Source organism: Macaca mulatta, chromosome 12 (assembly GCF_049350105.2).
Source record: "Macaca mulatta isolate MMU2019108-1 chromosome 12, T2T-MMU8v2.0, whole genome shotgun sequence".
Taxonomy (NCBI): Eukaryota; Metazoa; Chordata; class Mammalia; order Primates; family Cercopithecidae; genus Macaca; species Macaca mulatta.
Genome location: NC_133417.1, coordinates 40,306,060 through 40,594,417, shown reverse-complemented (window position 1 = coordinate 40,594,417; position 288,358 = coordinate 40,306,060).

Sequence of the window (288,358 nt, the reverse complement as noted above, 5' to 3'; positions counted from 1 at the left end):
GAGAAAGATATTTCGGATCCCTTTGACGACTATAGGGCCAAAGGAAATATCCTCCGATAACAAAGAGAAAGAAGCTTTCTGAGAAACTTCTTTGTGTTCTGTGAAATCATCTCACAGAGTTACAGCTTTCCCCTCAAGAAGCCTTTCGCTAAGACAGTTCTTGTGGAATTGGCAAAGTGATATTTGGAAGCCCTTAGAGGGCTATGGTGAAAAAGGAAATATCCTACGATGAAATCTGGAAAGAAGCTTTCTGAGAAACTGCTCTGTGATATGTGACTTCCACTCACAGAGTTACTTCTGTATTTCGTGGATCTCTTTGCTAGCCTTATTTCTGTGGAATCTGAGAACAGATATTTCGGATCCCTTTGAAGACTCTGGGGCCAAAGGAAATATCCTCCGATAACAAAGAGAAAGAAGCTTTCTGAGAAACTTCTTTGTGTTCTGTGAAATCATCTCACAGAGTTACAGCTTTCCCCTCAAGAAGCCTTTCGCTAAGACAGTTCTCGTGGAATTGGCAAAGTGATATATGGAAGCCCATAGAGGGCTATGGTGAAAAAGGAAATATCCTGCGAAGAAATCTGGAAAGAAGCTTTCTGAGAAACTGCTCTGTGATATGTGACTTCCACAGACAGAGTTACATCTGCATTTCGTGGATCTCTTTGCTAGCCTTATTTCTGTGGAATCTGAGAACAGATATTTCGGATCCCTTTGAAGACTATAGGGCCAAAGGAAATATCCTCCGATAACAAAGGGAAAGAAGTTTTCTGAGAAACTTCTTTGTGTTCTGTGAAATCATCTCACAGAGTTACAGCTTTCCCCTCAAGAAGCCTTTCGCTAAGACAGTTCTTGTGGAATTGGCAAAGTGATATTTGGAAGCCCATAGAGGGCTATGGTGAAAAAGGAAATATCCTGCGAAGAAATCTGGAAAGAAGCTTTCTGAGAAACTGCTCTGTGATATGTGACTTCCACTCACAGAGTTACATCTGTATTTCGTGGATCTCTTTGCTACCCTTATTTCTGTGGAATCTGAGAACTGATATTTCGGATCCCTTTGAAGACTATAGGGACAAAGGAAATATCCTCCGATAACAAAGGGAAAGAAGCTTTCTGAGAAACTTCTTTGTGTTCTGTGAAATCATATCACAGAGTTACAGCTTTCCCCTCAAGAAGCCTTTCGCTACCACAGTTCTTGTGGAATTGGCAAAGTGATATTTGGAAGCCCATAGAGGGCTAAGGTGAAAAAGGAAATATCCTCCTATGAAATCTGGAAAGAAGCTTTCTGAGAAACTGCTCTGTGATACGTGACTTCCACTCACAGAGTTACATCTGTATTTCGTGGATCTCTTTGCTAGCCTTATTTCTGTGGAATCTGAGAACAGATATTTCGAATCCCTTTGATGACTATAGGGCCAAAGGAAATATCCTCCGATAACAAAGGGAAAGAAGCTTTCTGAGAAACTTCTTTGTGTTCTGTGAAATCATCTCACAGAGTTACAGCTTTCCCCTCAAGAAGCCTTTCGCTAAGACAGTTCTTGTGGAATTGGCAAAGTGATATTTGGAAGCCCATAGTGGTCTATGATGAAAAAGGAAATATCCTCCGATGAAATCTGGAAAGAAGCTTTCTGAGAATCTGCTCTGTGATATGTGACTTCCACTCACAGAGTTACATCTGTATTTCGTGGATCTCTTTGCTAGCCTTATTTCTGTGGAATCTGAGAACAGATATTTCGGATCCCTTTAAAGACTATAGGGCCAAAGGAAATATCCTCCGATAACAAAGAGAAAGAAGCTTTTTGAGAAACTTCATTGTGTTCTGTGAAATCATCTCACAGAGTTACAGCTTTCCCCTCAAGAAGCCTTTCGCTAAGACAGTTCTTGTGGAATTGGCAAAGTGATATTTGGAAGCCCATAGTGGGTTATGGTGAAAAAGGAAATACCCTCAGATGAAATCTGGAAAGAAGCTTTCTGAGAAACGGCTTTGTGATACGTGACTTCCCCTCACAGAGTTACATCTGTATTTCGTGGATCTCTTTGCTAGCCTTATTTCTGTGGAATCTGAGAACAGATATTTCGGATCCCTTTGAAGACTATAGGGCCAAAGGAAATATCCTCCGATAACAAAGGGAAAGAAGCTTTCTGAGAAACTTCTTTGTGTTCTGTGAAATCATCTCACAGAGTTACAGCTTTCCCCTCAAGAAGCCTTTCGCTAAGACAGTTCTTGTGGAATTGGCAAAGTGATATTTGGAAGCCCGTAGAGGGCTATGGTGAAAAAGGAAATATCCTCCGATGAAATCTGGAAAGAAGCTTTCTGAGAAACTTTTCTGTGATATGTGACTTTCACTCACAGAGTTACATCTGTATTTCGTGGATCTCTTTGCTAGCCTTATTTCTGTGGAATCTGAGAACAGATATTTCGGATCCCTTTGAAGACTATAGGGCCAAAGGAAATATCCTCCGATAACAAAGAGAAAGAAGCTTTCTGAGAAACTTCATTGTGTTCTGTGAAATCATCTCACAGAGTTACAGCTTTCCCCTCAAGAAGCCTTTCGCTACCACAGTTCTTGTGGAATTGGCAAAGTGATATTTAGAAGCCCATAGAGGGCTAAGGTGAAAAAGGAAATATCCAACGATGAAATCTCGAAAGAAGCTTTCTGAGAAACTGCTCTGTGATACGTGACTTCCACTCACAGAGTTACATCTGTATTTCGTGGATCTCTTTGCTACCCTTATTTTCGTGGAATCTGAGAACAGATATTTCGAATCCCTTTGAAGACTATAGGGCCAAAGGAAATATCCTCCGATAACAAAGGGAAAGAAGCTTTCTGAGAAACTTCTTTGTGTTCTGTGAAATCATCTCACAGAGTTTCAGCTTTCCCCTCAAGAAGCCTTTCGCTAAGACAGTTCTTGTGGAATTGGCAAAGTGATATTTGGAAGCCCATAGTGGTCTATGATGAAAAAGGAAATATCCACCGATGAAATCTGGAAAGAAGCTTTCTGAGAATCTGCTCTGTGATATGTGACTTCCACTCACAGAGTTACATCTGTATTTCGTGGATGTCTTTGCTAGCCTTATTTCTGTGGAATCTGAGAACAGATATTTCGGATCCCTTTGAAGACTATAGGGCCAAAGGAAATATCCTCCGATAACAAAGGGAAAGAAGCTTTCTGAGAAACTTCTTTGTGTTCTGTGAAATCATCTCACAGAGTTACAGCTTTCCCCTCAAGAAGCCTTTCGCTAAGACAGTTCTTGTGGAATTGGCAAAGTGATATTTGGAAGCCCGTAGAGGGCTATGGTGAAAAAGGAAATATCCTCCGATGAAATCTGGAAAGAAGCTTTCTGAGAAACTGCTCTGTGATATGTGACTTTCACTCACAGAGTTACATCTGTATTTCGTGGATCTCTTTGCTACCCTTATTTCTGTGCAATCTGAGAACAGATATTTCGGATCCCTTTGAAGACTATAGGGCCAAAGGAAATATCCTCCGATAACAAAGAGAAAGAAGCTTTCTGAGAAACTTCATTGTGTTCTGTGAAATCATCTCACAGAGTTACAGCTTTCCCCTCAAGAAGCCTTTCGCTACCACAGTTCTTGTGGAATTGGCAAAGTGATATTTAGAAGCCCATAGAGGGCTAAGGTGAAAAAGGAAATATCCTCCGATGAAATCTGGAAAGAAGCTTTCTGAGAAACTGCTCTGTGATACGTGACTTCCACTCACAGAGTTACATCTGTATTTCGTGGATCTCTTTGCTACCCTTATTTTCGTGGAATCTGAGAACAGATATTTCGAATCCCTTTGAAGACTATAGGGCCAAAGGAAATATCCTCCGATAACAAAGGGAAAGAAGCTTTCTGAGAAACTTCTTTGTGTTCTGTGAAATCATCTCACAGAGTTTCAGCTTTCCCCTCAAGAAGCCTTTCGCTAAGACAGTTCTTGTGGAATTGGCAAAGTGAGATTTGGAAGCCCATAGTGGTCTATGATGAAAAAGGAAATATCCACCGATGAAATCTGGAAAGAAGCTTTCTGAGAATCTGCTCTGTGATATGTGACTTCCACTCACAGAGTTACATCTGTATTTCGTGGATCTCTTTGCTAGCCTTATTTCTGTGGAATCTGAGAACAGATATTTCGGATCCCTTTGAAGACTATAGGGCCAAAGGAAATATCCTCCGATAACAAAGGGAAAGAAGCTTTCTGAGAAACTTCTTTGTGTTCTGTGAAATCATCTCACAGAGTTACAGCTTTTCCCTCAAGAAGCCTTTCGCTAAGACAGTTCTTGTGGAATTGGCAAAGTGATATTTGGAAGCCCGTAGAGGGCTATGGTGAAAAAGGAAATATCCTCCGATGAAATCTGGAAAGAAGCTTTCTGAGAAACTGCTCTGTGATATGTTACTTTCACACACAGAGTTACATCTGTATTTCGTGGATCTCTTTGCTAGCCTTATTTCTGTGGAATCTGATAACAGATATTTCGGATCCCTTTGAAGACTATAGGGCCAAAGGAAATATCCTCCGATAACAAAGAGAAAGAAGCTTTCTTAGAAACTTCATTGTGTTCTGTGAAATCATCTCACAGAGTTACAGCTTTCCCCTCAAGAAGCCTTTCGCTACCACAGTTCTTGTGGAATTCGCAAAGTGATATTTGGAAGCCCATAGAGGGCTAAGGTGAAAAAGGAAATATCCTCCGATGAAATCTGGAAAGAAGCTTTCTGAGAAACTGCTCTGTGATACGTGACTTCCACTCACAGAGTTACATCTGTATTTCGTGGATCTCTTTGCTAGCCTTATTTCTGTGGAATCTGAGAACAGATATTTCGAATCCCTTTGAAGACTATAGGGCCAAAGGAAATATCCTCCGATAACAAAGGGAAAGAAGCTTTCTGAGAAACTTCTTTGTGTTCTGTGAAATCATCTCCCAGAGTTACAGCTTTCCCCTCAAGAAGCCTTTCGCTAAGACAGTTCTTGTGGAATTGGCAAAGTGATATTTGGAAGCCCATAGTGGTCTATGATGAAAAAGGAAATATCCTCCGATGAAATCTGGAAAGAAGCTTTCTGAGAAACTGCTCTGTGATATGTGACTTCCACTCACAGAGTTACATCTGTATTTCGTGGATCTCTTTGCTAGCCTTATTTCTGTGAAATCTGAGAACAGATATTTCGGATCCCTTTAAAGACTATAGGGCCAAAGGAAATATCCTCCGATAACCAAGAGAAAGAAGCTTTTTGAGAAACTTCATTGTGTTCTGTGAAATCATCTCTCAGAGTTACAGCTTTCCCCTCAAGAAGCCTTTCGCTAAGACAGTTCTTGTGGAATTGGCAAAGTGATATTTTGAAGCCCATAGTGGGTTATTGTGAAAAAGGAAATACCCTCAGATGAAATCTGGAAAGAAGCTTTCTGAGAAACGGCTTTGTGATACGTGACTTCCACTCACAGAGTTACATCTGTATTTCGTGGATCTCTTTGCTAGCCTTATTTCTGTGGAATCTGAGAAAAGATATTTCGGATCCCTTTGAAGACTATAGGGCCAAAGGAAATATCCTCCGATAACAAAGAGAAAGAAGCTTTCTGAGAAACTTCTTTGTGTTCTGTGAAATCATCTCACAGAGTTACAGCTTTCCCCTCAAGAAGCCTTTCGCTAAGACAGTTCTTGTGGAATTGGCAAAGTGAAATTTGGAATCCCATAGAGGGCTATGGTGAAAAAGGAAATATCCTCCGATGAAATCTGGAAAGAAGCTTTCTGAGAAACTGCTCTGTGATATGTGACTTCCACTCACAGAGTTACATCTGTATTTCGTGGATCTCTTTGCTAGCCTTATTTTTGTGGAATCTGAGATCAGATATTTCGGATCCCTTTGAAGACTATAGGGCCAAAGGAAATATCCTCCGATAACAAAGGGAAAGAAGCTTTCTGAGAAACTTCTTTGTGTTCTGTGAAATCATCTCACAGAGTTACAGCTTTCCCCTCAAGAAGCCTTTCGCTAAGACAGTTTTTGTGGGATTGGCAAAGTGATATTTGGAAGCCCATAGAGGGCTATGGTGAAAAAGGAAATATCCTCCGATGAAATCTGGAAAGAAGCTTTCTGAGAAACTGCTCTGTGATATGTGACTTCCACTCACAGAGTTACATCTGTATTTCGTAGATCTCTTTGCTAGCCTTATTTCTGTGGAATCTGAGAACAGATATTTCGGATCCCTTTGAAGACTATAGGGCCAAAGGAAATATCCTCCGATAACAAAGGGAAAGAAGCTTTCTGAGAAACTTCTTTGTGTTCTGTGAAATCATATCATAGAGTTACAGCTTTCCCCTCAAGAAGCCTTTCGCTAAGACAGTTCTTGTGGATTTGGCAAAGTGAAATTTGGAAGCCCATAGAGGGCTATGGTGAAAAAGGAAATATCCTCCGATGAAATCTGGAAAGAAGCTTTCTGAGAAACTGCTCTGTGATATGTGACTTCCACTCACAGAGTTACATCTGTATTTCGTGGATCTCTTTGCTAGCCTTATTTCTGTGGAATCTGAGAACAGATATTTCGGATCCCTTTGAAGACTATAGGGCCAAAGGAAATATCCTCCGATAACAAAGAGAAAGAAGCTTTCTGAGAAACTTCATTGTGTTCTGTGAAATCATCTCACAGAGTTACAGCTTTCCCCTCAAGAAGCCTTTCGCTAAGACAGTTCTTGTGGAATTGGCAAAGTGATATTTGGAAGCCCATAGAGGGCTAAGGTGAAAAAGGAAATATCCTCCGATGAAATCTGGAAAGAAGCTTTCTGAGAAACTGCTCTGTGATACGTGACTTCCACTCACAGAGTTACATCTGTATTTCGTGGATCTCTTTGCTAGCCTTATTTCTGTGGAATCTGAGAACAGATATTTCGGATCCCTTTGAAGACTATAGGGCCAAAGGAAATATCCTCCGATAACAAAGAGAAAGAAGCTTTCTGAGAAACTTCTTTGTGTTCTGTGAAATCATCTCACAGAGTTACAGCTTTCCCCTTAAGAAGCCTTTCACTAAGACAGTTCTTGTGGAATTGGCAAAGTGATATTTGGAAGCCCATAGAGGGCTATGGTAAAAAACGAAATATCCTGCGAAGAAATCTGGAAAGAAGCTTTCTGAGAAACTGCTCTGTGATAAGTGACTTCCACTCACAGAGTTACATCTGTATTTCGTGGATCTCTTTGCTCGCCTTATTTCTGTGGAATCTGAGAACAGATATTTCGGATCCCTTTGAAGAGTATAGGGACAAAGGAAATATCCTCCCATAACAAAGAGAACGAAGCTTTCTTAGAAACTTCTTTGTGTTCTGTGAAATCATCTCACAGAGTTCCAGCTTTCTCCTCAAGAAGCCTTTCGCTAAGACAGTTCTTGTGGAATTGGCAAAGTCATATTTGGAAGCCCATAGAGGGCTATGGTGAAAAAGGAAATATCCTCCGATGAAATCTGGAAAGAAGCTTCCTGAGAAACTGCTCTGTGATATGTGACTTCCACTCACAGAGTTACATCTGTATTTCGTGGATCTCTTTGCTAGCCTTATTTCTGTGAAATCTGAGAAAGATATTTCGGATCCCTTTGACGACTACAGGGCCAAAGGAAATATCCTCCGATAACAAAGAGAAAGAAGCTTTCTGAGAAACTTCTTTGTGTTCTGTGAAATCATCTCACAGAGTTACAGCTTTCCCCTCAAGAAGCCTTTCGCTAAGACAGTTCTTGTGGAATTGGCAAAGTGATATTTGGAAGCCCTTAGAGGGCTATGGTGAAAAAGGAAATATCCTACGATGAAATCTGGAAAGAAGCTTTCTGAGAAACTGCTCTGTGATATGTGACTTCCACTCACAGAGTTACTTCTGTATTTCGTGGATCTCTTTGCTAGCCTTATTTCTGTGGAATCTGAGAACAGATATTTCGGATCCCTTTGAAGACTCTGGGGCCAAAGGAAATATCCTCCGATAACAAAGAGAAAGAAGCTTTCTGAGAAACTTCTTTGTGTTCTGTGAAATCATCTCACAGAGTTACAGCTTTCCCCTCAGGAAGCCTTTCGCTAAGACAGTTCTCGTGGAATTGGCAAAGTGATATATGGAAGCCCATAGAGGGCTATGGTGAAAAAGGAAATATCCTGCGAAGAAATCTGGAAAGAAGCTTTCTGAGAAACTGCTCTGTGATATGTGACTTCCACTCACAGAGTTACATCTGCATTTCGTGGATCTCTTTGCTAGCCTTATTTCTGTGGAATCTGAGAACAGATATTTCGGATCCCTTTGAAGACTATAGGGCCAAAGGAAATATCCTCCGATAACAAAGGGAAAGAAGTTTTCTGAGAAACTTCTTTGTGTTCTGTGAAATCATCTCACAGAGTTACAGCTTTCCCCTCAAGAAGCCTTTCGCTAAGACAGTTCTTGTGGAATTGGCAAAGTGATATTTGGAAGCCCATAGAGGGCTATGGTGAAAAAGGAAATATCCTGCGAAGAAATCTGGAAAGAAGCTTTCTGAGAAACTGCTCTGTGATATGTGACTTCCACTCACAGAGTTACATCTGTATTTCGTGGATCTCTTTGCTACCCTTATTTCTGTGGAATCTGAGAACTGATATTTCGGATCCCTTTGAAGACTATAGGGACAAAGGAAATATCCTCCGATAACAAAGGGAAAGAAGCTTTCTGAGAAACTTCTTTGTGTTCTGTGAAATCATATCACAGAGTTACAGCTTTCCCCTCAAGAAGCCTTTCGCTACCACAGTTCTTGTGGAATTGGCAAAGTGATATTTGGAAGCCCATAGAGGGCTAAGGTGAAAAAGGAAATATCCTCCTATGAAATCTGGAAAGAAGCTTTCTGAGAAACTGCTCTGTGATACGTGACTTCCACTCACAGAGTTACATCTGTATTTCGTGGATCTCTTTGCTAGCCTTATTTCTGTGGAATCTGAGAACAGATATTTCGAATCCCTTTGATGACTATAGGGCCAAAGGAAATATCCTCCGATAACAAAGGGAAAGAAGCTTTCTGAGAAACTTCTTTGTGTTCTGTGAAATCATCTCACAGAGTTACAGCTTTCCCCTCAAGAAGCCTTTCGCTAAGACAGTTCTTGTGGAATTGGCAAAGTGATATTTGGAAGCCCATAGTGGTCTATGATGAAAAAGGAAATATCCTCCGATGAAATCTGGAAAGAAGCTTTCTGAGAATCTGCTCTGTGATATGTGACTTCCACTCACAGAGTTACATCTGTATTTCGTGGATCTCTTTGCTAGCCTTATTTCTGTGGAATCTGAGAACAGATATTTCGGATCCCTTTGAAGACTATAGGGCCAAAGGAAATATCCTCCGATAACAAAGGGAAAGAAGCTTTCTGAGAAACTTCTTTGTGTTCTGTGAAATCATCTCACAGAGTTACAGCTGTTCCCTCAAGAAGCCTTTCGCTAAGACAGTTCTTGTGGAATTGGAAAAGTGATATTTGGAAGCCCATAGAGGGCTATGGTGAAAAAGGAAATATCCTCCGATGAAATCTGGAAAGAAGCTTTCTGAGAAACTGCTCTGTGATATGTGACTTTCACTCACAGAGTTACATCTGTATTTCGTGGATCTCTTTGCTAGCCTTATTTCTGTGGAATCTGATAACAGATATTTCGGATCCCTTTGAAGACTACAGGGCCAAAGGAAATATCCTCCGATAACAAAGAGAAAGAAGCTTTCTGAGAAACTTCATTGTGTTCTGTGAAATCATCTCACAGAGTTACAGCTTTCCCCTCAAGAAGCCTTTCGCTACCACAGTTCTTGTGGAATTGGCAAAGTGAAATTTGGAAGCCCATAGAGGGCTAAGGTGAAAAAGGAAATATCCTCCGATGAAATCTGGAAAGAAGCTTTCTGAGAAACTTCTCTGTGATACGTGACTTCCACTCACAGAGTTACATGTGTATTTCGTGGATCTCTTTGCTACCCTTATTTCTGTGGAATCTGAGAACAGATATTTCGAATCCCTTTGAAGACTATAGGGCCAAAGGAAATATCCTCCGATAACAAAGGGAAAGAAGCTTTCTGAGAAACTTCTTTGTGTTCTGTGAAATCATCTCACAGAGTTACAGCTTTCCCCTCAAGAAGCCTTTCGCTAAGACAGTTCTTGTGGAATTGGCAAAGTGATATTTGGAAGCCCATAGTGGTCTATGATGAAAAAGGAAATATCCTCCGATGAAATCTGGAAAGAAGCTTTCTGAGAATCTGCTCTGTGATATGTGACTTCCACTCACAGAGTTACATCTGTATTTCGTGGATCTCTTTGCTGGCATTATTTCTGTGGAATCTGAGAACAGATATTTCGGATCCCTTTAAAGACTATAGGGCCAAAGAAAATATCCTCCGATAACAAAGAGAAAGAAGCTTTTTGAGAAACTTCATTGTGTTCTGTGAAATCATCTCACAGAGTTACAGCTTTCCCCTCAAGAAGCCTTTCGCTAAGACAGTTCTTGTGGAATTGGCAAAGTGATATTTTGAAGCCCATAGTGGGTTATGGTGAAAAAGGAAATACCCTCAGATGAAATCTGGAAAGAAGCTTTCTGAGAAACGGCTTTGTGATACGTGACTTCCACTCACAGAGTTACATCTGTATTTCGTGGATCTCTTTGCTCGCCTTATTTCTGTGGAATCTGAGAACAGATATTTCGGATACCTATGAAGGCTATAGGGCCAAAGGAAATATCCTCCGATAACAACGAGAAAGAAGCTTTCTGAGAAACTTCTTTGTGTTCTGTGAAATCATCTCACAGAGTTACAGCTTTCCCCTCAAGAAGCCTTTCGCTAAGACAGTTCTTGTGGAATTGGCAAAGTGATATTTGGAAGCCCATAGAGGGCTATGGTGAAAAAGGAAATATCCTCCGATGAAATCTGGAAAGAAGCTTTCTGAGAAACTGCTCTGTGATATGTGACTTCCACTCACAGAGTTACATCTGTATTTCGTGGATCTCTTTGCTAGCCTTATTTCTGTGGAATCAGAGAACAGATATTTCGGATCCCTTTGAAGACTATAGGGCCAAAGAAAATATCCTCCGATAACAAAGGGAAAGAAGCTTTCTGAGAAACTTCTTTGTGTTCTGTGAAATCATCTCAAAGAGTTAAAGCTTTCCCCTCAAGAAGCCCTTCTCTAAGGCAGTTCTTGTCGAATTGGCAAAGTGATATCTGGAAGCCCATAGAGGGCTATGGTGAAAAAGGAAATATCCTCAGATGAAATCTGGAAAGAAGCTTTCTGAGAAACTGCTCTGTGATATGTGACTTCCACTCACAGAGTTACATCTGTATTTCGTGGATCTCTTTGCTAGCCTTATTTCTGTGGAATCTGAGAACAGATATTTCGGATCCCTTTGAAGACTATAGGGCCAAAGGAAATATCCTCCGATAACAAAGAGAAAGAAGCTTTCTGAGAAACTTCTTTGGTTCTGTGAAATCATCTCACAGAGTTACAGCTTTCCCCTCAAGAAGCCTTTCGCTAAGACAGTTCTTGTGGAATTGGCAAAGTCATATTTGGAAGCCCCTAGAGGGCTATGGTGAAAAAGGAAATATCCTCCGATGAAATCTGGAAAGAAGCTTTCTGAGAAACTGCTCTGTGATATGTGACTTCCACTCACAGAGTTACATCTGTATTTCGTGGATCTCTTTGCTAGCCTTATTTCTGTTGAATCTGAAAACAGATATTTCGGATCCCTTTGAAGATTCTAGGGCCAAAGGAAATAATCTCCGATAACAAAGAGAACGAAGCTTTCGGAGAAACTTCTTTCTGTTCTGTGAAATCATCTCACAGAGTTACAGCTTTCCCCTCAAGAAGCCTTTCGCTAAGACAGTTCTTGTGGAATTGGCAAAGTGATATTTGGAAGCCCATAGAGGGCTATGGTGAAAAAGGAAATATCCTCCGATGAAATCTGGAAAGAAGCTTTCTGAGAAACTGCTCTGTGATATGTGACTTCCACTCACAGAGTTACATCTTCATTTCGTGGATCTCTTTGCTAGCCTTATTTCTGTGGAATCTGAGAACAGATATTTCGGATCCCTTTGAAGACTATAGGGCCAAAGGAAATATCCTCCGATAACAAAGGGAAAGAAGCTTTCTGAGAAACTTCTTTGTGTTCTGTGAAATCATCTCACAGAGTTACAGCTTTCCCCTCAAGAAGCCTTTCGCTAAGACAGTTCTTGTGGAATTGGCAAAGTGATATTTGGAAGCCCATAGAGGGCTATGGTGAAAAAGGAAATATCCTCCGATGAAATCTGGAAAGAAGCTTTCTGAGAAACTGCTCTGTGATATGTGACTTCCACTCACAGAGTTACATCTGTATTTCGTGGATCTCTTTGCTAGCCTTATTTCTGTGGAATCTGAGAACAGATATTTCGGATCCCTTTGAAGACTAGAGGGCCAAAGGAAATATCCTCCGATAACAAAGAGAAAGAAGCTTTCTGAGAAACTTCATTGTGTTCTGTGAAATCATCTCACAGAGTTACAGCTTTCCCCTCAAGAAGCCTTTCGCTACCACAGTTCTTGTGGAATTGGCAAAGTGATATTTGGAAGCCCATAGAGGGCTAAGGTGAAAAAGGAAATATCCTCCGATGAAATCTGGAAAGAAGCTTTCTGAGAAACTGCTCTGTGATACGTGACTTCCACTCACAGAGTTACATCTGTATTTCGTGGATCTCTTTGCTAGCCTTATTTCTGTGGAATCTGAGAACAGATATTTCGGATCCCTTTGAAGACTATAGGGCCAAAGGAAATATCCTCCGATAACAAAGAGAAAGAAGCTTTCTGAGAAACTTCTTTGTGTTCTGTGAAATCATCTCACAGAGTTACAGCTTTCCCCTTAAGAAGCCTTTCGCTAAGACAGTTCTTGTGGAATTGGCAAAGTGATATTTGGAAGCCCATAGAGGGCTATGGTGAAAAAGGAAATATCCTGCGAAGAAATCTGGAAAGAAGCTTTCTGAGAAACTGCTCTGTGATATGTGACTTCCACTCACAGAGTTACATCTGTATTTCGTGGATCTCTTTGCTACCCTTATTTCTGTGGAATCTGAGAACAGATATTTCGAATCCCTTTGAAGACTATAGGGCCAAAGGAAATATCCTCCGATAACAAAGGGAAAGAAGCTTTCTGAGAAACTTCTTTGTGTTCTGTGAAATCATCTCACAGAGTTACAGCTTTCCCCTCAAGAAGCCTTTCGCTAAGACAGTTCTTGTGGAATTGGCAAAGTGATATTTGGAAGCCCATAGTGGTCTATGATGAAAAAGGAAATATCCTCCGATGAAATCTGGGAAGAAGCTTTCTGAGAATCTGCTCTGTGATATGTGACTTCCACTCACAGAGTTACGTCTGTATTTCGTGGATCTCTTTGCTAGCCTTATTTCTGTGGAATCTGAGAACAGATATTTCGGATCCCTTTAAAGACTATAGGGCCAAAGGAAATATCCTCCGATTACAAAGAGAAATAAGCTTTTTGAGAAACTTCATTGTGTTCTGTGAAATCATCTCACAGAGTTACAGCTTTCCCCTCAAGAAGCCTTTCGCTAAGACAGTTCTTGTGGAATTGGAAAAGTGATATTTGGAAGCCCATAGAGGGCTAAGGTGAAAAAGGAAATATCCTCCGATGAAATCTGGAAAGAAGCTTTCTGAGAAACTGCTCTGTGATACGTGACTTCCACTCACAGAGTTACATCTGTATTTCGTGGATCTCTTTGCTAGCCTTATTTCTGTGGAATCTGAGAACAGATATTTCGGATCCCTTTGAAGACTATAGGGCCAAAGGAAATATCCTCCGATAACAAAGAGAAAGAAGCTTTCTGAGAAACTTCTTTGTGTTCTGTGAAATCATCTCACAGAGTTACAGCTTTCCCCTTAAGAAGCCTTTCGCTAAGACAGTTCTTGTGGAATTGGCAAAGTGATATTTGGAAGCCCATAGAGGGCTATGCTGAAAAAGGAAATATCCTGCGAAGAAATCTGGAAAGAAGCTTTCTGAGAAACTGCTCTGTGATATGTGACTTCCACTCACAGAGTTACATCTGTATTTCGTGGATCTCTTTGCTCGCCTTATTTCTGTGGAATCTGAGAACAGATATTTCGGATCCCTTTGAAGTGTATAGGGACAAAGGAAATATCCTCCCATAACAAAGAGAACGAAGCTTTCTTAGAAACTTCTTTGTGTTCTGTGAAATCATCTCCCAGAGTTACAGTTTTCTCCTCAAGAAGCCTTTCGCTAAGACAGTTCTTGTGGAATTGGCAAAGTCATATTTGGAAGCCCATAGAGGGCTATGGTGAAAAAGGAAATATCCTCCGATGAAATCTGGAAAGAAGCTTCCTGAGAAACTGCTCTGTGATATGTGACTTCCACTCACAGAGTTACATCTGTATTTCATGGATCTCTTTGCTAGCCTTATTTCTGTGAAATCTGAGAAAGATATTTCGGATCCCTTTGAAGACTATAGGGCCAAAGGAAATATCCTCCGATAACAAAGAGAAAGAACCTTTCTGAGAAACTTCTTTGTGTTCTGTGAAATCATCTCACAGAGTTACAGCTTTCCCCTCAAGAAGCCTTTCGCTAAGACAGTTCTTGTGGAATTGGCAAAGTCATATTTGGAAGCCCATAGAGGGCTATGGTGAAAAAGGAAATATCCTCCGATGAAATCTGGAAAGAAGCTTTCTGAGAAACTGCTCTGTGATATGTGACTTCCACTCACAGAGTTACATCTGTATTTCGTGGATCTCTTTGCTAGCCTTATTTCTGTGGAATCTGAAAACAGATATTTCGGATCCCTTTGAAGATTCTAGGGCCAAAGGAAATAATCTCCGATAACAAAGAGAACGAAGCTTTCGGAGAAACTTCTTTGTGTTCTGTGAAATCATCTCACAGAGTTACAGCTTTCCCCTCAAGAAGCCTTTCGCTAAGACAGTTCTTGTGGAATTGGCAAAGTGATATTTGGAAGCACATAGAGGGCTATGGTGAAAAAGGAAATATCCTCCGATGAAATCTGGAAAGGAGCTTTCTGAGAAACTGCTCTGTGATATGTGACTTCCACTCACAGAGTTACATCTGTATTTCGTGGATCTCTTTGCTAGCCTTATTTCTGTGGAATCTGAGAACAGATATTTCGGATCCCTTTGAAGATTATAGGGCCAAAGGAAATATCCTCCGATAACAAAGAGAAAGAAGCTTTCTGAGAAACTTCTTTGTGTTCTGTGAAATCATCTCACAGAGTTACAGCTTTCCCCTCAAGAAGCCTTTCGCTAAGACAGTTCTTGTGGAATTGGCAAAGTGATATTTGGAAGCCCATAGTGGTCTATGATGAAAAAGGAAATATCCTCCGATGAAATCTGGAAAGAAGCTTTCTGAGAATCTGCTCTGTGATATGTGACTTCCACTCACAGAGTTACATCTGTATTTCGTGGATCTCTTTGCTGGCCTTATTTCTGTGGATTCTGAGAACAGATATTTCGGATCCCTTTAAAGACTATAGGGCCGAAGGAAATATCCTCCGATAACAAAGAGAAAGAAGCTTTTTGAGAAACTTCATTGTGTTCTGTGAAATCATCTCACAGAGTTACAGCTTTCCCCTCAAGAAGCCTTTCGCTAAGACAGTTCTTGTGGAATTGGCAAAGTGGTATTTTGAAGCCCATAGTGGGTTATGGTGAAAAAGGATATACCCTCAGATGAAATCTGGAAAGAAGCTTTCTGAGAAACGGCTTTGTGATACGTGACTTCCACTCACAGAGTTACATCTGTATTTCGTGGATCTCTTTGCTAGCCTTATTTCTGTGGAATCTGAGAACAGATATTTCGGATACCTTTGAAGGCTATAGGGCCAAAGGAAATATCCTCCGATAACAACGAGAAAGAAGCTTTCTGAGAAACTTCTTTGTGTTCTGTGAAATCATCTCACAGAGTTACAGCTTTCCCCTCAAGAAGCCTTTCGCTAAGACAGTTCTTGTGGAATTGGCAAAGTGATATTTGGAAGCCCATAGAGGGCTATGGTGAAAAAGGAAATATCCTCCGATGAAATCTGGAAAGAAGCTTTCTGAGAAACTGCTCTGTGATATGTGACTTCCACTCACAGAGTTACATCTGTATTTCGTGGATCTCTTTGCTAGCCTTATTTCTGTGGAATCAGAGAACAGATATTTCGGATCCCTTTGAAGACTATAGGGCCAAAGGAAATATCCTCCGATAACAAAGGGAAAGAAGCTTTCTGAGAAACTTCTTTGTGTTCTGTGAAATCATCTCACAGAGTTACAGCTTTTCCCTCAAGAAGCCTTTCGCTAAGACAGTTCTTGTGGAATTGGCAAAGTGATATTTGGAAGCCCGTAGAGGGCTATGGTGAAAAAGGAAATATCCTCCGATGAAATCTGGAAAGAAGCTTTCTGAGAAACTGCTCTGTGATATGTGACTTCCACTCACAGAGTTACATCTGTATTTCGTGGATCTCTTTGCTAGCCTTAATTCTGTGGAATCTGATAACAGATATTTCGGATCCCTTTGAAGTCTATAGGGCCAAAGGAAATATCCTCCGATAACAAAGAGAAAGAAGCTTTCTGAGAAACTTCATTGTGTTCTGTGACATCATCTCACAGAGTTACAGCTTTCCCCTCAAGAAGCCTTTCGCTAAGACAGTTCTTGTGGAATTGGCAATGTGATATTTGGAAGCCCATAGAGGGCTAAGGTGAAAAAGGAAATATCCTCCGATGAAATCTGGAAAGAAGCTTTCTGAGAAACTGCTCTGTGGTACGTGACTTCCACTCACAGAGTTACATCTGTATTTCGTGGATCTCTTTGCTAGCCTTATTTCTGTGGAATCTGAGAACAGATATTTCGGATCCCATTGAAGACTATAGGGCCGAAGGAAATATCCTCCGATAACAAAGAGAAAGAAGCTTTTTGAGAAACTTCATTGTGTTCTGTGAAATCATCTCACAGAGTTACAGCTTTCCCCTCAAGAAGCCTTTCGCTAAGACAGTTCTTGTGGAATTGGCAAAGTGATATTTGGAAGCCCATAGAGGGCTATGCTGAAAAAGGAAATATCCTGCGAAGAAATCTGGAAAGAAGCTTTCTGAGAAACTGCTCTGTGATATGTGACTTCCACTCACAGAGTTACATCTGTATTTCGTGGATCTCTTTGCTCGCCTTATTTCTGTGGAATCTGAGAACAGATATTTCGGATCCCTTTGAAGTGTATAGGGACAAAGGAAATATCCTCCCATAACAAAGAGAACGAAGCTTTCTTAGAAACTTCTTTGTGTTCTGTGAAATCATCTCCCAGAGTTACAGCTTTCTCCTCAAGAAGCCTTTCGCTAAGACAGTTTTTGTGGAATTGGCAAAGTCATATTTGGAAGCCCATAGAGGGCTATGGTGAAAAAGTACATATCCTCCGATGAAATCTGGAAATAAGCTTCCTGAGAAACTGCTCTGTGATATGTGACTTCCACTCACAGAGTTACATCTGTATTTCATGGATCTCTTTGCTAGCCTTATTTCTGTGAAATCTGAGAAAGATATTTCGGATCCCTTTGAAGACTATAGGGCCAAAGGAAATATCCTCCGATAACAAAGAGAAAGAACCTTTCTGAGAAACTTCTTTGTGTTCTGTGAAATCATCTCACAGAGTTACAGCTTTCCCCTCAAGAAGCCTTTCGCTAAGACAGTTCTTGTGGAATTGGCAAAGTGATATTTGGAAGCCCATAGAGGGCTATGGTGAAAAAGGAAATATCCTCCGATGAAATCTGGAAAGAAGCTTTCTGAGAAACTGCTCTGTGATATGTGACTTCCACTCACAGAGTTACATCTGTATTTCGTGGATCTCTTTGCTAGCCTTATTTCTGTGGAATCTGAGAACAGATATTTCGGATCCCTTTGAAGACTATAGGGCCAAAGGAAATATCCTCCGATAACAAAGAGAAAGAAGCTTTCTGAGAAACTTCATTGTGTTCTGTGAAATCATCTCACAGAGTTACAGCTTTCCCCTCAAGAAGCCTTTCGCTACCACAGTTCTTGTGGAATTGGCAAAGTGATATTTGGAAGCCCCTAGAGGGCTATGGTGAAAAAGGAAATATCCTCCGATGAAATCTGGAAAGAAGCTTCCTGAGAAACTGCTTTGTGATACGTGACTTCCACTCACAGAGTTACATCTGTATTTCGTGGATCTCTTTGCTAGCCTTATTTCTGTGTACTCTGAGAACAGATATTTCGGATACCTTTGAAGGCTATAGGGCCAAAGGAAATATCCTCCGATAACAACGAGAAAGAAGCTTTCTGAGAAACTTCTTTGTGTTCTGTGAAATCATCTCACAGAGTTACAGCTTTCCCCTCAAGAAGCCTTTCGCTAAGACAGTTCTTGTGGAATTGGCAAAGTGATATTTGGAAGCCCATAGAGGGCTATGGTGAAAAAGGAAATATCCTCCGATGAAATCTGGAAAGAAGCTTTCTGAGAAACTGCTCTGTGATATGTGACTTCCACTCACAGAGTTACATCTGTATTTCGTGGATCTCTTTGCTAGCCTTATTTCTGTGGAATCAGAGAACAGATATTTCGGATCCCTTTGAAGACTATAGGGCCAAAGGAAATATCCTCCGATAACAAAGGGAAAGAAGCTTTCTGAGAAACTTCTTTGTGTTCTGTGAAATCATCTCACAGAGTTACAGCTTTCCCCTCAAGAAGCCCTTCGCTAAGCCAGTTCTTGTCGAATTGGCAAAGTGATATCTGGAAGCCCATAGAGGGCTATGTTGAAAGAGGAAATATCCTCCGATGAAATCTGGAAAGAAGCTTTCTGAGAAACTGCTCTGTGACATGTGACTTCCACTCACAGAGTTACATCTGTATTTCGTGGATCTCTTTGCTAGCCTTATTTCTGTGGAATCTGAGAACAGATATTTCGGATCCCTTTGAAGACTATAGGGCCAAAGGAAATATCCTCCGATAACAAAGGGAAAGAAGCTTTCTGAGAAACTTCTTTGTGTTCTGTGAAATCATATCACAGAGTTACAGCTTTCCCCTCAAGAAGCCTTTCGCTAAGACAGTTCTTGTGGGATTGGCAAAGTGATATTTGGAAGCCCATAGAGGGCTATGGTGAAAAAGGAAATATCCTCCGATGAAATCCGGAAAGAAGCTTTCTGAGAAACTGCTCTGTGATATGTGACTTCCACTCACAGAGTTACATCTGTATTTCGTGGATCTCTTTGCCAAACTTATTTCTGTGGAATCTGAGAACAGATATTTCGGATCCCTTTGAAGACTATAGGGCCAAAGGAAATATCCTCCGATAACAAAGGGAAAGAAGCTTTCTGAGAAACTTCTTTGTGTTCTGTGAAATCATATCACAGAGTTACAGCTTTCCCCTCAAGAAGCCTTTCGCTAAGACAGTTCTTGTGGATTTGACAAAGTGAAATTTAAAAGCCCATAGAGGGCTATGGTGAAATAGTAATATCCTCCGATGAAATCTGGAAAGAAGATTTCTGAGAAACTGCTCTGTGATATGTGACTTCCACTCACAGAGTTACATCTGTATTTCGTGGATCTCTTTGCTAGCCTTATTTCTGTGGAATCTGAGAGCAGATATTTCGAATCCCTTTGAAGACTATAGGGCCAAAGGAAATATCCTCCGATAACAAAGGGAAAGAAGCTTTCTGAGAAACTTCTTTGTGTTCTGTGAAATCATCTCACAGAGTTACAGCTTTTCCCTCAAGGAGCCTTTCGCTAAGACAGTTCTTGTGGAATTGGAAAAGTGATATTTGGAAGCCCGTAGAGGGCTATGGTGAAAAAGGAAATATCCTCCGATGAAATCTGGGAAGAAGCTTTCTGAGAATCTGCTCTGTGATATGTGACTTCCACTCACAGAGTTACGTCTGTATTTCGTGGATCTCTTTGCTAGCCTTATTTCTGTGGAATCTGAGAACAGATATTTCGGATCCCTTTAAAGACTATAGGGCCAAAGGAAATATCCTCCGATTACAAAGAGAAATAAGCTTTTTGAGAAACTTCATTGTGTTCTGTGAAATCATCTCACAGAGTTACAGCTTTCCCCTCAAGAAGCCTTTCGCTAAGACAGTTCTTGTGGAATTGGCAAAGTGATATTTGGAAGCCCATAGAGGGCTAAGGTGAAAAAGGAAAAATCCTCCGATGAAATCTGGAAAGAAGCTTTCTGAGAAACTGCTCTGTGATACGTGACTTCCACTCACAGAGTTACATCTGTATTTCGTGGATCTCTTTGCTAGCCTTATTTCTGTGGAATCTGAGAACAGATATTTCGGATCCCTTTGAAGACTATAGGGCCAAAGGAAATATCCTCCGATAACAAAGAGAAAGAAGCTTTCTGAGAAACTTCTTTGTGTTCTGTGAAATCATCTCACAGAGTTACAGCTTTCCCCTTAAGAAGCCTTTCGCTAAGACAGTTCTTGTGGAATTGGCAAAGTGATATTTGGAAGCCCATAGAGGGCTATGCTGAAAAAGGAAATATCCTGCGAAGAAATCTGGAAAGAAGCTTTCTGAGAAACTGCTCTGTGATATGTGACTTCCACTCACAGAGTTACATCTGTATTTCGTGGATCTCTTTGCTCGCCTTATTTCTGTGGAATCTGAGAACAGATATTTCGGATCCCTTTGAAGTGTATAGGGACAAAGGAAATATCCTCCCATAACAAAGAGAACGAAGCTTTCTTAGAAACTTCTTTGTGTTCTGTGAAATCATCTCCCAGAGTTACAGTTTTCTCCTCAAGAAGCCTTTCGCTAAGACAGTTCTTGTGGAATTGGCAAAGTCATATTTGGAAGCCCATAGAGGGCTATGGTGAAAAAGGAAATATCCTCCGATGAAATCTGGAAAGAAGCTTCCTGAGAAACTGCTCTGTGATATGTGACTTCCACTCACAGAGTTACATCTGTATTTCATGGATCTCTTTGCTAGCCTTATTTCTGTGAAATCTGAGAAAGATATTTCGGATCCCTTTGAAGACTATAGGGCCAAAGGAAATATCCTCCGATAACAAAGAGAAAGAACCTTTCTGAGAAACTTCTTTGTGTTCTGTGAAATCATCTCACAGAGTTACAGCTTTCCCCTCAAGAAGCCTTTCGCTAAGACAGTTCTTGTGGAATTGGCAAAGTCATATTTGGAAGCCCATAGAGGGCTATGGTGAAAAAGGAAATATCCTCCGATGAAATCTGGAAAGAAGCTTTCTGAGAAACTGCTCTGTGATATGTGACTTCCACTCACAGAGTTACATCTGTATTTCGTGGATCTCTTTGCTAGCCTTATTTCTGTGGAATCTGAAAACAGATATTTCGGATCCCTTTGAAGATTCTAGGGCCAAAGGAAATAATCTCCGATAACAAAGAGAACGAAGCTTTCGGAGAAACTTCTTTGTGTTCTGTGAAATCATCTCACAGAGTTACAGCTTTCCCCTCAAGAAGCCTTTCGCTAAGACAGTTCTTGTGGAATTGGCAAAGTGATATTTGGAAGCCCATAGAGGGCTATGGTGAAAAAGGAAATATCCTCCGATGAAATCTGGAAAGAAGCTTTCTGAGAAACTGCTCTGTGATATGTGACTTCCACTCACAGAGTTACATCTGTATTTCGTGGATCTCTTTGCTAGCCTTATTTCTGTGGAATCTGAGAACAGATATTTCGGATCCCTTTGAAGATTATAGGGCCAAAGGAAATATCCTCCGATAACAAAGAGAAAGAAGCTTTCTGAGAAACTTCTTTGTGTTCTGTGAAATCATCTCACAGAGTTACAGCTTTCCCCTCAAGAAGCCTTTCGCTAAGACAGTTCTTGTGGAATTGGCAAAGTGATATTTGGAAGCCCATAGTGGTCTATGATGAAAAAGGAAATATCCTCCGATGAAATCTGGAAAGAAGCTTTCTGAGAATCTGCTCTGTGATATGTGACTTCCACTCACAGAGTTACATCTGTATTTCGTGGATCTCTTTGCTGGCCTTATTTCTGTGGATTCTGAGAACAGATATTTCGGATCCCTTTAAAGACTATAGGGCCGAAGGAAATATCCTCCGATAACAAAGAGAAAGAAGCTTTTTGAGAAACTTCATTGTGTTCTGTGAAATCATCTCACAGAGTTACAGCTTTCCCCTCAAGAAGCCTTTCGCTAAGACAGTTCTTGTGGAATTGGCAAAGTGGTATTTTGAAGCCCATAGTGGGTTATGGTGAAAAAGGATATACCCTCAGATGAAATCTGGAAAGAAGCTTTCTGAGAAACGGCTTTGTGATACGTGACTTCCACTCACAGAGTTACATCTGTATTTCGTGGATCTCTTTGGTAGCCTTATTTCTGTGGAATCTGAGAACAGATATTTCGGATACCTTTGAAGGCTATAGGGCCAAAGGAAATATCCTCCGATAACAACGAGAAAGAAGCTTTCTGAGAAACTTCTTTGTGTTCTGTGAAATCATCTCACAGAGTTACAGCTTTCCCCTCAAGAAGCCTTTCGCTAAGACAGTTCTTGTGGAATTGGCAAAGTGATATTTGGAAGCCCATAGAGGACTATGGTGAAAAAGGAAATATCCTCCGATGAAATCTGGAAAGAAGCTTTCTGAGAAACTGCTCTGTGATATGTGACTTCCACTCACAGAGTTACATCTGTATTTCGTGGATCTCTTTGCTAGCCTTATTTCTGTGGAATCAGAGAACAGATATTTCGGATCCCTTTGAAGACTATAGGGCCAAAGGAAATATCCTCCGATAACAAAGGGAAAGAAGCTTTCTGAGAAACTTCTTTGTGTTCTGTGAAATCATCTCACAGAGTTACAGCTTTTCCCTCAAGAAGCCTTTCGCTAAGACAGTTCTTGTGGAATTGGCAAAGTGATATTTGGAAGCCCGTAGAGGGCTATGGTGAAAAAGGAAATATCCTCCGATGAAATCTGGAAAGAAGCTTTCTGAGAAACTGCTCTGTGATATGTGACTTCCACTCACAGAGTTACATCTGTATTTCGTGGATCTCTTTGCTAGCCTTAATTCTGTGGAATCTGATAACAGATATTTCGGATCCCTTTGAAGTCTATAGGGCCAAAGGAAATATCCTCCGATAACAAAGAGAAAGAAGCTTTCTGAGAAACTTCATTGTGTTCTGTGACATCATCTCACAGAGTTACAGCTTTCCCCTCAAGAAGCCTTTCGCTAAGACAGTTCTTGTGGAATTGGCAATGTGATATTTGGAAGCCCATAGAGGGCTAAGGTGAAAAAGGAAATATCCTCCGATGAAATCTGGAAAGAAGCTTTCTGAGAAACTGCTCTGTGATACGTGACTTCCACTCACAGAGTTACATCTGTATTTCGTGGATCTCTTTGCTAGCCTTATTTCTGTGGAATCTGAGAACAGATATTTCGGATCCCATTGAAGACTATAGGGCCGAAGGAAATATCCTCCGATAACAAAGAGAAAGAAGCTTTTTGAGAAACTTCATTGTGTTCTGTGAAATCATCTCACAGAGTTACAGCTTTCCCCTCAAGAAGCCTTTCGCTAAGACAGTTCTTGTGGAATTGGCAAAGTGATATTTGGAAGCCCATAGAGGGCTATGCTGAAAAAGGAAATATCCTGCGAAGAAATCTGGAAAGAAGCTTTCTGAGAAACTGCTCTGTGATATGTGACTTCCACTCACAGAGTTACATCTGTATTTCGTGGATCTCTTTGCTCGCCTTATTTCTGTGGAATCTGAGAACAGATATTTCGGATCCCTTTGAAGTGTATAGGGACAAAGGAAATATCCTCCCATAACAAAGAGAACGAAGCTTTCTTAGAAACTTCTTTGTGTTCTGTGAAATCATCTCCCAGAGTTACAGCTTTCTCCTCAAGAAGCCTTTCGCTAAGACAGTTTTTGTGGAATTGGCAAAGTCATATTTGGAAGCCCATAGAGGGCTATGGTGAAAAAGTACATATCCTCCGATGAAATCTGGAAATAAGCTTCCTGAGAAACTGCTCTGTGATATGTGACTTCCACTCACAGAGTTACATCTGTATTTCATGGATCTCTTTGCTAGCCTTATTTCTGTGAAATCTGAGAAAGATATTTCGGATCCCTTTGAAGACTATAGGGCCAAAGGAAATATCCTCCGATAACAAAGAGAAAGAACCTTTCTGAGAAACTTCTTTGTGTTCTGTGAAATCATCTCACAGAGTTACAGCTTTCCCCTCAAGAAGCCTTTCGCTAAGACAGTTCTTGTGGAATTGGCAAAGTGATATTTGGAAGCCCATAGAGGGCTATGGTGAAAAAGGAAATATCCTCCGATGAAATCTGGAAAGAAGCTTCCTGAGAAACTGCTTTGTGATACGTGACTTCCACTCACAGAGTTACATCTGTATTTCGTGGATCTCTTTGCTAGCCTTATTTCTGTGGAATCTGAGAACAGATATTTCGGATACCTTTGAAGGCTATAGGGCCAAAGGAAATATCCTCCGATAACAACGAGAAAGAAGCTTTCTGAGAAACTTCTTTGTGTTCTGTGAAATCATCTCACAGAGTTACAGCTTTCCCCTCAAGAAGCCTTTCGCTAAGACAGTTCTTGTGGAATTGGCAAAGTGATATTTGGAAGCCAATAGAGGGCTATGGTGAAAAAGGAAATATCCTCCGATGAAATCTGGAAAGAAGCTTTCTGAGAAACTGCTCTGTGATATGTGACTTCCACTCACAGAGTTACATCTGTATTTCGTGGATCTCTTTGCTAGCCTTATTTCTGTGGAATCAGAGAACAGATATTTCGGATCCCTTTGAAGACTATAGGGCCAAAGGAAATATCCTCCGATAACAAAGGGAAAGAAGCTTTCTGAGAAACTTCTTTGTGTTCTGTGAAATCATCTCACAGAGTTACAGGTTTCCCCTCAAGAAGCCCTTCGCTAAGCCAGTTCTTGTCGAATTGGCAAAGTGATATCTGGAAGCCCATAGAGGGCTATGTTGAAAGAGGAAATATCCTCCGATGAAATCTGGAAAGAAGCTTTCTGAGAAACTGCTCTGTGACATGTGACTTCCACTCACAGAGTTACATCTGTATTTCGTGGATCTCTTTGCTAGCCTTATTTCTGTGGAATCTGAGAACAGATATTTCGGATCCCTTTGAAGACTATAGGGCCAAAGGAAATATCCTCCGATAACAAAGGGAAAGAAGCTTTCTGAGAAACTTCTTTGTGTTCTGTGAAATCATCTCACAGAGTTACAGCTTTCCCCTCAAGAAGCCTTTCGCTAAGACAGTTCTTGTGGGATTGGCAAAGTGATATTTGGAAGCCCATAGAGGGCTATGGTGAAAAAGGAAATATCCTCCGATGAAATCCGGAAAGAAGCTTTCTGAGAAACTGCTCTGTGATATGTGACTTCCACTCACAGAGTTACATCTGTATTTCGTGGATCTCTTTGCCAAACTTATTTCTGTGGAATCTGAGAACAGATATTTCGGATCCCTTTGAAGACTATAGGGCCAAAGGAAATATCCTCCGATAACAAAGGGAAAGAAGCTTTCTGAGAAACTTCTTTGTGTTCTGTGAAATCATATCACAGAGTTACAGCTTTCCCCTCAAGAAGCCTTTCGCTAAGACAGTTCTTGTGGATTTGGCAAAGTGAAATTTAAAAGCCCATAGAGGGCTATGGTGAAATAGTAATATCCTCCGATGAAATCTGGAAAGAAGATTTCTGAGAAACTGCTCTGTGATATGTGACTTCCACTCACAGAGTTACATCTGTATTTCGTGGATCTCTTTGCTAGCCTTATTTCTGTGGAATCTGAGAGCAGATATTTCGAATCCCTTTGAAGACTATAGGGCCAAAGGAAATATCCTCCGATAACAAAGGGAAAGAAGCTTTCTGAGAAACTTCTTTGTGTTCTGTGAAATCATCTCACAGAGTTACAGCTTTTCCCTCAAGGAGCCTTTCGCTAAGACAGTTCTTGTGGAATTGGAAAAGTGATATTTGGAAGCCCGTAGAGGGCTATGGTGAAAAAGGAAATATCCTCCGATGAAATCTGGAAAGAAGCTTTCTGAGAAACTGCTCTGTGATATGTGACTTCCACTCACAGAGTTACATCTGTATTTCGTGGATCTCTTTGCTAGCCTTACTTCTGTGGAATCTGATAAGAGATATTTCGGATCCCTTTGAAGTCTATAGGGCCAAAGGAAATATCCTCCGATAACAAAGAGAAAGAAGCTTTCTGAGAAACTTCATTGTGTTCTGTGACATCATCTCACAGAGTTACAGCTTTCCCCTCAAGAAGCCTTTCGCTAAGACAGTTCTTGTGGAATTGGCAAAGTGATATTTGGAAGCCCATAGAGGGCTAAGGTGAAAAAGGAAATATCCTCCGATGAAATCTGGAAAGAAGCTTTCTGAGAAACTGCTCTGTGATACGTGACTTCCACTCACAGAGTTACATCTGTATTTCGTGGATCTCTTTGCTAGCCTTATTTCTGTGGAATCTGAGAACAGATATTTCGGATCCCTTTGAAGACTATAGGGCCAAAGGAAATATCCTCCGATAACAAAGAGAAAGAAGCTTTCTGAGAAACTTCTTTGTGTTCTGTGAAATCATCTCACAGAGTTACAGCTTTCCCCTTAAGAAGCCTTTCGCTAAGACAGTTCTTGTGGAATTGGCAAAGTGATATTGGAAGCCCATAGAGGGCTATGCTGAAAAAGGAAATATCCTGCGAAGAAATCTGGAAAGAAGCTTTCTGAGAAACTGCTCTGTGATATGTGACTTCCACTCACAGAGTTACATCTGTATTTCGTGGATCTCTTTGCTCGCCTTATTTCTGTGGAATCTGAGAACAGATATTTCGGATCCCTTTGAAGAGTATAGAGACAAAGGAAATATCCTCCCATAACAAAGAGAACGAAGCTTTCTTAGAAACTTCTTTGTGTTCTGTGAAATCATCTCACAGAGTTACAGCTTTCTCCTCAAGAAGCCTTTCGCTAAGACAGTTCTTGTGGAATTGGCAAAGTGATATTTGGAAGCCCATAGAGGGCTATGGTGAAAAAGGAAATATCCTCCGATGAAATCTGGAAAGAAGCTTTCTGAGAAACTGCTCTGTGATATGTGACTTCCACTCACAGAGTTACATCTGTATTTCGTGGATCTCTTTGCTAGCCTTATTTCTGTGAAATCTGAGAAAGATATTTCGGATCCCTTTGAAGACTATAGGGCCAAAGGAAATATCCTCCGATAACAAAGAGAAAGAACCTTTCTGAGAAACTTCTTTGTGTTCTGTGAAATCATCTCACAGAGTTACAGCTTTCTCCTCAAGAAGCCTTTCGCTAAGACAGTTCTTGTGGAATTGGCAAAGTCATATTTGGAAGCCCATAGAGGGCTATGGTGAAAAAGGAAATATCCTCCGATGAAATCTGGAAAGAAGCTTTCTGAGAAACTGCTCTGTGATATGTGACTTCCACTCACAGAGTTACATCTGTATTTCGTGGATCTCTTTGCTAGCCTTATTTCTGTGGAATCTGAGAACAGATATTTCGGATCCCTTTGAAGATTCTAGGGTCAAAGGAAATAATCTCCGATAACAAAGAGAACGAAGCTTTCGGAGAAACTTCTTTGTGTTCTGTGAAATCATCTCACAGAGTTACAGCTTTCCCCTCAAGAAGCCTTTCGCTAAGACAGTTCTTGTGGAATTGGCAAAGTGATATTTGGAAGCCCATAGAGGGCTATGGTGAAAAAGGAAATATCCTCCGATGAAATCTGGAAAGAAGCTTTCTGAGAAACTGCTCTGTGATATGTGACTTCCACTCACAGAGTTACATCTGCATTTCGTGGATCTCTTTGCTAGCCTTATTTCTGTGGAATCTGAGAACAGATATTTCGGATCCCTTTGAAGACTATAGGGCCAAAGGAAATATCCTCCGATAACAAAGGGAAAGAAGCTTTCTGAGAAACTTCTTTGTGTTCTGTGAAATCATCTCACAGAGTTACAGCTTTCCCCTCAAGAAGCCTTTCGCTAAGACAGTTCTTTTGGAATTGGCAAAGTGATATTTGGAAGCCCATAGAGGGCTATGGTGAAAAAGGAAATATCCTCTGATGAAATCTGGAAAGAAGCTTTCTGAGAAACTGCTCTGTGATATGTGACTTCCACTCACAGAGTTACATCTGTATTTCGTGGATCTCTTTGCTAGCCTTATTTCTGTGGAATCTAAGAACAGATATTTCGGATCCCTTTGAAGATTCTAGGGTCAAAGGAAATAATCTCCGATAACAAAGAGAACGAAGCTTTCGGAGAAACTTCTTTGTGTTCTGTGAAATCATCTCACAGAGTTACAGCTTTCCCCTCAAGAAGCCTTTCGCTAAGACAGTTCTTGTGGAATTGGCAAAGTGATATTTGGAAGCCCATAGAGGGCTATGGTGAAAAAGGAAATATCCTCCGATGAAATCTGGAAAGAAGCTTTCTGAGAAACTGCTCTGTGATATGTGACTTCCACTCACAGAGTTACATCTGCATTTCGTGGATCTCTTTGCTAGCCTTATTTCTGTGGAATCTGAGAACAGATATTTCGGATCCCTTTGAAGACTATAGGGCCAAAGGAAATATCGTCCGATAACAAAGGGAAAGAAGCTTTCTGAGAAACTTCTTTGTGTTCTGTGAAATCATCTCACAGAGTTACAGCTTTCCCCTCAAGAAGCCTTTCGCTAAGACAGTTCTTTTGGAATTGGCAAAGTGATATTTGGAAGCCCATAGAGGGCTATGGTGAAAAAGGAAATATCCTCCGATGAAATCTGGAAAGAAGCTTTCTGAGAAACTGCTCTGTGATATGTGACTTCCACTCACAGAGTTACATCTGTATTTCGTGGATCTCTTTGCTAGCCTTATTTCTGTGGAATCTGAGAACAGATATTTCGGATACCTTTGAAGGCTATAGGGCCAAAGGAAATATCCTCCGATAACAAAGGGAAAGAAGCTTTCTGAGAAACTTCTTTGTGTTCTGTGAAATCATCTCACAGATTTACAGCTTTCCCCTCAAGAAGCCTTTCGCTAAGACAATTCTTGTGGAATTGGCAAAGTGATATTTGGAAGCCCATAGAGGGCTATGGTGAAAAAGGAAATATCCTCCGATGAAATCTGGAAAGAAGCTTTCTGAGAAACTGCTCTGTGATATGTGACTTCCACTCACAGAGTTACATCTGTATTTCGTGGATCTCTTTGCTAGCCTTATTTCTGTGGAATCAGAGAACAGATATTTCGGATCCCTTTGAAGACTATAGGGCCAAAGGAAATATCCTCCGATAACAAAGGGAAAGAAGCTTTCTGAGAAACTTCTTTGTGTTCTGTGAAATCATCTCACAGAGTTACAGCTTTCCCCTCAAGAAGCCCTTCGCTAAGCCAGTTCTTGTCGAATTGGCAAAGTGATATCTGGAAGCCCATAGAGGGCTATGTTGAAAGAGGAAATATCCTCCGATGAAATCTGGAAAGAAGCTTTCTGAGAAACTGCTCTGTGACATGTGACTTCCACTCACAGAGTTACATCTGTATTTCGTGGATCTCTTTGCTAGCCTTATTTCTGTGGAATCTGAGAACAGATATTTCGGATCCCTTTGAAGACTATAGGGCCAAAGGAAATATCCTCCGATAACAAAGGGAAAGAAGCTTTCTGAGAAACTTCTTTGTGTTCTGTGAAATCATATCACAGAGTTACAGCTTTCCCCTCAAGAAGCCTTTCGCTAAGACAGTTCTTGTGGGATTGGCAAAGTGATATTTGGAAGCCCATAGAGGGCTATGGTGAAAAAGGAAATATCCTCCGATGAAATCCGGAAAGAAGCTTTCTGAGAAACTGCTCTGTGATATGTGACTTCCACTCACAGAGTTACATCTGTATTTCGTGGATCTCTTTGCCAAACTTATTTCTGTGGAATCTGAGAACAGATATTTCGGATCCCTTTGAAGACTATAGGGCCAAAGGAAATATCCTCCGATAACAAAGGGAAAGAAGCTTTCTGAGAAACTTCTTTGTGTTCTGTGAAATCATATCACAGAGTTACAGCTTTCCCCTCAAGAAGCCTTTCGCTAAGACAGTTCTTGTGGATTTGGCAAAGTGAAATTTAGAAGCCCATAGAGGGCTATGGTGAAATAGTAATATCCTCCGATGAAATCTGGAAAGAAGATTTCTGAGAAACTGCTCTGTGATATGTGACTTCCACTCACAGAGTTACATCTGTATTTCGTGGATCTCTTTGCTAGCCTTATTTCTGTGGAATCTGAGAACAGATATTTCGGATCCCTTTGAAGACTATAGGGCCAAAGGAAATATCCTCCGATAACAAAGGGAAAGAAGCTTTCTGAGAAACTTCTTTGTGTTCTGTGAAATCATCTCACAGAGTTACAGCTTTTCCCTCAAGGAGCCTTTCGCTAAGACAGTTCTTGTGGAATTGGAAAAGTGATATTTGGAAGCCCGTAGAGGGCTATGGTGAAAAAGGAAATATCCTCCGATGAAATCTGGAAAGAAGCTTTCTGAGAAACTGCTCTGTGATATGTGACTTCCACTCACAGAGTTACATCTGTATTTCGTGGATCTCTTTGCTAGCCTTACTTCTGTGGAATCTGATAAGAGATATTTCGGATCCCTTTGAAGTCTATAGGGCCAAAGGAAATATCCTCCGATAACAAAGAGAAAGAAGCTTTCTGAGAAACTTCATTGTGTTCTGTGACATCATCTCACAGAGTTACAGCTTTCCCCTCAAGAAGCCTTTCGCTAAGACAGTTCTTGTGGAATTGGCAAAGTGATATTTGGAAGCCCATAGAGGGCTAAGGTGAAAAAGGAAATATCCTCCGATGAAATCTGGAAAGAAGCTTTCTGAGAAACTGCTCTGTGATACGTGACTTCCACTCACAGAGTTACATCTGTATTTCGTGGATCTCTTTGCTAGCCTTATTTCTGTGGAATCTGAGAACAGATATTTCGGATCCCTTTGAAGACTATAGGGCCAAAGGAAATATCCTCCGATAACAAAGAGAAAGAAGCTTTCTGAGAAACTTCTTTGTGTTCTGTGAAATCATCTCACAGAGTTACAGCTTTCCCCTTAAGAAGCCTTTCGCTAAGACAGTTCTTGTGGAATTGGCAAAGTGATATTGGAAGCCCATAGAGGGCTATGCTGAAAAAGGAAATATCCTGCGAAGAAATCTGGAAAGAAGCTTTCTGAGAAACTGCTCTGTGATATGTGACTTCCACTCACAGAGTTACATCTGTATTTCTTGGATCTCTTTGCTCGCCTTATTTCTGTGGAATCTGAGAACAGATATTTCGGATCCCTTTGAAGAGTATAGGGACAAAGGAAATATCCTCCCATAACAAAGAGAACGAAGCTTTCTTAGAAACTTCTTTGTGTTCTGTGAAATCATCTCACAGAGTTACAGCTTTCTCCTCAAGAAGCCTTTCGCTAAGACAGTTCTTGTGGAATTGGCAAAGTGATATTTGGAAGCCCATAGAGGGCTATGGTGAAAAAGGAAATATCCTCCGATGAAATCTGGAAAGAAGCTTTCTGAGAAACTGCTCTGTGATATGTGACTTCCACTCACAGAGTTACATCTGTATTTCGTGGATCTCTTTGCTAGCCTTATTTCTGTGAAATCTGAGAAAGATATTTCGGATCCCTTTGAAGACTATAGGGCCAAAGGAAATATCCTCCGATAACAAAGAGAAAGAACCTTTCTGAGAAACTTCTTTGTGTTCTGTGAAATCATCTCACAGAGTTACAGCTTTCTCCTCAAGAAGCCTTTCGCTAAGACAGTTCTTGTGGAATTGGCAAAGTCATATTTGGAAGCCCATAGAGGGCTATGGTGAAAAAGGAAATATCCTCCGATGAAATCTGGAAAGAAGCTTTCTGAGAAACTGCTCTGTGATATGTGACTTCCACTCACAGAGTTACATCTGTATTTCGTGGATCTCTTTGCTAGCCTTATTTCTGTGGAATCTGAGAACAGATATTTCGGATCCCTTTGAAGATTCTAGGGTCAAAGGAAATAATCTCCGATAACAAAGAGAACGAAGCTTTCGGAGAAACTTCTTTGTGTTCTGTGAAATCATCTCACAGAGTTACAGCTTTCCCCTCAAGAAGCCTTTCGCTAAGACAGTTCTTGTGGAATTGGCAAAGTGATATTTGGAAGCCCATAGAGGGCTATGGTGAAAAAGGAAATATCCTCCGATGAAATCTGGAAAGAAGCTTTCTGAGAAACTGCTCTGTGATATGTGACTTCCACTCACAGAGTTACATCTGCATTTCGTGGATCTCTTTGCTAGCCTTATTTCTGTGGAATCTGAGAACAGATATTTCGGATCCCTTTGAAGACTATAGGGCCAAAGGAAATATCCTCCGATAACAAAGAGAAAGAAGCTTTCTGAGAAACTTCATTGTGTTCTGTGACATCATCTCACAGAGTTACAGCTTTCCCCTCAAGAAGCCTTTCGCTAAGACAGTTCTTGTGGAATTGGCAAAGTGATATTTGGAAGCCCATAGAGGGCTAAGGTGAAAAAGGAAATATCCTCCGATGAAATCTGGAAAGAAGCTTTCTGAGAAACTGCTCTGTGATACGTGACTTCCACTCACAGAGTTACATCTGTATTTCGTGGATCTCTTTGCTAGCCTTATTTCTGTGGAATCTGAGAACAGATATTTCGGATCCCTTTGAAGACTATAGGGCCAAAGGAAATATCCTCCGATAACAAAGAGAAAGAAGCTTTCTGAGAAACTTCTTTGTGTTCTGTGAAATCATCTCACAGAGTTACAGCTTTCCCCTTAAGAAGCCTTTCGCTAAGACAGTTCTTGTGGAATTGGCAAAGTGATATTGGAAGCCCATAGAGGGCTATGCTGAAAAAGGAAATATCCTGCGAAGAAATCTGGAAAGAAGCTTTCTGAGAAACTGCTCTGTGATATGTGACTTCCACTCACAGAGTTACATCTGTATTTCGTGGATCTCTTTGCTCGCCTTATTTCTGTGGAATCTGAGAACAGATATTTCGGATCCCTTTGAAGAGTATAGGGACAAAGGAAATATCCTCCCATAACAAAGAGAACGAAGCTTTCTTAGAAACTTCTTTGTGTTCTGTGAAATCATCTCACAGAGTTACAGCTTTCTCCTCAAGAAGCCTTTCGCTAAGACAGTTCTTGTGGAATTGGCAAAGTGATATTTGGAAGCCCATAGAGGGCTATGGTGAAAAAGGAAATATCCTCCGATGAAATCTGGAAAGAAGCTTTCTGAGAAACTGCTCTGTGATATGTGACTTCCACTCACAGAGTTACATCTGTATTTCGTGGATCTCTTTGCTAGCCTTATTTCTGTGAAATCTGAGAAAGATATTTCGGATCCCTTTGAAGACTATAGGGCCAAAGGAAATATCCTCCGATAACAAAGAGAAAGAACCTTTCTGAGAAACTTCTTTGTGTTCTGTGAAATCATCTCACAGAGTTACAGCTTTCTCCTCAAGAAGCCTTTCGCTAAGACAGTTCTTGTGGAATTGGCAAAGTCATATTTGGAAGCCCATAGAGGGCTATGGTGAAAAAGGAAATATCCTCCGATGAAATCTGGAAAGAAGCTTTCTGAGAAACTGCTCTGTGATATGTGACTTCCACTCACAGAGTTACATCTGTATTTCGTGGATCTCTTTGCTAGCCTTATTTCTGTGGAATCTGAGAACAGATATTTCGGATCCCTTTGAAGATTCTAGGGTCAAAGGAAATAATCTCCGATAACAAAGAGAACGAAGCTTTCGGAGAAACTTCTTTGTGTTCTGTGAAATCATCTCACAGAGTTACAGCTTTCCCCTCAAGAAGCCTTTCGCTAAGACAGTTCTTGTGGAATTGGCAAAGTGATATTTGGAAGCCCATAGAGGGCTATGGTGAAAAAGGAAATATCCTCCGATGAAATCTGGAAAGAAGCTTTCTGAGAAACTGCTCTGTGATATGTGACTTCCACTCACAGAGTTACATCTGCATTTCGTGGATCTCTTTGCTAGCCTTATTTCTGTGGAATCTGAGAACAGATATTTCGGATCCCTTTGAAGACTATAGGGCCAAAGGAAATATCCTCCGATAACAAAGGGAAAGAAGCTTTCTGAGAAACTTCTTTGTGTTCTGTGAAATCATCTCACAGAGTTACAGCTTTCCCCTCAAGAAGCCTTTCGCTAAGACAGTTCTTTTGGAATTGGCAAAGTGATATTTGGAAGCCCATAGAGGGCTATGGTGAAAAAGGAAATATCCTCTGATGAAATCTGGAAAGAAGCTTTCTGAGAAACTGCTCTGTGATATGTGACTTCCACTCACAGAGTTACATCTGTATTTCGTGGATCTCTTTGCTAGCCTTATTTCTGTGGAATCTAAGAACAGATATTTCGGATCCCTTTGAAGATTCTAGGGTCAAAGGAAATAATCTCCGATAACAAAGAGAACGAAGCTTTCGGAGAAACTTCTTTGTGTTCTGTGAAATCATCTCACAGAGTTACAGCTTTCCCCTCAAGAAGCCTTTCGCTAAGACAGTTCTTGTGGAATTGGCAAAGTGATATTTGGAAGCCCATAGAGGGCTATGGTGAAAAAGGAAATATCCTCCGATGAAATCTGGAAAGAAGCTTTCTGAGAAACTGCTCTGTGATATGTGACTTCCACTCACAGAGTTACATCTGCATTTCGTGGATCTCTTTGCTAGCCTTATTTCTGTGGAATCTGAGAACAGATATTTCGGATCCCTTTGAAGACTATAGGGCCAAAGGAAATATCGTCCGATAACAAAGGGAAAGAAGCTTTCTGAGAAACTTCTTTGTGTTCTGTGAAATCATCTCACAGAGTTACAGCTTTCCCCTCAAGAAGCCTTTCGCTAAGACAGTTCTTTTGGAATTGGCAAAGTGATATTTGGAAGCCCATAGAGGGCTATGGTGAAAAAGGAAATATCCTCCGATGAAATCTGGAAAGAAGCTTTCTGAGAAACTGCTCTGTGATATGTGACTTCCACTCACAGAGTTACATCTGTATTTCGTGGATCTCTTTGCTAGCCTTATTTCTGTGGAATCTGAGAACAGATATTTCGGATCCCTTTAAAGACTATAGGGCCAAAGGAAATATCCTCCGATAACAAAGAGAAAGAAGCTTTCTGAGAAACTTCTTTGTGTTCTGTGAAATCATCTCACAGAGTTACAGCTTTCCCCTCAAGAAGCCTTTCGCTAAGGCAGTTCTTGTGGAATTGGCAAAGTGATATTTGGAAGCCCATAGTGGTCTATGATGAAAAAGGAAATATCCTCCGATGAAATCTGGAAAGAAGCTTTCTGAGAATCTGCTCTGTGATATGTGACTTCCACTCACAGAGTTACATCTGTATTTCGTGGATCTCTTTGCTGGCCTTATTTCTGTGGAATCTGAGAACAGATATTTCGGATCCCTTTAAAGACTATAGGGCCAAAGGAAATATCCTCCGATAACAAAGAGAAAGAAGCTTTTTGAGAAACTTCATTGTGTTCTGTGAAATCATCTCACAGAGTTACAGCTTTCCCCTCAAGAAGCCTTTCGCTAAGACAGTTCTTGTGGAATTGGCAAAGTGATATTTTGAAGCCCATAGTGGGTTATGGTGAAAAAGGATATACCCTCAGATGAAATCTGGAAAGAAGCTTTCTGAGAAACGGCTTTGTGATACGTGACTTCCACTCACAGAGTTACATCTGTATTTCGTGGATCTCTTTACTAGCCTTATTTCTGTGGAATCTGAGAACAGATATTTCGGATACCTTTGAAGGCTATAGGGCCAAAGGAAATATCCTCCGATAACAACGAGAAAGAAGCTTTCTGAGAAATTTCTTTGTGTTCTGTGAAATCATCTCACAGAGTTACAGCTTTCCCCTCAAGAAGCCTTTCGCTAAGACAGTTCTTGTGGAATTGGCAAAGTGATATTTGGAAGCCCATAGAGGGCTATGGTGAAAAAGGAAATATCCTCCGATGAAATCTGGAAAGAAGATTTCTGAGAAACTGCTCTGTGATATGTGACTTCCACTCACAGAGTTACATCTGTATTTCGTGGATCTCTTTGCTAGCCTTATTTCTGTGGAATCAGAGAACAGATATTTCGGATCCCTTTGAAGACTATAGGGCCAAAGGAAATATCCTCCGATAACAAAGGGAAAGAAGCTTTCTGAGATACTTCTTTGTGTTCTGTGAAATCATCTCACAGAGTTACAGCTTTCCCCTCAAGAAGCCCTTCGCTAAGCCAGTTCTTGTCGAATTGGCAAAGTGATATCTGGAAGCCCATAGAGGGCTATGTTGAAAGAGGAAATATCCTCAGATGAAATCTGGAAAGAAGCTTACTGAGAAACTGCTCTGTGACATGTGACTTCCACTCACAGAGTTACATCTGTATTTCGTGGATCTCTTTGCTAGCCTTATTTCTGTGGAATCTGAGAACAGATATTTCTGATCCCTTTGAAGACTATAGGGCCAAAGGAAATATCCTCCGATAACAAAGGGAAAGAAGCTTTCTGAGAAACTTCTTTGTGTTCTGTGAAATCATCTCACAGAGTTACAGCTTTCCCCTCAAGAAGCCTTTCGCTAAGACAGTTCTTGTGGGATTGGCAAAGTGATATTTGGAAGCCCATAGAGGGCTATGGTGACAAAGGAAATATCCTCCGATGAAATCTGGAAAGAAGCTTTCTGAGAAACTGCTCTGTGATATGTGACTTCCACTCACAGAGTTACATCTGTATTTCGTGGATCTCTTTGCTAGCCTTATTTCTGTGGAATCTGAGAACAGATATTTCGGATCCCTTTGAAGACTATAGGGCCAAAGGAAATATCCTCCGATAACAAAGGGAAAGAAGCTTTCTGAGAAACTTCTTTGTGTTCTGTGAAATCATATCACAGAGTTACAGCTTTCCCCTCAAGAAGCCTTTCGCTAAGACAGTTCTTGTGGATTTGGCAAAGTGAAATTTGGAAGCCCATAGAGGGCTATGGTGAAAAAGGTAATATCCTCCGATGAAATCTGGAAAGAAGCTTTCTGAGAAACTGCTCTGTGATATGTGACTTCCACTCACAGAGTTACATCTGTATTTCGTGGATCTCTTTGCTAGCCTTATTTCTGTGGAATCTGATAACAGATATTTCGAATCCCTTTGAAGACTATAGGGCCAAAGGAAATATCCTCCGATAACAAAGAGAAAGAAGCTTTCTGAGAAACTTCTTTGTGTTCTGTGAAATCATCTCACAGAGTTACAGCTTTTCCCTCAAGAAGCCTTCCGCTAAGACAGTTCTTGTGGAATTGGCAAAGTGATATTTGGAAGCCCGTAGAGGGCTATGGTGAAAAAGGAAATATCCTCCGATGAAATCTGGAAAGAAGCTTTCTGAGAAACTGCTCTGTGATATGTGACTTCCACTCACAGAGTTACATCTGTATTTCGTGGATCTCTTTGCTAGCCTTACTTTTGTGGAATCTGATAACAGATATTTCGGATCCCTTTGAAGTCTATAGGGCCAAAGGAAATATCCTCCGATAACAAAGAGAAAGAAGCTTTCTGAGAAACTTCATTGTGTTCTGTGAAATCATCTCACAGAGTTACAGCTTTCCCCTCAAGAAGCCTTTCGCTAAGACAGTTCTTGTGGAATTGGCAAAGTGATATTTGGAAGCCCATAGAGGGCTAAGGTGAAAAAGGAAATATCCTCCGATGAAATCTGGAAAGAAGCTTTCTGAGAAACTGCTCTGTTTTACGTGACTTCCACTCACAGAGTTACATCTGTATTTCGTGGATCTCTTTGCTAGCCTTATTTCTGTGGAATCTGAGAACAGATATTTCGGATCCCGTTGAAGACTATAGGGCCAAAGGAAATATCCTCCGATAACAAAGAGAAAGAAGCTTTCTGAGAAACTTCTTTGTGTTCTGTGAAATCATCTCACAGAGTTACAGCTTTCCCCTCAAGAAGCCTTTCGCTAAGACAGTTCTTGTGGAATTGGCAAAGTGATATTTGGAAGCCCATAGAGGGCTATGGTGAAAAAGGAAATATCCTCCGATGAAATCTGGAAAGAAGCTTTCTGAGAAACTGCTCTGTGATATGTGACTTCCACTCACAGAGTTACATCTGTATTTCGTGGATCTCTTTGCTAGCCTTATTTCTGTGGAATCAGAGAACAGATATTTCGGATCCCTTTGAAGACTATAGGGCCAAAGGAAATATCCTCCGATAACAAAGGGAAAGAAGCTTTCTGAGAAACTTCTTTGTGTTCTGTGAAATCATCTCACAGAGTTACAGCTTTCCCCTCAAGAAGCCCTTCGCTAAGCCAGTTCTTGTCGAATTGGCAAAGTGATATCTGGAAGCCCATAGAGGGCTATGTTGAAAGAGGAAATATCCTCAGATGAAATCTGGAAAGAAGCTTTCTGAGAAACTGCTCTGTGACATGTGACTTCCACTCACAGAGTTACATCTGTATTTCGTGGATCTCTTTGCTAGCCTTATTTCTGTGGAATCTGAGAACAGATATTTCGGATCCCTTTGAAGACTATAGGGCCAAAGGAAATATCCTCCGATAACAAAGGGAAAGAAGCTTTCTGAGAAACTTCTTTGTGTTCTGTGAAATCATCTCACAGAGTTACAGCTTTCCCCTCAAGAAGCCTTTCGCTAATACAGTTTTTGTGGAATTGGCAAAGTGATATTTGGAAGCCCATAGAGTGCTATGGTGAAAAAGGAAATATCCTGCGAAGAAATCTGGAAAGAAGCTTTCTGAGAAACTGCTCTGTGATATGTGACTTCCACTCACAGAGTTACATCTGTATTTCGTGGATCTCTTTGCTAGCCTTATTTCTGTGGAATCTGAGAACAGATATTTCGGATCCCTTTGAAGACTATAGGGACAAAGGAAATATCCTCCCATAACAAAGAGAACGAAGCTTTCTTAGAAACTTCTTTGTGTTCTGTGAAATCATCTCACAGAGTTACAGCTTTCTCCTCAAGAAGCCTTTCGCTAAGACAGTTCTTGTGGAATTGGCAAAGTCATATTTGGAAGCCCATAGAGGGCTATGGTGAAAAAGGAAATATCCTCCGATGAAATCTGGAAAGAAGCTTTCTGAGAAACTGCTCTGTGATATGTGACTTCCACTCACAGAGTTACATCTGTATTTCGTGGATCTCTTTGCTAGCCTTATTTCTGTGGAATCTGAGAACAGATATTTCGGATTCCTTTGAAGATTCTAGGGTCAAAGGAAATAATCTCCGATAACAAAGAGAACGAAGCTTTCGGAGAAACTTCTTTGTGTTCTGTGAAATCATCTCACAGAGTTACAGCTTTCCCCTCAAGAAGCCTTTCGCTAAGACAGTTCTTGTGGAATTGGCAAAGTGATATTTGGAAGCCCATAGAGGGCTATGGTGAAAAAGGAAATATCCTCCGATGAAATCTGGAAAGAAGCTTTCTGAGAAACTGCTCTGTGATATGTGACTTCCACTCACAGAGTTACATCTGCATTTCGTGGATCTCTTTGCTAGCCTTATTTCTGTGGAATCTGAGAACAGATATTTCGGATCCCTTTGAAGACTATAGGGCCAAAGGAAATATCCTCCGATAACAAAGGGAAAGAAGCTTTCTGAGAAACTTCTTTGTGTTCTGTGAAATCATCTCACAGAGTTACAGCTTTCCCCTCAAGAAGCCTTTCGCTAAGACACTTCTTTTGGAATTGGCAAAGTGATATTTGGAAGCCCATAGAGGGCTATGGTGAAAAAGGAAATATCCTCCGATGAAATCTGGAAAGAAGCTTTCTGAGAAACTGCTCTGTGATATGTGACTTCCACTCACAGAGTTACATCTGTATTTCGTGGATCTCTTTGCTAGCCTTATTTCTGTGGAATCTGAGAACAGATATTTCGGATCCCTTTGAAGACTATAGGGCCAAAGGAAATATCCTCCGATAACAAAGAGAAAGAAGCTTTCTGAGAAACTTCTTTGTGTTCTGTGAAATCATCTCACAGAGTTACAGCTTTCCCCTCAAGAAGCCTTTCGCTAAGACAGTTCTTGTGGAATTGGAAAAGTGATATTTGGAAGCCCATAGTGGTCTATGATGAAAAAGGAAATATCCTCCGATGAAATCTGGAAAGAAGCTTTCTGAGAATCTGCTCTGTGATATGTGACTTCCACTCACAGAGTTACATCTGTATTTCGTGGATCTCTTTGCTGGCCTTATTTCTGTGGAATCTGAGAACAGATATTTCGGATCCCTTTAAAGACTATAGGGCCAAAGGAAATATCCTCCGATAACAAAGAGAAAGAAGCTTTTTGAGAAACCTCATTGTGTTCTGTGAAATCATCTCACAGAGTTACAGCTTTCCCCTCAAGAAGCCTTTCGCTAAGACAGTTCTTGTGGAATTGGCAAAGTGATATTTTGAAGCCCATAGTGTTTTATGTTGAAAAAGGATATACCCTCAGATGAAATCTGGAAAGAAGCTTTCTGAGAAACGGCTTTGTGATACGTGACTTCCACTCACAGAGTTACATCTGTATTTCGTGGATCTCTTTGCTAGCCTTATTTCTGTGGAATCTGAGAACAGATATTTCGGATACCTTTGAAGGCTATAGGGCCAAAGGAAATATCCTCCGATAACAACGAGAAAGAAGCTTTCTGAGAAACTTCTTTGTGTTCTGTGAAATCATCTAACAGAGTTACAGCTTTCCCCTCAAGAAGCCTTTCGCTAAGACAGTTCTTATGGAATTGGCAAAGTGATATTTGGAAGCCCATAGAGGGCTATGGTGAAAAAGGAAATATCCTCCGATGAAATCTGGAAAGAAGCTTTCTGAGAAACTGCTCTGTGATATGTGACTTCCACTCACAGAGTTACATCTGTATTTCGTGGATCTCTTTGCTAGCCTTATTTCTGTGGAATCAGAGAACAGATATTTCGGATCCCTTTGAAGACTATAGGGCCAAAGGAAATATCCTCCGATAACAAAGGGAAAGAAGCTTTCTGAGAAACTTCTTTGTGTTCTGTGAAATCATCTCACAGAGTTACAGCTTTCCCCTCAAGAAGCCCTTCGCTAAGCCAGTTCTTGTCGAATTGGCAAAGTGATATCTGGAAGCCCATAGAGGGCTATGTTGAAAGAGGAAATATCCTCAGATGAAATCTGGAAAGAAGCTTACTGAGAAACTGCTCTGTGACATGTGACTTCCACTCACAGAGTTACATCTGTATTTCGTGGATCTCTTTGCTAGCCTTATTTCTGTGGAATCTGAGAACAGATATTTCTGATCCCTTTGAAGACTATAGGGCCAAAGGAAATATCCTCCGATAACAAAGGGAAAGAAGCTTTCTGAGAAACTTCTTTGTGTTCTGTGAAATCATCTCACAGAGTTACAGCTTTCCCCTCAAGAAGCCTTTCGCTAAGACAGTTCTTGTGGGATTGGCAAAGTGATATTTGGAAGCCCATAGAGGGCTATGGTGACAAAGGAAATATCCTCCGATGAAATCTGGAAAGAAGCTTTCTGAGAAACTGCTCTGTGATATGTGACTTCCACTCACAGAGTTACATCTGTATTTCGTGGATCTCTTTGCTAGCCTTATTTCTGTGGAATCTGAGAACAGATATTTCGGATCCCTTTGAAGACTATAGGGCCAAAGGAAATATCCTCCGATAACAAAGGGAAAGAAGCTTTCTGAGAAACTTCTTTGTGTTCTGTGAAATCATATCACAGAGTTACAGCTTTCCCCTCAAGAAGCCTTTCGCTAAGACAGTTCTTGTGGATTTGGCAAAGTGAAATTTGGAAGCCCATAGAGGGCTATGGTGAAAAAGGTAATATCCTCCGATGAAATCTGGAAAGAAGCTTTCTGAGAAACTGCTCTGTGATATGTGACTTCCACTCACAGAGTTACATCTGTATTTCGTGGATCTCTTTGCTAGCCTTATTTCTGTGGAATCTGATAACAGATATTTCGGATCCCTTTGAAGACTATAGGGCCAAAGGAAATATCCTCCGATAACAAAGAGAAAGAAGCTTTCTGAGAAACTTCTTTGTGTTCTGTGAAATCATCTCACAGAGTTACAGCTTTTCCCTCAAGAAGCCTTTCGCTAAGACAGTTCTTGTGGAATTGGCAAAGTGATATTTGGAAGCCCGTAGAGGGCTATGGTGAAAAAGGAAATATCCTCCGATGAAATCTGGAAAGAAGCTTTCTGAGAAACTGCTCTGTGATATGTGACTTCCACTCACAGAGTTACATCTGTATTTCGTGGATCTCTTTGCTAGCCTTACTTTTGTGGAATCTGATAACAGATATTTCGGATCCCTTTGAAGTCTATAGGGCCAAAGGAAATATCCTCCGATAACAAAGAGAAAGAAGCTTTCTGAGAAACTTCATTGTGTTCTGTGAAATCATCTCACAGAGTTACAGCTTTCCCCTCAAGAAGCCTTTCGCTAAGACAGTTCTTGTGGAATTGGCAAAGTGATATTTGGAAGCCCATAGAGGGCTAAGGTGAAAAAGGAAATATCCTCCGATGAAATCTGGAAAGAAGCTTTCTGAGAAACTGCTCTGTTTTACGTGACTTCCACTCACAGAGTTACATCTGTATTTCGTGGATCTCTTTGCTAGCCTTATTTCTGTGGAATCTGAGAACAGATATTTCGGATCCCTTTGAAGACTATAGGGCCAAAGGAAATATCCTCCGATAACAAAGAGAAAGAAGCTTTCTGAGAAACTTCTTTGTGTTCTGTGAAATCATCTCACAGAGTTACAGCTTTCCCCTTAAGAATCCTTTCGCTAAGACAGTTCTTGTGGAATTGGCAAAGTGATATTTGGAAGCCCATAGAGGGCTATGGTGAAAAAGGAAATATCCTGCGAAGAAATCTGGAAAGAAGCTTTCTGAGAAACTGCTCTGTAATATGTGACTTCCACTCACAGAGTTACATCTGTATTTCGTGGATCTCTTTGCTCGCCTTATTTCTGTGGAATCTGAGAACAGATATTTCGGATCCCTTTGAAGAGTATAGGGACAAAGGAAATATCCTCCCATAACAAAGAGAACGAAGCTTTCTTAGAAACTTCTTTGTGTTCTGTGAAATCATCTCACAGAGTTACAGCTTTCTCCTCAAGAAGCCTTTCGCTAAGACAGTTCTTGTGGAATTGGCAAAGTCATATTTGGAAGCCCATAGAGGGCTATGGTGAAAAAGGAAATATCCTCCGATGAAATCTGGAAAGAAGCTTTCTGAGAAACTGCTCTGTGATATGTGACTTCCACTCACAGAGTTACATGTGTATTTCGTGGATCTCTTTGCTAGCCTTATTTCTGTGGAATCTGAGAACAGATATTTCGGATCCCTTTGAAGACTATAGGGCCAAAGGAAATATCCTCCGATAACAAAGGGAAAGAAGCTTTCTGAGAAACTTCTTTGTGTTCTGTGAAATCATCTCACAGAGTTACAGCTTTTTCCTCAAGAAGTCTTTCGCTAAGACAGTTCTTGTGGAATTGGCAAAGTGATATTTGGAAGCCCATAGAGGGCTATGGTGAAAAAGGAAATATCCTCCGATGAAATCTGGACAGAAGCTTTCTGAGAAACTGCTCTGTGATATGTGACTTCCACTCACAGAGTTACATCTGTATTTCGTGGATCTCTTTGCTAGCCTTATTTCTGTGAAATCTGAGAAAGATATTTCGGATCCCTTTGAAGACTATAGGGCCAAAGGAAATATCCTCCGATAACAAAGAGAAAGAAGCTTTCTGAGAAACTTCTTTGTGTTCTGTGAAATCATGTCACAGAGTTACAGCTTTCCCCTCAAGAAGCCTTTCGCTAAGACAGTTCTTGTGGAATTGGCAAAGTGATATTTGGAAGCCCTTAGATGGCTATGGTGAAAAAGGAAATATCCTCCGATGAAATCTGGAAAGAAGCTTTCTGAGAAACTGCTCTGTGATATGTGACTTCCACTCACAGAGTTACATCTGTATTTCGTGGATCTCTTTGCTAGCCTTATTTCTGTGGAATCTGAGAACAGATATTTCGGATCCCTTTGAAGACTATAGGGCCAAAGGAAATATCCTCCGATAACAAAGAGAAAGAAGCTTTCTGAGAAACTTCTTTGTGTTCTGTGAAATCATCTCCCAGAGTTACAGCTTTCCCCTCAAGAAGCCTTTCGCTAAGACAGTTCTTGTGGAATTGGCAAAGTGATATTTGGAAGCCCATAGAGGGCTATGGTGAAAAAGGAAATATCCTGCGAAGAAATCTGGAAAGAAGCTTTCTGAGAAACTGCTCTGTGATATGTGACTTCAACTCACAGAGTTACATCTGTATTTCGTGGATCGCTTTGCTAGCCTTATTTCTGTGGAATCTGAGAACAGATATTTCGGATCCCTTTGAAGACTATAGGGACAAAGGAAATATCCTCCCATAACAAAGAGAACGAAGCTTTCTGTGAAACTTCTTTGTGTTCTGTGAAATCATCTCACAGAGTTACAGCTTTCTCCTCAAGAAGCCTTTCGCTAAGACAGTTCTTGTGGAATTGGCAAAGTGATATTTGGAAGCCCATAGAGGGCTATGGTGAAAAAGGAAATATCCTCCGATGAAATCTGGAAAGAAGCTTTCTGAGAAACTGCTCTGTGATATGTGACTTCCACTCACAGAGTTACATCTGTATTTCGTGGATCTCTTTGCTAGCCTTATTTCTGTGGAATCTGAGAACAGATATTTCGGATCCTTTTGAAGACTCTAGGGCCAAAGGAAATAATCTCCGATAACAAAGAGAACGAAGCTTTCGGAGAAACTTCTTTGTGTTCTGTGAAATCATCTCACAGAGTTACAGCTTTCCCCTCAAGAAGCCTTTCGCTAAGACAGTTCTTGTGGAATTGGCAAAGTGATATTTGGAAGCCCATAGAGGGCTATGGTGAAAAAGGAAATATCCTCCGATGAAATCTGGAAAGAAGCTTTCTGAGAAACTGCTCTGTGATATGTGACTTCCACTCACAGAGGTACATCTGCATTTCGTGGATCTCTTTGCTAGCCTTATTTCTGTGGAATCTGAGAACAGATATTTCAGATCCCTTTGAAGAGTATAGGGCCAAAGGAAATATCCTCCGATAACAAAGGGAAAGAAGTTTTCTGAGAAACGTCTTTGTGTTCTGTGAAATCATCTCACAGAGTTACAGCTTTCCCCTCAAGAAGCCTTTCGCTAAGACAGTTCTTGTGGAATTGGCAAAGTGATATTTGGAAGCCCATAGAGGGCTATGGTGAAAAAGGAAATATCCTCCGATGAAATCTGGAAAGAAGCTTTCTGAGAAACTGCTCTGTGATATGTGACTTCCACTCACAGAGTTACATCTGTATTTCGTGGATCTCTTTGCTAGCCTTATTTCTGTGGAATCTGAGAACAGATATTTCGGATCCCTTTGAAGACTATAGGGCCAAAGGAAATATCCTCCGATAACAAAGGGAAAGAAGCTTTCTGAGAAACTTCTTTGTGTTCTGTGAAATCTTCTCACTGAGTTACAGCTTTCCCCTCAAGAAGCCTTTCGCTAAGACAGTTCTTGTGGATTTGGCAAAGTGAAATTTGGAAGCCCATAGAGGGCTATGGTGAAAAAGGAAATATCCTCCGATGAAATCTGGAAAGAAGCTTTCTGAGAAACTGCTCTGTGATATGTGACTTCCATTCACAGACTTACATCTGTATTTCGTGGATCTCTTTGCTAGCCTTATTTCTGTGGAATCTGAGAAGAGATATTTCGGATCCCTTTGAAGACTATAGGGCCAAAGGAAATATCCTCCGATAACAAAGGGAAAGAAGCTTTCTGAGAAACTTCTTTGTGTTCTGTGTAATCATCTCCCAGAGTTACAGCTTTTCCCTCAAGAAGCCTTTCGCTAAGACAGTTCTTGTGGAATTGGCAAAGTGATATTTGGAAGCCCATAGAGGGCTATGGTGAAAAAGGAAATATCCTCCGATGAAATCTGTAAAGAAGCTTTCTGAGAAACTGCTCTGTGATATGTGACTTCCACTCACAGAGTTACATCTGTATTTCGTGGATCTCTTTGCTAGCCTTATTTCTGTGGAATCTGAGAACAGATATTTCGGATCCCTTTGAAGACTATAGGGCCAAAGGAAATATCCTCCGATAACAAAGAGAAAGAAGCTTTCTGAGAAACTTCATTGTGTTCTGTGAAATCATCTCACAGAGTTACAGCTTTCCCCTCAAGAAGCCTTTCGCTACCACAGTTCTTGTGGAATTGGCAAAGTGATATTTGGAAGCCCATAGAGGGCTAAGGTGAAAAAGGAAATATCCTCCGATGAAATCTGGAAAGAAGCTTTCTGAGAAACTGCTCTGTGTACGTGACTTCCACTCACAGAGTTACATCTGTATTTCGTGGATCTCTTTGCTAGCCTTATTTCTGTGGAATCTGAGAACAGATATTTCGGATCCCTTTGAAGACTATAGGGCCAAAGGAAATATCCTCCGATAACAAAGAGAAAGAAGCTTTCTGAGAAACTTCTTTGTGTTCTGTGAAATCATCTCACAGAGTTACAGCTTTCCCCTTAAGAAGCCTTTCGCTAAGACAGTTCTTGTGGAATTGGCAAAGTGATATTTGGAAGCCCATAGAGGGCTATGGTGACAAAGGAAATATCCTGCGAAGAAATCTGGAAAGAAGCTTTCTGAGAAACTGCTCTGTGATATGTGACTTCCACTCACAGAGTTACATCTGTATTTCGTGGATCTCTTTGCTACCCTTATTTCTGTGGAATCTGAGAACAGATATTTCGAATTGCTTTGAAGACTATAGGGCCAAAGGAAATATCCTCCGATAACAAAGGGAAAGAAGCTTTCTGAGAAACTTCTTTGTGTTCTGTGAAATCATCTCACAGAGTTACAGCTTTCCCCTCAAGAAGCCTTTCGCTAAGACAGTTCTTGTGGAATTGGCAAAGTGATATTTGGAAGCCCATAGTGGTCTATGATGAAAAAGGAAACATCCTCCGATGAAATCTGGAAAGAAGCTTTCTGAGAATCTGCTCTGTGATATGTGACTTCCACTCACAGAGTTACATCTGTATTTCGTGGATCTCTTTGCTAGCCTTATTTCTGTGGAATCTGAGAAGAGATATTTCGGATCCCTTTAAAGACTATAGGGCCAAAGGAAATATCCTCCGATAACAAAGAGAAAGAAGGTTTTTGAGAAACTTCATTGTGTTCTGTGAAATCATCTCACAGAGTTACAGCTTTCCCCTCAAGAAGCCTTTCGCTAAGACAGTTCTTGTGGAATTGGCAAAGTGATATTTGGAAGCCCATAGTGGGTTATGGTGAAAAAGGAAATACCCTCAGATGAAATCTGGAAAGAAGCTTTCTGAAAAACGGATTTGTGATACGTGACTTCCACTCACAGAGTTACATCTGTATTTCGTGGATCTCTTTGCTAGCCTTATTTCTGTGGAATCTGAGAACAGATATTTCGGATCCCTTTGAAGACTATAGGGCCAAAGGAAATATCCTCCGATAACAAAGAGAAAGAAGCTTTCTGAGAAACTTCTTTGTGTTCTGTGAAATCATCTCACAGAGTTACAGCTTTCCCCTCAAGAAGCCTTTCGCTAAGACAGTTCTTGTGGAATTGGCAAAGTGAAATTTGGAAGCCCATAGAGGGCTATGGTGAAAAAGGAAATATCCTCCGATGAAATCTGGAAAGAAGCTTTCTGAGAAACTGCTCTGTGATATGTGACTTCCACTCACAGAGTTACATCTGTATTTCGTGGATCTCTTTGATAGCCTTATTTCTGTGGAATCTGAGAACAGATATTTCGGATCCCTTTGAAGACTATAGGGCCAAAGGAAATATCCTCCGATAACAAAGGGAAAGAAGCTTTCTGAGAAACTTCTTTGTGTTCTGTGAAATCATCTCACAGAGTTACAGCTTTTCCCTCAAGAAGCCTTTCGCTAAGACAGTTCTTGTGGAATTGGCAAAGTGATATTTGGAAGCCCATAGAGGGCTTTGGTGAAAAAGGAAATATCCTCCGATGAAATCTGGAAAGAAGCTTTCTGAGAAACTGCTCTGTGATATGTGACTTCCACTCACAGAGTTACATCTGTATTTCATGGATCTCTTTGCTAGCCTTATTTCTGTGGAATCTGAGAACAGATATTTCGGATCCCTTTTAAGACTATAGGGCCAAAGGAAATATCCTCCGATAACAAAGAGAAAGAAGCTTTCTGAGAAACTTCATTGTGTTCTGTGAAATCATCTCACAGAGTTACAGCTTTCCCCTCAAGAAGCCTTTCGCTACCACAGTTCTTGTGGAATTGGCAAAGTGATATTTGGAAGCCCATAGAGGGCTAAGGTGAAAAAGGAAATATCCTCCGATGAAATCTGGAAAGAAGCTTTCTGAGAAACTGCTCTGTGATACGTGACTTCCACTCACAGAGTTACATCTGTATTTCGTGGATCTCTTTGCTAGCCTTATTTCTGTGGAATCTGAGAACAGATATTTCGGATCCCTTGGAAGACTATAGGGCCAAAGGAAATATCCTCCGATAACAAAGAGAAAGAAGCTTTCTGAGAAACTTCTTTGTGTTCTGTGAAATCTTCTCACAGAGTTACAGCCTTCCGCTTAAGAAGCCTTTCGCTAAGACAGTTCTTGTGGAATTCGCAAAGTGATATTTGGAAGCCCATAGAGGGCTATGGTGAAAAAGGAAATATCCTGCGAAGAAATCTGGAAAGAAGCTTTCTGGGAAACTGCTCTGTGATATGTGACTTCCATTCACAGAGTTACATCTGTATTTCGTGGATCTCTTTGCTACCCTTATTTCTGTGGAATCTGAGAACAGATATTTCGAATCCCTTTGAAGACTATAGGGCCAAAGGGAATATCCTCCGATAACAAAGGGAAAGAAGCTTTCTGAGAAACTTCTTTGTGTTCTGTGAAATCATCTCACAGAGTTACAGCTTTCCCCTCAAGAAGCCTTTCGCTAAGACAGTTCTTGTGGAATTGGCAAAGTGATATTTGGAATCCCATAGTGGTCTATGATGAAAAAGGAAATATCCTCCGATGAAATCTGGAAAGAAGCTTTCTGAGAATCTGCTCTGTGATATGTGACTTCCACTCACAGAGTTACATCTGTATTTCGTGGATCTCTTTGCTAGCCTTATTTCTGTGGAATCTGAGAACAGATATTTCGGATCCCTTTAAAGACTATAGGGGCAAAGGAAATATCCTCCGATAACAAAGAGAAAGAAGGTTTTTGAGAAACTTCATTGTGTTCTGTGAAATCATCTCACAGAGTTACAGCTTTCCCCTCAAGAAGCCTTTCGCTAAGACAGTTCTTGTGGAATTGGCAAAGTGATATTTGGAAGCCCATAGTGGGTTATGGTGAAAAAGGAAATACCCTCAGATGAAATCTGGAAAGAAGCTTTCTGAGAAACGGCTTTGTGATACGTGACTTCCACTCACAGAGTTACATCTGTATTTCGTGGATCTCTTTGCTAGCCTTATTTCTGTGGAATCTGAGAACAGATATTTCGGATCCCTTTGAAGACTATAGGGCCAAAGGAAATATCCTCCGATAACAAAGAGAAAGAAGCTTTCTGAGAAACTTCTTTGTGTTCTGTGAAATCATCTCACAGAGTTACAGCTTTCCCCTCAAGAAGCCTTTCGCTAAGACGGTTCTTGTGGAATTGGCAAAGTGAAATTTGGAAGCCCGTAGAGGGCTATGGTGAAAAAGGAAATATCCTCCGATGAAATCTGGAAAGAAGCCTTCTGAGAAACTGCTCTGTGATATGTGACTTCCACTCACAGAGTTACATCTGTATTTCGTGGATCTCTTTGCTAGCCTTATTTCTGTGGAATCTGAGAACAGATATTTCGGATCCCTTTGAAGACTATAGGGCCAAAGGAAATATCCTCCGATAACAAAGGGAAAGAAGCTTTCTGAGAAACTTCTTTGTGTTCTGTGAAATCATCTCACAGAGTTACAGCTTTTCCCTCAAGAAGCCTTTCGCTAAGACAGTTCTTGTGGAATTGGCAAAGTGATATTTGGAAGCCCATAGAGGGCTATGGTGAAAAAGGAAATATCCTCCGATGAAATCTGGAAAGAAGCTTTCAGAGAAACTGCTCTGTGATATGTGACTTCCACTCACAGAGTTACATCTGTATTTCATGGATCTCTTGGCTAGCCTTATTTCTGTGGAATCTGATAACAGATATTTCGGATCCCTTTGAAGACTATAGGGCCAAAGGAAATATCCTCCGATAACAAAGAGAAAGAAGCTTTCTGTGAAACTTCATTGTGTTCTGTGAAATCATCTCACAGAGTTACAGCTTTCCCCTCAAGAAGCCTTTCGCTAAGACAGTTCTTGTGGAATTGGCAAAGTGATATTTGGAAGCCCATAGAGGGCTATGGTGAAAAAGGAAATATCCTCCGATGAAATCTGGAAAGAAGCTTTCTGAGAAACTGCTCTGTGATATGTGACTTCCACTCACAGACTTACATCTGTATTTCGTGGATCTCTTTGCTAGCCTTATTTCTGTGGAATCTGAGAACAGATATTTCGGATCCCTTTGAAGACTATAGGGCCAAAGGAAATATCCTCCGATAACAAAGGGAAAGAAGCTTTCTGAGAAACTTCTTTGTGTTCTGTGTAATCATCTCACAGAGTTACAGCTTTTCCCTCAAGAAGCCTTTCGCTAAGACAGTTCTTGTGGAATTGGCAAAGTGATATTTGGAAGCCCATAGAGGGCTATGGTGAAAAAGGAAATATCCTCCGATGAAATCTGGAAAGAAGCTTTCTGAGAAACTGCTCTGTGATATGTGACTTCCACTCACAGAGTTACATCTGTATTTCGTGGATCTCTTTGCTAGCCTTATTTCTGTGGAATCTGAGAACAGATATTTCGGATCCCTTTGAAGACTATAGGGCCAAAGGAAATATCCTCCGATAACAAAGAGAAAGAAGCTTTCTGAGAAACTTCCTTGTGTTCTGTGAAATCATCTCACAGAGTTTCAGCTTTCCCCTCAAGAAGCCTTTCGCTACCACAGTTCTTGTGGAATTGGCAAAGTGATATTTGGAAGCCCATAGAGGGCTAAGGTGAAAAAGGAAATATCCTCCGATGAAATCTGGAAAGAAGCTTTCTGAGAAACTGCTCTGTGATACGTGACTTCCACTCACAGAGTTACATCTGTATTTCGTGGATCTCTTTGCTAGCCTTATTTCTGTGGAATCTGAGAACAGATATTTCGGATCCCTTTGAAGACTATAGGGCCAAAGGAAATATCCTCCGATAACAAAGAGAAAGAAGCTTTCTGAGAAACTTCTTTGTGTTCTGTGAAATCATCTCACAGAGTTACAGCTTTCCCCTCAAGAAGCCTTTCGCTAAGACAGTTCTTGTGGAATTGGCAAAGTGATATTTGGAAGCCCATAGAGGGCTATGGTGAAAAAGGAAATATCCTCCGATGAAATCTGGAAAGAAGCTTTCTGAGAAACTGCTCTGTGATATGTGACTTCCACTCACAGAGTTACATCTGTATTTCGTGGATCTCTTTGCTAGCCTTATTTCTGTGGAATCAGAGAACAGATATTTCGGATCCCTTTGAAGACTATAGGGCCAAAGGAAATATCCTCCGATAACAAAGGGAAAGAAGCTTTCTGAGAAACTTCTTTGTGTTCTGTGAAATCATCTCACAGAGTTACAGCTTTCCCCTCAAGAAGCCCTTCGCTAAGCCAGTTCTTGTCGAATTGGCAAAGTGATATCTGGAAGCCCATAGAGGGCTATGTTGAAAGAGGAAATATCCTCAGATGAAATCTGGAAAGAAGCTTTCTGAGAAACTGCTCTGTGACATGTGACTTCCACTCACAGAGTTACATCTGTATTTCGTGGATCTCTTTGCTAGCCTTATTTCTGTGGAATCTGAGAACAGATATTTCGGATCCCTTTGAAGACTATAGGGCCAAAGGAAATATCCTCCGATAACAAAGGGAAAGAAGCTTTCTGAGAAACTTCTTTGTGTTCTGTGAAATCATCTCACAGAGTTACAGCTTTCCCCTCAAGAAGCCTTTCGCTAATACAGTTTTTCTGGAATTGGCAAAGTGATATTTGGAAGCCCATAGAGTGCTATGGTGAAAAAGGAAATATCCTGCGAAGAAATCTGGAAAGAAGCTTTCTGAGAAACTGCTCTGTGATATGTGACTTCCACTCACAGAGTTACATCTGTATTTCGTGGATCTCTTTGCTAGCCTTATTTCTGTGGAATCTGAGAACAGATATTTCGGATCCCTTTGAAGACTATAGGGACAAAGGAAATATCCTCCCATAACAAAGAGAACGAAGCTTTCTTAGAAACTTCTTTGTGTTCTGTGAAATCATCTCACAGAGTTACAGCTTTCTCCTCAAGAAGCCTTTCGCTAAGACAGTTCTTGTGGATTTGGCAAAGTCATATTTGGAAGCCCATAGAGGGCTATGGTGAAAAAGGAAATATCCTCCGATGAAATCTGGAAAGAAGCTTTCTGAGAAACTGCTCTGTGATATGTGACTTCCACTCACCGAGTTACATCTGTATTTCGTGGATCTCTTTGCTAGCCTTATTTCTGTGGAATCTGAGAACAGATATTTCGGATTCCTTTGAAGATTCTAGGGTCAAAGGAAATAATCTCCGATAACAAAGAGAACGAAGCTTTCGGAGAAACTTCTTTGTGTTCTGTGAAATCATCTCACAGAGTTACAGCTTTCCCCTCAAGAAGCCTTTCGCTAAGACAGTTCTTGTGGAATTGGCAAAGTGATATTTGGAAGCCCATAGAGGGCTATGGTGAAAAAGGAAATATCCTCCGATGAAATCTGGAAAGAAGCTTTCTGAGAAACTGCTCTGTGATATGTGACTTCCACTCACAGAGTTACATCTGCATTTCGTGGATCTCTTTGCTAGCCTTATTTCTGTGGAATCTGAGAACAGATATTTCGGATCCCTTTGAAGACTATAGGGCCAAAGGAAATATCCTCCGATAACAAAGGGAAAGAAGCTTTCTGAGAAACTTCTTTGTGTTCTGTGAAATCATCTCACAGAGTTACAGCTTTCCCCTCAAGAAGCCTTTCGCTAAGACACTTCTTTTGGAATTGGCAAAGTGATATTTGGAAGCCCATAGAGGGCTATGGTGAAAAAGGAAATATCCTCCGATGAAATCTGGAAAGAAGCTTTCTGAGAAACTGCTCTGTGATATGTGACTTCCACTCACAGAGTTACATCTGTATTTCGTGGATCTCTTTGCTAGCCTTATTTCTGTGGAATCTGAGAACAGATATTTCGGATCCCTTTGAAGACTATAGGGCCAAAGGAAATATCCTCCGATAACAAAGAGAAAGAAGCTTTCTGAGAAACTTCTTTGTGTTCTGTGAAATCATCTCACAGAGTTACAGCTTTCCCCTCAAGAAGCCTTTCGCTAAGACAGTTCTTGTGGAATTGGAAAAGTGATATTTGGAAGCCCATAGTGGTCTATGATGAAAAAGGAAATATCCTCCGATGAAATCTGGAAAGAAGCTTTCTGAGAATCTGCTCTGTGATATGTGACTTCCACTCACAGAGTTACATCTGTATTTCGTGGATCTCTTTGCTGGCCTTATTTCTGTGGAATCTGAGAACAGATATTTCGGATCCCTTTAAAGACTATAGGGCCAAAGGAAATATCCTCCGATAACAAAGAGAAAGAAGCTTTTTGAGAAACCTCATTGTGTTCTGTGAAATCATCTCACAGAGTTACAGCTTTCCCCTCAAGAAGCCTTTCGCTAAGACAGTTCTTGTGGAATTGGCAAAGTGATATTTTGAAGCCCATAGTGTTTTATGGTGAAAAAGGATATACCCTCAGATGAAATCTGGAAAGAAGCTTTCTGAGAAACGGCTTTGTGATACGTGACTTCCACTCACAGAGTTACATCTGTATTTCGTGGATCTCTTTGCTAGCCTTATTTCTGTGGAATCTGAGAACAGATATTTCGGATACCTTTGAAGGCTATAGGGCCAAAGGAAATATCCTCCGATAACAACGAGAAAGAAGCTTTCTGAGAAACTTCTTTGTGTTCTGTGAAATCATCTAACAGAGTTACAGCTTTCCCCTCAAGAAGCCTTTCGCTAAGACAGTTCTTATGGAATTGGCAAAGTGATATTTGGAAGCCCATAGAGGGCTATGGTGAAAAAGGAAATATCCTCCGATGAAATCTGGAAAGAAGCTTTCTGAGAAACTGCTCTGTGATATGTGACTTCCACTCACAGAGTTACATCTGTATTTCGTGGATCTCTTTGCTAGCCTTATTTCTGTGGAATCAGAGAACAGATATTTCGGATCCCTTTGAAGACTATAGGGCCAAAGGAAATATCCTCCGATAACAAAGGGAAAGAAGCTTTCTGAGAAACTTCTTTGTGTTCTGTGAAATCATCTCACAGAGTTACAGCTTTCCCCTCAAGAAGCCCTTCGCTAAGCCAGTTCTTGTCGAATTGGCAAAGTGATATCTGGAAGCCCATAGAGGGCTATGTTGAAAGAGGAAATATCCTCAGATGAAATCTGGAAAGAAGCTTACTGAGAAACTGCTCTGTGACATGTGACTTCCACTCACAGAGTTACATCTGTATTTCGTGGATCTCTTTGCTAGCCTTATTTCTGTGGAATCTGAGAACAGATATTTCTGATCCCTTTGAAGACTATAGGGCCAAAGGAAATATCCTCCGATAACAAAGGGAAAGAAGCTTTCTGAGAAACTTCTTTGTGTTCTGTGAAATCATCTCACAGAGTTACAGCTTTCCCCTCAAGAAGCCTTTCGCTAAGACAGTTCTTGTGGGATTGGCAAAGTGATATTTGGAAGCCCATAGAGGGCTATGGTGACAAAGGAAATATCCTCCGATGAAATCTGGAAAGAAGCTTTCTGAGAAACTGCTCTGTGATATGTGACTTCCACTCACAGAGTTACATCTGTATTTCGTGGATCTCTTTGCTAGCCTTATTTCTGTGGAATCTGAGAACAGATATTTCGGATCCCTTTGAAGACTATAGGGCCAAAGGAAATATCCTCCGATAACAAAGGGAAAGAAGCTTTCTGAGAAACTTCTTTGTGTTCTGTGAAATCATATCACAGAGTTACAGCTTTCCCCTCAAGAAGCCTTTCGCTAAGACAGTTCTTGTGGATTTGGCAAAGTGAAATTTGGAAGCCCATAGAGGGCTATGGTGAAAAAGGTAATATCCTCCGATGAAATCTGGAAAGAAGCTTTCTGAGAAACTGCTCTGTGATATGTGACTTCCACTCACAGAGTTACATCTGTATTTCGTGGATCTCTTTGCTAGCCTTATTTCTGTGGAATCTGATAACAGATATTTCGGATCCCTTTGAAGACTATAGGGCCAAAGGAAATATCCTCCGATAACAAAGAGAAAGAAGCTTTCTGAGAAACTTCTTTGTGTTCTGTGAAATCATCTCACAGAGTTACAGCTTTTCCCTCAAGAAGCCTTTCGCTAAGACAGTTCTTGTGGAATTGGCAAAGTGATATTTGGAAGCCCGTAGAGGGCTATGGTGAAAAAGGAAATATCCTCCGATGAAATCTGGAAAGAAGCTTTCTGAGAAACTGCTCTGTGATATGTGACTTCCACTCACAGAGTTACATCTGTATTTCGTGGATCTCTTTGCTAGCCTTACTTTTGTGGAATCTGATAACAGATATTTCGGATCCCTTTGAAGTCTATAGGGCCAAAGGAAATATCCTCCGATAACAAAGAGAAAGAAGCTTTCTGAGAAACTTCATTGTGTTCTGTGAAATCATCTCACAGAGTTACAGCTTTCCCCTCAAGAAGCCTTTCGCTAAGACAGTTCTTGTGGAATTGGCAAAGTGATATTTGGAAGCCCATAGAGGGCTAAGGTGAAAAAGGAAATATCCTCCGATGAAATCTGGAAAGAAGCTTTCTGAGAAACTGCTCTGTTTTACGTGACTTCCACTCACAGAGTTACATCTGTATTTCGTGGATCTCTTTGCTAGCCTTATTTCTGTGGAATCTGATAACAGATATTTGGGATCCCTTTGAAGACTATAGGGCCAAAGGAAATATCCTCCGATAACAAAGAGAAAGAAGCTTTCTGAGAAACTTCTTTGTGTTCTGTGAAATCATCTCACAGAGTTACAGCTTTTCCCTCAAGAAGCCTTTCGCTAAGACAGTTCTTGTGGAATTGGCAAAGTGATATTTGGAAGCCCGTAGAGGGCTATGGTGAAAAAGGAAATATCCTCCGATGAAATCTGGAAAGAAGCTTTCTGAGAAACTGCTCTGTGATATGTGACTTCCACTCACAGAGTTACATCTGTATTTCGTGGATCTCTTTGCTAGCCTTACTTTTGTGGAATCTGATAACAGATATTTCGGATCCCTTTGAAGTCTATAGGGCCAAAGGAAATATCCTCCGATAACAAAGAGAAAGAAGCTTTCTGAGAAACTTCATTGTGTTCTGTGAAATCATCTCACAGAGTTACAGCTTTCCCCTCAAGAAGCCTTTCGCTAAGACAGTTCTTGTGGAATTGGCAAAGTGATATTTGGAAGCCCATAGAGGGCTAAGGTGAAAAAGGAAATATCCTCCGATGAAATCTGGAAAGAAGCTTTCTGAGAAACTGCTCTGTTTTACGTGACTTCCACTCACAGAGTTACATCTGTATTTCGTGGATCTCTTTGCTAGCCTTATTTCTGTGGAATCTGAGAACAGATATTTCGGATCCCTTTGAAGACTATAGGGCCAAAGGAAATATCCTCCGATAACAAAGAGAAAGAAGCTTTCTGAGAAACTTCTTTGTGTTCTGTGAAATCATCTCACAGAGTTACAGCTTTCCCCTTAAGAATCCTTTCGCTAAGACAGTTCTTGTGGAATTGGCAAAGTGATATTTGGAAGCCCATAGAGGGCTATGGTGAAAAAGGAAATATCCTGCGAAGAAATCTGGAAAGAAGCTTTCTGAGAAACTGCTCTGTAATATGTGACTTCCACTCACAGAGTTACATCTGTATTTCGTGGATCTCTTTGCTCGCCTTATTTCTGTGGAATCTGAGAACAGATATTTCGGATCCCTTTGAAGAGTATAGGGACAAAGGAAATATCCTCCCATAACAAAGAGAACGAAGCTTTCTTAGAAACTTCTTTGTGTTCTGTGAAATCATCTCACAGAGTTACAGCTTTCTCCTCAAGAAGCCTTTCGCTAAGACAGTTCTTGTGGAATTGGCAAAGTCATATTTGGAAGCCCATAGAGGGCTATGGTGAAAAAGGAAATATCCTCCGATTAAATCTGGAAAGAAGCTTCCTGAGAAACTGCTCTGTGATATGTGACTTCCACTCACAGAGTTACATCTGTATTTCGTTGATCTCTTTGCTAGCCTTATTTCTGTGAAATATGAGAAAGATATTTCGGATCCCTTTGAAGACTATAGGGCCAAAGGAAATATCCTCCGATAACAAAGAGAAAGAAGCTTTCTGAGAAACTTCTTTGTGTTCTGTGAAATCATCTCACAGAGTTACAGCTTTCCCCTCAAGAAGCCTTTCGCTAAGACAGTTCTTGTGGAATTGGCAAAGTGATATTTGGAAGCCCTTAGAGGGCTATGGTGAAAAAGGAAATATCCTCCGATGAAATCTGGAAAGAAGCTTTCTGAGAAACTGCTCTGTGATATGTGACTTCCACTCACAGAGTTACATCTGTATTTCGTGGATCTCTTTGCTAGCCTTATTTCTGTGGAATCTGAGAACAGATATTTCGGATCCCTTTGAAGACTCTGGGGCCAAAGGAAATATCCTCCGATAACAAAGAGAAAGAAGCTTTCTGAGAAACTTCTTTGTGTTCTGTGAAATCATCTCACTGAGTTACAGCTTTCCCCTCAAGAAGCCTTTCGCTAAGACAGTTCTTGTGGAATTGGCAAAGTGATATTTGGAAGCCCATAGAGGGCTATGTTGAAAAAGGAAATATCCTGCGAAGAAATCTGGAAAGAAGCTTTCTGAGAAACTGCTCTGTGATATGTGACTTCAACTCATAGAGATACATCTGTATTTCGTGGATCGCTTTGCTAGCCTTATTTCTGTGGAATCTGAGAACAGATATTTCGGATCCCTTTGAAGAATATAGGGACAAAGGAAATATCCTCCGATAACGAAGGGAAAGAAGCTTTCTGAGAAACTTCTTTGTGTTCTGTGAAATCATCTCACAGAGTTACAGCTTTCCCCTCAAGAAGCCTTTCGCTAAGACAGTTCTTGTGGAATTGGCAAAGTGATATTTGGAAGCCCATAGAGGGCTATGGTGAAAAAGGAAATATCCTCCGATGAAATCTGGAAAGAAGCTTTCTGAGAAACTGCTCTGTGATATGTGACTTCCACTCACAGAGTTACATCTGTATTTCGTGGATCTGTTTGCTAGCCTTATTTCTGTGGAATCTGAGAACAGATATTTCGGATCCCTTTGAAGACCATAGGGCCAAAGGAAATATCCTCCGATAACAAAGGGAAAGAAGCTTTCTGAGAAACTTCTTTGTGTTCTGTGAAATCACCTCACAGAGTTACAGCTTTCCCCTCAAGAAGCCTTTCGCTAAGACAGTTCTTGTGGATTTGGCAAAGTGAAATTTGGAAGCCCATAGAGGGCTATGGTGAAAAAGGAAATATCCTCCGATGAAATCTGGAAAGAAGCTTTCTGAGAAACTTCTCTGTGATATGTGACTTTCACTCACAGACGTACATCTGTATTTCGTGGATCTCTTTGCTAGCCTTATTTCTGTGGAATCTGAGAACAGATATTTCGGATCCCTTTGAAGAATATAGGGCCAAAGGAAATATCCTCCGATAACAAAGGGAAAGAAGCTTTCTGAGAAACTTCTTTGTGTTCTGTGAAATCATCTCACAGAGTTACAGCTTTTTCCTCAAGAAGTCTTTCGCTAAGACAGTTCTTGTGGAATTGGCAAAGTGATATTTGGAAGCCCATAGAGGGCTATGGTGAAAAAGGAAATATCCTCCGATGAAATCTGGACAGAAGCTTTCTGAGAAACTGCTCTGTGATATGTGACTTCCACTCACAGAGTTACATCTGTATTTCGTGGATCTCTTTGCTAGCCTTATTTCTGTGAAATCTGAGAAAGATATTTCGGATCCCTTTGAAGACTATAGGGCCAAAGGAAATATCCTCCGATAACAAAGAGAAAGAAGCTTTCTGAGAAACTTCTTTGTGTTCTGTGAAATCATGTCACAGAGTTACAGCTTTCCCCTCAAGAAGCCTTTCGCTAAGACAGTTCTTGTGGAATTGGCAAAGTGATATTTGAAAGCCCTTAGATGGCTATGGTGAAAAAGGAAATATCCTCCGATGAAATCTGGAAAGAAGCTTTCTGAGAAACTGCTCTGTGATATGTGACTTCCACTCACAGAGTTACATCTGTATTTCGTGGATCTCTTTGCTAGCCTTATTTCTGTGGAATCTGAGAACAGATATTTCGGATCCCTTTGAAGACTATAGGGCCAAAGGAAATATCCTCCGATAACAAAGAGAAAGAAGCTTTCTGAGAAACTTCTTTGTGTTCTGTGAAATCATCTCCCAGAGTTACAGCTTTCCCCTCAAGAAGCCTTTCGCTAAGACAGTTCTTGTGGAATTGGCAAAGTGATATTTGGAAGCCCATAGAGGGCTATGGTGAAAAAGGAAATATCCTGCGAAGAAATCTGGAAAGAAGCTTTCTGAGAAACTGCTCTGTGATATGTGACTTCAACTCACAGAGTTACATCTGTATTTCGTGGATCGCTTTGCTAGCCTTATTTCTGTGGAATCTGAGAACAGATATTTCGGATCCCTTTGAAGACTATAGGGACAAAGGAAATATCCTCCCATAACAAAGAGAACGAAGCTTTCTGTGAAACTTCTTTGTGTTCTGTGAAATCATCTCACAGAGTTACAGCTTTCTCCTCAAGAAGCCTTTCGCTAAGACAGTTCTTGTGGAATTGGCAAAGTGATATTTGGAAGCCCATAGAGGGCTATGGTGAAAAAGGAAATATCCTCCGATGAAATCTGGAAAGAAGCTTTCTGAGAAACTGCTCTGTGATATGTGACTTCCACTCACAGAGATACATCTGTATTTCGTGGATCTCTTTGCTAGCCTTATTTCTGTGGAATCTGAGAACAGATATTTCGGATCCTTTTGAAGACTCTAGGGCCAAAGGAAATAATCTCCGATAACAAAGAGAACGAAGCTTTCGGAGAAACTTCTTTGTGTTCTGTGAAATCATCTCACAGAGTTACAGCTTTCCCCTCAAGAAGCCTTTCGCTAAGACAGTTCTTGTGGAATTGGCAAAGTGATATTTGGAAGCCCATAGAGGGCTATGGTGAAAAAGGAAATATCCTCCGATGAAATCTGGAAAGAAGCTTTCTGAGAAACTGCTCTGTGATATGTGACTTCCACTCACAGAGGTACATCTGCATTTCGTGGATCTCTTTGCTAGCCTTATTTCTGTGGAATCTGAGAACAGATATTTCAGATCCCTTTGAAGAGTATAGGGCCAAAGGAAATATCCTCCGATAACAAAGGGAAAGAAGTTTTCTGAGAAACGTCTTTGTGTTCTGTGAAATCATCTCACAGAGTTACAGCTTTCCCCTCAAGAAGCCTTTCGCTAAGACAGTTCTTGTGGAATTGGCAAAGTGATATTTGGAAGCCCATAGAGGGCTATGGTGAAAAAGGAAATATCCTCCGATGAAATCTGGAAAGAAGCTTTCTGAGAAACTGCTCTGTGATATGTGACTTCCACTCACAGAGTTACATCTGTATTTCGTGGATCTCTTTGCTAGCCTTATTTCTGTGGAATCTGAGAACAGATATTTCGGATCCCTTTGAAGACTATAGGGCCAAAGGAAATATCCTCCGATAACAAAGGGAAAGAAGCTTTCTGAGAAACTTCTTTGTGTTCTGTGAAATCTTCTCACTGAGTTACAGCTTTCCCCTCAAGAAGCCTTTCGCTAAGACAGTTCTTGTGGATTTGGCAAAGTGAAATTTGGAAGCCCATAGAGGGCTATGGTGAAAAAGGAAATATCCTCCGATGAAATCTGGAAAGAAGCTTTCTGAGAAACTGCTCTGTGATATGTGACTTCCACTCACAGACTTACATCTGTATTTCGTGGATCTCTTTGCTAGCCTTATTTCTGTGGAATCTGAGAAGAGATATTTCGGATCCCTTTGAAGACTATAGGGCCAAAGGAAATATCCTCCGATAACAAAGGGAAAGAAGCTTTCTGAGAAACTTCTTTGTGTTCTGTGTAATCATCTCCCAGAGTTACAGCTTTTCCCTCAAGAAGCCTTTCGCTAAGACAGTTCTTGTGGAATTGGCAAAGTGATATTTGGAAGCCCATAGAGGGCTATGGTGAAAAAGGAAATATCCTCCGATGAAATCTGTAAAGAAGCTTTCTGAGAAACTGCTCTGTGATATGTGACTTCCACTCACAGAGTTACATCTGTATTTCGTGGATCTCTTTGCTAGCCTTATTTCTGTGGAATCTGAGAACAGATATTTCGGATCCCTTTGAAGACTATAGGGCCAAAGGAAATATCCTCCGATAACAAAGAGAAAGAAGCTTTCTGAGAAACTTCATTGTGTTCTGTGAAATCATCTCACAGAGTTACAGCTTTCCCCTCAAGAAGCCTTTCGCTACCACAGTTCTTGTGGAATTGGCAAAGTGATATTTGGAAGCCCATAGAGGGCTAAGGTGAAAAAGGAAATATCCTCCGATGAAATCTGGAAAGAAGCTTTCTGAGAAACTGCTCTGTGATACGTGACTTCCACTCACAGAGTTACATCTGTATTTCGTGGATCTCTTTGCTAGCCTTATTTCTGTGGAATCTGAGAACAGATATTTCGGATCCCTTTGAAGACTATAGGGCCAAAGGAAATATCCTCCGATAACAAAGAGAAAGAAGCTTTCTGAGAAACTTCTTTGTGTTCTGTGAAATCATCTCACAGAGTTACAGCTTTCCCCTTAAGAAGCCTTTCGCTAAGACAGTTCTTGTGGAATTGGCAAAGTGATATTTGGAAGCCCATAGAGGGCTATGGTGACAAAGGAAATATCCTGCGAAGAAATCTGGAAAGAAGCTTTCTGAGAAACTGCTCTGTGATATGTGACTTCCACTCACAGAGTTACATCTGTATTTCGTGGATCTCTTTGCTACCCTTATTTCTGTGGAATCTGAGAACAGATATTTCGAATCCCTTTGAAGACTATAGGGCCAAAGGAAATATCCTCCGATAACAAAGGGAAAGAAGCTTTCTGAGAAACTTCTTTGTGTTCTGTGAAATCATCTCACAGAGTTACAGCTTTCCCCTCAAGAAGCCTTTCGCTAAGACAGTTCTTGTGGAATTGGCAAAGTGATATTTGGAGGCCCATAGTGGTCTATGATGAAAAAGGAAACATCCTCCGATGAAATCTGGAAAGAAGCTTTCTGAGAATCTGCTCTGTGATATGTGACTTCCACTCACAGAGTTACATCTGTATTTCGTGGATCTCTTTGCTAGCCTTATTTCTGTGGAATCTGAGAAGAGATATTTCGGATCCCTTTAAAGACTATAGGGCCAAAGGAAATATCCTCCGATAACAAAGAGAAAGAAGGTTTTTGAGAAACTTCATTGTGTTCTGTGAAATCATCTCACAGAGTTACAGCTTTCCCCTCAAGAAGCCTTTCGCTAAGACAGTTCTTGTGGAATTGGCAAAGTGATATTTGGAAGCCCATAGTGGGTTATGGTGAAAAAGGAAATACCCTCAGATGAAATCTGGAAAGAAGCTTTCTGAAAAACGGATTTGTGATACGTGACTTCCACTCACAGAGTTACATCTGTATTTCGTGGATCTCTTTGCTAGCCTTATTTCTGTGGAATCTGAGAACAGATATTTCGGATCCCTTTGAAGACTATAGGGCCAAAGGAAATATCCTCCGATAACAAAGAGAAAGAAGCTTTCTGAGAAACTTCTTTGTGTTCTGTGAAATCATCTCACAGAGTTACAGCTTTCCCCTCAAGAAGCCTTTCGCTAAGACAGTTCTTGTGGAATTGGCAAAGTGAAATTTGGAAGCCCATAGAGGGCTATGGTGAAAAAGGAAATATCCTCCGATGAAATCTGGAAAGAAGCTTTCTGAGAAACTGCTCTGTGATATGTGACTTCCACTCACAGAGTTACATCTGTATTTCGTGGATCTCTTTGATAGCCTTATTTCTGTGGAATCTGAGAACAGATATTTCGGATCCCTTTGAAGACTATAGGGCCAAAGGAAATATCCTCCGATAACAAAGGGAAAGAAGCTTTCTGAGAAACTTCTTTGTGTTCTGTGAAATCATCTCACAGAGTTACAGCTTTTCCCTCAAGAAGCCTTTCGCTAAGACAGTTCTTGTGGAATTGGCAAAGTGATATTTGGAAGCCCATAGAGGGCTTTGGTGAAAAAGGAAATATCCTCCGATGAAATCTGGAAAGAAGCTTTCTGAGAAACTGCTCTGTGATATGTGACTTCCACTCACAGAGTTACATCTGTATTTCATGGATCTCTTTGCTAGCCTTATTTCTGTGGAATCTGAGAACAGATATTTCGGATCCCTTTTAAGACTATAGGGCCAAAGGAAATATCCTCCGATAACAAAGAGAAAGAAGCTTTCTGAGAAACTTCATTGTGTTCTGTGAAATCATCTCACAGAGTTACAGCTTTCCCCTCAAGAAGCCTTTCGCTACCACAGTTCTTGTGGAATTGGCAAAGTGATATTTGGAAGCCCATAGAGGGCTAAGGTGAAAAAGGAAATATCCTCCAATGAAATCTGGAAAGAAGCTTTCTGAGAAACTGCTCTGTGATACGTGACTTCCACTCACAGAGTTACATCTGTATTTCGTGGATCTCTTTGCTAGCCTTATTTCTGTGGAATCTGATAACAGATATTTCGGATCCCTTGGAAGACTATAGGGCCAAAGGAAATATCCTCCGATAACAAAGAGAAAGAAGCTTTCTGAGAAACTTCTTTGTGTTCTGTGAAATCTTCTCACAGAGTTACAGCCTTCCGCTTAAGAAGCCTTTCGCTAAGACAGTTCTTGTGGAATTCGCAAAGTGATATTTGGAAGCCCATAGAGGGCTATGGTGAAAAAGGAAATATCCTGCGAAGAAATCTGGAAAGAAGCTTTCTGGGAAACTGCTCTGTGATATGTGACTTCCATTCACAGAGTTACATCTGTATTTCGTGGATCTCTTTGCTACCCTTATTTCTGTGGAATCTGAGAACAGATATTTCGAATCCCTTTGAAGACTATAGGGCCAAAGGGAATATCCTCCGATAACAAAGGGAAAGAAGCTTTCTGAGAAACTTCTTTGTGTTCTGTGAAATCATCTCACAGAGTTACAGCTTTCCCCTCAAGAAGCCTTTCGCTAAGACAGTTCTTGTGGAATTGGCAAAGTGATATTTGGAATCCCATAGTGGTCTATGATGAAAAAGGAAATATCCTCCGATGAAATCTGGAAAGAAGCTTTCTGAGAATCTGCTCTGTGATATGTGACTTCCACTCACAGAGTTACATCTGTATTTCCTGGATCTCTTTGCTAGCCTTATTTCTGTGGAATCTGAGAACAGATATTTCGGATCCCTTTAAAGACTATAGGGGCAAAGGAAATATCCTCCGATAACAAAGAGAAAGAAGGTTTTTGAGAAACTTCATTGTGTTCTGTGAAATCATCTCACAGAGTTACAGCTTTCCCCTCAAGAAGCCTTTCGCTAAGACAGTTCTTGTGGAATTGGCAAAGTGATATTTGGAAGCCCATAGTGGGTTATGGTGAAAAAGGAAATACCCTCAGATGAAATCTGGAAAGAAGCTTTCTGAGAAACGGCTTTGTGATACGTGACTTCCACTCACAGAGTTACATCTGTATTTCGTGGATCTCTTTGCTAGCCTTATTTCTGTGGAATCTGAGAACAGATATTTCGGATCCCTTTGAAGACTATAGGGCCAAAGGAAATATCCTCCGATAACAAAGAGAAAGAAGCTTTCTGAGAAACTTCTTTGTGTTCTGTGAAATCATCTCACAGAGTTACAGCTTTCCCCTCAAGAAGCCTTTCGCTAAGACGGTTCTTGTGGAATTGGCAAAGTGAAATTTGGAAGCCCGTAGAGGGCTATGGTGAAAAAGGAAATATCCTCCGATGAAATCTGGAAAGAAGCCTTCTGAGAAACTGCTCTGTGATATGTGACTTCCACTCACAGAGTTACATCTGTATTTCGTGGATCTCTTTGCTAGCCTTATTTCTGTGGAATCTGAGAACAGATATTTCGGATCCCTTTGAAGACTATAGGGCCAAAGGAAATATCCTCCGATAACAAAGGGAAAGAAGCTTTCTGAGAAACTTCTTTGTGTTCTGTGAAATCATCTCACAGAGTTACAGCTTTTCCCTCAAGAAGCCTTTCGCTAAGACAGTTCTTGTGGAATTGGCAAAGTGATATTTGGAAGCCCATAGAGGGCTATGGTGAAAAAGGAAATATCCTCCGATGAAATCTGGAAAGAAGCTTTCAGAGAAACTGCTCTGTGATATGTGACTTCCACTCACAGAGTTACATCTGTATTTCATGGATCTCTTTGCTAGCCTTATTTCTGTGGAATCTGATAACAGATATTTCGGATCCCTTTGAAGACTATAGGGCCAAAGGAAATATCCTCCGATAACAAAGAGAAAGAAGCTTTCTGTGAAACTTCATTGTGTTCTGTGAAATCATCTCACAGAGTTACAGCTTTCCCCTCAAGAAGCCTTTCGCTAAGACAGTTCTTGTGGAATTGGCAAAGTGATATTTGGAAGCCCATAGAGGGCTATGGTGAAAAAGGAAATATCCTCCGATGAAATCTGGAAAGAAGCTTTCTGAGAAACTGCTCTGTGATATGTGACTTCCACTCACAGACTTACATCTGTATTTCGTGGATCTCTTTGCTAGCCTTATTTCTGTGGAATCTGAGAACAGATATTTCGGATCCCTTTGAAGACTATAGGGCCAAAGGAAATATCCTCCGATAACAAAGGGAAAGAAGCTTTCTGAGAAACTTCTTTGTGTTCTGTGTAATCATCTCACAGAGTTACAGCTTTTCCCTCAAGAAGCCTTTCGCTAAGACAGTTCTTGTGGAATTGGCAAAGTGATATTTGGAAGCCCATAGAGGGCTATGGTGAAAAAGGAAATATCCTCCGATGAAATCTGGAAAGAAGCTTTCTGAGAAACTGCTCTGTGATATGTGACTTCCACTCACAGAGTTACATCTGTATTTCGTGGATCTCTTTGCTAGCCTTATTTCTGTGGAATCTGAGAACAGATATTTCGGATCCCTTTGAAGACTATAGGGCCAAAGGAAATATCCTCCGATAACAAAGAGAAAGAAGCTTTCTGAGAAACTTCCTTGTGTTCTGTGAAATCATCTCACAGAGTTTCAGCTTTCCCCTCAAGAAGCCTTTCGCTACCACAGTTCTTGTGGAATTGGCAAAGTGATATTTGGAAGCCCATAGAGGGCTAAGGTGAAAAAGGAAATATCCTCCGATGAAATCTGGAAAGAAGCTTTCTGAGAAACTGCTCTGTGATACGTGACTTCCACTCACAGAGTTACATCTGTATTTCGTGGATCTCTTTGCTAGCCTTATTTCTGTGGAATCTGAGAACAGATATTTCGGATCCCTTTGAAGACTATAGGGCCAAAGGAAATATCCTCCGATAACAAAGAGAAAGAAGCTTTCTGAGAAACTTCTTTGTGTTCTGTGAAATCATCTCACAGAGTTACAGCTTTCCCCTCAAGAAGCCTTTCGCTAAGACAGTTCTTGTGGAATTGGCAAAGTGATATTTGGAAGCCCATAGAGGGCTATGGTGAAAAAGGAAATATCCTCCGATGAAATCTGGAAAGAAGCTTTCTGAGAAACTGCTCTGTGATATGTGACTTCCACTCACAGAGTTACATCTGTATTTCGTGGATCTCTTTGCTAGCCTTATTTCTGTGGAATCAGAGAACAGATATTTCGGATCCCTTTGAAGACTATAGGGCCAAAGGAAATATCCTCCGATAACAAAGGGAAAGAAGCTTTCTGAGAAACTTCTTTGTGTTCTGTGAAATCATCTCACAGAGTTACAGCTTTCCCCTCAAGAAGCCCTTCGCTAAGCCAGTTCTTGTCGAATTGGCAAAGTGATATCTGGAAGCCCATAGAGGGCTATGTTGAAAGAGGAAATATCCTCAGATGAAATCTGGAAAGAAGCTTTCTGAGAAACTGCTCTGTGACATGTGACTTCCACTCACAGAGTTACATCTGTATTTCGTGGATCTCTTTGCTAGCCTTATTTCTGTGGAATCTGAGAACAGATATTTCGGATCCCTTTGAAGACTATAGGGCCAAAGGAAATATCCTCCGATAACAAAGGGAAAGAAGCTTTCTGAGAAACTTCTTTGTGTTCTGTGAAATCATCTCACAGAGTTACAGCTTTCCCCTCAAGAAGCCTTTCGCTAATACAGTTTTTGTGGAATTGGCAAAGTGATATTTGGAAGCCCATAGAGTGCTATGGTGAAAAAGGAAATATCCTGCGAAGAAATCTGGAAAGAAGCTTTCTGAGAAACTGCTCTGTGATATGTGACTTCCACTCACAGAGTTACATCTGTATTTCGTGGATCTCTTTGCTAGCCTTATTTCTGTGGAATCTGAGAACAGATATTTCGGATCCCTTTGAAGACTATAGGGACAAAGGAAATATCCTCCCATAACAAAGAGAATGAAGCTTTCTTAGAAACTTCTTTGTGTTCTGTGAAATCATCTCACAGAGATACAGCTTTCTCCTCAAGAAGCCTTTCGCTAAGACAGTTCTTGTGGAATTGGCAAAGTCATATTTGGAAGCCCATAGAGGGCTATGGTGAAAAAGGAAATATCCTCCGATGAAATCTGGAAAGAAGCTTTCTGAGAAACTGCTCTGTGATATGTGACTTCCACTCACAGAGTTACATCTGTATTTCGTGGATCTCTTTGCTAGCCTTATTTCTGTGGAATCTGAGAACAGATATTTCGGATTCCTTTGAAGATTCTAGGGTCAAAGGAAATAATCTCCGATAACAAAGAGAACGAAGCTTTCGGAGAAACTTCTTTGTGTTCTGTGAAATCATCTCACAGAGTTACAGCTTTCCCCTCAAGAAGCCTTTCGCTAAGACAGTTCTTGTGGAATTGGCAAAGTGATATTTGGAAGCCCATAGAGGGCTATGGTGAAAAAGGAAATATCCTCCGATGAAATCTGGAAAGAAGCTTTCTGAGAAACTGCTCTGTGATATGTGACTTCCACTCACAGAGTTACATCTGCATTTCGTGGATCTCTTTGCTAGCCTTATTTCTGTGGAATCTGAGAACAGATATTTCGGATCCGTTTGAAGACTATAGGGCCAAAGGAAATATCCTCCGATAACAAAGGGAAAGAAGCTTTCTGAGAAACTTCTTTGTGTTCTGTGAAATCATCTCACAGAGTTACAGCTTTCCCCTCAAGAAGCCTTTCGCTAAGACACTTCTTTTGGAATTGGCAAAGTGATATTTGGAAGCCCATAGAGGGCTATGGTGAAAAAGGAAATATCCTCCGATGAAATCTGGAAAGAAGCTTTCTGAGAAACTGCTCTGTGATATGTGACTTCCACTCACAGAGTTACATCTGTATTTCGTGGATCTCTTTGCTGGCCTTATTTCTGTGGAATCTGAGAACAGATATTTCGGATCCCTTTAAAGACTATAGGGCCAAAGGAAATATCCTCCGATAACAAAGAGAAAGAAGCTTTTTGAGAAACCTCATTGTGTTCTGTGAAATCATCTCACAGAGTTACAGCTTTCCCCTCAAGAAGCCTTTCGCTAAGACAGTTCTTGTGGAATTGGCAAAGTGATATTTTGAAGCCCATAGTGTTTTATGGTGAAAAAGGATATACCCTCAGATGAAATCTGGAAAGAAGCTTTCTGAGAAACGGCTTTGTGATACGTGACTTCCACTCACAGAGTTACATCTGTATTTCGTGGATCTCTTTGCTAACCTTATTTCTGTGGAATCTGAGAACAGATATTTCGGATACCTTTGAAGGCTATAGGGCCAAAGGAAATATCCTCCGATAACAACGAGAAAGAAGCTTTCTGAGAAACTTCTTTGTGTTCTGTGAAATCATCTAACAGAGTTACAGCTTTCCCCTCAAGAAGCCTTTCGCTAAGACAGTTCTTATGGAATTGGCAAAGTGATATTTGGAAGCCCATAGAGGGCTATGGTGAAAAAGGAAATATCCTCCGATGAAATCTGGAAAGAAGCTTTCTGAGAAACTGCTCTGTGATATGTGACTTCCACTCACAGAGTTACATCTGTATTTCGTGGATCTCTTTGCTAGCCTTATTTCTGTGGAATCAGAGAACAGATATTTCGGATCCCTTTGAAGACTATAGGGCCAAAGGAAATATCCTCCGATAACAAAGGGAAAGAAGCTTTCTGAGAAACTTCTTTGTGTTCTGTGAAATCATCTCACAGAGTTACAGCTTTCCCCTCAAGAAGCCCTTCGCTAAGCCAGTTCTTGTCGAATTGGCAAAGTGATATCTGGAAGCCCATAGAGGGCTATGTTGAAAGAGGAAATATCCTCAGATGAAATCTGGAAAGAAGCTTACTGAGAAACTGCTCTGTGACATGTGACTTCCACTCACAGAGTTACATCTGTATTTCGTGGATCTCTTTGCTAGCCTTATTTCTGTGGAATCTGAGAACAGATATTTCTGATCCCTTTGAAGACTATAGGGCCAAAGGAAATATCCTCCGATAACAAAGGGAAAGAAGCTTTCTGAGAAACTTCTTTGTGTTCTGTGAAATCATCTCACAGAGTTACAGCTTTCCCCTCAAGAAGCCTTTCGCTAAGACAGTTCTTGTGGAATTGGCAAAGTGATATTTGGAAGCCCATAGAGGGCTATGGTGACAAAGGAAATATCCTCCGATGAAATCTGGAAAGAAGCTTTCTGAGAAACTGCTCTGTGATATGTGACTTCCACTCACAGAGTTACATCTGTATTTCGTGGATCTCTTTGCTAGCCTTATTTCTGTGGAATCTGAGAACAGATATTTCGGATCCCTTTGAAGACTATAGGGCCAAAGGAAATATCCTCCGATAACAAAGGGAAAGAAGCTTTCTGAGAAACTTCTTTGTGTTCTGTGAAATCATATCACAGAGTTACAGCTTTCCCCTCAAGAAGCCTTTCGCTAAGACAGTTCTTCTGGATTTGGCAAAGTGAAATTTGGAAGCCCATAGAGGGCTATGGTGAAAAAGGTAATATCCTCCGATGAAATCTGGAAAGAAGCTTTCTGAGAAACTGCTCTGTGATATGTGACTTCCACTCACAGAGTTACATCTGTATTTCGTGGATCTCTTTGCTAGCCTTATTTCTGTGGAATCTGATAACAGATATTTCGGATCCCTTTGAAGACTATAGGGCCAAAGGAAATATCCTCCGATAACAAAGAGAAAGAAGCTTTCTGAGAAACTTCTTTGTGTTCTGTGAAATCATCTCACAGAGTTACAGCTTTTCCCTCAAGAAGCCTTTCGCTAAGACAGTTCTTGTGGAATTGGCAAAGTGATATTTGGAAGCCCGTAGAGGGCTATGGTGAAAAAGGAAATATCCTCCGATGAAATCTGGAAAGAAGCTTTCTGAGAAACTGCTCTGTGATATGTGACTTCCACTCACAGAGTTACATCTGTATTTCGTGGATCTCTTTGCTAGCCTTACTTTTGTGGAATCTGATAACAGATATTTCGGGTCCCTTTGAAGTCTATAGGGCCAAAGGAAATATCCTCCGATAACAAAGAGAAAGAAGCTTTCTGAGAAACTTCATTGTGTTCTGTGAAATCATCTCACAGAGTTACAGCTTTCCCCTCAAGAAGCCTTTCGCTAAGACAGTTCTTGTGGAATTGGCAAAGTGATATTTGGAAGCCCATAGAGGGCTAAGGTGAAAAAGGAAATATCCTCCGATGAAATCTGGAAAGAAGCTTTCTGAGAAACTGCTCTGTTTTACGTGACTTCCACTCACAGAGTTACATCTGTATTTCGTGGATCTCTTTGCTAGCCTTATTTCTGTGGAATCTGAGAACAGATATTTCGGATCCCTTTGAAGACTATAGGGCCAAAGGAAATATCCTCCGATAACAAAGAGAAAGAAGCTTTCTGAGAAACTTCTTTGTGTTCTGTGAAATCATCTCACAGAGTTACAGCTTTCCCCTTAAGAATCCTTTCGCTAAGACAGTTCTTGTGGAATTGGCAAAGTGATATTTGGAAGCCCATAGAGGGCTATGGTGAAAAAGGAAATATCCTGCGAAGAAATCTGGAAAGAAGCTTTCTGAGAAACTGCTCTGTAATATGTGACTTCCACTCACAGAGTTACATCTGTATTTCGTGGATCTCTTTGCTCGCCTTATTTCTGTGGAATCTGAGAACAGATATTTCGGATCCCTTTGAAGAGTATAGGGACAAAGGAAATATCCTCCCATAACAAAGAGAACGAAGCTTTCTTAGAAACTTCTTTGTGTTCTGTGAAATCATCTCACAGAGTTACAGCTTTCCCCTCAAGAAGCCTTTCGCTAAGACAGTTCTTGTGGAATTGGCAAAGTGATATTTGGAAGCCCATAGAGGGCTATGGTGAAAAAGGAAATATCCTCCGATGAAATCTGGAAAGAAGCTTTCTGAGAAACTGCTCTGTGATATGTGACTTCCACTCACAGAGTTACATCTGTATTTCGTGGATCTGTTTGCTAGCCTTATTTCTGTGGAATCTGAGAACAGATATTTCGGATCCCTTTGAAGACCATAGGGCCAAAGGAAATATCCTCCGATAACAAAGGGAAAGAAGCTTTCTGAGAAACTTCTTTGTGTTCTGTGAAATCACCTCACAGAGTTACAGCTTTCCCCTCAAGAAGCCTTTCGCTAAGACAGTTCTTGTGGATTTGGCAAAGTGAAATTTGGAAGCCCATAGAGGGCTATGGTGAAAAAGGAAATATCCTCCGATGAAATCTGGAAAGAAGCTTTCTGAGAAACTTCTCTGTGATATGTGACTTTCACTCACAGACGTACATCTGTATTTCGTGGATCTCTTTGCTAGCCTTATTTCTGTGGAATCTGAGAACAGATATTTCGGATCCCTTTGAAAAATATAGGGCCAAAGGAAATATCCTCCGATAACAAAGGGAAAGAAGCTTTCTGAGAAACTTCTTTGTGTTCTGTGAAATCATCTCACAGAGTTACAGCTTTTTCCTCAAGAAGTCTTTCGCTAAGACAGTTCTTGTGGAATTGGCAAAGTGATATTTGGAAGCCCATAGAGGGCTATGGTGAAAAAGGAAATATCCTCCGATGAAATCTGGACAGAAGCTTTCTGAGAAACTGCTCTGTGATATGTGACTTCCACTCACAGAGTTACATCTGTATTTCGTGGATCTCTTTGCTAGCCTTATTTCTGTGAAATCTGAGAAAGATATTTCGGATCCCTTTGAAGACTATAGGGCCAAAGGAAATATCCTCCGATAACAAAGAGAAAGAAGCTTTCTGAGAAACTTCTTTGTGTTCTGTGAAATCATGTCACAGAGTTACAGCTTTCCCCTCAAGAAGCCTTTCGCTAAGACAGTTCTTGTGGAATTGGCAAAGTGATATTTGGAAGCCCTTAGATGGCTATGGTGAAAAAGGAAATATCCTCCGATGAAATCTGGAAAGAAGCTTTCTGAGAAACTGCTCTGTGATATGTGACTTCCACTCACAGAGTTACATCTGTATTTCGTGGATCTCTTTGCTAGCCTTATTTCTGTGGAATCTGAGAACAGATATTTCGGATCCCTTTGAAGACTATAGGGCCAAAGGAAATATCCTCCGATAACAAAGAGAAAGAAGCTTTCTGAGAAACTTCTTTGTGTTCTGTGAAATCATCTCCCAGAGTTACAGCTTTCCCCTCAAGAAGCCTTTCGCTAAGACAGTTCTTGTGGAATTGGCAAAGTGATATTTGGAAGCCCATAGAGGGCTATGGTGAAAAAGGAAATATCCTGCGAAGAAATCTGGAAAGAAGCTTTCTGAGAAACTGCTCTGTGATATGTGACTTCCACTCACAGAGTTACACCTGTATTTCGTGGATCTCTTTGCTAGCCTTATTTCTGTGGAATCTGAGAGAAGATATTTCGGATCCCTTTGAAGACTATAGGGCCAAAGGAAATATCCTCCGATAACAAAGAGAAAGAAGCTTTCTGAGAAACTTCTTTGTGTTCTGTGAAATCATCTCACAGAGTTACAGCTTTCCCCTCAAGAAGCCTTTCGCTAAGACAGTTCTTGTGGATTTGGCAAAGTGAAATTTGGAAGCCCATAGAGGGCTATGGTGAAAAAGGAAATATCCTCCGATGAATTCTGGAAAGAAGCTTTCTGAGAAACTGCTCTGTGATATGTGACTTCCACTCACAGAGTTACATCTGTATTTCGTGGATCTCTTTGCTAGCCTTATTTCTGTGGAATCTGAGAACAGATATTTCGGATCCTTTGAAGACTATAGGGCCAAAGGAAATATCCTCCGATAACAAAGAGAAAGAAGCTTTCTGAGAAACTTCATTGTGTTCTGTGAAATCATCTCACAGAGTTACAGCTTTCCCCTCAAGAAGCCTTTCGCTAAGACAGTTCTTGTGGAATTGGCAAAGTGATATTTGGAAGCCCATAGAGGGCTAAGTTGAAAAAGGAAATATCCTCCGATGAAATCTGGAAAGAAGCTTTCTGAGAAACTGCTCTGTGATACGTGACTTCCACTCACCGAGTTACATCTGTATTTCGTGGATCTCTTTGCTAGCCTTATTTCTGTGGAATCTGAGAACAGATATTTCGGATCCCTTTGAAGACTATAGGGCCAAAGGAAATATCCTCCGATAACAAAGAGAAAGAAGCTTTCTGAGAAACTTCTTTGTGTTCTGTGAAATCATCTCACAGAGTTACAGCTTTCCCCTTAAGAAGCCTTTCGCTAAGACAGTTCTTGTGGAATTGGCAAAGTGATATTTGGAAGCCCATAGAGGGCTATGGTGAAAAAGGAAATATCCTGCGAAGAAATCTGGAAAGAAGCTTTCTGAGAAACTGCTCTGTGATATGTGACTTCCACTCACAGAGTTACATCTATATTTCGTGGATCTCTTTGCTCGCCTTATTTCTGTGGAATCTGAGAACAGATATTTCGGATCCCTTTGAAGAGTATAGGGACAAAGGAAATATCCTCCCATAACAAAGAGAACGAAGCTTTCTTAGAAACTTCTTTGTGTTCTGTGAAATCATCTCACAGAGTTACAGCTTTCTCCTCAAGAAGCCTTTCGCTAAGACAGTTCTTGTGGAATTGGCAAAGTCATATTTGGAAGCCCATAGAGGGCTATGGTGACAAAGGAAATATCCTCCGATGAAATCCGGAAAGAAGCTTCCTGAGAAACTGCTCTGTGATATGTGACTTCCACTCACAGAGTTACATCTGTATTTCGTGGATGTCTTTGCTAGCCTTATTTCTGTGAAATCTGAGAAAGATATTTCGGATCCCTTTGACGACTATAGGGCCAAAGGAAATATCCTCCGATAACAAAGAGAAAGAAGCTTTCTGAGAAACTTCTTTGTGTTCTGTGAAATCATCTCACAGAGTTACAGCTTTCCCCTCAAGAAGCCTTTCGCTAAGACAGTTCTTGTGGAATTGGCAAAGTGATATTTGGAAGCCCTTAGAGGGCTATGGTGAAAAAGGAAATATCCTACGATGAAATCTGGAAAGAAGCTTTCTGAGAAACTGCTCTGTGATATGTGACTTCCACTCACAGAGTTACATCTGTATTTCGTGGATCTCTTTGCTAGCCTTATTTCTGTGGAATCTGAGAACAGATATTTCGGATCCCTTTGAAGACTCTGGGGCCAAAGGAAATATCCTCCGATAACAAAGAGAAAGAAGCTTTCTGAGAAACTTCTTTGTGTTCTGTGAAATCATCTCACAGAGTTACAGCTTTCCCCTCAAGAAGCCTTTCGCTAAGACAGTTCTTGTGGAATTGGCAAAGTGATATTTGGAAGCCCATAGAGGGCTATGGTGAAAAAGGAAATTTCCTGCGAAGAAATCTGGAAAGAAGCTTTCTGAGAAACTGCTCTGTGATATGTGACTTCAACTCACAGAGTTACATCTGTATTTCGTGGATCTCTTTGCTAGCCTTATTTCTGTGGAATCTGAGAACAGATATTTCGGATCCCTTTGAAGTCTCCAGGGCCAAAGGAAATAATCTCCGATAACAAAGAGAACGAAGCTTTCGGAGAAACTTCTTTGTGATCTGTGAAATCATCTCACAGAGTTACAGCTTTCCCCTCAAGAAGGCTTTCGCTAAGACAGTTCTTGTGGAATTGGCAAGGTGATATTTGGAAGCCCATAGAGGGCTATGGTGAAAAAGGAAATATCCTCCGATGAAATCTGGAAAGAAGCTTTCTGAGAAACTGCTCTGTGATATGTGACTTCCACTCACAGAGTTACATCTGCATTTCGTGGATCTCTTTGCTAGCCTTATTTCTGTGGAATCTGAGAACAGATATTTCGGATCCCTTTGAAGACTATAGGGCCAAAGGAAATATCCTCCGATAACAAAGGGAAAGAAGCTTTCTGAGAAACTTCTTTGTGTTCTGTGAAATCATCTCACAGAGTTACAGCTTTCCCCTCAAGAAGCCTTTCGCTAAGACAGTTCTTGTGGAATTGGCAAAGTGATATTTGGAAGCCCATAGAGGGCTATGGTGAAAAAGGAAATATCCTCCGATGAAATCTGGAAAGAAGCTTTCTGAGAAACTGCTCTGTGATATGTGACTTCCACTCACAGAGTTACATCTGTATTTCGTGGATCTCTTTGCTACCCTTATTTCTGTGGAATCTGAGAACAGATATTTCGGATCCCTTTGAAGACTATAGGGCCAAAGGAAATATCCTCCGATAACAAAGGGAAAGAAGCTTTCTGAGAAACTTCTTTGTGTTCTGTGAAATCATCTCACAGAGTTACAGCTTTCCCCTCAAGAAGCCTTTCGCTAAGACAGTTCTTGTGGATTTGGCAAAGTGAAATTTGGAAGCCCATAGAGGGCTATGGTGAAAAAGGAAATATCCTCCGATGAAATCTGGAAAGAAGCTTTCTGAGAAACTGCTCTGTGATATGTGACTTCCACTCACAGAGTTACATCTGTATTTCGTGGATCTCTTTGCTAGCCTTATTTCTGTGGAATCTGAGAACAGATATTTTGGATCCCTTTGAAGACTATAGGGCCAAAGGAATTATCCTCCGATAACAAAGGGAAAGAAGCTTTCTGAGAAACTTCTTTGTGTTCTGTGAAATCATCTCACAGAGTTACAGCTTTTCCCTCAAGAAGCCTTTCCCTAAGACAGTTCTTGTGGAATTGGCCAAGTGATATTTGGAAGCCCATAGAGGGCTATGGTGAAAAAGGAAATATCCTCCGATGAAATCTGGAAAGAAGCTTTCTGAGAAACTGCTCTGTGATATGTGACTTCCACTCACAGAGTTACATCTGTATTTCGTGGATCTCTTTGCTAGCCTTATTTCTGTGGAATCTGATAACAGATATTTCGGATCCCTTTGAAGACTATAGGGCCAAAGGAAATATCCTCCGATAACAAAGAGAAAGAAGCTTTCTGAGAAACTTCTTTGTGTTCTGTGAAATCATCTCCCAGAGTTACAGCTTTCCCCTCAAGAAGCCTTTCGCTAAGACAGTTCTTGTGGAATTGGCAAAGTGATATTTGGAAGCCCATAGAGGGCTATGGTGAAAAAGGAAATATCCTGCGAAGAAATCTGGAAAGAAGCTTTCTGAGAAACTGCTCTGTGATATGTGACTTCCACTCACAGAGTTACACCTGTATTTCGTGGATCTCTTTGCTAGCCTTATTTCTGTGGAATCTGAGAGAAGATATTTCGGATCCCTTTGAAGACTATAGGGCCAAAGGAAATATCCTCCGATAACAAAGAGAAAGAAGCTTTCTGAGAAACTTCTTTGTGTTCTGTGAAATCATCTCACAGAGTTACAGCTTTCCCCTCAAGAAGCCTTTCGCTAAGACAGTTCTTGTGGATTTGGCAAAGTGAAATTTGGAAGCCCATAGAGGGCTATGGTGAAAAAGGAAGTATCCTCCGATGAATTCTGGAAAGAAGCTTTCTGAGAAACTGCTCTGTGATATGTGACTTCCACTCACAGAGTTACATCTGTATTTCGTGGATCTCTTTGCTAGCCTTATTTCTGTGGAATCTGAGAACAGATATTTCGGATCCTTTGAAGACTATAGGGCCAAAGGAAATATCCTCCGATAACAAAGAGAAAGAAGCTTTCTGAGAAACTTCATTGTGTTCTGTGAAATCATCTCACAGAGTTACAGCTTTCCCCTCAAGAAGCCTTTCGCTAAGACAGTTCTTGTGGAATTGGCAAAGTGATATTTGGAAGCCCATAGAGGGCTAAGTTGAAAAAGGAAATATCCTCCGATGAAATCTGGAAAGAAGCTTTCTGAGAAACTGCTCTGTGATACGTGACTTCCACTCACCGAGTTACATCTGTATTTCGTGGATCTCTTTGCTAGCCTTATTTCTGTGGAATCTGAGAACAGATATTTCGGATCCCTTTGAAGACTATAGGGCCAAAGTAAATATCCTCCGATAACAAAGAGAAAGAAGCTTTCTGAGAAACTTCTTTGTGTTCTGTGAAATCATCTCACAGAGTTACAGCTTTCCCCTTAAGAAGCCTTTCGCTAAGACAGTTCTTGTGGAATTGGCAAAGTGATATTTGGAAGCCCATAGAGGGCTATGGTGAAAAAGGAAATATCCTGCGAAGAAATCTGGAAAGAAGCTTTCTGAGAAACTGCTCTGTGATATGTGACTTCCACTCACAGAGTTACATCTATATTTCGTGGATCTCTTTGCTCGCCTTATTTCTGTGGAATCTGAGAACAGATATTTCGGATCCCTTTGAAGAGTATAGGGACAAAGGAAATATCCTCCCATAACAAAGAGAACGAAGCTTTCTTAGAAACTTCTTTGTGTTCTGTGAAATCATCTCACAGAGTTACAGCTTTCTCCTCAAGAAGCCTTTCGCTAAGACAGTTCTTGTGGAATTGGCAAAGTCATATTTGGAAGCCCATAGAGGGCTATGGTGACAAAGGAAATATCCTCCGATGAAATCCGGAAAGAAGCTTCCTGAGAAACTGCTCTGTGATATGTGACTTCCACTCACAGAGTTACATCTGTATTTCGTGGATGTCTTTGCTAGCCTTATTTCTGTGAAATCTGAGAAAGATATTTCGGATCCCTTTGACGACTATAGGGCCAAAGGAAATATCCTCCGATAACAAAGAGAAAGAAGCTTTCTGAGAAACTTCTTTGTGTTCTGTGAAATCATCTCACAGAGTTACAGCTTTCCCCTCAAGAAGCCTTTCGCTAAGACAGTTCTTGTGGAATTGGCAAAGTGATATTTGGAAGCCCTTAGAGGGCTATGGTGAAAAAGGAAATATCCTACGATGAAATCTGGAAAGAAGCTTTCTGAGAAACTGCTCTGTGATATGTGACTTCCACTCACAGAGTTACATCTGTATTTCGTGGATCTCTTTGCTAGCCTTATTTCTGTGGAATCTGAGAACAGATATTTCGGATCCCTTTGAAGACTCTGGGGCCAAAGGAAATATCCTCCGATAACAAAGAGAAAGAAGCTTTCTGAGAAACTTCTTTGTGTTCTGTGAAATCATCTCACAGAGTTACAGCTTTCCCCTCAAGAAGCCTTTCGCTAAGACAGTTCTTGTGGAATTGGCAAAGTGATATTTGGAAGCCCATAGAGGGCTATGGTGAAAAAGGAAATTTCCTGCGAAGAAATCTGGAAAGAAGCTTTCTGAGAAACTGCTCTGTGATATGTGACTTCAACTCACAGAGTTACATCTGTATTTCGTGGATCTCTTTGCTAGCCTTATTTCTGTGGAATCTGAGAACAGATATTTCGGATCCCTTTGAAGTCTCCAGGGCCAAAGGAAATAATCTCCGATAACAAAGAGAACGAAGCTTTCGGAGAAACTTCTTTGTGATCTGTGAAATCATCTCACAGAGTTACAGCTTTCCCCTCAAGAAGGCTTTCGCTAAGACAGTTCTTGTGGAATTGGCAAGGTGATATTTGGAAGCCCATAGAGGGCTATGGTGAAAAAGGAAATATCCTCCGATGAAATCTGGAAAGAAGCTTTCTGAGAAACTGCTCTGTGATATGTGACTTCCACTCACAGAGTTACATCTGCATTTCGTGGATCTCTTTGCTAGCCTTATTTCTGTGGAATCTGAGAACAGATATTTCGGATCCCTTTGAAGACTATAGGGCCAAAGGAAATATCCTCCGATAACAAAGGGAAAGAAGCTTTCTGAGAAACTTCTTTGTGTTCTGTGAAATCATCTCACAGAGTTACAGCTTTCCCCTCAAGAAGCCTTTCGCTAAGACAGTTCTTGTGGAATTGGCAAAGTGATATTTGGAAGCCCATAGAGGGCTATGGTGAAAAAGGAAATATCCTCCGATGAAATCTGGAAAGAAGCTTTCTGAGAAACTGCTCTGTGATATGTGACTTCCACTCACAGAGTTACATCTGTATTTCGTGGATCTCTTTGCTACCCTTATTTCTGTGGAATCTGAGAACAGATATTTCGGATCCCTTTGAAGACTATAGGGCCAAAGGAAATATCCTCCGATAACAAAGGGAAAGAAGCTTTCTGAGAAACTTCTTTGTGTTCTGTGAAATCATCTCACAGAGTTACAGCTTTCCCCTCAAGAAGCCTTTCGCTAAGATAGTTCTTGTGGATTTGGCAAAGTGAAATTTGGAAGCCCATAGAGGGCTATGGTGAAAAAGGAAATATCCTCCGATGAAATCTGGAAAGAAGCTTTCTGAGAAACTGCTCTGTGATATGTGACTTCCACTCACAGAGTTACATCTGTATTTCCTGGATCTCTTTGCTAGCCTTATTTCTGTGGAATCTGAGAACAGATATTTTGGATCCCTTTGAAGACTATAGGGCCAAAGGAATTATCCTCCGATAACAAAGGGAAAGAAGCTTTCTGAGAAACTTCTTTGTGTTCTGTGAAATCATCTCACAGAGTTACAGCTTTTCCCTCAAGAAGCCTTTCCCTAAGACAGTTCTTGTGGAATTGGCCAAGTGATATTTGGAAGCCCATAGAGGGCTATGGTGAAAAAGGAAATATCCTCCGATGAAATCTGGAAAGAAGCTTTCTGAGAAACTGCTCTGTGATATGTGACTTCCACTCACAGAGTTACATCTGTATTTCGTGGATCTCTTTGCTAGCCTTATTTCTGTGGAATCTGATAACAGATATTTCGGATCCCTTTGAAGACTATAGGGCCAAAGGAAATATCCTCCGATAACAAAGAGAAAGAAGCTTTCTGAGAAACTTCATTGTGTTCTGTGAAATCATCTCACAGAGTTACAGCTTTCCCCTCAAGAAGCCTTTCGCTACCACAGTTCTTGTGGAATTGGCAAAGTGATATTTGGAAGCCGATAGAGGGCTAAGGTGAAAAAGGAAATATCCTCCGATGAAATCTGGAAAGAAGCTTTCTGAGAAACTGCTCTGTGATACGTGACTTCCACTCACAGAGTTACATGTGTATTTCGTGGATCTCTTTGCTAGCCTTATTTCTGTGGAATCTGAGAACAGATATTTCGGATCCCTTTGAAGACTATAGGGCCAAAGGAAATATCCTCCGATAACAAAGAGAAAGAAGCTTTCTGAGAAACTTCTTTGTGTTCTGTGAAATCATATCACAGAGTTACAGCTTTCCCCTCAAGAAGTCTTTCGCTAAGACAGTTCTTGTGGAATTGGCAAAGTGATATTTGGAAGCCCATAGAGGGCTATGGTGAAAAAGGAAATATCCTGCGAAGAAATCTGGAAAGAAGCTTTCTGAGAAACTGCTCTGTGATATGTGACTTCCACTCACAGAGATACATCTGTATTTCGTGGATCTCTTTGCTACCCTTATTTCTGTGGAATCTGAGAACAGATATTTCGAATCCCTTTGAAGACTATAGGGCCAAAGGAAATATCCTCCGATAACAAAGGGAAAGAAGCTTTCTGAGAAACTTCTTTGTGTTCTGTGAAATCATGTCACAGAGTTACAGCTTTCCCCTCAAGAAGCCTTTCGCTAAGACAGTTCTTGTGGAATTGGCAAAGTGATATTTGGAAGCCCATAGTGGTCTATGATGAAAAAGGAAATATCCTCCGATGAAATCTGGAAAGAAGCTTTCTGAGAATCTGCTCTGTGATATGTGACTTCCACTCACAGAGTTACATCTGTATTTCGTGGATCTCTTTGCTAGCCTTATTTCTGTGGAATCTGAGAACAGATATTTCGGATCCCTTTAAAGACTATAGGGCCAAAGGAAATATCCTCCGATAACAAAGAGAAAGAAGCTTTTTGAGAAACTTCATTGTGTTCTGTGAAATCATCTCACAGAGTTACAGCTTTCCCCTCAAGAAGCCTTTCGCTAAGACAGTTCTTGTGGAATTGGCAAAGTGATATTTGGAAGCCCATAGTGGGTTATGGTGAAAAAGGAAATACCCTCAGATGAAATCTGGAAAGAAGCTTTCTGAGAAACGGCTTTGTGATACGTGACTTCCACTCACAGAGTTACATCTGTATTTCGTGGATCTCTTTGCTAGCCTTATTTCTGTGGAATCTGAGAACAGATATTTCGGATCCCTTTGAAGACTATAGGGCCAAAGGAAATATCCTCCGATAACAAAGAGAAAGAAGCTTTTTGAGAAACTTCTTTGTGTTCTGTGAAATCATCTCACAGAGTTACAGCTTTCTCCTCAAGAAGCCTTTCGCTAAGATAGTTCTTGTGGAATTGGCAAAGTGAAATTTGGAAGCCCATAGAGGGCTATGGTGAAAAAGGAAATATCCTCCGATGAAATCTGGAAAGAAGCTTTCTGAGAAACTGCTCTGTGATATGTGACTTCCACTAACAGAGTTACATCTGTATTTCGTGGATCTCTTTGCTAGCCTTATTTCTGTGGAAGCTGATAACAGATATTTCGGATCCCTTTGAAGACTATAGGGCCAAAGGAAATATCCTCCGATAACAAAGAGAAAGAAGCTTTCTGAGAAACTTCATTGTGTTCTGTGAAATCATCTCACAGAGTTACAGCTTTCCCCTCAAGAAGACTTTCGCTACCACAGTTCTTGTGGAATTGGCAAAGTGATATTTGGAAGCCGATAGAGGGCTAAGGTGAAAAAGGAAATATCCTCCGATGAAATCTGGAAAGAAGCTTTCTGAGAAACTGCTCTGTGATACGTGACTTCCACTCACAGAGTTACATCTGTATTTCGTGGATCTCTTTGCTAGCCTTATTTCTGTGGAATCTGAGAACAGATATTTCGGATCCCTTTGAAGACTATAGGGCCAAAGGAAATATCCTCCGATAACAAAGAGAAAGAAGCTTTCTGAGAAACTTCTTTGTGTTCTGTGAAATCATCTCACAGAGTTACAGCTTTCCCCTCAAGAAGCCTTTCGCTAAGACAGTTCTTGTGGAATTGGCAAAGTGATATTTGGAAGCCCGTAGAGGGCTATGGTGAAAAAGGAAATATCCTCCGATGAATTCTGGAAAGAAGCTTTCTGAGAAACTGCTCTGTGATATGTGACTTTCACTCACAGAGTTACATCTGTATTTCGTGGATCTCTTTGCTAGCCTTATTTCTGTGGAATCTGAGAACAGATATTTCGGATCCCTTTGAAGACTATAGGGCCAAAGGAAATATACTCCGATAACAAAGAGAAAGAAGCTTTCTGAGAAACTTCATTGTGTTCTGTGAAATCATCTCACAGAGTTACAGCTTTCCCCTCAAGAAGCCTTTCGCTACCACAGTTCTTGTGGAATTGGAAAAGTGATATTTAGAAGCCCATAGAGGGCTAAGGTGAAAAAGGAAATATTCTCCGATGAAATCTGGAAAGAAGCTTTCTGAGAAACTGCTCTGTGATACGTGACTTCCACTCACAGAGTTACATCTGTATTTCGTGGATCTCTTTGCTAGCCTGATTTCTGTGGAATCTGAGAACAGATATTTCGGATACCTTTGAAAGCTATAGGGCCAAAGGAAATATCCTCCGATAACAACGAGAAAGAAGCTTTCTGAGAAACTTCTTTGTGTTCTGTGAAATCATCTCACAGAGTTACAGCTTTTCCCTCAAGAAGCCTTTCGCTAAGACAGTTCTTGTGGAATTGGCAAAGTGATATTTGGAAGCCCATAGCGGGCTATGGTGAAAAAGGAAATATCCTCCAATGAAATCTGGAAAGAAGCTTTCTGAGAAACTGCTCTGTGATATGTGACTTCCACTCACAGAGTTACATCTGTATTTCGTGGATCTCTTTGCTAGCCTTATTTCTGTGGAATCTCAGAACAGATATTTCGGATCCCTTTGAAGACTATAGGGCCAAAGGAAATATCCTCCGATAACAAAGAGAAAGAAGCTTTCTGAGAAACTTCTTTGTGTTCTGTGAAATCATCTCACAGAGTTACAGCTTGCCCCTCAAGAAGCCTTTCGCTAAGACAGTTCTTGTGGAATTGGCAAAGTGATATTTGGAAGCCCATAGAGGGCTATGGTGAAAAAGGAAATATCCTCCAATGAAATCTGGAAAGAAGCTTTCTGAGAAACTGCTCTGTGATATGTGACTTTCACTCACAGAGTTACATCTGTATTTCGTGGAACTCTTTGCTAGCCTTATTTCTGTGGAATCTGATAACAGATATTTCGGATCCCTTTGAAGACTATGGGGCCAAAGGAAATATCCTCCGATAACAAAGAGAAAGAAGCTTTCTGAGAAACTTCATTGTGTTCTGTGAAATCATCTCACAGAGTTACAGCTTTCCCCTCAAGAAGCCTTTCGCTACCACAGTTCTTGTGGAATTGGCAAAGTGATATTTGGAAGCCCATAGTGGGCTGAGGTGAAAAAGGAAATATCCTCCGATGAAATCTGGAAAGAAGCTTTCTGAGAAACTGCTCTGTGATACGTGACTTCCACTCACAGAGTTACATCTGTATTTCGTGGATCTCTTTGCTAGTCTTATTTCTGTGGAATCTGAGAACAGATATTTCGAATCCCTTTGAAGACTATAGGGCCAAGGAAATATCCTCCGATAACAAAGGGAAAGAAGCTTTCTGAGAAACTTCTTTGTGTTCTGTGAAATCATCTCACAGAGTTACAGCTTTCCCCTCAAGAAGCCTTTCGCTAAGACAGTTCTTGTGGAATTGGCAAAGTGATATTTGGAAGTCCATAGTGGTCTATGATGAAAAAGGAAATATCCTCCGATGAAATCTGGAAAGAAGCTTTCTGAGAATCTGCTCTGTGATATGTGACTTCCACTCACAGAGTTACATCTGTATTTCGTGGATCTCTTTGCTAGCCTTATTTCTGTGGAATCTGAGAACAGATATTTCGGATCCCTTTAAAGACTATAGGGCCAAAGGAAATATCCTCCGATAACAAAGAGAAAGAAGCTTTTTGAGAAACTTCATTGTGTTCTGTGAAATCATCTCACAGAGTTACAGCTTTCCCCTCAAGAAGCCTTTCGCTAAGACAGTTCTTGTGGAATTGGCAAAGTGATATTTGGAAGCCCATAGTGGGTTATGGTGAAAAAGGAAATACCCTCAGATGAAATCTGGAAAGAAGCTTTCTGAGAAACGGCTTTGTGATACGTGACTTCCACTCACAGAGTTACATCTGTATTTCGTGGATCTCTTTGCTAGCCTTATTTCTGTGGAATCTGAGAACAGATATTTCGGATCCCTTTGAAGACTATAGGGCCAAAGGAAATATCCTCCGATAACAAAGAGAAAGAAGCTTCCTGAGAAACTTCTTTGTGTTCTGTGAAATCATCTCACAGAGTTACAGCTTTCTCCTCAAGAAGCCTTTCGCTAAGACAGTTCTTGTGGAATTGGCAAAGTGAAATTTGGAAGCCCATAGAGGGCTATGGTGAAAAAGGAAATATCCTCCGATGAAATCTGGAAAGAAGCTTTCTGAGAAACTGCTCTGTGATATGTGACTTCCACTAACAGAGTTACATCTGTATTTCGTGGATCTCTTTGCTAGCCTTATTTGTGTGGAAGCTGATAACAGATATTTCGGATCCCTTTGAAGACTATAGGGCCAAAGGAAATATCCTCCGATAACAAAGAGAAAGAAGCTTTCTGAGAAACTTCATTGTGTTCTGTGAAATCATCTCACAGAGTTACAGCTTTCCCCTCAAGAAGACTTTCGCTACCACAGTTCTTGTGGAATTGGCAAAGTGATATTTGGAAGCCGATAGAGGGCTAAGGTGAAAAAGGAAATATCCTCCGATGAAATCTGGAAAGAAGCTTTCTGAGAAACTGCTCTGTGATACGTGACTTCCACTCACAGAGTTACATCTGTATTTCGTGGATCTCTTTGCTACCCTTATTTCTGTGGAATCGGAGAACAGATATTTCGAATAACTTTGAAGACTATAGGGCCAAAGGAAATATCCTCCGATAACAAAGGGAAAGAAGCTTTCTGAGAAACTTCTTTGTGTTCTGTGAAATCATGTCACAGAGTTACAGCTTTCCCCTCAAGAAGCCTTTCGCTAAGACAGTTCTTGTTGAATTGGCAAAGTGATATTTGGAAGCCCATAGTGGTCTATGATGAAAAAGGAAATATCCTCCGATGAAATCTGGAAAGAAGCTTTCTGAGAATCTGCTCTGTGATATGTGACTTCCACTCACAGAGTTACATCTGTATTTCGTGGATCTCTTTGCTAGCCTTATTTCTGTGGAATCTGAGAACAGATATTTCGGATCCCTTTAAAGACTATAGGGCCAAAGGAAATATCCTCCGATAACAAAGAGAAAGAAGCTTTTTGAGAAACTTCATTGTGTTCTGTGAAATCATCTCACAGAGTTACAGCTTTCCCCTCAAGAAGCCTTTCGCTAAGACAGTTCTTGTGGAATTGGCAAAGTGATATTTGGAAGCCCATAGTGGGTTATGGTGAAAAAGGAAATACCCTCAGATGAAATCTGGAAAGAAGCTTTCTGAGAAACGGCTTTGTGATACGTGACTTCCACTCACAGAGTTACATCTGTATTTCGTGGATCTCTTTGCTAGCCTTATTTCTGTGGAATCTGAGAACAGATATTTCGGATCCCTTTGAAGACTATAGGGCCAAAGGAAATATCCTCCGATAACAAAGGGAAAGAAGCTTTCTGAGAAACTTCTTTGTGTTCTGTGAAATCATCTCACAGAGTTACAGCTTTCCCCTCATGAAGCCTTTCGCTAAGACAGTTCTTGTGGAATTGGCAAAGTGATATTTGGAAGCCCGTAGAGGGCTATGGTGAAAAAGGAAATATCCTCCGATGAAATCTGGAAAGAAGCTTTCTGAGAAACTTTTCTGTGATATGTGACTTTCACTCACAGAGTTACATCTGTATTTCGTGGATCTCTTTGCTAGCCTTATTTCTGTGGAATCTGAGAACAGATATTTCGGATCCCTTTGAAGACTATAGGGCCAAAGGAAATATCCTCCGATAACAAAGAGAAAGAAGCTTTCTGAGAAACTTCATTGTGTTCTGTGAAATCATCTCACAGAGTTACAGCTTTCCCCTCAAGAAGCCTTTCGCTACCACAGTTCTTGTGGAATTGGCAAAGTGATATTTAGAAGCCCATAGAGGGCTAAGGTGAAAAAGGAAATATCCAACGATGAAATCTCGAAAGAAGCTTTCTGAGAAACTGCTCTGTGATACGTGACTTCCACTCACAGAGTTACATCTGTATTTCGTGGATCTCTTTGCTACCCTTATTTTCGTGGAATCTGAGAACAGATATTTCGAATCCCTTTGAAGACTATAGGGCCAAAGGAAATATCCTCCGATAACAAAGGGAAAGAAGCTTTCTGAGAAACTTCTTTGTGTTCTGTGAAATCATCTCACAGAGTTTCAGCTTTCCCCTCAAGAAGCCTTTCGCTAAGACAGTTCTTGTGGAATTGGCAAAGTGATATTTGGAAGCCCATAGTGGTCTATGATGAAAAAGGAAATATCCACCGATGAAATCTGGAAAGAAGCTTTCTGAGAATCTGCTCTGTGATATGTGACTTCCACTCACAGAGTTACATCTGTATTTCGTGGATCTCTTTGCTAGCCTTATTTCTGTGGAATCTGAGAACAGATATTTCGGATCCCTTTGAAGACTATAGGGCCAAAGGAAATATCCTCCGATAACAAAGGGAAAGAAGCTTTCTGAGAAACTTCTTTGTGTTCTGTGAAATCATCTCACAGAGTTACAGCTTTCCCCTCAAGAAGCCTTTCGCTAAGACAGTTCTTGTGGAATTGGCAAAGTGATATTTGGAAGCCCGTAGAGGGCTATGGTGAAAAAGGAAATATCCTCCGATGAAATCTGGAAAGAAGCTTTCTGAGAAACTGCTCTGTGATATGTGACTTTCACTCACAGAGTTACATCTGTATTTCGTGGATCTCTTTGCTAGCCTTATTTCTGTGGAATCTGAGAACAGATATTTCGGATCCCTTTGAAGACTATAGGGCCAAAGGAAATATCCTCCGATAACAAAGAGAAAGAAGCTTTCTGAGAAACTTCATTGTGTTCTGTGAAATCATCTCACAGAGTTACAGCTTTCCCCTCAAGAAGCCTTTCGCTACCACAGTTCTTGTGGAATTGGCAAAGTGATATTTAGAAGCCCATAGAGGGCTAAGGTGAAAAAGGAAATATCCTCCGATGAAATCTGGAAAGAAGCTTTCTGAGAAACTGCTCTGTGATACGTGACTTCCACTCACAGAGTTACATCTGTATTTCGTGGATCTCTTTGCTACCCTTATTTTCGTGGAATCTGAGAACAGATATTTCGAATCCCTTTGAAGACTATAGGGCCAAAGGAAATATCCTCCGATAACAAAGGGAAAGAAGCTTTCTGAGAAACTTCTTTGTGTTCTGTGAAATCATCTCACAGAGTTTCAGCTTTCCCCTCAAGAAGCCTTTCGCTAAGACAGTTCTTGTGGAATTGGCAAAGTGAGATTTGGAAGCCCATAGTGGTCTATGATGAAAAAGGAAATATCCACCGATGAAATCTGGAAAGAAGCTTTCTGAGAATCTGCTCTGTGATATGTGACTTCCACTCACAGAGTTACATCTGTATTTCGTGGATCTCTTTGCTAGCCTTATTTCTGTGGAATCTGAGAACAGATATTTCGGATCCCTTTGAAGACTATAGGGCCAAAGGAAATATCCTCCGATAACAAAGGGAAAGAAGCTTTCTGAGAAACTTCTTTGTGTTCTGTGAAATCATCTCACAGAGTTACAGCTTTTCCCTCAAGAAGCCTTTCGCTAAGACAGTTCTTGTGGAATTGGCAAAGTGATATTTGGAAGCCCGTAGAGGGCTATGTTGAAAAAGGAAATATCCTCCAATGAAATCTGGAAAGAAGCTTTCTGAGAAACTGCTCTGTGATATGTGACTTTCACACACAGAGTTACATCTGTATTTCGTGGATCTCTTTGCTAGCCTTATTTCTGTGGAATCTGATAACAGATATTTCGGATCCCTTTGAAGACTATAGGGCCAAAGGAAATATCCTCCGATAACAAAGAGAAAGAAGCTTTCTGAGAAACTTCATTGTGTTCTGTGAAATCATCTCACAGAGTTACAGCTTTCCCCTCAAGAAGCCTTTCGCTACCACAGTTCTTGTGGAATTCGCAAAGTGATATTTGGAAGCCCATAGAGGGCTAAGGTGAAAAAGGAAATATCCTCCGATGAAATCTGGAAAGAAGCTTTCTGAGAAACTGCTCTGTGATACGTGACTTCCACTCACAGAGTTACATCTGTATTTCGTGGATCTCTTTGCTAGCCTTATTTCTGTGGAATCTGAGAACAGATATTTCGAATCCCTTTGAAGACTATAGGGCCAAAGGAAATATCCTCCGATAACAAAGGGAAAGAAGCTTTCTGAGAAACTTCTTTGTGTTCTGTGAAATCATCTCCCAGAGTTACAGCTTTCCCCTCAAGAAGCCTTTCGCTAAGACAGTTCTTGTGGAATTGGCAAAGTGATATTTGGAAGCCCATAGTGGTCTATGATGAAAAAGGAAATATCCTCCGATGAAATCTGGAAAGAAGCTTTCTGAGAATCTGCTCTGTGATATGTGACTTCCACTCACAGAGTTACATCTGTATTTCGTGGATCTCTTTGCTAGCCTTATTTCTGTGAAATCTGAGAACAGATATTTCGGATCCCTTTAAAGACTATAGGGCCAAAGGAAATATCCTCCGATAACCAAGAGAAAGAAGCTTTTTGAGAAACTTCATTGTGTTCTGTGAAATCATCTCTCAGAGTTACAGCTTTCCCCTCAAGAAGCCTTTCGCTACCACAGTTCTTGTGGAATTGGCAAAGTGATATTTAGAAGCCCATAGAGGGCTAAGGTGAAAAAGGAAATATCCTCCGATGAAATCTGGAAAGAAGCTTTCTGAGAAACTGCTCTGTGATACGTGACTTCCACTCACAGAGTTACATCTGTATTTCGTGGATCTCTTTGCTACCCTTATTTCTGTGGAATCTGAGAACAGATATTTCGGATCCCTTTGAAGACTATAGGGCCAAAGGAAATATCCTCCGATAACAAAGAGAAAGAAGCTTTCTGAGAAACTTCATTGTGTTCTGTGAAATCATCTCACAGAGTTACAGCTTTCCCCTCAAGAAGCCTTTCGCTAAGACAGTTCTTGTGGAATTGGCAAAGTGATATTTGGAAGCCCATAGAGGGCTAAGGTGAAAAAGGAAATATCCTCCGATGAAATCTGGAAAGAAGCTTTCTGAGAAACTGCTCTGTGATACGTGACTTCCACTCACAGAGTTACATCTGTATTTCGTGGATCTCTTTGCTAGCCTTATTTCTGTGGAATCTGAGAACAGATATTTCGGATCCCTTTGAAGACTATAGGGCCAAAGGAAATATCCTCCGATAACAAAGAGAAAGAAGCTTTCTGAGAAACTTCTTTGTGTTCTGTGAAATCATCTCACAGAGTTACAGCTTTCCCCTTAAGAAGCCTTTCACTAAGACAGTTCTTGTGGAATTGGCAAAGTGATATTTGGAAGCCCATAGAGGGCTATGGTAAAAAACGAAATATCCTGCGAAGAAATCTGGAAAGAAGCTTTCTGAGAAACTGCTCTGTGATAAGTGACTTCCACTCACAGAGTTACATCTGTATTTCGTGGATCTCTTTGCTCGCCTTATTTCTGTGGAATCTGAGAACAGATATTTCGGATCCCTTTGAAGAGTATAGGGACAAAGGAAATATCCTCCCATAACAAAGAGAACGAAGCTTTCTTAGAAACTTCTTTGTGTTCTGTGAAATCATCTCACAGAGTTCCAGCTTTCTCCTCAAGAAGCCTTTCGCTAAGACAGTTCTTGTGGAATTGGCAAAGTCATATTTGGAAGCCCATAGAGGGCTATGGTGAAAAAGGAAATATCCTCCGATGAAATCTGGAAAGAAGCTTCCTGAGAAACTGCTCTGTGATATGTGACTTCCACTCACAGAGTTACATCTGTATTTCGTGGATCTCTTTGCTAGCCTTATTTCTGTGAAATCTGAGAAAGATATTTCGGATCCCTTTGACGACTATAGGGCCAAAGGAAATATCCTCCGATAACAAAGAGAAAGAAGCTTTCTGAGAAACTTCTTTGTGTTCTGTGAAATCATCTCACAGAGTTACAGCTTTCCCCTCAAGAAGCCTTTCGCTAAGACAGTTCTTGTGGAATTGGCAAAGTGATATTTGGAAGCCCTTAGAGGGCTATGGTGAAAAAGGAAATATCCTGCGAAGAAATCTGGAAAGAAGCTTTCTGAGAAACTGCTCTGTGATATGTGACTTCCACTCACAGAGTTACATCTGTATTTCGTGGATCTCTTTGCTACCCTTATTTCTGTGGAATCTGAGAACTGATATTTCGGATCCCTTTGAAGACTATAGGGACAAAGGAAATATCCTCCGATAACAAAGGGAAAGAAGCTTTCTGAGAAACTTCTTTGTGTTCTGTGAAATCATATCACAGAGTTACAGCTTTCCCCTCAAGAAGCCTTTCGCTACCACAGTTCTTGTGGAATTGGCAAAGTGATATTTGGAAGCCCATAGAGGGCTAAGGTGAAAAAGGAAATATCCTCCGATGAAATCTGGAAAGAAGCTTTCTGAGAAACTGCTCTGTGATACGTGACTTCCACTCACAGAGTTACATCTGTATTTCGTGGATCTCTTTGCTAGCCTTATTTCTGTGGAATCTGAGAACAGATATTTCGAATCCCTTTGATGACTATAGGGCCAAAGGAAATATCCTCCGATAACAAAGGGAAAGAAGCTTTCTGAGAAACTTCTTTGTGTTCTGTGAAATCATCTCACAGAGTTACAGCTTTCCCCTCAAGAAGCCTTTCGCTAAGACAGTTCTTGTGGAATTGGCAAAGTGATATTTGGAAGCCCATAGTGGTCTATGATGAAAAAGGAAATATCCTCCGATGAAATCTGGAAAGAAGCTTTCTGAGAATCTGCTCTGTGATATGTGACTTCCACTCACAGAGTTACATCTGTATTTCGTGGATCTCTTTGCTAGCCTTATTTCTGTGGAATCTGAGAACAGATATTTCGGATCCCTTTGAAGACTATAGGGCCAAAGGAAATATCCTCCGATAACAAAGGGAAAGAAGCTTTCTGAGAAACTTCTTTGTGTTCTGTGAAATCATCTCACAGAGTTACAGCTGTTCCCTCAAGAAGCCTTTCGCTAAGTCAGTTCTTGTGGAATTGGAAAAGTGATATTTGGAAGCCCATAGAGGGCTATGGTGAAAAAGGAAATATCCTCCGATGAAATCTGGAAAGAAGCTTTCTGAGAAACTGCTCTGTGATATGTGACTTTCACTCACAGAGTTACATCTGTATTTCGTGGATCTCTTTGCTAGCCTTATTTCTGTGGAATCTGATAACAGATATTTCGGATCCCTTTGAAGACTACAGGGCCAAAGGAAATATCCTCCGATAACAAAGAGAAAGAAGCTTTCTGAGAAACTTCATTGTGTTCTGTGAAATCATCTCACAGAGTTACAGCTTTCCCCTCAAGAAGCCTTTCGCTACCACAGTTCTTGTGGAATTGGCAAAGTGAAATTTGGAAGCCCATAGAGGGCTAAGGTGAAAAAGGAAATATCCTCCGATGAAATCTGGAAAGAAGCTTTCTGAGAAACTGCTCTGTGATACGTGACTTCCACTCACAGAGTTACATGTGTATTTCGTGGATCTCTTTGCTAACCTTATTTCTGTGGAATCTGAGAACCGATATTTCGAATCCCTTTGAAGACTATAGGGCCAAAGGAAATATCCTCCGATAACAAAGGGAAAGAAGCTTTCTGAGAAACTTCTTTGTGTTCTGTGAAATCATCTCCCAGAGTTACAGCTTTCCCCTCAAGAAGCCTTTCGCTAAGACAGTTCTTGTGGAATTGGCAAAGTGATATTTGGAAGCCCATAGTGGTCTATGATGAAAAAGGAAATATCCTCCGATGAAATCTGGAAAGAAGCTTTCTGAGAATCTGCTCTGTGATATGTGACTTCCACTCACAGAGTTACATCTGTATTTCGTGGATCTCTTTGCTAGCCTTATTTCTGTGAAATCTGAGAACAGATATTTCGGATCCCTTTAAAGACTATAGGGCCAAAGGAAATATCCTCCGATAACCAAGAGAAAGAAGCTTTTTGAGAAACTTCATTGTGTTCTGTGAAATCATCTCTCAGAGTTACAGCTTTCCCCTCAAGAAGCCTTTCGCTAAGACAGTTCTTGTGGAATTGGCAAAGTGATATTTTGAAGCCCATAGTGGGTTATTGTGAAAAAGGAAATACCCTCAGATGAAATCTGGAAAGAAGCTTTATGAGAAACGGCTTTGTGATACGTGACTTCCACTCACAGAGTTACATCTGTATTTCGTGGATCTCTTTGCTAGCCTTATTTCTGTGGAATCTGAGAACAGATATTTCGGATCCCTTTGAAGACTATAGGGCCAAAGGAAATATCCTCCGATAACAAAGAGAAAGAAGCTTTCTGAGAAACTTCTTTGTGTTCTGTGAAATCATCTCACAGAGTTACAGCTTTCCCCTCAAGAAGCCTTTCGCTAAGACAGTTCTTGTGGAATTGGCAAAGTGAAATTTGGAATCCCATAGAGGGCTATGGTGAAAAAGGAAATATCCTCCGATGAAATCTGGAAAGAAGCTTTCTGAGAAACTGCTCTGTGATATGTGACTTCCACTCACAGAGTTACATCTGTATTTCGTGGATCTCTTTGCTAGCCTTATTTTTGTGGAATCTGAGAACAGATATTTCGGATCCCTTTGAAGACTATAGGGCCAAAGGAAATATCCTCCGATAACAAAGGGAAAGAAGCTTTCTGAGAAACTTCTTTGTGTTCTGTGAAATCATCTCACAGAGTTACAGCTTTCCCCTCAAGAAGCCTTTCGCTAAGACAGTTTTTGTGGGATTGGCAAAGTGATATTTGGAAGCCCATAGAGGGCTATGGTGAAAAAGGAAATATCCTCCGATGAAATCTGGAAAGAAGCTTTCTGAGAAACTGCTCTGTGATATGTGACTTCCACTCACAGAGTTACATCTGTATTTCGTGGATCTCTTTGCTAGCCTTATTTCTGTGGAATCTGAGAACAGATATTTCGGATCCCTTTGAAGACTATAGGGCCAAAGGAAATATCCTCCGATAACAAAGGGAAAGAAGCTTTCTGAGAAACTTCTTTGTGTTCTGTGAAATCATATCATAGAGTTACAGCTTTCCCCTCAAGAAGCCTTTCGCTAAGACAGTTCTTGTGGATTTGGCAAAGTGAAATTTGGAAGCCCATAGAGGGCTATGGTGAAAAAGGAAATATCCTCCGATGAAATCTGGAAAGAAGCTTTCTGAGAAACTGCTCTGTGATATGTGACTTCCACTCACAGAGTTACATCTGTATTTCGTGGATCTCTTTGCTAGCCTTATTTCTGTGGAATCTGAGAACAGATATTTCGGATCCCTTTGAAGACTATAGGGCCAAAGGAAATATCCTCCGATAACAAAGAGAAAGAAGCTTTCTGAGAAACTTCATTGTGTTCTGTGAAATCATCTCACAGAGTTACAGCTTTCCCCTCAAGAAGCCTTTCGCTAAGACAGTTCTTGTGGAATTGGCAAAGTGATATTTGGAAGCCCATAGAGGGCTAAGGTGAAAAAGGAAATATCCTCCGATGAAATCTGGAAAGAAGCTTTCTGAGAAACTGCTCTGTGATACGTGACTTCCACTCACAGAGTTACATCTGTATTTCGTGGATCTCTTTGCTAGCCTTATTTCTGTGGAATCTGAGAACAGATATTTCGGATCCCTTTGAAGACTATAGGGCCAAAGGAAATATCCTCCGATAACAAAGAGAAAGAAGCTTTCTGAGAAACTTCTTTGTGTTCTGTGAAATCATCTCACAGAGTTACAGCTTTCCCCTTAAGAAGCCTTTCACTAAGACAGTTCTTGTGGAATTGGCAAAGTGATATTTGGAAGCCCATAGAGGGCTATGGTAAAAAACGAAATATCCTGCGAAGAAATCTGGAAAGAAGCTTTCTGAGAAACTGCTCTGTGATAAGTGACTTCCACTCACAGAGTTACATCTGTATTTCGTGGATCTCTTTGCTCGCCTTATTTCTGTGGAATCTGAGAACAGATATTTCGGATCCCTTTGAAGAGTATAGGGACAAAGGAAATATCCTCCCATAACAAAGAGAACGAAGCTTTCTTAGAAACTTCTTTGTGTTCTGTGAAATCATCTCACAGAGTTCCAGCTTTCTCCTCAAGAAGCCTTTCGCTAAGACAGTTCTTGTGGAATTGGCAAAGTCATATTTGGAAGCCCATAGAGGGCTATGGTGAAAAAGGAAATATCCTCCGATGAAATCTGGAAAGAAGCTTCCTGAGAAACTGCTCTGTGATATGTGACTTCCACTCACAGAGTTACATCTGTATTTCGTGGATCTCTTTGCTAGCCTTATTTCTGTGAAATCTGAGAAAGATATTTCGGATCCCTTTGACGACTATAGGGCCAAAGGAAATATCCTCCGATAACAAAGAGAAAGAAGCTTTCTGAGAAACTTCTTTGTGTTCTGTGAAATCATCTCACAGAGTTACAGCTTTCCCCTCAAGAAGCCTTTCGCTAAGACAGTTCTTGTGGAATTGGCAAAGTGATATTTGGAAGCCCTTAGAGGGCTATGGTGAAAAAGGAAATATCCTGCGAAGAAATCTGGAAAGAAGCTTTCTGAGAAACTGCTCTGTGATATGTGACTTCCACTCACAGAGTTACATCTGTATTTCGTGGATCTCTTTGCTACCCTTATTTCTGTGGAATCTGAGAACTGATATTTCGGATCCCTTTGAAGACTATAGGGACAAAGGAAATATCCTCCGATAACAAAGGGAAAGAAGCTTTCTGAGAAACTTCTTTGTGTTCTGTGAAATCATATCACAGAGTTACAGCTTTCCCCTCAAGAAGCCTTTCGCTACCACAGTTCTTGTGGAATTGGCAAAGTGATATTTGGAAGCCCATAGAGGGCTAAGGTGAAAAAGGAAATATCCTCCGATGAAATCTGGAAAGAAGCTTTCTGAGAAACTGCTCTGTGATACGTGACTTCCACTCACAGAGTTACATCTGTATTTCGTGGATCTCTTTGCTAGCCTTATTTCTGTGGAATCTGAGAACAGATATTTCGAATCCCTTTGATGACTATAGGGCCAAAGGAAATATCCTCCGATAACAAAGGGAAAGAAGCTTTCTGAGAAACTTCTTTGTGTTCTGTGAAATCATCTCACAGAGTTACAGCTTTCCCCTCAAGAAGCCTTTCGCTAAGACAGTTCTTGTGGAATTGGCAAAGTGATATTTGGAAGCCCATAGTGGTCTATGATGAAAAAGGAAATATCCTCCGATGAAATCTGGAAAGAAGCTTTCTGAGAATCTGCTCTGTGATATGTGACTTCCACTCACAGAGTTACATCTGTATTTCGTGGATCTCTTTGCTAGCCTTATTTCTGTGGAATCTGAGAACAGATATTTCGGATCCCTTTGAAGACTATAGGGCCAAAGGAAATATCCTCCGATAACAAAGGGAAAGAAGCTTTCTCAGAAACTTCTTTGTGTTCTGTGAAATCATCTCACAGAGTTACAGCTGTTCCCTCAAGAAGCCTTTCGCTAAGTCAGTTCTTGTGGAATTGGAAAAGTGATATTTGGAAGCCCATAGAGGGCTATGGTGAAAAAGGAAATATCCTCCGATGAAATCTGGAAAGAAGCTTTCTGAGAAACTGCTCTGTGATATGTGACTTTCACTCACAGAGTTACATCTGTATTTCGTGGATCTCTTTGCTAGCCTTATTTCTGTGGAATCTGATAACAGATATTTCGGATCCCTTTGAAGACTACAGGGCCAAAGGAAATATCCTCCGATAACAAAGAGAAAGAAGCTTTCTGAGAAACTTCATTGTGTTCTGTGAAATCATCTCACAGAGTTACAGCTTTCCCCTCAAGAAGCCTTTCGCTACCACAGTTCTTGTGGAATTGGCAAAGTGAAATTTGGAAGCCCATAGAGGGCTAAGGTGAAAAAGGAAATATCCTCCGATGAAATCTGGAAAGAAGCTTTCTGAGAAACTGCTCTGTGATACGTGACTTCCACTCACAGAGTTACATGTGTATTTCGTGGATCTCTTTGCTACCCTTATTTCTGTGGAATCTGAGAACCGATATTTCGAATCCCTTTGAAGACTATAGGGCCAAAGGAAATATCCTCCGATAACAAAGGGAAAGAAGCTTTCTGAGAAACTTCTTTGTGTTCTGTGAAATCATCTCACAGAGTTACAGCTTTCCCCTCAAGAAGCCTTTCGCTAAGACAGTTCTTGTGGAATTGGCAAAGTGATATTTGGAAGCCCATAGTGGTCTATGATGAAAAAGGAAATATCCTCCGATGAAATCTGGAAAGAAGCTTTCTGAGAATCTGCTCTGTGATATGTGACTTCCACTCACAGAGTTACATCTGTATTTCGTGGATCTCTTTGCTGGCATTATTTCTGTGGAATCTGAGAACAGATATTTCGGATCCCTTTAAAGACTATAGGGCCAAAGAAAATATCCTCCGATAACAAAGAGAAAGAAGCTTTTTGAGAAACTTCATTGTGTTCTGTGAAATCATCTCACAGAGTTACAGCTTTCCCCTCAAGAAGCCTTTCGCTAAGACAGTTCTTGTGGAATTGGCAAAGTGATATTTTGAAGCCCATAGTGGGTTATGGTGAAAAAGGAAATACCCTCAGATGAAATCTGGAAAGAAGCTTTCTGAGAAACGGCTTTGTGATACGTGACTTCCACTCACAGAGTTACATCTGTATTTCGTGGATCTCTTTGCTAGCCTTATTTCTGTGGAATCTGAGAACAGATATTTCGGATACCTATGAAGGCTATAGGGCCAAAGGAAATATCCTCCGATAACAACGAGAAAGAAGCTTTCTGAGAAACTTCTTTGTGTTCTGTGAAATCATCTCACAGAGTTACAGCTTTCCCCTCAAGAAGCCTTTCGCTAAGACAGTTCTTGTGGAATTGGCAAAGTGATATTTGGAAGCCCATAGAGGGCTATGATGAAAAAGGAAATATCCTCCGATGAAATCTGGAAAGAAGCTTTCTGAGAAACTGCTCTGTGATATGTGACTTCCACTCACAGAGTTACATCTGTATTTCGTGGATCTCTTTGCTAGCCTTATTTCTGTGGAATCAGAGAACAGATATTTCGGATCCCTTTGAAGACTATAGGGCCAAAGAAAATATCCTCCGATAACAAAGGGAAAGAAGCTTTCTGAGAAACTTCTTTGTGTTCTGTGAAATCATCTCACAGAGTTAAAGCTTTCCCCTCAAGAAGACCTTCGCTAAGGCAGTTCTTGTCGAATTGGCAAAGTGATATCTGGAAGCCCATAGAGGGCTATGGTGAAAAAGGAAATATCCTCAGATGAAATCTGGAAAGAAGCTTTCTGAGAAACTGCTCTGTGATATGTGACTTCCACTCACAGAGTTACATCTGTATTTCGTGGATCTCTTTGCTAGCCTTATTTCTGTGGAATCTGAGAACAGATATTTCGGATCCCTTTGAAGACTATAGGGCCAAAGGAAATATCCTCCGATAACAAAGAGAAAGAAGCTTTCTGAGAAACTTCTTTGGTTCTGTGAAATCATCTCACAGAGTTACAGCTTTCCCCTCAAGAAGCCTTTCGCTAAGACAGTTCTTGTGGAATTGGCAAAGTCATATTTGGAAGCCCATAGAGGGCTATGGTGAAAAAGGAAATATCCTCCGATGAAATCTGGAAAGAAGCTTTCTGAGAAACTGCTCTGTGATATGTGACTTCCACTCACAGAGTTACATCTGTATTTCGTGGATCTCTTTGCTAGCCTTATTTCTGTGGAATCTGAAAACAGATATTTCGGATCCCTTTGAAGATTCTAGGGCCAAAGGAAATAATCTCCGATAACAAAGAGAACGAAGCTTTCGGAGAAACTTCTTTCTGTTCTGTGAAATCATCTCACAGAGTTACAGCTTTCCCCTCAAGAAGCCTTTCGCTAAGACAGTTCTTGTGGAATTGGCAAAGTGATATTTGGAAGCCCATAGAGGGCTATGGTGAAAAAGGAAATATCCTCCGATGAAATCTGGAAAGAAGCTTTCTGAGAAACTGCTCTGTGATATGTGACTTCCACTCACAGAGTTACATCTTCATTTCGTGGATCTCTTTGCTAGCCTTATTTCTGTGGAATCTGAGAACAGATATTTCGGATCCCTTTGAAGACTATAGGGCCAAAGGAAATATCCTCCGATAACAAAGGGAAAGAAGCTTTCTGAGAAACTTCTTTGTGTTCTGTGAAATCATCTCACAGAGTTACAGCTTTCCCCTCAAGAAGCCTTTCGCTAAGACAGTTCTTGTGGAATTGGCAAAGTGATATTTGGAAGCCCATAGAGGGCTATGGTGAAAAAGGAAATATCCTCCGATGAAATCTGGAAAGAAGCTTTCTGAGAAACTGCTCTGTGATATGTGACTTCCACTCACAGAGTTACATCTGTATTTCGTGGATCTCTTTGCTAGCCTTATTTCTGTGGAATCTGAGAACAGATATTTCGGATCCCTTTGAAGACTATAGGGCCAAAGGAAATATCCTCCGATAACAAAGAGAAAGAAGCTTTCTGAGAAACTTCATTGTGTTCTGTGAAATCATCTCACAGAGTTACAGCTTTCCCCTCAAGAAGCCTTTCGCTACCACAGTTCTTGTGGAATTGGCAAAGTGATATTTGGAAGCCCATAGAGGGCTAAGGTGAAAAAGGAAATATCCTCCGATGAAATCTGGAAAGAAGCTTTCTGAGAAACTGCTCTGTGATACGTGACTTCCACTCACAGAGTTACATCTGTATTTCGTGGATCTCTTTGCTAGCCTTATTTCTGTGGAATCTGAGAACAGATATTTCGGATCCCTTTGAAGACTATAGGGCCAAAGGAAATATCCTCCGATAACAAAGAGAAAGAAGCTTTCTGAGAAACTTCTTTGTGTTCTGTGAAATCATCTCACAGAGTTACAGCTTTCCCCTTAAGAAGCCTTTCGCTAAGACAGTTCTTGTGGAATTGGCAAAGTGATATTTGGAAGCCCATAGAGGGCTATGGTGAAAAAGGAAATATCCTGCGAAGAAATCTGGAAAGAAGCTTTCTGAGAAACTGCTCTGTGATATGTGACTTCCACTCACAGAGTTACATCTGTATTTCGTGGATCTCTTTGCTACCCTTATTTCTGTGGAATCTGAGAACAGATATTTCGAATCCCTTTGAAGACTATAGGGCCAAAGGAAATATCCTCCGATAACAAAGGGAAAGAAGCTTTCTGAGAAACTTCTTTGTGTTCTGTGAAATCATCTCACAGAGTTACAGCTTTCCCCTCAAGAAGCCTTTCGCTAAGACAGTTCTTGTGGAATTGGCAAAGTGATATTTGGAAGCCCATAGTGGTCTATGATGAAAAAGGAAATATCCTCCGATGAAATCTGGGAAGAAGCTTTCTGAGAATCTGCTCTGTGATATGTGACTTCCACTCACAGAGTTACGTCTGTATTTCGTGGATCTCTTTGCTAGCCTTATTTCTGTGGAATCTGAGAACAGATATTTCGGATCCCTTTAAAGACTATAGGGCCAAAGGAAATATCCTCCGATTACAAAGAGAAATAAGCTTTTTGAGAAACTTCATTGTGTTCTGTGAAATCATCTCACAGAGTTACAGCTTTCCCCTCAAGAAGCCTTTCGCTAAGACAGTTCTTGTGGAATTGGCAAAGTGATATTTGGAAGCCCATAGTGGGTTATGGTGAAAAAGGAAATACCCTCAGATGAAATCTGGAAAGAAGCTTTCTGAGAAACGGCTTTGTGATACGTGACTTCCACTCACAGAGTTACATCTGTATTTCGTGGATCTCTTTGCTAGCCTTATTTCTGTGGAATCTGAGAGCAGATATTTCGAATCCCTTTGAAGACTATAGGGCCAAAGGAAATATCCTCCGATAACAAAGGGAAAGAAGCTTTCTGAGAAACTTCTTTGTGTTCTGTGAAATCATCTCACAGAGTTACAGCTTTTCCCTCAAGAAGCCTTTCGCTAAGACAGTTCTTGTGGAATTGGCAAAGTGATATTTGGAAGCCCGTAGAGGGCTATGGTGAAAAAGGAAATATCCTCCGATGAAATCTGGAAAGAAGCTTTCTGAGAAACTGCTCTGTGATATGTGACTTCCACTCACAGAGTTACATCTGTATTTCGTGGATCTCTTTGCTAGCCTTACTTCTGTGGAATCTGATAACAGATATTTCGGATCCCTTTGAAGTCTATAGGGCCAAAGGAAATATCCTCCGATAACAAAGAGAAAGAAGCTTTCTGAGAAACTTCATTGTGTTCTGTGACATCATCTCACAGAGTTACAGCTTTCCCCTCAAGAAGCCTTTCGCTAAGACAGTTCTTGTGGAATTGGCAAAGTGATATTTGGAAGCCCATAGAGGGCTAAGGTGAGAAAGGAAATATCCTCCGATGAAATCTGGAAAGAAGCTTTCTGAGAAACTGCTCTGTGATACGTGACTTCCACTCACAGAGTTACATCTGTATTTCGTGGATCTCTTTGCTAGCCTTATTTCTGTGGAATCTGAGAACAGATATTTCGCATCCCTTTGAAGACTATAGGGCCAAAGGAAATATCCTCCGATAACAAAGAGAAAGAAGCTTTCTGAGAAACTTCTTTGTGTTCTGTGAAATCATCTCACAGAGTTACAGCTTTCCCCTTAAGAAGCCTTTCGCTAAGACAGTTCTTGTGGAATTGGCAAAGTGATATTTGGAAGCCCATAGAGGGCTATGGTGAAAAAGGAAATATCCTGCGAAGAAATCTGGAAAGAAGCTTTCTGAGAAACTGCTCTGTGATATGTGACTTCCACTCACAGAGTTACATCTTCATTTCGTGGATCTCTTTGCTAGCCTTATTTCTGTGGAATCTGAGAAGAGATATTTCGGATCCCTTTGAAGACTATAGGGACAAAGGAAATATCCTCCGATAACAAAGAGAAAGAAGCTTTCTGAGAAACTTCTTTGTGTTCTGTGAAATCATCTCACAGAGTTACAGCTTTCCCCTCAAGAAGCCTTTCGCTAAGACAGTTCTTGTGGAATTGGCAAAGTGATATTTGGAAGCCCATAGAGGGCTATGGTGAAAAAGGAAATATCCTCCGATGAAATCTGGAAAGAAGCTTTCTGAGAAACTGCTCTTTGATATGTGACTTCCACTCACAGAGTTACATCTGTATTTCGTGGATCTCTTTGCTAGCCTTATTTCTGTGGAATCTGAGAACAGATATTTCGGATCCCTTTGAAGACTATAGGGCCAAAGGAAATATCCTCCGATAACAAAGAGAAAGAAGCTTTCTGAGAAACTTCATTGTGTTCTGTGAAATCATCTCACAGAGTTACAGCTTTCCCCTCAAGAAGCCTTTCGCTACCACAGTTCTTGTGGAATTGGCAAAGTGATATTTGGAAGCCCATAGAGGGCTAAGGTGAAAAAGGAAATATCCTCCGATGAAATCTGGAAAGAAGCTTTCTGAGAAACTGCTCTGTGATACGTGACTTCCACTCACAGAGTTACATCTGTATTTCGTGGATCTCTTTGCTAGCCTTATTTCTGTGGAATCTGAGAACAGATATTTCGGATCCCTTTGAAGACTATAGGGCCAAAGGAAATATCCTCCGATAACAAAGAGAAAGAAGCTTTCTGAGAAACTTCTTTGTGTTCTGTGAAATCATCTCACAGAGTTACAGCTTTCCCCTTAAGAAGCCTTTCGCTAAGACAGTTCTTGTGGAATTGGCAAAGTGATATTTGGAAGCCCATAGAGGGCTATGGTGAAAAAGGAAATATCCTGCGAAGAAATCTGGAAAGGAGCTTTCTGAGAAACTGCTCTGTGATATGTGACTTCCACTCACAGAGTTACATCTGTATTTCGTGGATCTCTTTGCTACCCTTATTTCTGTGGAATCTGAGAACAGATATTTCGAATCCCTTTGAAGACTATAGGGCCAAAGGAAATATCCTCCGATAACAAAGGGAAAGAAGCTTTCTGAGAAACTTCTTTGTGTTCTGTGAAATCATCTCACAGAGTTACAGCTTTCCCCTCAAGAAGCCTTTCGCTAAGACAGTTCTTGTGGAATTGGCAAAGTGATATTTGGAAGCCCATAGTGGTCTATGATGAAAAAGGAAATATCCTCCGATGAAATCTGGGAAGAAGCTTTCTGAGAATCTGCTCTGTGATATGTGACTTCCACTCACAGAGTTACATCTGTATTTCGTGGATCTCTTTGCTAGCCTTATTTCTGTGGAATCTGAGAACAGATATTTCGGATCCCTTTAAAGAATATAGGGCCAAAGGAAATATCCTCCGATTACAAAGAGAAAGAAGCTTTTTGAGAAACTTCATTGTGTTCTGTGAAATCATCTCACAGAGTTACAGCTTTCCCCTCAAGAAGCCTTTCGCTAAGACAGTTCTTGTGGAATTGGCAAAGTGATATTTGGAAGCCCATAGTGGGTTATGGTGAAAAAGGAAATACCCTCAGATGAAATCTGGAAAGAAGCTTTCTGAGAAACGGCTTTGTGATACGTGACTTCCACTCACAGAGTTACATCTGTATTTCGTGGATCTCTTTGCTAGCCTTATTTCTGTGGAATCTGAGAGCAGATATTTCGAATCCCTTTGAAGACTATAGGGCCAAAGGAAATATCCTCCGATAACAAAGGGAAAGAAGCTTTCTGAGAAACTTCTTTGTGTTCTGTGAAATCATCTCACAGAGTTACAGCTTTTCCCTCAAGAAGTCTTTCGCTAAGACAGTTCTTGTGGAATTGGCAAAGTGATATTTGGAAGCCCGTAGAGGGCTATGGTGAAAAAGGAAATATCCTCCGATGAAATCTGGAAAGAAGCTTTCTGAGAAACTGCTCTGTGATATGTGACTTCCACTCACAGAGTTACATCTGTATTTCGTGGATCTCTTTGCTAGCCTTACTTCCGTGGAATCTGATAACAGATATTTCGGATCCCTTTGAAGTCTATAGGGCCAAAGGAAATATCCTCCGATAACAAAGAGAAAGAAGCTTTCTGAGAAACTTCATTGTGTTCTGTGACATCATCTCACAGAGTTACAGCTTTCCCCTCAAGAAGCCTTTCGCTAAGACAGTTCTTGTGGAATTGGCAAAGTGATTTTTGGAAGCCCATAGAGGGCTAAGGTGAAAAAGGAAATATCCTCCGATGAAATCTGGAAAGAAGCTTTCTGAGAAACTGCTCTGTGATACGTGACTTCCACTCACAGAGTTACATCTGTATTTCGTGGATCTCTTTGCTAGCCTTATTTCTGTGGAATCTGAGAACAGATATTTCGGATCCCTTTGAAGACTATAGGGCCAAAGGAAATATCCTCCGATAACAAAGAGAAAGAAGCTTTCTGAGAAACTTCTTTGTGTTCTGTGAAATCATCTCACAGAGTTACAGCTTTCCCCTTAAGAAGCCTTTCGCTAAGACAGTTCTTGTGGAATTGGCAAAGTGATATTTGGAAGCCCATAGAGGGCTATGCTGAAAAAGGAAATATCCTGCGAAGAAATCTGGAAAGAAGCTTTCTGAGAAACTGCTCTGTGATATGTGACTTCCACTCACAGAGTTACATCTGTATTTCGTGGATCTCTTTGCTCGCCTTATTTCTGTGGAATCTGAGAACAGATATTTCGGATCCCTTTGAAGTGTATAGGGACAAAGGAAATATCCTCCCATAACAAAGAGAACGAAGCTTTCTTAGAAACTTCTTTGTGTTCTGTGAAATCATCTCCCAGAGTTACAGCTTTCTCCTCAAGAAGCCTTTCGCTAAGACAGTTCTTGTGGAATTGGCAAAGTCATATTTGGAAGCCCATAGAGGGCTATGGTGAAAAAGGAAATATCCTCCGATGAAATCTGGAAAGAAGCTTCCTGAGAAACTGCTCTGTGATATGTGACTTCCACTCACAGAGTTACATCTGTATTTCATGGATCTCTTTGCTAGCCTTATTTCTGTGAAATCTGAGAAAGATATTTCGGATCCCTTTGAAGACTATAGGGCCAAAGGAAATATCCTCCGATAACAAAGAGAAAGAACCTTTCTGAGAAACTTCTTTGTGTTCTGTGAAATCATCTCACAGAGTTACAGCTTTCCCCTCAAGAAGCCTTTCGCTAAGACAGTTCTTGTGGAATTGGCAAAGTCATATTTGGAAGCCCATAGAGGGCTATGGTGAAAAAGGAAATATCCTCCGATGAAATCTGGAAAGAAGCTTTCTGAGAAACTGCTCTGTGATATGTGACTTCCACTCACAGAGTTACATCTGTATTTCGTGGATCTCTTTGCTAGCCTTATTTCTGTGGAATCTGAAAACAGATATTTCGGATCCCTTTGAAGATTCTAGGGCCAAAGGAAATAATCTCCGATAACAAAGAGAACGAAGCTTTCGGAGAAACTTCTTTGTGTTCTGTGAAATCATCTCACAGAGTTACAGCTTTCCCCTCAAGAAGCCTTTCGCTAAGACAGTTCTTGTGGAATTGGCAAAGTGATATTTGGAAGCCCATAGAGGGCTATGGTGAAAAAGGAAATATCCTCCGATGAAATCTGGAAAGAAGCTTTCTGAGAAACTGCTCTGTGATATGTGACTTCCACTCACAGAGTTACATCTGTATTTCGTGGATCTCTTTGCTAGCCTTATTTCTGTGGAATCTGAGAACAGATATTTCGGATCCCTTTGAAGATTATAGGGCCAAAGGAAATATCCTCCGATAACAAAGAGAAAGAAGCTTTCTGAGAAACTTCTTTGTGTTCTGTGAAATCATCTCACAGAGTTACAGCTTTCCCCTCAAGAAGCCTTTCGCTAAGACAGTTCTTGTGGAATTGGCAAAGTGATATTTGGAAGCCCATAGTGGTCTATGATGAAAAAGGAAATATCCTCCGATGAAATCTGGAAAGAAGCTTTCTGAGAATCTGCTCTGTGATATGTGACTTCCACTCACAGAGTTACATCTGTATTTCGTGGATCTCTTTGCTGGCCTTATTTCTGTGGAATCTGAGAACAGATATTTCGGATCCCTTTAAAGACTATAGGGCCGAAGGAAATATCCTCCGATATCAAAGAGAAAGAAGCTTTTTGAGAAACTTCATTGTGTTCTGTGAAATCATCTCACAGAGTTACAGCTTTCCCCTCAAGAAGCCTTTCGCTAAGACAGTTCTTGTGGAATTGGCAATGTGGTATTTTGAAGCCCATAGTGGGTTATGGTGAAAAAGGATATACCCTCAGATGAAATCTGGAAAGAAGCTTTCTGAGAAACGGCTTTGTGATACGTGACTTCCACTCACAGAGTTACATCTGTATTTCGTGGATCTCTTTGGTAGCCTTATTTCTGTGGAATCTGAGAACAGATATTTCGGATACCTTTGAAGGCTATAGGGCCAAAGGAAATATCCTCCGATAACAACGAGAAAGAAGCTTTCTGAGAAACTTCTTTGTGTTCTGTGAAATCATCTCACAGAGTTACAGCTTTCCCCTCAAGAAGCCTTTCGCTAAGACAGTTCTTGTGGAATTGGCAAAGTGATATTTGGAAGCCCATAGAGGGCTATGGTGAAAAAGGAAATATCCTCCGATGAAATCTGGAAAGAAGCTTTCTGAGAAACTGCTCTGTGATATGTGACTTCCACTCACAGAGTTACATCTGTATTTCGTGGATCTCTTTGCTAGCCTTATTTCTGTGGAATCAGAGAACAGATATTTCGGATCCCTTTGAAGACTATAGGGCCAAAGGAAATATCCTGCGATAACAAAGGGAAAGAAGCTTTCTGAGAAACTTCTTTGTGTTCTGTGAAATCATCTCACAGAGTTACAGCTTTTCCCTCAAGAAGCCTTTCGCTAAGACAGTTCTTGTGGAATTGGCAAAGTGATATTTGGAAGCCCGTAGAGGGCTATGGTGAAAAAGGAAATATCCTCCGATGAAATCTGGAAAGAAGCTTTCTGAGAAACTGCTCTGTGATATGTGACTTCCACTCACAGAGTTACATCTGTATTTCGTGGATCTCTTTGCTAGCCTTACTTCTGTGGAATCTGATAACAGATATTTCGGATCCCTTTGAAGTCTATAGGGCCAAAGGAAATATCCTCCGATAACAAAGAGAAAGAAGCTTTCTGAGAAACTTCATTGTGTTCTGTGACATCATCTCACAGAGTTACAGCTTTCCCCTCAAGAAGCCTTTCGCTAAGACAGTTCTTGTGGAATTGGCAAAGTGATATTTGGAAGCCCATAGAGGGCTAAGGTGAGAAAGGAAATATCCTCCGATGAAATCTGGAAAGAAGCTTTCTGAGAAACTGCTCTGTGATACGTGACTTCCACTCACAGAGTTACATCTGTATTTCGTGGATCTCTTTGCTAGCCTTATTTCTGTGGAATCTGAGAACAGATATTTCGCATCCCTTTGAAGACTATAGGGCCAAAGGAAATATCCTCCGATAACAAAGAGAAAGAAGCTTTCTGAGAAACTTCTTTGTGTTCTGTGAAATCATCTCACAGAGTTACAGCTTTCCCCTTAAGAAGCCTTTCGCTAAGACAGTTCTTGTGGAATTGGCAAAGTGATATTTGGAAGCCCATAGAGGGCTATGGTGAAAAAGGAAATATCCTGCGAAGAAATCTGGAAAGAAGCTTTCTGAGAAACTGCTCTGTGATATGTGACTTCCACTCACAGAGTTACATCTTCATTTCGTGGATCTCTTTGCTAGCCTTATTTCTGTGGAATCTGAGAAGAGATATTTCGGATCCCTTTGAAGACTATAGGGACAAAGGAAATATCCTCCGATAACAAAGAGAAAGAAGCTTTCTGAGAAACTTCTTTGTGTTCTGTGAAATCATCTCACAGAGTTACAGCTTTCCCCTCAAGAAGCCTTTCGCTAAGACAGTTCTTGTGGAATTGGCAAAGTGATATTTGGAAGCCCATAGAGGGCTATGGTGAAAAAGGAAATATCCTCCGATGAAATCTGGAAAGAAGCTTTCTGAGAAACTGCTCTTTGATATGTGACTTCCACTCACAGAGTTACATCTGTATTTCGTGGATCTCTTTGCTAGCCTTATTTCTGTGGAATCTGAGAACAGATATTTCGGATCCCTTTGAAGACTATAGGGCCAAAGGAAATATCCTCCGATAACAAAGAGAAAGAAGCTTTCTGAGAAACTTCATTGTGTTCTGTGAAATCATCTCACAGAGTTACAGCTTTCCCCTCAAGAAGCCTTTCGCTACCACAGTTCTTGTGGAATTGGCAAAGTGATATTTGGAAGCCCATAGAGGGCTAAGGTGAAAAAGGAAATATCCTCCGATGAAATCTGGAAAGAAGCTTTCTGAGAAACTGCTCTGTGATACGTGACTTCCACTCACAGAGTTACATCTGTATTTCGTGGATCTCTTTGCTAGCCTTATTTCTGTGGAATCTGAGAACAGATATTTCGGATCCCTTTGAAGACTATAGGGCCAAAGGAAATATCCTCCGATAACAAAGAGAAAGAAGCTTTCTGAGAAACTTCTTTGTGTTCTGTGAAATCATCTCACAGAGTTACAGCTTTCCCCTTAAGAAGCCTTTCGCTAAGACAGTTCTTGTGGAATTGGCAAAGTGATATTTGGAAGCCCATAGAGGGCTATGGTGAAAAAGGAAATATCCTGCGAAGAAATCTGGAAAGGAGCTTTCTGAGAAACTGCTCTGTGATATGTGACTTCCACTCACAGAGTTACATCTGTATTTCGTGGATCTCTTTGCTACCCTTATTTCTGTGGAATCTGAGAACAGATATTTCGAATCCCTTTGAAGACTATAGGGCCAAAGGAAATATCCTCCGATAACAAAGGGAAAGAAGCTTTCTGAGAAACTTCTTTGTGTTCTGTGAAATCATCTCACAGAGTTACAGCTTTCCCCTCAAGAAGCCTTTCGCTAAGACAGTTCTTGTGGAATTGGCAAAGTGATATTTGGAAGCCCATAGTGGTCTATGATGAAAAAGGAAATATCCTCCGATGAAATCTGGGAAGAAGCTTTCTGAGAATCTGCTCTGTGATATGTGACTTCCACTCACAGAGTTACATCTGTATTTCGTGGATCTCTTTGCTAGCCTTATTTCTGTGGAATCTGAGAACAGATATTTCGGATCCCTTTAAAGACTATAGGGCCAAAGGAAATATCCTCCGATTACAAAGAGAAAGAAGCTTTTTGAGAAACTTCATTGTGTTCTGTGAAATCATCTCACAGAGTTACAGCTTTCCCCTCAAGAAGCCTTTCGCTAAGACAGTTCTTGTGGAATTGGCAAAGTGATATTTGGAAGCCCATAGTGGGTTATGGTGAAAAAGGAAATACCCTCAGATGAAATCTGGAAAGAAGCTTTCTGAGAAACGGCTTTGTGATACGTGACTTCCACTCACAGAGTTACATCTGTATTTCGTGGATCTCTTTGCTAGCCTTATTTCTGTGGAATCTGAGAGCAGATATTTCGAATCCCTTTGAAGACTATAGGGCCAAAGGAAATATCCTCCGATAACAAAGGGAAAGAAGCTTTCTGAGAAACTTCTTTGTGTTCTGTGAAATCATCTCACAGAGTTACAGCTTTTCCCTCAAGAAGTCTTTCGCTAAGACAGTTCTTGTGGAATTGGCAAAGTGATATTTGGAAGCCCGTAGAGGGCTATGGTGAAAAAGGAAATATCCTCCGATGAAATCTGGAAAGAAGCTTTCTGAGAAACTGCTCTGTGATATGTGACTTCCACTCACAGAGTTACATCTGTATTTCGTGGATCTCTTTGCTAGCCTTACTTCCGTGGAATCTGATAACAGATATTTCGGATCCCTTTGAAGTCTATAGGGCCAAAGGAAATATCCTCCGATAACAAAGAGAAAGAAGCTTTCTGAGAAACTTCATTGTGTTCTGTGACATCATCTCACAGAGTTACAGCTTTCCCCTCAAGAAGCCTTTCGCTAAGACAGTTCTTGTGGAATTGGCAAAGTGATTTTTGGAAGCCCATAGAGGGCTAAGGTGAAAAAGGAAATATCCTCCGATGAAATCTGGAAAGAAGCTTTCTGAGAAACTGCTCTGTGATACGTGACTTCCACTCACAGAGTTACATCTGTATTTCGTGGATCTCTTTGCTAGCCTTATTTCTGTGGAATCTGAGAACAGATATTTCGGATCCCTTTGAAGACTATAGGGCCAAAGGAAATATCCTCCGATAACAAAGAGAAAGAAGCTTTCTGAGAAACTTCTTTGTGTTCTGTGAAATCATCTCACAGAGTTACAGCTTTCCCCTTAAGAAGCCTTTCGCTAAGACAGTTCTTGTGGAATTGGCAAAGTGATATTTGGAAGCCCATAGAGGGCTATGCTGAAAAAGGAAATATCCTGCGAAGAAATCTGGAAAGAAGCTTTCTGAGAAACTGCTCTGTGATATGTGACTTCCACTCACAGAGTTACATCTGTATTTCGTGGATCTCTTTGCTCGCCTTATTTCTGTGGAATCTGAGAACAGATATTTCGGATCCCTTTGAAGTGTATAGGGACAAAGGAAATATCCTCCCATAACAAAGAGAACGAAGCTTTCTTAGAAACTTCTTTGTGTTCTGTGAAATCATCTCCCAGAGTTACAGCTTTCTCCTCAAGAAGCCTTTCGCTAAGACAGTTCTTGTGGAATTGGCAAAGTCATATTTGGAAGCCCATAGAGGGCTATGGTGAAAAAGGAAATATCCTCCGATGAAATCTGGAAAGAAGCTTCCTGAGAAACTGCTCTGTGATATGTGACTTCCACTCACAGAGTTACATCTGTATTTCATGGATCTCTTTGCTAGCCTTATTTCTGTGAAATCTGAGAAAGATATTTCGGATCCCTTTGAAGACTATAGGGCCAAAGGAAATATCCTCCGATAACAAAGAGAAAGAACCTTTCTGAGAAACTTCTTTGTGTTCTGTGAAATCATCTCACAGAGTTACAGCTTTCCCCTCAAGAAGCCTTTCGCTAAGACAGTTCTTGTGGAATTGGCAAAGTCATATTTGGAAGCCCATAGAGGGCTATGGTGAAAAAGGAAATATCCTCCGATGAAATCTGGAAAGAAGCTTTCTGAGAAACTGCTCTGTGATATGTGACTTCCACTCACAGAGTTACATCTGTATTTCGTGGATCTCTTTGCTAGCCTTATTTCTGTGGAATCTGAAAACAGATATTTCGGATCCCTTTGAAGATTCTAGGGCCAAAGGAAATAATCTCCGATAACAAAGAGAACGAAGCTTTCGGAGAAACTTCTTTGTGTTCTGTGAAATCATCTCACAGAGTTACAGCTTTCCCCTCAAGAAGCCTTTCGCTAAGACAGTTCTTGTGGAATTGGCAAAGTGATATTTGGAAGCCCATAGAGGGCTATGGTGAAAAAGGAAATATCCTCCGATGAAATCTGGAAAGAAGCTTTCTGAGAAACTGCTCTGTGATATGTGACTTCCACTCACAGAGTTACATCTGTATTTCGTGGATCTCTTTGCTAGCCTTATTTCTGTGGAATCTGAGAACAGATATTTCGGATCCCTTTGAAGATTATAGGGCCAAAGGAAATATCCTCCGATAACAAAGAGAAAGAAGCTTTCTGAGAAACTTCTTTGTGTTCTGTGAAATCATCTCACAGAGTTACAGCTTTCCCCTCAAGAAGCCTTGCGCTAAGACAGTTCTTGTGGAATTGGCAAAGTGATATTTGGAAGCCCATAGTGGTCTATGATGAAAAAGGAAATATCCTCCGATGAAATCTGGAAAGAAGCTTTCTGAGAATCTGCTCTGTGATATGTGACTTCCACTCACAGAGTTACATCTGTATTTCGTGGATCTCTTTGCTGGCCTTATTTCTGTGGAATCTGAGAACAGATATTTCGGATCCCTTTAAAGACTATAGGGCCGAAGGAAATATCCTCCGATATCAAAGAGAAAGAAGCTTTTTGAGAAACTTCATTGTGTTCTGTGAAATCATCTCACAGAGTTACAGCTTTCCCCTCAAGAAGCCTTTCGCTAAGACAGTTCTTGTGGAATTGGCAATGTGGTATTTTGAAGCCCATAGTGGGTTATGGTGAAAAAGGATATACCCTCAGATGAAATCTGGAAAGAAGCTTTCTGAGAAACGGCTTTGTGATACGTGACTTCCACTCACAGAGTTACATCTGTATTTCGTGGATCTCTTTGGTAGCCTTATTTCTGTGGAATCTGAGAACAGATATTTCGGATACCTTTGAAGGCTATAGGGCCAAAGGAAATATCCTCCGATAACAACGAGAAAGAAGCTTTCTGAGAAACTTCTTTGTGTTCTGTGAAATCATCTCACAGAGTTACAGCTTTCCCCTCAAGAAGCCTTTCGCTAAGACAGTTCTTGTGGAATTGGCAAAGTGATATTTGGAAGCCCATAGAGGGCTATGGTGAAAAAGGAAATATCCTCCGATGAAATCTGGAAAGAAGCTTTCTGAGAAACTGCTCTGTGATATGTGACTTCCACTCACAGAGTTACATCTGTATTTCGTGGATCTCTTTGCTAGCCTTATTTCTGTGGAATCAGAGAACAGATATTTCGGATCCCTTTGAAGACTATAGGGCCAAAGGAAATATCCTGCGATAACAAAGGGAAAGAAGCTTTCTGAGAAACTTCTTTGTGTTCTGTGAAATCATCTCACAGAGTTACAGCTTTTCCCTCAAGAAGCCTTTCGCTAAGACAGTTCTTGTGGAATTGGCAAAGTGATATTTGGAAGCCCGTAGAGGGCTATGGTGAAAAAGGAAATATCCTCCGATGAAATCTGGAAAGAAGCTTTCTGAGAAACTGCTCTGTGATATGTGACTTCCACTCACAGTGTTATATCTGTATTTCGTGGATCTCTTTGCTAGCCTTACTTCTGTGGAATCTGATAACAGATATTTCGGATCCCTTTGAAGTCTATAGGGCCAAAGGAAATATCCTCCGATAACAAAGAGAAAGAAGCTTTCTGAGAAACTTCATTGTGTTCTGTGACATCATCTCACAGAGTTACAGCTTTCCCCTCAAGAAGCCTTTCGCTAAGACAGTTCTTGTGGAATTGGCAATGTGATATTAGGAAGCCCATAGAGGGCTAAGGTGAAAAAGGAAATATCCTCCGATGAAATCTGGAAAGAAGCTTTCTGAGAAACTGCTCTGTGATACGTGACTTCCACTCACAGAGTTACATCTGTATTTCGTGGATCTCTTTGCTAGCCTTATTTCTGTGGAATCTGAGAACAGATATTTCGGATCCCATTGAAGACTATAGGGCCGAAGGAAATATCCTCCGATAACAAAGAGAAAGAAGCTTTTTGAGAAACTTCATTGTGTTCTGTGAAATCATCTCACAGAGTTACAGCTTTCCCCTCAAGAAGCCTTTCGCTAAGACAGTTCTTGTGGAATTGGCAAAGTGATATTTGGAAGCCCTTAGAGGGCTATGCTGAAAAAGGAAATATCCTGCGAAGAAATCTGGAAAGAAGCTTTCTGAGAAACTGCTCTGTGATATGTGACTTCCACTCACAGAGTTACATCTGTATTTCGTGGATCTCTTTGCTAGCCTTATTTCTGTGGAATCTGAGAACAGATATTTCGGATCCCTTTGAAGTGTATAGGGACAAAGGAAATATCCTCCCATAACAAAGAGAACGAAGCTTTCTTAGAAACTTCTTTGTGTTCTGTGAAATCATCTCCCAGAGTTACAGCTTTCTCCTCAAGAAGCCTTTCGCTAAGACAGTTCTTGTGGAATTGGCAAAGTCATATTTGGAAGCCCATAGAGGGCTATGGTGAAAAAGTACATATCCTCCGATGAAATCTGGAAAGAAGCTTCCTGAGAAACTGCTCTGTGATATGTGACTTCCACTCACAGAGTTACATCTGTATTTCATGGATCTCTTTGCTAGCCTTATTTCTGTGAAATCTGAGAAAGATATTTCGGATCCCTTTGAAGACTATAGGGCCAAAGGAAATATCCTCCGATAACAAAGAGAAAGAACCTTTCTGAGAAACTTCTTTGTGTTCTGTGAAATCATCTCACAGAGTTACAGCTTTCCCCTCAAGAAGCCTTTCGCTAAGACAGTTCTTGTGGAATTGGCAAAGTGATATTTGGAAGCCCATAGAGGGCTATGGTGAAAAAGGAAATATCCTCCGATGAAATCTGGAAAGAAGCTTTCTGAGAAACTGCTCTGTGATATGTGACTTCCACTCACAGAGTTACATCTGTATTTCGTGGATCTCTTTGCTAGCCTTATTTCTGTGGAATCTGAGAACAGATATTTCGGATCCCTTTGAAGATTATAGGGCCAAAGGAAATATCCTCCGATAACAAAGAGAAAGAAGCTTTCTGAGAAACTTCTTTGTGTTCTGTGAAATCATCTCACAGAGTTACAGCTTTCCCCTCAAGTAGCCTTTCGCTAAGACAGTTCTTGTGGAATTGGCAAAGTGATATTTGGAAGCCCATAGTGGTCTATGATGAAAAAGGAAATATCCTCCGATGAAATCTGGAAAGAAGCTTTCTGAGAATCTGCTCTGTGATATGTGACTTCCACTCACAGAGTTACATCTGTATTTCGTGGATCTCTTTGCTGGCCTTATTTCTGTGGAATCTGAGAACAGATATTTCGGATCCCTTTAAAGACTATAGGGCCGAAGGAAATATCCTCCGATAACAAAGAGAAAGAAGCTTTTTGAGAAACTTCATTGTGTTCTGTGAAATCATCTCACAGAGTTACAGCTTTCCCCTCAAGAAGCCTTTCGCTAAAACAGTTCTTGTGGAATTGGCAAAGTGGTATTTTGAAGCCCATAGTGGGTTATGGTGAAAAAGGATATACCCTCAGATGAAATCTGGAAAGAAGCTTTCTGAGAAACGGCTTTGTGATACGTGACTTCCACTCACAGAGTTACATCTGTATTTCGTGGATCTCTTTGCTAGCCTTATTTCTGTGGAATCTGAGAACAGATATTTCGGATACCTTTGAAGGCTATAGGGCCAAAGGAAATATCCTCCGATAACAACGAGAAAGAAGCTTTCTGAGAAACTTCTTTGTGTTCTGTGAAATCATCTCACAGAGTTACAGCTTTCCCCTCAAGAAGCCTTTCGCTAAGACAGTTCTTGTGGAATTGGCAAAGTGATATTTGGAAGCCCATAGAGGGCTATGGTGAAAAAGGAAATATCCTCCGATGAAATCTGGAAAGAAGCTTTCTGAGAAACTGCTCTGTGATATGTGACTTCCACTCACAGAGTTACATCTGTATTTCGTGGATCTCTTTGCTAGCCTTATTTCTGTGGAATCAGAGAACAGATATTTCGGATCCCTTTGAAGACTATAGGGCCAAAGGAAATATCCTCCGATAACAAAGGGAAAGAAGCTTTCTGAGAAACTTCTTTGTGTTCTGTGAAATCATCTCACAGAGTTACAGCTTTCCCCTCAAGAAGCCCTTCGCTAAGCCAGTTCTTGTCGAATTGGCAAAGTGATATCTGGAAGCCCATAGAGGGCTATGTTGAAAGAGGAAATATCCTCCGATGAAATCTGGAAAGAAGCTTTCTGAGAAACTGCTCTGTGACATGTGACTTCCACTCACAGAGTTACATCTGTATTTCGTGGATCTCTTTGCTAGCCTTATTTCTGTGGAATCTGAGAACAGATATTTCGGATCCCTTTGAAGACTATAGGGCCAAAGGAAATATCCTCCGATAACAAAGGGAAAGAAGCTTTCTGAGAAACTTCTTTGTGTTCTGTGAAATCATATCACAGAGTTACAGCTTTCCCCTCAAGAAGCCTTTCGCTAAGACAGTTCTTGTGGGATTGGCAAAGTGATATTTGGAAGCCCATAGAGGGCTATGGTGAAAAAGGAAATATCCTCCGATGAAATCCGGAAAGAAGCTTTCTGAGAAACTGCTCTGGGATATGTGACTTCCACTCACAGAGTTACATCTGTATTTCGTGGATCTCTTTGCCAAACTTATTTCTGTGGAATCTGAGAACAGATATTTCGGATCCCTTTGAAGACTATAGGGCCAAAGGAAATATCCTCCGATAACAAAGGGAAAGAAGCTTTCTGAGAAACTTCTTTGTGTTCTGTGAAATCATATCACAGAGTTACAGCTTTCCCCTCAAGAAGCCTTTCGCTAAGACAGTTCTTGTGGATTTGGCAAAGTGAAATTTGGAAGCCCATAGAGGGCTATGGTGAAATAGTAATATCCTCCGATGAAATCTGGAAAGAAGATTTCTGAGAAACTGCTCTGTGATATGTGACTTCCACTCACAGAGTTACATCTGTATTTCGTGGATCTCTTTGCTAGCCTTATTTCTGTGGAATCTGAGAACAGATATTTCGGATCCCTTTGAAGATTATAGGGCCAAAGGAAATATCCTCCGATAACAAAGAGAAAGAAGCTTTCTGAGAAACTTCTTTGTGTTCTGTGAAATCATCTCACAGAGTTACAGCTTTCCCCTCAAGTAGCCTTTCGCTAAGACAGTTCTTGTGGAATTGGCAAAGTGATATTTGGAAGCCCATAGTGGTCTATGATGAAAAAGGAAATATCCTCCGATGAAATCTGGAAAGAAGCTTTCTGAGAATCTGCTCTGTGATATGTGACTTCCACTCACAGAGTTACATCTGTATTTCGTGGATCTCTTTGCTGGCCTTATTTCTGTGGAATCTGAGAACAGATATTTCGGATCCCTTTAAAGACTATAGGGCCGAAGGAAATATCCTCCGATAACAAAGAGAAAGAAGCTTTTTGAGAAACTTCATTGTGTTCTGTGAAATCATCTCACAGAGTTACAGCTTTCCCCTCAAGAAGCCTTTCGCTAAGAGAGTTATTGTGGAATTGGCAAAGTGGTATTTTGAAGCCCATAGTGGGTTATGGTGAAAAAGGATATACCCTCAGATGAAATCTGGAAAGAAGCTTTCTGAGAAACGGCTTTGTGATACGTGACTTCCACTCACAGAGTTACATCTGTATTTCGTGGATCTCTTTGCTAGCCTTATTTCTGTGGAATCTGAGAACAGATATTTCGGATACCTTTGAAGGCTATAGGGCCAAAGGAAATATCCTCCGATAACAACGAGAAAGAAGCTTTCTGAGAAACTTCTTTGTGTTCTGTGAAATCATCTCACAGAGTTACAGCTTTCCCCTCAAGAAGCCTTTCGCTAAGACAGTTCTTGTGGAATTGGCAAAGTGATATTTGGAAGCCCATAGAGGGCTATGGTGAAAAAGGAAATATCCTCCGATGAAATCTGGAAAGAAGCTTTCTGAGAAACTGCTCTGTGATATGTGACTTCCACTCACAGAGTTACATCTGTATTTCGTGGATGTCTTTGCTAGCCTTATTTCTGTGGAATCAGAGAACAGATATTTCGGATCCCTTTGAAGACTATAGGGCCAAAGGAAATATCCTCCGATAACAAAGGGAAAGAAGCTTTCTGAGAAACTTCTTTGTGTTCTGTGAAATCATCTCACAGAGTTACAGCTTTCCCCTCAAGAAGCCCTTCGCTAAGCCAGTTCTTGTGGAATTGGCAAAGTGATATCTGGAAGCCCATAGAGGGCTATGTTGAAAGAGGAAATATCCTCCGATGAAATCTGGAAAGAAGCTTTCTGAGAAACTGCTCTGTGACATGTGACTTCCACTCACAGAGTTACATCTGTATTTCGTGGATCTCTTTGCTAGCCTTATTTCTGTGGAATCTGAGAACAGATATTTCGGATCCCTTTGAAGACTATAGGGCCAAAGGAAATATCCTCCGATAACAAAGGGAAAGAAGCTTTCTGAGAAACTTCTTTGTGTTCTGTGAAATCATATCACAGAGTTACAGCTTTCCCCTCAAGAAGCCTTTCGCTAAGACAGTTCTTGTGGGATTGGCAAAGTGATATTTGGAAGCCCATAGAGGGCTATGGTGAAAAAGGAAATATCCTCCGATGAAATCCGGAAAGAAGCTTTCTGAGAAACTGCTCTGTGATATGTGACTTCCACTCACAGAGTTACATCTGTATTTCGTGGATCTCTTTGCCAAACTTATTTCTGTGGAATCTGAGAACAGATATTTCGGATCCCTTTGAAGACTATAGGGCCAAAGGAAATATCCTCCGATAACAAAGGGAAAGAAGCTTTCTGAGAAACTTCTTTGTGTTCTGTGAAATCATATCACAGAGTTACAGCTTTCCCCTCAAGAAGCCTTTCGCTAAGACAGTTCTTCTGGATTTGGCAAAGTGAAATTTGGAAGCCCATAGAGGGCTATGGTGAAATAGTAATATCCTCCGATGAAATCTGGAAAGAAGATTTCTGAGAAACTGCTCTGTGATATGTGACTTCCACTCACAGAGTTACATCTGTATTTCGTGGATCTCTTTGCTAGCCTTATTTCTGTGGAATCTGAGAGCAGATATTTCGAATCCCTTTGAAGACTATAGGGTCAAAGGAAATATCCTCCGATAACAAAGGGAAAGAAGCTTTCTGAGAAACTTCTTTGTGTTCTGTGAAATCATCTCACAGAGTTACAGCTTTTCCCTCAAGGAGCCTTTCGCTAAGACAGTTCTTGTGGAATTGGAAAAGTGATATTTGGAAGCCCGTAGAGGGCTATGGTGAAAAAGGAAATATCCTCCGATGAAATCTGGAAAGAAGCTTTCTGAGAAACTGCTCTGTGATATGTGACTTCCACTCACAGAGTTACATCTGTATTTCGTGGATCTCTTTGCTAGCCTTACTTCTGTGGAATCTGATAAGAGATATTTCGGATCCCTTTGAAGTCTATAGGGCCAAAGGAAATATCCTCCGATAACAAAGAGAAAGAAGCTTTCTGAGAAACTTCATTGTGTTCTGTGACATCATCTCACAGAGTTACAGCTTTCCCCTCAAGAAGCCTTTCGCTAAGACAGTTCTTGTGGAATTGGCAAAGTGATATTTGGAAGCCCATAGAGGGCTAAGGTGAAAAAGGAAATATCCTCCGATGAAATCTGGAAAGAAGCTTTCTGAGAAACTGCTCTGTGATACGTGACTTCCACTCACAGAGTTACATCTGTATTTCGTGGATCTCTTTGCTAGCCTTATTTCTGTGGAATCTGAGAACAGATATTTCGGATCCCTTTGAAGACTATAGGGCCAAAGGAAATATCCTCCGATAACAAAGAGAAAGAAGCTTTCTGAGAAACTTCTTTGTGTTCTGTGAAATCATCTCACAGAGTTACAGCTTTCCCCTTAAGAAGCCTTTCGATAAGACAGTTCTTGTGGAATTGGCAAAGTGATATTGGAAGCCCATAGAGGGCTATGCTGAAAAAGGAAATATCCTGCGAAGAAATCTGGAAAGAAGCTTTCTGAGAAACTGCTCTGTGATATGTGACTTCCACTCACAGAGTTACATCTGTATTTCGTGGATCTCTTTGCTCGCCTTATTTCTGTGGAATCTGAGAACAGATATTTCGGATCCCTTTGAAGTGTATAGGGACAAAGGAAATATCCTCCCATAACAAAGAGAACGAAGCTTTCTTAGAAACTTCTTTGTGTTCTGTGAAATCATCTCCCAGAGTTACAGCTTTCTCCTCAAGAAGCCTTTCGCTAAGACAGTTCTTGTGGAATTGGCAAAGTCATATTTGGAAGCCCATAGAGGGCTATGGTGAAAAAGGAAATATCCTCCGATTAAATCTGGAAAGAAGCTTCCTGAGAAACTGCTCTGTGATATGTGACTTCCACTCACAGAGTTACATCTGTATTTCATGGATCTCTTTGCTAGCCTTATTTCTGTGAAATCTGAGAAAGATATTTCGGATCCCTTTGAAGACTATAGGGCCAAAGGAAATATCCTCCGATAACAAAGAGAAAGAACCTTTCTGAGAAACTTCTTTGTGTTCTGTGAAATCATCTCACAGAGTTACAGCTTTCCCCTCAAGAAGCCTTTCGCTAAGACAGTTCTTGTGGAATTGGCAAAGTGATATTTGGAAGCCCATAGAGGGCTATGGTGAAAAAGGAAATATCCTCCGATGAAATCTGGAAAGAAGCTTTCTGAAAAACTGCTCTGTGATATGTGACTTCCACTCACAGAGTTACATCTGTATTTCGTGGATCTCTTTGCTAGCCTTATTTCTGTGGAATCTGAGAACAGATATTTCGGATCCCTTTGAAGATTATAGGGCCAAAGGAAATATCCTCCGATAACAAAGAGAAAGAAGCTTTCTGAGAAACTTCTTTGTGTTCTGTGAAATCATCTCACAGAGTTACAGCTTTCCCCTCAAGAAGCCTTTCGCTAAGACAGTTCTTGTGGAATTGGCAAAGTGATATTTGGAAGCCCATAGTGGTCTATGATGAAAAAGGAAATATCCTCCGATGAAATCTGGAAAGAAGCTTTCTGAGAATCTGCTCTGTGATATGTGACTTCCACTCACAGAGTTACATCTGTATTTCGTGGATCTCTTTGCTGGCCTTATTTCTGTGGAATCTGAGAACAGATATTTCGGATCCCTTTAAAGACTATAGGGCCGAAGGAAATATCCTCCGATAACAAAGAGAAAGAAGCTTTTTGAGAAACTTCATTGTGTTCTGTGAAATCATCTCACAGAGTTACAGCTTTCCCCTCAAGAAGCCTTTCGCTAAGACAGTTCTTGTGGAATTGGCAAAGTGGTATTTTGAAGCCCATAGTGGGTTATGGTGAAAAAGGATATACCCTCAGATGAAATCTGGAAAGAAGCTTTCTGAGAAACGGCTTTGTGATACGTGACTTCCACTCACAGAGTTACATCTGTATTTCGTGGATCTCTTTGCTAGCCTTATTTCTGTGGAATCTGAGAACAGATATTTCGGATACCTTTGAAGGCTATAGGGCCAAAGGAAATATCCTCCGATAACAACGAGAAAGAAGCTTTCTGAGAAACTTCTTTGTGTTCTGTGAAATCATCTCACAGAGTTACAGCTTTCCCCTCAAGAAGCCTTTCGCTAAGACAGTTCTTGTGGAATTGGCAAAGTGATATTTGGAAGCCCATAGAGGGCTATGGTGAAAAAGGAAATATCCTCCGATGAAATCTGGAAAGAAGCTTTCTGAGAAACTGCTCTGTGATATGTGACTTCCACTCACAGAGTTACATCTGTATTTCGTGGATCTCTTTGCTAGCCTTATTTCTGTGGAATCAGAGAACAGATATTTCGGATCCCTTTGAAGACTATAGGGCCAAAGGAAATATCCTCCGATAACAAAGGGAAAGAAGCTTTCTGAGAAACTTCTTTGTGTTCTGTGAAATCATCTCACAGAGTTACAGCTTTCCCCTCAAGAAGCCCTTCGCTAAGCCAGTTCTTGTCGAATTGGCAAAGTGATATCTGGAAGCCCATAGAGGGCTATGTTGAAAGAGGAAATATCCTCCGATGAAATCTGGAAAGAAGCTTTCTGAGAAACTGCTCTGTGACATGTGACTTCCACTCACAGAGTTACATCTGTATTTCGTGGATCTCTTTGCTAGCCTTATTTCTGTGGAATCTGAGAACAGATATTTCGGATCCCTTTGAAGACTATAGGGCCAAAGGAAATATCCTCCGATAACAAAGGGAAAGAAGCTTTCTGAGAAACTTCTTTGTGTTCTGTGAAATCATATCACAGAGTTACAGCTTTCCCCTCAAGAAGCCTTTCGCTAAGACAGTTCTTGTGGGATTGGCAAAGTGATATTTGGAAGCCCATAGAGGGCTATGGTGAAAAAGGAAATATCCTCCGATGAAATCCGGAAAGAAGCTTTCTGAGAAACTGCTCTGTGATATGTGACTTCCACTCACAGAGTTACATCTGTATTTCGTGGATCTCTTTGCCAAACTTATTTCTGTGGAATCTGAGAACAGATATTTCGGATCCCTTTGAAGACTATAGGGCCAAAGGAAATATCCTCCGATAACAAAGAGAAAGAAGCTTTCTGAGAAACTTCTTTGTGTTCTGTGAAATCATCTCACAGAGTTACAGCTTTCCCCTTAAGAAGCCTTTCGCTAAGACAGTTCTTGTGGAATTGGCAAAGTGATATTGGAAGCCCATAGAGGGCTATGCTGAAAAAGGAAATATCCTGCGAAGAATTCTGGAAAGAAGCTTTCTGAGAAACTGCTCTGTGATATGTGACTTCCACTCACAGAGTTACATCTGTATTTCATGGATCTCTTTGCTCGCCTTATTTCTGTGGAATCTGAGAACAGATATTTCGGATCCCTTTGAAGAGTATAGGGACAAAGGAAATATCCTCCCATAACAAAGAGAACGAAGCTTTCTTAGAAACTTCTTTGTGTTCTGTGAAATCATCTCACAGAGTTACAGCTTTCTCCTCAAGAAGCCTTTCGCTAAGACAGTTCTTGTGGAATTGGCAAAGTGATATTTGGAAGCCCATAGAGGGCTATGGTGAAAAAGGAAATATCCTCCGATGAAATCTGGAAAGAAGCTTTCTGAGAAACTGCTCTGTGATATGTGACTTCCACTCACAGAGTTACATCTGTATTTCGTGGATCTCTTTGCTAGCCTTATTTCTGTGAAATCTGAGAAAGATATTTCGGATCCCTTTGAAGACTATAGGGCCAAAGGAAATATCCTCCGATAACAAAGAGAAAGAACCTTTCTGAGAAACTTCTTTGTGTTCTGTGAAATCATCTCACAGAGTTACAGCTTTCTCCTCAAGAAGCCTTTCGCTAAGACAGTTCTTGTGGAATTGGCAAAGTCATATTTGGAAGCCCATAGAGGGCTATGGTGAAAAAGGAAATATCCTCCGATGAAATCTGGAAAGAAGCTTTCTGAGAAACTGCTCTGTGATATGTGACTTCCACTCACAGAGTTACATCTGTATTTCGTGGATCTCTTTGCTAGCCTTATTTCTGTGGAATCTGAGAACAGATATTTCGGATCCCTTTGAAGATTCTAGGGTCAAAGGAAATAATCTCCGATAACAAAGAGAACGAAGCTTTCGGAGAAACTTCTTTGTGTTCTGTGAAATCATCTCACAGAGTTACAGCTTTCCCCTCAAGAAGCCTTTCGCTAAGACAGTTCTTGTGGAATTGGCAAAGTGATATTTGGAAGCCCATAGAGGGCTATGGTGAAAAAGGAAATATCCTCCGATGAAATCTGGAAAGAAGCTTTCTGAGAAACTGCTCTGTGATATGTGACTTCCACTCACAGAGTTACATCTGCATTTCGTGGATCTCTTTGCTAGCCTTATTTCTGTGGAATCTGAGAACAGATATTTCGGATCCCTTTGAAGACTATAGGGCCAAAGGAAATATCCTCCGATAACAAAGGGAAAGAAGCTTTCTGAGAAACTTCTTTGTGTTCTGTGAAATCATCTCACAGAGTTACAGCTTTCCCCTCAAGAAGCCTTTCGCTAAGACAGTTCTTTTGGAATTGGCAAAGTGATATTTGGAAGCCCATAGAGGGCTATGGTGAAAAAGGAAATATCCTCTGATGAAATCTGGAAAGAAGCTTTCTGAGAAACTGCTCTGTGATATGTGACTTCCACTCACAGAGTTACATCTGTATTTCGTGGATCTCTTTGCTAGCCTTATTTCTGTGGAATCTAAGAACAGATATTTCGGATCCCTTTGAAGATTCTAGGGTCAAAGGAAATAATCTCCGATAACAAAGAGAACGAAGCTTTCGGAGAAACTTCTTTGTGTTCTGTGAAATCATCTCACAGAGTTACAGCTTTCCCCTCAAGAAGCCTTTCGCTAAGACAGTTCTTGTGGAATTGGCAAAGTGATATTTGGAAGCCCATAGAGGGCTATGGTGAAAAAGGAAATATCCTCCGATGAAATCTGGAAAGAAGCTTTCTGAGAAACTGCTCTGTGATATGTGACTTCCACTCACAGAGTTACATCTGCATTTCGTGGATCTCTTTGCTAGCCTTATTTCTGTGGAATCTGAGAACAGATATTTCGGATCCCTTTGAAGACTATAGGGCCAAAGGAAATATCGTCCGATAACAAAGGGAAAGAAGCTTTCTGAGAAACTTCTTTGTGTTCTGTGAAATCATCTCACAGAGTTACAGCTTTCCCCTCAAGAAGCCTTTCGCTAAGACAGTTCTTTTGGAATTGGCAAAGTGATATTTGGAAGCCCATAGAGGGCTATGGTGAAAAAGGAAATATCCTCCGATGAAATCTGGAAAGAAGCTTTCTGAGAAACTGCTCTGTGATATGTGACTTCCACTCACAGAGTTACATCTGTATTTCGTGGATCTCTTTGCTAGCCTTATTTCTGTGGAATCTGAGAACAGATATTTCGGATCCCTTTGAAGACTATAGGGCCAAAGGAAATATCCTCCGATAACAAAGAGAAAGAAGCTTTCTGAGAAACTTCTTTGTGTTCTGTGAAATCATCTCACAGAGTTACAGCTTTCCCCTCAAGAAGCCTTTCGCTAAGGCAGTTCTTGTGGAATTGGCAAAGTGATATTTGGAAGCCCATAGTGGTCTATGATGAAAAAGGAAATATCCTCCGATGAAATCTGGAAAGAAGCTTTCTGAGAATCTGCTCTGTGATATGTGACTTCCACTCACAGAGTTACATCTGTATTTCGTGGATCTCTTTGCTGGCCTTATTTCTGTGGAATCTGAGAACAGATATTTCGGATCCCTTTAAAGACTATAGGGCCAAAGGAAATATCCTCCGATAACAAAGAGAAAGAAGCTTTTTGAGAAACTTCATTGTGTTCTGTGAAATCATCTCACAGAGTTACAGCTTTCCCCTCAAGAAGCCTTTCGCTAAGACAGTTCTTGTGGAATTGGCAAAGTGATATTTTGAAGCCCATAGTGGGTTATGGTGAAAAAGGATATACCCTCAGATGAAATCTGGAAAGAAGCTTTCTGAGAAACGGCTTTGTGATACGTGACTTCCACTCACAGAGTTACATCTGTATTTCGTGGATCTCTTTGCTAGCCTTATTTCTGTGGAATCTGAGAACAGATATTTCGGATACCTTTGAAGGCTATAGGGCCAAAGGAAATATCCTCCGATAACAACGAGAAAGAAGCTTTCTGAGAAATTTCTTTGTGTTCTGTGAAATCATCTCACAGAGTTACAGCTTTCCCCTCAAGAAGCCTTTCGCTAAGACAGTTCTTGTGGAATTGGCAAAGTGATATTTGGAAGCCCATAGAGGGCTATGGTGAAAAAGGAAATATCCTCCGATGAAATCTGGAAAGAAGCTTTCTGAGAAACTGCTCTGTGATATGTGACTTCCACTCACAGAGTTACATCTGTATTTCGTGGATCTCTTTGCTAGCCTTATTTCTGTGGAATCAGAGAACAGATATTTCGGATCCCTTTGAAGACTATAGGGCCAAAGGAAATATCCTCCGATAACAAAGGGAAAGAAGCTTTCTGAGAAACTTCTTTGTGTTCTGTGAAATCATCTCACAGAGTTACAGCTTTCCCCTCAAGAAGCCCTTCGCTAAGCCAGTTCTTGTCGAATTGGCAAAGTGATATCTGGAAGCCCATAGAGGGCTATGTTGAAAGAGGAAATATCCTCAGATGAAATCTGGAAAGAAGCTTACTGAGAAACTGCTCTGTGACATGTGACTTCCACTCACAGAGTTACATCTGTATTTCGTGGATCTCTTTGCTAGCCTTATTTCTGTGGAATCTGAGAACAGATATTTCTGATCCCTTTGAAGACTATAGGGCCAAAGGAAATATCCTCCGATAACAAAGGGAAAGAAGCTTTCTGAGAAACTTCTTTGTGTTCTGTGAAATCATCTCACAGAGTTACAGCTTTCCCCTCAAGAAGCCTTTCGCTAAGACAGTTCTTGTGGGATTGGCAAAGTGATATTTGGAAGCCCATAGAGGGCTATGGTGACAAAGGAAATATCCTCCGATGAAATCTGGAAAGAAGCTTTCTGAGAAACTGCTCTGTGATATGTGACTTCCACTCACAGAGTTACATCTGTATTTCGTGGATCTCTTTGCTAGCCTTATTTCTGTGGAATCTGAGAACAGATATTTCGGATCCCTTTGAAGACTATAGGGCCAAAGGAAATATCCTCCGATAACAAAGGGAAAGAAGCTTTCTGAGAAACTTCTTTGTGTTCTGTGAAATCATATCACAGAGTTACAGCTTTCCCCTCAAGAAGCCTTTCGCTAAGACAGTTCTTGTGGATTTGGCAAAGTGAAATTTGGAAGCCCATAGAGGGCTATGGTGAAAAAGGTAATATCCTCCGATGAAATTTGGAAAGAAGCTTTCTGAGAAACTGCTCTGTGATATGTGACTTCCACTCACAGAGTTACATCTGTATTTCGTGGATCTCTTTGCTAGCCTTATTTCTGTGGAATCTGATAACAGATATTTCGAATCCCTTTGAAGACTATAGGGCCAAAGGAAATATCCTCCGATAACAAAGAGAAAGAAGCTTTCTGAGAAACTTCTTTGTGTTCTGTGAAATCATCTCACAGAGTTACAGCTTTTCCCTCAAGAAGCCTTTCGCTAAGACAGTTCTTGTGGAATTGGCAAAGTGATATTTGGAAGCCCGTAGAGGGCTATGGTGAAAAAGGAAATATCCTCCGATGAAATCTGGAAAGAAGCTTTCTGAGAAACTGCTCTGTGATATGTGACTTCCACTCACAGAGTTACATCTGTATTTCGTGGATCTCTTTGCTAGCCTTACTTTTGTGGAATCTGATAACAGATATTTCGGATCCCTTTGAAGTCTATAGGGCCAAAGGAAATATCCTCCGATAACAAAGAGAAAGAAGCTTTCTGAGAAACTTCATTGTGTTCTGTGAAATCATCTCACAGAGTTACAGCTTTCCCCTCAAGAAGCCTTTCGCTAAGACAGTTCTTGTGGAATTGGCAAAGTGATATTTGGAAGCCCATAGAGGGCTAAGGTGAAAAAGGAAATATCCTCCGATGAAATCTGGAAAGAAGCTTTCTGAGAAACTGCTCTGTTTTACGTGACTTTCACTCACAGAGTTACATCTGTATTTCGTGGATCTCTTTGCTAGCCTTATTTCTGTGGAATCTGAGAACAGATATTTCGGATCCCGTTGAAGACTATAGGGCCAAAGGAAATATCCTCCGATAACAAAGAGAAAGAAGCTTTCTGAGAAACTTCTTTGTGTTCTGTGAAATCATCTCACAGAGTTACAGCTTTCCCCTCAAGAAGCCTTTCGCTAAGACAGTTCTTGTGGAATTGGCAAAGTGATATTTGGAAGCCCATAGAGGGCTATGGTGAAAAAGGAAATATCCTCCGATGAAATCTGGAAAGAAGCTTTCTGAGAAACTGCTCTGTGATATGTGACTTCCACTCACAGAGTTACAACTGTATTTCGTGGATCTCTTTGCTAGCCTTATTTCTGTGGAATCAGAGAACAGATATTTCGGATCCCTTTGAAGACTATAGGGCCAAAGGAAATATCCTCCGATAACAAAGGGAAAGAAGCTTTCTGAGAAACTTCTTTGTGTTCTGTGAAATCATCTCACAGAGTTACAGCTTTCCCCTCAAGAAGCCCTTCGCTAAGCCAGTTCTTGTCGAATTGGCAAAGTGATATCTGGAAGCCCATAGAGGGCTATGTTGAAAGAGGAAATATCCTCAGATGAAATCTGGAAAGAAGCTTTCTGAGAAACTGCTCTGTGACATGTGACTTCCACTCACAGAGTTACATCTGTATTTCGTGGATCTCTTTGCTAGCCTTATTTCTGTGGAATCTGAGAACAGATATTTCGGATCCCTTTGAAGACTATAGGGCCAAAGGAAATATCCTCCGATAACAAAGGGAAAGAAGCTTTCTGAGAAACTTCTTTGTGTTCTGTGAAATCATCTCACAGAGTTACAGCTTTCCCCTCAAGAAGCCTTTCGCTAAGACAGTTTTTGTGGAATTGGCAAAGTGATATTTGGAAGCCCATAGAGTGCTATGGTGAAAAAGGAAATATCCTGCGAAGAAATCTGGAAAGAAGCTTTCTGAGAAACTGCTCTGTGATATGTGACTTCCACTCACAGAGTTACATCTGTATTTCGTGGATCTCTTTGCTAGCCTTATTTCTGTGGAATCTGAGAACAGATATTTCGGATCCCTTTGAAGACTATAGGGACAAAGGAAATATCCTCCCATAACAAAGAGAACGAAGCTTTCTTAGAAACTTCTTTGTGTTCTGTGAAATCATCTCACAGAGTTACAGCTTTCTCCTCAAGAAGCCTTTCGCTAAGACAGTTCTTGTGGAATTGGCAAAGTGATATTTGGAAGCCCATAGAGGGCTATGGTGAAAAAGGAAATATCCTCCGATGAAATCTGGAAAGAAGCTTTCTGAGAAACTGCTCTGTGATATGTGACTTCCACTCACAGAGTTACATCTGTATTTCGTGGATCTCTTTGCTAGCCTTATTTCTGTGGAATCTGAGAACAGATATTTCGGATTCCTTTGAAGATTCTAGGGTCAAAGGAAATAATCTCCGATAACAAAGAGAACGAAGCTTTCGGAGAAACTTCTTTGTGTTCTGTGAAATCATCTCACAGAGTTACAGCTTTCCCCTCAAGAAGCCTTTCGCTAAGACAGTTCTTGTGGAATTGGCAAAGTGATATTTGGAAGCCCATAGAGGGCTATGGTGAAAAAGGAAATATCCTCCGATGAAATCTGGAAAGAAGCTTTCTGAGAAACTGCTCTGTGATATGTGACTTCCACTCACAGAGTTACATCTGCATTTCGTGGATCTCTTTGCTAGCCTTATTTCTGTGGAATCTGAGAACAGATATTTCGGATCCCTTTGAAGACTATAGGGCCAAAGGAAATATCCTCCGATAACAAAGGGAAAGAAGCTTTCTGAGAAACTTCTTTGTGTTCTGTGAAATCATCTCACAGAGTTACAGCTTTCCCCTCAAGAAGCCTTTCGCTAAGACACTTCTTTTGGAATTGGCAAAGTGATATTTGGAAGCCCATAGAGGGCTATGGTGAAAAAGGAAATATCCTCCGATGAAATCTGGAAAGAAGCTTTCTGAGAAACTGCTCTGTGATATGTGACTTCCACTCACAGAGTTACATCTGTATTTCGTGGATCTCTTTGCTAGCCTTATTTCTGTGGAATCTGAGAACAGATATTTCGGATCCCTTTGAAGACTATAGGGCCAAAGGAAATATCCTCCGATAACAAAGAGAAAGAAGCTTTCTGAGAAACTTCTTTGTGTTCTGTGAAATCATCTCACAGAGTTACAGCTTTCCCCTCAAGAAGCCTTTCGCTAAGACAGTTCTTGTGGAATTGGAAAAGTGATATTTGGAAGCCCATAGTGGTCTATGATGAAAAAGGAAATATCCTCCGATGAAATCTGGAAAGAAGCTTTCTGAGAATCTGCTCTGTGATATGTGACTTCCACTCACAGAGTTACATCTGTATTTCGTGGATCTCTTTGCTGGCCTTATTTCTGTGGAATCTGAGAACAGATATTTCGGATCCCTTTAAAGACTATAGGGCCAAAGGAAATATCCTCCGATAACAAAGAGAAAGAAGCTTTTTGAGAAACCTCATTGTGTTCTGTGAAATCATCTCACAGAGTTACAGCTTTCCCCTCAAGAAGCCTTTCGCTAAGACAGTTCTTGTGGAATTGGCAAAGTGATATTTTGAAGCCCATAGTGTTTTATGGTGAAAAAGGATATACCCTCAGATGAAATCTGGAAAGAAGCTTTCTGAGAAACGGCTTTGTGATACGTGACTTCCACTCACAGAGTTACATCTGTATTTCGTGGATCTCTTTGCTAGCCTTATTTCTGTGGAATCTGAGAACAGATATTTCGGATACCTTTGAAGGCTATAGGGCCAAAGGAAATATCCTCCGATAACAACGAGAAAGAAGTTTTCTGAGAAACTTCTTTGTGTTCTGTGAAATCATCTCACAGAGTTACAGCTTTCCCCTCAAGAAGCCTTTCGCTAAGACAGTTCTTGTGGAATTGGCAAAGTGATATTTGGAAGCCCATAGAGGGCTATGGTGAAAAAGGAAATATCCTCCGATGAAATCTGGAAAGAAGCTTTCTGAGAAACTGCTCTGTGATATGTGACTTCCACTCACAGAGTTACATCTGTATTTCGTGGATCTCTTTGCTAGCCTTATTTCTGTGGAATCAGAGAACAGATATTTCGGATCCCTTTGAAGACTATAGGGCCAAAGGAAATATCCTCCGATAACAAAGGGAAAGAAGCTTTCTGAGAAACTTCTTTGTGTTCTGTGAAATCATCTCACAGAGTTACAGCTTTCCCCTCAAGAAGCCCTTCGCTAAGCCAGTTCTTGTCGAATTGGCAAAGTGATATCTGGAAGCCCATAGAGGGCTATGTTGAAAGAGGAAATATCCTCAGATGAAATCTGGAAAGAAGCTTACTGAGAAACTGCTCTGTGACATGTGACTTCCACTCACAGAGTTACATCTGTATTTCGTGGATCTCTTTGCTAGCCTTATTTCTGTGGAATCTGAGAACAGATATTTCTGATCCCTTTGAAGACTATAGGGCCAAAGGAAATATCCTCCGATAACAAAGGGAAAGAAGCTTTCTGAGAAACTTCTTTGTGTTCTGTGAAATCATCTCACAGAGTTACAGCTTTCCCCTCAAGAAGCCTTTCGCTAAGACAGTTCTTGTGGGATTGGCAAAGTGATATTTGGAAGCCCATAGAGGGCTATGGTGACAAAGGAAATATCCTCCGATGAAATCTGGAAAGAAGCTTTCTGAGAAACTGCTCTGTGATATGTGACTTCCACTCACAGAGTTACATCTGTATTTCGTGGATCTCTTTGCTAGCCTTATTTCTGTGGAATCTGAGAACAGATATTTCGGATCCCTTTGAAGACTATAGGGCCAAAGGAAATATCCTCCGATAACAAAGGGAAAGAAGCTTTCTGAGAAACTTCTTTGTGTTCTGTGAAATCATATCACAGAGTTACAGCTTTCCCCTCAAGAAGCCTTTCGCTAAGACAGTTCTTGTGGATTTGGCAAAGTGAAATTTGGAAGCCCATAGAGGGCTATGGTGAAAAAGCTAATATCCTCCGATGAAATCTGGAAAGAAGCTTTCTGAGAAACTGCTCTGTGATATGTGACTTCCACTCACAGAGTTACATCTGTATGTCGTGGATCTCTTTGCTAGCCTTATTTCTGTGGAATCTGATAACAGATATTTCGGATCCCTTTGAAGACTATAGGGCCAAAGGAAATATCCTCCGATAACAAAGAGAAAGAAGCTTTCTGAGAAACTTCTTTGTGTTCTGTGAAATCATCTCACAGAGTTACAGCTTTTCCCTCAAGAAGCCTTTCGCTAAGACAGTTCTTGTGGAATTGGCAAAGTGATATTTGGAAGCCCGTAGAGGGCTATGGTGAAAAAGGAAATATCCTCCGATGAAATCTGGAAAGAAGCTTTCTGAGAAACTGCTCTGTGATATGTGACTTCCACTCACAGAGTTACATCTGTACTTCGTGGATCTCTTTGCTAGCCTTACTTTTGTGGAATCTGATAACAGATATTTCGGATCCCTTTGAAGTCTATAGGGCCAAAGGAAATATCCTCCGATAACAAAGAGAAAGAAGCTTTCTGAGAAACTTCATTGTGTTCTGTGAAATCATCTCACAGAGTTACAGCTTTCCCCTCAAGAAGCCTTTCGCTAAGACAGTTCTTGTGGAATTGGCAAAGTGATATTTGGAAGCCCATAGAGGGCTAAGGTGAAAAAGGAAATATCCTCCGATGAAATCTGGAAAGAAGCTTTCTGAGAAACTGCTCTGTTTTACGTGACTTCCACTCACAGAGTTACATCTGTATTTCGTGGATCTCTTTGCTAGCCTTATTTCTGTGGAATCTGAGAACAGATATTTCGGATCCCTTTGAAGACTATAGGGCCAAAGGAAATATCCTCCGATAACAAAGAGAAAGAAGCTTTCTGAGAAACTTCTTTGTGTTCTGTGAAATCATCTCACAGAGTTACAGCTTTCCCCTTAAGAATCCTTTCGCTAAGACAGTTCTTGTGGAATTGGCAAAGTGATATTTGGAAGCCCATAGAGGGCTATGGTGAAAAAGGAAATATCCTGCGAAGAAATCTGGAAAGAAGCTTTCTGAGAAACTGCTCTGTAATATGTGACTTCCACTCACAGAGTTACATCTGTATTTCGTGGATCTCTTTGCTCGCCTTATTTCTGTGGAATCTGAGAACAGATATTTCGGATCCCTTTGAAGAGTATAGGGACAAAGGAAATATCCTCCCATAACAAAGAGAACGAAGCTTTCTTAGAAACTTCTTTGTGTTCTGTGAAATCATCTCCCAGAGTTACAGCTTTCTACTCAAGAAGCCTTTCACTAAGACAGTTCTTGTGGAATTGGCAAAGTCATATTTGGAAGCCCATAGAGGGCTATGGTGAAAAAGGAAATATCCTCCGATTAAATCTGGAAAGAAGCTTCCTGAGAAACTGCTCTGTGATATGTGACTTCCACTCACAGAGTTACATCTGTATTTCGTTGATCTCTTTGCTAGCCTTATTTCTGTGAAATCTGAGAAAGATATTTCGGATCCCTTTGAAGACTATAGGGCCAAAGGAAATATCCTCCGATAACAAAGAGAAAGAAGCTTTCTGAGAAACTTCTTTGTGTTCTGTGAAATCATCTCACAGAGTTACAGCTTTCCCCTCAAGAAGCCTTTCGCTAAGACAGTTCTTGTGGAATTGGCAAAGTGATATTTGGAAGCCCTTAGAGGGCTATGGTGAAAAAGGAAATATCCTCCGATGAAATCTGGAAAGAAGCTTTCTGAGAAACTGCTCTGTGATATGTGACTTCCACTCACAGAGTTACATCTGTATTTCGTGGATCTCTTTGCTAGCCTTATTTCTGTGGAATCTGAGAACAGATATTTCGGATCCCTTTGAAGACTCTGGGGCCAAAGGAAATATCCTCCGATAACAAAGAGAAAGAAGCTTTCTGAGAAACTTCTTTGTGTTCTGTGAAATCATCTCACTGAGTTACAGCTTTCCCCTCAAGAAGCCTTTCGCTTAGACAGTTCTTGTGGAATTGGCAAAGTGATATTTGGAAGCCCATAGAGGGCTATGGTGAAAAAGGAAATATCCTGCGAAGAAATCTGGAAAGAAGCTTTCTGAGAAACTGCTCTGTGATATGTGACTTCAACTCATAGAGTTACATCTGTATTTCGTGGATCGCTTTGCTAGCCTTATTTCTGTGGAATCTGAGAACAGATATTTCGGATCCCTTTGAAGAATATAGGGACAAAGGAAATATCCTCCGATAACGAAGGGAAAGAAGCTTTCTGAGAAACTTCTTTGTGTTCTGTGAAATCATCTCACAGAGTTACAGCTTTCCCCTCAAGAAGCCTTTCGCTAAGACAGTTCTTGTGGAATTGGCAAAGTGATATTTGGAAGCCCATAGAGGGCTATGGTGAAAAAGGAAATATCCTCCGATGAAATCTGGAAAGAAGCTTTCTGAGAAACTGCTCTGTGATATGTGACTTCCACTCACAGAGTTACATCTGTATTTCGTGGATCTGTTTGCTAGCCTTATTTCTGTGGAATCTGAGAACAGATATTTCGGATCCCTTTGAAGACCATAGGGCCAAAGGAAATATCCTCCGATAACAAAGGGAAAGAAGCTTTCTGAGAAACTTCTTTGTGTTCTGTGAAATCACCTCACAGAGTTACAGCTTTCCCCTCAAGAAGCCTTTCGCTAAGACAGTTCTTGTGGATTTGGCAAAGTGAAATTTGGAAGCCCATAGAGGGCTATGGTGAAAAAGGAAATATCCTCCGATGAAATCTGGAAAGAAGCTTTCTGAGAAACTTCTCTGTGATATGTGACTTTCACTCACAGACGTACATCTGTATTTCGTGGATCTCTTTGCTAGCCTTATTTCTGTGGAATCTGAGAACAGATATTTCGGATCCCTTTGAAGAATATAGGGCCAAAGGAAATATCCTCCGATAACAAAGGGAAAGAGGCTTTCTGAGAAACTTCTTTGTGTTCTGTGAAATCATCTCACAGAGTTACAGCTTTTTCCTCAAGAAGTCTTTCGCTAAGACAGTTCTTGTGGAATTGGCAAAGTGATATTTGGAAGCCCATAGAGGGCTATGGTGAAAAAGGAAATATCCTCCGATGAAATCTGGACAGAAGCTTTCTGAGAAACTGCTCTGTGATATGTGACTTCCACTCACAGAGTTACATCTGTATTTCGTGGATCTCTTTGCTAGCCTTATTTCTGTGAAATCTGAGAAAGATATTTCGGATCCCTTTGAAGACTATAGGGCCAAAGGAAATATCCTCCGATAACAAAGAGAAAGAAGCTTTCTGAGAAACTTCTTTGTGTTCTGTGAAATCATGTCACAGAGTTACAGCTTTCCCCTCAAGAAGCCTTTCGCTAAGACAGTTCTTGTGGAATTGGCAAAGTGATATTTGGAAGCCCTTAGATGGCTATGGTGAAAAAGGAAATATCCTCCGATGAAATCTGGAAAGAAGCTTTCTGAGAAACTGCTCTGTGATATGTGACTTCCACTCACAGAGTTACATCTGTATTTCGTGGATCTCTTTGCTAGCCTTATTTCTGTGGAATCTGAGAACAGATATTTCGGATCCCTTTGAAGACTATAGGGCCAAAGGAAATATCCTCCGATAACAAAGAGAAAGAAGCTTTCTGAGAAACTTCTTTGTGTTCTGTGAAATCATCTCCCAGAGTTACAGCTTTCCCCTCAAGAAGCCTTTCGCTAAGACAGTTCTTGTGGAATTGGCAAAGTGATATTTGGAAGCCCATAGAGGGCTATGGTGAAAAAGGAAATATCCTGCGAAGAAATCTGGAAAGAAGCTTTCTGAGAAACTGCTCTGTGATATGTGACTTCAACTCACAGAGTTACATCTGTATTTCGTGGATCGCTTTGCTAGCCTTATTTCTGTGGAATCTGAGAACAGATATTTCGGATCCCTTTGAAGACTACAGGGACAAAGGAAATATCCTCCCATAACAAAGAGAACGAAGCTTTCTGTGAAACTTCTTTGTGTTCTGTGAAATCATCTCACAGAGTTACAGCTTTCTCCTCAAGAAGCCTTTCGCTAAGACAGTTCTTGTGGAATTGGCAAAGTGATATTTGGAAGCCCATAGAGGGCTATGGTGAAAAAGGAAATATCCTCCGATGAAATCTGGAAAGAAGCTTTCTGAGAAACTGCTCTGTGATATGTGACTTCCACTCACAGAGTTACATCTGTATTTCGTGGATCTCTTTGCTAGCCTTATTTCTGTGGAATCTGAGAACAGATATTTCGGATCCTTTTGAAGACTCTAGGGCCAAAGGAAATAATCTCCGATAACAAAGAGAACGAAGCTTTCGGAGAAACTTCTTTGTGTTCTGTGAAATCATCTCACAGAGTTACAGCTTTCCCCTCAAGAAGCCTTTCGCTAAGACAGTTCTTGTGGAATTGGCAAAGTGATATTTGGAAGCCCATAGAGGGCTATGGTGAAAAAGGAAATATCCTCCGATGAAATCTGGAAAGAAGCTTTCTGAGAAACTGCTCTGTGATATGTGACTTCCACTCACCGAGTTACATCTGTGTTTCGTGGATCTCTTTGCTAGCCTTATTTCTGTGGAATCTCAGAACAGATATTTCGGATCCCTTTGAAGACTATAGGGCCAAAGGAAATATCCTCCGATAACAAAGAGAAAGAAGCTTTCTGAGAAACTTCTTTGTGTTCTGTGAAATCATCTAACAGAGTTACAGCTTTCCCCTCAAGAAGCCTTTCGCTAAGACAGTTCTTGTGGAATTGGCAAAGTGATATTTGGAAGCCCATAGAGGGCAATGGTGAAAAAGGAAATATCCTCCGATGAAATCTGGAAAGAAGCTTTCTGAGAAACTGCTCTGTGATATGTGACTTCCACTCTCATAGTTACATCTGTATTTCGTGGATCTCTTTGCTAGCCTTATTTCTGTGGAATCTGATAACAGATATTTCGAATCCCTTTGAAGACTATAGGGCCAAAGGAAATATCCTCCGATAACAAAGAGAAAGAAGCTTTCTGAGAAACTTCTTTGTGTTCTGTGAAATCATCTCACAGAGTTACAGCTTTTCCCTCAAGAAGCCTTTCGCTAAGACAGTTCTTGTGGAATTGGCAAAGTGATATTTGGAAGCCCGTAGAGGGCTATGGTGAAAAAGGAAATATCCTCCGATGAAATCTGGAAAGAAGCTTTCTGAGAAACTGCTCTGTGATATGTGACTTCCACTCACAGAGTTACATCTGTATTTCGTGGATCTCTTTGCTAGCCTTACTTTTGTGGAATCTGATAACAGATATTTCGGATCCCTTTGAAGTCTATAGGGCCAAAGGAAATATCCTCCGATAACAAAGAGAAAGAAGCTTTCTGAGAAACTTCATTGTGTTCTGTGAAATCATCTCACAGAGTTACAGCTTTCCCCTCAAGAAGCCTTTCGCTAAGACAGTTCTTGTGGAATTGGCAAAGTGATATTTGGAAGCCCATAGAGGGCTAAGGTGAAAAAGGAAATATCCTCCGATGAAATCTGGAAAGAAGCTTTCTGAGAAACTGCTCTGTTTTACGTGACTTCCACTCACAGAGTTACATCTGTATTTCGTGGATCTCTTTGCTAGCCTTATTTCTGTGGAATCTGAGAACAGATATTTCGGATCCCGTTGAAGACTATAGGGCCAAAGGAAATATCCTCCGATAACAAAGAGAAAGAAGCTTTCTGAGAAACTTCTTTGTGTTCTGTGAAATCATCTCACAGAGTTACAGCTTTCCCCTCAAGAAGCCTTTCGCTAAGACAGTTCTTGTGGAATTGGCAAAGTGATATTTGGAAGCCCATAGAGGGCAATGGTGAAAAAGGAAATATCCTCCGATGAAATCTGGAAAGAAGCTTTCTGAGAAACTGCTCTGTGATATGTGACTTCCACTCACAGAGTTACAACTGTATTTCGTGGATCTCTTTGCTAGCCTTATTTCTGTGGAATCAGAGAACAGATATTTCGGATCCCTTTGAAGACTATAGGGCCAAAGGAAATATCCTCCGATAACAAAGGGAAAGAAGCTTTCTGAGAAACTTCTTTGTGTTCTGTGAAATCATCTCACAGAGTTACAGCTTTCCCCTCAAGAAGCCCTTCGCTAAGCCAGTTCTTGTCGAATTGGCAAAGTGATATCTGGAAGCCCATAGAGGGCTATGTTGAAAGAGGAAATATCCTCAGATGAAATCTGGAAAGAAGCTTTCTGAGAAACTGCTCTGTGACATGTGACTTCCACTCACAGAGTTACATCTGTATTTCGTGGATCTCTTTGCTAGCCTTATTTCTGTGGAATCTGAGAACAGATATTTCGGATCCCTTTGAAGACTATAGGGCCAAAGGAAATATCCTCCGATAACAAAGGGAAAGAAGCTTTCTGAGAAACTTCTTTGTGTTCTGTGAAATCATCTCACAGAGTTACAGCTTTCCCCTCAAGAAGCCTTTCGCTAAGACAGTTTTTGTGGAATTGGCAAAGTGATATTTGGAAGCCCATAGAGTGCTATGGTGAAAAAGGAAATATCCTGCGAAGAAATCTGGAAAGAAGCTTTCTGAGAAACTGCTCTGTGATATGTGACTTCCACTCACAGAGTTACATCTGTATTTCGTGGATCTCTTTGCTAGCCTTATTTCTGTGGAATCTGAGAACAGATATTTCGGATCCCTTTGAAGACTATAGGGACAAAGGAAATATCCTCCCATAACAAAGAGAACGAAGCTTTCTTAGAAACTTCTTTGTGTTCTGTGAAATCATCTCACAGAGTTACAGCTTTCTCCTCAAGAAGCCTTTCGCTAAGACAGTTCTTGTGGAATTGGCAAAGTCATATTTGGAAGCCCATAGAGGGCTATGGTGAAAAAGGAAATATCCTCCGATGAAATCTGGAAAGAAGCTTTCTGAGAAACTGCTCTGTGATATGTGACTTCCACTCACAGAGTTACATCTGTATTTCGTGGATCTCTTTGCTAGCCTTATTTCTGTGGAATCTGAGAACAGATATTTCGGATTCCTTTGAAGATTCTAGGGTCAAAGGAAATAATCTCCGATAACAAAGAGAACGAAGCTTTCGGAGAAACTTCTTTGTGTTCTGTGAAATCATCTCACAGAGTTACAGCTTTCCCCTCAAGAAGCCTTTCGCTAAGACAGTTCTTGTGGAATTGGCAAAGTGATATTTGGAAGCCCATAGAGGGCTATGGTGAAAAAGGAAATATCCTCCGATGAAATCTGGAAAGAAGCTTTCTGAGAGACTGCTCTGTGATATGTGACTTCCACTCACAGAGTTACATCTGCATTTCGTGGATCTCTTTGCTAGCCTTATTTCTGTGGAATCTGAGAACAGATATTTCGGATCCCTTTGAAGACTATAGGGCCAAAGGAAATATCCTCCGATAACAAAGGGAAAGAAGCTTTCTGAGAAACTTCTTTGTGTTCTGTGAAATCATCTCACAGAGTTACAGCTTTCCCCTCAAGAAGCCTTTCGCTAAGACACTTCTTTTGGAATTGGCAAAGTGATATTTGGAAGCCCATAGAGGGCTATGGTGAAAAAGGAAATATCCTCCGATGAAATCTGGAAAGAAGCTTTCTGAGAAACTGCTCTGTGATATGTGACTTCCACTCACAGAGTTACATCTGTATTTCGTGGATCTCTTTGCTAGCCTTATTTCTGTGGAATCTGAGAACAGATATTTCGGATCCCTTTGAAGACTATAGGGCCAAAGGAAATATCCTCCGATAACAAAGAGAAAGAAGCTTTCTGAGAAACTTCTTTGTGTTCTGTGAAATCATCTCACAGAGTTACAGCTTTCCCCTCAAGAAGCCTTTCGCTAAGACAGTTCTTGTGGAATTGGAAAAGTGATATTTGGAAGCCCATAGTGGTCTATGATGAAAAAGGAAATATCCTCCGATGAAATCTGGAAAGAAGCTTTCTGAGAATCTGCTCTGTGATATGTGACTTCCACTCACAGAGTTACATCTGTATTTCGTGGATCTCTTTGCTGGCCTTATTTCTGTGGAATCTGAGAACAGATATTTCGGATCCCTTTAAAGACTATAGGGCCAAAGGAAATATCCTCCGATAACAAAGAGAAAGAAGGTTTTTGAGAAACCTCATTGTGTTCTGTGAAATCATCTCACAGAGTTACAGCTTTCCCCTCAAGAAGCCTTTCGCTAAGACAGTTCTTGTGGAATTGGCAAAGTGATATTTTGAAGCCCATAGTGTTTTATGGTGAAAAAGGATATACCCTCAGATGAAATCTGGAAAGAAGCTTTCTGAGAAACGGCTTTGTGATACGTGACTTCCACTCACAGAGTTACATCTGTATTTCGTGGATCTCTTTGCTAGCCTTATTTCTGTGGAATCTGAGAACAGATATTTCGGATACCTTTGAAGGCTATAGGGCCAAAGGAAATATCCTCCAATAACAACGAGAAAGAAGCTTTCTGAGAAACTTCTTTGTGTTCTGTGAAATCATCTCACAGAGTTACAGCTTTCCCCTCAAGAAGCCTTTCGCTAAGACAGTTCTTGTGGAATTGGCAAAGTGATATTTGGAAGCCCATAGAGGGCTATGGTGAAAAAGGAAATATCCTCCGATGAAATCTGGAAAGAAGCTTTCTGAGAAACTGCTCTGTGATATGTGACTTCCACTCACAGAGTTACATCTGTATTTCGTGGATCTCTTTGCTAGCCTTATTTCTGTGGAATCAGAGAACAGATATTTCGGATCCCTTTGAAGACTATAGGGCCAAAGGAAATATCCTCCGATAACAAAGGGAAAGAAGCTTTCTGAGAAACTTCTTTGTGTTCTGTGAAATCATCTCACAGAGTTACAGCTTTCCCCTCAAGAAGCCCTTCGCTAAGCCAGTTCTTGTCGAATTGGCAAAGTGATATCTGGAAGCCCATAGAGGGCTATGTTGAAAGAGGAAATATCCTCAGATGAAATCTGGAAAGAAGCTTACTGAGAAACTGCTCTGTGACATGTGACTTCCACTCACAGAGTTACATCTGTATTTCGTGGATCTCTTTGCTAGCCTTATTTCTGTGGAATCTGAGAACAGATATTTCTGATCCCTTTGAAGACTATAGGGCCAAAGGAAATATCCTCCGATAACAAAGGGAAAGAAGCTTTCTGAGAAACTTCTTTGTGTTCTGTGAAATCATCTCACAGAGTTACAGCTTTCCCCTCAAGAAGCCTTTCGCTAAGACAGTTCTTGTGGGATTGGCAAAGTGATATTTGGAAGCCCATAGAGGGCTATGGTGACAAAGGAAATATCCTCCGATGAAATCTGGAAAGAAGCTTTCTGAGAAACTGCTCTGTGATATGTGACTTCCACTCACAGAGTTACATCTGTATTTCGTGGATCTCTTTGCTAGCCTTATTTCTGTGGAATCTGAGAACAGATATTTCGGATCCCTTTGAAGACTATAGGGCCAAAGGAAATATCCTCCGATAACAAAGGGAAAGAAGCTTTCTGAGAAACTTCTTTGTGTTCTGTGAAATCATATCACAGAGTTACAGCTTTCCCCTCAAGAAGCCTTTCGCTAAGACAGTTCTTGTGGATTTGGCAAAGTGAAATTTGGAAGCCCATAGAGGGCTATGGTGAAAAAGGTAATATCCTCCGATGAAATCTGGAAAGAAGCTTTCTGAGAAACTGCTCTGTGATATGTGACTTCCACTCACAGAGTTACATCTGTATGTCGTGGATCTCTTTGCTAGCCTTATTTCTGTGGAATCTGATAACAGATATTTCGGATCCCTTTGAAGACTATAGGGCCAAAGGAAATATCCTCCGATAACAAAGAGAAAGAAGCTTTCTGAGAAACTTCTTTGTGTTCTGTGAAATCATCTCACAGAGTTACAGCTTTTCCCTCAAGAAGCCTTTCGCTAAGACAGTTCTTGTGGAATTGGCAAAGTGATATTTGGAAGCCCGTAGAGGGCTATGGTGAAAAAGGAAATATCCTCCGATGAAATCTGGAAAGAAGCTTTCTGAGAAACTGCTCTGTGATATGTGACTTCCACTCACAGAGTTACATCTGTATTTCGTGGATCTCTTTGCTAGCCTTACTTTTGTGGAATCTGATAACAGATATTTCGGATCCCTTTGAAGTCTATAGGGCCAAAGGAAATATCCTCCGATAACAAAGAGAAAGAAGCTTTCTGAGAAACTTCATTGTGTTCTGTGAAATCATCTCACAGAGTTACAGCTTTCCCCTCAAGAAGCCTTTCGCTAAGACAGTTCTTGTGGAATTGGCAAAGTGATATTTGGAAGCCCATAGAGGGCTAAGGTGAAAAAGGAAATATCCTCCGATGAAATCTGGAAAGAAGCTTTCTGAGAAACTGCTCTGTTTTACGTGACTTCCACTCACAGAGTTACATCTGTATTTCGTGGATCTCTTTGCTAGCCTTATTTCTGTGGAATCTGAGAACAGATATTTCGGATCCCTTTGAAGACTATAGGGCCAAAGGAAATATCCTCCGATAACAAAGAGAAAGAAGCTTTCTGAGAAACTTCTTTGTGTTCTGTGAAATCATCTCACAGAGTTACAGCTTTCCCCTTAAGAATCCTTTCGCTAAGACAGTTCTTGTGGAATTGGCAAAGTGATATTTGGAAGCCCATAGAGGGCTATGGTGAAAAAGGAAATATCCTGCGAAGAAATCTGGAAAGAAGCTTTCTGAGAAACTGCTCTGTAATATGTGACTTCCACTCACAGAGTTACATCTGTATTTCGTGGATCTCTTTGCTCGCCTTATTTCTGTGGAATCTGAGAACAGATATTTCGGATCCCTTTGAAGAGTATAGGGACAAAGGAAATATCCTCCCATAACAAAGAGAACGAAGCTTTCTTAGAAACTTCTTTGTGTTCTGTGAAATCATCTCACAGAGTTACAGCTTTCTACTCAAGAAGCCTTTCACTAAGACAGTTCTTGTGGAATTGGCAAAGTCATATTTGGAAGCCCATAGAGGGCTATGGTGAAAAAGGAAATATCCTCCGATTAAATCTGGAAAGAAGCTTCCTGAGAAACTGCTCTGTGATATGTGACTTCCACTCACAGAGTTACATCTGTATTTCGTTGATCTCTTTGCTAGCCTTATTTCTGTGAAATCTGAGAAAGATATTTCGGATCCCTTTGAAGACTATAGGGCCAAAGGAAATATCCTCCGATAACAAAGAGAAAGAAGCTTTCTGAGAAACTTCTTTGTGTTCTGTGAAATCATCTCACAGAGTTACAGCTTTCCCCTCAAGAAGCCTTTCGCTAAGACAGTTCTTGTGGAATTGGCAAAGTGATATTTGGAAGCCCTTAGAGGGCTATGGTGAAAAAGGAAATATCCTCCGATGAAATCTGGAAAGAAGCTTTCTGAGAAACTGCTCTGTGATATGTGACTTCCACTCACAGAGTTACATCTGTATTTCGTGGATCTCTTTGCTAGCCTTATTTCTGTGGAATCTGAGAACAGATATTTCGGATCCCTTTGAAGACTCTGGGGCCAAAGGAAATATCCTCCGATAACAAAGAGAAAGAAGCTTTCTGAGAAACTTCTTTGTGTTCTGTGAAATCATCTCACTGAGTTACAGCTTTCCCCTCAAGAAGCCTTTCGCTAAGACAGTTCTTGTGGAATTGGCAAAGTGATATTTGGAAGCCCATAGAGGGCTATGGTGAAAAAGGAAATATCCTGCGAAGAAATCTGGAAAGAAGCTTTCTGAGAAACTGCTCTGTGATATGTGACTTCAACTCATAGAGTTACATCTGTATTTCGTGGATCGCTTTGCTAGCCTTATTTCTGTGGAATCTGAGAACAGATATTTCGGATCCCTTTGAAGAATATAGGGACAAAGGAAATATCCTCCGATAACGAAGGGAAAGAAGCTTTCTGAGAAACTTCTTTGTGTTCTGTGAAATCATCTCACAGAGTTACAGCTTTCCCCTCAAGAAGCCTTTCGCTAAGACAGTTCTTGTGGAATTGGCAAAGTGATATTTGGAAGCCCATAGAGGGCTATGGTGAAAAAGGAAATATCCTCCGATGAAATCTGGACAGAAGCTTTCTGAGATACTGCTCTGTGATATGTGACTTCCACTCACAGAGTTACATCTGTATTTCGTGGATCTCTTTGCTAGCCTTATTTCTGTGAAATCTGAGAAAGATATTTCGGATCCCTTTGAAGACTATAGGGCCAAAGGAAATATCCTCCGATAACAAAGAGAAAGAAGCTTTCTGAGAAACTTCTTTGTGTTCTGTGAAATCATGTCACAGAGTTACAGCTTTCCCCTCAAGAAGCCTTTCGCTAAGACAGTTCTTGTGGAATTGGCAAAGTGATATTTGGAAGCCCTTAGATGGCTATGGTGAAAAAGGAAATATCCTCCGATGAAATCTGGAAAGAAGCTTTCTGAGAAACTGCTCTGTGATATGTGACTTCCACTCACAGAGTTACATCTGTATTTCGTGGATCTCTTTGCTAGCCTTATTTCTGTGGAATCTGAGAACAGATATTTCGGATCCCTTTGAAGACTATAGGGCCAAAGGAAATATCCTCCGATAACAAAGAGAAAGAAGCTTTCTGAGAAACTTCTTTGTGTTCTGTGAAATCATCTCCCAGAGTTACAGCTTTCCCCTCAAGAAGCCTTTCGCTAAGACAGTTCTTGTGGAATTGGCAAAGTGATATTTGGAAGCCCATAGAGGGCTATGGTGAAAAAGGAAATATCCTGCGAAGAAATCTGGAAAGAAGCTTTCTGAGAAACTGCTCTGTGATATGTGACTTCAACTCACAGAGTTACATCTGTATTTCGTGGATCGCTTTGCTAGCCTTATTTCTGTGGAATCTGAGAACAGATATTTCGGATCCCTTTGAAGACTACAGGGACAAAGGAAATATCCTCCCATAACAAAGAGAACGAAGCTTTCTGTGAAACTTCTTTGTGTTCTGTGAAATCATCTCACAGAGTTACAGCTTTCTCCTCAAGAAGCCTTTCGCTAAGACAGTTCTTGTGGAATTGGCAAAGTGATATTTGGAAGCCCATAGAGGGCTATGGTGAAAAAGGAAATATCCTCCGATGAAATCTGGAAAGAAGCTTTCTGAGAAACTGCTCTGTGATATGTGACTTCCACTCACAGAGTTACATCTGTATTTCGTGGATCTCTTTGCTAGCCTTATTTCTGTGGAATCTGAGAACAGATATTTCGGATCCTTTTGAAGACTCTAGGGCCAAAGGAAATAATCTCCGATAACAAAGAGAACGAAGCTTTCGGAGAAACTTCTTTGTGTTCTGTGAAATCATCTCACAGAGTTACAGCTTTCCCCTCAAGAAGCCTTTCGCTAAGACAGTTCTTGTGGAATTGGCAAAGTGATATTTGGAAGCCCATAGAGGGCTATGGTGAAAAAGGAAATATCCTCCGATGAAATCTGGAAAGAAGCTTTCTGAGAAACTGCTCTGTGATATGTGACTTCCACTCACCGAGTTACATCTGTGTTTCGTGGATCTCTTTGCTAGCCTTATTTCTGTGGAATCTCAGAACAGATATTTCGGATCCCTTTGAAGACTATAGGGCCAAAGGAAATATCCTCCGATAACAAAGAGAAAGAAGCTTTCTGAGAAACTTCTTTGTGTTCTGTGAAATCATCTAACAGAGTTACAGCTTTCCCCTCAAGAAGCCTTTCGCTAAGACAGTTCTTGTGGAATTGGCAAAGTGATATTTGGAAGCCCATAGAGGGCAATGGTGAAAAAGGAAATATCCTCCGATGAAATCTGGAAAGAAGCTTTCTGAGAAACTGCTCTGTGATATGTGACTTCCACTCTCATAGTTACATCTGTATTTCGTGGATCTCTTTGCTAGCCTTATTTCTGTGGAATCTGAGAACAGATATTTCGGATCCCTTTGAAGACTATAGGGCCAAAGGAAATATCCTCCGATAACAAAGAGAAAGAAGCTTTCTGAGAAACTTCTTTGTATTCTGTGAAATCATTTAACAGAGTTACAGCTTTCCCCTCAAGTAGCCTTTCGCTAAGACAGTTCTTGTGGAATTGGCAAAGTGATATTCAAAATCCCATAGAGGGCTATGGTGAAAAAGGAAATATCCTCCGATGAAATCTGGAAAGAAGCTTTCTGAGAAACTGCTCTGAGATATGTGACTTACACTCTCAGAGTTACATCTGTATTTCGTAGATCTCTTTGCTAGCCTTATTTCTGTGGAATCTGAGAACAGATATTTCGGATCCCTTTGAAGACTATAGGGCCAAAGGAAATATCCTCCGATAACAAAGAGAAAGAAGCTTTCTGAGAAACTTCATTGTGTTCTGTGAAATCATCTCACAGAGTTACAGCTTTCCCCTCAAGAAGCATTTCGCTAAGACAGTTCTTGTGGAATTGGCAAAGTGATATTTGGAAGCCCATAGAGGGCTATGGTGAAAAAGGAAATATCCTCCGATGAAATCTGGAAAGAAGCTTTCTGAGAAACTGCTCTGTGATATGTGACTTCCACTCACTGAGTTACCTCTGTATTTCGTGGATCTCTTTGCTAGCCTTGTTTCTGTGGAATCTGAGCACAGGTATTTCGGATCCCTTTGAAGACTATAGGGCCAAAGGAAATATCCTCCGATAACAAAGAGAAAGAAGCTTTCTGAGAAACTTCTTTGTGTTCTATGAAATCATCTCACAGAGTTACAGCTTTCCCGTCTAGAAGCCTTTCGCTAAAACAGTTCTTGTGGAATTGGCAAAGTGATATTTGGAAGAACATAGAGGGCTATGGTGAAAAAGGAAATATCCTCAGACGAAATCTGGAAAGAAGCTTTCTGAGAAACTGCTCTGTGATATGTGACTTCCACTCTCATAGTTACATCTGTGTTTCGTGGATCTCTTTGCTAGCCCTATTTCTGTGGAATCTGAGAACAGATATTTCGGATCCCTTTGAAGACTATAGGGCCAAAGGAAATATCCTCCCATAACAAAGAGAAAGAAGCTTTCTGAGAAACTTCTTTGTATTCTGTGAAATCATCTAACAGAGTTACAGCTTTCCCTTCAACTAGCCTTTAGCTAAGACAGTTCTTGTGGAATTGGCAAAGTGATATTCAAAAGCCCATAGAGGGCTATGGTGAAAAAGGAAATATCCTCCGATGAAATCTGGAAAGAAGCTTTCTGAGAAACTGCTCTGTGATATGTGACTTCCACTCTCAGAGTTACATCTGTATTTCGTAGATCTCTTTGCTAGCCTTATTTCTGTGGAATCTGAGAACAGATATTTCGGATCCCTTAGAAGACTATAGGGCCAAAGGAAATATCCTCCGATAATAAAGTGAAAGAAGGTTTCTGAGAAACTTCTTTGTTTTCTGTGAAATCATCTCACAGAGTTACAGCTTTCCCCTCAAGAAGCCTTTCGCTAAGACAGTTCTTGTGGAATTGGCAAAGTGATATTTGGAAGCCCATTGAGGGCTATGGTGAAAAAGGAAATATCCTCCGATGAAATCTGGAAAGAAGCTTTCTGAGAAACTGCTCTGTGATATGTGACTTCCACTCACAGAGTTACATCTGTGTTTCGTGGATATCTTTGCTAGCCTTATTTCTGTGGAATCTGAGAACAGATATTTCGGATCCCGTTGAAGACTATAGGGACAAAGGAAATATCCTCCGATAACAAAGAGAAAGAAGCTTTCTGAGAAACTTCTTTGTGTTCTGTGAAATCATCTCACAGAGTTACAGCTTTCCCCTCAAGAAGCCTTTCGCTAAGACAGTTCTTGTGGAGTAGGCAAAGTGATATTTGGAAGCCCATAGAGGGCTATGGTGAAAAAGGAAAGATCCTCAGATGAAATCTGGAAAGAAGCTTTCTGAGAAACTACTCTGTCATATGTGACTTCCACGCACAGAGTTACCTCTGTATTTCATGGATCTCTTTGCTAGCCTTATTTCTGTGGAATATGAGAACAGATATTTCGGATCCCTTTGAAGACTATAGGGGCAAAGGAAATAATCTCCGATAACAAAGAGAAAGAAGCTTTCTGAGAAACTACTTTGTGTTCTGTGAAATCATCTCACAGAGTTACAGGTTTCCCCTCAAGAAGCCTTTCGCTAACACAGTTCTTGTGGAATTAGCAAAGTGATATTTGGAAGCCCATAGAGGGCTATGATGAAAAAGGAAATATCCTCCGATGAAATCTGGAAAGAAGCTTTCTGAGAAACTGCTCTGTGATATGTGTCTTCCACTCACAGAGTCACATCTGTATTTCGTGGATCTCTTTGCTAGCCTTATTTCTGTGGAATCTGAGAACAGATATTTCGGATCCCTTTGAAGACTATAGGGCCAAAGGAAATATCCTCCGATAACAAAGAGAAAGAAGCTTTCTGAGAAACTTCTTTGTGTTCTGTGAAATCATCTCACAGAATTACAGCTTTCCCGTCTAGAAGCCTTTCGCTAAAACAGTTCTTGTGGAATTGGCAAAGTGATATTTGGAAGCCCATAGAGGGCTATGGTGAAAAAGGAAATATCCTCAGACGAAATCTGGAAAGAAGCTTTCTGAGAAACTGCTCTGTGATATGTGACTTCCACTCTCATAGTTACATCTGTGTTTCGTGGATCTCTTTGCTAGCCCTATTTCTGTGGAATCTGAGAACAGATATTTCGGATCCCTTTGAAGACTATAGGGCCCAAGGAAATATCCTCCCATAACAAAGAGAAAGAAGCTTTCTGAGAAACTTCTTTGTATTCTGTGAAATCATCTAACAGAGTTACAGCTTTCCCTTCAACTAGCCTTTAGCTAAGACAGTTCTTGTGGAATTGGCAAAGTGATATTTGGAAGCCCATAGAGGGCTATGGTGACAAAGGAAATATCCTGCGAAGAAATCTGGAAAGAAGCTTTCTGAGAAACTGCTCTGTGATATGTGACTTCCACTCACAGAGTTACATCTGTATTTCGTGGATCTCTTTGCTACCCTTATTTCTGTGGAATCTGAGAACAGATATTTCGAATCCCTTTGAAGACTATAGGGCCAAAGGAAATATCCTCCGATAACAAAGGGAAAGAAGCTTTCTGAGAAACTTCTTTGTGTTCTGTGAAATCATCTCACAGAGTTACAGCTTTCCCCTCAAGAAGCCTTTCGCTAAGACAGTTCTTGTGGAATTGGCAAAGTGATATTTGGAAGCCCATAGTGGTCTATGATGAAAAAGGAAACATCCTCCGATGAAATCTGGAAAGAAGCTTTCTGAGAATCTGCTCTGTGATATGTGACTTCCACTCACAGAGTTACATCTGTATTTCGTGGATCTCTTTGCTAGCCTTATTTCTGTGGAATCTGAGAAGAGATATTTCGGATCCCTTTAAAGACTATAGGGCCAAAGGAAATATCCTCCGATAACAAAGAGAAAGAAGGTTTTTGAGAAACTTCATTGTGTTCTGTGAAATCATCTCACAGAGTTACAGCTTTCCCCTCAAGAAGCCTTTCGCTAAGACAGTTCTTGTGGAATTGGCAAAGTGATATTTGGAAGCCCATAGTGGGTTATGGTGAAAAAGGAAATACCCTCAGATGAAATCTGGAAAGAAGCTTTCTGAAAAACGGATTTGTGATACGTGACTTCCACTCACAGAGTTACATCTGTATTTCGTGGATCTCTTTGCTAGCCTTATTTCTGTGGAATCTGAGAACAGATATTTCGGATCCCTTTGAAGACTATAGGGCCAAAGGAAATATCCTCCGATAACAAAGAGAAAGAAGCTTTCTGAGAAACTTCTTTGTGTTCTGTGAAATCATCTCACAGAGTTACAGCTTTCCCCTCAAGAAGCCTTTCGCTAAGACAGTTCTTGTGGAATTGGCAAAGTGAAATTTGGAAGCCCATAGAGGGCTATGGTGAAAAAGGAAATATCCTCCGATGAAATCTGGAAAGAAGCTTTCTGAGAAACTGCTCTGTGATATGTGACTTCCACTCACAGAGTTACATCTGTATTTCGTGGATCTCTTTGATAGCCTTATTTCTGTGGAATCTGAGAACAGATATTTCGGATCCCTTTGAAGACTATAGGGCCAAAGGAAATATCCTCCGATAACAAAGGGAAAGAAGCTTTCTGAGAAACTTCTTTGTGTTCTGTGAAATCATCTCACAGAGTTACAGCTTTTCCCTCAAGAAGCCTTTCGCTAAGACAGTTCTTGTGGAATTGGCAAAGTGATATTTGGAAGCCCATAGAGGGCTTTGGTGAAAAAGGAAATATCCTCCGATGAAATCTGGAAAGAAGCTTTCTGAGAAACTGCTCTGTGATATGTGACTTCCACTCACAGATTTACATCTGTATTTCATGGATCTCTTTGCTAGCCTTATTTCTGTGGAATCTGAGAACAGATATTTCGGATCCCTTTTAAGACTATAGGGCCAAAGGAAATATCCTCCGATAACAAAGAGAAAGAAGCTTTCTGAGAAACTTCATTGTGTTCTGTGAAATCATCTCACAGAGTTACAGCTTTCCCCTCAAGAAGCCTTTCGCTACCACAGTTCTTGTGGAATTGGCAAAGTGATATTTGGAAGCCCATAGAGGGCTAAGGTGAAAAAGGAAATATCCTCCGATGAAATCTGGAAAGAAGCTTTCTGAGAAACTGCTCTGTGATACGTGACTTCCACTCACAGAGTTACATTTGTATTTCGTGGATCTCTTTGCTAGCCTTATTTCTGTGGAATCTGAGAACAGATATTTCGGATCCCTTGGAAGACTATAGGGCCAAAGGAAATATCCTCCGATAACAAAGAGAAAGAAGCTTTCTGAGAAACTTCTTTGTGTTCTGTGAAATCATCTCACAGAGTTACAGCCTTCCGCTTAAGAAGCCTTTCGCTAGGACAGTTCTTGTGGAATTCGCAAAGTGATATTTGGAAGCCCATAGAGGGCTATGGTGAAAAAGGAAATATCCTGCGAAGAAATCTGGAAAGAAGCTTTCTGGGAAACTGCTCTGTGATATGTGACTTCCACTCACAGAGTTACATCTGTATTTCGTGGATCTCTTTGCTACCCTTATTTCTGTGGAATCTGAGAACAGATATTTCGAATCCCTTTGAAGACTATAGGGCCAAAGGGAATATCCTCCGATAACAAAGGGAAAGAAGCTTTCTGAGAAACTTCTTTGTGTTCTGTGAAATCATCTCACAGAGTTACAGCTTTCCCCTCAAGAAGCCTTTCGCTAAGACAGTTCTTGTGGAATTGGCAAAGTGATATTTGGAATCCCATAGTGGTCTATGATGAAAAAGGAAATATCCTCCGATGAAATCTGGAAAGAAGCTTTCTGAGAATCTGCTCTGTGATATGTGACTTCCACTCACAGAGTTACATCTGTATTTCGTGGATCTCTTTGCTAGCCTTATTTCTGTGGAATCTGAGAACAGATATTTCGGATCCCTTTAAAGACTATAGGGGCAAAGGAAATATCCTCCGATAACAAAGAGAAAGAAGGTTTTTGAGAAACTTCATTGTGTTCTGTGAAATCATCTCACAGAGTTACAGCTTTCCCCTCAAGAAGCCTTTCGCTAAGACAGTTCTTGTGGAATTGGCAAAGTGATATTTGGAAGCCCATAGTGGGTTATGGTGAAAAAGGAAATACCCTCAGATGAAATCTGGAAAGAAGCTTTCTGAGAAACGGCTTTGTGATACGTGACTTCCACTCACAGAGTTACATCTGTATTTCGTGGATCTCTTTGCTAGCCTTATTTCTGTGGAATCTGAGAACAGATATTTCGGATCCCTTTGAAGACTATAGGGCCAAAGGAAATATCCTCCGATAACAAAGAGAAAGAAGCTTTCTGAGAAACTTCTTTGTGTTCTGTGAAATCATCTCACAGAGTTACAGCTTTCCCCTCAAGAAGCCTTTCGCTAAGACGGTTCTTGTGGAATTGGCAAAGTGAAATTTGGAAGCCCGTAGAGGGCTATGGTGAAAAAGGAAATATCCTCCGATGAAATCTGGAAAGAAGCCTTCTGAGAAACTGCTCTGTGATATGTGACTTCCACTCACAGAGTTACATCTGTATTTCGTGGATCTCTTTGCTAGCCTTATTTCTGTGGAATCTGAGAACAGATATTTCGGATCCCTTTGAAGACTATAGGGCCAAAGGAAATATCCTCCGATAACAAAGGGAAAGAAGCTTTCTGAGAAACTTCTTTGTGTTCTGTGAAATCATCTCACAGAGTTACAGCTTTTCCCTCAAGAAGCCTTTCGCTAAGACAGTTCTTGTGGAATTGGCAAAGTGATATTTGGAAGCCCATAGAGGGCTATGGTGAAAAAGGAAATATCCTCCGATGAAATCTGGAAAGAAGCTTTCAGAGAAACTGCTCTGTGATATGTGACTTCCACTCACAGAGTTACATCTGTATTTCATGGATCTCTTTGCTAGCCTTATTTCTGTGGAATCTGATAACAGATATTTCGGATCCCTTTGAAGACTATAGGGCCAAAGGAAATATCCTCCGATAACAAAGAGAAAGAAGCTTTCTGTGAAACTTCATTGTGTTCTGTGAAATCATCTCACAGAGTTACAGCTTTCCCCTCAAGAAGCCTTTCGCTAAGACAGTTCTTGTGGAATTGGCAAAGTGATATTTGGAAGCCCATAGAGGGCTATGGTGAAAAAGGAAATATCCTCCGATGAAATCTGGAAAGAAGCTTTCTGAGAAACTGCTCTGTGATATGTGACTTCCACTCACAGACTTACATCTGTATTTCGTGGATCTCTTTGCTAGCCTTATTTCTGTGGAATCTGAGAACAGATATTTCGGATCCCTTTGAAGACTATAGGGCCAAAGGAAATATCCTCCGATAACAAAGGGAAAGAAGCTTTCTGAGAAACTTCTTTGTGTTCTGTGTAATCATCTCACAGAGTTACAGCTTTTCCCTCAAGAAGCCTTTCGCTAAGACAGTTCTTGTGGAATTGGCAAAGTGATATTTGGAAGCCCATAGAGGGCTATGGTGAAAAAGGAAATATCCTCCGATGAAATCTGGAAAGAAGCTTTCTGAGAAACTGCTCTGTGATATGTGACTTCCACTCACAGAGTTACATCTGTATTTCGTGGATCTCTTTGCTAGCCTTATTTCTGTGGAATCTGAGAACAGATATTTCGGATCCCTTTGAAGACTATAGGGCCAAAGGAAATATCCTCCGATAACAAAGAGAAAGAAGCTTTCTGAGAAACTTCCTTGTGTTCTGTGAAATCATCTCACAGAGTTTCAGCTTTCCCCTCAAGAAGCCTTTCGCTACCACAGTTCTTGTGGAATTGGCAAAGTGATATTTGGAAGCCCATAGAGGGCTAAGGTGAAAAAGGAAATATCCTCCGATGAAATCTGGAAAGAAGCTTTCTGAGAAACTGCTCTGTGATACGTGACTTCCACTCACAGAGTTACATCTGTATTTCGTGGATCTCTTTGCTAGCCTTATTTCTGTGGAATCTGAGAACAGATATTTCGGATCCCTTTGAAGACTATAGGGCCAAAGGAAATATCCTCCGATAACAAAGAGAAAGAAGCTTTCTGAGAAACTTCTTTGTGTTCTGTGAAATCATCTCACAGAGTTACAGCTTTCCCCTCAAGAAGCCTTTCGCTAAGACAGTTCTTGTGGAATTGGCAAAGTGATATTTGGAAGCCCATAGAGGGCTATGGTGAAAAAGGAAATATCCTGCGAAGAAATCTGGAAAGAAGCTTTCTGAGAAACTGCTCTGTGATATGTGACTTCCACTCACAGAGTTACATCTGTATTTCGTGGATCTCTTTGCTAGCCTTATTTCTGTGGAATCTGAGAACAGATATTTCGAATCCCTTTGAAGACTATAGGGCCAAAGGAAATATCCTCCGATAACAAAGGGAAAGAAGCTTTCTGAGAAACTTCTTTGTGTTCTGTGAAATCATCTCACAGAGTTACAGCTTTCCCCTCAAGAAGCCTTTCGCTAAGACAGTTCTTGTGGAATTGGCAAAGTGATATTTGGAAGCCCATAGTGGTCTATGATGAAAAAGGAAATATCCTCCGATGAAATCTGGAGAGAAGCTTTCTGAGAATCTGCTCTGTGATATGTGACTTCCACTCACAGAGTTACATCTGTATTTCGTGGATCTCTTTGCTAGCCTTATTTCTGTGGAATCTGAGAACAGATATTTCGGATCCCTTTGAAGACTATAGGGCCAAAGGAAATATCCTCCGATAACAAAGAGAAAGAAGCTTTCTGAGAAACTTCATTGTGTTCTGTGAAATCATCTCACAGAGTTACAGCTTTCCCCTCAAGAAGCCTTTCGCTACCACAGTTCTTGTGGAATTGGCAAAGTGATATTTGGAAGCCCATAGAGGGCTAAGGTGAAAAAGGAAATATCCTCCTATGAAATCTGGAAAGAAGCTTTCTGAGAAACTGCTCTGTGATACGTGACTTCCACTCACAGAGTTACATCTGTATTTCGTGGATCTCTTTGCTAGCCTTATTTCTGTGGAATCTGAGAACAGATATTTCGGATCCCTTGGAAGACTATAGGGCCAAAGGAAATATCCTCCGATAACAAAGAGAAAGAAGCTTTCTGAGAAACTTCTTTGTGTTCTGTGAAATCATCTCACAGAGTTACAGCTTTCCCCTCAAGAAGCCTTTCGCTAAGACAGTTCTTGTGGAATTGGCAAAGTGATATTTGGAAGCCCATAGAGGGCTATGGTGAAAAAGGAAATATCCTCCGATGAAATCTGGAAAGAAGCTTTCTGAGAAACTGCTCTGTGATATGTGACTTCCACTCACAGAGTTACATCTGTATTTCGTGGATCTCTTTGCTAGCCTTATTTCTGTGGAATCAGAGAACAAATATTTCGGATCCATTTGAAGACTATAGGGCCAAAGGAAATATCCTCCGATAACAAAGGGAAAGAAGCTTTCTGAGAAACTTCTTTGTGTTCTGTGAAATCATCTCACAGAGTTACAGCTTTCCCCTCAAGAAGCCCTTCGCTAAGCCAGTTCTTGTCGAATTGGCAAAGTGATATCTGGAAGCCCATAGAGGGCTATGGTGAAAAAGGAAATATCCTCAGATGAAATCTGGAAAGAAGATTTCTGAGAAACTGCTCTGTGATATGTGACTTCCACTCACAGAGTTACATCTGTATTTCGTGGATCTCTTTGCTAGCCTTATTTCTGTGGAATCTGAGAACAGATATTTCGGATCCCTTTGAAGACTATAGGGCCAAAGGAAATATCCTCCGATAACAAAGGGAAAGAAGCTTTCTGAGAAACTTCTTTGATTTCTGTGAAATCATCTCACAGAGTTACAGCTTTCCCCTCAAGAAGCCTTTCGCTAAGACAGTTCTTGTGGGATTGGCAAAGTGATATTTGGAAGCCCATAGAGGGCTATGGTGAAAAAGGAAATATCCTCCGATGAAATCTGGAAAGAAGCTTTCTGAGAAACTGCTCTGTGATATGTGACTTCCACTCACAGAGTTACACCTGTATTTCGTGCATCTCTTTGCTAGCCTTATTTCTGTGGAATCTGAGAGAAGATATTTCGGATCCCTTTGAAGACTATAGGGCCAAAGGAAATATCCTCCGATAACAAAGAGAAAGAAGCTTTCTGAGAAACTTCTTTGTGTTCTGTGAAATCATATCACAGAGTTACAGCTTTCCCCTCAAGAAGCCTTTCGCTAAGACAGTTCTTGTGGATTTGGCAAAGTGAAATTTGGAAGCCCATAGAGGGCTATGGTGAAAAAGGAAATATCCTCCGATGAATTCTGGAAAGAAGCTTTCTGAGAAACTGCTCTGTGATATGTGACTTCCACTCACAGAGTTACATCTGTATTTCGTGGATCTCTTTGCTAGCCTTATTTCTGTGGAATCTGAGAACAGATATTTCGGATCCCTTGGAAGACTATAGGGCCAAAGGAAATATCCTCCGATAACAAAGAGAAAGAAGCTTTCTGAGAAACTTCTTTGTGTTCTGTGAAATCATCTCACAGAGTTACAGCTTTCCCCTCAAGAAGCCTTTCGCTAAGACAGTTCTTGTGGAATTGGCAAAGTGATATTTGGAAGCCCATAGAGGGCTAAGTTGAAAAAGGAAATATCCTCCGATGAAATCTGGAAAGAAGCTTTCTGAGAAACTGCTCTGTGATACGTGACTTCCACTCACAGAGTTACATCTGTATTTCGTGGATCTCTTTGCTAGCCTTATTTCTGTGGAATCTGAGAACAGATATTTCGGATCCCTTTGAAGACTATAGGGCCAAAGGAAATATCCTCCGATAACAAAGAGAAAGAAGCTTTCTGAGAAACTTCTTTGTGTTCTGTGAAATCATCTCACAGAGTTACAGCTTTCCCCTTAAGAAGCCTTTCGCTAAGACAGTTCTTGTGGAATTGGCAAAGTGATATTTGGAAGCCCATAGAGGGCTATGGTGAAAAAGGAAATATCCTGCGAAGAAATCTGGAAAGAAGCTTTCTGAGAAACTGCTCTGTGATATGTGACTTCCACTCACAGAGTTACATCTATATTTCGTGGATCTCTTTGCTCGCCTTATTTCTGTGGAATCTGAGAACAGATATTTCGGATCCCTTTGAAGAGTATAGGGACAAAGGAAATATCCTCCCATAACAAAGAGAACGAAGCTTTCTTAGAAACTTCTTTGTGTTCTGTGAAATCATCTCACAGAGTTACAGCTTTCTCCTCAAGAAGCCTTTCGCTAAGACAGTTCTTGTGGAATTGGCAAAGTGATATTTGGAAGCCCATAGAGGGCTATGGTGACAAAGGAAATATCCTCCGATGAAATCCGGAAAGAAGCTTCCTGAGAAACTGCTCTGTGATATGTGACTTCCCCTCACAGAGTTACATCTGTATTTCGTGGATGTCTTTGCTAGCCTTGTTTCTGTGAAATCTGAGAAAGATATTTCGGATCCCTTTGACGACTATAGGGCCAAAGGAAATATCCTCCGATAACAAAGGGAAAGAAGCTTTCTGAGAAACTTCTTTGTGTTCTGTGAAATCATCTCACAGAGTTACAGCTTTTCCCTCAAGAAGCCTTTCGCTAAGACAGTTCTTGTGGAATTGGCAAAGTGATACTTGGAAGCCCATAGAGGGCTATGGTGAAAAAGGAAATATCCTCCGATGAAATCTGGAAAGAAGCTTTCAGAGAAACTGCTCTGTGATATGTGACTTCCACTCACAGAGTTACATCTGTATTTCATGGATCTCTTTGCTAGCCTTATTTCTGTGGAATCTGATAACAGATATTTCGGATCCCTTTGAAGACTATAGGGCCAAAGGAAATATCCTCCGATAACAAAGAGAAAGAAGCTTTCTGTGAAACTTCATTGTGTTCTGTGAAATCATCTCACAGAGTTACAGCTTTCCCCTCAAGAAGCCTTTCGCTAAGACAGTTCTTGTGGAATTGGCAAAGTGATATTTGGAAGCCCATAGAGGGCTATGGTGAAAAAGGAAATATCCTCCGATGAAATCTGGAAAGAAGCTTTCTGAGAAACTGCTCTGTGATATGTGACTTCCACTCACAGACTTACATCTGTATTTCGTGGATCTCTTTGCTAGCCTTATTTCTGTGGAATCTGAGAACAGATATTTCGGATCCCTTTGAAGACTATAGGGCCAAAGGAAATATCCTCCGATAACAAAGGGAAAGAAGCTTTCTGAGAAACTTCTTTGTGTTCTGTGAAATCATCTCACAGAGTTACAGCTTTTCCCTCAAGAAGCCTTTCGCTAAGACAGTTCTTGTGGAATTGGCAAAGTGATATTTGGAAGCCCATAGAGGGCTATGGTGAAAAAGGAAATATCCTCCGATGAAATCTGGAAAGAAGCTTTCTGAGAAACTGCTCTGTGATATGTGACTTCCACTCACAGAGTTACATCTGTATTTCGTGGATCTCTTTGCTAGCCTTATTTCTGTGGAATCTGAGAACAGATATTTCGGATCCCTTTGAAGACTATAGGGCCAAAGGAAATATCCTCCGATAACAAAGAGAAAGAAGCTTTCTGAGAAACTTCCTTGTGTTCTGTGAAATCATCTCACAGAGTTTCAGCTTTCCCCTCAAGAAGCCTTTCGCTACCACAGTTCTTGTGGAATTGGCAAAGTGATATTTGGAAGCCCATAGAGGGCTAAGGTGAAAAAGGAAATATCCTCCGATGAAATCTGGAAAGAAGCTTTCTGAGAAACTGCTCTGTGATACGTGACTTCCACTCACAGAGTTACATCTGTATTTCGTGGATCTCTTTGCTAGCCTTATTTCTGTGGAATCTGAGAACAGATATTTCGGATCCCTTTGAAGACTATAGGGCCAAAGGAAATATCCTCCGATAACAAAGAGAAAGAAGCTTTCTGAGAAACTTCTTTGTGTTCTGTGAAATCATCTCACAGAGTTACAGCTTTCCCCTCAAGAAGCCTTTCGCTAAGACAGTTCTTGTGGAATTGGCAAAGTGATATTTGGAAGCCCATAGAGGGCTATGGTGAAAAAGGAAATATCCTGCGAAGAAATCTGGAAAGAAGCTTTCTGAGAAACTGCTCTGTGATATGTGACTTCCACTCACAGAGTTACATCTGTATTTCGTGGATCTCTTTGCTACCCTTATTTCTGTGGAATCTGAGAACAGATATTTCGAATCCCTTTGAAGACTATAGGGCCAAAGGAAATATCCTCCGATAACAAAGGGAAAGAAGCTTTCTGAGAAACTTCTTTGTGTTCTGTGAAATCATCTCACAGAGTTACAGCTTTCCCCTCAAGAAGCCTTTCGCTAAGACAGTTCTTGTGGAATTGGCAAAGTGATATTTGGAAGCCCATAGTGGTCTATGATGAAAAAGGAAATATCCTCCGATGAAATCTGGAGAGAAGCTTTCTGAGAATCTGCTCTGTGATATGTGACTTCCACTCACAGAGTTACATCTGTATTTCGTGGATCTCTTTGCTAGCCTTATTTCTGTGGAATCTGAGAACAGATATTTCGGATCCCTTTGAAGACTATAGGGCCAAAGGAAATATCCTCCGATAACAAAGAGAAAGAAGCTTTCTGAGAAACTTCATTGTGTTCTGTGAAATCATCTCACAGAGTTACAGCTTTCCCCTCAAGAAGCCTTTCGCTACCACAGTTCTTGTGGAATTGGCAAAGTGATATTTGGAAGCCCATAGAGGGCTAAGGTGAAAAAGGAAATATCCTCCTATGAAATCTGGAAAGAAGCTTTCTGAGAAACTGCTCTGTGATACGTGACTTCCACTCACAGAGTTACATCTGTATTTCGTGGATCTCTTTGCTAGCCTTATTTCTGTGGAATCTGAGAACAGATATTTCGGATCCCTTGGAAGACTATAGGGCCAAAGGAAATATCCTCCGATAACAAAGAGAAAGAAGCTTTCTGAGAAACTTCTTTGTGTTCTGTGAAATCATCTCACAGAGTTACAGCTTTCCCCTCAAGAAGCCTTTCGCTAAGACAGTTCTTGTGGAATTGGCAAAGTGATATTTGGAAGCCCATAGAGGGCTATGGTGAAAAAGGAAATATCCTCCGATGAAATCTGGAAAGAAGCTTTCTGAGAAACTGCTCTGTGATATGTGACTTCCACTCACAGAGTTACATCTGTATTTCGTGGATCTCTTTGCTAGCCTTATTTCTGTGGAATCAGAGAACAAATATTTCGGATCCCTTTGAAGACTATAGGGCCAAAGGAAATATCCTCCGATAACAAAGGGAAAGAAGCTTTCTGAGAAACTTCTTTGTGTTCTGTGAAATCATCTCACAGAGTTACAGCTTTCCCCTCAAGAAGCCCTTCGCTAAGCCAGTTCTTGTCGAATTGGCAAAGTGATATCTGGAAGCCCATAGAGGGCTATGGTGAAAAAGGAAATATCCTCAGATGAAATCTGGAAAGAAGATTTCTGAGAAACTGCTCTGTGATATGTGACTTCCACTCACAGAGTTACATCTGTATTTCGTGGATCTCTTTGCTAGCCTTATTTCTGTGGAATCTGAGAACAGATATTTCGGATCCCTTTGAAGACTATAGGGCCAAAGGAAATATCCTCCGATAACAAAGGGAAAGAAGCTTTCTGAGAAACTTCTTTGATTTCTGTGAAATCATCTCACAGAGTTACAGCTTTCCCCTCAAGAAGCCTTTCGCTAAGACAGTTCTTGTGGGATTGGCAAAGTGATATTTGGAAGCCCATAGAGGGCTATGGTGAAAAAGGAAATATCCTCCGATGAAATCTGGAAAGAAGCTTTCTGAGAAACTGCTCTGTGATATGTGACTTCCACTCACAGAGTTACACCTGTATTTCGTGGATCTCTTTGCTAGCCTTATTTCTGTGGAATCTGAGAGAAGATATTTCGGATCCCTTTGAAGACTATAGGGCCAAAGGAAATATCCTCCGATAACAAAGAGAAAGAAGCTTTCTGAGAAACTTCTTTGTGTTCTGTGAAATCATATCACAGAGTTACAGCTTTCCCCTCAAGAAGCCTTTCGCTAAGACAGTTCTTGTGGATTTGGCAAAGTGAAATTTGGAAGCCCATAGAGGGCTATGGTGAAAAAGGAAATATCCTCCGATGAATTCTGGAAAGAAGCTTTCTGAGAAACTGCTCTGTGATATGTGACTTCCACTCACAGAGTTACATCTGTATTTCGTGGATCTCTTTGCTAGCCTTATTTCTGTGGAATCTGAGAACAGATATTTCGGATCCTTTGAAGACTATAGGGCCAAAGGAAATATCCTCCGATAACAAAGAGAAAGAAGCTTTCTGAGAAACTTCATTGTGTTCTGTGAAATCATCTCCCAGAGTTACAGCTTTCCCCTCAAGAAGCCTTTCGCTAAGACAGTTCTTGTGGAATTGGCAAAGTGATATTTGGAAGCCCATAGAGGGCTAAGTTGAAAAAGGAAATATCCTCCGATGAAATCTGGAAAGAAGCTTTCTGAGAAACTGCTCTGTGATACGTGACTTCCACTCACAGAGTTACATCTGTATTTCGTGGATCTCTTTGCTAGCCTTATTTCTGTGGAATCTGAGAACAGATATTTCGGATCCCTTTGAAGACTATAGGGCCAAAGGAAATATCCTCCGATAACAAAGAGAAAGAAGCTTTCTGAGAAACTTCTTTGTGTTCTGTGAAATCATCTCACAGAGTTACAGCTTTCCCCTTAAGAAGCCTTTCGCTAAGACAGTTCTTGTGGAATTGGCAAAGTGATATTTGGAAGCCCATAGAGGGCTATGGTGAAAAAGGAAATATCCTGCGAAGAAATCTGGAAAGAAGCTTTCTGAGAAACTGCTCTGTGATATGTGACTTCCACTCACAGAGTTACATCTATATTTCGTGGATCTCTTTGCTCGCCTTATTTCTGTGGAATCTGAGAACAGATATTTCGGATCCCTTTGAAGAGTATAGGGACAAAGGAAATATCCTCCCATAACAAAGAGAACGAAGCTTTCTTAGAAACTTCTTTGTGTTCTGTGAAATCATCTCACAGAGTTACAGCTTTCTCCTCAAGAAGCCTTTCGCTAAGACAGTTCTTGTGGAATTGGCAAAGTCATATTTGGAAGCCCATAGAGGGCTATGGTGACAAAGGAAATATCCTCCGATGAAATCCGGAAAGAAGCTTCCTGAGAAACTGCTCTGTGATATGTGACTTCCACTCACAGAGTTACATCTGTATTTCGTGGATGTCTTTGCTAGCCTTATTTCTGTGAAATCTGAGAAAGATATTTCGGATCCCTTTGACGACTATAGGGCCAAAGGAAATATCCTCCGATAACAAAGAGAAAGAAGCTTTCTGAGAAACTTCTTTGTGTTCTGTGAAATCATCTCACAGAGTTACAGCTTTCCCCTCAAGAAGCCTTTCGCTAAGACAGTTCTTGTGGAATTGGCAAAGTGATATTTGGAAGCCCTTAGAGGGCTATGGTGAAAAAGGAAATATCCTCCGATGAAATCTGGAAAGAAGCTTTCTGAGAAACTGCTCTGTGATATGTGACTTCCACTCACAGAGTTACATCTGTATTTCGTGGATCTCTTTGCTAGCCTTATTTCTGTGGAATCTGAGAACAGATATTTCGGATCCCTTTGAAGACTCTGGGGCCAAAGGAAATATCCTCCGATAACAAAGAGAAAGAAGCTTTCTGAGAAACTTCTTTATGTTCTGTGAAATCATCTCACAGAGTTACAGCTTTCCCCTCAAGAAGCCTTTTGCTAAGACAGTTCTTGTGGAATTGGCAAAGTGATATTTGGAAGCCCATAGAGGGCTATGGTGAAAAAGGAAATTTCCTGCGAAGAAATCTGGAAAGAAGCTTTCTGAGAAACTGCTCTGTGATATGTGACTTCAACTCACAGAGTTACATCTGTATTTCGTGGATCTCTTTGCTAGCCTTATTTCTGTGGAATCTGAGAACAGATATTTCGGATCCCTTTGAAGTCTCCAGGGCCAAAGGAAATAATCTCCGATAACAAAGAGAACGAAGGTTTCGGAGAAACTTCTTTGTGTTCTGTGAAATCATCTCACAGAGTTACAGCTTTCCCCTCAAGAAGGCTTTCGCTAAGACAGTTCTTGTGGAATTGGCAAGGTGATATTTGGAAGCCCATAGAGGGCTATGGTGAAAAAGGAAATATCCTCCGATGAAATCTGGAAAGAAGCTTTCTGAGAAACTGCTCTGTGATATGTGACTTCCACTCACAGAGTTACATCTGCATTTCGTGGATCTCTTTGCTAGCCTTATTTCTGTGGAATCTGAGAACAGATATTTCGGATCCCTTTGAAGACTATAGGGCCAAAGGAAATATCCTCCGATAACAAAGGGAAAGAAGCTTTCTGAGAAACTTCTTTGTGTTCTGTGAAATCATCTCACAGAGTTACAGCTTTCCCCTCAAGAAGCCTTTCGCTAAGACAGTTCTTGTGGAATTGGCAAAGTGATATTTGGAAGCCCATAGAGGGCTATGGTGAAAAAGGAAATATCCTCCGATGAAATCTGGAAAGAAGCTTTCTGAGAAACTGCTCTGTGATATGTGACTTCCACTCACAGAGTTACATCTGTATTTCGTGGATCTCTTTGCTACCCTTATTTCTGTGGAATCTGAGAACAGATATTTCGGATCCCTTTGAAGACTATAGGGCCAAAGGAAATATCCTCCGATAACAAAGGGAAAGAAGCTTTCTGAGAAACTTCTTTGTGTTCTGTGAAATCATCTCACAGAGTTACAGCTTTCCCCTCAAGAAGCCTTTCGCTAAGACAGTTCTTCTGGATTTGGCAAAGTGAAATTTGGAAGCCCATAGAGGGCTATGGTGAAAAAGGAAATATCCTCCGATGAAATCTAGAAAGAAGCTTTCTGAGAAACTGCTCTGTGATATGTGACTTCCACTCACAGAGTTACATCTGTATTTCGTGGATCTCTTTGCTAGCCTTATTTCTGTGGAATCTGAGAACAGATATTTTGGATCCCTTTGAAGACTATAGGGCCAAAGGAATTATCCTCCGATAACAAAGAGAAAGAAGCTTTCTGAGAAACTTCTTTGTGTTCTGTGAAATCATCTCACAGAGTTACAGCTTTTCCCTCAAGAAGCCTTTCCCTAAGACAGTTCTTGTGGAATTGGCCAAGTGATATTTGGAAGCCCATAGAGGGCTATGGTGAAAAAGGAAATATCCTCCGATGAAATCTGGAAAGAAGCTTTCTGAGAAACTGCTCTGTGATATGTGACTTCCACTCACAGAGTTACATCTGTATTTCGTGGATCTCTTTGCTAGCCTTATTTCTGTGGAATCTGATAACAGATATTTCGGATCCCTTTGAAGACTATAGGGCCAAAGGAAATATCCTCCGATAACAAAGAGAAAGAAGCTTTCTGAGAAACTTCATTGTGTTCTGTGAAATCATCTCACAGAGTTACAGCTTTCCCCTCAAGAAGCCTTTCGCTACCACAGTTCTTGTGGAATTGGCAAAGTGATATTTGGAAGCCCATAGAGGGCTAAGGTGAAAAAGGAAATATCCTCCGATGAAATCTGGAAAGAAGCTTTCTGAGAAACTGCTCTGTGATACGTGACTTCCACTCACAGAGTTACATCTGTATTTCGTGGATATCTTTGCTAGCCTTATTTCTGTGGAATCTGAGAACAGATATTTCGGATCCCTTTGAAGACTATAGGGCCATAGGAAATATCCTCCGATAACAAAGAGAAAGAAGCTTTATGAGAAACTTCTTTGTGTTCTGTGAAATTATCTCACAGAGTTACAGCTTTCCCCTCAAGAAGTCTTTCGCTAAGACAGTTCTTGTGGAATTGGCAAAGTGATATTTGGAAGCCCATAGAGGGCTATGGTGAAAAAGGAAATATCCTGCGAAGAAATCTGGAAAGAAGCTTTCTGAGAAACTGCTCTGTGATATGTGACTTCCACTCACAGAGTTACATCTGTATTTCGTGGATCTCTTTGCTACCCTTATTTCTGTGGAATCTGAGAACAGATATTTCGAATCCCTTTGAAGACTATAGGGCCAAAGGAAATATCCTCCGATAACAAAGGGAAAGAAGCTTTCTGAGAAACTTCTTTGTGTTCTGTGAAATCATCTCACAGAGTTACAGCTTTCCCCTCAAGAAGCCTTTCGCTAAGACAGTTCTTGTGGAATTGGCAAAGTGATATTTGGAAGCCCATAGTGGTCTATGCTGAAAAAGGAAATATCCTCCGATGAAATCTGGAAAGAAGCTTTCTGAGAAACTGCTCTGTGATATGTGACGTCCACTCACAGAGTTACATCTGTATTTCGTGGATCTCTTTGCTAGCCTTACTTCTGTGGAATCTGATAACAGATATTTCGGATCCCTTTGAAGTCTATAGGGCCAAAGGAAATATCCTCCGATAACAAACAGAAAGAAGCTTTCTGAGAAACTTCATTGTGTTATGAGAAATCATCTCACAGAGTTACAGCTTTCCCCTCAAGAAGCCTTTCGCTAAGACAGTTCTTGTGGAATTGGCAAAGTGATATTTGGAAGCCCATAGAGGGCTAAGGTGAAAAAGGAAATATCCTCCCATGAAATCTGGAAAGAAGCTTTCTGAGAAACTGCTCTGTGATACGTGACTTCCACTCACAGAGTTACATCTGTATTTCGTGGATCTCTTTGCTAGCCTTATTTCTGTGGAATCTGAGAACAGATATTTCGGATCCCTTTGAAGACTATAGGGCCAAAGGAAATATCCTCCGATAACAAAGAGAAAGAAGCTTTCTGAGAAACTTCTTTGTGTTCTGTGAAATCATCTCACACAGTTACAGCTTTCCCCTTAAGAAGCCTTTCGCTAAGACAGTTCTTGTGGAATTGGCAAAGTGATATTTGGAAGCCCATAGAGGGCTATGGTGAAAAAGGAAATATCCTGCGAAGAAATCTGGAAAGAAGCTTTCTGAGAAACTGCTCTGTGATATGTGACTTCCACTCACAGAGTTACATCTGTATTTCGTGGATCTCTTTGCTAGCCTTATTTCTGTGGAATCTGAGAACAGATATTTCGGATCCCTTTGAAGACTATAGGGACAAAGGAAATATCCTCCCATAACAAAGAGAACGAAGCTTTCTGAGAAACTTCTTTGTGTTCTGTGAAATCATCTCACAGAGTTACAGCTTTCTCCTCAAGAAGCCTTTCGCTAAGACAGTTCTTGTGGAATTGGCAAAGTGATATTTGGAAGCCCATAGAGGGCTATGGTGAAAAAGGAAATATCCTCCGATGAAATCTGGAAAGAAGCTTTCTGAGAAACTGCTCTGTGATATGTGACTTCCACTCGCAGAGTTACATCTGTATTTCGTGGATCTCTTTGCTAGCCTTATTTCTGTGGAATCTGAGAACAGATATTTCGGATTCCTTTGAAGACTATAGGGCCAAAGGAAATATCCTCCGATAACAAAGAGGAAGAAGCTTTCTGAGAAACTTCATTGTGTTCTGTGAAATCATCTCCCAGAGTTACAGCTTTCCCCTCAAGAAGCCTTTCGCTAAGACAGTTCTTGTGGAATTGGCAAAGTGATATTTGGAAGCCCATAGAGGGCTAAGTTGAAAAAGGAAATATCCTCCGATGAAATCTGGAAAGAAGCTTTCTGAGAAACTGCTCTGTGATACGTGACTTCCACTCACAGAGTTACATCTGTATTTCGTGGATCTCTTTGCTAGCCTTATTTCTGTGGAATCTGAGAACAGATATTTCGGATCCCTTTGAAGACTATAGGGCCAAAGGAAATATCCTCCGATAACAAAGAGAAAGAAGCTTTCTGAGAAACTTCTTTGTGTTCTGTGAAATCATCTCACAGAGTTACAGCTTTCCCCTTAAGAAGCCTTTCGCTAAGACAGTTCTTGTGGAATTGGCAAAGTGATATTTGGAAGCCCATAGAGGGCTATGGTGAAAAAGGAAATATCCTGCGAAGAAATCTGGAAAGAAGCTTTCTGAGAAACTGCTCTGTGATATGTGACTTCCACTCACAGAGTTACATCTATATTTCGTGGATCTCTTTGCTCGCCTTATTTCTGTGGAATCTGAGAACAGATATTTCGGATCCCTTTGAAGACTATAGGGCCAAAGGAAATATCCTCCGATAACAAAGAGAAAGAAGCTTTCTGAGAAACTTCATTGTGTTCTGTGAAATCATCTCACAGAGTTACAGCTTTCCCCTCAAGAAGCCTTTCGCTACCACAGTTCTTGTGGAATTGGCAAAGTGATATTTGGAAGCCCATAGAGGGCTAAGGTGAAAAAGGAAATATCCTCCGATGAAATCTGGAAAGAAGCTTTCTGAGAAACTGCTCTGTGATACGTGACTTCCACTCACAGAGTTACATCTGTATTTCGTGGATCTCTTTGCTAGCCTTATTTCTGTGGAATCTGAGAACAGATATTTCGGATCCCTTTGAAGACTATAGGGCCATAGGAAATGTCCTCCGATAACAAAGAGAAAGAAGCTTTCTGAGAAACTTCTTTGTGTTCTGTGAAATCATCTCACAGAGTTACAGCTTTCCCCTCAAGAAGTCTTTCGCTAAGATAGTTCTTGTGGAATTGGCAAAGTGATATTTGGAAGCCCATAGAGGGCTATGGTGAAAAAGGAAATATCCTGCGAAGAAATCTGGAAAGAAGCTTTCTGAGAAACTGCTCTGTGATATGTGACTTCCACTCACAGAGTTACATCTGTATTTCGTGGATCTCTTTGCTACCCTTATTTCTGTGGAATCTGAGAACAGATATTTCGAATCCCTTTGAAGACTATAGGGCCAAAGGAAATATCCTCCGATAACAAAGGGAAAGAAGCTTTCTGAGAAACTTCTTTGTGTTCTGTGAAATCATCTCACAGAGTTACAGCTTTCCCCTCAAGAAGCCTTTCGCTAAGACAGTTCTTGTGGAATTGGCAAAGTGATATTTGGAAGCCCATAGTGGTCTATGCTGAAAAAGGAAATATCCTCCGATGAAATCTGGAAAGAAGCTTTCTGAGAAACTGCTCTTTGATATGTGACGTCCACTCACAGAGTTACATCTGTATTTCGTGGATCTCTTTGCTAGCCTTATTTCTGTGGAATCTGAGAACAGATATTTCGGATCCCTTTGAAGACTATAGGGCCAAAGGAAATATCCTCCGATAACAAAGGGAAAGAAGCTTTCTGAGAAACTTCTTTGTGTTCTGTGAAATCATCTCACAGAGTTACAGCTTTTCCCTCAAGAAGCCTTTCGCTAAGACAGTTCTTGTGGAATTGGCAAAGTGATATTTGGAAGCCCGTAGAGGGCTATGGTGAAAAAGGAAATATCCTCCGATGAAATCTGGAAAGAAGCTTTCTGAGAAACTGCTCTGTGATATGTGACTTCCACTCACAGAGTTACTTCTGTATTTCGTGGATCTCTTTGCTAGCCTTACTTCTGTGGAATCTGATAACAGATATTTCGGATCCCTTTGAAGTCTATAGGGCCAAAGGAAATATCCTCCGATAACAAACAGAAAGAAGCTTTCTGAGAAACTTCTTTGTGTTCTGTGAAATCATCTCACAGAGTTACAGCTTTCCCCTTAAGAAGCCTTTCGCTAAGACAGTTCTTGTGGAATTGGCAAAGTGATATTTGGAAGCCCATAGAGGGCTATGGTGAAAAAGGAAATATCCTGCGAAGAAATCTGGAAAGAAGCTTTCTGAGAAACTGCTCTGTGATATGTGACTTCCACACACAGAGTTACATCTGTATTTCGTGGATCTCTTTGCTAGCCTTATTTCTGTGGAATCTGAGAACAGATATTTCGGATCCCTTTGAAGACTATAGGGACAAAGGAAATATCCTCCCATAACAAAGAGAACGAAGCTTTCTGAGAAACTTCTTTGTGTTCTGTGAAATCATCTCACAGAGTTACAGCTTTCTCCTCAAGAAGCCTTTCGCTAAGACAGTTCTTGTGGAATTGGCAAAGTGATATTTGGAAGCCCATAGAGGGCTATGGTGAAAAAGGAAATATCCTCCGATGAAATCTGGAAAGAAGCTTTCTGAGAAACTGCTCTGTGATATGTGACTTCCACTCACAGAGTTACATCTGTATTTCGTGTATCTCTTTGCTAGCCTTATTTCTGTGGAATCTGAGAACAGATAATTCGGATCCCTTTGAAGACTATAGGGCCAAAGGAAATATCCCCCGATAACAAAGAGAAAGAAGCTTTCTGAGAAACTTCTTTGTTTTCTGTGAAATCATCTCACAGAGTTACAGCTTTCCCCTCCAGAAGCCTTTCGCTATGACAGTTCTTGTGGAATTTGCAAAGTGATATTTGGAAGCCCATAGAGGGCAATGGTGAAAAAGGAAATATCCTCCGATGAAATCTGGAAAGAAGCTTTCTGAGAAACTGCTCTGTGATATGTGACTTCCACTCTCATAGTTACATCTGTATTTCGTGGATCTCTTTGCTAGCCTTATTTCTGTGGAATCTGAGAACAGATATTTCGGATTCCTTTGAAGACTATAGGGCCAAAGGAAATATCCTCCGATAACAAAGAGGAAGAAGCTTTCTGAGAAACTTCATTGTGTTCTGTGAAATCATCTCCCAGAGTTACAGCTTTCCCCTCAAGAAGCCTTTCGCTAAGACAGTTCTTGTGGAATTGGCAAAGAGATATTCAAAATCCCATAGAGGGCTATGGTGAAAAAGGAAATATCCTCCGATGAAATCTGGAAAGAAGCTTTCTGAGAAACTGCTCTGAGATATGTGACTTCCACTCTCAGAGTTACATCTCTATTTCGTAGATCTCTTTGCTAGCCTTATTTCTGTGGAATCTGAGAACAGATATTTCGGATCCCTTTGAAGACTATAGGGCCAAAGGAAATATCCTCCGATAATAAAGTGAAAGAAGCTTTCTGAGAAACTTCTTTCTGATCTGTGAAATCATCTCACAGAGTTACAGCTTTCCCCTCAAGAAGCCTTTCGCTAAGACAGTTCTTGTGGAATTGGCAAAGTGATATTTGGAAGCCCATAGAGGGCTATGGTGAAAAAGGAAATATCCTCCGATGAAATCTGGAAAGAAGTTTTCTGAGAAACTGCTCTGTGATATGTGACTTCCACTCACTGAGTTAAATCTGTATTTCGTGGATCTCTTTGCTAGCCTAATTTCTGTGGAATCTGAGAACAGATATTTCGGATCCCTTTGAAGACTATAGGCACAAAGGAAATATCCTCCGATAACAAAGAGAAAGAAGCTTTCTGAGAAACTTCTTTGTGTTCTGTGAAATCATCTCACAGAGTTACAGCTTTCCCCTCAAGAAGCCTTTCGCTAAGACAGTTCTTGTGGAATAGGCAAAGTGATATTTGGAAGCCCATAGAGGGCTATGGTGAAAAAGGAAAGATCCTCAGATGAAATCTGGAAAGAAGCTTTCTGAGAAACTACTCTGTCATATGTGACTTCCACTCACAGAGTTACATCTGTATTTCGTGGATCTCTTTGCTAGCCTTATTTCTGTGGAATATGAGAACAGATATTTCGGATCCCTTTGAAGACTATAGGGCCAAAGAAAATAATCTCCGATAACAAAGAGAAAGAAGCTTTCTGAGAAACTTCTTTGTGTTCTGTGACATCATCTCACAGAGTTACAGCTTTCCCCTCAAGAAGACTTTTGCTAAGACAGTTCTTGTGGAATTGGCAAAGTGATATTCGAAAGCCCATAGAGGGCTATGGTGAAAAAGGAAATATCCTCTGATGAAATCTGGAAAGAAGATTTCTGAGAAACTGCTCTGTGATATGTGACTTCTACTCACAGAGTTACAACTGTATTTCGTGGATCTCTTTGCTAGCATTATTTCTGTGGAATCTGAGAACAGATATTTTGGATCCATTTGAAGACTATAGGGCCAAAGGAAATATCCTCCGATAACAAAGAGAAAGAAGCTTTCTGAGAACCTTCATTGTGTTCTGTGAAATCATCTCACAGAGTTACAGCTTTCCCCTCAAGAAGCCTTTCGCTAAGACAGTTCTTGTGGAATTGGCAAAGTGATATTTGGAAGCCCATAGAGGGCTGTGGTGAAAAAGGAAATACCCTCCGATGAAATCTGGAAGGAAGCTTTGTGAGAAACTGCTCTGTGATATGTGACTTCCACTCACAGAGTTACATCTGTATTTCGTGGATCTCTTTGCTAGCCTTATTTCTGTGGAATCTGAGAACAGATATTTCGGATCCCTTTGAAGACTATAGGGCCAAAGGAAATATCCTCCGATAACAAAGAGAAAGAAGCTTTCTGAGAAACTTCATTGTGTTCTGTGAAATCATCTCACAGAGTTACAGCTTTCCCCTCAAGAAGCCTTTCGCTAAGACAGTTCTTGTGGAATTGGCAAAGAGATATTCGAAAGCCCATAGAGGGCTATGGTGAAAAAGGAAATATCCTGCAATGAAATCTGGAAAGAAGCTTTCTGAGAAACTGCTCTGAGATATGTGACTTCCACTCTCAGAGTTACATCTCTATTTCGTAGATCTCTTTGCTAGCCTTATTTCTGTGGAATCTGAGAACAGATATTTCGGATAGCTTTGAAGACTCTAGGGCCAAAGGAAATATCCTCCGATAATAAAGTGAAAGAAGCTTTCTGAGAAACTTCTTTCTGATCTGTGAAATCATCTCACAGAGTTACAGCTTTCCCCTCAAGAAGCCTTTCGCTAAGACAGTTCTTGTGGAATTGGCCAAGTGATATTTGGAAGCCCATAGAGGGCTATGGTGAAAAAGGAAATATCCTCCGATGAAATCTGGAAAGAAGCTTTCTGAGAAACTGCTCTGTGATATGTGAGTTCCACTCACAGAGTTACATCTGTATTTCGTGGATCTCTTTGCTAGCCTTATTTCTGTGGAATCTGATAACAGATATTTCGGATCCCTTTGAAGACTATAGGGCCAAAGGAAATATCCTCCGATAACAAAGAGAAAGAAGCTTTCTGAGAAACTTCATTGTGTTCTGTGAAATCATCTCACAGAGTTACAGCTTTCCCCTCAAGAAGCCTTTCGCTACCACAGTTCTTGTGGAATTGGCAAAGTGATATTTGGAAGCCCATAGAGGGCTAAGGTGAAAAAGGAAATATCCTCCGATGAAATCTGGAAAGAAGCTTTCTGAGAAACTGCTCTGTGATACGTGACTTCCACTCACAGAGTTACATCTGTATTTCGTGGATCTCTTTGCTAGCCTTATTTCTGTGGAATCTGAGAACAGATATTTCGGATCCCTTTGAAGACTATAGGGCCATAGGAAATGTCCTCCGATAACAAAGAGAAAGAAGCTTTCTGAGAAACTTCTTTGTGTTCTGTGAAATCATCTCACAGAGTTACAGCTTTCCCCTCAAGAAGTCTTTCGCTAAGATAGTTCTTGTGGAATTGGCAAAGTGATATTTGGAAGCCCATAGAGGGCTATGGTGAAAAAGGAAATATCCTGCGAAGAAATCTGGAAAGAAGCTTTCTGAGAAACTGCTCTGTGATATGTGACTTCCACTCACAGAGTTACATCTGTATTTCGTGGATCTCTTTGCTACCCTTATTTCTGTGGAATCTGAGAACAGATATTTCGAATCCCTTTGAAGACTATAGGGCCAAAGGAAATATCCTCCGATAACAAAGGGAAAGAAGCTTTCTGAGAAACTTCTTTGTGTTCTGTGAAATCATCTCACAGAGTTACAGCTTTCCCCTCAAGAAGCCTTTCGCTAAGACAGTTCTTGTGGAATTGGCAAAGTGATATTTGGAAGCCCATAGTGGTCTATGCTGAAAAAGGAAATATCCTCCGATGAAATCTGGAAAGAAGCTTTCTGAGAAACTGCTCTTTGATATGTGACGTCCACTCACAGAGTTACATCTGTATTTCGTGGATCTCTTTGCTAGCCTTATTTCTGTGGAATCTGAGAACAGATATTTCGGATCCCTTTGAAGACTATAGGGCCAAAGGAAATATCCTCCGATAACAAAGGGAAAGAAGCTTTCTGAGAAACTTCTTTGTGTTCTGTGAAATCATCTCACAGAGTTACAGCTTTTCCCTCAAGAAGCCTTTCGCTAAGACAGTTCTTGTGGAATTGGCAAAGTGATATTTGGAAGCCCGTAGAGGGCTATGGTGAAAAAGGAAATATCCTCCGATGAAATCTGGAAAGAAGCTTTCTGAGAAACTGCTCTGTGATATGTGACTTCCACTCACAGAGTTACTTCTGTATTTCGTGGATCTCTTTGCTAGCCTTACTTCTGTGGAATCTGATAACAGATATTTCGGATCCCTTTGAAGTCTATAGGGCCAAAGGAAATATCCTCCGATAACAAACAGAAAGAAGCTTTCTGAGAAACTTCTTTGTGTTCTGTGAAATCATCTCACAGAGTTACAGCTTTCCCCTTAAGAAGCCTTTCGCTAAGACAGTTCTTGTGGAATTGGCAAAGTGATATTTGGAAGCCCATAGAGGGCTATGGTGAAAAAGGAAATATCCTGCGAAGAAATCTGGAAAGAAGCTTTCTGAGAAACTGCTCTGTGATATGTGACTTCCACACACAGAGTTACATCTGTATTTCGTGGATCTCTTTGCTAGCCTTATTTCTGTGGAATCTGAGAACAGATATTTCGGATCCCTTTGAAGACTATAGGGACAAAGGAAATATCCTCCCATAACAAAGAGAACGAAGCTTTCTGAGAAACTTCTTTGTGTTCTGTGAAATCATCTCACAGAGTTACAGCTTTCTCCTCAAGAAGCCTTTCGCTAAGACAGTTCTTGTGGAATTGGCAAAGTGATATTTGGAAGCCCATAGAGGGCTATGGTGAAAAAGGAAATATCCTCCGATGAAATCTGGAAAGAAGCTTTCTGAGAAACTGCTCTGTGATATGTGACTTCCACTCACAGAGTTACATCTGTATTTCGTGTATCTCTTTGCTAGCCTTATTTCTGTGGAATCTGAGAACAGATAATTCGGATCCCTTTGAAGACTATAGGGCCAAAGGAAATATCCCCCGATAACAAAGAGAAAGAAGCTTTCTGAGAAACTTCTTTGTTTTCTGTGAAATCATCTCACAGAGTTACAGCTTTCCCCTCCAGAAGCCTTTCGCTAAGACAGTTCTTGTGGAATTTGCAAAGTGATATTTGGAAGCCCATAGAGGGCAATGGTGAAAAAGGAAATATCCTCCGATGAAATCTGGAAAGAAGCTTTCTGAGAAACTGCTCTGTGATATGTGACTTCCACTCTCATAGTTACATCTGTATTTCGTGGATCTCTTTGCTAGCCTTATTTCTGTGGAATCTGAGAACAGATATTTCGGATTCCTTTGAAGACTATAGGGCCAAAGGAAATATCCTCCGATAACAAAGAGGAAGAAGCTTTCTGAGAAACTTCATTGTGTTCTGTGAAATCATCTCCCAGAGTTACAGCTTTCCCCTCAAGAAGCCTTTCGCTAAGACAGTTCTTGTGGAATTGGCAAAGAGATATTCAAAATCCCATAGAGGGCTATGGTGAAAAAGGAAATATCCTCCGATGAAATCTGGAAAGAAGCTTTCTGAGAAACTGCTCTGAGATATGTGACTTCCACTCTCAGAGTTACATCTCTATTTCGTAGATCTCTTTGCTAGCCTTATTTCTGTGGAATCTGAGAACAGATATTTCGGATCCCTTTGAAGACTATAGGGCCAAAGGAAATATCCTCCGATAATAAAGTGAAAGAAGCTTTCTGAGAAACTTCTTTCTGATCTGTGAAATCATCTCACAGAGTTACAGCTTTCCCCTCAAGAAGCCTTTCGCTAAGACAGTTCTTGTGGAATTGGCAAAGTGATATTTGGAAGCCCATAGAGGGCTATGGTGAAAAAGGAAATATCCTCCGATGAAATCTGGAAAGAAGTTTTCTGAGAAACTGCTCTGTGATATGTGACTTCCACTCACTGAGTTAAATCTGTATTTCGTGGATCTCTTTGCTAGCCTAATTTCTGTGGAATCTGAGAACAGATATTTCGGATCCCTTTGAAGACTATAGGCACAAAGGAAATATCCTCCGATAACAAAGAGAAAGAAGCTTTCTGAGAAACTTCTTTGTGTTCTGTGAAATCATCTCACAGAGTTACAGCTTTCCCCTCAAGAAGCCTTTCGCTAAGACAGTTCTTGTGGAATAGGCAAAGTGATATTTGGAAGCCCATAGAGGGCTATGGTGAAAAAGGAAAGATCCTCAGATGAAATCTGGAAAGAAGCTTTCTGAGAAACTACTCTGTCATATGTGACTTCCACTCACAGAGTTACATCTGTATTTCGTGGATCTCTTTGCTAGCCTTATTTCTGTGGAATATGAGAACAGATATTTCGGATCCCTTTGAAGACTATAGGGCCAAAGAAAATAATCTCCGATAACAAAGAGAAAGAAGCTTTCTGAGAAACTTCTTTGTGTTCTGTGACATCATCTCACAGAGTTACAGCTTTCCCCTCAAGAAGACTTTTGCTAAGACAGTTCTTGTGGAATTGGCAAAGTGATATTCGAAAGCCCATAGAGGGCTATGGTGAAAAAGGAAATATCCTCTGATGAAATCTGGAAAGAAGATTTCTGAGAAACTGCTCTGTGATATGTGACTTCTACTCACAGAGTTACAACTGTATTTCGTGGATCTCTTTGCTAGCATTATTTCTGTGGAATCTGAGAACAGATATTTTGGATCCATTTGAAGACTATAGGGCCAAAGGAAATATCCTCCGATAACAAAGAGAAAGAAGCTTTCTGAGAACCTTCATTGTGTTCTGTGAAATCATCTCACAGAGTTACAGCTTTCCCCTCAAGAAGCCTTTCGCTAAGACAGTTCTTGTGGAATTGGCAAAGTGATATTTGGAAGCCCATAGAGGGCTGTGGTGAAAAAGGAAATACCCTCCGATGAAATCTGGAAGGAAGCTTTGTGAGAAACTGCTCTGTGATATGTGACTTCCACTCACAGAGTTACATCTGTATTTCGTGGATCTCTTTGCTAGCCTTATTTCTGTGGAATCTGAGAACAGATATTTCGGATCCCTTTGAAGACTATAGGGCCAAAGGAAATATCCTCCGATAACAAAGAGAAAGAAGCTTTCTGAGAAACTTCATTGTGTTCTGTGAAATCATCTCACAGAGTTACAGCTTTCCCCTCAAGAAGCCTTTCGCTAAGACAGTTCTTGTGGAATTGGCAAAGAGATATTCGAAAGCCCATAGAGGGCTATGGTGAAAAAGGAAATATCCTGCAATGAAATCTGGAAAGAAGCTTTCTGAGAAACTGCTCTGAGATATGTGACTTCCACTCTCAGAGTTACATCTCTATTTCGTAGATCTCTTTGCTAGCCTTATTTCTGTGGAATCTGAGAACAGATATTTCGGATAGCTTTGAAGACTCTAGGGCCAAAGGAAATATCCTCCGATAATAAAGTGAAAGAAGCTTTCTGAGAAACTTCTTTCTGATCTGTGAAATCATCTCACAGAGTTACAGCTTTCCCCTCAAGAAGCCTTTCGCTAAGACAGTTCTTGTGGAATTGGCCAAGTGATATTTGGAAGCCCATAGAGGGCTATGGTGAAAAAGGAAATATCCTCCGATGAAATCTGGAAAGAAGCTTTCTGAGAAACTGCTCTGTGATATGTGAGTTCCACTCACAGAGTTACATCTGTATTTCGTGGATCTCTTTGCTAGCCTTATTTCTGTGGAATCTGATAACAGATATTTCGGATCCCTTTGAAGACTATAGGGCCAAAGGAAATATCCTCCGATAACAAAGAGAAAGAAGCTTTCTGAGAAACTTCATTGTGTTCTGTGAAATCATCTCACAGAGTTACAGCTTTCCCCTCAAGAAGCCTTTCGCTACCACAGTTCTTGTGGAATTGGCAAAGTGATATTTGGAAGCCCATAGAGGGCTAAGGTGAAAAAGGAAATATCCTCCGATGAAATCTGGAAAGAAGCTTTCTGAGAAACTGCTCTGTGATACGTGACTTCCACTCACAGAGTTACATCTGTATTTCGTGGATCTCTTTGCTAGCCTTATTTCTGTGGAATCTGAGAACAGATATTTCGGATCCCTTTGAAGACTATAGGGCCATAGGAAATGTCCTCCGATAACAAAGAGAAAGAAGCTTTCTGAGAAACTTCTTTGTGTTCTGTGAAATCATCTCACAGAGTTACAGCTTTCCCCTCAAGAAGTCTTTCGCTAAGATAGTTCTTGTGGAATTGGCAAAGTGATATTTGGAAGCCCATAGAGGGCTATGGTGAAAAAGGAAATATCCTGCGAAGAAATCTGGAAAGAAGCTTTCTGAGAAACTGCTCTGTGATATGTGACTTCCACTCACAGAGTTACATCTGTATTTCGTGGATCTCTTTGCTACCCTTATTTCTGTGGAATCTGAGAACAGATATTTCGAATCCCTTTGAAGACTATAGGGCCAAAGGAAATATCCTCCGATAACAAAGGGAAAGAAGCTTTCTGAGAAACTTCTTTGTGTTCTGTGAAATCATCTCACAGAGTTACAGCTTTCCCCTCAAGAAGCCTTTCGCTAAGACAGTTCTTGTGGAATTGGCAAAGTGATATTTGGAAGCCCATAGTGGTCTATGCTGAAAAAGGAAATATCCTCCGATGAAATCTGGAAAGAAGCTTTCTGAGAAACTGCTCTTTGATATGTGACGTCCACTCACAGAGTTACATCTGTATTTCGTGGATCTCTTTGCTAGCCTTATTTCTGTGGAATCTGAGAACAGATATTTCGGATCCCTTTGAAGACTATAGGGCCAAAGGAAATATCCTCCGATAACAAAGGGAAAGAAGCTTTCTGAGAAACTTCTTTGTGTTCTGTGAAATCATCTCACAGAGTTACAGCTTTTCCCTCAAGAAGCCTTTCGCTAAGACAGTTCTTGTGGAATTGGCAAAGTGATATTTGGAAGCCCGTAGAGGGCTATGGTGAAAAAGGAAATATCCTCCGATGAAATCTGGAAAGAAGCTTTCTGAGAAACTGCTCTGTGATATGTGACTTCCACTCACAGAGTTACTTCTGTATTTCGTGGATCTCTTTGCTAGCCTTACTTCTGTGGAATCTGATAACAGATATTTCGGATCCCTTTGAAGTCTATAGGGCCAAAGGAAATATCCTCCGATAACAAACAGAAAGAAGCTTTCTGAGAAACTTCTTTGTGTTCTGTGAAATCATCTCACAGAGTTACAGCTTTCCCCTTAAGAAGCCTTTCGCTAAGACAGTTCTTGTGGAATTGGCAAAGTGATATTTGGAAGCCCATAGAGGGCTATGGTGAAAAAGGAAATATCCTGCGAAGAAATCTGGAAAGAAGCTTTCTGAGAAACTGCTCTGTGATATGTGACTTCCACACACAGAGTTACATCTGTATTTCGTGGATCTCTTTGCTAGCCTTATTTCTGTGGAATCTGAGAACAGATATTTCGGATCCCTTTGAAGACTATAGGGACAAAGGAAATATCCTCCCATAACAAAGAGAACGAAGCTTTCTGAGAAACTTCTTTGTGTTCTGTGAAATCATCTCACAGAGTTACAGCTTTCTCCTCAAGAAGCCTTTCGCTAAGACAGTTCTTGTGGAATTGGCAAAGTGATATTTGGAAGCCCATAGAGGGCTATGGTGAAAAAGGAAATATCCTCCGATGAAATCTGGAAAGAAGCTTTCTGAGAAACTGCTCTGTGATATGTGACTTCCACTCGCAGAGTTACATCTGTATTTCGTGGATCTCTTTGCTAGCCTTATTTCTGTGGAATCTGAGAACAGATATTTCGGATTCCTTTGAAGACTATAGGGCCAAAGGAAATATCCTCCGATAACAAAGAGGAAGAAGCTTTCTGAGAAACTTCATTGTGTTCTGTGAAATCATCTCCCAGAGTTACAGCTTTCCCCTCAAGAAGCCTTTCGCTAAGACAGTTCTTGTGGAATTGGCAAAGTGATATTTGGAAGCCCCTAGTGGGCTATGGTGAAAAAGGAAATATCCTCCGATGAAATCTGGAAAGAAGCTTTCTGTGAAACTGCTCTGTGATATGTGACTTCCACTCACAGAGTTACATCTGTATTTCGTGGATCTCTTTGCTAGCCTTATTTCTGTGAAATCTGAGAACAGATATTTCGGATCCCTTTGAAGACTATAGGGCCAAAGGAAATATCCTCCGATAACAAAGAGAAAGAAGCTTTCTGAGAAACTTCTTTGTATTCTGAGAAATCATCTAACAGAGTTACAGCTTTCCCCTCAAGTAGCCTTTCGCTAAGACAGTTCTTGTGGAATTGGCAAGGTGATATTCAAAATCCCATAGAGGGCAATGGTGAAAAAGGAAATATCCTCCGATGAAATCTGGAAAGAAGCTTTCTGAGAAACTGCTCTGTGATATGTGACTTCCACTCTCATAGTTACATCTGTATTTCGTGGATCTCATTGCTAGCCTTATTTCTGTGGAATCTGAGAACAGATATTTCGGATTCCTTTGAAGACTATAGGGCCAAAGGAAATATCCTCCGATAACAAAGAGGAAGAAGCTTTCTGAGAAACTTCATAGTGTTCTGTGAAATCATCTCCCAGAGTTACAGCTTTCCCCTCAAGAAGCCTTTCGCTAAGACAGTTCTTGTGGAATTGGCAAAGTGATATTTGGAAGCCCATAGAGGGCTATGATGAAAAAGGAAATATCCTCCGATGAAATCTGGAAAGAAGCTTTCTGAGAAACTGCTCTGTGATATGTGTCTTCCACTCACAGAGTTACATCTGTGTTTCTTGGATCTCTTTGCTAGCCTTATTTCTGTGGAATCTGAGAACAGATATTTCGTATCCCTTTGAAGACTATAGGGCCAAAGGAAAAATCCTCCGATTACAAAGAGAAAGAAGCTTTCTGAGAAACTTCATTGTGTTCTGTGAAATCATCTCATAGAGTTACACCTTTCCCCTCAAGAAGCATTTCGCTAAGACAGTTCTTGTGGAATTGGCAAAGTGATATTTGGAAGCCCATAGAGGGCTATGGTGAAAAAGGAAATATCCTCCGATGAAATCTGGAAAGAAGCTTTCTGAGAAACTGCTCTGTGATATGTGACTTCCACTCACAGAGTTACATCTGTATTTCGTGTATCTCTTTGCTAGCCTTATTTCTGTGGAATCTGAGAACAGATAATTCGGATCCCTTTGAAGACTATAGGGCCAAAGGAAATATCCCCCGATAACAAAGAGAAAGAAGCTTTCTGAGAAACTTCTTTGTTTTCTGTGAAATCATCTCACAGAGTTACAGCTTTCCCCTCCAGAAGCCTTTCGCTAAGACAGTTCTTGTGGAATTTGCAAAGTGATATTTGGAAGCCCATAGAGGGCAATGGTGAAAAAGGAAATATCCTCCGATGAAATCTGGAAAGAAGCTTTCTGAGAAACTGCTCTGTGATATGTGACTTCCACTCTCATAGTTACATCTGTATTTCGTGGATCTCTTTGCTAGCCTTATTTCTGTGGAATCTGAGAACAGATATTTCGGATTCCTTTGAAGACTATAGGGCCAAAGGAAATATCCTCCGATAACAAAGAGGAAGAAGCTTTCTGAGAAACTTCATTGTGTTCTGTGAAATCATCTCCCAGAGTTACAGCTTTCCCCTCAAGAAGCCTTTCGCTAAGACAGTTCTTGTGGAATTGGCAAAGAGATATTCAAAATCCCATAGAGGGCTATGGTGAAAAAGGAAATATCCTCCGATGAAATCTGGAAAGAAGCTTTCTGAGAAACTGCTCTGAGATATGTGACTTCCACTCTCAGAGTTACATCTCTATTTCGTAGATCTCTTTGCTAGCCTTATTTCTGTGGAATCTGAGAACAGATATTTCGGATCCCTTTGAAGACTATAGGGCCAAAGGAAATATCCTCCGATAATAAAGTGAAAGAAGCTTTCTGAGAAACTTCTTTCTGATCTGTGAAATCATCTCACAGAGTTACAGCTTTCCCCTCAAGAAGCCTTTCGCTAAGACAGTTCTTGTGGAATTGGCAAAGTGATATTTGGAAGCCCATAGAGGGCTATGGTGAAAAAGGAAATATCCTCCGATGAAATCTGGAAAGAAGTTTTCTGAGAAACTGCTCTGTGATATGTGACTTCCACTCACTGAGTTAAATCTGTATTTCGTGGATCTCTTTGCTAGCCTAATTTCTGTGGAATCTGAGAACAGATATTTCGGATCCCTTTGAAGACTATAGGCACAAAGGAAATATCCTCCGATAACAAAGAGAAAGAAGCTTTCTGAGAAACTTCTTCGTGTTCTGTGAAATCATCTCACAGAGTTACAGCTTTCCCCTCAAGAAGCCTTTCGCTAAGACAGTTCTTGTGGAATAGGCAAAGTGATATTTGGAAGCCCATAGAGGGCTATGGTGAAAAAGGAAAGATCCTCAGATGAAATCTGGAAAGAAGCTTTCTGAGAAACTACTCTGTCATATGTGACTTCCACTCACAGAGTTACATCTGTATTTCGTGGATCTCTTTGCTAGCCTTATTTCTGTGGAATATGAGAACAGATATTTCGGATCCCTTTGAAGACTATAGGGCCAAAGAAAATAATCTCCGATAACAAAGAGAAAGAAGCTTTCTGAGAAACTTCTTTGTGTTCTGTGACATCATCTCACAGAGTTACAGCTTTCCCCTCAAGAAGACTTTTGCTAAGACAGTTCTTGTGGAATTGGCAAAGTGATATTCGAAAGCCCATAGAGGGCTATGGTGAAAAAGGAAATATCCTCTGATGAAATCTGGAAAGAAGATTTCTGAGAAACTGCTCTGTGATATGTGACTTCTACTCACAGAGTTACAACTGTATTTCGTGGATCTCTTTGCTAGCATTATTTCTGTGGAAACTGAGAACAGATATTTTGGATCCATTTGAAGACTATAGGGCCAAAGGAAATATCCTCCGATAACAAAGAGAAAGAAGCTTTCTGAGAACCTTCATTGTGTTCTGTGAAATCATCTCACAGAGTTACAGCTTTCCCCTCAAGAAGCCTTTCGCTAAGACAGTTCTTGTGGAATTGGCAAAGTGATATTTGGAAGCCCATAGAGGGCTGTGGTGAAAAAGGAAATACCCTCCGATGAAATCTGGAAGGAAGCTTTCTGAGAAACTGCTCTGTGATATGTGACTTCCACTCACAGAGTTACATCTGTATTTCGTGGATCTCTTTGCTAGCCTTATTTCTGTGGAATCTGAGAACAGATATTTCGGATCCCTTTGAAGACTATAAGGCCAAAGGAAATATCCTCCGATAACAAAGAGAAAGAAGCTTTCTGAGAAACTTCATTGTGTTCTGTGAAATCATCTCACAGAGTTACAGCTTTCCCCTCAAGAAGCCTTTCGCTAAGACAGTTCTTGTGGAATTGGCAAAGAGATATTCGAAAGCCCATAGAGGGCTATGGTGAAAAAGGAAATATCCTGCAATGAAATCTGGAAAGAAGCTTTCTGAGAAACTGCTCTGAGATATGTGACTTCCACTCTCAGAGTTACATCTCTATTTCGTAGATCTCTTTGCTAGCCTTATTTCTGTGGAATCTGAGAACAGATATTTCGGATAGCTTTGAAGACTCTAGGGCCAAAGGAAATATCCTCCGATAATAAAGTGAAAGAAGCTTTCTGAGAAACTTCTTTCTGATCTGTGAAATCATCTCACAGAGTTACAGCTTTACCCTCAAGAAGCCTTTCGCTAAGACAGTTCTTGTGGAATTGGCAAAGTGATATTTGGAAGCCCATAGAGGGCTATGGTGAAAAAGGAATTATCCTCAGATGAAATCTGGAAAGAAGTTTTCTGAGAAACTGCTCTGTGATATGTGACTTCCACTCACTGAGTTAAATCTGTATTTCGTGGATCTCTTTGCTAGCCTTATTTCTGTGGAATCTGAGAACAGATATTTCGGATCCCTTTGAAGACTATAGGCACAAAGGAAATATCCTCCCATAAAGAAGAGAAAGAAGCTTTCTGAGAAACTTCTTTGTGTTCTGTGAAATCATCTCACAGAGTTACAGCTTTCCCCTCAAGAAGCCTTTCACTAAGACAGTTCTTGTGGAATTGGCAAAGTGATATTTGGAAGCCCATAGAGGGCAATGGTGAAAAAGGAAATATCCTCCGATGAAATCTGGAAAGAAGATTTCTGAGAAACTGCTCTGTGATATGTGACTTCCACTCTCATAGTTACATCTGTATTTCGTGGATCTCTTTGCTAGCCTTATTTCTGTGGAATCTGAGAACAGATATTTCGGATTCCTTTGAAGACTATAGGGCCAAAGGAAATATCCTCCGATAACAAAAAGGAAGAAGCTTTCTGAGAAACTTCATTGTGTTCTGTGAAATCATCTCCCAGAGTTACAGCTTTGCCCTCAAGAAGCCTTTCGCTAAGACAGTTCTTGTGGAATTGGCAAAGTGATATTTGGAAGCCCCTAGTGGGCTATGGTGAAAAAGGAAATATCCTCCGATGAAATCTGGAAAGAAGCTTTCTGAGAAACTGCTCTGTGATATGTGACTTCCACTCACAGAGTTACATCTGTATTTCGTGGATCTCTTTGCTAGCCTTATTTCTGTGGAATATGAGAACAGATATTTCGGATCCCTTTGAAGACTATAGGGCCAAAGGAAATATCCTCCGATAACAAAGAGAAAGAAGCTTTTTGAGAAACTTCTTTGTATTCTGAGAAATCATCTAACAGAGTTACAGCTTTCCCCTGAAGTAGCCTTTCGCTAAGACAGTTCTTGTGGAATTGGCAATGTGATATTCAAAATCCCATAGAGGGCAATGGTGAAAAAGGAAATATCCTCCGATGAAATCTGGAAAGAAGCTTTCTGAGAAACTGCTCTGTGATATGTGACTTCCACTCTCATAGTTACATCTGTATTTCGTGGATCTCTTTGCTAGCCTTATTTCTGTGGAATCTGAGAACAGATATTTCGGATTCCTTTGAAGACTATAGGGCCAAAGGAAATATCCTCCGATAACAAAGAGGAAGAAGCTTTCTGAGAAACTTCATAGTGTTCTGTGAAATCATCTCACAGAGTTACAGCTTTCCCCTCAAGAAGCCTCTCGCTAAGACAGTTATTGTGGAATTGGCAAAGTGATATTCAATATCCCATAGAGGGCTATGATGAAAAAGGAAATATCCTCCGATGAAATCTGGAAAGAAGCTTTCTGAGAAACTGCTCTGAGATATGTGACTTCCACTCTCAGAGTTACATCTGTATTTCGTAGATCTCTTTGCTAGCCTTATTTCTGTGGAATCTGAGAACAGATATTTCGGATCCCTTTGAAGACTATAGGGCCAAAGGAAATATCCTCCGATAATAAAGTGAAAGAAGCTTTCTGAGAAACTTCTTTCTGATCTGTGAAATCATCTCACAGAGTTACAGCTTTCCCCTCAAGAAGCCTTTCGCTAAGACAGTTCTTGTGGAATTGGCAAAGTGATATTTGGAAGCCCATAGAGGGCTATGGTGAAAAAGGAAATATCCTCCGATGAAATCTGGAAAGAAGTTTTCTGAGAAACTGCTCTGTGATATGTGACTTCCACTCACTGAGTTAAATCTGTATTTCGTGGATCTCTTTGCTAGCCTAATTTCTGTGGAATCTGAGAACAGATATTTCGGATCCCTTTGAAGACTATAGGCACAAAGGAAATATCCTCCGATAACAAAGAGAAAGAAGCTTTCTGAGAAACTTCTTTGTGTTCTGTGAAATCATCTCACAGAGTTACAGCTTTCCCCTCAAGAAGCCTTTCGCTAAGACAGTTCTTGTGGAATAGGCAAAGTGATATTTGGAAGCCCATAGAGGGCTATGGTGAAAAAGGAAAGATCCTCAGATGAAATCTGGAAAGAAGCTTTCTGAGAAACTACTCTGTCATATGTGACTTCCACTCACAGAGTTACATCTGTATTTCGTGGATCTCTTTGCTAGCCTTATTTTTGTGGAATATGAGAACAGATATTTCGGATCCCTTTGAAGACTATAGGGCCAAAGAAAATAATCTCCGATAACAAAGAGAAAGAAGCTTTCTGTGAAACTTCTTTGTGTTCTGTGACATCATCTCACAGAGTTACAGCTTTCCCCTCAAGAAGACTTTCGCTAAGACAGTTCTTGTGGAATTGGCAAAGTGATATTCGAAAGCCCATAGAGGGCTATGGTGAAAAAGGAAATATCCTCTGATGAAATCTGGAAAGAAGATTTCTGAGAAACTGCTCTGTGATATGTGACTTCTACTCACAGAGTTACAACTGTATTTCGTGGATGTCTTTGCTAGCATTATTTCTGTGGAATCTGAGAACAGATATTTTGGATCCATTTGAAGACTATAGGGCCAAAGGAAATATCCTCCGATAACAAAGAGAAAGAAGCTTTCTGAGAACCTTCATTGTGTTCTGTGAAATCATCTCACAGAGTTACAGCTTTCCCATCAAGAAGCCTTTCGCTAAGACAGTTCTTGTGGAATTGGCAAAGTGATATTTGGAAGCCCATAGAGGGCTGTGGTGAAAAAGGAAATACCCTCCGATGAAATCTGGAAGGAAGCTTTCTGAGAAACTGCTCTGTGATATGTGACTTCCACTCACAGAGTTACATCTGTATTTCGTGGATCTCTTTGCTAGCCTTATTTCTGTGGAATCTGAGAACAGATATTTCGGATCCCTTTGAAGACTATAGGGCCAAAGGAAATATCCTCCGATAACAAAGAGAAAGAAGCTTTCTGAGAAACTTCATTGTGTTCTGTGAAATCATCTCACAGAGTTACAGCTTTCCCCTCAAGAAACCTTTCGCTAAGACAGTTCTTGTGGAATTGGCAAAGAGATATTCGAAAGCCCATAGAGGGCTAAGGTGAAAAAGGAAATATCCTGCAATGAAATCTGGAAAGAAGCTTTCTGAGAAACTGCTCTGTGATATGTGACTTCCACTCACAGAGTTACATCTGTATTTCGTGGATCTCTTTGCTAGCCTTATTTCTGTGGAATCTGAGAACAGATATTTCGGATCCCTTTGAAGACTATAGGGAAAAGGAAATATCCTCCGATAACAAAGTGAAAGAAGCTTTCTGAGAAACTTCTTTGTGTTCTGTGAAATCATCTCACAGAGTTACAGCTTTCCCCTCAAAAAGCCTTTCGCTAAGTCAGTTCTTGTGGAATTGGCAAAGTGATATTTGGAAGCCCTTAGAGGGCTATGGAGAAAAAGGAAATAACCTCCGATGAAATCTGGAAAGAAGCTTTCTGAGAAACTGCTCTGTGATATGTGACTTCCACTCACAGAGTTACATCTGTATTTCGTGGATGTCTTTGCTAGCCTTATTTCTGTGGAATCTGAGAACAGATATTTCGGATCCCTTTGAAGACTATAGGGCCAACGGAAATATCCTCCGATAACAAAGAGAAAGAAGCTTTCTGAGAAACTTCATTGTGTTCTGTGAAATCATCTCACAGAGTTACAGCTTTCCCCTCAAGAAGCCTTTCGCCAAGACACTTCTTGTGGAATTGGCAAAGTAATATTTGGAAGCCCATAGAGGGCTATGGTGAAAAAGAAAATATCCTCCGATGAAATCTGGAAAGAAGCTTTCTGAGAAACTGCTCTGTGATATGTGACTTCCACTCACAGAGTTACATCTGTATTTCCTGGATCTCTTTGCTAGCCTTATTTCTGTGGAATACGAGAACAGATATTTCGGATCCCTTTGAAGACTATAGGGCCAAAGGAAATATCCTCCCATAACAAAGTGAAAGAAGCTTTCTGAGAAACTTCTTTGTGTTCTGAGAAATCATCTCACAGAGTTACAGCTTTCCCCTCAAGAAACCTTTCGATAAGACAGTTCTTGTGGAATTGGCAAAGTGATATTTGGAAGCCGATAGAGGGCTATGGTGAAAAAGGGAATATCCTCCGATGAAATCTGGAAAGAAGCTTTCTGAGAAACTACTCTGTGATATGCGACTTCCACTCACAGAGTTACATCTGTATTTCGTGGATGTCTTTGCTAGCCTTATTTCTGTGGAATCTGAGAACAGATATTTCGGATGCCTTTGAAGACTATAGGGACAAAGGAAATATCCTCCCATAAAAAAGAGAAAGAAGCTTTCTGAGAAACTTCTTTGTGTTCTGTGAAATCATCTCACAGAGTTACAGCTTTCTCCTCAAGAAGCCTTTCCGTAAGACAGTTCTTGTGGAATTGGCAAAGTGATATTTGGAAGCCCATAGAGGGCTATGGTGAAAAAGGAAATATCCACCGATGAAATCTGGAAAGAAGATTTCTGAGAAACTGCTCTGTGATATGTGACTTCCACTCACAGAGTTACATCTGTATTTCGTGAATCTCTTTGCTAGCCTTATTTCTGTGGAATCTGAGAACAGATATTTCGGATCCCTTTGAAGACTATAGGGCCAAAGGAAATATCCTCCGATAACAAAGAGAAAGAAGCTTTCTGACAAACTTCTTTGTGTTCTGTGAAATCATCTCACAGAGTTACAGCTTTCCCCTCAAGAAGCCTTTCGCTAAGACAGTTCTTGTGGAATTGGCAAAGTCATATTTGGAAGCCCATAGAGGGCTATGGTGAAAAAGGAAATATCCTCCGATGAAATCTGGAAAGAAGCTCTCTGAGAAACTGCTCTGTGATATGTGACTTCCACTCACAGAGTTACATCTGTATTTCGTGGATCTCTTTGCAAGCCGTATTTCTGTGAAATCTGAGAACAGATATTTCGGATCCCTTTGAAGACTATAGGGACAAAGGAAATATCCTCCGATAACAAAGAGAAAGAAGCTTTCTGAGAAACTTCTTTGTGTTCTGTGAAATCATCTCACAGAGTTACAGCTTTCCCCTCAAGAAGCCTTTCGCTAAGACAGTTCTTGTGGAATTGGCAAAGTGATATTTGGAAGCCCTTATAGGGCTGTGGTGAAAAAGGAAATATCCTCCGATGAAATCTGGAAAGAAGCTTTCTGAGAAACTGCTCTGCGATATGTGACTTCTACTCACAGATTTACATCTGTATTTCATGGATCTCTTTGCTAGCCTTATTTCTGTGGAATCTGAGAACAGATATTTCGGATCCCTTTGAAGACTCTGGGGCCAAAGGAAATATCCTCCGATAACAAAGAGAAAGAAGCTTTCTGAGAAACTTCTTTGTGTTCTGTGAAATCATCTCACAGAGTTACAGCTTTCCCCTCAAGAAGCCTTTCGCTAAGACAGTTCTTGTGGAATTGGCAAAGTGATATTTGGAAGCCCATAGAGGGCTATGGTGAAAAAGGAAATATCCTGCGAAGAAATCTGGAAAGAAGCTTTCTGAGAAACTGCTCTGTGATATGTGACTTCAACTCACAGAGTTACATCTGTATTTCGTGGATCTCTTTGCTAGCCTTATTTCTGTGGAATCTGAGAACAGATATTTCAGATCCCTTTGAAGACTATAGGGACAAAGGAAATATCCTCCCATAACAAAGAGAACGAAGCTTTCTGAGAAACTTCTTTGTGTTCTGTGAAATCATCTCACAGAGTTACAGCTTTCTCCTCAAGAAGCCTTTCGCTAAGACAGTTCTTGTGGAATTGGCAAAGTGATATTTGGAAGCCCATAGAGGGCTATGGTGAAAAAGGAAATATCCTCCGATGAAATCTGGAAAGAAGCTTTCTGAGAAACTGCTCTGTGATATGTGACTTCCACTCACAGAGTTACATCTGTATTTCGTGGATCTCTTTGCTAGCCTTATTTCTGTGGAATCTGAGAACAGATATTTCGGATCCCTTTGAAGATTCTAGGGCCAAAGAAAATAATCTCCGATAACAAAGAGAACGAAGCTTTCGGAGAAACTTCTTTGTGTTCTGTGAAATCATCTCACAGAGTTACAGCTTTCCCCTCAAGAAGCCTTTCGCTAAGACAGTTCTTGTGGAATTGGCAAAGTGATATTTGGAAGCCCATAGAGGGCTATGGTGAAAAAGGAAATATCCTCCGATGAAATCTGGAAAGAAGCTTTCTGAGAAACTGCTCTGTGATATGTGACTTCCACTCACAGAGTTACATCTGCATTTCGTGGATCTCTTTGCTAGCCTTATTTCTGTGGAATCTGAGAACAGATATTTCGGATCCCTTTGAAGACTATAGGGCCAAAGGAAATATCCTCCGATAACAAAGGGAAAGAAGCTTTCTGAGAAACTTCTTTGTGTTCTGTGAAATCATCTCACAGAGTTACAGCTTTCCCCTCAAGAAGCCTTTCGCTAAGACAGTTCTTGTGGAATTGGCAAAGTGATATTTGGAAGCCCATAGAGGGCTATGGTGAAAAAGGAAATATCCTCCGATGAAATCTGGCAAGAAGCTTTCTGAGAAACTGCTCTGTGATATGTGACTTCCACTCACAGAGTTACATCTGTATTTCGTGGATCTCTTTGCTAGCCTTATTTCTGTGGAATCTGAGAACAGATATTTCGGATCCCTTTGAAGACTATAGGGCCAAAGGAAATATCCTCCGATAACAAAGGGAAAGAAGCTTTCTGAGAAACTACTTTGTGTTCTGTGAAATCATCTCACAGAGTTACAGCTTTCCCCTCAAGAAGCCTTTCGCTAAGACAGTTCTTGTGGAATTGGCAAAGTGATATTTGGAAGCCCATAGAGGGCTATGGTGAAAAAGGAAACATCCTCCGATGAAATCTGGCAAGAAGCTTTCTGAGAAACTGCTCTGTGATATGTGACTTCCACTCACAGAGTTACATCTGTATTTCGTGGATCTCTTTGCTAGCCTTATTTCTGTGGAATCTGAGAACAGATATTTCGGATCCCTTTGAAGACTATAGGGCCAAAGGAAATATCCTCCGATAACAAAGGGAAAGAAGCTTTCTGAGAAACTTCTTTGTGTTCTGTGAAATCATCTCACAGAGTTACAGCTTTCCCCTCAAGAAGCCTTTCGCTAAGACAGTTCTTGTGGAATTGGCAAAGTGATATTTGGAAGCCCATAGTGGTCTATGATGAAAAAGGAAATATCCTCCGATGAAATCTGGAAGGAAGCTTTCTGAGAATCTGCTCTGTGATATGTGACTTCCACTCACAGAGTTACATCTGTATTTCGTGGATCTCTTTGCTGGCCTTATTTCTGTGGAATCTGAGAACAGATATTTCGGATCCCTTTAAAGACTATAGGGCCAAAGGAAATATCCTCCGATAACAAAGAGAAAGAAGCTTTTTGAGAAACTTCATTGTGTTCTGTGAAATCATATCACAGAGTTACAGCTTTCCCCTCAAGAAGCCTTTCGCTAAGACAGTTCTTGTGGAATTGGCAAAGTGATATTTTGAAGCCCATAGTGGGTTATGGTGAAAAAGGAAATACCCTCAGATGAAATCTGGAACGAAGCTTTCTGAGAAACGGCTTTGTGATACTTGACTTCCACTCACAGAGTTACATCTGTATTTCGTGGATCTCTTTGCTAGCCTTATTTCTGTGGAATCTTAGAACTGATATTTCGGATACCTTTGAAGGCTATAGGGCCAAAGGAAATATCCTCCGATAACAACGAGAAAGAAGCTTTCTGAGAAACTTCTTTGTGTTCTGTGAAATCATCTCACAGAGTTACAGCTTTCCCCTCAAGAAGCCTTTCGCTAAGACAGTTCTTGTGGAATTGGCAAAGTGATATTTGGAAGCCCATAGAGGGCTACGGTGAAAAAGGAAATATCCTCCGATGAAATCTGGAAAGAAGCTTTCTCAGAAACTGCTCTGTGATATGTGACTTCCACTCACAGAGTTACATCTGTATTTCGTGGATCTCTTTGCTAGCCTTATTTCTGTGGAATCTGAGAACAGATATTTCGGATCCCTTTGAAGACTATAGGGCCAAAGGAAATATCCTCCGATAACAAAGGGAAAGAAGCTTTCTGAGAAACTTATTTGTGTTTTGTGAAATCATCTCACAGAGTTACAGCTTTCCCCTCAAGAAGCCTTTCTCTAACACAGTTCTTGTGGAATTGGCAAAGTGATATTTGGAAGCCCATAGAGGGCTATGGTGAAAAAGGAAATATCCTCCGATAAAATCTGGAAAGAAGCTTTCTGAGAAACTGCTCTGTGATATGTGACTTCCACTCACAGAGTCACATCTGTATTTCGTGGATCTCTTTGCTAGCCTTATTTCTGTGGAATCTGAGAACAGATATTTCGGATCCCTTTAAAGACTATAGGGCCAAAGGAAATATCCTCTGATAAAAAAGAGAAAGAAGCTTTTTGAGAAACTTCATTGTGTTCTGTGAAATCATCTCACAGAGTTACAGCTTTCCCCTCAAGAAGCCTTTCTCTAAGACAGTTCTTGTGGAATTGGCAAAGTGATATTTGGAAGCCCATAGAGGGCTATGGTGAAAAAGGAAATATCCTGCGAAGAAATCTGGAAAGAAGCTTTCTGAGAAACTGCTCTGTGATATGTGACTTCCACTCACAGAGTCACATCTGTATTTCGTGGATCTCTTTGCTAGCCTTATTTCTGTGGAATCTGAGAACAGATATTTCGGATCCCTTTAAAGACTATAGGTCCAAAGGAAATATCCTCCGATAACAAAGAGAAAGAAGCTTTTTGAGAAACTTCATTGTGTTCTGTGAAATCATCTCACAGAGTTACAGCTTTCCCCTCAAGAAGCCTTTCGCTAAGACAGTTCTTGTGGAATTGGCAAAGTGATATTTGGAAGCCCATAGTGGGTTATGGTGAAAAAGGAAATACACTCAGATGAAATCTGGAAAGAAGGTTTCTGAGAAACTGCTTTGTGATACGTGACTTCCACTCACAGAGTTACATCCGTATTTCGTGGATCTCTTTGCTAGCCTTATTTCTGTGGAATCTGAGAACAGATATTTCGGATCCCTTTGAAGACTATAGGGCCAAAGGAAATATCCTCCGATAACAACGAGAAAGAAGCTTTCTGAGAAACTTCTTTGTGTTCTGTGAAATCATCTCACAGAGTTACAGCTTTCCCCTCAAGAAGCCTTTCGCTAAGACAGTTCTTGTGGAATTGGCAAAGTGATATTTGGAAGCCCATAGAGGGCTATGGTGAAAAAGGAAATATCCTCCGATGAAATCTGGAAAGAAGCTTTCTGAGAAACTACTCTGTGATATGTGACTTCCACTCACTGAGTTACATCTGTATTTCGTGGATCTCTTTGCTAGCCTTATTTCTGTGGAATCTCAGAACAGATATTTCGGATCCCTTTGAAGACTATAGGGCCAAAGAAATATACTCCGATAACAAAGAGAAAGAAGCTTTCTGAGAAACTTCTTTGTGTTCTGTGAAATCATCTCACAGAGTTACAGCTTTCCCCTCAAGATGCCTTTCGCTAAGACAGTTCTTGTGGAATTGGCAAAGTGATATTTGGAAGCCCATAGAGGGCTATGGTGAAAAAGGAAATATCCTCCGATGAAATCTGGAAAGAAGCTTTCTGAGAAACTGCTCTGTGATATGTGACTTCCACTCACAGAGTTACATCTGTATTTCGTGGATCTCTTTGCTAGCCTTATTTCTGTGGAATCAGAGAACAAATATTTCGGATCCCTTTGAAGACTATAGGGCCAAAGGAAATATCCTCCGATAACAAAGGGAAAGAAGCTTTCTGAGAAACTTCTTTGTGTTCTGTGAAATCATCTCACAGAGTTACAGCTTTCCCCTCAAGAAGCCCTTCGCTAAGCCAGTTCTTGTCGAATTGGCAAAGTGATATCTGGAAGCCCATAGAGGGCTACGGTGAAAAAGGAAATATCCTCAGATGAAATCTGGAAAGAAGCTTTCTGAGAAACTGCTCTGTGATATGTGACTTCCACTCACAGAGTTACATCTGTATTTCGTGGATCTCTTTGCTAGCCTTATTTCTGTGGAATCTGAGAACAGATATTTCGGATCCCTTTGAAGACTATAGGGCCAAAGGAAATATCCTCCGATAACAAAGGGAAAGAAGCTTTCTGAGAAACTTCTTTGTGTTCTGTGAAATCATCTCACAGAGTTACAGCTTTCCCCTCAAGAAGCCTTTCGCTAAGACAGTTCTTGTGGGATTGGCAAAGTGATATTTGGAAGCCCATAGAGGGCTATGGTGAAAAAGGAAATATCCTCCGATGAAATCTGGAAAGAAGCTTTCTGAGAAACTGCTCTGTGATATGTGACTTCCACTCACAGAGTTACATCTATATTTCGTGGATCTCTTTGCTCGCCTTATTTCTGTGGAATCTGAGAACAGATATTTCGGATCCCTTTGAAGAGTATAGGGACAAAGGAAATATCCTCCCATAACAAAGAGAACGAAGCTTTCTTAGAAACTTCTTTGTGTTCTGTGAAATCATCTCACAGAGTTACAGCTTTCTCCTCAAGAAGCCTTTCGCTAAGACAGTTCTTGTGGAATTGGCAAAGTCATATTTGGAAGCCCATAGAGGGCTATGGTGACAAAGGAAATATCCTCCGATGAAATCTGGAAAGAAGCTTCCTGAGAAACTGCTCTGTGATATGTGACTTCCACTCACAGAGTTACATCTGTATTTCGTGGATGTCTTTGCTAGCCTTATTTCTGTGAAATCTGAGAAAGATATTTCGGATCCCTTTGACGACTATAGGGCCAAAGGAAATATCCTCCGATAACAAAGAGAAAGAAGCTTTCTGAGAAACTTCTTTGTGTTCTGTGAAATCATCTCACAGAGTTACAGCTTTCCCCTCAAGAAGCCTTTCGCTAAGACAGTTCTTGTGGAATTGGCAAAGTGATATTTGGAAGCCCTTAGAGGGCTATGGTGAAAAAGGAAATATCCTCCGATGAAATCTGGAAAGAAGCTTTCTGAGAAACTGCTCTGTGATATGTGACTTCCACTTACAGAGTTACATCTGTATTTCGTGGATCTCTTTGCTCGCCTTATTTCTGTGGAATCTGAGAACAGATATTTCGGATCCCTTTGAAGACTCTGGGGCCAAAGGAAATATCCTCCGATAACAAAGAGAAAGAAGCTCTCTGAGAAACTTCTTTGTGTTCTGTGAAATCATCTCACAGAGTTACAGCTTTCCCCTCAAGAAGCCTTTCGCTAAGACAGTTCTTGTGGAATTGGCAAAGTGATATTTGGAAGCCCATAGAGGGCTATGGTGAAAAAGGAAATTTCCTGCGAAGAAATCTGGAAAGAAGCTTTCTGAGAAACTGCTCTGTGATATGTGACTTCAACTCACAGAGTTACGTCTGTATTTCGTGGATCTCTTTGCTAGCCTTATTTCTGTGGAATCTGAGAACAGATATTTCGGATCCCTTTGAAGTCTCCAGGGCCAAAGGAAATAATCTCCGATAACAAAGAGAACGAAGCTTTCGGAGAAACTTCTTTGTGTTCTGTGAAATCATCTCACAGAGTTACAGCTTTCCCCTCAAGAAGGCTTTCGCTAAGACAGTTCTTGTGGAATTGGCAAAGTGATATTTGGAAGCCCATAGAGGGCTATGGTGAAAAAGGAAATATCCTCCGATGAAATCTGGAAAGAAGCTTTCTGAGAAACTGCTCTGTGATATGTGACTTCCACTCACAGAGTTACATCTGCATTTCGTGGATCTCTTTGCTAGCCTTATTTCTGTGGAATCTGAGAACAGATATTTCGGATCCCTTTGAAGACTATAGGGCCAAAGGAAATATCCTCCGATAACAAAGGGAAAGAAGCTTTCTGAGAAACTTCTTTGTGTTCTGTGAAATCATCTCACAGAGTTACAGCTTTCCCCTCAAGAAGCCTTTCGCTAAGACAGTTCTTGTGGAATTGGCAAAGTGATATTTGGAAGCCCATAGTGGGTTATGGTGAAAAAGGAAATACACTCAGATGAAATCTGGAAAGAAGGTTTCTGAGAAACTGCTTTGTGATACGTGACTTCCACTCACAGAGTTACATCCGTATTTCGTGGATCTCTTTGCTAGCCTTATTTCTGTGGAATCTGAGAACAGATATTTCGGATCCCTTTGAAGACTATAGGGCCAAAGGAAATATCCTCCGATAACAACGAGAAAGAAGCTTTCTGAGAAACTTCTTTGTGTTCTGTGAAATCATCTCACAGAGTTACAGCTTTCCCCTCAAGAAGCCTTTCGCTAAGACAGTTCTTGTGGAATTGGCAAAGTGATATTTGGAAGCCCATAGATGGCTATGGTGAAAAAGGAAATATCCTCCGATGAAATCTGGAAAGAAGCTTTCTGAGAAACTACTCTGTGATATGTGACTTCCACTCACAGAGTTACATCTGTATTTCGTGGATCTCTTTGCTAGCCTTATTTCTGTGGAATCTCAGAACAGATATTTCGGATCCCTTTGAAGACTATAGGGCCAAAGGAAATATACTCCGATAACAAAGAGAAAGAAGCTTTCTGAGAAACTTCTTTGTGTTCTGTGAAATCATCTCACAGAGTTACAGCTTTCCCCTCAAGAAGCCTTTCGCTAAGACAGTTCTTGTGGAATTGGCAAAGTGATATTTGGAAGCCCATAGAGGGCTATGGTGAAAAAGGAAATATCCTCCGATGAAATCTGGAAAGAAGCTTTCTGAGAAACTGCTCTGTGATATGTGACTTCCACTCACAGAGTTACATCTGTATTTCGTGGATCTCTTTGCTAGCCTTATTTCTGTGGAATCAGAGAACAAATATTTCGGATCCCTTTGAAGACTATAGGGCCAAAGGAAATATCCTCCGATAACAAAGGGAAAGAAGCTTTCTGAGAAACTTCTTTGTGTTCTGTGAAATCATCTCACAGAGTTACAGCTTTCCCCTCAAGAAGCCCTTCGCTAAGCCAGTTCTTGTCGAATTGGCAAAGTGATATCTGGAAGCCCATAGAGGGCTATGGTGAAAAAGGAAATATCCTCAGATGAAATCTGGAAAGAAGCTTTCTGAGAAACTGCTCTGTGATATGTGACTTCCACTCACAGAGTTACATCTGTATTTCGTGGATCTCTTTGCTAGCCTTATTTCTGTGGAATCTGAGAACAGATATTTCGGATCCCTTTGAAGACTATAGGGCCAAAGGAAATATCCTCCGATAACAAAGGGAAAGAAGCTTTCTGAGAAACTTCTTTGTGTTCTGTGAAATCATCTCACAGAGTTACAGCTTTCCCCTCAAGAAGCCTTTCGCTAAGACAGTTCTTGTGGGATTGGCAAAGTGATATTTGGAAGCCCATAGAGGGCTATGGTGAAAAAGGAAATATCCTCCGATGAAATCTGGAAAGAAGCTTTCTGAGAAACTGCTCTGTGATATGTGACTTCCACTCACAGAGTTACACCTGTATTTCGTGGATCTCTTTGCTAGCCTTATTTCTGTGGAATCTGAGAGAAGATATTTCGGATCCCTTTGAAGACTATAGGGCCAAAGGAAATATCCTCCGATAACAAAGAGAAAGAAGCTTTCTGAGAAACTTCTTTGTGTTCTGTGAAATCATATCACAGAGTTACAGCTTTCCCCTCAAGAAGCCTTTCGCTAAGACAGTTCTTGTGGATTTGGCAAAGTGAAATTTGGAAGCCCATAGAGGGCTATGGTGAAAAAGGAAATATCCTCCGATGAATTCTGGAAAGAAGCTTTCTGAGAAACTGCTCTGTGATATGTGACTTCCACTCACAGAGTTACATCTGTATTTCGTGGATCTCTTTGCTAGCCTTATTTCTGTGGAATCTGAGAACAGATATTTCGGATCCTTTGAAGACTATAGGGCCAAAGGAAATATCCTCTGATAACAAAGAGAAAGAAGCTTTCTGAGAAACTTCATTGTGTTCTGTGAAATCATCTCACAGAGTTACAGCTTTCCCCTCAAGAAGCCTTTCGCTAAGACAGTTCTTGTGGAATTGGCAAAGTGATATTTGGAAGCCCATAGAGGGCTAAGTTGAAAAAGGAAATATCCTCCGATGAAATCTGGAAAGAAGCTTTCTGAGAAACTGCTCTGTGATACGTGACTTCCACTCACAGAGTTACATCTGTATTTCGTGGATCTCTTTGCTAGCCTTATTTCTGTGGAATCTGAGAACAGATATTTCGGATCCCTTTGAAGACTATAGGGCCAAAGGAAATATCCTCCGATAACAAAGAGAAAGAAGCTTTCTGAGAAACTTCTTTGTGTTCTGTGAAATCATCTCACAGAGTTACAGCTTTCCCCTTAAGAAGCCTTTCGCTAAGACAGTTCTTGTGGAATTGGCAAAGTGATATTTGGAAGCCCATAGAGGGCTATGGTGAAAAAGGAAATATCCTGCGAAGAAATCTGGAAAGAAGCTTTCTGAGAAACTGCTCTGTGATATGTGACTTCCACTCACAGAGTTACATCTATATTTCGTGGATCTCTTTGCTCGCCTTATTTCTGTGGAATCTGAGAACAGATATTTCGGATCCCTTTGAAGAGTATAGGGACAAAGGAAATATCCTCCCATAACAAAGAGAACGAAGCTTTCTTAGAAACTTCTTTGTGTTCTGTGAAATCATCTCACAGAGTTACAGCTTTCTCCTCAAGAAGCCTTTCGCTAAGACAGTTCTTGTGGAATTGGCAAAGCCATATTTGGAAGCCCATAGAGGGCTATGGTGACAAAGGAAATATCCTCCGATGAAATCTGGAAAGAAGCTTCCTGAGAAACTGCTCTGTGATATGTGACTTCCACTCACAGAGTTACATCTGTATTTCGTGGATGTCTTTGCTAGCCTTATTTCTGTGAAATCTGAGAAAGATATTTCGGATCCCTTTGACGACTATAGGGCCAAAGGAAATATCCTCCGATAACAAAGAGAAAGAAGCTTTCTGAGAAACTTCTTTGTGTTCTGTGAAATCATCTCACAGAGTTACAGCTTTCCCCTCAAGAAGCCTTTCGCTAAGACAGTTCTTGTGGAATTGGCAAAGTGATATTTGGAAGCCCTTAGAGGGCTATGGTGAAAAAGGAAATATCCTCCGATGAAATCTGGAAAGAAGCTTTCTGAGAAACTGCTCTGTGATATGTGACTTCCACTCACAGAGTTACATCTGTATTTCGTGGATCTCTTTGCTAGCCTTATTTCTGTGGAATCTGAGAACAGATATTTCGGATCCCTTTGAAGACTCTGGGGCCAAAGAAAATATCCTCCGATAACAAAGAGAAAGAAGCTCTCTGAGAAACTTCTTTGTGTTCTGTGAAATCATCTCACAGAGTTACAGCTTTCCCCTCAAGAAGCCTTTCGCTAAGACAGTTCTTGTGGGATTGGCAAAGTGATATTTGGAAGCCCATAGAGGGCTATGGTGAAAAAGGAAATTTCCTGCGAAGAAATCTGGAAAGAAGCTTTCTGAGAAACTGCTCTGTGATATGTGACTTCAACTCACAGAGTTACATCTGTATTTCGTGGATCTCTTTGCTAGCCTTATTTCTGTCTAATCTGAGAACAGATATTTCGGATCCCTTTGAAGTCTCCAGGGCCAAAGGAAATAATCTCCGATAACAAAGAGAACGAAGCTTTCGGAGAAACTTCTTTGTGTTCTGTGAAATCATCTCACAGAGTTACAGCTTTCCCCTCAAGAAGGCTTTCGCTAAGACAGTTCTTGTGGAATTGGCAAAGTGATATTTGGAAGCCCATAGAGGGCTATGGTGAAAAAGGAAATATCCTCCGATGAAATCTGGAAAGAAGCTTTCTGAGAAACTGCTCTGTGATATGTGGCTTCCACTCACAGAGTTACATCTGCATTTCGTGGATCTCTTTGCTAGCCTTATTTCTGTGGAATCTGAGAACAGATATTTCGGATCCCTTTGAAGACTATAGGGCCAAAGGAAATATCCTCCGATAACAAAGGGAAAGAAGCTTTCTGAGAAACTTCTTTGTGTTCTGTGAAATCATCTCACAGAGTTACAGCTTTCCCCTCAAGAAGCCTTTCGCTAAGACAGTTCTTGTGGATTTGGCAAAGTGAAATTTGGAAGCCCATAGAGGGCTATGGTGAAAAAGGAAATATCCTCCGATGAAATCTGGAAAGAAGCTTTCTGAGAAACTGCTCTGTGATATGTGACTTCCACTCACAGAGTTACATCTGTATTTCGTGGATCTCTTTGCTAGCCTTATTTCTGTGGAATCTGAGAACAGATATTTCGGATCCCTTTGAAGACTATAGGGCCAAAGGAATTATCCTCCGATAACAAAGGGAAAGAAGCTTTCTGAGAAACTTCATTGTGTTCTGTGAAATCATCTCACAGAGTTACAGCTTTCCCCTCAAGAAGCCTTTCGCTACCACAGTTCTTGTGGAATTGGCAAAGTGATATTTGGAAGCCCATAGAGGGCTAAGGTGAAAAAGGAAATATCCTCCGATGAAATCTGGAAAGAAGCTTTCTGAGAAACTGCTCTGTGATACGTGACTTCCACTCACAGAGTTACATCTGTATTTCGTGGATATCTTTGCTAGCCTTATTTCTGAGGAATCTGAGAACAGATATTTCGGATCCCTTTGAAGACTATAGGGCCATAGGAAATATCCTCCGATAACAAAGAGAAAGAAGCTTTCTGAGAAACTTCTTTGTGTTCTGTGAAATCATCTCACAGAGTTACAGCTTTCCCCTCAAGAAGTCTTTCGCTAAGACAGTTCTTGTGGAATTGGCAAAGTGATATTTGGAAGCCCATAGAGGGCTATGGTGAAAAAGGAAATATCCTGCGAAGAAATCTGGAAAGAAGCTTTCTGAGAAACTGCTCTGTGATATGTGACTTCCACTCACAGAGTTACATCTGTATTTCGTGGATCTCTTTGCTACCCTTATTTCTGTGGAATCTGAGAACAGATATTTCGAATCCCTTTGAAGACTATAGGGCCAAAGGAAATATCCTCCGATAACAAAGGGAAAGAAGCTTTCTGAGAAACTTCTTTGTGTTCTGTGAAATCATCTCACAGAGTTACAGCTTTCCCCTCAAGAAGCCTTTCGCTAAGACAGTTCTTGTGGAATTGGCAAAGTGATATTTGGAAGCCCATAGTGGTCTATGCTGAAAAAGGAAATATCCTCCGATGAAATCTGGAAAGAAGCTTTCTGAGAATCTGCTCTGTGATATGTGACGTCCACTCACAGAGTTACATCTGTATTTCGTGGATCTCTTTGCTAGCCTTATTTCTGTGGAATCTGAGAACAGATATTTCGGATCCCTTTGAAGACTACAGGGCCAAAGGAAATATCCTCCGATAACAAAGGGAAAGAAGCTTTCTGAGAAACTTCTTTGTGTTCTGTGAAATCATCTCACAGAGTTACAGCTTTTCCCTCAAGAAGCCTTTCGCTAAGACAGTTCTTGTGGAATTGGCAAAGTGATATTTGGAAGCCCGTAGAGGGCTATGGTGAAAAAGGAAATATCCTCCGATGAAATCTGGAAAGAAGCTTTCTGAGAAACTGCTCTGTGATATGTGACTTCCACTCACAGAGTTACATCTGTATTTCGTGGATCTCTTTGCTACCCTTATTTCTGTGGAATCTGAGAACAGATATTTCGAATCCCTTTGAAGACTATAGGGCCAAAGGAAATATCCTCCGATAACAAAGGGAAAGAAGCTTTCTGAGAAACTTCTTTGTGTTCTGTGAAATCATCTCACAGAGTTACAGCTTTCCCCTCAAGAAGCCTTTCGCTAAGACAGTTCTTGTGGAATTGGCAAAGTGATATTTGGAAGCCCATAGTGGTCTATGCTGAAAAAGGAAATATCCTCCGATGAAATCTGGAAAGAAGCTTTCTGAGAATCTGCTCTGTGATATGTGACGTCCACTCACAGAGTTACATCTGTATTTCGTGGATCTCTTTGCTAGCCTTATTTCTGTGGAATCTGAGAACAGATATTTCGGATCCCTTTGAAGACTATAGGGCCAAAGGAAATATCCTCCGATAACAAAGGGAAAGAAGCTTTCTGAGAAACTTCTTTGTGTTCTGTGAAATCATCTCACAGAGTTACAGCTTTTCCCTCAAGAAGCCTTTCGCTAAGACAGTTCTTGTGGAATTGGCAAAGTGATATTTGGAAGCCCGTAGAGGGCTATGGTGAAAAAGGAAATATCCTCCGATGAAATCTGGAAAGAAGCTTTCTGAGAAACTGCTCTGTGATATGTGACTTCCACTCACAGAGTTACATCTGTATTTCGTGGATCTCTTTGCTAGCCTTACTTCTGTGGAATCTGATAACAGATATTTCGGATCCCTTTGAAGTCTATAGGGCCAAAGGAAATATCCTCCGATAACAAACAGAAAGAAGCTTTCTGAGAAACTTCATTGTGTTATGTGAAATCATCTCACAGAGTTACAGCTTTCCCCTCAAGAAGCCCTTCGCTAAGCCAGTTCTTGTCGAATTGGCAAAGTGATATCTGGAAGCCCATAGAGGGCTATGGTGAAAAAGGAAATATCCTCAGATGAAATCTGGAAAGAAGCTTTCTGAGAAACTGCTCTGTGATATGTGACTTCCACTCACAGAGTTACATCTGTATTTCGTGGATCTCTTTGCTAGCCTTATTTCTGTGGAATCTGAGAACAGATATTTCGGATCCCTTTGAAGACTATAGGGCCAAAGGAAATATCCTCCGATAACAAAGGGAAAGAAGCTTTCTGAGAAACTTCTTTGTGTTCTGTGAAATCATCTCACAGAGTTACAGCTTTCCCCTCAAGAAGCCTTTCGCTAAGACAGTTCTTGTGGGATTGGCAAAGTGATATTTGGAAGCCCATAGAGGGCTATGGTGAAAAAGGAAATATCCTCCGATGAAATCTGGAAAGAAGCTTTCTGAGAAACTGCTCTGTGATATGTGACTTCCACTCACAGAGTTACACCTGTATTTCGTGGATCTCTTTGCTAGCCTTATTTCTGTGGAATCTGAGAGAAGATATTTCGGATCCCTTTGAAGACTATAGGGCCAAAGGAAATATCCTCCGATAACAAAGAGAAAGAAGCTTTCTGAGAAACTTCTTTGTGTTCTGTGAAATCATATCACAGAGTTACAGCTTTCCCCTCAAGAAGCCTTTCGCTAAGACAGTTCTTGTGGATTTGGCAAAGTGAAATTTGGAAGCCCATAGAGGGCTATGGTGAAAAAGGAAATATCCTCCGATGAATTCTGGAAAGAAGCTTTCTGAGAAACTGCTCTGTGATATGTGACTTCCACTCACAGAGTTACATCTGTATTTCGTGGATCTCTTTGCTAGCCTTATTTCTGTGGAATCTGAGAACAGATATTTCGGATCCTTTGAAGACTATAGGGCCAAAGGAAATATCCTCTGATAACAAAGAGAAAGAAGCTTTCTGAGAAACTTCATTGTGTTCTGTGAAATCATCTCACAGAGTTACAGCTTTCCCCTCAAGAAGCCTTTCGCTAAGACAGTTCTTGTGGAATTGGCAAAGTGATATTTGGAAGCCCATAGAGGGCTAAGTTGAAAAAGGAAATATCCTCCGATGAAATCTGGAAAGAAGCTTTCTGAGAAACTGCTCTGTGATACGTGACTTCCACTCACAGAGTTACATCTGTATTTCGTGGATCTCTTTGCTAGCCTTATTTCTGTGGAATCTGAGAACAGATATTTCGGATCCCTTTGAAGACTATAGGGCCAAAGGAAATATCCTCCGATAACAAAGAGAAAGAAGCTTTCTGAGAAACTTCTTTGTGTTCTGTGAAATCATCTCACAGAGTTACAGCTTTCCCCTTAAGAAGACTTTCGCTAAGACAGTTCTTGTGGAATTGGCAAAGTGATATTTGGAAGCCCATAGAGGGCTATGGTGAAAAAGGAAATATCCTGCGAAGAAATCTGGAAAGAAGCTTTCTGAGAAACTGCTCTGTGATATGTGACTTCCACTCACAGAGTTACATCAATATTTCGTGGATCTCTTTGCTCGCCTTATTTCTGTGGAATCTGAGAACAGATATTTCGGATCCCTTTGAAGAGTATAGGGACAAAGGAAATATCCTCCCATAACAAAGAGAACGAAGCTTTCTTAGAAACTTCTTTGTGTTCTGTGAAATCATCTCACAGAGTTACAGCTTTCCCCTCAAGAAGCCTTTCGCTAAGACAGTTCTTGTGGAATTGGCAAAGTGATATTTGGAAGCCCATAGTGGTCTATGCTGAAAAAGGAAATATCCTCCGATGAAATCTGGAAAGAAGCTTTCTGAGAATCTGCTCTGTGATATGTGACGTCCACTCACAGAGTTACATCTGTATTTCGTGGATCTCTTTGCTAGCCTTATTTCTGTGGAATCTGAGAACAGATATTTCGGATCCCTTTGAAGACTATAGGGCCAAAGGAAATATCCTCCGATAACAAAGGGAAAGAAGCTTTCTGAGAAACTTCTTTGTGTTCTGTGAAATCATCTCACAGAGTTACAGCTTTTCCCTCAAGAAGCCTTTCGCTAAGACAGTTCTTGTGGAATTGGCAAAGTGATATTTGGAAGCCCGTAGAGGGCTATGGTGAAAAAGGAAATATCCTCCGATGAAATCTGGAAAGAAGCTTTCTGAGAAACTGCTCTGTGATATGTGACTTCCACTCACAGAGTTACATCTGTATTTCGTGGATCTCTTTGCTACCCTTATTTCTGTGGAATCTGAGAACAGATATTTCGAATCCCTTTGAAGACTATAGGGCCAAAGGAAATATCCTCCGATAACAAAGGGAAAGAAGCTTTCTGAGAAACTTCTTTGTGTTCTGTGAAATCATCTCACAGAGTTACAGCTTTCCCCTCAAGAAGCCTTTCGCTAAGACAGTTCTTGTGGAATTGGCAAAGTGATATTTGGAAGCCCATAGTGGTCTATGCTGAAAAAGGAAATATCCTCCGATGAAATCTGGAAAGAAGCTTTCTGAGAATCTGCTCTGTGATATGTGACGTCCACTCACAGAGTTACATCTGTATTTCGTGGATCTCTTTGCTAGCCTTATTTCTGTGGAATCTGAGAACAGATATTTCGGATCCCTTTGAAGACTATAGGGCCAAAGGAAATATCCTCCGATAACAAAGGGAAAGAAGCTTTCTGAGAAACTTCTTTGTGTTCTGTGAAATCATCTCACAGAGTTACAGCTTTTCCCTCAAGAAGCCTTTCGCTAAGACAGTTCTTGTGGAATTGGCAAAGTGATATTTGGAAGCCCGTAGAGGGCTATGGTGAAAAAGGAAATATCCTCCGATGAAATCTGGAAAGAAGCTTTCTGAGAAACTGCTCTGTGATATGTGACTTCCACTCACAGAGTTACATCTGTATTTCGTGGATCTCTTTGCTAGCCTTACTTCTGTGGAATCTGATAACAGATATTTCGGATCCCTTTGAAGTCTATAGGGCCAAAGGAAATATCCTCCGATAACAAACAGAAAGAAGCTTTCTGAGAAACTTCATTGTGTTATGTGAAATCATCTCACAGAGTTACAGCTTTCCCCTCAAGAAGCCCTTCGCTAAGCCAGTTCTTGTCGAATTGGCAAAGTGATATCTGGAAGCCCATAGAGGGCTATGGTGAAAAAGGAAATATCCTCAGATGAAATCTGGAAAGAAGCTTTCTGAGAAACTGCTCTGTGATATGTGACTTCCACTCACAGAGTTACATCTGTATTTCGTGGATCTCTTTGCTAGCCTTATTTCTGTGGAATCTGAGAACAGATATTTCGGATCCCTTTGAAGACTATAGGGCCAAAGGAAATATCCTCCGATAACAAAGGGAAAGAAGCTTTCTGAGAAACTTCTTTGTGTTCTGTGAAATCATCTCACAGAGTTACAGCTTTCCCCTCAAGAAGCCTTTCGCTAAGACAGTTCTTGTGGAATTGGCAAAGTGATATTTGGAAGCCCTTAGAGGGCTATGGTGAAAAAGGAAATATCCTCCGATGAAATCTGGAAAGAAGCTTTCTGAGAAACTGCTCTGTGATATGTGACTTCCACTCACAGAGTTACATCTGTATTTCGTGGATCTCTTTGCTAGCCTTATTTCTGTGGAATCTGAGAACAGATATTTCGGATCCCTTTGAAGACTCTGGGGCCAAAGGAAATATCCTCCGATAACAAATAGAAAGAAGCTCTCTGAGAAACTTCTTTGTGTTCTGTGAAATCATCTCACAGAGTTACAGCTTTCCCCTCAAGAAGCCTTTCGCTAAGACAGTTCTTGTGGAATTGGCAAAGTGATATTTGGAAGCCCATAGAGGGCTATGGTGAAAAAGGAAATTTCCTGCGAAGAAATCTGGAAAGAAGGTTTCTGAGAAACTGCTCTGTGATATGTGACTTCAACTCACAGAGTTACATCTGTATTTCGTGGATCTCTTTGCTAGCCTTATTTCTGTCTAATCTGAGAACAGATATTTCGGATCCCTTTGAAGTCTCCAGGGCCAAAGGAAATAATCTCCGATAACAAAGAGAACGAAGCTTTCGGAGAAACTTCTTTGTGTTCTGTGAAATCATCTCACAGAGTTACAGCTTTCCCCTCAAGAAGGCTTTCGCTAAGACAGTTCTTGTGGAATTGGCAAAGTGATATTTGGAAGCCCATAGAGGGCTATGGTGAAAAAGGAAATATCCTCCGATGAAATCTGGAAAGAAGCTTTCTGAGAAACTGCTCTGTGATATGTGGCTTCCACTCACAGAGTTACATCTGCATTTCGTGGATCTCTTTGCTAGCCTTATTTCTGTGGAATCTGAGAACAGAGATTTCGGATCCCTTTGAAGACTATAGGGCCAAAGGAAATATCCTCCGATAACAAAGGGAAAGAAGCTTTCTGAGAAACTTCTTTGTGTTCTGTGAAATCATCTCACAGAGTTACAGCTTTCCCCTCAAGAAGCCTTTCGCTAAGACAGTTCTTGTGGAATTGGCAAAGTGATATTTGGAAGCCCATAGAGGGCTATGGTGAAAAAGGAAATATCCTCCGATGAAATCTGGAAAGAAGCTTTCTGAGAAACTGCTCTGTGATATGTGACTTCCACTCACAGAGTTACATCTGTATTTCGTGGATCTCTTTGCTACCCTTATTTCTGTGGAATCTGAGAACAGATATTTCGGATCCCTTTGAAGACTATAGGGCCAAAGGAAATATCCTCCGATAACAAAGGGAAAGAAGCTTTCTGAGAAACTTCTTTGTGTTCTGTGAAATCATCTCACAGAGTTACAGCTTTCCCCTCAAGAAGCCTTTCGCTAAGACAGTTCTTGTGGATTTGGCAAAGTGAAATTTGGAAGCCCATAGAGGGCTATGGTGAAAAAGGAAATATCCTCCGATGAAATCTGGAAAGAAGCTTTCTGAGAAACTGCTCTGTGATATGTGACTTCCACTCACAGAGTTACATCTGTATTTCGTGGATCTCTTTGCTAGCCTTATTTCTGTGGAATCTGAGAACAGATATTTCGGATCCCTTTGAAGACTATAGGGCCAAAGGAATTATCCTCCGATAACAAAGGGAAAGAAGCTTTCTGAGAAACTTCATTGTGTTCTGTGAAATCATCTCACAGAGTTACAGCTTTCCCCTCAAGAAGTCTTTCGCTAAGACAGTTCTTGTGGAATTGGCAAAGTGATATTTGGAAGCCCATAGAGGGCTATGGTGAAAAAGGAAATATCCTGCGAAGAAATCTGGAAAGAAGCTTTCTGAGAAACTGCTCTGTGATATGTGACTTCCACTCACAGAGTTACATCTGTATTTCGTGGATCTCTTTGCTACCCTTATTTCTGTGGAATCTGAGAACAGATATTTCGAATCCCTTTGAAGACTATAGGGCCAAAGGAAATATCCTCCGATAACAAAGGGAAAGAAGCTTTCTGAGAAACTTCTTTGTGTTCTGTGAAATCATCTCACAGAGTTACAGCTTTCCCCTCAAGAAGCCTTTCGCTAAGACAGTTCTTGTGGAATTGGCAAAGTGATATTTGGAAGCCCATAGTGGTCTATGCTGAAAAAGGAAATATCCTCCGATGAAATCTGGAAAGAAGCTTTCTGAGAATCTGCTCTGTGATATGTGACGTCCACTCACAGAGTTACATCTGTATTTCGTGGATCTCTTTGCTAGCCTTATTTCTGTGGAATCTGAGAACAGATATTTCGGATCCCTTTGAAGACTATAGGGCCAAAGGAAATATCCTCCGATAACAAAGGGAAAGAAGCTTTCTGAGAAACTTCTTTGTGTTCTGTGAAATCATCTCACAGAGTTACAGCTTTTCCCTCAAGAAGCCTTTCGCTAAGACAGTTCTTGTGGAATTGGCAAAGTGATATTTGGAAGCCCGTAGAGGGCTATGGTGAAAAAGGAAATATCCTCCGATGAAATCTGGAAAGAAGCTTTCTGAGAAACTGCTCTGTGATATGTGACTTCCACTCACAGAGTTACATCTGTATTTCGTGGATCTCTTTGCTACCCTTATTTCTGTGGAATCTGAGAACAGATATTTCGAATCCCTTTGAAGACTATAGGGCCAAAGGAAATATCCTCCGATAACAAAGGGAAAGAAGCTTTCTGAGAAACTTCTTTGTGTTCTGTGAAATCATCTCACAGAGTTACAGCTTTCCCCTCAAGAAGCCTTTCGCTAAGACAGTTCTTGTGGAATTGGCAAAGTGATATTTGGAAGCCCATAGTGGTCTATGCTGAAAAAGGAAATATCCTCCGATGAAATCTGGAAAGAAGCTTTCTGAGAATCTGCTCTGTGATATGTGACGTCCACTCACAGAGTTACATCTGTATTTCGTGGATCTCTTTGCTAGCCTTATTTCTGTGGAATCTGAGAACAGATATTTCGGATCCCTTTGAAGACTATAGGGCCAAAGGAAATATCCTCCGATAACAAAGGGAAAGAAGCTTTCTGAGAAACTTCTTTGTGTTCTGTGAAATCATCTCACAGAGTTACAGCTTTTCCCTCAAGAAGCCTTTCGCTAAGACAGTTCTTGTGGAATTGGCAAAGTGATATTTGGAAGCCCGTAGAGGGCTATGGTGAAAAAGGAAATATCCTCCGGTGAAATCTGGAAAGAAGCTTTCTGAGAAACTGCTCTGTGATATGTGACTTCCACTCACAGAGTTACATCTGTATTTCGTGGATCTCTTTGCTAGCCTTACTTCTGTGGAATCTGATAACAGATATTTCGGATCCCTTTGAAGTCTATAGGGCCAAAGGAAATATCCTCCGATAACAAACAGAAAGAAGCTTTCTGAGAAACTTCATTGTGTTATGTGAAATCATCTCACAGAGTTACAGCTTTCCCCTCAAGAAGCCCTTCGCTAAGCCAGTTCTTGTCGAATTGGCAAAGTGATATCTGGAAACCCATAGAGGGCTATGGTGAAAAAGGAAATATCCTCAGATGAAATCTGGAAAGAAGCTTTCTGAGAAACTGCTCTGTGATATGTGACTTCCACTCACAGAGTTACATCTGTATTTCGTGGATCTCTTTGCTAGCCTTATTTCTGTGGAATCTGAGAACAGATATTTCGGATCCCTTTGAAGACTATAGGGCCAAAGGAAATATCCTCCGATAACAAAGGGAAAGAAGCTTTCTGAGAAACTTCTTTGTGTTCTGTGAAATCATCTCACAGAGTTACAGCTTTCCCCTCAAGAAGCCTTTCGCTAAGACAGTTCTTGTGGGATTGGCAAAGTGATATTTGGAAGCCCATAGAGGGCTATGGTGAAAAAGGAAATATCCTCCGATGAAATCTGGAAAGAAGCTTTCTGAGAAACTGCTCTGTGATATGTGACTTCCACTCACAGAGTTACACCTGTATTTCGTGGATCTCTTTGCTAGCCTTATTTCTGTGGAATCTGAGAGAAGATATTTCGGATCCCTTTGAAGACTATAGGGCCAAAGGAAATATCCTCCGATAACAAAGAGAAAGAAGCTTTCTGAGAAACTTCTTTGTGTTCTGTGAAATCATATCACAGAGTTACAGCTTTCCCCTCAAGAAGCCTTTCGCTAAGACAGTTCTTGTGGATTTGGCAAAGTGAAATTTGGAAGCCCATAGAGGGCTATGGTGAAAAAGGAAATATCCTCCGATGAATTCTGGAAAGAAGCTTTCTGAGAAACTGCTCTGTGATATGTGACTTCCACTGACAGAGTTACATCTGTATTTCGTGGATCTCTTTGCTAGCCTTATTTCTGTGGAATCTGAGAACAGATATTTCGGATCCTTTGAAGACTATAGGGCCAAAGGAAATATCCTCTGATAACAAAGAGAAAGAAGCTTTCTGAGAAACTTCATTGTGTTCTGTGAAATCATCTCACAGAGTTACAGCTTTCCCCTCAAGAAGCCTTTCGCTAAGACAGTTCTTGTGGAATTGGCAAAGTGATATTTGGAAGCCCATAGAGGGCTAAGTTGAAAAAGGAAATATCCTCCGATGAAATCTGGAAAGAAGCTTTCTGAGAAACTGCTCTGTGATACGTGACTTCCACTCACAGAGTTACATCTGTATTTCGTGGATCTCTTTGCTAGCCTTATTTCTGTGGAATCTGAGAACAGATATTTCGGATCCCTTTGAAGACTATAGGGCCAAAGGAAATATCCTCCGATAACAAAGAGAAAGAAGCTTTCTGAGAAACTTCTTTGTGTTCTGTGAAATCATCTCACAGAGTTACAGCTTTCCCCTTAAGAAGCCTTTCGCTAAGACAGTTCTTGTGGAATTGGCAAAGTGATATTTGGAAGCCCATAGAGGGCTATGGTGAAAAAGGAAATATCCTGCGAAGAAATCTGGAAAGAAGCTTTCTGAGAAACTGCTCTGTGATATGTGACTTCCACTCACAGAGTTACATCTATATTTCGTGGATCTCTTTGCTCGCCTTATTTCTGTGGAATCTGAGAACAGATATTTCGGATCCCTTTGAAGAGTATAGGGACAAAGGAAATATCCTCCCATAACAAAGAGAACGAAGCTTTCTTAGAAACTTCTTTGTGTTCTGTGAAATCATCTCACAGAGTTACAGCTTTCTCCTCAAGAAGCCTTTCGCTAAGACAGTTCTTGTGGAATTGGCAAAGTCATATTTGGAAGCCCATAGAGGGCTATGGTGACAAAGGAAATATCCTCCGATGAAATCTGGAAAGAAGCTTCCTGAGAAACTGCTCTGTGATATGTGACTTCCACTCACAGAGTTACATCTGTATTTCGTGGATGTCTTTGCTAGCCTTATTTCTGTGAAATCTGAGAAAGATATTTCGGATCCCTTTGACGACTATAGGGCCAAAGGAAATATCCTCCGATAACAAAGAGAAAGAAGCTTTCTGAGAAACTTCTTTGTGTTCTGTGAAATCATCTCACAGAGTTACAGCTTTCCCCTCAAGAAGCCTTTCGCTACCACAGTTCTTGTGGAATTGGCAAAGTGAAATTTGGAAGCCCATAGAGGGCTATGGTGAAAAAGGAAATATCCTCCGATGAAATCTGGAAAGAAGCTTTCTGAGAAACTGCTCTGTGATATGTGACTTCCACTCACAGAGTTACATCTGTATTTCGTGGATCTCTTTGCTAGCCTTATTTCTGTGGAATCTGAGAACAGATATTTCGGATCCCTTTGAAGACTATAGGGCCAAAGGAATTATCCTCCGATAACAAAGGGAAAGAAGCTTTCTGAGAAACGTCTTTGTGTTCTGTGAAATCATCTCACAGAGTTACAGCTTTCCCCTCAAGAAGCCTTTCGCTACCACAGTTCTTGTGGAATTGGCAAAGTGATATTTGGAAGCCCATAGAGGGCTAAGGTGAAAAAGGAAATATCCTCCGATGAAATCTGGAAAGAAGCTTTCTGAGAAACTGCTCTGTGATACGTGACTTCCACTCACAGAGTTACATCTGTATTTCGTGGATATCTTTGCTAGCCTTATTTCTGAGGAATCTGAGAACAGATATTTCGGATCCCTTTGAAGAGTATAGGGCCATAGGAAATATCCTCCGATAACAAAGAGAAAGAAGCTTTCTGAGAAACTTCTTTGTGTTCTGTGAAATCATCTCACAGAGTTACAGCTTTCCCCTCAAGAAGTCTTTCGCTAAGACAGTTCTTGTGGAATTGGCAAAGTGATATTTGGAAGCCCATAGAGGGCTATGGTGAAAAAGGAAATATCCTGCGAAGAAATCTGGAAAGAAGCTTTCTGAGAAACTGCTCTGTGATATGTGACTTCCACTCACAGAGTTACATCTGTATTTCGTGGATCTCTTTGCTACCCTTATTTCTGTGGAATCTGAGAACAGATATTTCGAATCCCTTTGAAGACTATAGGGCCAAAGGAAATATCCTCCGATAACAAAGGGAAAGAAGCTTTCTGAGAAACTTCTTTGTGTTCTGTGAAATCATCTCACAGAGTTACAGCTTTCCCCTCAAGAAGCCTTTCGCTAAGACAGTTCTTGTGGAATTGGCAAAGTGATATTTGGAAGCCCATAGTGGTCTATGCTGAAAAAGGAAATATCCTCCGATGAAATCTGGAAAGAAGCTTTCTGAGAATCTGCTCTGTGATATGTGACGTCCACTCACAGAGTTACATCTGTATTTCGTGGATCTCTTTGCTAGCCTTATTTCTGTGGAATCTGAGAACAGATATTTCGGATCCCTTTGAAGACTATAGGGCCAAAGGAAATATCCTCCGATAACAAAGGGAAAGAAGCTTTCTGAGAAACTTCTTTGTGTTCTGTGAAATCATCTCACAGAGTTACAGCTTTTCCCTCAAGAAGCCTTTCGCTAAGACAGTTCTTGTGGAATTGGCAAAGTGATATTTGGAAGCCCGTAGAGGGCTATGGTGAAAAAGGAAATATCCTCCGATGAAATCTGGAAAGAAGCTTTCTGAGAAACTGCTCTGTGATATGTGACTTCCACTCACAGAGTTACATCTGTATTTCGTGGATCTCTTTGCTACCCTTATTTCTGTGGAATCTGAGAACAGATATTTCGAATCCCTTTGAAGACTATAGGGCCAAAGGAAATATCCTCCGATAACAAAGGGAAAGAAGCTTTCTGAGAAACTTCTTTGTGTTCTGTGAAATCATCTCACAGAGTTACAGCTTTCCCCTCAAGAAGCCTTTCGCTAAGACAGTTCTTGTGGAATTGGCAAAGTGATATTTGGAAGCCCATAGTGGTCTATGCTGAAAAAGGAAATATCCTCCGATGAAATCTGGAAAGAAGCTTTCTGAGAATCTGCTCTGTGATATGTGACGTCCACTCACAGAGTTACATCTGTATTTCGTGGATCTCTTTGCTAGCCTTATTTCTGTGGAATCTGAGAACAGATATTTCGGATCCCTTTGAAGACTATAGGGCCAAAGGAAATATCCTCCGATAACAAAGGGAAAGAAGCTTTCTGAGAAACTTCTTTGTGTTCTGTGAAATCATCTCACAGAGTTACAGCTTTTCCCTCAAGAAGCCTTTCGCTAAGACAGTTCTTGTGGAATTGGCAAAGTGATATTTGGAAGCCCGTAGAGGGCTATGGTGAAAAAGGAAATATCCTCCGATGAAATCTGGAAAGAAGCTTTCTGAGAAACTGCTCTGTGATATGTGACTTCCACTCACAGAGTTACATCTGTATTTCGTGGATCTCTTTGCTAGCCTTACTTCTGTGGAATCTGATAACAGATATTTCGGATCCCTTTGAAGTCTATAGGGCCAAAGGAAATATCCTCCGATAACAAACAGAAAGAAGCTTTCTGAGAAACTTCATTGTGTTATGTGAAATCATCTCACAGAGTTACAGCTTTCCCCTCAAGAAGCCCTTCGCTAAGCCAGTTCTTGTCGAATTGGCAAAGTGATATCTGGAAGCCCATAGAGGGCTATGGTGAAAAAGGAAATATCCTCAGATGAAATCTGGAAAGAAGCTTTCTGAGAAACTGCTCTGTGATATGTGACTTCCACTCACAGAGTTACATCTGTATTTCGTGGATCTCTTTGCTAGCCTTATTTCTGTGGAATCTGAGAACAGATATTTCGGATCCCTTTGAAGACTATAGGGCCAAAGGAAATATCCTCCGATAACAAAGGGAAAGAAGCTTTCTGAGAAACTTCTTTGTGTTCTGTGAAATCATCTCACAGAGTTACAGCTTTCCCCTCAAGAAGCCTTTCGCTAAGACAGTTCTTGTGGGATTGGCAAAGTGATATTTGGAAGCCCATAGAGGGCTATGGTGAAAAAGGAAATATCCTCCGATGAAATCTGGAAAGAAGCTTTCTGAGAAACTGCTCTGTGATATGTGACTTCCACTCACAGAGTTACACCTGTATTTCGTGGATCTCTTTGCTAGCCTTATTTCTGTGGAATCTGAGAGAAGATATTTCGGATCCCTTTGAAGACTACAGGGCCAAAGGAAATATCCTCCGATAACAAAGAGAAAGAAGCTTTCTGAGAAACTTCTTTGTGTTCTGTGAAATCATATCACAGAGTTACAGCTTTCCCCTCAAGAAGCCTTTCGCTAAGACAGTTCTTGTGGATTTGGCAAAGTGAAATTTGGAAGCCCATAGAGGGCTATGGTGAAAAAGGAAATATCCTCCGATGAATTCTGGAAAGAAGCTTTCTGAGAAACTGCTCTGTGATATGTGACTTCCACTCACAGAGTTACATCTGTATTTCGTGGATCTCTTTGCTAGCCTTATTTCTGTGGAATCTGAGAACAGATATTTCGGATCCTTTGAAGACTATAGGGCCAAAGGAAATATCCTCTGATAACAAAGAGAAAGAAGCTTTCTGAGAAACTTCATTGTGTTCTGTGAAATCATCTCACAGAGTTACAGCTTTCCCCTCAACAAGCCTTTCGCTAAGACAGTTCTTGTGGAATTGGCAAAGTGATATTTGGAAGACCATAGAGGGCTAAGTTGAAAAAGGAAATATCCTCCGATGAAATCTGGAAAGAAGCTTTCTGAGAAACTGCTCTGTGATACGTGACTTCCACTCACAGAGTTACATCTGTATTTCGTGGATCTCTTTGCTAGCCTTATTTCTGTGGAATCTGAGAACAGATATTTCGGATCCCTTTGAAGACTATAGGGCCAAAGGAAATATCCTCCGATAACAAAGAGAAAGAAGCTTTCTGAGAAACTTCTTTGTGTTCTGTGAAATCATCTCACAGAGTTACAGCTTTCCCCTTAAGAAGCCTTTCGCTAAGACAGTTCTTGTGGAAATGGCAAAGTGATATTTGGAAGCCCATAGAGGGCTATGGTGAAAAAGGAAATATCCTGCGAAGAAATCTGGAAAGAAGCTTTCTGAGAAACTGCTCTGTGATATGTGACTTCCACTCACAGAGTTACATCTATATTTCGTGGATCTCTTTGCTCGCCTTATTTCTGTGGAATCTGAGAACAGATATTTCGGATCCCTTTGAAGAGTATAGGGACAAAGGAAATATCCTCCCATAACAAAGAGAACGAAGCTTTCTTAGAAACTTCTTTGTGTTCTGTGAAATCATCTCACAGAGTTACAGCTTTCTCCTCAAGAAGCCTTTCGCTAAGACAGTTCTTGTAGAATTGGCAAAGTCATATTTGGAAGCCCATAGAGGGCTATGGTGACAAAGGAAATATCCTCCGATGAAATCTGGAAAGAAGCTTCCTGAGAAACTGCTCTGTGATATGTGACTTCCACTCACAGAGTTACATCTGTATTTCGTGGATGTCTTTGCTAGCCTTATTTCTGTGAAATCTGAGAAAGATATTTCGGATCCCTTTGACGACTATAGGGCCAAAGGAAATATCCTCCGATAACAAAGAGAAAGAAGCTTTCTGAGAAACTTCTTTGTGTTCTGTGAAATCATCTCACAGAGTTACAGCTTTCCCCTCAAGAAGCCTTTCGCTAAGACAGTTCTTGTGGAATTGGCAAAGTGATATTTGGAAGCCCTTAGAGGGCTACGGTGAAAAAGGAAATATCCTCCGATGAAATCTGGAAAGAAGCTTTCTGAGAAACTGCTCTGTGATATGTGACTTCCACTCACAGAGTTACATCTGTATTTCGTGGATCTCTTTGCTAGCCTTATTTCTGTGGAATCTGAGAACAGATATTTCGGATCCCTTTGAAGACTCTGGGGCCAAAGGAAATATCCTCCGATAACAAAGAGAAAGAAGCTCTCTGAGAAACTTCTTTGTGTTCTGTGAAATCATCTCACAGAGTTACAGCTTTCCCCTCAAGAAGCCTTTCGCTAAGACAGTTCTTGTGGAATTGGCAAAGTGATATTTGGAAGCCCATAGAGGGCTATGGTGAAAAAGGAAATTTCCTGCGAAGAAATCTGGAAAGAAGCTTTCTGAGAAACTGCTCTGTGATATGTGACTTCAACTCACAGAGTTACATCTGTATTTCGTGGATCTCTTTGCTAGCCTTATTTCTGTCTAATCTGAGAGCAGATATTTCGGATCCCTTTGAAGTCTCCAGGGCCATAGGAAATAATCTCCGATAACAAAGAGAACGAAGCTTTCGGAGAAACTTCTTTGTGTTCTGTGAAATCATCTCACAGAGTTACAGCTTTCCCCTCAAGAAGGCTTTCGCTAAGACAGTTCTTGTGGAATTGGCAAAGTGATATTTGGAAGCCCATAGAGGGCTATGGTGAAAAAGGAAATATCCTCCGATGAAATCTGGAAAGAAGCTTTCTGAGAAACTGCTCTGTGATATGTGACTTCCACTCACAGAGTTACATCTGCATTTCGTGGATCTCTTTGCTAGCCTTATTTCTGTGGAATCTGAGAACAGATATTTCGGATCCCTTTGAAGACTATAGGGCCAAAGGAAATATCCTCCGATAACAAAGGGAAAGAAGCTTTCTGAGAAACTTCTTTGTGTTCTGTGAAATCATCTCACAGAGTTACAGCTTTCCCCTCAAGAAGCCTTTCGCTAAGACAGTTCTTGTGGAATTGGCAAAGTGATATTTGGAAGCCCATAGAGGGCTATGGTGAAAAAGGAAATATCCTCCGATGAAATCTGGAAAGAAGCTTTCTGAGAAACTGCTCTGTGATATGTGACTTCCACTCACAGAGTTACATCTGTATTTCGTGGATCTCTTTGCTACCCTTATTTCTGTGGAATCTGAGAACAGATATTTCGGATCCCTTTGAAGACTATAGGGCCAAAGGAAATATCCTCCGATAACAAAGGGAAAGAAGCTTTCTGAGAAACTTCTTTGTGTTCTGTGAAATCATCTCACAGAGTTACAGCTTTCCCCTCAAGAAGCCTTTCGCTAAGACAGTTCTTGTGGATTTGGCAAAGTGAAATTTGGAAGCCCATAGAGGGCTATGGTGAAAAAGGAAATATCCTCCGATGAAATCTGGAAAGAAGCTTTCTGAGAAACTGCTCTGTGATATGTGACTTCCACTCACAGAGTTACATCTGTATTTCGTGGATCTCTTTGCTAGCCTTATTTCTGTGGAATCTGAGAACAGATATTTCGGATCCCTTTGAAGACTATAGGGCCAAAGGAATTATCCTCCGATAACAAAGGGAAAGAAGCTTTCTGAGAAACTTCTTTGTGTTCTGTGAAATCATCTCACAGAGTTACAGCTTTCCCCTCAAGAAGCCTTTCGCTACCACAGTTCTTGTGGAATTGGCAAAGTGATATTTGGAAGCCCATAGAGGGCTAAGGTGAAAAAGGAAATATCCTCCGATGAAATCTGGAAAGAAGCTTTCTGAGAAACTGCTCTGTGATACGTGACTTCCACTCACAGAGTTACATCTGTATTTCGTGGATATCTTTGCTAGCCTTATTTCTGAGGAATCTGAGAACAGATATTTCGGATCCCTTTGAAGACTATAGGGCCATAGGAAATATCCTCCGATAACAAAGAGAAAGAAGCTTTCTGAGAAACTTCTTTGTGTTCTGTGAAATCATCTCACAGAGTTACAGCTTTCCCCTCAAGAAGTCTTTCGCTAAGACAGTTCTTGTGGAATTGGCAAAGTGATATTTGGAAGCCCATAGAGGGCTAAGGTGAAAAAGGAAATATCCTCCGATGAAATCTGGAAAGAAGCTTTCTGAGAAACTGCTCTGTGATATGTGACTTCTACTCACAGATTTACATCTGTATTTCGTGGATCTCTTTGCTAGCCTTATTTCTGTGGAATCTGAGAACAGATATTTCGGATCCCTTTGAAGACTCTGGGGCCATAGGAAATATCCTCCGATAACAAAGAGAAAGAAGCTTTCTGAGAAACTTCTTTGTGTTCTGTGAAATCATCTCACAGAGTTACAGCTTTCCCCTCAAGAAGCCTTTCGCTAAGACAGTTCTTGTGGAATTGGCAAAGTGATATTTGGAAGCCCATAGAGGGCTATGGTGAAAAAGGAAATATCCTGCGAAGAAATCTGGAAAGAAGCTTTCTGAGAAACTGCTCTGTGATATGTGACTTCAACTCACAGAGTTACATCTGTATTTCGTGGATCTCTTTGCTAGCCTTATTTCTGTGGAATCTGAGAACAGATATTTCGGATCCCTTTGAAGACTATAGGGACAAAGGAAATATCCTCCCATAACAAAGAGAACGAAGCTTTCTGAGAAACTTCTTTGTGTTCTGTGAAATCATCTCACAGAGTTACAGCTTTCTCCTCAAGAAGCCTTTCGCTAAGACAGTTCTTGTGGAATTGGCAAAGTCATATTTGGAAGCCCATAGAGGGCTATGGTGAAAAAGGAAATATCCTCCGATGAAATCTGGAAAGAAGCTTTCTGAGAAACTGCTCTGTGATATGTGACTTCCACTCACAGAGTTACATCTGTATTTCGTGGATCTCTTTGCTAGCCTTATTTCTGTGGAATCTGAGAACAGATATTTCGGATCCCTTTGAAGATTCTAGGGCCAAAGGAAATAATCTCCGATAACAAAGAGAACGAAGCTTTCGGAGAAACTTCTTTGTGTTCTGTGAAATCATCTCACAGAGTTACAGCTTTCCCCTCAAGAAGCCTTTCGCTAAGACAGTTCTTGTGGAATTGGCAAAGTGATATTTGGAAGCCCATAGAGGGCTATGGTGAAAAAGGAAATATCCTCCGATGAAATCTGGAAAGAAGCTTTCTGAGAAACTGCTCTGTGATATGTGACTTCCACTCACAGAGTTACATCTGCATTTCGTGGATCTCTTTGCTAGCCTTATTTCTGTGGAATCTGAGAACAGATATTTCGGATCCCTTTGAAGACTATAGGGCCAAAGGAAATATCCTCCGATAACAAAGGGAAAGAAGCTTTCTGAGAAACTTCTTTGTGTTCTGTGTAATCATCTCACAGAGTTACAGCTTTCCCCTCAAGAAGCCTTTCGCTAAGACAGTTCTTGTGGAATTGGCAAAGTGATATTTTGAAGCCCATAGTGGGTTATGGTGAAAAAGGAAATACCCTCAGATGAAATCTGGAAAGAAGCTTTCTGAGAAACGGCTTTGTGATACGTGACTTCCACTCACAGAGTTACATCTGTATTTCGTGGATCTCTTTGCTAGCCTTATTTCTGTGGAATCTGAGAACAGATATTTCGGATACCTTTGAAGGCTATAGGGCCAAAGGAAATATCCTCCGATAACAACGAGAAAGAAGCTTTCTGAGAAACTTCTTTGTGTTCTGTGAAATCATCTCACAGAGTTACAGCTTTCCCCTCAAGAAGCCTTTCGCTAAGACAGTTCTTGTGGAATTGGCAAAGTGATATTTGGAAGCCCATAGAGGGCTATGGTGAAAAAGGAAATATCCTCCGATGAAATCTGGAAAGAAGCTTTCTGAGAAACTGCTCTGTGATATGTGACTTCCACTCACAGAGTTACATCTGTATTTCGTGGATCTCTTTGCTAGCCTTATTTCTGTGGAATCTCAGAACAGATATTTCGGATCCCTTTGAAGACTATAGGGCCAAAGGAAATATCCTCCGATAACAAAGAGAAAGTAGCTTTCTGAGAAACTTCTTTGTGTTCTGTGAAATCATCTCACAGAGTTACAGCTTTCCGCTCAAGAAGCCTTTCGCTAAGACAGTTCTTGTGGAATTGGCAAAGTGATATTTGGAAGCCCATAGAGGGCTATGGTGAAAAAGGAAATATCCTCCGATGAAATCTGGAAAGAAGCTTTCTGAGAAACTGCTCTGTGATATGTGACTTCCACTCACAGAGTTACATCTGTATTTCGTGTATCACTTTGCTAGCCTTATTTCTGTGGAATCAGAGAACAGATATTTCGGATCCCTTTGAAGACGATAGGGCCAAAGGAAATATCCTCCGATAACAAAGGGAAAGAAACTTTCTGAGAAACTTCTTTGTGTTCTGTGAAATCATCTCACAGAGTTACAGCTTTCCCCTCAAGAAGCCCTTCGCTAAGCCAGTTCTTGTCGAATTGGCAAAGTGATATCTGGAAGCCCATAGAGGGCTATGTTGAAAGAGGAAATATCCTCAGATGAAATCTGGAAAGAAGCTTTCTGAGAAACTGCTCTGTGACATGTGACTTCCACTCACAGAGTTACATCTGTATTTCGTGGATCTCTTTGCTAGCCTTATTTCTGTGGAATCTGAGAACAGATATTTCGGATCCCTTTGAAGACTATAGGGCCAAAGGAAATATCCTCCGATAACAAAGGGAAAGAAGCTTTCTGAGAAACTTCTCTGTGTTCTGTGAAATCATCTCACAGAGTTACAGCTTTCCCCTCAAGAAGCCTTTCGCTAAGACAGTTCTTGTGGGATTGGCAAAGTGATATTTGGAAGCCCATAGAGGGCTATGGTGAAAAAGGAAATATCCTCCGATGAAATCTGGAAAGAAGCTTTCTGAGAAACTGCTCTGTGATATGTGACTTCCACTCACAGAGTTACATCTGTATTTCGTGGATCTCTTTGCTAGCCTTATTTCTGCGGAATCTGAGAACAGATATTTCGGATCCCTTTGAAGACTATAGGGCCAAAGGAAATATCCTCCGATAACAAAGGGAAAGAAGCTTTCTGAGAAACTTCTTTGTGTTCTGTGAAATCATATCACAGAGTTACAGCTTTCCCCTCAAGAAGCCTTTCGCTAAGACAGTTCTTGTGGATTTTGCAAAGTGAAATTTGGAAGCCCATAGAGGGCTATGGTGAAAAAGGTAATATCCTCCGATGAAATCTGGAAAGAAGCTTTCTGAGAAACTGCTCTGTGATATGTGACTTCCACTCACAGAGTTACATCTGTATTTCGTGGATCTCTTTGCTAGCCTTATTTCTGTGGAATCTGATAACAGATATTTCGGATCCCTTTGAAGACTATAGGGCCAAAGGAAATATCCTCCGATAACAAAGGGAAAGAAGCTTTCTGAGAAACTTCTTTGTGTTCTGTGAAATCATCTCACAGAGTTACAGCTTTTCCCTCAAGAAGCCTTTCGCTAAGACAGTTCTTGTGGAATTGGCAAAGTGATATTTGGAAGCCCGTAGAGGGCTATGGTGAAAAAGGAAATATCCTCCGATGAAATCTGGAAAGAAGCTTTCTGAGAAACTGCTCTGTGATATGTGACTTCCACTCACAGAGTTACATCTGTATTTCGTGGATCTCTTTTCTAGCCTTACTTCTGTGTAATCTGATAACAGATATTTCGGATCCCTTTGAAGTCTATAGGGCCAAAGGAAATATCCTCCGATAACAAAGAGAAAGAAGCTTTCTGAGAAACTTCATTGTGTTCTGTGAAATCATCTCACAGAGTTACAGCTTTCCCCTCAAGAAGCCTTTCGCTAAGACAGTTCTTGTGGAATTGGCAAAGTGATATTTGGAAGCCCATAGAGGGCTAAGGTGAAAAAGGAAATATCCTCCGATGAAATCTGGAAAGAAGCTTTCTGAGAAACTGCTCTGTGATACGTGACTTCCACTCACAGAGTTACATCTGTATTTCGTGGATCTCTTTGCTAGCCTTATTTCTGTGGAATCTGAGAACAGATATTTCGGATCCCTTTGAAGACTATAGGGCCAAAGGAAATATCCTCCGATAACAAAGAGAAAGAAGCTTTCTGAGAAACTTCTTTGTGTTCTGTGAAATCATCTCACAGAGTTACAGCTTTCCCCTTAAGAAGCCTTTCGCTAAGACAGTTCTTGTGGAATTGGCAAAGTGATATTTGGAAGCCCATAGAGGGCTATGGTGAAAAAGGAAATATCCTGCGAAGAAATCTGGAAAGAAGCTTTCTGAGAAACTGCTCTGTAATATGTGACTTCCACTCACAGAGTTACATCTGTATTTCGTGGATCTCTTTGCTCGCCTTATTTCTGTGGAATCTGAGAACAGATATTTCGGATCCCTTTGAAGAGTATAGGGACAAAGGAAATATCCTCCCATAACAAAGAGAACGAAGCTTTCTTAGAAACTTCTTTGTGTTCTGTGAAATCATCTCACAGAGTTACAGCTTTCTCCTCAAGAAGCCTTTCGCTAAGACAGTTCTTGTGGAATTGGCAAAGTCATATTTGGAAGCCCATAGAGGGCTATGGTGAAAAAGGAAATATCCTCCGATTAAATCTGGAAAGAAGGTTCCTGAGAAACTGCTCTGTGATATCTGACTTCCACTCACAGAGTTACATCTGTATTTCGTGGATCTCTTTGCTAGCCTTATTTCTGTGAAATCTGAGAAAGATATTTCGGATCCCTTTGACGACTATAGGGCCAAAGGAAATATCCTCCGATAACAAAGAGAAAGAAGCTTTCTGAGAAACTTCTTTGTGTTCTGTGAAATCATCTCACAGAGTTACAGCTTTCCCCTCAAGAAGCCTTTCGCTAAGACAGTGCTTGTGGAATTGGCAAAGTGATATTTGGAAGCCCATAGAGGGCTATGGTGAAAAAGGAAATATCCTGCGAAGAAATCTGGAAAGAAGCTTTCTGAGAAACTGCTCTGTGATATGTGACTTCCACTCACAGAGTTACATCTGTATTTCGTGGATCTCTTTGCTACCCTTATTTCTGTGGAATCTGAGAACAGATATTTTGAATCCCTTTGAAGACTATAGGGCCAAAGGAAATATCCTCCGATAACAAAGGGAAAGAAGCTTTCTGAGAAACTTCTTTGTGTTCTGTGAAATCATCTCACAGAGTTACAGCTTTCCCCTCAAGAAGCCTTTCGCTAAGACAGTTCTTGTGGAATTGGCAAAGTGATATTTGGAAGCCCATAGTGGTCTATGATGAAAAAGGAAATATCCTCCGATGAAATCTGGAAAGAAGCTTTCTGAGAATCTACTGTGTGATATGTGACTTCCACTCACAGAGTTACATCTGTATTTCGTGGATCTCTTTGCTAGCCTTATTTCTGTGGAATCTGAGAACAGATATTTCGGATCCCTTTAAAGACTATAGGGCCAAAGGAAATATCCTCCGATAACAAAGAGAAAGAAAGTTTTTGAGAAACTTCATTGTGTTCTGTGAAATCATCTCTCAGAGTTACAGCTTTCCCCTCAAGAAGCCTTTCGCTAAGACAGTTCTTGTGGAATTGGCAAAGTGATATTTGGAAGCCCATAGTGGGTTATGGTGAAAAACGAAATACCCTCAGATGAAATCTGGAAAGAAGCTTTCTGAAAAACGGCTTTATGATACGTGACTTCCACTCACAGAGTTACATCTGTATTTCGTGGATCTCTTTGCTAGCCTTATTTCTGTGGAATCTGAGAACAGATATTTCGGATCCCTTTGAAGACTATAGGGTCAAAGGAAATATCCTCCGATAACAAAGAGAAAGAAGCTTTCTGAGAAACTTCTTTGTGTTCTGTGAAATCATCTCACAGAGTTACAGCTTTCCCCTCAAGAAGCCTTTCGCTAAGACAGTTCTTGTGGAATTGGCAAAGTGAAATTTGGAAGCCAATAGAGGGCTATGGTGAAAAAGGATATATCCTCCGATGAAATCTGGAAAGAAGCTTTCTGAGAAACTGCTCTGTGATATGTGACTTCCACTCACAGAGTTACATCTGTATTTCGTGGATCTCTTTGCTAGCCTTATTTCTGTGGAATCTGAGAACAGATATTTCGGATCCCTTTGAAGACTATAGGGCCAAAGGAAATATCCTCCGATAACAAAGGGAAAGAAGCTTTCTGAGAAACTTCTTTGTGTTCTGTGAAATCATCTCACAGAGTTACAGCTTTTCCCTCAAGAAGCCTTTCGCTAAGACAGTTCTTGTGGAATTGGCAAAGTGATATTTGGAAGCCCATAGAGGGCTATGGTGAAAAAGGAAATATCCTCCGATGAAATCTGGAAAGAAGCTTTCTGAGAAACTGCTCTGTGATATGTGACTTCCACTCACAGAGTTACATCTGTATTTCATGGATCTCTTTGCTAGCCTTATTTCTGTGGAATCTGATAACAGATATTTCGGATCCCTTTGAAGAATATAGGGCCAAAGGAAATATCCTCCGATAACAAAGAGAAAGAAGCTTTCTGAGAAACTTCATTGTGTTCTGTGAAATCATCTCACAGAGTTACAGCTTTCCCCTCAATAAGCCTTTCGCTACCACAGTTCTTGTGGAATTGGCAAAGTGATATTTGGAAGCCCATAGAGGGCTAAGGTGAAAAAGGAAATATCCTCCGATGAAATCTGGAAAGAAGCTTTCTGAGAAACTGCTCTGTGATACGTGACTTCCACTCACAGAGTTACATCTGTATTTCGTGGATCTCTTTGCTAGCCTTATTTCTGTGGAATCTGAGAACAGATATTTCGGATCCCTTGGAAGACTATAGGGACAAAGGAAATATCCTCCGATAACAAAGAGAAAGAAGCTTTCTGAGAAACTTCTTTGTGTTCTGTGAAATCATCTCACAGAGTTACAGCTTTCCCCTTAAGAAGCCTTTCGCTAAGACAGTTCTTGTGGAATTGGCAAAGTGATATTTGGAAGCCCATAGAGGGCTATGGTGAAAAAGGAAATATCCTCCGATGAAATCTGGAAAGAAGCTTTCTGGGAAACTGCTCTGTGATATGTGACTTCCACTCACAGACTTACATCTGTATTTCGTGGATCTCTTTGCTACCCTTATTTCTGTGGAATCTGAGAACAGATATTTCGAATCCCTTTGAAGACTATAGGGCCAAAGGAAATATCCTCCGATAACAAAGGGAAAGAAGCTTTCTGAGAAACTTCTTTGTGTTGTGTGAAATCATCTCACAGAGTTACAGCTTTCCCCTCAAGAAGCCTTTCGCTAAGACAGTTCTTGTGGAATTGGCAAAGTGATATTTGGAAGCCCATAGTGGTCTATGATGAAAAAGGAAATATCCTCCGATGAAATCTGGAAAGAAGCTTTCTGAGAATCTGCTCTGTGATATGTGACTTCCACTCACAGAGTGACATCTGTATTTCGTGGATCTCTTTGCTAGCCTTATTTCTGTGGAATCTGAGAACAGATATTTCGGATCCCATTAAAGACTATAGGGCCAAAGGAAATATCCTCCGATAACAAAGAGAAAGAAGCTTTTTGAGAAACTTCATTGTGTTCTGTGAAATCATCTCACAGAGTTACAGCTTTCTCCTCAAGAAGCCTTTCGCTAAGACAGTTCTTGTGGAATTGGCAAAGTGATATTTGGAAGCCCTTAGAGGGCTATGGTGAAAAAGGAAATATCCTCCGATGAAATCTGGAAAGAAGCTTTCTGAGAAACTGCTCTGTGATATGTGACTTCCACTCACAGAGTTACATCTGTATTTCGTGGATCTCTTTGCTAGCCTTATTTCTGTGGAATCTGAGAACAGATATTTCGGATCCCTTTGAAGAGTCTAGGGTCAAAGGAAATAATCTCCGATAACAAAGAGAACGAAGCTTTCGGAGAAACTTCTTTGTGTTCTGTGAAATCATCTCACAGAGTTACAGCTTTCACCTCAAGAAGCCTTTCGCTAAGACAGTTCTTGTGGAATTGGCAAAGTGATATTTGGAAACCCATAGAGGGCTATGGTGAAAAAGGAAATATCCTCCGATGAAATCTGGAAAGAAGATTTCTGAGAAACTGCTCTGTGATATGTGACTTCCACTCACAGAGTTACATCTGCATTTCGTGGATCTCTTTGCTAGCCTTATTTCTGTGGAATCTGAGAACAGATATTTCGGATCCCTTTGAAGACTATAGGGCCAAAGGAAATATCCTCCGATAACAAAGGGAAAGAAGCTTTCTGAGAAACTTCTTTGTGTTGTGTGAAATCATCTCACAGAGTTACAGCTTTCCCCTCAAGAAGCCTTTCGCTAAGACAGTTCTTGTGGAATTGGCAAAGTGATATTTGGAAGCCCATAGAGGGCTATGGTGAAAAAGGAAATATCCTCCGATGAAATCTGGAAAGAAGCTTTCTGAGAAACTGCTCTGTGATATGTGACTTCCACTCATAGAGTTACATCTGTATTTCGTGGATCTCTTTGCTAGCCTTATTTCTGTGGAATCTGAGAACAGATATTTCGGATCCCTTTGAAGACTATAGGGCCAAAGGAAATATCCTCCGATAACAAAGGGAAAGAAGCTTTCTGAGAAACTTCATTGTGTTCTGTGAAATCATCTCACAGAGTTACAGCTTTCCCCTCAAGAAGCCTTTCGCTAAGACAGTTCTTGTGGATTTGGCAAAGTGAAATTTGGAATCCCTTAGAGGGCTATGGTGAAAAAGGAAATATCCTCCGATGAAATCTGGAAAGAAGCTTTCTGAGAAACTGCTCTGTGATATGTGACTTCCACTCACAGACATACATCTGTATTTCGTGGATCTCTTTGCTAGCCTTATTTCTGTGGAATCTGAGAAGAGATATTTCGGATCCCTTTGAAGACTATAGGGCCAAAGGAAATATCCTCCGATAACAAAGGGAAAGAAGCTTTCTGAGAAACTTCTTTGTGTTCTGTGTAATCATCTCACAGAGTTACAGCTTTTCCCTCAAGAAGCCTTTCGCTAAGACAGTTCTTGTGGAATTGGCAAAGTGATATTTGGAAGCCCATACAGGGCTATGGTGAAAAAGGAAATATCCTCCGATGAAATCTGGAAAGAAGCTTTCTGAGAAGCTGCTTTGTGATAAGTGACTTCCACTCACAGAGTTACATCTGTATTTCGTGGATCTCTTTGCTAGCCTTATTTCTGTGGAATCTGATAACAGATATTTCGGATCCCTTTGAAGACTATAGGACCAAAGGAAATATCCTCCGATAACAAAGAGAAAGAAGCTTTCTGAGAAACTTCATTGTGTTCTGTGAAATCATCTCACAGAGTTACAGCTTTCCCCTCAAGAAGCCTTTCGCTACCACAGTTCTTGTGGAATTGGCAAAGTGATATTTGGAAGCCCATAGAGGGCTAAGGTGAAAAAGGAAATATCCTCCGATGAAATCTGGAAAGAAGCTTTCTGAGAAACTGCTCTGTGATACGTGACTTCCACTCACAGAGTTACATCTGTATTTCGTGGATCTCTTTGCTAGCCTTATTTCTGTGGAATCTGAGAACAGATATTTCGGATCCCTTTGAAGACTATAGGGCCAAAGGAAATATCCTCCGATAACAAAGAGAAAGAAGCTTTCTGAGAAACTTCTTTGTGTTCTGTGAAATCATCTCACAGAGTTACAGCTTTCCCCTTAAGAAGCCTTTCGCTAAGACAGTTCTTGTGGAATTGGCAAAGTGATATTTGGAAGCCCATAGAGGGCTATGGTGAAAAAGGAAATATCCTGCGAAGAAATCTGGAAAGAAGCTTTCTGAGAAACTGCTCTGTGGTATGTGACTTCCACTCACAGAGTTACATCTGTATTTCGTGGATCTCTTTGCTACCCTTATTTCTGTGGAATCTGAGAACAGATATTTCGAATCCCTTTGAAGACTATAGGGCCAAAGGAAATATCCTCCGATAACAAAGGGAAAGAAGCTTTCTGAGAAACTTCTTTGTGTTCTGTGAAATCATCTCACAGAGTTACAGCTTTCCCCTCAAGAAGCCTTTCGCTAAGACAGTTCTTGTGGAATTGGCAAAGTGATATTTGGAAGCCCATAGTGGGTTATGGTGAAAAAGGAAATACCCTCAGATGAAATCTGGAAAGAAGCTTTCTGAGAAACGGCTTTGTGATACGTGACTTCCACTCACAGAGTTACATCTGTATTTCGTGGATCTCTTTGCTAGCCTTATTTCTGTGGAATCTGAGAACAGATATTTCGGATCCCTTTGAAGACTATAGGGCCAAAGGAAATATCCTCCGATAACAAAGAGAAAGAAGCTTTCTGAGAAACTTCTTTGTGTTCTGTGAAATCATCTCACAGAGTTACAGCTTTCCCCTCAAGAAGCCTTTCGCTAAGACAGTTCTTGTGGAATTGGCAAAGTGAAATTTGGAAGCCCATAGAGGGCTATGGTGAAAAAGGAAATATCCTCCGATGAAATCTGGAAAGAAGCTTTCTGAGAAACTGCTCTGTGATATGTGACTTCCACTCACAGAGTTACATCTGTATTTCGTGGATCTCTTTGCTAGCCTTATTTCTGTGGAATCTGAGAACAGATATTTCGGATCCCTTTGAAGACTATAGGGCCAAAGGAAATATCCTCCGATAACAAAGGGAAAGAAGCTTTCTGAGAAACTTCTTTGTGTTCTGTGAAATCATCTCACAGAGTTACAGCTTTCCCCTCAAGAAGCCTTTCGCTAAGACAGTTCTTGTGGAATTGGCAAAGTGATATTTGGAAGCCCATAGAGGGCTATGGTGAAAAAGGAAATATCCTCAGATGAAATCTGGAAAGAAACTTTCTGAGAAACTGCTCTGTGATATGTGACTTCCACTCACAGAGTTACATCTGTATTTCGTGGATCTCTTTGCTAGCCTTATTTCTGTGGAATCTGAGAACAGATATTTCGGATCCCTTTGAAGACTATAGGGCCAAAGGAAATATCCTCCGATAACAAAGGGAAAGAAGCTTTCTGAGAAACAGCTTTGTGTTCTGTGAAATCATCTCACAGAGTTACAGCATTCCCCTCAAGAAGCCTTTCGCTAAGACAGTTCTTGTGGAATTGGCAAAGTGATATTTGGAAGCCCTCTAAGGCTATGGTGAAAAAGGAAATATCCTCAGATGAAATCTCTAAAGAAGCTTTCTGAGAAACTGCTCTGTGATATGTGAGTTCCACTCACGGAGTTACATCTGTATTTCGTGGATCTCTTTACTAGCCTTATTTCTGTGGAATCTGAGAACAGATATTTCGGATCCCTTTGAAGACTATAGGGACAGAGGAAATATCCTCCCATAAAAAAGAGAAAGAAGCTTTCTGAGAAACTTCTTTGTGTTCTGTGAAATCATCTCACAGAATTTCAGCTTTCACCTCAAGAAGCCTTCCGCTAAGACAGTTCTTGTGGAATTGGCAAAGTGATATTTGGAAGCCCATACAGGGCTATGGTGAAAAAGGAAATATCCTCCGATGAAATCTGGAAAGAAGTTTTCTGAGAAACTGCTCTGTGATATGTGACTTCCACTCACAGAGTTACATCTGTATTTCGTGGATCTCTTTGCTAGACTTATTTCTGTGGAATCTGAGAACAGATATTTCGGATCCCTTTGAAGACTATAGGGCCAAAGGAAATATCCACCCATAACAAAGAGAAAGAAGCTTTCTGAGTAACTTCTTCGTGTTCTGTGAAATCAACTCACAGAGTTTCAGCTTTCCCCTTAAGAAGCCTTTCGCTAAGACAGTTCCTGTGGAATTGGCAAAGTGATATTTGGAAGCCCATAGAGGGCTATGGTGAAAAAGGAAATATCCTTCGATGAAATCTGGAAAGAAGCTTTCTGAGAAACTGCTCTGTGATACGTGACTTCCACTCACAGAGTTACATCTGTATTTCGTGGATCTCTTTGCTAGCCTTATTTCTGTGGAATCTGAGAACAGATATTTCACATCCCTTTGAAGACTATAGGGACAGAGGAAATATCCTCCCATAAAAAAGAGAAAGAAGCTTTCTGAGAAATTTCTTTGTGTTCTGGGAAATCATCTCACAGAGTTACAGCTTTCACCTCAAGAAGACTTTCGCTAAGACAGTTCTTGTGGAATTGGCAAACTGATATTTGGAAGCCCATAGAGGGCTATGGTGAAAAAGGAAATATCCCCTGATGAAATCAGGAAAGAAGATTTTTGAGAAACTGCTCTGTGAAATGTGTCTTCCACTCACAGAGTTACATCAGTATTTCGTGAATCTCTTTGCTAGTCTTATTTCTGTGGAATGTGAGAACAGATATTTCGGATCCCTTTGAAGACTATAGGGCCAAAGGAAATATCCTCCGATAACAAAGAGAAACAAACTTTCTGAGAAACTTCTTTGTGTTCTGTGAAATCATCTCACAGAGTTACAGCTTTCCCCTCAAGAAGCCTTTCGCTAAGACAGTTCTTGTGGAATTGGCAAAGTGATATTTGGAAGCCCATAGAGGGCTATGGTGAAAAAGGAAATATCCTCCGATGAAATTCGGATAGAAGCTTTCTGAGAAACTGCTCTGTGATATGTGACTTCCACTCACAGAGTTACATCTGTATTTCGTGGATCTCTTTGCTAGCCTTATTTCTGTGGAATCTGAGAACAGATATTTCGCATCCCTTTGAAGACTATAGGGCCAAAGGAAATATCCTCCGATAACAAAGGGAAAGAAGCTTTCTGAGAAACTTCTTTGTGTTCTGTGAAATCATCTCACAGAGTTACAGCATTCCCCTCAAGAAGCCTTTCGCTAAGACAGTTCTTGTGGAATTGGCAAAGTGATATTTGGAAGCCCATAGAGGGCTCTGGTGAAAAAGGAAATATCCTCAGATGAAATCTCTAAAGAAGCTTTCTGAGAAACTGCTCTGTGATATGTGAGTTCCACTCACGGAGTTACATCTGTATTTCGTGGATATCTTTGCTTGCCTTATTTCTGTGGAATCTGAGAACAGATATTTCGGATCCCTTTGAAGACTATAGGGACAAAGGAAATATCCTCCCATAACAAAGAGAAAGAAGCTTTCTGAGAAACTTCTTTGTGTTCTGTGAAATCATCTCACAATGTTACAGCTTTCCACTCAAGAAGCCTTTCGCTAAGACAGTTCTTGTGGAATTGGCAAAGTGATATTTGGAAGCCCTTAGAGGGCTATGGTGAAAAAGGAAATATCCTCCGATGAAATCTGGAAAGAAGCTTTCTGAGAAACTGCTCTGTGATATGTGACTTCCACTCACAGAGTTACATCTGTATTTCGTGGATCTCTTTGCTAGCCTTATTTCTGTGGAATCTGAGAACAGATATTTCGGGTCCCTTTGAAGACTACAGGGCCAAAGGAAATATCCACCCATAAAAAAAGAGAAAGAAGCTTTCTGAGAAACTTCTTTGTGTTCTGTGAAATCATCTCACAGAGTTACAGCTTTCCCCTCAAGAAGCCTTTCGTTAAGACAGTTCTTGTGGAATTGGCAAAGTGATATTTGGAAGCCCATAGAGGGCTAAGGTGAAAAAGGAAATATCCTCCGATGAAATCTGGAAGGAAGCTTTCTGAGAAACTGCTCTGTGATATGTGACTTCCACTCACAGAGTTACATCTATGTTTCGTGGATCTCTTTGCTAGCCTTATTTCTGTGGAATCTGAGAACAGATATTTCGGATCCCTTTGAAGACTATAGGGCCATAGGAAATATCCTCCGATAACAAAGAGAAAGAAGCTTTCAGAGAAACTTCTTTGTGTTCTTTGAAATCATCTCACAGAATTTCAGCTTTCCCCTCAAGAAGCCTTTCGCTAAGACAGTTCTTGTGGAATTGGCAAAGTGATATTTGGAAGCCCGTAGAGGGCTATGGTGAAAAAGGAAATATCCTCCGATGAAATCTGGAAAGAAGCTTTCTGAGAAACTGCTCTGTGATATGTGACTTCCACTCACAGAGTTACATCTGTATTTCGTGGAACTCTTTGCTAGCCTTATTTCTGTGGAATCTGAGAACAGATATTTCGGATCCCTTTGAAGACTATAGGGCCAAAGGAAATAATCTCCGATAACAAAGAGAAAGAAAATTTCTGAGAAACTTCTTGGTGTTCTGTGAAATCATCTCACAGAGTTTCAGCTTTCCACTCAAGAAGCCTTTCGCTAAGACAGTTCTTGAGGAATTGGCAAAGTGATATTTGGAAGCCCATAGAGGGCTATGGTGAAAAAGGAAATATCCTCCGATGAAATCTGCAAAGAAGCTTTCTGTGAAACTGCTCTGTGTTATGTGACTTCCACTCACAGAATTACATCAGTATTTCGTTAATCTCTTTGTTAGCCTTATTTCTGTGGAATCTGAGAACAGATATTTCGGATCCCTTTGAAGACTATAGGGCCAAAGGAAATATCCTCTGATAACAAAGAGAAAGAAGCTTTCTGAGAAACTTCTTTGTGTTCCGTGAAATCATCTCACAGAGTTACAGCTTTCCCCTCAAGAAGCCTTTCGCTAAGACAGTTCTTGTGGAATTGGCAAAGTGATATTTGGAAGCCCTTAGAGGGCTATGGTGAGAAAGGAAATATCCACCGATGAAATCTGGAAAGAAGCTTTCTGAGAAACTGCTCTGTGATATGTGACTTCCACTCACAGAGTTACATCTGTATTTCGTGGATCTCTTTGCTAGCCTTATTTCTGTGGAATCTGAGAACAGATATTTCGCATCCCTTTGAAGACTATAAGGCCAATGGAAATATCCTCCGATAACAAAGAGAAAGAAGCTTTCTGAGAAACTTCATTGTGTTCTGTGAAATCATCTCACAGAGTTACAGCTTTCCCCTCAAGAAGCCTTTCGCTAAGACAGTTCTTGTGGAATTGGCAAAGTGATATTTGGAAGCCCATAGAGGGCTAAGGTGAAAAAGGAAATATCCTCCGTTGAAATCTGGAAGGAAGCTTTCTGAGAAACTGCTCTGTGATATGTGACTTCCACTCACAGAGTTACATCTATGTTTCGTGGATCTCTTTGCTAGCCTTATTTCTGTGGAATCTGAGAACAGATATTTCGGATCCCTTTGAAGACTATAGGGCCATAGGAAATATCCTCCCATAACAAAGAGAAAGAAGCTTTCAGAGAAACTTCTTTGTGTTCTTTGAAATCATCTCACAGAGTTTCAGCTTTCCCCTCAAGAAGCCTTTCGCTAAGACAGTTCTTGTGGAATTGGCAAAGTGATATTTGGAAGCCCATAGAGGGCTATGGTGAAAAAGGAAATATCCTCCGATGAAATCTGGAAAGAAGCTTTCTGAGAAACTGGTCTGTGATATGTGACTTCCACTCACAGAGTTACATCTGTATTTCGTGGATCTCTTTGCTCGCCTTATTTCTGTGGAATCTGAGAACAGATATTTCGGATCCCTTTGAAGACTATAGGGCCAAAGGAAATAATCTCCGATAACAAAGCGAAAGAAAATTTCTGAGAAACTTCTTGGTGTTGTGTGAAATCATCTCACAGAGTTTCAGCTTTCCACTGAAGAAGCCTTTCGCTAAGACAGTTCTTGAGGAATTGGCAAAGTGATATTTGGAAGCCCATAGAGGGCTATGGTGAAAAAGGAAATATCCTCCGATGAAATCTGGAAAGAAGCTTTCTGAGAAACTTCTCTGTGTTATGTGACTTCCACTCACAGAATTACATCAGTATTTCGTGAATCTCTTTGCTAGCCTTATTTCTGTGGAATCTGAGAACAGATATTTCGGATCCCTTTGAAGACTATAGGGCCAAAGGAAATATCCTCCGATAACAAAGAGAAAGATGCTTTCTGAGAAACTTCTTTGTGTTCTGTGAAATCATCTCACAGAGTTACAGCTTTCCCCTCAAGAAGCCTTTCGCTAAGACAGTTCTTGTCGATTTGGCAAACTGATATTTGGAATCCCATAGAGGGCTATGGTGAAAAAGGAAATATCCACCGATGAAATCTGCAAAGAAGTTTTCTGAGAAACTGCTCTGTGATATGTGACTTCCACTCACAGAGTTACATCAGTATTTCGTGGATCTCTTTGCTAGCCTGATTTCTGTGGAATCTGAAAACAGATATTTCGGATCCCTTTGAAGACTGTAGGGACAGAGGAAATATCCTCCCATAACAAAGAGAAAGAAGCTTTCTGAGAAACTTCTTTGTGTTCTGTGAAATCATCTCACAGAGTTACAGCTTTCCCCTCAAGAAGCCTATCGCTAAGACAGTTCTTGTCGATTTGGCAAACTGATATTTGGAATCCCATAGAGGGCTATGGTGAAAAAGGAAATATCCACCGATGAAATCTGCAAAGAAGTTTTCTGAGAAACTGCTCTGTGATATGTGACTTCCACTCACAGAGTTACATCTATGTTTCGTGGATCTCCTTGCTAGCCTTATTTCTGTGGAATCTGAGAACAGATATTTCGGATCCCTTTGAAGACTATAGGGCCACAGGAAATATCCTCCGATAACAAAGAGAAAGAAGCTTTCTGAGAAACTTCTTTGTGTTCTTTGAAATCATCTCACAGAGTTTCAGCTTTCCCCTCAAGAAGCCTTTCGCTAAGACAGTTCTTGTGGAATTGGCAAAGTGATATTTGGAAGCCCGTAGAGGGCTATGGTGAAAAAGGAAATATCCTCCGATGAAATCTGGAAAGAAGCTTTCTGAGAAACTGCTCTGTGATATGTGACTTCCCCTCACAGAGTTACATCTGTATTTCGTGGATCTCTTTGCCAGCCTTATTTCTGTGGAATCTGAGAACAGATATTTCGGATCCCTTTGAAGACTATAGGGCCAAAGGAAATATCCTCCGATAACAAAGAGAAAGAAGCTTTCTGAGAAACTTCTTTGTGTTCTGTGAAATCATCTCACAGAGTTACAGCTTTCCCCTCAAGAAGCCTTTCGCTAAGACAGTTCTTGTCGATTTGGCAAACTGATATTTGGAATCCCATAGAGGGCTATGGTGAAAAAGGAAATATCCACCGATGAAATCTGGAAAGAAGCTTTCTGAGAAACTGCTCTGTGATATGTGACTTCCACTCACAGAGTTACATCTGTATTTCGTGGATCTCTTTGCTAGCCTTATTTCTGTGGAATCTGAAAACAGATATTTCGGATCCCTTTGAAGACTATAGGGCCAAAGGAAATATCCTCCGATAACAAAGAGAAAGAAGCTTTCTGAGAAACTTCTTTGTGTTCTGTGAAATCATCTCATAGAGTTAGAGCTTTCTCCTCAAGAAGCCTTTCGCTAAAACAGTTCTTGTGGAATTGGCAAAGTGATATTTGGAAGCCCATAGAGGGCTATGGTGAAAAAGGAAATATCCTCCGATGAAATCTGGAAAGAAACTTTCTGAGAAACTGCTCTGTGATATGTGACTTCCACACACAGAGTTACATCTGTATTTCTTGGATCTCTTTGCTAGCCTTATTTCTGTGGAATCTGAGAACAGATATTTCGGATCCCTTTGAAGATTGTAGGGCCAAAGGAAATATCCTCCGATAACAAAGAGAAAGAAGCTTTCTGAGAAACTTCTTTGTGTTCTGTGAAATCATCTCACAGAGTTACAGCTTTCCCCTAAAGAAGCCTTTCGCTAAGACAGTTCTTGTGGAATTGGCAAAGTGATATTTGGAAGCCCATAGTGGGCTATGGTGAAAAAGGAAATATCCTCCGATGAAATCTGGAAAGAACCTTTCTGAGAAACTGCTCTGTGATATGTGACTTCCACTCACAGAGTTACATCTCTACTTCGTGGATCTCTTCGCTAGCCTGATTTCTGTGGAATCTGAGAACAGATATTTCGGATCCCTTTGAAGACTATAGGGCCAAGGGAAATAATCTCCAATAACAAAGGGAAAGAATATTTCTGAGAAACTTCTTGGTGTTCTGTGAAATCATCTCACAGAGTTTCAGCTTTCCACTCAAGAAGCCTTTCGCTAAGACAGTTCTTGAGGAGTTGGCAAAGTGATATTTGGAAGCCCATAGAGGGCTATGGTGAAAAAGGAAATATCCTCCGATAAAATCTGGAAAGAAGCTTTCTGAGAAACTGCTCTGTGTTATGTGACTTCCACTCACAGAATTACATCAGTATTTCGTGAATCTCTTTGCTAGCCTTATTTCTGTGGAATCTGAGAACAGATATTTCGGATCCCTTTGAAGACTATAGGGCCAAAGGAAATATCCTCCGATAACAAAGAGAAAGAAGCTTTCTGAGAAACTTCTTTGTGTTCTGTGAAATCATCTCACAGAGTTACCGCTTTCCCCTCAAGAAGCCTTTCGCTAAGACCGTTCTTGTCGATTTGGCAAACTGATATTTGGAATCCCATAGAGGGCTATGGTGAAAAAGGAAATATCCACCGATGAAATCTGCAAAGAAGTTTTCTGAGAAACTGCTCTGTGATATGTGACTTCCACTCACAGAGTTACATCAGTATTTCGTGAACCTCTTTGCTAGCCTTATTTCTGTGGAATCTGGGAACAGATATTTCGGATCCCTTTGAAGACTATAGAGCCAAAGGAAATATCCTCCGATGAAATCTGGAAGGAAGCTTTCTGAGAAACCGCTCTGTGATATGTGACTTCCACTCACAGAGTTACATCTGTATTTCGTGGATCTCTTTGCTAGCCTTATTTCTGTGGAATCTGAGAACAGATATTTCGGATCCCTTTGAAGACTATAGGGCCAAAGGAAATATCCTCCGATAACAAAGAGAAAGAAGCTTTCTGAGAAACTTCTTTGTGTTCTGTGAAATCATCTCACAGAGTTACAGCTTTCCCCTCAAGAAGCCTTTCGCTAAGACAGTTCTTGTGGAATTGGCAAAGTGATATTTGGAAGCCCATAGAGGGCTCTGGTGAAAAAGGAAATATCCTCCGATGAAATCTGGAAAGAAGCTTTCTGAGAAACTGCTCTGTGATATGTGACTTCCACTCACAGAGTTACATCTGTATTTCGTGGATCTCTTTGCTAGCCTTATTTCTGTGGAATCTGAGAACAGATATTTCGGATCCCTTTGAAGACTATAGGGCCAAAGGAAATATCCTCCGATAACAAAGGGAAAGAAGCTTTCTGAGAAACTTCTTTGTGTTCTGTGAAATCATCTCACAGAGTTACAGCATTCCCCTCAAGAAGCCTTTCGCTAAGACAGTTCTTGTGGAATTGGCAAAGTGATATTTGGAAGCCCATAGAGGGCTATGGTGAAAAAGGAAATATGCTCCGATGAAATCTGGAAAGAAGTTTCTGAGAAACTGCTCTGTGATATGTGACTTCCACTCAGAGAGTTACATCTGTATTTCGTGGATCTCTTTGCTAGCCTTATTTCTGTGGAATCAGAGAACAGATATTTCGGCTCCCTTTGAAGACTATAGGGCCAAAGGAAATATCCTCCGATAACAAAGAGAAAGAAGCTTTCTGAGAAACTTCTTTGTGTTCTGTGAAATCATCTCACAGAGTTACAGCTTTCCCCTCAAGAAGCCTTTCGCTAAGACAGTTCTTGTGGAATTGGCAAAGTGATAGTTGGAAGCCCATAGAGGGCTATGGTGAAAAAGGAAATATCCTCCGATGAAATCTGGAAAGAAGCTTTCTGAGAAACTGCTCTGTGATATGTGACTTTCACTCACAGAGTTACATCTGTATTTCGTGGATCTCTTTGCTAGCCTGATTTCTGTGGAATCTGAGAACAGATATTTCGGATCCCTTTGAAGACTGTAGGGACAGAGGAAAAAACCTCCCATAACAAAGAGAAAGAAGCTTTCTGAGAAACTTCTTTGTGTTCTGTGAAAACATCTCACAGAGGTACAGCTTTCCCCTCAAGAAGCCTTTCGCTAAGACTGTTCTTGTGGAATTGGCAAAGTGATAGTTGGAAGCCCATAGAGGGCTATGGTGAAAAAGGAAATATCCACCGATGAAATCTGCAAAGAAGATTTCTGAGAAACTACCCTGTGATATGTGACTTCCACTCACAGAGTTACATCAGTATTTCGTGAATCACTTTGCTAGCCTTATTTCTGTGGAATCTCAGAACAGATATTTCGGATCCCTTTGAAGGCTATAGAGCCAAAGGAAATATCCTCCTATAACAAAGAGAAAGAAGCTTTTTGAGAAACTTCTTTGTGTTCTGTGAAATCATCTCACAGAGTTACAGCTTTCGCCTCAAGAAGCCCTTCGCTAAGACAGTTCTTGTGGAATTGGCAAAGTGATATTTGGAAGCCCATAGAGGGCTATGGTGAAAAAGGAAATATCCTCCGATGAAATCTGGAAAGAAGCTTTCTGAGAAACTGCTCTGTGATATATGACTTCCACTCACAGAGTTACATCTGTGTTTCGTGGATGTCTTTGCTAGCCTTATTTCTGTGGAATCTGAGAACTGATATTTCGGATCCCTTTGAAGACTATAGGGCCAAAGGAAATATCCTCCCATAACAAAGAGAAAGAAGCTTTCTGAGAAACTTCTTTGTGTTCTGTGAAATCATCTCACAGAGTTACAGCTTTCCCCTCAAGGAGCCTTTCGCTAGGACAGTTCTTGTGGAGTTGGCAAAGTGATATTTGGAAGCCCATAGAGGGCTATGGTGAAAAAGGAAATATCCTCCGATGAAATCTGGAAAGAAGCTTTCTGAGAAACTGCTCTGTGATATGTGACTTCCACTCACAGATTTACATCTGTATTTCTTGGATTTCTTTGCTAGCCTTATTTCTGTGGAATCTGAGAACAGATATTTCGGATCCCTTTGAAGACTATAGGGCCAAAGGAAATATCCTCCGATAACAAAGAGAAAGAAGCTTTCTGAGAAACTTCTTTGTGTTCTGTGAAATCATCTCACAGAGTTACAGCTTTCCCCTCAAGAAGCCTTTCGCTAAGACAGTTCTTGTGGAATTGGCAAAGTGATAGTTGGAAGCCCATAGAGGGCTATGGTGAAAAAGGAAATATCCTCAGATGAAATCTGGAAAGAAGCTTTCTGAGAAACTGCTCTGTGATATGTGACTTCCACTCACAGAGTTACATCTGTCTTTCGTGGATCTCTTTGCTAGCCTGATTTCTGTGGAATCTGAGTACAGATATTTCGGAACCCTTTGAAGACTGTAGGGACAGAGGAAATATCCTCCCATAACAAAGAGAAAGAAGCTTTCTGAGAAACTTCTTTGTGTTCTGTGAAATCATCTCACAGAGTTACAGCTTTCCCCTCAAGAAGCCTTTCGCTAAGACAGTTCTTGTGGAATTGGCAAAGTGATATTTGGAAGCCCATAGAGGGCTATGGTGAAAAAGGAAATATCCTCCGATGAAATCTGGAAAGAAGCTTTCTGAGAAACTGCTCTGTGATATGTGACTTCCACTCACAGAGTTACATCTGTATTTCGTGGATCTCTTTGCTAGCCTGATTTGTGGAATCTGAGAACAGATATTTCGGATCCCTTTGAAGACTGTAGGGACAGAGGAAATATCCTCCCATAACAAAGAGAAAGAAGCTTTCTGAGAAACTTCTTTGTGTTCTGTGAAATCATCTCACAGAGTTACAGCTTTCCCCTCAAGAAGCCTTTCGCTCAGACAGTTCTTGTGGAATTGGCAAACTGATATTTGGAATCCCATAGAGGGCCATGGTGAAAAGGGAAATATCCACCGATGAAATCTGCAAAGAAGATTTCTGAGAAACTACTCTGTGATATATGACTTCCACTCACAGAGTTACATCAGTGTTTCGTGAATCTCTTTGCTAGCCTTATTTCTGTGGAATCTGAGAACAGATATTTCGGATCCCTTTGAAGACTATAGAGCCAAAGGAAATATCCTCCTATAACAAAGAGAAAGAAGCTTTTTGAGAAACTTCTTTGTGTTCTGTGAAATCATCTCACAGAGTTACAGCTTTCGCCTCAAGAAGCCTTTCGCTAAGACAGTTCTTGTGGAATTGGCAAAGTGATATTTGGAAGCCCATAGAGGGCTATGGTGAAAAAGGAAATATCCTCCGATGAAATCTGGAAAGAAGCTTTCTGAGAAACTGCTCTGTGATATGTGACTTCCACTCACAGAGTTACATCTGTGTTTCGTGGATGTCTTTGCTAGCCTTATTTCTGTGGAATCTGAGAGGAGATATTTCGGATCCCTTTGAAGTCTATAGGGCCAAAGGAAATATCCTCCCATAACAAAGAGAAGGAAGCTTTCTGAGAAACTTCTTTGTGTTCTGTGAAATCATCTCACAGAGTTACAGCTTTCCCTTCAAGAAGCCTTTCGCTAGGACAGTTCTTGTGGAATTGGCAAAGTGATATTTGGAAGCCCATAGAGGGCTATGGTGAAAAAGGCAATATCCTCCGATGAAATCTGGAAAGAAGCTTTCTGAGAAACTGCTCTGTGATATGTGACTTCCACTCACAGAGTTACATCTGTATTTTTGGATTTCTTTGCTAGCCTTATTTCTGTGGAATCTGAGAACAGATATTTCGGATCCCTTTGAAGACTATAGGGCCAAAGGATATATCCTCCGATAACAAAGAGAAAGAAGCTTTTTGAGAAAATTCTTTGTGTTCTGTGAAATCATCTCACAGAGTTACAGCTTTCCCCTCAAGAAGCCTTTCGCTAGGACAGTTCTTGTGGAATTGGCAAAGTGATATTTGGAAGCCCATAGAGGGCTATGGTGAAAAAGGAAATATCCTCCGATGAAATCTGGAAAGAAGCTTTCTGAGAAACTGCTCTGTGATATGTGATTTCCACTCACAGAGTTACATCTGTATTTCGTGGATCTCTTTGCTAGCCTGATTTCTGTGGAATCTGAGAACAGATATTTCGGATCCCTTTGAAGACTGTAGGGACAGAGGAAATATCCTCCGATAACAAAGAGAAAGAAGCTTTCTGAGAAACTTCTTTGTGTTCCGTGAAATCATCTCACAGAGTTACAGCTTTCCCCTCAAGAAGCCTTTCGCTTAGACAGTTCTTGTGGAATTGGTAAAGTGATATTTGGAAGCCCATAGAGGGCTATGGTGAAAAAGGAAATATCCTCAGATGAAATCTGGAAAGAAGCTTTCTGAGAAACTGCTCTGTGATATGTGACTTCCACTCATAGAGTTACATCTGTATTTCGTGGATCTCTTTGCTAGCCTGATTTCTGTGGAATCTGAGAACAGATATTTCGGATCCCTTTGAAGACTGTAGGGACAGAGGAAATATCCTCCGATAACAAAGAGAAAGAAGCTTTTTGAGAAACTTCTTTGTGTTCTGTGAAATCATCTCACAGAGTTACAGCTTTCCCCTCAAGAAGCCTTTCGCTAGGACAGTTCTTGTGGAATTGGCAAAGTGATATTTGGAAGCCCATAGAGGGCTATGGTGAAAAAGGAAATATCCTCCGATGAAATCTGGAAAGAAGCTTTCTGAGAAACTGCTCTGTGATATGTGACTTCCACTCACAGAGTTACATCTGTATTTCGTGGATCTCTTTGCTAGCCTGATTTCTGTGGAATCTGAGAACAGATATTTCGGATCCCTTTGAAGACTGTAGGGACAGAGGAAATATCCTCCGATAACAAAGAGAAAGAAGCTTTCTGAGAAACTTCTTTGTGTTCCGTGAAATCATCTCACAGAGTTACAGCTTTCCCCTCAAGAAGCCTTTCGCTTAGACAGTTCTTGTGGAATTGGTAAAGTGATATTTGGAAGCCCATAGAGGGCTATGGTGAAAAAGGAAATATCCTCAGATGAAATCTGGAAAGAAGCTTTCTGAGAAACTGCTCTGTGATATGTGACTTCCACTCATAGAGTTACATCTGTATTTCGTGGATCTCTTTGCTAGCCTGATTTCTGTGGAATCTGAGAACAGATATTTCGGATCCCTTTGAAGACTGTAGGGACAGAGGAAATATCCTCCCATAACAAAGAGAAAGAAGCTTTCTGAGAAACTTCTTTGTGTTCTGTGAAATCATCTCACAGAGTTACAGCTTTCCCCTCAAGAAGCCTTTCGCTAAGACAGTTCTTGTGGAATTGGCAAAGTGATATTTGGAAGCCCATAGAGGGCTATGGTGAAAAAGGAAATAACCTCCGATGAAATCTGGAAAGAAGCTTTCTGAGAAACTGCTCTGTGATATGTGACTTCCACTCACAGAGTTGCATCTGTATTTCGTGGATCTCTTTGCTAGCCTGATTTCTGTGGAATCTGAGAACAGATATTTCGGATCCCTTTGAAGACTGTAGGGACAGAGGAAAAAACCTCCCATAACAAAGAGAAAGAAGCTTTCTGAGAAACTTCTTTGTGTTCTGTGAAATCATCTCACAGAGTTACAGCTTTCCCCTCAAGAAGCCTTTCGCTAAGACAGTTCTTGTGGAATTGGCAAAGTGATATTTGGAAGCCCATAGAGGGCTATGGTGAAAAAGGAAATATCCTCCGATGAAATCTGGAAAGAAGCTTTCTGAGAAACTGCTCTGTGATATGTGACTTCCACTCACAGAGTTACATCTGTATTTCGTGGATCTCTTTGCTAGCCTGATTTCTGTGGAATCTGAGAACAGATATTTCGGATCCCTTTGAAGACTGTAGGGACAGAGGAAATATCCTCCCATAACAAAGAGAAAGAAGCTTTCTGAGAAACTTCTTTGTGTTCTCTGAAATCATCTCACAGAGTTACAGCTTTCCCCTCAAGAAGCCTTTCGCTAAGACAGTTCTTGTGGAATTGGCAAAGTGATATTTGGAAGCCCATAGAGGGCTATGGTGAAAAAGGAAATATGCTCCGATGAAATCTGGAAAGAAGCTTTCTGAGAAAATGCTCTGTGATATGTGACTTCCACTCACAGAGTTACATCTGTATTTCGTGGATCTCTTTGCTAGCCTTATTTCTGTGAATCAGAGAACAGATATTTCGGATCCCTTTGAAGACTATAGGGCCAAAGGAAATATCCTCCGATAATAAAGAGAAAGAAGCTTTCTGAGAAACTTCTTTGTGTTCTGTGAAATCATCTCACAGAGTTACAGCTTTCCCCTCAAGAGGTCTTTCGGTAAGAGAGTTCTTGTGGAATTGGCAAACTGATATTTGGAATCCCATAGAGGGCTATGGTGAAAAGGGAAATATCCACCGATGAAATCTGCAAAGAAGATTTCTGAGAAACTACTCTGTGATATGTGACTTCCACTCACAGAGTTACATCAGTATTTCGTGAATCTCTTTGCTAGCCTTATTTCTGTGGAATCTCAGAACAGATATTTCGGATCCCTTTGAAGGCTGTAGAGCCAAAGGAAATATTCTCCCATAACAAAGAGAAAGAAGCTTTTTGAGAAACTTCTTTGTGTTCTGTGAAATCATCTCACAGAGTTACAGCTTTCGCCTCAAGAAACCTTTCGCTAAGACAGTTCTTGTGGAATTGGCAAAGTGATATTTGGAAGCCCATAGAGGGCTATGGTGAAAAAGGAAATATCCTCCGATGAAATCTGGAAAGAAGCTTTCTGAGAAACTGCTCTGTGATATGTGACTTCCACTCACAGAGTTACATCTGTGTTTCTTGGATGTCTTTGCTAGCCTTATTTCTGTGGAATCTGAGAACAGATATTTCGGATCCCTTTGAAGACTATAGGGCCAAAGGAAATATCCTCCGATAACAAAGAGAAAGAAGCTTTCTGAGAAACTTCTTTGTGTTCTGTGAAATCATCTCACAGAGTTAGAGCTTTCTCCTCAAGAAGCCTTTCGCTAAAACAGTTCTTGTGGAATTGGCAAAGTGATATTTGGAAGCCCATAGAGGGCTATGGTGAAAAAGGAAATATCCTCCGATGAAATCTGGAAAGAAGCTTTCTGAGAAACTGCTCTGTGATATGTGACTTCCACACACAGAGTTACATCTGTATTTCTTGGATCTCTTTGCTAGCCTTATTTCTGTGGAATCTGAGAACAGATATTTCGGATCCCTTTGAAGATTGTAGGGCCAAAGGAAATATCCTCCGATAACAAAGAGAAAGAAGCTTTCTGAGAAACTTCTTTGTGTTCTGTGAAATCATCTCACAGAGTTACAGCTTTCCCCTAAAGAAGCCTTTGGCTAAGACAGTTCTTGTGGAATTGGCAAAGTGATATTTGGAAGCCCATAGTGGGCTATGGTGAAAAAGGAAATATCCTCCGATGAAATCTGGAAAGAACCTTTCTGAGAAACTGCTCTGTGATATGTGACTTCCACTCACAGAGTTACATCTCTACTTCGTGGATCTCTTCGCTAGCCTGATTTCTGTGGAATCTGAGAACAGATATTTCGGATCCCTTTGAAGACTATAGGGCCAAGGGAAATAATCTCCAATAACAAAGCGAAAGAATATTTCTGAGAAACTTCTTGGTGTTCTGTGAAATCATCTCACAGAGTTACAGCTTTCCACTCAAGAAGCCTTTCGCTAAGACAGTTCTTGAGGAGTTGGCAAAGTGATATTTGGAAGCCCATAGAGGGCTATGGTGAAAAAGGAAATATCCTCCGATAAAATCTGGAAAGAAGCTTTCTGAGAAACTGCTCTGTTTTATGTGACTTCCACTCACAGAATTACATCAGTATTTCGTGAATCTCTTTGCTAGCCTTATTTCTGTGGAATCTGAGAACAGATATTTCGGATCCCTTTGAAGACTATAGGGCCAAAGGAAATATCCTCCGATAACAAAGAGAAAGAAGCTTTCTGAGAAACTTCTTTGTGTTCTGTGAAATCATCTCACAGAGTTACCGCTTTCCCCTCAAGAAGCCTTTCGCTAAGACCGTTCTTGTCGATTTGGCAAACTGATATTTGGAATCCCATAGAGGGCTATGGTGAAAAAGGAAATATCCACCGATGAAATCTGCAAAGAAGTTTTCTGAGAAACTGCTCTGTGATATGTGACTTCCACTCACAGAGTTACATCAGTATTTCGTGAACCTCTTTGCTAGCCTTATTTCTGTGGAATCTGAGAACAGATATTTCGGATCCCTTTGAAGACTATAGAGCCAAAGGAAATATCCTCCGATGAAATCTGGAAGGAAGCTTTCTGAGAAACTGCTCTGTGATATGTGACTTCCACTCACAGAGTTACATCTGTATTTCGTGGATCTCTTTGCTAGCCTTATTTCTGTGGAATCTGAGAACAGATATTTCGGATCCCTTTGAAGACTATAGGGCCAAAGGAAATATCCTCCGATAACAAAGAGAAAGAAGCTTTCTGAGAAACTTCTTTGTGTTCTGTGAAATCATCTCACAGAGTTACAGCTTTCCCCTCAAGAAGCCTTTCGCTAGGACAGTTCTTGTGGAGTTGGCAAAGTGATATTTGGAAGCCCATAGAGGGCTATGGTGAAAAAGGAAATATCCTCAGATGAAATCTGGAAAGAAGCTTTCTGAGAAACTGCTCTGTGATATGTGACTTCCACTCACAGAGTTACATCTGTCTTCCGTGGATCTCTTTGCTAGCCTGATTTCTGTGGAATCTGAGAACAGATATTTCGGAACCCTTTGAAGACTGTAGGGACAGAGGAAATATCCTCCCATAACAAAGAGAAAGAAGCTTTCTGAGAAACTTCTTTGTGTTCTGTGAAATCATCTCACAGAGTTACAGCTTTCCCCTCAAGAAGCCTTTCGCTAAGACAGTTCTTGTGGAATTGGCAAAGTGATATTTGGAAGCCCATAGAGGGCTATGGTGAAAAAGGAAATATCCTCCGATGAAATCTGGAAAGAAGCTTTCTGAGAAACTGCTCTGTGATATGTGACTTCCACTCACAGAGTTACATCTGTATTTCGTGGATCTCTTTGCTAGCCTGATTTGTGGAATCTGAGAACAGATATTTCGGATCCCTTTGAAGACTGTAGGGACAGAGGAAATATCCTCCCATAACAAAGAGAAAGAAGCTTTCTGAGAAACTTCTTTGTGTTCTGTGAAATCATCTCACAGAGTTACAGCTTTCCCCTCAAGAAGCCTTTCGCTAAGACAGTTCTTGTGGAATTGGCAAACTGATATTTGGAATCCCATAGAGGGCCATGGTGAAAAGGGAAATATCCACCGATGAAATCTGCAAAGAAGATTTCTGAGAAACTACTCTGTGATATATGACTTCCACTCACAGAGTTATATCAGTATTTCGTGAATCTCTTTGCTAGCCTTATTTCTGTGGAATCTGAGAACAGATATTTCGGATCCCTTTGAAGACAGTAGAGCCAAAGGAATAATCCTCCTATAACAAAGAGAAAGAAGCTTTTTGAGAAACTTCTTTTTGTTCTGTGAAATCATCTCACAGAGTTACAGCTTTCGCCTTAAGAAGCCTTTCGCTAAGACAGTTCTTGTGGAATTGGCAAAGTGATATTTGGAAGCCCATAGAGGGCTATGGTGAAAAAGGAAATATCCTCCGATGAAATCTGGAAAGAAGCTTTCTGAAAAACTGCTCTGTGATATGTGACTTCCACTCACAGGGTTACATCTGTGTTTCGTGGATGTCTTTGCTAGCCTTATTTCTGTGGAATCTGAGAACAGATATTTCGGATCCCTTTGAAGTCTATAGGGCCAAAGGAAATATCCTCCCATAACAAAGAGAAGGAAGCTTTCTGAGAAACTTCTTTGTGTTCTGTGAAATCATCTCACAGAGTTACAGCTTTCCCTTCAAGAAGCCTTTCGCTAGGACAGTTCTTGTGGAATTGGCAAAGTGATATTTGGAAGCCCATAGAGGGCTATGGTGAAAAAGGAAATATCCTCCGATGAAATCTGGAAAGAAGCTTTCTGAGAAACTGTTCTGTGATATGTGACTTCCACTCACAGAGTTACATCTGTATTTCTTGGATTTCTTTGCTAGCCTTATTTCTGTGGAATCTGAGAACAGATATTTCGGATCCCTTTGAAGACTATAGGGCCAAAGGATATATCCTCCGATAACAAAGAGAAAGAAGCTTTCTGAGAAACTTCTTTGTGTTCTGTGAAATCATCTCACAGAGTTACAGCTTTCCCCTCAAGAAGCCTTTCGCTAAGACAGTTCTTGTGGAATTGGCAAAGTGATATTTGGAAGCCCATAGAGGGCTATGGTGAAAAAGGAAATATCCTCCGATGAAATCTGGAAAGAAGCTTTCTGAGAAACTGCTCTGTGATATGTTACTTCCACTCACAGAGTTACATCTGTATTTCGTGGATCTCTTTGCTAGCCTGATTTCTGTGGAATCTGAGAACAGATATTTCGGATCCCTTTGAAGACTGTAGGGACAGAGGAAATAGCCTCCGATAACAAAGAGAAAGAAGCTTTCTGAGAAACTTCTTTGTGTTCCGTGAAATCATCTCACAGAGTTACAGCCTTCCCCTCAAGAAGCCTTTCGCTTAGACAGTTCTTGTGGAATTGGTAAAGTGATATTTGGAAGCCCATAGAGGGCTATGGTGAAAAAGGAAATATCCTCAGATGAAATCTGGAAAGAAGCTTTCTGAGAAACTGCTCTGTGATATGTGACTTCCACTCATAGAGTTACATCTGTATTTCGTGGATCTCTTCGCTAGCCTGATTTCTGTGGAATCTGAGAACAGATATTTCGGATCCCTTTGAAGACTGTAGGGACAGAGGAAATATCCTCCCATAACAAAGAGAAAGAAGCTTTCTGAGAAACTTCTTTGTGTTCTGTGAAATCATCTCACAGAGTTACAGCTTTCCCCTCAAGAAGCCTTTCGCTAAGACAGATCTTGTGGAATTGGCAAAGTGATATTTGGAAGCCCATAGAGGGCTATGGTGAAAAAGGAAATAACCTCCGATGAAATCTGGAAAGAAGCTTTCTGAGAAACTGCTCTGTGATATGTGACTTCCACTCACAGAGTTGCATCTGTATTTCGTGGATCTCTTTGCTAGCCTGATTTCTGTGGAATCTGAGAACAGATATTTCGGATCCCTTTGAAGACTGTAGGGACAGAGGAAAAAACCTCCCATAACAAAGAGAAAGAAGCTTTCTGAGAAACTTCTTTGTGTTCTGTGAAATCATCTCACAGAGTTACAGCTTTCCCCTCAAGAAGCCTTTCGCTAAGACAGTTCTTGTGGAATTGGCAAAGTGATATTTGGAAGCCCCTAGAGGGCTATGGTGAAAAAGGAAATATCCTCAGATGAAATCTGGAAAGAAGCTTTCTGAGAAACTGCTCTGTGATATGTGACTTCCACTCACAGAGTTACATCTGTATTTCGTGGATCTCTTTGCTAGCCTTATTTCTGTGGAATCTGAGAACAGATATTTCGGATCCCTTTGAAGACTGTAGGGACAGAGGAAATATCCTCCCATAACAAAGAGAAAGAAGCTTTCTGAGAAACTTCTTTGTGTTCTGTGAAATCATCTCACAGAGTTACAGCTTTCTCCTCAAGAAGCCTTTCGCTAAGACAGTTCTTGTGGAATTGGCAAAGTGATATTTGGAAGCCCATAGAGGGCTATGGTGAAAAAGGAAATATCCTCCGATGAAATCTGGAAAGAAGCTTTCTGAGAAACTGCTCTGTGATATGTGACTTCCACTCACAGAGTTACATCTGTATTTCGTGGATCTCTTTGCTAGCCTGATTTCTGTGGAATCTGAGAGCAGATATTTCGGATCCCTTTGAAGACTGTAGGGACAGAGGAAATATCCTCCCATAACAAAGAGAAAGAAGCTTTCTGAGAAACTTCTTTGTGTTCTGTGAAATCATCTCTCAGAGTTACAGCTTTCCCCTCAAGAAGCCTTTCGCTAAGACAGTTCTTGTGGAATTGGCAAAGTGATATTTGGAAGCCCCTAGAGGGCTATGGTGAAAAAGGAAATATCCTCAGATGAAATCTGGAAAGAAGCTTTCTGAGAAACTGCTCTGTGATATGTGACTTCCACTCACAGAGTTACATCTGTATTTCGTGGATCTCTTTGCTAGCCTTATTTCTGTGGAATCTGAGAACAGATATTTCGGATCCCTTTGAAGACTGTAGGGACAGAGGAAATATCCTCCCATAACAAAGAGAAAGAAGCTTTCTGAGAAACTTCTTTGTGTTCTGTGAAATCATCTCACAGAGTTACAGCTTTCTCCTCAAGAAGCCTTTCGCTAAGACAGTTCTTGTGGAATTGGCAAAGTGATATTTGGAAGCCCATAGAGGGCTATGGTGAAAAAGGAAATATCCTCCGATGAAATCTGGAAAGAAGCTTTCTGAGAAACTGCTCTGTGATATGTGACTTCCACTCACAGAGTTACATCTGTATTTCGTGGATCTCTTTGCTAGCCTGATTTCTGTGGAATCTGAGAACAGATATTTCGGATCCCTTTGAAGACTGTAGGGACAGAGGAAATATCCTCCCATAACAAAGAGAAAGAAGCTTTCTGAGAAACTTCTTTGTGTTCTGTGAAATCATCTCTCAGAGTTACAGCTTTCCCCTCAAGAAGCCTTTCGCTAAGACAGTTCTTGTGGAATTGGCAAAGTGATATTTGGAAGCCCATAGAGGGCTATGGTGAAAAAGGAAATATCCTCCGATGAAATCTGGAAAGAAGCTTTCTGAGAAACTGCTCTGTGATATGTGACTTCCACTCACAGAGTTACATCTGTATTTCGTGGATCTCTTTGCTAGCCTTATTTCTGTGGAATCTGAGAACAGATATTTCGGATCCCTTTGAAGACTGTAGGGACAGAGGAAATATCCTCCCATAACAAAGAGAAAGAAGGTTTCTGAGAAACTTCTTTGTGTTCTGTGAAATCATCTCACAGAGTTACAGCTTTCCCCTCAAGAAGCCTTTCGCTAAGACAGTTCTTGTGGAATTGGCAAAGTGATATTTGGAAGCCCATAGAGGGCTATGGTGAAAAAGGAAATATCCTCCGATGAAATCTGGAAAGAAGCTTTCTGAGAAACTGCTCTGTGATATGTGACTTCCACTCACAGAGTTACATCTGTATTTCGTGGATCTCTTTGCTAGCCTGATTTCTGTGGAATCTGAGAACAGATATTTCGGATCCCTTTGAAGACTGTAGGGACAGAGGAAATATCCTCCCATAACAAAGAGAAAGAAGCTTTCTGAGAAACTTCTTTGTGTTCTGTGAAATCATCTCACAGAGTTACAGCTTTCCCCTCAAGAAGCCTTTCGCTAAGACAGTTCTTGTGGAATTGGCAAACTGATATTTGGAATCCCATAGAGGGCCATGGTGAAAAGGGAAATATCCACCGATGAAATCTGCAAAGAAGATTTCTGAGAAACTACTCTGTGATATATGACTTCCACTCACAGAGTTATATCAGTATTTCGTGAATCTCTTTGCTAGCCTTATTTCTGTGGAATCTGAGAACAGATATTTCGGATCCCTTTGAAGACAGTAGAGCCAAAGGAATAATCCTCCTATAACAAAGAGAAAGAAGCTTTCTGAGAAACTTCTTTGTGTTCTGTGAAATCATCTCACAGAGTTACAGCTTTCCCCTCAAGAAGCCTTTCGCTAGGACAGTTCTTGTGGAGTTGGCAAAGTGATATTTGGAAGCCCATAGAGGGCTATGGTGAAAAAGGAAATATCCTCCGATGAAATCTGGAAAGAAGCTTTCTGAGAAACTGCTCTGTGATATGTGACTTCCACTCACAGAGTTACATCTGTCTTTCGTGGATCTCTTTGCTAGCCTGATTTCTGTGGAATCTGAGAACAGATATTTCGGATCCCTTTGAAGACTGTAGGGACAGAGGAAGTATCCTCCCATAACAAAGAGAAAGAAGCTTTCTGAGAAACTTCTTTGTGTTCTGTGAAATCATCTCACAGAGTTACAGCTTTCCCTTCAAGAAGCCTTTCGCTAGGACAGTTCTTGTGGAATTGGCAAAGTGATATTTGGAAGCCCATAGAGGGCTATGGTGAAAAAGGAAGTATCCTCCGATGAAATCTGGAAAGAAGCTTTCTGAGAAACTGCTCTGTGATATGTGACTTCCACTCACAGAGTTACATCTGTATTTCTTGGATTTCTTTGCTAGCCTTATTTCTGTGGTTCTGAGAACAGATATTTCGGATCCCTTTGAAGACTATAGGGCCAAAGGATATATCCTCCGATAACAAAGAGAAAGAAGCTTTTTGAGAAACTTCTTTGTGTTCTGTGAAATCATCTCACAGAGTTACAGCTTTCCCCTCAAGAAGTCTTTCGCTAGGACAGTTCTTGTGGAATTGGCAAAGTGATATTTGGAAGCCCATAGAGGGCTATGGTGAAAAAGGAAATATCCTCCGATGAAATCTGGAAAGAAGCTTTCTGAGAAACTGCTCTGTGATATGTGACTTCCACTCACAGAGTTACATCTGTATTTCGTGGATCTCTTTGCTAGCCTGATTTCTGTGGAATCTGAGAACAGATATTTCGGATCCCTTTGAAGACTGTAGGGACAGAGGAAATATCCTCCGATAACAAAGAGAAAGAAGCTTTCTGAGAAACTTCTTTGTGTTCCGTGAAATCATCTCACAGAGTTACAGCTTTCCCCTCAAGAAGCCTTTCGCTTAGACAGTTCTTGTGGAATTTGTAAAGTGATATTTGGAAGCCCTTAGAGGGCTATGGTGAAAAAGGAAATATCCTCCGATGAAATCTGGAAAGAAGCTTTCTGAGAAACTGCTCTGTGATATGTGACTTCCACTCGTAGAGTTACATCTGTATTTCGTGGATCTCTTTGCTAGCCTGATTTCTGTGGAATCTGAGAACAGATATTTCGGATCCCTTTGAAGACTGTAGGGACAGAGGAAATATCCTCCCATAACAAAGAGAAAGAAGCTTTCTGAGAAACTTCTTTGTGTTCTGTGAAATCATCTCACAGAGTTACAGCTTTCCCCTCAAGAAGCCTTTCGCTAAGACAGTTCTTGTGGAATTGGCAAAGTGATATTTGGAAGCCCATAGAGGGCTATGGTGAAAAAGGAAATAACCTCCGATGAAATCTGGAAAGAAGCTTTCTGAGAAACTGCTCTGTGATATGTGACTTCCACTCACAGAGTTGCATCTGTATTTCGTGGATCTCTTTGCTAGCCTGATTTCTGTGGAATCTGAGAACAGATATTTCGGATCCCTTTGAAGACTGTAGGGACAGAGGAAAAAACCTCCCATAACAAACAGAAAGAAGCTTTCTGAGAAACTTCTTTGTGTTCTGTGAAATCATCTCACAGAGTTACAGCTTTCCCCTCAAGAAGCCTTTCGCTAAGACAGTTCTTGTGGAATTGGCAAAGTGATATTTGGAAGCCCATAGAGGGCTATGGTGAAAAAGGAAATATCCTCCGATGAAATCTGGAAAGAAACTTTCTGAGAAACTGCTCTGTGATATGTGACTTCCACTCACAGAGTTACATCTGTATTTCGTGGATCTCTTTGCTAGCCTTATTTCTGTGGAATCTGAGAACAGATATTTCGGATCCCTTTGAAGACTGTAGGGACAGAGGAAATATCCTCCCATAACAAAGAGAAAGAAGCTTTCTGAGAAACTTCTTTGTGTTCTGTGAAATCATCTCACAGAGTTACAGCTTTCCCCTCAAGAAGCCTTTCGCTAAGACAGTTCTTGTGGAATTGGCAAAGTGATATTTGGAAGCCCCTAGAGGGCTATGGTGAAAAAGGAAATATCCTCAGATGAAATCTGGAAAGAAGCTTTCTGAGAAACTGCTCTGTGATATGTGACTTCCACTCACAGAGTTACATCTGTATTTCGTGGATCTCTTTGCTAGCCTTATTTCTGTGGAATCTGAGAACAGATATTTCGGATCCCTTTGAAGACTGTAGGGACAGAGGAAATATCCTCCCATAACAAAGAGAAAGAAGCTTTCTGAGAAACTTCTTTGTGTTCTGTGAAATCATCTCACAGAGTTACAGCTTTCTCCTCAAGAAGCCTTTCGCTAAGACAGTTCTTGTGGAATTGGCAAAGTGATATTTGGAAGCCCATAGAGGGCTATGGTGAAAAAGGAAATATCCTCCGATGAAATCTGGAAAGAAGCTTTCTGAGAAACTGCTCTGTGATATGTGACTTCCACTCACAGAGTTACATCTGTATTTCGTGGATCTCTTTGCTAGCCTGATTTCTGTGGAATCTGAGAACAGATATTTCGGATCCCTTTGAAGACTGTAGGGACAGAGGAAATATCCTCCCATAACAAAGAGAAAGAAGCTTTCTGAGAAACTTCTTTGTGTTCTGTGAAATCATCTCTCAGAGTTACAGCTTTCCCCTCAAGAAGCCTTTCGCTAAGACAGTTCTTGTGGAATTGGCAAAGTGATATTTGGAAGCCCATAGAGGGCTATGGTGAAAAAGGATATATCCTCAGATGAAATCTGGAAAGAAGCTTTCTGAGAAACTGCTCTGTGATATGTGACTTCCACTCACAGAGTTACATCTGTATTTCGTGGATCTCTTTGCTAGCCTTATTTCTGTGGAATCTGAGAACAGATATTTCGGATCCCTTTGAAGACTGTAGGGACAGAGGAAATATCCTCCCATAACAAAGAGAAAGAAGCTTTCTGAGAAACTTCTTTGTGTTCTGTGAAATCATCTCACAGAGTTACAGCTTTCTCCTCAAGAAGCCTTTCGCTAAGACAGTTCTTGTGGAATTGGCAAAGTGATATTTGGAAGCCCATAGAGGGCTATGGTGAAAAAGGAAATATCCTCCGATGAAATCTGGAAAGAAGCTTTCTGAGAAACTGCTCTGTGATATGTGACTTCCACTCACAGAGTTACATCTGTATTTCGTGGATCTCTTTGCTAGCCTGATTTCTGTGGAATCTGAGAACAGATATTTCGGATCCCTTTGAAGACTGTAGGGACAGAGGAAATATCCTCCCATAACAAAGAGAAAGAAGCTTTCTGAGAAACTTCTTTGTGTTCTGTGAAATCATCTCTCAGAGTTACAGCTTTCCCCTCAAGAAGCCTTTCGCTAAGACAGTTCTTGTGGAATTGGCAAAGTGATATTTGGAAGCCCATAGAGGGCTATGGTGAAAAAGGAAATATCCTCAGATGAAATCTGGAAAGAAGCTTTCTGAGAAACTGCTCTGTGGTATGTGACTTCCACTCACAGAGTTACATCTGTATTTCGTGGATCTCTTTGCTAGCCTGATTTCTGTGGAATCTGAGAACAGATATTTCGGATCCCTTTGAAGACTGTAGGGACAGAGGAAATATCCTCCCATAACAAAGAGAAAGAAGCTTTCTGAGAAACTTCTTTGTGTTCTGTGAAATCATCTCACAGAGTTACAGCTTTCTCCTCAAGAAGCCTTTCGCTAAGACAGTTCTTGTGGAATTGGCAAACTGATATTTGGAATCCCATAGAGGGCCATGGTGAAAAGGGAACTATCCACCGATGAAATCTGCAAAGAAGATTTCTGAGAAACTACTCTGTGATATATGACTTCCACTCACAGAGTTATATCAGTATTTCGTGAATCTCTTTGCTAGCCTTATTTCTGTGGAATCTGAGAACAGATATTTCGGATCCCTTTGAAGACAGTAGAGCCAAAGGAATAATCCTCCTATAACGAAGAGAAAGAAGCTTTTTGAGAAACTTCTTTTTGTTCTGTGAAATCATCTCACAGAGTTACAGCTTTCGCCTCAAGAAGCCTTTCGCTAAGACAGTTCTTGTGGAATTGGCAAAGTGATATTTGGAAGCCCATAGAGGGCTATGGTGAAAAAGGAAATATCCTCCGATGAAATCTGGAAAGAAGCTTTCTGAGAAACTGCTCTGTGATATGTGACTTCCACTCACAGAGTTACATCTGTGTTTCGTGGATGTCTTTGCTAGCCTTATTTCTGTGGAATCTGAGAACAGATATTTCGGATCCCTTTGAAGTCTATAGGGCCAAAGGAAATATCCTCCCATAACAAAGAGAAGGAAGCTTTCTGAGAAACTTCTTTGTGTTCTGTGAAATCATCTCACAGAGTTACAGCTTTCCCTTCAAGAAGCCTTTCGCTAGGACAGTTCTTGTGGAATTGGCAAAGTGATATTTGGAAGCCCATAGAGGGCTATGGTGAAAAAGGAAATATCCTCCGATGAAATCTGGAAAGAAGCTTTCTGAGAAACTGCTCTGTGATATGTGACTTCCACTCACAGAGTTACATCTGTATTTCCTGGATTTCTTTGCTAGCCTTATTTCTGTGGAATCTGAGAACAGATATTTCGGATCCCTTTGAAGACTATAGGGCCAAAGGATATATCCTCCGATAACAAAGAGAAAGAAGCTTTTTGAGAAACTTCTTTGTGTTCTGTGAAATCATCTCACAGAGTTACAGCTTTCCCCTCAAGAAGCCTTTCGCTAGGACAGTTCTTGTGGAATTGGCAAAGTGATATTTGGAAGCCCATAGAGGGCTATGGTGAAAAAGGAATTATCCTCCGATGAAATCTGGAAAGAAGCTTTCCGAGAAACTGCTCTGTGATATGTGACTTCCACTCACAGAGTTACATCTGTATTTCGTGGATCTCTTTGCTAGCCTGATTTCTGTGGAATCTGAGAACAGATATTTCGGATCCCTTTGAAGACTGTAGGGACAGAGGAAATATCCTCCGATAACAAAGAGAAAGAAGCTTTCTGAGAAACTTCTTTGTGTTCCGTGAAATCATCTCACAGAGTTACAGCTTTCCCCTCAAGAAGCCTTTCGCTTAGACAGTTCTTGTGGAATTGGTAAAGTGATATTTGGAAGCCCATAGAGGGCTATGGTGAAAAAGGAAATATCCTCAGATGAAATCTGGAAAGAAGCTTTCTGAGAAACTGCTCTGTGATATGTGACTTCCACTCATAGAGTTACATCTGTATTTCGTGGATCTCTTTGCTAGCCTGATTTCTGTGGAATCTGAGAACAGATATTTCGGATCCCTTTGAAGACTGTAGGGACAGAGGAAATATCCTCCCATAACAAAGAGAAAGAAGCTTTCTGAGAAACTTCTTTGTGTTCTGTGAAATCATCTCACAGAGTTACAGCTTTCCCCTCAAGAAGCCTTTCGCTAAGACAGTTCTTGTGGAATTGGCAAAGTGATATTTGGAAGCCCATAGAGGGCTATGGTGAAAAAGGAAATAACCTCCGATGAAATCTGGAAAGAAGCTTTCTGAGAAACTGCTCTGTGATATGTGACTTCCACTCACAGAGTTGCATCTGTATTTCGTGGATCTCTTTGCTAGCCTGATTTCTGTGGAATCTGAGAACAGATATTTCGGATCCCTTTGAAGACTGTAGGGACAGAGGAAAAAACCTCCCATAACAAAGAGAAAGAAGCTTTCTGAGAAACTTCTTTGTGTTCTGTGAAATCATCTCACAGAGTTACAGCTTTCCCCTCAAGAAGCCTTTCGCTAAGACAGTTCTTGTGGAATTGGCAAAGTGATATTTGGAAGCCCATAGAGGGCTATGGTGAAAAAGGAAATATCCTCCGATGAAATCTGGAAAGAAGCTTTCTGAGAAACTGCTCTGTGATATGTGACTTCCACTCACAGAGTTACATCTGTATTTCGTGGATCTCTTTGCTAGCCTGATTTCTGTGGAATCTGAGAACAGATATTTCGGATCCCTTTGAAGACTTTAGGGACAGAGGAAATATCCTCCCATAACAAAGAGAAAGAAGCGTTCTGAGAAACTTCTTTGTGTTCTGTGAAATCATCTCACAGAGTTACAGCTTTCCCCTCAAGAAGCCTTTCGCTAAGACAGTTCTTGTGGAATTGGCAAAGTGATATTTGGAAGCCCCTAGAGGGCTATGGTGAAAAAGGAAATATCCTCAGATGAAATCTGGAAAGAAGCTTTCTGAGAAACTGCTCTGTGATATGTGACTTCCACTCACAGAGTTACATCTCTATTTCGTGGATCTCTTTGCTAGCCTTATTTCTGTGGAATCTGAGAACAGATATTTCGGATCCCTTTGAAGACTGTAGGGACAGAGGAAATATCCTCCCATAACAAAGAGAAAGAAGCTTTCTGAGAAACTTCTTTGTGTTCTGTGAAATCATCTCACAGAGTTACAGCTTTCTCCTCAAGAAGCCTTTCGCTAAGACAGTTCTTGTGGAATTGGCAAAGTGATATTTGGAAGCCCATAGAGGGCTATGGTGAAAAAGGAAATATCCTCCGATGAAATCTGGAAAGAAGCTTTCTGAGAAACTGCTCTGTGATATGTGACTTCCACTCACAGAGTTACATCTGTATTTCGTGGATCTCTTTGCTAGCCTGATTTCTGTGGAATCTGAGAACAGATATTTCGGATCCCTTTGAAGACTGTAGGGACAGAGGAAATATCCTCCCATAACAAAGAGAAAGAAGCTTTCTGAGAAACTTCTTTGTGTTCTGTGAAATCATCTCTCAGAGTTACAGCTTTCCCCTCAAGAAGCCTTTCGCTAAGACAGTTCTTGTGGAATTGGCAAAGTGATATTTGGAAGCCCATATAGGGCTATGGTGAAAAAGGAAATATCCTCCGATGAAATCTGGAAAGAAGCTTTCTGAGAAACTGCTCTGTGATATGTGACTTCCACTCACAGAGTTACATCTGTATTTCGTGGATCTCTTTGCTAGCCTTATTTCTGTGGAATCTGAGAACAGATATTTCGGATCCCTTTAAAGACTGTAGGGACAGAGGAAATATCCTCCGATAACAAAGAGAAAGAAGCTTTCTGAGAAACTTCTTTGTGTTCTGTGAAATCATCTCACAGAGTTACAGCTTTCCCCTCAAGAAGCCTTTCGCTAAGACAGTTCTTGTGGAATTGGCAAAGTGATATTTGGAAGCCCAAAGAGGGCTATGCTGAAAAAGGAAATATCCTCAGATGAAATCTGGAAAGAAGCTTTCTGAGAAACTGCTCTGTGATATGTGACTTCCACTCACAGAGTTACATCTGTATTTCGTGGATCTCTTTGCTAGCCCTATTTCTGTGGAATCTGAGAACAGATATTTCGGATCCCTTTGAAGACTATAGGGCCAAAGGAAATATCCTCCGATAACAAAGAGAAAGAAACTTTCTGAGAAACTTCTTTGTGTTCTGTGAAATCATCTCCCAGAGTTACAACTTTCCCCTCAAGAAACCTTTCGCTAAGTCAGTTCTTGTGGAAATGGCCAAGTGATATTTGAAGCCCATAGAGGGCTATGGTGAAAAAGGAAATATCCTCCGATGAAATCTGGAAAGAAGCTTTCTGAGAAACTGCTCTGTGATATGAGACTTCCACTCACAGAGTTACATCTGTATTTCGTGGATCTCTTTCCTAGCCTGATTTCTGTGGAATCAGAGAACAGATATTTCGGATCCCTTTGAAGACTGTAGGGACAGAGGAAATATCCTCCCATAACAAAGAGAAAGAAGCTTTCTGAGAAACTTCTTTGTGTTCTGTGAAACCATCTCACAGAGTTACAGCTTTCCAATCAAGAAGCCTTTCGCTAAGACAGTTCTTGTGGAATTGGCAAAGTGATATTTGGAAGCCCATAGAGGGCTATGGTGAAAAAGGAAATATCCACCGATGAAATCTGGAAAGAAGATTTCTGAGAAACTGCTCTGTGATATGTGACTTCCACTCACAGAGTTACATCTGTATTCCGTGGATTTCTTTGCTAGCCTTATTTCTGTGGAATCTGAGAACAGATATTTCGGATCCCTTTGAAGACTACAGGGCCAAAGGAAACATCCTCCGATAACAAAGAGAAAGAAGCTTTCTGAGAAACTTCTTTGTGTTCCGTGAAATCATCTCACAGAGTTACAGCTTTCCCCTCAAGAAGCCTTTCACTAAGACAGTTCTTGTGGAATTGTCAAAGTGATATTTGGAAGCCCATAGAGGGCTATGGTGAAAAAGGAAATATCCTCCGATGAAATCTGGAAAGAAGCTTTCTGAGAAACTGCTCTGTGATATGTGACTTCCACTCACAGAGTTACATCTGTATTTCGTGGATCTCTTCGCTAGCCTGATTTCTGTGGAATCTGAGAACAGATATTTCGGATCCCTTTGAAGACTGTAGGGACAGAGGAAATATCCTCCCATAACAAAGAGAAAGAAGCTTTCTGAGAAACTTCTTTGTGTTCTCTGAAATCATCTCACAGAGTTACAGCTTTCCCCTCAAGAAGCCTTTCGCTAAGACAGTTCTTGTGGAATTGGCAAAGTGATATTTGGAAGCCCATAGAGGGCTATGGTGAAAAAGGAAATATGCTCCGATGAAATCTGGAAAGAAGCTTTCTGAGAAACTGCTCTGTGATATGTGACTTCCACTCACAGAGTTACATCTGTATTTCGTGGATCTCTTTGCTAGCCTTATTTCTGTGAATCAGAGAACAGATATTTCGGATCCCTTTGAAGACTATAGGGCCAAAGGAAATATCCTCCGATAATAAAGAGAAAGAAGCTTTCTGAGAAACTTCCTTGTGTTCTGTGAAATCATCTCACAGAGTTACAGCTTTCCCCTCAAGAGGTCTTTCGCTAAGACAGTTCTTGTGGAATTGGCAAAGTGATATTTGGAAGCCCATAGAGGGCTATGGTGAAAAAGGAAATATCCTCCGATGAAATCTGGAAAGAAGCTTTCTGAGAAACTGCTCTGTGATATGTGACTTCCACTCACAGAGTTACATGTGTATTTCGTGGATCTCTTTGCTAGCCTTATTTCTGTGGAATCTGAGAACAGATATTTCGGATCCCTTTGAAGACTATAGGGCCAAAGGAAATATCCTCCGATAACAAAGGGAAAGTAGCTTTCTGAGAAACTTCTTTGTGTTCTGTGAAATCATCTCACAGAGTTACAGCATTCCCCTCAAGAAGCCTTTCGCTAAGACAGTTCTTGTGGAATTGGCAAAGTGATATTTGGAAGCCCATAGAGGGCTATGGTGAAAAAGGAATTATCCTCCGATGAAATCTGGAAAGAAGCTTTCTGAGAAACTGCTCTGTGATATGTGACTTGCACTCACAGAATTACATCTGTATATCTTGGATTTCTTTGCTAGCCTTATTTCTGTGTACTCTGAGAACAGATATTTCGGATCCCTTTGAAGACTATAGGGCCAAAGGATATATCCTCCGATAACAAAGAGAAAGATGCTTTCTGAGAAACTTCTTTGTGTTCTGTGAAATCATCTCACAGAGTTACAGCTTTCCCCTTAAGAAGCCTTTCGCTAGGACAGTTCTTGTGGAATTGGCAAAGTGATATTTGGAAGCCCATAGAGGGCTACGGTGAAAAAGGAAATATCCTCCGATGAAATCTGGAAAGAAGCTTTCTGAGAAACTGCTCTGTGATATGTGACTTCCACTCACAGAGTTACATCTGTATTTCGTGGATCTCTTTGCTAGCCTGATTTCTGTGGAATCTGAGAACAGATATTTCGGATCCCTTTGAAGACTATAGGGCCAAAGGAAGTAATCTCCGATAACAAAGAGAAATAAGCTTTCTGAGAAACTTCTTTGTGTTCTGTGAAATCATCTCACAGAGTTACAGCTTTCACCTCAAGAAGCCTTTCGCTAAGACTGTTCTTGTGGAATTGGCAAAGTGATATTTGGAAGCCCATAGAGGGCTATGGTGAAAAAGGAAATATCCTCCGATGAAATCTGGAAAGAAGCTTTCTGAGAAACTGCTCTGTGATATGTGACTTCCACTCACAGAGTTACATCTGTATTTCGTGGATCTCTTTGCTAGCCTTATTTCTGTGGAATCTGAGAACCGATATTTCGGATCCCTTTGAAGAATATAGGGACAAAGGAAATATCCTCCCATAACAAAGAGAAAGAAGCTTTCTGAGAAACTTCTTTGTGTTCTGTGAAATCATCTCACAGAGTTAGAGCTTTCCCCTCAAGAAGCCTTTCGCTAAGACAGTTCTTGTGGAATTGGCAAAGTGATATTTGGAAGCCCATAGAGGGCTATGGTGAAAAAGGAAATATGCTCCGATGAAATCTGGAAAGAAGTTTCTGAGAAACTGCTCTGTGATATGTGACTTCCACTCACGGAGTTACATCTGTATTTCGGGGATCTCTTTGCTAGCCTTATTTCTGTGGAATCAGAGAACAGATATTTCGGATCCCTTTGAAGACTATAGGGCCAAAGGAAATATCCTCCGATAACAAAGAGAAAGAAGCTTTCTGAGAAACTTCTTTGTGTTCTGTGAAATCATCTCCCAGAGTTACAGCTTTCCCCTCAAAAAGCCTTTCGCTAAGACAGTTCTTGTGGAATTGGCAAAGTGATATTTGGAAGCCCTTAGAGGGCTATGGTGAAAAAGGAAATATCCTCCGATGAAATCTGGAAAGAAGCTTTCTGAGAAACTGCCCTGTGATATGTGACTTCCACTCACAGAGTTACATCTGTATTTCGTGGATCTCTTTGCTAGCCTGATTTCTGTGGAATCTGAGAACAGATATTTCGGATCCCTTTGAAGACTGTAGGGACAGAGGAAAAAACCTCCCATAACAAAGAGAAAGAAGCTTTTTGAGAAACTTCTTTTTGTTCTGTGAAATCATCTCACAGAGTTACAGCTTTCGCCTCAAGAAGCCTTTCGCTAAGACAGTTCTTGTGGAATTGGCAAAGTGATATTTGGAAGCCCATAGAGGGCTATGGTGAAAAAGGAAATATCCTCCGATGAAATCTGGAAAGAAGCTTTCTGAGAAACTGCTCTGTGATATGTGACTTCCACTCACAGAGTTACATCTGTGTTTCGTGGATGTCTTTGCTAGCCTTATTTCTGTGTAATCTGAGAACAGATATTTCGGATCCCTTTGAAGTCTATAGGGCCAAAGGAAATATCCTCCCATAACAAAGAGAAGGAAGCTTTCTGAGAAACTTCTTTGTGTTCTGTGAAATCATCTCACAGAGTTACAGCTTTCCCTTCAAGAAGCCTTTCGCTAGGAAAGTTCTTGTGGAATTGGCAAAGTGATATTTGGAAGCCCATAGAGGGCTATGGTGAAAAAGGAAATATCCTCCGATGAAATCTGGAAAGAAGCTTTCTGAGAAACTGCTCTGTGATATGTGACTTCCACTCACAGAGTTACATCTGTATTTCCTGGATTTCTTTGCTAGCCTTATTTCTGTGGAATCTGAGAACAGATATTTCGGATCCCTTTGAAGACTATAGGGCCAAAGGATATATCCTCCGATAACAAAGAGAAAGAAGCTTTTTGAGAAACTTCTTTGTGTTCTGTGAAATCATCTCACAGAGTTACAGCTTTCCCCTCAAGAAGCCTTTCGCTAGGACAGTTCTTGTGGAATTGGCAAAGTGATATTTGGAAGCCCATAGAGGGCTATGGTGAAAAAGGAAATATCCTGCGATGAAATCTGGAAAGAAGCTTTCCGAGAAACTGCTCTGTGATATGTGACTTCCACTCACAGAGTTACATCTGTATTTCGTGGATCTCTTTGCTAGCCTGATTTCTGCGGAATCTGAGAACAGATATTTCGGATCCCTTTGAAGACTGTAGGGACAGAGGAAATATCCTCCGATAACAAAGAGAAAGAAGCTTTCTGAGAAACTTCTTTGTGTTCCGTGAAATCATCTCACAGAGTTACAGCTTTCCCCTCAAGAAGCCTTTCGCTTAGACAGTTCTTGTGGAATTGGTAAAGTGATATTTGGAAGCCCATAGAGGGCTATGGTGAAAAAGGAAATATCCTCCGATGAAATCTGGAAAGAAGCTTTCTGAGAAACTGCTCTGTGATATGTGACTTCCACTCATAGAGTTACATCTGTATTTCGTGGATCTCTTTGCTAGCCTGATTTCTGTGGAATCTGAGAACAGATATTTCGGATCCCTTTGAAGACTGTAGGGACAGAGGAAATATCCTCCCATAACAAAGAGAAAGAAGCTTTCTGAGAAACTTCTTTGTGTTCTGTGAAATCATCTCACAGAGTTACAGCTTTCCCCTCAAGAAGCCTTTCGCTAAGACAGTTCTTGTGGAATTGGCAAAGTGATATTTGGAAGCCCATAGAGGGCTATGGTGAAAAAGGAAATAACCTCCGATGAAATCTGGAAAGAAGCTTTCTGAGAAACTGCTCTGTGATATGTGACTTCCACTCACAGAGTTGCATCTGTATTTCGTGGATCTCTTTGCTAGCCTGATTTCTGTGGAATCTGAGAACAGATATTTCGGATCCCTTTGAAGACTGTAGGGACAGAGGAAAAAACCTCCCATAACAAAGAGAAAGAAGCTTTCTGAGAAACTTCTTTGTGTTCTGTGAAATCATCTCACAGAGTTACAGCTTTCCCCTCAAGAAGCCTTTCGCTAAGACAGTTCTTGTGGAATTGGCAAAGTGATATTTGGAAGCCCATAGAGGGCTATGGTGAAAAAGGAAATATCCTCCGATGAAATCTGGAAAGAAGCTTTCTGAGAAACTGCTCTGTGATATGTGACTTCCACTCACAGAGTTACATCTGTATTTCGTGGATCTCTTTGCTAGCCTGATTTCTGTGGAATCTGAGAACAGATATTTCGGATCCCTTTGAAGACTGTAGGGACAGAGGAAATATCCTCCCATAACAAAGAGAAAGAAGCTTTCTGAGAAACTTCTTTGTGTTCTGTGAAATCATCTCACAGAGTTACAGCTTTCCCCTCAAGAAGCCTTTCGCTAAGACAGTTCTTGTGGAATTGGCAAAGTGATATTTGGAAGCCCCTAGAGGGCTATGGTGAAAAAGGAAATATCCTCAGATGAAATCTGGAAAGAAGCTTTCTGAGAAACTGCTCTGTGATATGTGACTTCCACTCACAGAGTTACATCTCTATTTCGTGGATCTCTTTGCTAGCCTTATTTCTGTGGAATCTGAGAACAGATATTTCGGATCCCTTTGAAGACTGTAGGGACAGAGGAAATATCCTCCCATAACAAAGAGAAAGAAGCTTTCTGAGAAACTTCTTTGTGTTCTGTGAAATCATCTCACAGAGTTACAGCTTTCTCCTCAAGAAGCCTTTCGCTAAGACAGTTCTTGTGGAATTGGCAAAGTGATATTTGGAAGCCCATAGAGGGCTATGGTGAAAAAGGAAATATCCTCCGATGAAATCTGCAAAGAAGCTTTCTGAGAAACTGCTCTGTGATATGTGACTTCCACTCACAGAGTTACATCTGTATTTCGTGGATCTCTTTGCTAGCCTGATTTCTGTGGAATCTGAGAACAGATATTTCGGATCCCTTTGAAGACTGTAGGGACAGAGGAAATATCCTCCCATAACAAAGAGAAAGAAGCTTTCTGAGAAACTTCTTTGTGTTCTGTGAAATCATCTCTCAGAGTTACAGCTTTCCCCTCAAGAAGCCTTTCGCTAAGACAGTTCTTCTGGAATTGGCAAAGTGATATTTGGAAGCCCATATAGGGCTATGGTGAAAAAGGAAATATCCTCAGATGAAATCTGGAAAGAAGCTTTCTCAGAAACTGCTCTGTGATATGTGACTTCCACTCACAGAGTTACATCTGTATTTCGTGGATCTCTTTGCTAGCCTTATTTCTGTGGAATCTGAGAACAGATATTTCGGATCCCTTTGAAGACTGTAGGGACAGAGGAAATATCCTCCCATAACAAAGAGAAAGAAGCTTTCTGAGAAACTTCTTTGTGTTCTGTGAAATCATCTCACAGAGTTACAGCTTTCCCCTCAAGAAGCCTTTCGCTAAGACAGTTCTTGTGGAATTGGCAAAGTGATATTTGGAAGCCCAAAGAGGGCTATGCTGAAAAAGGAAATATCCTCAGATGAAATCTGGAAAGAAGCTTTCTGAGAAACTGCTCTGTGATATGTGACTTCCACTCACAGAGTTACATCTGTATTTCGTGGATCTCTTTGCTAGCCCTATTTCTGTGGAATCTGAGAACAGATATTTCGGATCCCTTTGAAGACTATAGGGCCAAAGGAAATATCCTCCGATAACAAAGAGAAAGAAACTTTCTGAGAAACTTCTTTGTGTTCTGTGAAATCATCTCCCAGAGTTACAACTTTCCCCTCAAGAAACCTTTCGCTAAGTCAGTTCTTGTGGAAATGGCCAAGTGATATTTGAAGCCCATAGAGGGCTATGGTGAAAAAGGAAATATCCTCCGATGAAATCTGGAAAGAAGCTTTCTGAGAAACTGCTCTGTGATATGAGACTTCCACTCACAGAGTTACATCTGTATTTCGTGGATCTCTTTCCTAGCCTGATTTCTGTGGAATCAGAGAACAGATATTTCGGATCCCTTTGAAGACTGTAGGGACAGAGGAAATATCCTCCATTAACAAAGAGAAAGAAGCTTTCTGAGAAACTTCTTTGTGTTCTGTGAAACCATCTCACAGAGTTACAGCTTTCCAATCAAGAAGCCTTTCGCTAAGACAGTTCTTGTGGAATTGGCAAAGTGATATTTGGAAGCCCATAGAGGGCTATGGTGAAAAAGGAAATATCCACTGATGAAATCTGGAAAGAAGATTTCTGAGAAACTGCTCTGTGATATGTGACTTCCACTCACAGAGTTACATCTGTATTCCGTGGATTTCTTTGCTAGCCTTATTTCTGTGGAATCTGAGAACAGATATTTCGGATCCCTTTGAAGACTACAGAGCCAAAGGAAACATCCTCCGATAACAAAGAGAAAGAAGCTTTCTGAGAAACTTCTTTGTGTTCCGTGAAATCATCTCACAGAGTTACAGCTTTCCCCTCAAGAAGCCTTTCACTAAGACAGTTCTTGTGGAATTGTCGAAGTGATATTTGGAAGCCCATAGAGGGCTATGGTGAAAAAGGAAATATCCTCCGATGAAATCTGGAAAGAAGCTTTCTGAGAAACTGCTCTGTGATATGTGACTTCCACTCACAGAGTTACACCTGTATTTCGTGGATCTCTTCGCTAGCCTGATTTCTGTGGAATCTGAGAACAGATATTTCGGATCCCTTTGAAGACTGTAGGGACAGAGGAAATATCCTCCCATAACAAAGAGAAAGAAGCTTTCTGAGAAACTTCTTTGTGTTCTCTGAAATCATATCACAGAGTTACAGCTTTCCCCTCAAGAAGCCTTTCGCTAAGACAGTTCTTGTGGAATTGGCAAAGTGATATTTGGAAGCCCATAGAGGGCTATGGTGAAAAAGGAAATATGCTCCGATGAAATCTGGAAAGAAGCTTTCTGAGAAACTGCTCTGTGATATGTGACTTCCACTCACAGAGATACATCTGTATTTCGTGGATCTCTTTGCTAGCCTTATTTCTGTGAATCAGAGAACAGATATTTCGGATCCCTTTGAAGACTATAGGGCCAAAGGAAATATCCTCCGATAATAAAGAGAAAGAAGCTTTCTGAGAAACTTCCTTGTGTTCTGTGAAATCATCTCACAGAGTTACAGCTTTCCCCTCAAGAGGTCTTTCGCTAAGACAGTTCTTGTGGAATTGGCAAAGTGATATTTGGAAGCCCATAGAGGGCTATGGTGAAAAAGGAAATATCCTCCGATGAAATCTGGAAAGAAGCTTTCTGAGAAACTGCTCTGTGATATGTGACTTCCACTCACAGAGTTACATGTGTATTTCGTGGATCTCTTTGCTAGCCTTATTTCTGTGGAATCTGAGAACAGATATTTCGGATCCCTTTGAAGACTATAGGGCCAAAGGAAATATCCTCCGATAACAAAGGGAAAGTAGCTTTCTGAGAAACTTCTTTGTGTTCTGTGAAATCATCTCACAGAGTTACAGCATTCCCCTCAAGAAGCCTTTCGCTAAGACAGTTCTTGTGGAATTGGCAAAGTGATATTTGGAAGCCCATAGAGGGCTATGGTGAAAAAGGAATTATCCTCCGATGAAATCTGGAAAGAAGCTTTCTGAGAAACTGCTCTGTGATATGTGACTTGCACTCACAGAATTACATCTGTATTTCTTGGATTTCTTTGCTAGCCTTATTTCTGTGTACTCTGAGAACAGATATTTCGGATCCCTTTGAAGACTATAGGGCCAAAGGATATATCCTCCGATAACAAAGAGAAAGATGCTTTCTGAGAAACTTCTTTGTGTTCTGTGAAATCATCTCACAGAGTTACAGCTTTCCCCTTAAGAAGCCTTTCGCTAGGACAGTTCTTGTGGAATTGGCAAAGTGATATTTGGAAGCCCATAGAGGGCTATGGTGAAAAAGGAAATATCCTCCGATGAAATCTGGAAAGAAGCTTTCTGAGAAACTGCTCTGTGATATGTGACTTCCACTCACAGAGTTACATCTGTATTTCGTGGATCTCTTTGCTAGCCTGATTTCTGTGGAATCTGAGAACAGATATTTCGGATCCCTTTGAAGACTATAGGTCCAAAGGAAGTAATCTCCGATAACAAAGAGAAATAAGCTTTCTGAGAAACTTCTTTGTGTTCTGTGAAATCATCTCACAGAGTTACAGCTTTCACCTCAAGAAGCCTTTCGCTAAGACTGTTCTTGTGGAATTGGCAAAGTGATATTTGGAAGCCCATAGAGGGCTATGGTGAAAAAGGAAATATCCTCCGATGAAATCTGGAAAGAAGCTTTCTGAGAAACTGCTCTGTGATATGTGACTTCCACTCACAGAGTTACATCTGTATTTCGTGGATCTCTTTGCTAGCCTTATTTCTGTGGAATCTGAGAACCGATATTTCGGATCCCTTTGAAGAATATAGGGACAAAGGAAATATCCTCCGATAACAAAGAGAAAGAAGCTTTCTGAGAAACTTCTTTGTGTTCTGTGAAATCATCTCACAGAGTTAGAGCTTTCCCCTCAAGAAGCCTTTCGCTAAGACAGTTCTTGTGGAATTGGCAAAGTGATATTTGGAAGCCCATAGAGGGCTATGGTGAAAAAGGAAATATGCTCCGATGAAATCTGGAAAGAAGTTTCTGAGAAACTGCTCTGTGATATGTGACTTCCACTCACGGAGTTACATCTGTATTTCGGGGATCTCTTTGCTAGCCTTATTTCTGTCGAATCAGAGAACAGATATTTCGGATCCCTTTGAAGACTATAGGGCCAAAGGAAATATCCTCCGATAACAAAGAGAAAGAAGCTTTCTGAGAAACTTCTTTGTGTTCTGTGAAATCATCTCCCAGAGTTACAGCTTTCCCCTCAAAAAGCCTTTCGCTAAGACAGTTCTTGTGGAATTGGCAAAGTGATATTTGGAAGCCCTTAGAGGGCTATGGTGAAAAAGGAAATATCCTCAGATGAAATCTGGAAAGAAGCTTTCTGAGAAACTGCTCTGTGATATGTGACTTCCACTCACAGAGTTACATCTGTATTTCGTGGATCTCTTTGCTAGCCTGATTTCTGTGGAATCTGAGAACAGATATTTCGGATCCCTTTGAAGACTGTAGGGACAGAGGAAAAAACCTCCCATAACAAAGAGAAAGAAGCTTTCTGAGAAACTTCTTTGTGTTCTGTGAAATCATCTCACAGAGTTACAGCTTTCCCCTCAAGAAGCCTTTCGCTAAGACAGTTCTTGTGGAATTGGCAAAGTGATATTTGGAAGCCCATAGACGGCTATGGTGAAAAAGGAAATATCCTCCGATGAAATCTGGAAAGAAGCTTTCTCAGAAACTGCTCTGTGATATGTGAGTTCCACTCACAGAGTTACATCTGTATTTCGTGGATCTCTTGCTAGCCTGATTTCTGTGGAATCTGAGAACAGATATTTCGGATCCCTTTGAAGACTGTAGGGACAGAGGAAATATCCTCCGATAACAAAGAGAAAGAAACTTTCTGAGAAACTTCTTTGTGTTCTGTGAAATCATCTCACAGAGTTACAGCTTTCCCCTCAAGAAGTCTTTCGCTAAGACAGTTCTTGTGGAATTGGCAAAGTGATATTTGGAAGCCCATAGAGAGCTATGGTGAAAAAGGAAATATACTCAGATAAAATCTGGAAAGAAGTTTTCTGAGAAACTGCTCTGTGATATGTGACTTCCACTCACAGAGTTACATATGTATTTCGTGGATCTCTTTGCTAGCCTTATTTCTGTGGAATCTGAGAACAGATATTTCGGATCCCATTGAAGACTATAGGGCCAAAGGAAATATCCTCCGATAACAAAGAGAAAGAAGCTTTGTGAGAAACTTCTTTGTGTTCCGTGAAATCATCTCCCAGAGTTACAGCTTTCCCCTCAACAAGCCTTTCGCTAAGACAGTTCTTGTGGAATTGGCAAAGTGATATTTGGCAGCCCTTAGAGGGATATGGTGAGAAAGGAAATATCCTCCGATGAAATCTGGAAAGAAGCTTTCTGAGAAACTGCTCTGTGATATGTGACTTCCACTCACAGAGTTACATCTGTATTTCGTGGATCTCTTTGCTAGCCTTATTTCTGTGGAATCTGAGAACAGATATTTCGGATCTCTTTGAAGACTATAGGGCCAAAGGAAATATCCTCCTATAAAAAAGAGAAAGAAGCTTTCTGAGAAACTTCTTTGTGTTCTGTGAAATCATCTCACAGAGTTACAGCTTTCCCCTCAAGAAGCCTTTCGCTAAGACAGTTCTTGTGGAATTGGCAAAGTGATATTTGGAAGCCCATAGAGGGCTATGGTGAAAAAGGAAATATCCTCCAATGAAATCTGGAAAGAAGCTTTCTGAGAAACTGCTCTGTGATATGTGACTTCCACTCACAGAGTTACATCTGTATTTCGTGGATCTCTTTGCTAGCCTTATTTCTGTGGAATCTGAGAACAGATATTTCGGATCCCTTTGAAGACTGTAGGGACAGAGGAAATATCCTCCCATAACAAAGAGAAAGAAGCTTTCTGAGAAACTTCTTTGTGTTCTGTGAAATCATCTCACAGAGTTACAGCTTTCTCCTCAAGAAGCCTTTCGCTAAGACAGTTGTTGTGGAATTGGCAAAGTGATATTTGGAAGCCCTTAGAGGGCTATGGTGAAAAAGGAAATATCCTCCGATGAAATCTGGAAAGAAGCTTTCTGAGAAACTGCTCTGTGATATGTGACTTCCACTCACAGAGTTACATCTGTATTTCGTGGATCTCTTTGCTAGCCTTATTTCTGTGGAATCTGAGAACAGATATTTCGGATCCCTTTGAAGACTGTAGGGACAGAGGAAATATCCTCCCATAACAAAGAGAAAGAAGCTTTCTGAGAAACTTCTTTGTGTTCTGTGAAATCATCTCACAGAGTTACAGCTTTCTCCTCAAGAAGCCTTTCGCTAAGACAGTTCTTGTGGAATTGGCAAAGTGATATTTGGAAGCCCATAGAGGGCTATGGTGAAAAAGGAAATATCCTCCGATGAAATCTGGAAAGAAGCTTTCTGAGAAACTGCTCTGTGATATGTGACTTCCACTCACAGAGTTACATCTGTATTTCGTGGATCTCTTTGCTAGCCTGATTTCTGTGGAATCTGAGAACAGATATTTCGGATCCCTTTGAAGACTGTAGGGACAGAGGAAATATCCTCCCATAACAAAGAGAAAGAATCTTTCTGAGAAACTTCTTTGTGTTCTGTGAAATCATCTCTCAGAGTTACAGCTTTCCCCTCAAGAAGCCTTTCGCTAAGACAGTTCTTGTGGAATTGGCAAAGTGATATTTGGAAGCCCATAGAGGGCTATGGTGAAAAAGGAAATATCCTCAGATGAAATCTGGAAAGAAGCTTTCTGAGAAACTGCTCTGTGATATGTGACTTCCACTCACAGAGTTACATCTGTATTTCGTGGATCTCTTTGCTAGCCTTATTTCTGTGGAATCTGAGAACAGATATTTCGGATCCCTTTGAAGACTGTAGGGACAGAGGAAATATCCTCCCATAACAAAGAGAAAGAAGCTTTCTGAGAAACTTCTTTGTGTTCTGTGAAATCATCTCACAGAGTTACAGCTTTCTCCTCAAGAAGCCTTTCGCTAAGACAGTTCTTGTGGAATTGGCAAAGTGATATTTGGAACCCCTAGAGGGCTATGGTGAAAAAGGAAATATCCTCCGATGAAATCTGGAAAGAAGCTTTCTGAGAAACTGCTCTGTGATATGTGACTTCCACTCACAGAGTTACATCTGTATTTCGTGGATCTCTTTGCTAGCCTGATTTCTGTGGAATCTGAGAACAGATATTTCGGATCCCTTTGAAGACTGTAGGGACAGAGGAAATATCCTCCCATAACAAAGAGAAAGAAGCTTTCTGAGAAACTTCTTTGTGTTCTGTGAAATCATCTCTCAGAGTTACAGCTTTCCCCTCAAGAAGCCTTTCGCTAAGACAGTTCTTGTGGAATTGGCAAAGTGATATTTGGAAGCCCATAGGGGGCTACGGTGAAAAAGGAAATATCCTCAGATGAAATCTGGAAAGAAGCTTTCTGAGAAACTGCTCTGTGGTATGTGACTTCCACTCACAGAGTTACATCTGTATTTCGTGGATCTCTTTGCTAGCCTGATTTCTGTGGAATCTGAGAACAGATATTTCGGATCCCTTTGAAGACTGTAGGGACAGAGGAAATATCCTCCCATAACAAAGAGAAAGAAGCTTTCTGAGAAACTTCTTTGTGTTCTGTGAAATCATCTCACAGAGTTACAGCTTTCTCCTCAAGAAGCCTTTCGCTAAGACAGTTCTTGTGGAATTGGCAAACTGATATTTGGAATCCCATAGAGGGCCATGGTGAAAAGGGAAATATCCACCGATGAAATCTGCAAAGAAGATTTCTGAGAAACTACTCTGTGATATATGACTTCCACTCACAGAGTTATATCAGTATTTCGTGAATCTCTTTGCTAGCCTTTTTTCTGTGGAATCTGAGAACAGATATTTCGGATCCCTTTGAAGACAGTAGAGCCAAAGGAATAATCCTCCTATAACAAAGAGAAAGAAGCTTTTTGAGAAACTTCTTTTTGTTCTGTGAAATCATCTCACAGAGTTACAGCTTTCGCCTCAAGAAGCCTTTCGCTAAGACAGTTCTTGTGGAATTGGCAAAAGTGATATTTGGAAGCCCATAGAGGGCTATGGTGAAAAAGGAAATATCCTCCGATGAAATCTGGAAAGAAGCTTTCTGAGAAACTGCTCTGTGATATGTGACTTCCACTCACAGAGTTACATCTGTGTTTCGTGGATGTCTTTGCTAGCCTTATTTCTGTGGAATCTGAGAACAGATATTTCGGATCCCTTTGAAGTCTATAGGGCCAAAGGAAATATCCTCCCATAACAAAGAGAAGGAAGCTTTCTGAGAAACTTCTTTGTGTTCTGTGAAATCATCTCACAGAGTTACAGCTTTCCCTTCAAGAAGCCTTTCGCTAGGACAGTTCTTGTGGAATTGGCAAAGTGATATTTGGAAGCCCATAGAGGGCTATGGTGAAAAAGGAAATATCCTCCGATGAAATCTGGAAAGAAGCTTTCTGAGAAACTGCTCTGTGATATGTGACTTCCACTCACAGAGTTACATCTGTATTTCCTGGATTTCTTTGCTAGCCTTATTTCTGTGGAATCTGAGAACAGATATTTCGGATCCCTTTGAAGACTATAGGGCCAAAGGATATATCCTCCGATAACAAAGAGAAAGAAGCTTTTTGAGAAACTTCTTTGTGTTCTGTGAAATCATCTCACAGAGTTACAGCTTTCCCCTCAAGAAGCCTTTCGCTAGGACAGTTCTTGTGGAATTGGCAAAGTGATATTTGGAAGCCCATAGAGGGCTATGGTGAAAAAGGAAATATCCTCCGATGAAATCTGGAAAGAAGCTTTCCGAGAAACTGCTCTGTGATATGTGACTTCCACTCACAGAGTTACATCTGTATTTCGTGGATCTCTTTGCTAGCCTGATTTCTGTGGAATCTGAGAACAGATATTTCGGATCCCTTTGAAGACTGTAGGGACAGAGGAAATATCCTCCGATAACAAAGAGAAAGAAGCTTTCTGAGAAACTTCTTTGTGTTCCGTGAAATCATCTCACAGAGTTACAGCTTTCCCCTCAAGAAGCCTTTCGCTTAGACAGTTCTTGTGGAATTGTTAAAGTGATATTTGGAAGCCCATAGAGGGCTATGGTGAAAAAGGAAATATCCTCCGATGAAATCTGGAAAGAAGCTTTCTGAGAAACTGCTCTGTGATATGTGACTTCCACTCATAGAGTTACATCTGTATTTCGTGGATCTCTTTGCTAGCCTGATTTCTGTGGAATCTGAGAACAGATATTTCGGATCCCTTTGAAGACTGTAGGGACAGAGGAAATATCCTCCCATAACAAAGAGAAAGAAGCTTTCTGAGAAACTTCTTTGTGTTCTGTGAAATCATCTCACAGAGTTACAGCTTTCCCCTCAAGAAGCCTTTCGCTAAGACAGTTCTTGTGGAATTGGCAAAGTGATATTTGGAAGCCCATAGAGGGCTATGGTGAAAAAGGAAATAACCTCCGATGAAATCTGGAAAGAAGCTTTCTGAGAAACTGCTCTGTGATATGTGACTTCCACTCACAGAGTTGCATCTGTATTTCGTGGATCTCTTTGCTAGCCTGATTTCTGTGGAATCTGAGAACAGATATTTCGGATCCCTTTGAAGACTGTAGGGACAGAGGAAAAAACCTCCCATAACAAAGAGAAAGAAGCTTTCTGAGAAACTTCTTTGTGTTCTGTGAAATCATCTCACAGAGTTACAGCTTTCCCCTCAAGAAGCCTTTCGCTAAGACAGTTCTTGTGGAATTGGCAAAGTGATATTTGGAAGCCCATAGAGGGCTATGGTGAAAAAGGAAATATCCTCCGATGAAATCTGGAAAGAAGCTTTCTGAGAAACTGCTCTGTGATATGTGACTTCCACTCACAGAGTTACATCTGTATTTCGTGGATCTCTTTGCTAGCCTGATTTCTGTGGAATCTGAGAACAGATATTTCGGATCCCTTTGAAGACTGTAGGGACAGAGGAAATATCCTCCCATAACAAAGAGAAAGAAGCTTTCTGAGAAACTTCTTTGTGTTCTGTGAAATCATCTCACAGAGTTACAGCTTTCCCCTCAAGAAGCCTTTCGCTAAGACAGTTCTTGTGGAATTGGCAAAGTGATATTTGGAAGCCCATAGAGGGCTATGGTGAAAAAGGAAATATCCTCAGATGAAATCTGGAAAGAAGCTTTCTGAGAAACTGCTCTGTGATATGTGACTTCCACTCACAGAGTTACATCTCTATTTCGTGGATCTCTTTGCTAGCCTTATTTCTGTGGAATCTGAGAACAGATATTTCGGATCCCTTTGAAGACTGTAGGGACAGAGGAAATATCCTCCCATAACAAAGAGAAAGAAGCTTTCTGAGAAACTTCTTTGTGTTCTGTGAAATCATCTCACAGAGTTACAGCTTTCTCCTCAAGAAGCCTTTCGCTAAGACAGTTCTTGTGGAATTGGCAAAGTGATATTTGGAAGCCCATAGAGGGCTATGGTGAAAAAGGAAATATCCTTCGATGAAATCTGGAAAGAAGCTTTCTGAGAAACTGCTCTGTGATATGTGACTTCCACTCACAGAGTTACATCTGTATTTCGTGGATCTCTTTGCTAGCCTGATTTCTGTGGAATCTGAGAACAGATATTTCGGATCCCTTTGAAGACTGTAGGGACAGAGGAAATATCCTCCCATAACAAAGAGAAAGAAGCTTTCTGAGAAACTTCTTTGTGTTCTGTGAAATCATCTCTCAGAGTTACAGCTTTCCCCTCAAGAAGCCTTTCGCTAAGACAGTTCTTGTGGAATTGGCAAAGTGATATTTGGAAGCCCATATAGGGCTATGGTGAAAAAGGAAATATCCTCAGATGAAATCTGGAAAGAAGCTTTCTGAGAAACTGCTCTGTGATATGTGACTTCCACTCACAGAGTTACATCTGTATTTCGTGGATCTCTTTGCTAGCCTTATTTCTGTGGAATCTGAGAACAGATATTTCGGATCCCTTTGAAGACTGCAGGGACAGAGGAAACATCCTCCCATAACAAAGAGAAAGAAGCTTTCTGAGAAACTTCTTTGTGTTCTGTGAAATCATCTCACAGAGTTACAGCTTTCCCCTCAAGAAGCCTTTCGCTAAGACAGTTCTTGTGGAATTGGCAAAGTGATATTTGGAAGCCCAAAGAGGGCTATGCTGAAAAAGGAAATATCCTCAGATGAAATCTGGAAAGAAGCTTTCTGAGAAACTGCTCTGTGATATGTGACTTCCACTCACAGAGTTACATCTGTATTTCGTGGATCTCTTTGCTAGCCCTATTTCTGTGGAATCTGAGAACAGATATTTCGGATCCCTTTGAAGACTATAGGGCCAAAGGAAATATCCTCCGATAACAAAGAGAAAGAAACTTTCTGAGAAACTTCTTTGTGTTCTGTGAAATCATCTCCCAGAGTTACAACTTTCCCCTCAAGAAACCTTTCGCTAAGTCAGTTCTTGTGGAAATGGCCAAGTGATATTTGAAGCCCATAGAGGGCTATTGTGAAAAAGGAAATATCCTCCGATGAAATCTGGAAAGAAGCTTTCTGAGAAACTGCTCTGTGATATGAGACTTCCACTCACAGAGTTACATCTGTATTTCGTGGATCTCTTTCCTAGCCTGATTTCTGTGGAATCAGAGAACAGATATTTCGGATCCCTTTGAAGACTGTAGGGACAGAGGAAATATCCTCCCATAACAAAGAGAAAGAAGCTTTCTGAGAAACTTCTTTGTGTTCTGTGAAACCATCTCACAGAGTTACAGCTTTCCCCTCAAGAAGCCTTTCGCTAAGACAGTTCTTGTGGAATTGGCAAAGTGATATTTGGAAGCCCATAGAGGGCTATGGTGAAAAAGGAAATATCCACCGATGAAATCTGGAAAGAAGATTTCTGAGAAACTGCTCTGTGATATGTGACTTCCACTCACAGAGTTACATCTGTATTCCGTGGATTTCTTTGCTAGCCTTATTTCTGTGGAATCTGAGAACAGATATTTCGGATCCCTTTGAAGACTACAGGGCCAAAGGAAATATCCTCCGATAACAAAGAGAAAGAAGCTTTCTGAGAAACTTCTTTGTGTTCCGTGAAATCATCTCACAGAGTTACAGCTTTCCCCTCAAGAAGCCTTTCACTAAGACAGTTCTTGTGGAATTGCCAAAGTGATATTTGGAAGCCCATAGAGGGCTATGGTGAAAAAGGAAATATCCTCAGATGAAATCTGGAAAGAAGCTTTCTGAGAAACTGCTCTGTGATATGTGACTTCCACTCACAGAGTTACATCTGTATTTTGTGGATCTCTTCGCTAGCCTGATTTCTGTGGAATCTGAGAACAGATATTTCGGATCCCTTTGAAGACTGTAGGGACAGAGGAAATATCCTCCCATAACAAAGAGAAAGAAGCTTTCTGAGAAACTTCTTTGTGTTCTCTGAAATCATCTCACAGAGTTACAGCTTTCCCCTCAAGAAGCCTTTCGCTAAGACAGTTCTTGTGGAATTGGCAAAGTGATATTTGGAAGCCCATAGAGGGCTATGGTGAAAAAGGAAATATGCTCCGATGAAATCTGGAAAGAAGCTTTCTGAGAAACTGCTCTGTGATATGTGACTTCCACTCACAGAGTTACATCTGTATTTCGTGGATCTCTTTGCTAGCCTTATTTCTGTGAATCAGAGAACAGATATTTCGGATCCCTTTGAAGACTATAGGGCCAAAGGAAATATCCTCCGATAATAAAGAGAAAGAAGCTTTCTGAGAAACTTCCTTGTGTTCTGTGAAATCATCTCACAGAGTTACAGCTTTCCCCTCAAGAGGTCTTTCGCTAAGACAGTTCTTGTGGAATTGGCAAAGTGATATTTGGAAGCCCATAGAGGGCTATGGTGAAAAAGCAAATATCCTCCGATGAAATCTGGAAAGAAGCTTTCTGAGAAACTGCTCTGTGATATGTGACTTCCACTCACAGAGTTACATGTGTATTTCGTGGATCTCTTTGCTAGCCTTATTTCTGTGGAATCTGAGAACAGATATTTCGGATCCCTTTGAAGACTATAGGGCCAAAGGAAATATCCTCCGATAACAAAGGGAAAGTAGCTTTCTGAGAAACTTCTTTGTGTTCTGTGAAATCATCTCACAGAGTTACAGCATTCCCCTCAAGAAGCCTTTCGCTAAGACAGTTCTTGTGGAATTGGCAAAGTGATATTTGGAAGCCCATAGAGGGCTATGGTGAAAAAGGAATTATCCTCCGATGAAATCTGGAAAGAAGCTTTCTGAGAAACTGCTCTGTGATATGTGACTTGCACTCACAGAATTACATCTGTATTTCTTGGATTTCTTTGCTAGCCTTATTTCTGTGTACTCTGAGAACAGATATTTCGGATCCCTTTGAAGACTATAGGGCCAAAGGATATATCCTCCGATAACAAAGAGAAAGATGCTTTCTGAGAAACTTCTTTGTGTTCTGTGAAATCATCTCACAGAGTTACAGCTTTCCCCTTAAGAAGCCTTTCGCTAGGACAGTTCTTGTGGAATTGGCAAAGTGATATTTGGAAGCCCATAGAGGGCTATGGTGAAAAAGGAAATATCCTCCGATGAAATCTGGAAAGAAGCTTTCTGAGAAACTGCTCTGTGATATGTGACTTCCACTCACAGAGTTACATCTGTATTTCGTGGATCTCTTTGCTAGCCTGATTTCTGTGGAATCTGAGAACAGATATTTCGGATCCCTTTGAAGACTATAGGGCCAAAGGAAGTAATCTCCGATAACAAAGAGAAATAAGCTTTCTGAGAAACTTCTTTGTGTTCTGTGAAATCATCTCACAGAGTTACAGCTTTCACCTCAAGAAGCCTTTCGCTAAGACTGTTCTTGTGGAATTGGCAAAGTGATATTTGGAAGCCCATAGAGGGCTATAGTGAAAAAGGAAATATCCTCCGATGAAATCTGGAAAGAAGCTTTCTCAGAAACTGCTCTGTGATATGTGACTTCCACTCACAGAGTTACATCTGTATTTCGTGGATCTCTTGCTAGCCTGATTTCTGTGGAATCTGAGAACAGATATTTCGGATCCCTTTGAAGACTGTAGGGACAGAGGAAATATCCTCCGATAACAAAGAGAAAGAAGCTTTCTGAGAAACTTCTTTGTGTTCTGTGAAATCATCTCACAGAGTTACAGCTTTCCCCCAAGAAGTCTTTCGCTAAGACAGTTCTTGTGGAATTGGCAAAGTGATATTTGGAAGCCCATAGAGAGCTATGGTGAAAAAGGAAATATACTCAGATAAAATCTGGAAAGAAGTTTTCTGAGAAACTGCTCTGTGATATGTGACTTCCACTCACAGAGTTACATATGTATTTCGTGGATCTCTTTGGTAGCCTTATTTCTGTGGAATCTGAGAACAGATATTTCGGATCCCATTGAAGACTATAGGGCCAAAGGAAATATCCTCCGATAACAAAGAGAAAGAAGGTTTGTGAGAAACTTCTTTGTGTTCCGTGAAATCATCTCCCAGAGTTATAGCTTTCCCCTCAACAAGCCTTTCGCTAAGACAGTTCTTGTGGAATTGGCAAAGTGATATTTGGCAGCCCTTAGAGGGATATGGTGAGAAAGGAAATATCCTCCGATGAAATCTGGAAAGAAGCTTTCTGAGAAACTGCTCTGTGATATGTGACTTCCACTCACAGAGTTACATCTGTATTTCGTGGATCTCTTTGCTAGCCTTATTTCTGTGGAATCTGAGAACAGATATTTCGGATCTCTTTGAAGACTATAGGGCCAAAGGAAATATCCTCCTATAACAAAGAGAAAGAAGCTTTCTGAGAAACTTCTTTGTGTTCTCTGAAATCATCTCACAGAGTTACAGCTTTCCCCTCAAGAAGCCTTTCGCTAAGACAGTTCTTGTGGAATTGGCAAAGTGATATTTGGAAGCCCATAGAGGGCTATGGTGAAAAAGGAAATATCCTCCAATAAAATCTGGAAAGAAGCTTTCTGAGAAACTGCTCTGTGATATGTGACTTCCACTCACAGAGTTACATCTGTATTTCGTGGATCTCTTTGCTAGCCTTATTTCTGTGCAATCTGAGAACAGATATTTCGGATCCCTTTGAAGACTGTAGGGACAGAGGAAATATCCTCCCATAACAAAGAGAAAGAAGCTTTCTGAGAAACTTCTTTGTGTTCTGTGAAATCATCTCACAGAGTTACAGCTTTCTCCTCAAGAAGCCTTTCGCTAAGACAGTTCTTGTGGAATTGGCAAAGTGATATTTGGAAGCCCATAGAGGGCTATGGTGAAAAAGGAAATATCCTCCGATGAAATCTGGAAAGAAGCTTTCTGAGAAACTACTCTGTGATATGTGACTTCCACTCACAGAGTTACATCTGTATTTCGTGGATCTCTTTGCTAGCCTGATTTCTGTGGAATCTGAGAACAGATATTTCGGATCCCTTTGAAGACTGTAGGGACAGAGGAAATATCCTCCCATAACAAAGAGAAAGAATCTTTCTGAGAAACCTCTTTGTGTTCTGTGAAATCATCTCTCAGAGTTACAGCTTTCCCCTCAAGAAGCCTTTCGCTAAGACAGTTCTTGTGGAATTGGCAAAGTGATATTTGGAAGCCCATAGAGGGCTATGGTGAAAAAGGAAATATCCTCAGATGAAATCTGGAAAGAAGCTTTCTGAGAAACTGCTCTGTGATATGTGACTTCCACTCACAGAGTTACATCTGTATTTCGTGGATCTCTTTGCTAGCCTTATTTCTGTGGAATCTGAGAACAGATATTTCGGATCCCTTTGAAGACTGTAGGGACAGAGGAAATATCCTCCCATAACAAAGAGAAAGAAGCTTTCTGAGAAACTTCTTTGTGTTCTGTGAAATCATCTCACAGAGTTACAGCTTTCCCCTCAAGAAGCCTTTCGCTAAGACAGTTCTTGTGGAATTGGCAAAGTGATATTTGGAAGCCCAAAGAGGGCTATGCTGAAAAAGGAAATATCCTCAGATGAAATCTGGAAAGAAGCTTTCTGAGAAACTGCTCTGTGATATGTGACTTCCACTCACAGAGTTACATCTGTATTTCGTGGATCTCTTTGCTAGCCCTATTTCTGTGGAATCTGAGAACAGATATTTCGGATCCCTTTGAAGTCTATAGGGCCAAAGGAAATATCCTCCGATAACAAACAGAAAGAAACTTTCTGAGAAACTTCTTTGTGTTCTGTGAAATCATCTCCCAGAGTTACAACTTTCCCCTCAAGAAACCTTTCGCTAAGTCAGTTCTTGTGGAAATGGCCAAGTGATATTTGAAGCCCATAGAGGGCTATGGTGAAAAAGGAAATATCCTCCGATGAAATCTGGAAAGAAGCTTTCTGAGAAACTGCTCTGTGATATGAGACTTCCACTCACAGAGTTACATCTGTATTTCGTGGATCTCTTTCCTAGCCTGATTTCTGTGGAATCAGAGAACAGATATTTCGGATCCCTTTGAAGACTGTAGGGACAGAGGAAATATCCTCCCATAACAAAGAGAAAGAAGCTTTCTGAGAAACTTCTTTGTGTTCTGTGAAACCATCTCACAGAGTTACAGCTTTCCCCTCAAGAAGCCTTTCGCTAAGACAGTTCTTGTGGAATTGGCAAAGTGATATTTGGAAGCCCATAGAGGGCTATGGTGAAAAAGGAAATATCCACCGATGAAATCTGGAAAGAAGATTTCTGAGAAACTGCTCTGTGATATGTGACTTCCACTCACAGAGTTACATCTGTATTCCGTGGATTTCTTTGCTAGCCTTATTTCTGTGGAATCTGAGAACAGATATTTCGGATCCCTTTGAAGACTACAGGGCCAAAGGAAATATCCTCCGATAACAAAGAGAAAGAAGCTTTCTGAGAAACTTCTTTGTGTTCCGTGAAATCATCTCACAGAGTTACAGCTTTCCCCTCAAGAAGCCTTTCACTAAGACAGTTCTTGTGGAATTGCCAAAGTGATATTTGGAAGCCCATAGAGGGCTATGGTGAAAAAGGAAATATCCTCAGATGAAATCTGGAAAGAAGCTTTCTGAGAAACTGCTCTGTGATATGTGACTTCCACTCACAGAGTTACATCTGTATTTTGTGGATCTCTTCGCTAGCCTGATTTCTGTGGAATCTGAGAACAGATATTTCGGATCCCTTTGAAGACTGTAGGGACAGAGGAAATATCCTCCCATAACAAAGAGAAAGAAGCTTTCTGAGAAACTTCTTTGTGTTCTCTGAAATCATCTCACAGAGTTACAGCTTTCCCCTCAAGAAGCCTTTCGCTAAGACAGTTCTTGTGGAATTGGCAAAGTGATATTTGGAAGCCCATAGAGGGCTATGGTGAAAAAGGAAATATGCTCCGATGAAATCTGGAAAGAAGCTTTCTGAGAAACTGCTCTGTGATATGTGACTTCCACTCACAGAGTTACATCTGTATTTCGTGGATCTCTTTGCTAGCCTTATTTCTGTGAATCAGAGAACAGATATTTCGGATCCCTTTGAAGACTATAGGGCCAAAGGAAATATCCTCCGATAATAAAGAGAAAGAAGCTTTCTGAGAAACTTCCTTGTGTTCTGTGAAATCATCTCACAGAGTTACAGCTTTCCCCTCAAGAGGTCTTTCGCTAAGACAGTTCTTGTGGAATTGGCAAAGTGATATTTGGAAGGCCATAGAGGGCTATGGTGAAAAAGGAAATATCCTCCGATGAAATCTGGAAAGAAGCTTTCTGAGAAACTGCTCTGTGATATGTGACTTCCACTCACAGAGTTACATGTGTATTTCGTGGATCTCTTTGCTAGCCTTATTTCTGTGGAATCTGAGAACAGATATTTCGGATCCCTTTGAAGACTATAGGGCCAAAGGAAATATCCTCCGATAACAAAGGGAAAGTAGCTTTCTGAGAAACTTCTTTGTGTTCTGTGAAATCATCTCACAGAGTTACAGCATTCCCCTCAAGAAGCCTTTCGCTAAGACAGTTCTTGTGGAATTGGCAAAGTGATATTTGGAAGCCCATAGAGGGCTATGGTGAAAAAGGAATTATCCTCCGATGAAATCTGGAAAGAAGCTTTCTGAGAAACTGCTCTGTGATATGTGACTTGCACTCACAGAATTACATCTGTATTTCTTGGATTTCTTTGCTAGCCTTATTTCTGTGTACTCTGAGAACAGATATTTCGGATCCCTTTGAAGACTATAGGGCCAAAGGATATATCCTCCGATAACAAAGAGAAAGATGCTTTCTGAGAAACTTCTTTGTGTTCTGTGAAATCATCTCACAGAGTTACAGCTTTCCCCTTAAGAAGCCTTTCGCTAGGACAGTTCTTGTGGAATTGGCAAAGTGATATTTGGAAGCCCATAGAGGGCTATGGTGAAAAAGGAAATATCCTCCGATGAAATCTGGAAAGAAGCTTTCTGAGAAACTGCTCTGTGATATGTGACTTCCACTCACAGAGTTACATCTGTATTTCGTGGATCTCTTTGCTAGCCTGATTTCTGTGGAATCTGAGAACAGATATTTCGGATCCCTTTGAAGACTATAGGGCCAAAGGAAGTAATCTCCGATAACAAAGAGAAATAAGCTTTCTGAGAAACTTCTTTGTGTTCTGTGAAATCATCTCACAGAGTTACAGCTTTCACCTCAAGAAGCCTTTCGCTAAGACTGTTCTTGTGGAATTGGCAAAGTGATATTTGGAAGCCCATAGAGGGCTATAGTGAAAAAGGAAATATCCTCCGATGAAATCTGGAAAGAAGCTTTCTCAGAAACTGCTCTGTGATATGTGACTTCCACTCACAGAGTTACATCTGTATTTCGTGGATCTCTTGCTAGCCTGATTTCTGTGGAATCTGAGAACAGATATTTCGGATCCTTTTGAAGACTGTAGGGACAGAGGAAATATCCTCCGATAACAAAGAGAAAGAAGCTTTCTGAGAAACTTCTTTGTGTTCTGTGAAATCATCTCACAGAGTTACAGCTTTCCCCCAAGAAGTCTTTCGCTAAGACAGTTCTTGTGGAATTGGCAAAGTGATATTTGGAAGCCCATAGAGAGCTATGGTGAAAAAGGAAATATACTCAGATAAAATCTGGAAAGAAGTTTTCTGAGAAACTGCTCTGTGATATGTGACTTCCACTCACAGAGTTACATATGTATTTCGTGGATCTCTTTGCTAGCCTTATTTCTGTGGAATCTGAGAACAGATATTTCGGATCCCATTGAAGACTATAGGGCCAAAGGAAATATCCTCCGATAACAAAGAGAAAGAAGCTTTGTGAGAAACTTCTTTGTGTTCCGTGAAATCATCTCCCAGAGTTACAGCTTTCCCCTCAACAAGCCTTTCGCTAAGACAGTTCTTGTGGAATTGGCAAAGTGATATTTGGCAGCCCTTAGAGGGATATGGTGAGAAAGGAAATATCCTCCGATGAAATCTGGAAAGAAGCTTTCTGAGAAACTGCTCTGTGATATGTGACTTCCACTCACAGAGTTACATCTGTATTTCGTGGATCTCTTTGCTAGCCTTATTTCTGTGGAATCTGAGAACAGATATTTCGGATCTCTTTGAAGACTATAGGGCCAAAGGAAATATCCTCCTATAACAAAGAGAAAGAAGCTTTCTGAGAAACTTCTTTGTGTTCTCTGAAATCATCTCACAGAGTTACAGCTTTCCCCTCAAGAAGCCTTTCGCTAAGACAGTTCTTGTGGAATTGGCAAAGTGATATTTGGAAGCCCATAGAGGGCTATGGTGAAAAAGGAAATATCCTCCAATAAAATCTGGAAAGAAGCTTTCTGAGAAACTGCTCTGTGATATGTGACTTCCACTCACAGAGTTACATCTGTATTTCGTGGATCTCTTTGCTAGCCTTATTTCTGTGCAATCTGAGAACAGATATTTCGGATCCCTTTGAAGACTGTAGGGACAGAGGAAATATCCTCCCATAACAAAGAGAAAGAAGCTTTCTGAGAAACTTCTTTGTGTTCTGTGAAATCATCTCACAGAGTTACAGCTTTCTCCTCAAGAAGCCTTTCGCTAAGACAGTTCTTGTGGAATTGGCAAAGTGATATTTGGAAGCCCATAGAGGGCTATGGTGAAAAAGGAAATATCCTCCGATGAAATCTGGAAAGAAGCTTTCTGAGAAACTACTCTGTGATATGTGACTTCCACTCACAGAGTTACATCTGTATTTCGTGGATCTCTTTGCTAGCCTGATTTCTGTGGAATCTGAGAACAGATATTTCGGATCCCTTTGAAGACTGTAGGGACAGAGGAAATATCCTCCCATAACAAAGAGAAAGAATCTTTCTGAGAAACCTCTTTGTGTTCTGTGAAATCATCTCTCAGAGTTACAGCTTTCCCCTCAAGAAGCCTTTCGCTAAGACAGTTCTTGTGGAATTGGCAAAGTGATATTTGGAAGCCCATAGAGGGCTATGGTGAAAAAGGAAATATCCTCAGATGAAATCTGGAAAGAAGCTTTCTGAGAAACTGCTCTGTGATATGTGACTTCCACTCACAGAGTTACATCTGTATTTCGTGGATTTCTTTGCTAGCCTTATTTCTGTGGAATCTGAGAACAGATATTTCGGATCCCTTTGAAGACTGTAGGGACAGAGGAAATATCCTCCCATAACAAAGAGAAAGAAGCTTTCTGAGAAACTTCTTTGTGTTCTGTGAAATCATCTCACAGAGTTACAGCTTTCCCCTCAAGAAGCCTTTCGCTAAGACAGTTCTTGTGGAATTGGCAAAGTGATATTTGGAAGCCCAAAGAGGGCTATGCTGAAAAAGGAAATATCCTCAGATGAAATCTGGAAAGAAGCTTTCTGAGAAACTGCTCTGTGATATGTGACTTCCACTCACAGAGTTACATCTGTATTTCGTGGATCTCTTTGCTAGCCCTATTTCTGTGGAATCTGAGAACAGATATTTCGGATCCCTTTGAAGTCTATAGGGCCAAAGGAAATATCCTCCGATAACAAACAGAAAGAAACTTTCTGAGAAACTTCTTTGTGTTCTGTGAAATCATCTCCCAGAGTTACAACTTTCCCCTCAAGAAACCTTTCGCTAAGTCAGTTCTTGTGGAAATGGCCAAGTGATATTTGAAGCCCATAGAGGGCTATGGTGAAAAAGGAAATATCCTCCGATGAAATCTGGAAAGAAGCTTTCTGAGAAACTGCTCTGTGATATGAGACTTCCACTCACAGAGTTACATCTGTATTTCGTGGATCTCTTTCCTAGCCTGATTTCTGTGGAATCAGAGAACAGATATTTCGGATCCCTTTGAAGACTGTAGGGACAGAGGAAATATCCTCCCATAACAAAGAGAAAGAAGCTTTCTGAGAAACTTCTTTGTGTTCTGTTTAAATCATCTCACAGAGTTACAGCTTTCCCCTCAAGAAGCCTTTCGCTAAGACAGTTCTTGTGGAATTGGCAAAGTGATATTTGGAAGCCCATAGAGGGCTATGGTGAAAAAGGAAATATCCTCCGATGAAAGCTGGAGAGAAGCTTTCTGAGAAACTGCTCTGTGATATGTGACTTCCACTCACAGAGTTACATCTGTATTCCGTGGATTTCTTTGCTAGCCTTATTTCTGTGGAATCTGAGAACAGATATTTCGGATCCCTTTGAAGACTACAGGGCCAAAGGAAATATCCTCCGATAACAAAGAGAAAGAAGCTTTCTGAGAAACTTCTTTGTGTTCTGTGAAATCATCTCACAGAGTTACAGCTTTCCCCTCAAGAGGTCTTTCGCTAAGACAGTTCTTGTGGAATTGGCAAAGTGATATTTGGGAGCCCATAGAGGGCTATGGTGAAAAAGGAAATATCCTCCGATGAAATCTGGAAAGAAGCTTTCTGAGAAACTGCTCTGTGATATGTGACTTCCACTCACAGAGTTACATCTGTATTTCGTGGATCTCTTTGCTAGCCTTATTTCTGTGGAATCTGAGAACAGATATTTCGGATCCCTTTGAAGACTATAGGGCCAAAGGAAATATCCACCGATAACAAAGGGAAAGTAGCTTTCTGAGAAACTTCTTTGTGTTCTGTGAAATCATCTCACAGAGTTACAGCATTCCCTTCAAGAAGCCTTTCGCTAAGACAGTTCTTGTGGAATTGGCAAAGTGATATTTGGAAGCCCATTGAGGGCTATGGTGAAAAAGGAAATATCCTCCAATGAAATCTGGAAAGAAGCTTTCTGAGAAACTGCTCTGTGATATGTGACTTCCACTCACAGAGTTACATCTGTGTTTCGTGGATGTCTTTTCTAGCCTTATTTCTGTGGAATCTGAGAACAGATATTTCGGATCCCTTTGGAGACTATAGGGCCAAAGGAAATATCCTCCCATAACAAAGAGAAAGAAGCTTTCTGAGAAACTTCATTGTGTTCTCTGAAATCATCTCACACAGTTACAGCTTTCCTCTCAAGAAGCCTTTCGCTAAGACAGTTCTTGTGGAATTGGCAAAGTGATATTTGGAAGCCCATAGAGGGCTATGGTGAAAAAGGAAATATCCTCCGATGAAATCTGGAAAAAAGCTTTCTGAGAAACTGCTCTGTGATATGTGACTTCCACTCACAGAGTTACATCTGTATTTCTTGGATTTCTTTGCTAGCCTTATTTCTGTGGAATCTGAGAACAGATATTTCGGATCCCTTTGAAGACTATAGGGCCAAAGGAAATATCCTCCGATAACAAAGAGAAAGAAGCTTTCTGAGAAACTTCTTTGTGTTCTGTGAAATCATCTCACAGAGTTACAGCTTTCCCCTCAAGAAGCCTTTCACTAAGACAGTTCTTGTGGAATTGTCAAAGTGATATTTGGAAGCCCACAGAGGGCTATGGTGAAAAAGGAAATATCCTCCGATGAAATCTGGAAAGAAGCTTTCTGAGAAACTGCTCTGTGATATGTGACTTCCACTCACAGAGTTACATCTGTATTTCGTGGATCTCTTTGCTAGCCTGATTTCTGTGGAATCTGAGAACAGATATTTCGGATCCCTTTGAAGACTGTAGGGACAGAGGAAATATCCTCCCATAACAAAGAGAAAGAAGCTTTCTGAGAAACTTCTTTGTGTTCTCTGAAATCATCTCACAGAGTTACAGCTTTACCCTCAAGAAGCCTTTCGCTAAGACAGTTCTTGTGGAATTGGCAAAGTGATATTTGGAAGCCCATAGAGGGCTATGGTGAAAAAGGAAATATGCTCCGATGAAATCTGGAAAGAAGCTTTCTGAGAAAATGCTCTGTGATATGTGACTTCCACTCACAGAGTTACATCTGTATTTCGTGGATCTGTTTGCTAGCCTTATTTCTGTGAATCAGAGAACAGATATTTCGGATCCCTTTGAAGACTATAGGGCCAAAGGATATATCCTCCGATAACAAAGAGAAAGATGCTTTCTGAGAAACTTCTTTGTGTTCTGTGAAATCATCTCACAGAGTTACAGCTTTCCCCTTAAGAAGCCTTTCGCTAGGACAGTTCTTGTGGAATTGGCAAAGTGATATTTGGAAGCCCATAGAGGGCTATGGTGAAAAAGGAAATATCCTCCGATGAAATCTGGAAAGAAGCTTTCTGAGAAACTGCTCTGTGATATGTGACTTCCACTCACAGAGTTACATCTGTATTTCGTGGATCTCTTTGCTAGCCTGATTTCTGTGGAATCTGAGAACAGATATTTCGGATCCCTTTGAAGACTATAGGGCCAAAGGAAGTAATCTCCGATAACAAAGAGAAATAAGCTTTCTGAGAAACTTCTTTGTGTTCTGTGAAATCATCTCACAGAGTTACAGCTTTCACCTCAAGAAGCCTTTCGCTAAGACAGTTCTTGTGGAATTGGCAAAGTGATATTTGGAAGCCCATAGAGGGCTATGGTGAAAAAGGAAATATCCTCCGATGAAATCTGGAAAGAAGCTTTCTGAGAAACTGCTCTGTGATATGTGACTTCCACTCACAGAGTTACATCTGTATTTCGTGGATCTCTTTGCTAGCCTTATTTCTGTGGAATCTGAGAACCGATATTTCGGATCCCTTTGAAGAATATAGGGACAAAGGAAATATCCTCCCATAACAAAGAGAAAGAAGCTTTCTGAGAAACTTCTTTGTGTTCTGTGAAATCATCTCACAGAGTTAGAGCTTTCCCCTCAAGAAGCCTTTCGCTAAGACAGTTCTTGTGGAATTGGCAAAGTGATATTTGGAAGCCCATAGAGGGCTATGGTGAAAAAGGAAATATCCTCCGATGAAATCTGGAAAGAAGCTTTCTGAGAAACTGCCCTGTGAAATGTGACTTCCACTCACAGAGTTACATCTGTATTTCGTGGATCTCTTTGCTAGCCTGATTTCTGTGGAATCTGAGAACAGATATTTCGGATCCCTTTGAAGACTGTAGGGACAGAGGAAAAAACCTCCGATAACAAAGAGAAAGAAGCTTTCTGAGAAACTTCTTTGTGTTCTGTGAAATCATCTCACAGAGTTACAGCTTTCCCCTCAAGAAGCCTTTCGCTAAGACAGTTCTTGTGGAATTGGCAAAGTGATATTTGGAAGCCCATAGACGGCTATGGTGAAAAAGGAAATATCCTCCGATGAAATCTGGAAAGAAGCTTTCTCAGAAACTGCTCTGTGATATGTGACTTCCACTCACAGAGTTACATCTGTATTTCGTGGATCTCTTGCTAGCCTGATTTCTGTGGAATCTGAGAACAGATATTTCGGATCCCTTTGAAGACTGTAGGGACAGAGGAAATATCCTCCGATAACAAAGAGAAAGAAGCTTTCTGAGAAACTTCTTTGTGTTCTGTGAAATCATCTCACAGAGTTAAGCTTTCCCCTCAAGAAGTCTTTCGCTAAGACAGTTCTTGTGGAATTGGCAAAGTGATATTTGGAAGCCCATAGAGAGGTATGGTGAAAAAGGAAATATACTCAGATAAAATCTGGAAAGAAGCTTTCTGAGAAACTGCTCTGTGATATGTGACTTCCACTCACAGAGTTACATCTGTATTTCGTGGATCTCTTTGCTAGCCTTATTTCTGTGGAATCTGAGAACAGATATTTCGGATCCCTTTGAAGACTATAGGGCCAAAGGAAATATCCTCCGATAACAAAGAGAAAGAAACTTTCTGAGAAACTTCTTCGTGTTCTGTGAAATCATCTCTCAGAGTTACAGCTTTCCCCTCAAGAAACCTTTCGCTAAGTCAGTTCTTGTGGAAATGGCAAAGTGATATTTGAAGCCCATAGAGGGCTATGGTGAAAAAGGAAATATCCTCCGATGAAATCTGGAAAGAAGCTTTCTGAGAAACTGCTCTGTGATATGTGACTTCCACTCACAGAGTTACATCTGTGTTTCGTGGATGTCTTTTCTAGCCTTATTTCTGTGGAATCTGAGAACAGATATTTCGGATCCCTTTGGAGACTATAGGGCCAAAGGAAATATCCTCCCATAACAAAGAGAAAGAAGCTTTCTGAGAAACTTCATTGTGTTCTCTGAAATCATCTCACACAGTTACAGCTTTCCTCTCAAGAAGCCTTTCGCTAAGACAGTTCTTGTGGAATTGGCAAAGTGATATTTGGAAGCCCATAGAGGGCTATGGTGAAAAAGGAAATATCCTCCGATGAAATCTGGAAAAAAGCTTTCTGAGAAACTGCTCTGTGATATGTGACTTCCACTCACAGAGTTACATCTGTATTTCTTGGATTTCTTTGCTAGCCTTATTTCTGTGGAATCTGAGAACAGATATTTCGGATCCCTTTGAAGACTATAGGGCCAAAGGAAATATCCTCCGATAACAAAGAGAAAGAAGCTTTCTGAGAAACTTCTTTGTGTTCTGTGAAATCATCTCACAGAGTTACAGCTTTCCCCTCAAGAAGCCTTTCACTAAGACAGTTCTTGTGGAATTGTCAAAGTGATATTTGGAAGCCCACAGAGGGCTATGGTGAAAAAGGAAATATCCTCCGATGAAATCTGGAAAGAAGCTTTCTGAGAAACTGCTCTGTGATATGTGACTTCCACTCACAGAGTTACATCTGTATTTCGTGGATCTCTTTGCTAGCCTGATTTCTGTGGAATCTGAGAACAGATATTTCGGATCCCTTTGAAGACTGTAGGGACAGAGGAAATATCCTCCCATAACAAAGAGAAAGAAGCTTTCTGAGAAACTTCTTTGTGTTCTCTGAAATCATCTCACAGAGTTACAGCTTTACCCTCAAGAAGCCTTTCGCTAAGACAGTTCTTGTGGAATTGGCAAAGTGATATTTGGAAGCCCATAGAGGGCTATGGTGAAAAAGGAAATATGCTCCGATGAAATCTGGAAAGAAGCTTTCTGAGAAAATGCTCTGTGATATGTGACTTCCACTCACAGAGTTACATCTGTATTTCGTGGATCTGTTTGCTAGCCTTATTTCTGTGAATCAGAGAACAGATATTTCGGATCCCTTTGAAGACTATAGGGCCAAAGGATATATCCTCCGATAACAAAGAGAAAGATGCTTTCTGAGAAACTTCTTTGTGTTCTGTGAAATCATCTCACAGAGTTACAGCTTTCCCCTTAAGAAGCCTTTCGCTAGGACAGTTCTTGTGGAATTGGCAAAGTGATATTTGGAAGCCCATAGAGGGCTATGGTGAAAAAGGAAATATCCTCCGATGAAATCTGGAAAGAAGCTTTCTGAGAAACTGCTCTGTGATATGTGACTTCCACTCACAGAGTTACATCTGTATTTCGTGGATCTCTTTGCTAGCCTGATTTCTGTGGAATCTGAGAACAGATATTTCGGATCCCTTTGAAGACTATAGGGCCAAAGGAAGTAATCTCCGATAACAAAGAGAAATAAGCTTTCTGAGAAACTTCTTTGTGTTCTGTGAAATCATCTCACAGAGTTACAGCTTTCACCTCAAGAAGCCTTTCGCTAAGACAGTTCTTGTGGAATTGGCAAAGTGATATTTGGAAGCCCATAGAGGGCTATGGTGAAAAAGGAAATATCCTCCGATGAAATCTGGAAAGAAGCTTTCTGAGAAACTGCTCTGTGATATGTGACTTCCACTCACAGAGTTACATCTGTATTTCGTGGATCTCTTTGCTAGCCTTATTTCTGTGGAATCTGAGAACCGATATTTCGGATCCCTTTGAAGAATATAGGGACAAAGGAAATATCCTCCCATAACAAAGAGAAAGAAGCTTTCTGAGAAACTTCTTTGTGTTCTGTGAAATCATCTCACAGAGTTAGAGCTTTCCCCTCAAGAAGCCTTTCGCTAAGACAGTTCTTGTGGAATTGGCAAAGTGATATTTGGAAGCCCATAGAGGGCTATGGTGAAAAAGGAAATATCCTCCGATGAAATCTGGAAAGAAGCTTTCTGAGAAACTGCCCTGTGAAATGTGACTTCCACTCACAGAGTTACATCTGTATTTCGTGGATCTCTTTGCTAGCCTGATTTCTGTGGAATCTGAGAACAGATATTTCGGATCCCTTTGAAGACTGTAGGGACAGAGGAAAAAACCTCCGATAACAAAGAGAAAGAAGCTTTCTGAGAAACTTCTTTGTGTTCTGTGAAATCATCTCACAGAGTTACAGCTTTCCCCTCAAGAAGCCTTTCGCTAAGACAGTTCTTGTGGAATTGGCAAAGTGATATTTGGAAGCCCATAGACGGCTATGGTGAAAAAGGAAATATCCTCCGATGAAATCTGGAAAGAAGCTTTCTCAGAAACTGCTCTGTGATATGTGACTTCCACTCACAGAGTTACATCTGTATTTCGTGGATCTCTTGCTAGCCTGATTTCTGTGGAATCTGAGAACAGATATTTCGGATCCCTTTGAAGACTGTAGGGACAGAGGAAATATCCTCCGATAACAAAGAGAAAGAGGCTTTCTGAGAAACTTCTTTGTGTTCTGTGAAATCATCTCACAGAGTTAAGCTTTCCCCTCAAGAAGTCTTTCGCTAAGACAGTTCTTGTGGAATTGGCAAAGTGATATTTGGAAGCCCATAGAGAGGTATGGTGAAAAAGGAAATATACTCAGATAAAATCTGGAAAGAAGCTTTCTGAGAAACTGCTCTGTGATATGTGACTTCCACTCACAGAGTTACATCTGTATTTCGTGGATCTCTTTGCTAGCCTTATTTCTGTGGAATCTGAGAACAGATATTTCGGATCCCTTTGAAGACTATAGGGCCAAAGGAAATATCCTCCGATAACAAAGAGAAAGAAACTTTCTGAGAAACTTCTTCGTGTTCTGTGAAATCATCTCTCAGAGTTACAGCTTTCCCCTCAAGAAACCTTTCGCTAAGTCAGTTCTTGTGGAAATGGCAAAGTGATATTTGAAGCCCATAGAGGGCTATGGTGAAAAAGGAAATATCCTCCGATGAAATCTGGAAAGAAGCTTTCTGAGAAACTGCTCTGTGATATGTGACTTCCACTCACAGAGTTACATCTGTATTTCGTGGATCTCTTTGCTAGCC